This window comes from Mangifera indica, chromosome 4 (genome assembly GCF_011075055.1).
Source record: "Mangifera indica cultivar Alphonso chromosome 4, CATAS_Mindica_2.1, whole genome shotgun sequence".
Lineage (NCBI taxonomy): Eukaryota > Viridiplantae > Streptophyta > Magnoliopsida > Sapindales > Anacardiaceae > Mangifera > Mangifera indica.
The window spans coordinates 11,478,904-11,705,169 of NC_058140.1; the positions used below are offsets into that span (position 1 = coordinate 11,478,904).

Genomic DNA, 226,266 nt, shown 5'->3' on the forward strand with positions numbered 1-226,266 from the left:
GAATGAAAGAGTATATTAGAACCCCACTAAATCGGTTATCTTTCAAGTCTAGGAAGTGTCCAAAATAGATATGTTAGAAAATTTATAATTGTCTCTCTGTTAATAATTTTTTGATCATGGCTCTCACATCTCTATATCCACGTGTAGTAACTTGAGCTTTGAGATGTTTTTCGAAAGAAAATCACATTTCATCCCTTTTTCTTTTTTGTCCAACTCCATGTATCAAAATTAAATGACGATTATATTAAATTTATATTAATTTTATATTATAAATTATTCAAATCTGCACATAGAGGCCTTATTCAAAAAAAGAGATATCAAATTCAAATTCAACAAGTCAAAAAGCCTTAAGATGCACAAATTTAAATTTGCCTCTCATACAAAAAATATCAAAAAAACCTTAAAATTTTGCATAATATCATTCTGCCCCCAAAATCCAACCACGTGAATTCACGTGACGGATAACTTTGGAAAAACGTATTTTGCCTTCCACCACATGAATTCGTGTGTCAACCACACGAATTCATGTGGTTGACTATCACCTTACATGTCAACCAACTTTTCGAATTTATATTATGCCCATTACACGATTAAAACTCGTATTTTCACCCCGAACCATACAACTTTGTGTAGTCCAAGAAATTTGAAAAATGCATAAAACCTCCCCGTCTGTGATAAATCTCGCCACACAAATTTGTGTAGTCAGCGCGCCATTCGTGCGGTCACTGTCGAATTCGTGTGGTTACATTTCACCTCCCAAACTTTGTTTTTCAAACTTCATTTTAACAACAATCAACTCTACACCTAATCTAACACAAAAACCTTAAGAAAATTTATGAAAATCACCAACAAATCGAGCAATTTCATCAAAATTTTCAAATCGGAACCCTAATGCTAAACAGGTAAATTTCACATCAAATCGCTCAAATCTTGAACTGAAATGCATAAAGAGATGACAATGATTATTTTACTAATCTTTTTGTCCATTTTCATCGTCTAAAACTTATGAAAATCACCTGAGAAAATCGAAGGTGTCAACTGTGTGAAAACGTGTGTTTAGATTTGTTATTTTCGTGTGTTTAACGGCACAATGTGTCGTTTTTGTCGATTTTGATATGAGGGTGTAACATCCCTCCCTAGAAGTACTACCCATCGAAGGAGAAATGTTACGAATTAATATTCGGAGCGTCTATTTTTTTTTTCTTTTTTTAAAATACTTTAAAATAAATGCCTCATTAAAAGTGTTTAGGAAGTATTCCAAGAAAACTGAAAATCTGGAAGCGAACAAAAGATGTATATACTTATATGAAGACTCATCTGAAAGTATCTGAAAACAGGGAGTAATCATATGTAACTGTACCATAATCTCAAAAAGTCAAAAGTCGATAAGAACATGTCACTGTATGCATGTAATATAAACCAGAGATAACCTGCTCCAGCCGGATCTACCTACGTTGACCTGACCCTGCCTAGCAGCTACCTCGATCACATGTACCTGCAATCATGAAAGAAAAGGGAGTGAGTGATAAGAACACTTAGTAAGGGGAAAGAATAAAGTAAACTATTCCTTTTTTTTTCCCTGTTCTAACTCACTTTTGGGACTCAACTTCACATCCTAACCTCTATAAGAGATTGAGGGGGTAATTTAGTTCACTCTTTACTATTTGGGTCATACTTTGTCCCATCTAGTGTCTATTTGATACTTTCTGGAAGCTAACTATAGGGATTTGACACTTTTCTAAGCTTAAACTCTTTTTCTTTCACTACACTATTTCTGAATCTGAATTGAGCTCTACTGCGAGCAGACCCTACTAGGGGTCTATGTCCTACTACGGACGTGTCCTACTACAGACGTGCCCTACTACGGGCGGTGTAGTATAAAGTGCCCCCTCATAGTTTATAGCATGCATGCGAGTCTTATATCTTACTAATTTTGCTTCCATCTAAATTTATTCATAACTCACCAGACATTACTTTTGGGACGACCCCTAAATCTTAAGCCCCAAATTCATTTTCTTGCTTTTCTTTCCTTTTTTCTTTTCTTCTTTTATTTCTTCTTTTTTTTTTCTCCTTTCTTTCCTTTCCTTTCCTTTCCTTTCTTTTCTTTCCTTTCTTCTTCCTTTCTTTCTTTGTTTCTTTCTTTCTTTCCTGCCCAAAACTACGAAATACTGTTCATAGAACAGTCATTTCGCAGAGTAGCCTTCTTTTTCATACAATTTAACAGCCCAAACGGTTTCTAATTCATACAAGCTATATATCATTGAAAAGATGATTCAAAAAGATTTCTAACAAGCTATAATAGCACTCATAATTCATTCAATCAGACAGTCAAAACAGCAGATAAAGTCAGTGGCAAAAACTGCCTCCTCTGTTTATTTGATAAAATAGTCCTTGTGATTCATGCAATATTTAACAATCCAAATGATTCCCAATTCATACAAGCTATATATCACTGAAACGATAATTCAAAGAGCTTTCCAACGAGATATAATAGAACTCATAATTCCATAGATAAGGCAGTCAAAACGTGAGATAAATTCAGTGACAAAACTGCCTCCTCTGTTTATTTAGTAAACCAGTCCTTTCGGTTCATACAAATATTTAACAGTCCAAATGATTTCTAATTCATACAAGCTATATATCATTGGAAAGAGGATTCAAAGAGCTTTCCAACAAGATATAATAGCACTCATAATTCATCAAATAAGGCAGCCAAAACATGGGACGAACGCAGTGGCAAAAAATGTAAATATTATGCAACTTTCTGCCATGAACAAAATCATATACATAAACATCCCAAATAGCAAAACAATATTCCTCAACATCAAAATCATCATTTATAACATAGATCCAAGGAACCAAAGGCTTAAAACATGTCACATATCAAAGATGATATCCCTTACCTTGTTTCAAGCCAAATCTTTACAAGTTGGCTTCCTCCTCTTTGTTTTGTTTCCTTTATCACCAAGACAACTTTAAATCAATACCAAAACACACTAACATATTCACATAACATGCATATAAACATAGATGAAAGGGAAAGAAAGGAGATCTTTGGTTACCAAAGCTTCCAAGGTGTTTCTTTTTTTTTTCTTTTTATTTTATCTTCCAATATCTATTCAATTTCTTCCTTTGGCTTCAAGAAACAAAAGAAAAGAACATGACGAAGGCTGGCTGCTGGAGCTTTACGGGAGAAGATGTAAAATGATGGAAAAGTCTTCTCTTTCTCTTTATATCTAAAGTCTTATCTCTTTCTCTTTTTCTCTTTCTCTTTATATATATATATATACATATAAACACACATATACATGTAAAACAAATATATGTACTTAAAATGGAAAATATCTCTAAATAGAGTCAAAAGACATAAATACCCCTGGAACATACCTGAGGGCATTACAGAGGGGCATTTTCGTCTCTGCATGAATTTAGGGTATTTTTGTTTAAAATTTAAATACAAAGGTAATTTCATTTTGCCCCTTTAACTTTGGGGCAATTTAATTAATTTCCCTTTTTACTAGGCCAAATGACTATTTCTTACCCAAGGTTTAATCTAATTTTAAAAGAATATTTGTAATAATTTAAAAACTTAAATATTTGTATATAAATTAATTTTTATTAAAATTTTTAGTTAAATATAGATAAAATTGTTATTTTGTCATTAAATCTTAAAACCTTAACCAGAATAGTAGTGGCCCGAGAAGGAAAACAAATCCTAGGGATAAAATATTAATTTTTCTAACTTTGAGAATAGAGATAAAGTGTTAGTTTTAAAACCTTGGGGGGGAGGGGAGGATGACATTAACTTTTAGGGTTTTAATGTTTAATAATAAAATAACGATTTTACCCTTATCTATAACATAAAAATTTAACAAAAGTTACCTACAAATAAGTGTTTGGATTTTTGAATTATCACAAATATACTTTTGAGATTAAGTTAAAAACTTGAGTGTAAAAATAATCTTTTGGCTTTTTATAATTTTCACTACAAAAATGTCAGTCACTTGTAATTTTGAAATTGTAGTCACATTAATTTTAAGGGTGGCAAAATGGACTAGTGAATTATAATCATGCTATATCAAAAAAATAATATAATATAGGCCAAATGACTATTTCCCACCCAAGATTTGGTGTAAATCCAATTTTCTATCCACTAACTTTTAAAAATTAAATATTCATTTGTCTATTAAATTTTATTGTTATTGTCAAGGGTTAAATCACCATTTAAAACTTTTATTTAAACTCATATTTTAAGAGTATCTCTTAAGTTTTGAAAAACTGTTTTTTCCCTCAAATTATCTTTTTTCTTTAAGTTTTAAAATCTGCTATTTTCCCTAAATCCTAGGATTTCCTTGGCAAATTTTCAAAACCCCCCACATATTTTTTTCTATGCTTGTTGCCACCCCAAGGTTTTGAAATATTGTTGCCACACATCTCAATCTCTTATTTCATTCGTTAATGTCTTTCTAGCATCGTCCCCTCAGTCTCTAAGCACTAATCTGCCAAAGGGCGAGCCATCGTCAAACCTAATACCAGTCTTCAATGAGTACGCTCTTTCCCAACGACCTTCAAAAGCAATTTTTGTTCTTCTTCGTGTTGTTGTTAACAGCCTCCTTCTAAGTTTCTTGTCGTCGTTGTTCACTAAGATCGAGCAAGTTTAGTGTACACTACTTCGTCGGTGCCAACCTTCCTCCCAAGTGACTCCCATTGGCACAAAATAGGGTCAAAATCAAGCGAGATCTCTCACTCACTTTCAATCCCATTTTGCACTGATGGGAGTCACTATGGGAAGGACAAGGATGTCAATGCTCAATCTCAAAGGAGAAGCACGCCAATGACGAAGGAGTAGGACGCTGGCAACAATTGAAAATTGAAACTAAAGAGAGGTGAAATTAGAATTTTTCAAAAAATAGGGGGGCACATAGATGGAAAAAATATGAGAATTGAAACCTTAGATTTAGGAGGGAAAAGTTATTTTTTAAACTTGAAAAATATGAGGTTAGGGAGCAAAAATAAAATTTTAAAACTTAAAAGTAATCAAAAATATAAGTTTAAATAAAATTTTTAAATGATGATTTTACTTTTGACAATAACCATAAAATTTAATGAACGAGTAAGTATTTAAATTTTTAAAAGTTAATAAATAGAAAATTAAATTTGCATCAAAACTTCGGAAAAAAATGGTCATTTGGCTTATAATATAATATGATTTTGCTTCATTCATACATAACATATACAATTGATCGTGTCGAATCTATCAACAATGACATTCATATCATTATTAAAGTGACACAACACTCTTAACATGTTCTATCATACGAGTTAAACATGTCATGTCAACCATGGCATGACATGTTTAGTTTGAGCCGATTAAGTTATTTTGTAAGTTATTTTATAAGAAAATACATAATAATTGTAATTGAGCCGATTAAGTAAAATCATAATATATTATATGATATTTTATTCATATATTATAATAAAAATGTAATTAAGTTTTGTTTTGTTGTTACGATTATAAATATTACAATAACATTCTTATAGAATTACCATATGAATAATATTGTAGGATTGCAAATATATATATTTTTTAAATGCATTAGGGGCAAATGAATATTATCCTTCTATCTTGTTTTGTAAATTATCATATTCACATTCATGTATTTTTAAAATATAATTATATCTCCAATAATTTATAATACGACATTTATATCTTTAATTTATTATGTCTTATTTAGTTTTTTGAGGATGTAATTGTTATTTTACAAATTATTGAGCATTATGTTAAAATTTTAAAATTTCAAAAATACCTCCAAACTTTTTTGAATTTAAAATCTCCCCTTAAAATTTTCATTACCATCCCTAAAATTTTCAAAAAATATAATTTACTAGCAAATATATAATTATGTGTTATTGACACCTTATTTATATTTGTGCTATAATTTGTTATTATTTTAATTAAAATTAATATAAAATAGGGTACATAATTATTTTAAAATATTTTGAGAGTAAAATTTTATTTAATTTGAGACATTTTTGTCTTTTTAACAATTTAAAAAAAATATAAAGTTTTATTAACAAATTTAATAGATAAATAACAATTTAAGTTAAAATATGAGATTCCGTTATTTCATCAAACCTCAGTGAAAAATAGTGAAAAATGTAAAATAAATATTTATTAATATTAAGATTTAAAAGAATAAATTTTATTTGTCAAATTAGCACTCAAAAACCTACCGGTATAATATGATTTTTTTAATTTCAGGTTTTGAAACATGATATAAGATAACATCTGTATATACATATAAATGTTCTAATTACTTGGGCAAAATACTTTATTTTTATATATAATTTTTTACTATTTTCTAAATTACTTAATACATTCAGATTTCCTCAAATAATACACAGTTGCTGCGCACTGTTAATAAAACTGTTCAATTGCACCTAACAGTACTGGACTAGCATGCAATTCCGAAGTTCTATTTATGTGATTTAAAAAACTCAAAATTTTATCCATAAATTTTTAAAATAAATAAAATTTATTAGTTTTAAAGATAAAATTATTATTTAATTAATAATACTAAAAAATATAAAAATTTATAATATTTTCTCTCCAAAACCTCGAAAATTAATAATTTTCCTTATGATTAAATTTTGAAGAGCGATATTTCTCCCATAGGGTTTCAATTTTTCAGGCAAACCTCTTCCTCTCTGACAATCAACACCCTTCAACTGTCTCTCACCCTTTTCCAGTCTCATCCTCGCTAGAGAAGACGAATATTCGTTTAGACGAAGTCGAATCATCTTGTTCCAAACGAATCAAATAAGATGATTCTCGTCTTCATCGATTCCAGATAAATCGACAAAGAAGAGAAATCATCTTCGTCAAGAAATTTAAGGCATTGGAGCAAAAATCAACATGACACCGAAGTAGAAATCGACAAAGATGCGAACCATTTCTCGATGAAGACGAGAATCATCTTAGTAGATTCGTCTATATGAAAACGATTTATCTTTGTCTAGACGAATACTCATCTTATTCAATGAAGATAAGACCATAAGAAAGGAGAGAGACAGTCGGAGGGTACCGATTGCCAGAGAGGGAGAGGTTTGCATGAAAAATTGAAATTGCTAGGGGGGGAATGCAACTTTTCAAAGTTTAATCATAAAAGAAATTGTTAGTTTTTAAAATTTAGGGAAAAAAATAATATAAATTTTTATATAAATGTATATTTACTACATAATTTATGCGGATATTTTATCATTTCATTTTTAAGGGTAAAACTATCATTTTAACTTTATCCTAATAGAAATCATCGTATTAACAACTCATGGGTGGGACTTTGGAGATGCATCAAACATTGGGTGGGAATAAGTCTCTGGCCTAATATGTGGCTCCAAGTTGGTTTTACCGAGAAGCTTTAATATCCACAAATAGTATTTTATTTTCATTTATTTGTCATGAAATTGGGATAAAAATTTGTCATTGAAACGAGTTCTATTAAACACTGGATTATGCATCTATTATAATGTTTTTAACTATTAATCTTAAAAATTAACGATTGATTTTGTTAGATAAATAAAAAAATTATTTATTTTAAACTTAAATATTGAAACTCTACTATTTCATCGAACATTGGATGAGAAATAGCCATTTGCATCGTTTTGCTACACCTAGGTGACATTGTTGTCAAACCATGGGTAGGGCAAACAACCCACATTAACTATGAATGTGGTGGTGGTGACTGTTTGGTGTGGGAAGGTCTTGTTGCAAAACTTTAAATCATAAACCTTAAACTGATATGTAATTTTGAATTTTTTTATAATTATTATTTTTATAAAAGATTTTTCTTGATAATTATTTATAAATATATTCGGAGGGTTTATTGTATACAAATGTTAGCCAACTCTTCAGCGGCTATACAAGGATAACCAAGCAAATATATAATGACAATTTTGCCATCATCCCTAACATTCCAATACTTATGAAAATCCAAACAGCCTGCTGCATCGTTCGACTCTCACTTTCAACAAGCATTTCGGGCAATGCTCATGGAAAAAAACACGATATCCAATAAGAAAATTCTCTCAATCCAAGTATTTAATAATATATTTGGTTTGTCTATTGTCTTTATTAACAACTGATTAGATTTTAAGGTCTATTGTTGTTGAAATCAAATGCAGAGGTTGGGCTGGCATGATTTAGTCTAGTGGGCGAATCACACCCACTATACTTAAAAATATTTTTTTGCCCTCATAGTATTGAACAAAATTTTTTGAAATTGTTTTTTTTTTTTTTTTTTTGGTTGGATACAGAGGATAGTAAACCTCTACAAGTGACAACACGATTATGTATATTGGTGATAATTAAATAAGACAAGATATACCAAGGCTTGTGGAGTCGTTGAGCCTTCATTTGACTATAGACCTAAGGTAATAGTACATCCGCATAATAATGAAGATTGAAGGTTTTATCATACGGTTATTCAACACTATAATAACTTTATCATATTGTAACACTCTAGGTCCAATAACCCGGTCCACTGTTAAGATATTATTCACTTTGGACACACAGTCCATCATGAGTTTGCTTCTGGGCTTTACAACCCAAAACGCGTCTTAACAGTTAAGAAGCTCACAGACTATTTAACCAATTCAATTCTCCCACCACTAACCAATGTGGGATCCAAAGACAGAGCACACACAGACCCAACATCTCTCCTGTGCTTTGTCGATGTGGGATTCACCTAGGGGTATCACACATATTATGTGTGCTCTTGAGTAAAATAATACTAGGATTTTAGACGTTTTAGTATTAACCATCTTAAGCACTTATAGATTATTTATTATCAAACTACATATTGATTTTTTTTTTCAAATTTCTCCACCTTAATTAAATTCTTGGATTAAATATGGTTTAACTTTGTGCAAAAACTAAAAGGTTGAACATGATTTTTTTTATTTACCAAAAATTACTTTGCACAAAAACTCTTAGATACAGAGGTTAAATTGTTAAACACTATTTTAATGACTATATTCATATAATTTATAGAGTATTCGTAAAAATTATTTTGATAAAAATCGTTAAAGCCCTCCAATAAAGTTAATTTAATTAATTATCTTTTATATAAAAATATTTTTAAGGCCAAACTACTATTTCCCACCCAAGGTTTAGTGAAAAGACATTTCCCACTCGTTAATATTAAAAAAACATAAATACTTACCTATTTATTAAAATTTACTGTTAGTGTTAAAGGTTAAAATATCATTTACTAAAAATATTTAAAAAAACTAAAAATTTATTATATTTTTTCTCAAATTTAAAAATCTAACAATTTTCATCACCCAAGATTTGAAAAGTGATTAAATCCCCCTTAGGGTTTTCTTCTCCTCTCTAGCCACTTTCATTCTGATCGACTGCTAGCCTTTCCCACCCATCTTTCCTTTCTAGTCGTCTCTCTTGGTGTTGACCTGTCGTCGTGATGATTCGTTTGGATGATGAATAATTCACCTAAATGAATCATCTTCGTCTGGACGACAAACGATTTGTCATCATCTAAATGAAGATGAAGGGTTGACCGACTTCATCTTCATCTAGATGATGACGACTTGTCATCGTCCAAATAAAGAAGATTTGTTTGAATGAATCGAAATGACGATGAGTGATGAAATTTCAACATCGAAAGACATGGTTGAGAAGGAGAGATGAGTGAGAAGGGTAGCTTGTTCGCTGAAATGGAGGTGATTAGAGAAGAGAAGAAAATTCTGGGGGATTTAATCATTTTTCAAACTTTGAATAAAAAAAAAATATTAGATTTTTAAATCTAGTGGTGACATATGATAAATTTTTAATTTTTTAAATATTTTTATTAAATAATATTTTTACCTTTAATTCTAATAATAAATTTTAATAGATAGGTGAATATTTAAAATTTTTTAAATTAACATATGAGAATTAGTTTTTCCACTAGACTTTGGGTGGGAAATAGTGCTTTAACCTATTTTTAAATGAATATTTAAGAAACAAAACTAGAAAAGAGCATCTTCAATACGGCAAGATAATATTCCCGTTGTACGTGCGTTGTAACGGCCCCGGTAACTCCGTCTTTCGACCAACTTTCAATTTCAACGGCGTCACTGTCCGTAAATCCCCGTTGAAAATATATAAGTAAAAACAGAATTTAACGTAAAACAGATAAAACAAAAATAAGAAAACACTAAGGTATTACTTTTCTTTTTGATTCTCTTACAAGATCTGGTCGCATTTAGCTTCCTCAATCAATTCGAGTCTTGAGTTCAACCTCCAAGATTCATTTCAAGGTCAGCTCTTTCTCTTCTTTTCAGCTAATTTCTTTTCTGTTTTGTGTTCTTCTTGAACGTGATTAGGTTTTTGCTTGTATTTCATTGGGTTGTTTACGCGTTTTTAATCTTTCTGTTTGTATTTGTGTGCTGGAACCCCTTGATTTTTCAATGATTGGTGCTTTTTAATCTGGGTCTTGTTGTTATCTTTCTTGGTATGTTTCGTTTAGATCTGTTCTTGAAGTTGTGAGATAATTCTGCTGTTTGGTGTTGGAAAGCCCTAGTTTTCTGTTTATTGGTGAGAAATTTGAGGATGCTGGGAATTGGAAATTCATAATTTTGGATCTTATATGTAGATTTGTATGTTTTGGGTATTGGTTTGGATTTTGAGGTAATGACTAGATAAACTTGTTAGGTTAATTAGTTTCATTTTGTGCTAATAATATGCTTTATAGTATTCTTTTTCAGTTTTAAATGGTGCAAAAGGTTCTTTTTATTTCCTTTTTTTTCTTTCTTTGGTCACTATATATAATTATTTAACCATAACAATCGTGTGATGATGCACTAACATGCCATGTTAATGTGTTAATGTTTATTAAATAAATACTCGTGCCTGTATCTATCGTGAGTGGGATGTAGATTTTGATTATTGAATCTTGATTCAAAACAGAATGACTATTATAATCATTGTTTGAGAAGCTTCGACTGGGATTAGATCTACAAGCTATTTTATTCATTGGGGTTCGGATTTTTGTATATAAGAATCATTTGATCGAATTATACGCATCTTAATTATTTTTATATGTTATATTTGTTGATTTTAAGTATATATGTTTCATTTGACTGGATTCAGACATTTTATTCACAGGATTTTTTAAACTTAAATTGAATGGAGGGAGTTGGAGGCGACGGCGCCTCAGTTGCATCACCTGTCTCTCAATGGGGACATGATGCTTGGAGGATGTATCAGTATTACCTAGATAAGACTACCCCACATATGACTTATAGGTGGATTGGAACTCTTGTTGTTGTTGTGATCTACTGTCTGCGGGTTTACTATGTGCAAGGTTTTTACATCATTTCCTATGGTCTTGGGATATATCTTCTGAATCTACTAATTGGGTTTTTGTCGCCTCTGGTTGATCCTGAGATTGAAGTTTCTGAAGGGCCTATATTGCCAACAAAGGGTTCAGATGAATTCAAGCCTTTCATCCGCCGACTCCCGGAGTTTAAATTCTGGTAAACAAGAATTTTTTTTTTAATAATGTTGATGACAGCAGTTGCATTTTTCAAATCTAGTGGGGAGATCTCTTTAACATTGTGGTTCCTACTTCACATAGTGGATGATTGAAGTCCTCTTCATTACTTTATAGATTACTTTGATATTTTTGGTAGTTTTGTGTTTTATTCTCTCCACTTATGAAGGCAGACAGTAAAATCATCATGTGGGATTGACCAGATGGATTTTAACTTATAAAATTAGGTGTGTGGGATGTGGTTGTGTTTTGAAAATATTGAACCTCCTTGGACCTGTTTACATTACATATGATCAAGTTATATGCTCGATCTAATCTGTGAAGTTAGTCATCCAAGGACCCATTGGGAGCTTCCTGCTGCTTATCCTTGTTGGTAACGTATATAATGTGGAGTCTTCTACTGTGAGCAGTATTTCTTAAAGGCTTAAGTTCTCTTACCCCAATTGTTTGATAAGTGACAATGTGGAGTCTTCTACTGTGAGCAGTATTTCTATGCTTGATGAAATGGTTATATAGTAGTATTATGTTTAGTATGTGTAGTTCTAAAGGATTTGTTTTTCCATAGTGTTTTAGCTATGCTCTTCTAGTAAATTCTTATTTTTTAATAATCATTGGCAGTTTTTTTAAAGGCAGACTTGACATGGCACCTTAGAGCGTTCTATAGTGCTTAGAACACTAGAAAGTTTCACAGAAGACATGATGAGGGAGCCTAGCCAATTAGTAAATGTGATGTTTGTCGGCCTAAAGAAATGTACTTTACAATGCATGATAAACCATTTTTATATCAAGTTGTGTGTCTGTGAGGTTATTTGCCTTACATTTTTCTTGTACTGTTTGTTTGAGAATAACATATTGATCTGCTGCTGTTTTTTTCCAGGTATGTCATGACCAAGGCTTTCTGCATAGCATTTGTTATGACATTCTTTTCTGTATTTGATGTTCCTGTGTTTTGGCCTATATTGCTTTGTTACTGGATTGTTCTGTTTGTTCTTACAATGAGGCGCCAAATTGCACACATGATAAAATACAAATACATCCCATTCAACATTGGAAAGCAGGTAAGCTCCAATCACTCAATGACGGTGGCCAGAGATTTCCTCTGATAGGACTGTAAAGTAACCAATCTGTTTTTTTTTTTCTTTTTTTGGCTGACTAAATTACAGAAATATGGTGGTAAGAAACCTTCAACAAGTGGTGGTGGCCCCCGTGGTGACTGAAGCATAGCTGATTCATAAATAGAAGGGACCAGATGTGGGAAAATTGATGATAATTGATTTTTTCCCCCTTTCAAAGTTCATTTGGTTCTTACATATATTTTGAAGTTCAGTTGTGCCTGAGGTGTGCCGATGTTGCAGAAGTGAAACTTTAATGTTTATACTCATGTTATGAAGATTCAATTTAGATTTCAAGATTGTTGGCAATGTAATTTGCAGGACCCAGTTTCATGAATGATTAAGTGGGAAATTTTTCATGTGCTAGTTATGCCAAAATGTAATGTTAGCAAAAACTTCTTTAAAAGACTTACTGACATATTAGGGAGTATGCTTATTCTGTACATTTACTTGCTTCATGACATTGCACTTTTACCTTCACCTTGAATGTGGAATGGTTTCAACTTACATTAGGACTCATATTATATATTAATTTTTGAAAAACCCCTAACCTGTGGATTTGAAGTTCAAGTGCTCCTATTATCCTTTGGAGGATCAACCCCACATGGCTTGAGGCTAAGCTGAGCTCATTCAAAGTATGGTTATTCTGAGCCTTACATGCAAATGCGATTATATAAGTTAGCATCCTTCTATTTTTTATCTTATATTTAATAATTTTTTTTTATGATAGTTTTCTTCTCTTAAATTAGGATTTATAAACTAATTTTAATTGTCATTCATAATGATCTGAGAATTTTATTTATAAATATTACATTTAATTTATTTAATAACATAAAATTATAAAGAACTTTTTAGAAAATAATTAAAATAAATTAAAAATTAAAAATTAAAAATTAAAAAATGATAATTCATAAAGGGGATAAAGACTCACTGCGGGTGTGTACGGACCACAAGTTTGGCGCGTTTTAAGAAATTCTTCAAACCAAACTAAAAAGGAGATTCAGAACAAAATTTAAATTAGAATAAACTATTTTAGATTTTAATTTAAATCAAACCAAACTGAAAAAATAAAGTTTTGTCTAGTTTGGATATATAGTTTGAACAAATTAAAAATATTTTACTTATAAATATTTCATACTTTATAAATAATAATTGAATTATAGTTATTTATGATATAAAATATACATGCAAAATGAACATGAGATGTATTTTCGACAACAATACAATTTTTTCAATTTGAATTTGAGAACATGAAAAATATTATAATTTGATTGAATAAAATTATAATATCATTGGCCATGAGAGTACAAATTATGTTGAAAAGAATAATATGATTGAATTTATTTATTTATTTTAGAAATATACATCAAGGGCAAGACATTGCATAATTTTTAGAATTTCTACTTCAAATAATCATTTATGCAGTGTAGATATTATTTTAGTTTATACTGCTTCAAAAGCTTACACCATTAAACCTGTAAGATAAAATAGACCAAACAAATGAAGTTCATGAAAAGTAATGTGCATATATTAAGAGTCCTATAGTAAGTTGAAACCATTCCACATTCAAGGTGAAGGTAAAAGTGCAATGTCATGAAGCATGTAAGTGTACAGAATAAGCATATTCCCTGATATGTCAGTGAGTTCTTTTAAAGAACATTTTGCTGACATTACACTATGATATAACTAGCACATGAAATTTTTCCCACTGAATCTTTCATGAAGTTGGGTCCTGCAAATTGCATTGCCAACAACCTTGAAATCTAAATTGAATCTTCATAACATGAGTATAAACATTAAAGTTTCACTTCTACAATACCCGCATACCTCAGGCACAACTGAACTTTAAAATATATCTAAGAACCATATGAACTTTGAAAGGGGAAAAAATCAATTATCATCAATTTTCCCATAGCCTACCAATTTCCCACATCTGGTCCCTTCTATTTATGAATCAGCTATGCTTCAGTCGCCACGGGGGCCGCCACCACTTGTTGAAGGTTTCTTACCACCATATTTCTGTAATTTAGTCAACCAAAAAAAATAATAATAACAGATTGGTAACTTTACAGTCCTGTCAGAGGAAATCTCTTGCCACAGTCATTGAGTGATTGAAGCTTACCTGCTTTCCAATGTTGAATGGGATGTATTTGTATGTTATCATGTGTGCAATTTGGCGCCTCATTGTAAGAACAAACAGAACAATCCAGTAACAAAGCAATATAGGCCAAAACACAGGAACATCAAATACAGAAAAGAATGCCATAACAAATGCTATGCGAAAAGCCTTTGTCATGGCGTACCTGGAAGAACACAGCAGCAGATCAATTTCTCAAACAAACAGTACAAGAAAAATGTAAGGCAAACAACCTCCCAAAGACACAACTTGATATAAAAATGGTTTATCATGCATTGTAAATTACATTTCTTTAGGCCCACAACATCACATTTACTAATTGGCTAGGCTCCCTCATCATGTCTTCTGTGAAACTTTCTATTGCTCTAAGCACTATAGAACCCTTTAAGGTGTCATGTCAAGTCTGCCTTTAAAAAAATTGCTGATGATTATTAAAAATAAGAATTTACTAGAAGAGAACAGCTAAAACTATGGAAAAACAAATCGTTTAGAACTGCACATACTAAACATAATACTACCAAATAACCATTTCATCAAGCATAGAAATACTGCTCACAGTAGAAGATTCCACATTATATATGCTACCAACAAGGATTAGTAGCAGGAAGCTCCTAATGGGTTCTTGGATGACTAACTTCACAGATTGGATCGAGCAAATAACTTGATCATATGTAGGGTAAACAGGTCCAAGGAGGTTCTAAATTTTCAAAACACAACCACATCTCACACACCTAAATTTTATAAGTTAAAATCCATCTACTCAATCCCATGTGATGATTTTAGTGTCTGCCTTCATAAGTGGAGAGAATAAAACACAGAACTACGAAAAATATCAAAGTAATCTATATAGTAACGAAGAGGACTTCAATCATCCGCTATGTGAAGTAGGAACCACAATGTTAAAAGATCTCCCCGCTAGAATTGAAAAATGCGACTGCTGTCATAAACATTAACAAAAGGAAAAATTCTTGTTTTCCATAATTTAAACTCTGGGAGTCGGCGGATGAAAGGCTTGAATTCATCTGAACCCTTTGTTGGCAATAAAGACCCTTCAGAAACTTTAAGCTCAGGATCAACCAGGGGCGACAAAAACCCAATTAGCAGATTCAGAAGATAGATCCCAAGACCATAGGAAATGATGTAAAAACCTTGCACATAATAAACCAGTAGACAGTAGATCACAACAATAACAAGAGTTCCAATCCACCTGTAAGTCATATGTGGGGTGGTCTTATCTAGGCAATACTGATACATCCTACAAGCATCATGTCCCCATTCAGGAACAGGTGATGCAACTGAGGCACCGTCGCCTCCAACTCCCTCCATTCCATCTAAGTTTAAAAATTCCTTGAGATGAGTTTGGAAGAAAAAAAAACAGGGGAAAAAGGTGGGGTATAAAAGAGTACGAGTTCAAATCTTTTCTAACGAGTAAATTTTTGATTTACTTACTTATCTGATTTAATATTGGAGAGTTTATTTTGTTCGATATTATTGGTTTACCTCAAAAAGGTAGTCTAGTTCCTCCTTAGATTAAAAAGTGTATATATTTTCAAAATTCAATATCAAATAGATTGCAATAATTCTAATAGTTTATAATATTATATTTATTGTTTAATTTGTTGTATTATGTACAATTAGTTGAGGATGTAATTGTTAATTTTAGAATTATTGAGGGGTGTATTTGAGTTTTAAAAAATTTAAAAACACCCTTAAACTTTTTTGAATTGACAAAACCCCATCTAAAAGTTTTTTAATAACCTGATATTTTGAAAAAATTACAATTCCTTGCAAATATATTATTGTACATTATTAATACCATATCTATCCTTGTAATAATATATTTTAGACATAGTGAAATCTCAATGTAACCCCTTTCAACTTTTGAAAACCCAAACACTCATTCATGAGTAAAATTTTGTAAAAGAATTCAGATAAAGTTAAAGACAAAATCGTTATTTAACAAAAAAAAAATTTAAAATATAAAATTTATTATATTTTTCCTCTAAATTTTAAAAATTAACAATTTCACATATGTCTAAAGTTTTTAAACTTTGAAAAGTAACATTTTTCCCTCCTCAAAACTTAGGGTTTTCTTCCTCCCAACTCCGACCACCATCTCCAACCATTGGCGACGATGCTTTCAGCCCTATTCCTTAAGGAAAAGTCCGACCCTCTCCCCAAGCCACGTTGCTTGGAAGTCCAGATGAAAACAGCTTGGAAATTCAAACAAAAATCATTTGAAAATCTAGACGATTTTCATCTGGACGTCATTATCCAAACGACATCCAAGTGATTCGTTTGAACATCGTTGCTAGACGAAAATGGTCTAAAAATTCAACTTTTGGTGATTGAACTGTGAGAAGACTTTAATGACAACAGTTTAGGGGGAATTTGATAGTCGTCGGAGATAGAGGAGGTTGTCGGAGCGGGTTTGGGGGGAATGTGATTTTTTAAAACTGAAAACCTTTATGCAAAGATAAAATACTAATTTTTAAAACTTAGAGAGAAAATGAAATTAATTATATAATTTTTTAATAATATTATTAAAATGACGATTTTTCTCTTAACTTTTTATGAGTTTTTTAATAAAATTTTATTCATGAATGAGTGTTTAGGTTTTCGAACGTTAGAATGAATCACTTTAAAATTTCACTATACTTTGAGTGAGAACAAGTCTTTTGGCCAATATTTTTTCATAATTTGATACTTTATACTTGTAATAATTTTTTTTTCATAATTATTAATTAAAATTAATACATATTTAGGATAAAAAAGTATTTAATAATATTTTTAAAACAAATGTTATTTTGTATGAAAGTATTTTTTATCTTGTTTTTTAATAATTTTATAATAAATTTATCTAATTTTTTTTTACAAATTTAAATTATTTAATAGACAAGGAGATTTTTTTTTTCAAACTAAGAAAAAGTGAGAATTTTTCTCTTCATCAAATCTTTGTTGAAAAATAATTATTTTGTTTGAACAACAATTTTCAAATGATTCTATTTGATTTTGCATTTTTAACCAAATCAAAAAGTACCCCCGTTCTTTTGAGGAAAAGACCTGTAGCCCTAGTATTCGATTTGAGTATGGGTTTTATACATTCCAGTTCCAGATTTCACCTCCCTCTTTCTTTCTTGTCTCTAGCATCATGGGCAGAGGAAAGGGTCAGCATCGTTTGGATAAAAGGCAAAGGATCATTTTTCACATAAGTTTAAGTCTAAATGTATTCTCAAAGTTATATTCATAAGGTTTAAAAAATTTGAAGTCTTCTCCGTAACATAATTATTGTTAAAATTCTCTATTAAAAACAAAGGTAAAACCATCATTTTATTAATAATATTTAAAAACCCTAAAATCATTATATTTTCTCTTTTAAGTTTTAAAAACTAACAATTTCACATTTATTTAAAGTTTTTTAATTTTGAAAACTTATATTTTCCCTCTAAATTTTTTGTCACCTCTTCGACCATCATCTTTAACTCTGACGACTTCCCCTCTACATTATAAACTGTTGATCAATGCACGTAAATAAATTTCACATGAATCTCTTCATTTGAGATGAAAAGTTTCAACAAGATATGAGCAAAAAGATTCTAAATCTCTTTATTTTTGACAAAAAACCTAGATCTTTTTGTCAATAAAAAAAACTTCATCATTGTCTTTTTCAAATCGCTAGATAAAATGGACAGAAGAAAAGAAAAGAAAATTTAAAGCTTTTTAAAAGGGAAATATAACTTTTTAAAATTAAAAACTTTAATAAAAGTGTAATATTTATTTTTCAAACTTAAAAAATATAATAAATTTTATATATTTTTTAATATTATTAATAAAATAATAATTCTACTCTATTATTAACAGTAAATTTTAAGCTTAATAGGTCAACTGCAGCGGATTCATTATTTTCAAAACCCATAGTGTTACTGCAACTTGGGTGGGAAATAGGCCTTTGGCCATTGGATAAATAGTACCGTTTAGCCAGAGAACACGGCTACCGATCTCGAGAGTCATGGAAACTCGTTCAGCTCGACACCAAATTCTCCTTCCTCCGCTCTTCCCACGCCGTCCTCGACCTTTGCTCGGCCCCCGGAAGGTGGATGCAGTTAGCGGTGCAGCGGGTGCCCGTGGGCAGCTTCGTTCTGGGCCTTGATTTGGTGCCAGTCGCCCCCATTCGGGGCGCCATATCTTTGGAGCAGGACATAACGAAGCCTGAGTGTAGGAGTAGAGTGAAGAAGGTGATGGAAGAGCATGGCGTTAGAGCTTTTGATTTGGTTTTACATGATGGGTCGCCTAATGTTGGTGGAGCTTGGGCTCAGGAAGCTATGAGTCAGAACGCTTTGGTTATTGATTCTGTTAAGCTGGCCACTCAGTTCTTGGCTCCCAAGGGAACTTTTGTTACCAAAGTATGTGCTCTTTAAGAAAAATTCTCTGTTTGTTTTTAGTTTTAAGTATGTGTGCTATTTGATTGATTGGTTAGTTGGTGCTATCATTTGTCTTACTCCTTAGAAATGAAGGGCTAGCATAGCAATTCTATGTGCTTCGTAGGATAAGAAAAGTTTGGGGATTTCTTAAAGAAAATAAATTTCTTCTGTTTTAATTGATGAATTATGATAGGTTTACTGCATTTGTGTAGTATTTGATGGATTTATTTTCCTGTTGGTGTCATAGGTTTTATTTATTTTATTAAAATGGGGGTTAATATTAGCCGTATTAAGGTTTGATTTACTGGACTATGTGGGCTCAATTTCAAATCTGAGTTCACTAAGCTGGTTGAGGGATTTCTGGATTATAAGAATAGTGATATTAAGTATGCTATATTGATATTAGCTTTTGTTTGTTTGATGGGGAAATGGGTTTATATTGCGACAAAATTTTTATTAGACATAATGCTGACTGTCTGTTTATTTATTCTGTGTTAGATTTTCAGGTCACAAGATTACAGTTCTGTCCTATACTGCCTCAAGCAGGTGATGTACTTGTTTATCATTTTTTTTTTTTTCTGTAAAAGTAGGTTATATATCTTGCAGCCAATTTTTTTCCTGATCTTGGCTTTGCTGAACAGTTATTTGAGAAAGGTTGAGGTGGATAAACCAGCCACTAGTAGATCAGCATCAGCTGAGATATACATATTGGGATTAAGGTACAAGGCTCCTGCAAAATTGATCCATGTCTTCTTGATGTCAAACATTTGTTTTAGGGGTCTATAGAACCCCAGCGCAAGGTTAATTACATTATGAAGTTGGGATAAATGACTAATTTTTTCGCTTTAATTTACTTGTTATCTTGTTTTCCTATCATTTGTTATCTTGTTTGTATGAATTATTGATGTAGGTGGTGGATGTTCTAAGAGGAACAAAACAAAAAAGACATCGAGATGGGTGAATTTTTTTCTTTGCTTTCTTGATAAAATTTCAGAAATTCTTCCTGTGGCAATTGAAACGTTTGGTATTTTAAACAATGTTATTGTCATGCAATGTGTCTGCATTAATTAACTGTTCGTTTACTTATTGGTTCTTGCAAATTGAAATCCTATTACAGATATGAAGATGGAGAGTCTATTGTGAGGAAAGTTTCTTCAGCTGCAGATTTCATTTGGTCCAATAATCCTCTTGAGATTCTTGGTTCAGTTACTTCCATATCCTTTGAGGATCCATCCTGTTTGGCTATCAAAGATCATGAATTGACAACAGAGGAGGTTTTTATCTCATTCATACTGATGTTGTTCCAGTATTGATATTCTATTATCATTCTATATAGGTTTTAATTGTTACAAATCTACACGCTGGCTAGGTTAAAGCTCTATGTGATGATTTGCGTGTCTTGGGAAAGCAAGGTTTCAAGCATCTACTGAAGTAAGTGAAGCATGCATACCTTTTACTTGTTTATTCCATTTTCATAATTTAAGGCCAAAGAAGGAAGATAAAAATGTTTTGGTTTGTGTGATGCATGTAATTGATGCCATTAGTAGATAGAATTTATATCGATTAAACATTCTTTTCTGTCATGACAATATTATCATTTAGAGTTGATTTTAATGCTTATGTTGTCATGTAGATGGCGTATGCACTTAAGAAAAGGCTCTATCTCCTTCACAAAAGGTTGCCACACCAACTCCTAGCAATGTCGGAATTGAGGATGAAGATGAGAGAGTACTCAATGAAATGGAGGAACTGACAAATGCCATGGAGCATAGAAAGAAGCGAGAAAAGATGCTTCTTGCAAAAAAAAGGGCCAAGGTTGGTTTTCTTGTTGTGAACTTTCCCTTTGTTTCATGGACACATACAAATTTACACATCTGAATCATGTTAAGATGCGCAGCAAATTCTTTATTGTAACATTGTTGAATTCAAATATTCAATGATAAATATAATATGCTATATAGTACATGAACCCATGTTATCATGATGTACCATATTGCAAAAGTAATTTTGCATCTAAAGAAGGGGGCTCCTTGACATGAGGAGGGACTTGTAAAATATTTACCAAATCACTCCAAATGTGGACATGAATTGCAAGTGTAAATAACAACTAACCAGAAAGACTATTCAAGACTGATTAGCATACTAATTATACATTAGACTAACTATTCATAGTTTCGTCATCTTAATTAATTGAAATACCTTTCTGTTTGTCACTTTTGTTAACTTCAACAGAGTACTTATTTTTGTCTTTGGACATTAACGTTAACACAAGGAAAAAATTTGTAAATCTTCGAAGGTGTCAAGATTCAAGGATAACTTCTCTTTGGGGCCTCCTGTGCTGATTTTATATCTAGAATAACTTATTTATGAATGTAGTTTCAACATTTCTTGTTTTGGTGGCAACTTATTCAGTCTTTGTTAATTTCAAATTGGAATTTGAGTTCATGGTATGCTCCTATTTATACTATTCATTTATATGTGTTTTTGACCTTTTTTTTCTTCTTCTGTCTTTGGATGCTCCAGGACAAGGCACAAAAAGCGACTGGGATGCAAGTAGATGTTATGCAAGATGGTTACATTGATCACGAGTTATTTTCTCTATCTTCCATCAAAGTAGTGTTTTGCCTCTCTTCATTTTCTTTCTTTTGTATGATTGTCTTGCGAATAGATTCTGATTTGCAATGAATAGTGTTATCTCTATGCTACCTTGTTGGTGTTTACATGAATTGAACATTATAGCCCCCTTAACCAAATTACCTTTTTATTCTCCTCCTGTGATTTAATGAAAAAATGGGACAATTTGCCATCCAAGGTAGTCTGAAAAGGTTAATCTTTGCTTTCGTCACAAATTTAATTTCTTAATCATATATGGCACAATAACATTGGCATTGGCTTATTCTTGGTTAAACTTGATTATGGTTATTTAGGGGAAGAAAGATCTTGTTGCTGTTGATTCCATTCAATATGATGATAGCGATGATGAGAATGCTTATGCGGGGGACACTGAAGATGAAAGAATCAACAAGACACTAAAAATTACTCTTCCAGTGATATGGAATCTGATGAAGAACGACGAAGGTAATTCCTTCATAAAATTTCCTATCTACTTATGTATGTAATTGGTACTACCAAATGTCCCTTCAGTCAAATTCTGTTCTTTGATGTTGTAGATATGATGAACAATTGGAAGAGATTCTTGATCAAGCTTATGAAAGCTATGTGGCCAAGAAAGGGGGAAGTGCAAAACAGTGGAAGTGTGCTAAACAAGCCTATGCCCAAGAGGACCAACTTATGGAGGTATGTAGATTTTGGAGCATTCTAAATGTAAATCTGTATGCTGACTGTAGTGCATGTTTGTTTTCCCCTTTTTACTTTTGCTAGCATTTTCTCTTCTGAGTTAGTGAGTGAAATCTTGAGTTACCCTCGTGGCTTAGCATTCTCACTATATTACCTACTGTCTCAAGGATCTTGGAGTGTTCAGTCTTATTTTCCCCTGTTTCTACGAAACTTAATTCGTTATATAGTTTCTGTTGTTATTGTTTGTGGTTTTGAAGATGTTAGGAATGGCACACCTTTTAGGCATAAAACTTTTGGTGATTACATATTTATCTCTTCATTTTGGATGTTCAGGATAGCAACGATGATGAAATTGGTCAGATTGATTTTAATTCAGACAAAGATCAGGGTGATCATGATGTGAATCCTCTAATGGTACCACTTGAAGAGGATATGCTAACGCAAGAGGAAATTACAAATAAGTGGTTTAGTCAGGACGTTTTTGCTGAAGCTGTAGAGGAGGAAAATTTAGGGAAATCTGACAGCGAAGATGAAACGCAGGTAGATAGGCCGAAGGAACGACACTCCATCTGACAAAAGGCCAGTCTCCAATAATTCTCATTTCCAATCATCCAAGGTGGAAGATGATTCTGAGATAGTCCCTGCTCCAGTTACAGATTCAAGTGATGACTCATCTGATGAGTCAGAAGATGAAGATGTTGATACAAAAGCTGAGATATTGGCTTGTGCAAAGAACATGCTTAAGAAAAAACAAAGGGAGCAGATGCTTGATGATGCTTACAATAAGTACATGTTTGATGAGGAGGGCTTGCCTGAATGGGTTTTGGAAGAGGAATGGATGCATCGCTAAGCAATTAAACCTGTTACCAAGGAGGAGATTGCTGCAATGAGAGCACAGTTCAAAGAAATTGATCCCCGGCCTGCCAAGAAGGTTGCAGAGGCCAAAGCCCGAAAGAAGCGGGTTGCCTTGAGGAAGCTTGAGAAGATTTGCAAGAAGGCAAACATTATAGCAGACCAGACAGACATTTCAGACTGCTCAAAGAGGAAACAAATCGAACAATTATACAAGAAAGCTGCACACAAAAGGCCTCTAAAGGAATATGTGGTTGCAAAGAAAGGAGTTCAGGTCAAGGCTGGCAACGGTAAAGTACTTGTTGATCGACGTATGAAAAAAGATGCGAGGATGCAGGGGTCAGGCTAGGGTGGGAAAGGCAGTTCAAAGAAGGGAAAAAATGCCAAGGCTTAAAATGGTAAAGGATCTGTAAAAGCTTCAGGAAAAAAGGGAAACAAAGGATAAAAAGATGAGTTTCCTCAAGACTGAATTCTGAAAGTTCAGAAAGATTTTGGTTATATCAACTTGTTATACACTTTCTAACAAATAATATTTCATTGTAGCTTGTTGTCCTTCTTTAGTCTAGAAGAGCTTTCTATTTCTTTGGTTCTTTTACTGAGACAGTGGAATATCTGAGCTAATTTCAAGCCAAAAAAGATGGAGGTTTTAGTTGGTCAATTTTATGCTCAGTTATCCATATAAAACTGATGAGTATGATTTTTTGTGTCTTGGAATCGGATTGATATTGCAAGTTTATTGGTTGTTACATTAATAATGTGAAACAAAATCCATATCAGCAATGAATAAGAAATCCAACAACATTTTTGCACTTTACATAAAATCTAGGATCCACGGTTACCCAATAATTTGCCAAGATTCTGCGGCTTTAAGCAGATGAGTTACACCAACTGATTGAGGTACTCCTCCACGGTTGTATACTTGATGTCAGGATAAAGCTGTGCAGCGTCGACTCCAAATGATGGTTCAATCTCAAAGTTGGTATGATCTCCCTTCACATAGGCAGACTGCTCAATAGCTAATGTCATATTCTGTGGAGCTGCAGCCGCTGAAACAGGAAAATAGAACTGTCAATCTTGACATTCTTATGAGCATTCTGAGATTCTACAATAAAAGTTATGCTGGAGCCTACTTAAACTAATGGAATTGATGAACACTTAAAGACTTTTAACTCTGAGCTATTTGTCAGTTAATCTTATTATTGACTTTAAGATGCTTACAGATAAAAAGAGAAAGAGAGATCTCCATGATCTTTTATATGGTTAAAAAAAGTGATATTTTCACTAACCTTGAATATTTTTCAGCAGTTGCTCCTCTGAAATGTAGATCCTTTCAAGGGTTTTGCCAATCTTTTTTTCCCACAGACACACAATCATTGAATGAGTAAATGTTGTCAGGGGGTCTGATGTACAAGATTTTGTTCAAGGTTCTCGGATCATCCACTGCTTTGATAGTATAGGTTGCAACATCATCTTCCTTGTTATAAATGACTAGGTCATACCATATGATGAAACTGGTTAGATTCAAGCAATTCTTTTCTGGAAACTGAAATCATCCTACTGAATGCTTCAAACACCAAAAATACATCAATAAAGCACAAACTTATGCTTGTCATTTATAGTTCATATGACAACTTTAGCCCTTGAAAATATTGATCAACTGTTGTGTTAAAATCAGCCAATATAATCATGCTTCCTCAAATTCTTTCTCCAACTCACGTAGTATATAAATAAGATAAATTTAAAACCGTATTCCTAAAGTTAATCTGCTCTTACCTTTTGGAGTCCCATCTCCTAAGATGACCACTTTATCCCTTGGGGGACCTAAGGCACCAGGCTGTGACAAGGTGGAAAGGTAGTGGTCAGCGAAAAAATTGGATGAAACATAGGTGTATGGAATTCCTTCAGCTTCAACAATTCGACGGATTTTGGCCTTCATGGCAAAAGCTGTTTTTGCTGGCTCAACAGGATGGACACGATCAACATCATTTCCAAATTCTGAAGGGAAGAATCTCTGCATAACACAAACACATCCAGAACAAGTTACAGAGTTCATCAGAACTATTACTAAATGCCTCACTGATTGAACACTGCACCTGCTCAACGAGGTAAACTTACAGCACCAGCAGTCAGTGACTGTATACACAATATAGTAAAAGAGACATCGCAAAAATCCATAAATCAACCAAAAAAAAAAAAAAAAGAAAGAAGAAAAGAAAAGAAAACAGAAGTTATTACCTTCAGATTTCCAGCTTCTTTAATTGCAGCGATAATCTTGACTTGATCAAGCAACTAAGCACGAGATATGGTTGCTATCACCACGTCCACTTGCTCTATTGCATTCAACAGAGTTGACTCTCTCACAAGCGCGAATGTCGATTTAGAAGGATTAGAGAGAGTTGACTCTCTCACAAGCGCGAATGTCGGATGTCCGGCTTTGGCACTCGCCTCCACCATGAATTTGCCGATATATCCAGTCCCACCGACAATCAGAATCTTACTTTTCGTTGCCATTATTAAAATTCCGATCAAAACCGGAGCTTTCCCCTCTCTTTCTACAAATGGTAGAAGAACCCTGTACGCTTCTTCCTTCCATTGTTTAATGACGTAATTGCCCTTCGGATTCCATTATCATCTTAAACACATAAAAAAAAATTCATTCTTGACTGGCCTCCAATTCATGACAAGAATTATTTACAAATACATTTTTGTTAGAAGGTAAATCAAACCAACCATTCAATAAAAAGCCTGGTTTTTTGTTTACTTGGCATTGCAAGTTTGCTTATTCACGGTTACATGAAGAACCCAACAAAAAAACAAATTAAACAAGCTAATGTGATACAAGGCCAACAACAGATTTAAACTTATATGATGAGTTACAGAAGCCGACCGAGGAATTCGTCGATGGTGGTGTATTTGACATCTGGATAAAGTTGGGTGGCCTCCACTCCGAATGATGGTTCAATATTGAAGTTGGTGTGATCTCCCCTCACAAAGGCCGAGTGCTCAATAGCTAATATCACATTGCGTGGAGGCGCAGCTTCTGCAACATATGAAAATAGACTGGCAAATTGTCCATTCTCTTGTACCGAAAATAACAAAATGAATTTTCACTTACCTTGAATATCCTTCAGAATTTGCTCTTCTGATATGTAGATCCTTTCAAGGGTTTTGCCAATCTTTTTTTCCCACAGAGACACAAGATCGTTAAATGAGTAAATGTTGGCAGGCGGTCTGATGTAAAGGATTCTGTTCAAGGTTCTCGGATCATCCACCGCCCTGATAGTATAGGTTGCAACATCTTCTTCCTTGATGTAAATTACTGTACATGAGATCATATGATGACACTGGTTTGATTCAAACAAAGTTTACAATGAAAATTTCCCTTTTACCTTTTGGATTCCCATCTCCTAAGATGAAAACTTTGTCCATCGGGGGACCTGTGGCCCCTGGCTGCGAGAAGTTCGAAAGGTATGCATCAGCAAAACCATTGCAAGATACATAGGTGTATGGAATTCCTTCAGCCTCAACAAGTCGGCGGATTTTCGCTTTCGTAGCAAAGGCTGTTTTTGCTGGCTCAACAGGATGAACACGATCAACATCATTTCCAAATTCTGAAGGGAAGAATCTCTGCATAACATAAAACCAATATCACTAGTTAAAACAGTCTACCAAAATTGACATCATCTCAGTGTTCATAGTATAAACTTAAAACTTACCTTAACATTTCCAGCTTCTTTGATCGCAGCGATAATATTGACTTGATCAACCAATTGAGGGCGAGACAAAGTTGATATCACCACGTCCACTTGTTTAATGGCCTTCACCAAACTCTCATGATCCTGCAAATCTCCCTGCATAACAATGCAAACTGAAAAGGTTACATACATTTAAGTAATACTTCTAACTAGTGAAAAAGTATAGCTTACCGTTAGGAGATTGACTGCGAGGCTCTTCAAATTCTCCAACAACTTGGATTTAGAAGGATTACAAAGCGTTGACTCTCTCACGAGCATGAAGGTTGGGTGGCCGGCTTTCGCGCTGGCTTCCACAATGAATTTCCCGATATATCCAGTCCCACCGATGATCAGAATCTTGCTTTTCGTTGCCATTACAAAAATTCAGATCAAAATCAGAGAATTTTTCCTTCCTTTGCAATCTTGTAAGTCCTGAAAACTGAATAAATATTTGATGAAACTTTATTTATGCTTCTTTTGTGTGTTCAGTTTCAGCAGTTTCATACTGACGTAAGCCGGATAGAGAGTTGACTTGTAACAGCGTGAAAGATACAGCACAAGGTGTGCTTCTTGTAGGCCAAAGGACTTTTTCTTACCGAAGTTTTAATGCAAAGTTAAGTATATACTCATATAATTTCAAAAACCCAAATACTCATTCATAAATTAATTTTTATTAAAATTTTTAATTAGAGATAGAGTAAAATTATCATTTTATTACTAAATCCTAAAAATTTATATAATTCTCTTTTTAGTTTACAAAACTAATAATTTCTTCTAATAGTAAGTTTTGAAAAATTTACTTTTTCCCCCTTAAACTCAAACCCTAGGGTTTCAAAATTTGGCATCCATGGCAATGATAGAAGTAGATCTAGATAATGACAAAAACACCCACTGCAGCGATGAAAACAACCGAGACGACTGTTTTATGACGAAAGCATCTACATTAGGATGACGAAAGCGCATTTAGAATCTAATAGACGAATCGTCTGATTTGTCTTGACGATAACGAAGACATTGTTAAGATGAATTGTTTCATCTTAAGTCGTCAAGACGTTGTCTTGAATCGTCCTCTATCGATAAAGACAACGAAGAGAGACAAGGATGATTCGTCTCTCTCTGTCAGCAGACAAAGAGACAAAGATTTCATTTTCATCTGTTCATTGATGTCTTTTTGTCTCTTGACGACGAGGGAGAGCCGATTAACAATTTGGGTGGGAAAAGGAGATTGTTGGGGATGAAGTGGCTGTCGAAAAGGGGAGAAAAAAAAGAAACCTAGGTGGGGGAGGGGGGGAATAGTAACTTTTCAAAATTAGTAACGTTTTGGTAAAGATGAAGATGTTAGTTTTCAAAATCTTGGGCAGAGAATAAGATAAAATTTTTGTCTCCTGACAACGAGGGAGAGCCGATTAACAATTTGGGTGGGAAAAGGAGATTGTTGGGGATGAAGTGGCTGTCGAAAAGGGGAGAAAAAAAAGAAACCCAGGTGGGGGAGGGGGGGAATAGTCACTTTTCAAAATTAGTAAAATTTTGGCAAAGATGAAGATGTTAGTTTTCAAAATCTTGGGCAGAGAATAAGATAAAATTTTTGTCTCTTGACAACGAGGGAGAGCCGATTAACAATTTGGGTGGGAAAAAGGAGATTGTTGGGGATGAAGTGGCTATCGAAAAGGGGAGAAAAAAAAGAAACCTAGGTGTGGGAGGGGGGGAATAGTCACTTTTCAAAATTAGTAAAGTTTTGGCAAAGATGAAGATGTTAGTTTTCAAAATCTTGGGCAGAGAATAAGATAAAATTAAATATTTTAAATAATATTATTGAAATGACAAATTTACCCTTGTTATAATAGAAATTTTTAACAGGGTTTGGATAGTGGGTGGGCGTTTGAGTTTTTTAAACCTTGCGAGTATTAGTTTGGAATTAGAATAAAAGTCCTTTGGCCTTTCTTGTAACAATAAAATTATATTTCTTTTTGCTTATATATATATATATATATATATATATATATATATATATATATATATATATGACGTAAAGATAAAGTAATATTTAATCAAATAAGTACAAAAGACTTATTCAAACCCAAGGTTTACTCTTTTCCTAAATTTCCACTCAGTAGCTTTAAAAAACTCAAATACCCATTAGTTGATTATTAAAATTTATAAAATTGATTAGTTTTATCGGTAAAATTATTATTTAATCAATGAAACTAAAAAAAAAAATTATCTTATTTTCCCCCTAAACCTAAAAAACTAATAATTTCTTTCAAACTTAAGTTTTGAAAAGTTACATTTTTCCTCTATTAGGTTAGAGTTTATTTGGCGCTCTCTCCCTTCTTCAATGACGTCTCCCTTTAGCGAGAGACTCCACACTCTCTCTCCTTCTCTAGCAATGAACTATGACGAAGACATTTGTTGTTGGAGAAGGGAGAGAGCACCGAGTCACTCGCAGGAGGGAAAGAGTGTCAGAGAAACCCTAATCTGATAGAGGAAAATATAATTTTTTAAAACTTAAATATAAGAGAAATTGTTACTTTATATTGCTTAAAGGAGAAAATTAGATAAAATTATATATTTTTTAATATAAACTATAACTAATATATTTTGCTAACTTTAACCACCATGAGTGAATATTTGAGTTTTTTAAAATTAGTAGATGAAAATTTTGGAAAAGAGTAAACCTCTGGGGGGGGAGGAAAGGGGAATACGTCCTTTGGTCATCAAAAAATGATACATAATCTCTATTTTTAATTATGTAATAAAAAAATTGTGCACGTAAAGTTAGATTCAAATCGAACTCGTTTGAGCTTGATTTGAGCAAACCCGAAAAGAGCCAGCATCAAATGAGCTCGAGCTACTCATCAAGTTCGTAAACTAAAAATTTTAATACAAAACGATACCGTTTTGATTAATGTGTATTAAAACGACGTTATTTTAATAACGAGTTTGTTAAAGTTCGAGCTCAAGCTTATTTGCAGCGAGCTCGAATCCAACCCTATGTGCACATTACTCTTATTGTTAAATAAATTTTATATATGGAAAAAAAAGGAAGCAAACAATGCATGAAACCCTAAATTATATACACCAACTAGGATTAATCCACATACATCTTACAAATATGTAGTACATAATCCAACCAATCAAATGTCAATAACTAATATTGATTAATAGTATATATAATACTAAAATTAAAAAATTTATAGGAATTCAGGCAAATCTAATACACCATAATTGATCAATAATTAATTTGAATTTGTTCAATTATCAGTTTGTTGAAATTGATCTTCCTTTTTAATATACGTCCAAAATGACTATAGCTTTAATGAGTGATTTATTTCGCATGCATTGAAAAGGGAAAAGGACTATTTCGCACCCATCTTTTAGCCCATTCTCAAACCTATACCCACGGGAGATCAAAAACTCTTTTTCCCACCCATGACCAAACTGCCATCCATTTTTTCAGTTAGGGACAGGGGCAAAATCATCATTTTATTGTTTAAAACCTTAAAACTTTAAAATTTCACCATTTTCCCCCTCCAGGTTTTAAAAATTAACAACTAACTCATCCTCAAAGTTTGAAAAGTTTAATTTCACCCTGAGGGTTTGCTTCCTTCTCCAGCCACCACCGACGGCCGACTCATTCGACCGATCTCTCATCTCCGATTACAAAGGACAACGAAGGACGACCCTTCGTCACCCAGATCTGGACGACGAAGTGTCGTCTAGATCTGGAAGAACAGAGGAAGGACGATGCTTCGTCGTCGCGTCTGGATGACGCAAGTGGTGCGACAAAGAGATCTCTGTCTCTTCGTCGCATCGTGCGATGAAAAGATCTCTGTCTCTTTGTCACACTGTGCGATGAGGAGATGAAGATCTCTTCATCGCACCACCGTCGTTGCACTAGGAGAAGGAGGAGGCCAATGACGACGTCGGAAGATGAAGTTGAAGAATGGGGATGAAACTGCTAGTTTTGAAAGTTATGGGGGGCGGCTGCATTTTGGAAAATATGGAAACCCTAGGTTTGGGGGTGAAAATGTTAGTTTTCAAAGTTTAAAAACTTTAGGTAAATGTGAAATGTTAGTTTCTAAAACCTAGGAGGGGTGAAAAGTAATAAATTTTATAACTTTTTAATATAAACAGTAAAATAACGATTTTACCTCTATTTCTAACTGAAAAAATGGACGACAGTTTGATCATAGGTGGGAAAAAGGGTTTTTGATCTTCCGTAGGTATAGGTTTGAGAATAGGCTAAAAGATGGGTGGGAAATAGTCATTTTCCCCATTGAAAAAATGATCTAGCCTTTGTCTAGATCATTATTGTCATAAACTAGATTTTATCTATAAAGCATACAAAACATTTAACAAAATTGATCATAATATACCCATAAAAGTTCATTCATTGAGCTATGCATTTATCCCAATTTTACTAAATTAAAGTAATATCTATATTTGCCCACCTTCGGAAAGTTTTCTTATAAAACAAAGATGGTTCACACAAACTCATCGAGGCACTCATCCACAGTGGTATACTTGACATCGCTCAGTTGCAAAGCACAAACATCTTGCAGCCCTTCATGGGACTTACGCATATTGCGTTATATCATGTTATTCCTTACTTTTCTCCTACTCACTGAGAATATATCCCATGATCATTTGCTTTTACCTTTTATATTACCATCTCCGAAGATGAACACCTTGTCCGTCGGGAGAACAGTAGTTAAAGGCTGCAAGAAGTTGGAAAGGTGCAAGTCAACAAAGCTACAGTACTGGATACAACATAGGTGTTTGGAATTCCTTAAGCCTCAACAGTTCTCTGGAGGGAAGAATCTCTGCACAACCAAAAGCATCTAGCCTAACAGGGGTCAACTGGAAATTTCCCTTGGCGGTTCCAGCTTCTTTAATTGCAGCTATAATCTCGATTTGATCAACTAATTGAAAGAGTGATGATGTTGGTATCACCACATCACCTTCTTTCGAGCTCTGTCTCCAGTGTTTAATGAAAAAAATTGCCATTTAGATTCGGTTAATTTGTCTAATCATGGACACGTAAGTACAATGGTGAGCTTAATGTTATTCTATTGCATTTTTGCTGGAATCATAAAATAAGATACAACATCACCAATTATATAAATTTTTGAGCCATTGGTACACGCAAACATGGCAAGACTAATATTTAAAAAGAAAAAGAAAAAACACAACTTGCTAAGAAAATAGCAGAACCAAGCTTATTCGTTGCTAGGTACATCAAATACAAGAAAAAGCAGGGAAAGCAAACCAGTATTAAAGCCTAAAATATATAGTTTATTTATTGAGGAGCTGTAGATAGACAAAGATGATTCAAACAAACTGATTGAGGTACTCATCCACGGTGGTGTACTTGACATCAGGATAAAGCTTTGTGGCTTCAACTCCAAACGATGGTTCGATCTCAAAGTTGGTGTGGTCTCCCTTCACAAACACTGAGTGGCCAATAGATAATATCACATTCTGAGGAACCGAAGCTTCTGCAAACATACCAAAAGATGTGAGCAATGTTAAACATAAAATTTTTATATGAAGGAATCTGAGGTCTGATATTTTTCACTAACCTTGAATGTTTTTCAGAAGTTGCTCTTCCAATACATAGACCCTCTCAAGGTTTTTACCAATCTTTTTCTCCCACAGAGAGACAAGATCGTTGAATGAGTAAATGTTGCCAGGAGGCCTTAGGTAAAGGACTTTGTTCAAGGTTCTTGGATCATCCACTGCTCTGATGGTATAGGTTCCAATATCATCTTCCTTGTTGAAAATTGCTGTAATTTTTAAGATGATACTGCTTAGATTCATTTAACAATACTAAAGAAATAATGCTGCATTTATATCATCAGCTAAACTATTCATACTCATTCAACTCTTTTCTCAAGCTCTCCCATATTATACAATGTCCATTTGAAGTAAAGGCATAAACAAGTTAGAGGTATGATGAAGTTCCCAATGATAATATGCCTTAAACAGTTACCTTTTGGATTACCATCTCCTAAGATGACCACTTTATCCCTTGGGGGAGATGTGGCTCCAGGCTGTGCCAAAGTGGGAAGGAAATAGCCAGCAAAGAAATTAGATGATACATAGGTGTATGGAATTCCTTCTTTCTCAACAGAGCGGCGGATGTTAGCCTTTATCCCAAATGCTGTTTTTGCCGGCTCCACAGCATGGACACGATCAACATCATTACCAAATTCTGAAGGAAAGAATCTCTGGATAAAATAAAACATTTTTCAGAACCAAGTCTTTGAGTTCAACAAAATTCCAACTAAAAATGGATCTATCCAACTGGGTAATCTCATTATAGTAATTTAAGTTTCATCTGATGTGTTTATGCTACAACAGGCTCACCAAATATGCAATCACAACAAAGGGAAGAAAGATCAAGGAAATAGTATAAATCAAAACAAACTGATTTTACCTTGACATTTCCAGCCTCTTTAATTGCAGCAATAATCTTGTCTTGATCACGTAATTGAGCGTGACCCACAGTTGAGATCACCACGTCTACTTTCTTAATCGCACTCACCAGACTCTCGTGATTATATAAATCTCCCTGGATCACCAAACACAACACTTTAAAATATAAAAAAATAACATCTTGATTTGACAATAATTATTTGATTATTAATAATTAATTATTTAGCAGATTCCAATTCTGTTCTCCAGAACTTGAATCCGATGCCAAGTGTCACTCATACACAGCTTGCGCTAGACATCGAAAAAAACCAAAAACAAAACCTCGATGTCCATGAGATGCATCGCAAAATTGGCCGAAATGAAAAATAAAGAAGCTAAAAAAGGTTACGTACGGTAACAAAAGTGACGCCGAGGGTCTTGAAATTGTCGATGACGTTGGATTTGGCAGGGTTAGAAAGAGTGGACTCTCTTACGAGTACGAAAGTCGGATGGCCGGCTTTTGCGCTGGCTTCCACGATATACTTTCCGATATATCCAGTCCCTCCGATAAACAGAATCTTGCTCTTTGATGCCATACCGAAATGCTGTTTCAAACTCGGATGTCCCTCCGTTCAGTACTTGAAGGGCAGTGAAACCCTACTTTATGGCAGTGCGCTTGGTATGTAATGACAGAAGTGCCATTGTCCCTTGACTGGATGATGTTTGAATGGTGGCATGGAAGCGTCCAGGTTCATCCCATGACAACACAATAATAACAATGTTTTATTGTATGATGTGCATGATGATGTGCATGTCTTTGGTCTGGATTAGAGCCAAGTTCATTTCTTCTTGTTTATGAGATTTGTGGGTATATAATTTGATTCTTAATGAGAAACGGGGTCGTCAGGCCCTTGGATGGGGTAATCTATTATTAAAAAATAACAATGTTTATTTATAAATATAAAATATCTAAAAAATTATGAAATGTAAATTATTGTTATATTTAATAAATTAATATATATATATATATAATTATTATATTTTATTATTAATAATAACAAATAAAACTATATTAATATTATGTTAAGATTTTTTAGATTGTTAAATTATAAAATTAATTTGATTGAATTATTTTCTCAATATTATGGTTTTTTATAATCAAATCGAATTAGTTGAATCATGAATAGATCAAACAAATGAATAAAACATGAAAAAAAAAAAAATTAGTTTAATTCAAAAGAAATTATAAATTGAAAAACAAAATTTAAAACTAAAAGTCTAAAACAACCCCTCAACTTTTGTATTCAACGACCGCGTCTCCGCCTCAAAGCCAAAATTTAAGGCACCCAAGCAGTTGTGTAGCCAACGACGGACAACCAACATCTTCACTGTGACGAAATTTGGCTGCTCTCTCCCATCACCCACGAAGGCGAGTCGACGGACGACAGTAGACTTTTCTGCCATGTTTTCTTCTTCAAGTTTGGCTCTTCTTGCTGATAAATTTCTATGAACGGTGAAGTTAAGTTCATGGCGGCTGCATTCATATTGGTGATGACTTCCGACGAATATTGGCGAGTCCTGGTGAAAAATGATAATGCTTAATCTGAATGTATTGAACAATATGTAAGTAAGAATTAAGACTTTCTTTATGCATGTTAATGAAATGATAATGAGATATTATTTACTTAAATACCTTAAAAATTATGTTAAGCATTTCTTTATGCATGTTTTCTGAAATTTTCTCTATTAAGATTTTATCTTGTTGTCATTATATGAAATTTATGAATTAAATTATTTTTTATAATTAATATATTATTATATTCTAAAATCTTTGTTATAGTAATTGCTAGTTTAATTTAAAATAAAACTATTTTTATTCAAAAAATAAAATTAAAATTATTGTATCTTATATATTATTTAACACATTAATTTAATTATAAATAATTATTATATTTTTATAAAATTAATAAGATAATATTAATAATAAAAAATATATTAGATTTCAATTACCGTATTTTCTGTGTGCGGCAAGATGAGCATTAATTGCATTGAAATGTATATTTGTTTGTTGGAATTCGGAAAGGTTAGGTTTAGTGTGACCATCTACCTACAAGCATGGATTGATACCTAACCACTAACATTTTCAAGTGCTGTGCTCATACCAGCGACTGAGAGCCTGAGAGAGTTTCTAGAATCATTATGAATTTTTAAATGATGAAAAACCTTTTTTCTTTCAAAGACCCAAACTTGTGATTTTTCTCTTTTGGCAGCCCGCTGATGTTGGCTTGACAATGGTCGGTGGCTGCAACCATTTAGCATACCTACAACCATCGGCATCAACAAAGACATGTGAGTTGACAGGAGGAAGTCCGGAAGTCTGGATCCAGGGGCGGACCTGGGCTTTGTGAGGGTAGGCCCAGGACCACCTTCAATTTGAAAAAAGCATTGAACATTTTGCCTAGGCCCACCCTCAGTTTTATATTAAAAAAAAAAATTGTATTTCCCATTTAGCTTTTTTGCAGCCCATTTCAATTCCAAAATAGCCCATAAGTAATTTTTTACAGTTGAAATTAAAAATAAATAAATAAGAGCAAGCCCACTTACCACTTTAAAGATTATTCCCAAACCAAAATGATGCCGCCCACAACTAATTTTTTTTAAAAATTAAAATAAAAAATAAAACAAAATATTCTTATCACCTAGCTAGCCCAATATATACAAATAAATAAATAAATAAACAAATATATATAATTTAAAAATAACTTTATATAATATGAAATCATAAATTTTTTCCATTTTTCACTTTTCAAAACATTCTTAGAAAGTGTGAAAACAAGATATTCTTACCAATCCACTAGTGAAAAATGAAAGAAATTTATAAATTCAAAATAAGTTTTATTGCTTTAGGTTTCTTAGAATGAGATTAAAAAAACAACATTATAAGATGCATATGAAATGTTATTGTTAGACACTTTTATAATGGTTAATATGAACCTAGGGGAGTGAATATGTTCTTAAAAATAAATTAAATGATACACTGTAACAAACTCTAGAGCAAATTTTACAAACCATACAATCGAAATCCCAACAATAAATTTAGTAGTAATAAACTTTAAAGCAGGAATAAACAATAACAGCAATAGAGACAAATAACAAGAGATAACTAATAACACAGTAACAATAAATGCCAATATTAATTGCAACAATAAATATTAATAATAACAACAATAAATAACAATAATATCAACAATAAATATCAATATTAACAGATAATATTTAGGGAGATAGAGTTGAAGAAATACTCATTTAGAGTAGTTCGGAGCTTTTTTTTGTAAGTCTCCTACATCCACTTCTCCAAGAAAACCATCTTGGAGTTTCACTATCACTCGAAGAATTTTCTATAAGTAGTATATTCGGGATTTCGTCCACTACACTATTTGATATGGGATTGCGTTCACAATATTTGTTTACAAGATATGAATAAGTTTTAAGTGAACAAAACTCTCAAAGAATAAAAGTTTTAAGCTCACGAAGAGTTTCAAAGAAATCAAGGTAAAATGTTTTTAGCTTTTCCTTTTTTTTTTTTTTTTTTTTACTTCTTTTGATTTTTCTTCTCCTCTTTTTCTCATCACCATGCTCTTCAATTTGAAACCAAATTTATGGAGATATTTGGTTCTATTGGGTTGAGTTCCTATTGACAGCCTTCTGAAAAAAAATTAGGCAAAGAAAAAGGACCTTGATTAGAGCTCAACGGATAGATTTAAATACTTCAATGGATAACTTTTAGCATGGGCGACAAAGTTGTGTCACAGGCGGCTTGCATTATTTCTGTGTTTATAAAAACAATCTAGAAGCTTGAACGGGTATATGTCGGGTTGCGCACGATTGAAGTACAGGTTTAATTTTAAGAATGACACCATTGGAAAGCTTTTAAAAAAAAAATTGCACGGAAGCGACAAACTTTACACTTATCGCACTTATACTGGATTCTACGTTACGGTTGGGATAATTTTCAGAATGGTCCGACAACGCAATAAATATTTTGACACATGATAATGACGCATTGGATAAGTCTGATAGCAATTCAGATGAAAATGTCATGGCTGAGATAATTTTCAAAATGGTTCGATTGGGACAATAAATATTTTGACACATGGCGATAACGAATTGGACAAGTCTATCAACAATTCAAAGGAAAATGTCACAACTAGGATGGGTTTCAAATGTCTCAGCTGGGACATTTAATGGAATTAGAAGAAAAATTTTTCTTGGACATATGACAACAAACAATTTGTTGGAGATGACACTTGACAAGAAAATGTGAGGAAAGAGGTCATGGGAGGGACAATTATCAAATGTCCCCCTTGGGACATTTAATGCTTAAAGAAAAAAATTTCTAATTTACTTGATTTGATTTGGGTCAACTAAATTTATATTTAAAAAGCATGAATATTTATTTTGGGATATGGCTTGAAGATATCATTTTATTTCCATAATGTTGAACGGTTGATACACGGTTTGATCTTAATTTGGTCACGGGCTATCAATTTTCACCAATATTTTTCTGATCCAGATTTATCTACAAATTTTATATTTAGTCCATTTGTAATGCATTTCAACATTCTTTGGACATTAATAAATTAAACTTAAATTTTTATCATCATCAAAACATTAAGATTCAACCGTTATCATTTTTCTTTTTGTAACAAGGAACTCCATTTGAATCAAATTGTTCTTGCGGGGCCAAGTCAATTACACTGAATAGAACAAATCTCATGTCTAATGATTGATTCTATAATCACTTAATCAAATAAGTTAAGAATTTAATTTTAATATGTCATCAAAGAAGATTTGAACCCATATTTTTTTAAAGATAAGTTTCATTTTTTGTCACTCAAACTATCTCTTGAGGGTCAAATGAAAATTTATTTGATCAAACAATTCCAGTATAATTAAAGTTGATCTCAATGTTATGATTCAGTGCAACTACTAGGAAACATTTAGACACAAAATTTAAATATGAAACACCAAGCCAGAGCTAGTTAGTAGATACATGTATTATTTGCGTATTATTTACATTTCCATATTATTCATGTATTAAACATATTCAAAAGAATTTTTGAATCTAAAATGTATTAAATGCATATTTTACGTTTTTCCCGTATTAAACGCAAATTATACACTATATTTTACATTTGTTGCATTTTTATATTTTTAGCTAAACTTAAAATACAAAATTGTTCTTTCTATTTTCAACTATTTACGAAAATATTACTGTTATTTAAAAAAAAAAAAACCTAACAATACTTTTTTCTTAATTCCTAGCCTTAATTTTATGTTTTCCTTCTTTATAGGCATATAAAGATTTACTTTGATTTGAAATTTAAAATCTAAATTAATTAATTTGTTTACTTTTTCTAATTAACTGGTATGATATTTATTATACAAAGAATTTTGATTATGTATTATATTGTATTAGATTTAATAGTTAATTAAATATTTTATATTTAAATTATTATATTTATTTTCAATAAGAGATTCATAAAAAGTATTAAAATTATTATGATATTATTATATTTTTAAGAATATATTATTGATAATAGTAATACGTCATATTAAATCCGTGTATATATATATATATATATTGTATTTTTTTATATAAAAAATTTATAAATATATTTTTTATTATTTATTGTATTACATCTATATAATTTATGTATATATATATTTTTTTTCTGTTTCTGTATTTAGTAAGTAGGCCCGGGACCTTCTATTGCATTTTTGCCGGAATCATAAAAATGAGATTGACTTAGTCATCGGTACGCGAAAACGTGGCAAGACTAATATTTAAAAATAAAAAAAGAGCACAACTTGCGACGAACAGCAGAACCAAGTTTATTCGTTGCTAGGCACATCAAACAAATGAAAAAGCAAGGAAAGCAAACCAGTATTAAAGCCTAAAATATATAGTTTATTTATTGAGATCCTGCAGATAAACAAGGATGATTCAAACAAACTGATTGAGGAACTCATCCACGGTGGTGTACTTGACATCAGGATAAAGCTCTGTGGCTTCGACTCCCAACGATGGTTCAATCTCAAAGTTGGTGTGGTCTCCCTTTACAAAGGCTGAGTGGCAGATAGATAAGAACAAATTCAGAGGAGCCGCAGCTTCTGCAAACATAGGAAAAGATGTGAGCAATGTTAGACTTAACATTCTTATAAGAAGGAATGATCTGAGGTCTGATATTTTTCACTAACCTTGAATGTTTTTCAGAAGTTGCTCCTCGGATACATAGACCCTTTCAAGGGTTTTGCCAATCTTTTTCTCCCACAGAGACACAAGATCATTGAATGAGTAAATGTTGCCAGGAGGTCTGAGGTAAAGGACTTTGTTCAAGGTTCTGGGATCATCCACTGCTTTAATGGTATAGGTTCCAAAATCATCTCCCTTGTTAAAAATTGCTGCAATTCATAAAATGAAACAGCTTAGTTTCATTTAATAACAGTAAAGAAAAAATGCTGCATTTATAACATCATCTAAACTATTCATACTCATTCAACTCTTTTCTCAAGCTCTTCCATATATAGAATGTCTATTTGAAGTAAATGCATAAAGAAGTTAGAAATATGATGAAATTCCAAATGATAATATGCTTTTAACAGTTACCCTTTGGATTTCCATCTCCTAAGATGACCACTTTATCCCTTGGGGGAGATGGGGCTCCAGGCTGTGCTAGAGTAGGAAGGAAAAAGCAAGAAGAGAAATTAGATGATACATAGGTGTATGGAATTCCTTCTTTCTCTACAGAGCGGCGGATGTTAGCCTTCATCCCAAATGCTGTTTTTGCTGGCTCAACAGCATGGACACGATCAACATCATTACCAAATTCTGAAGGAAAGAATCTCTGTATAAAATAAAACATTTTCAGAACCAAGTCCTTGACTTCAACAAATTCCAACTAAAAAAGGAACTATCTATCCAAGTGGGAATCTCATTATAGTAATTTAAGTTTCGTCTGACGAAACATTCATTTTTGCCACAAACCGTTCCTGTTGCAGGCTCACCAAGCCAATAAGCCATCAGAACAAAGGTAAGAAAGATGAAGGAAAATTACCTTGACATTTCCAGCTTCTTTAATTGCAGCAATAATCTTATCTTGATCACGTAATTGAGAGTGACCCACTGTTGATATCACAACGTCTACTTGCTTAATCGCACTCACCAGACTCTTGTGATTATATAATTCTCCCTGCGCTCCAAACCCAACAATTTAAAATTAAAAAACAATAAAGTATTTGATTATTAATTATTTATCAAATTCCAATTCCGCTCGCCAAGACGTGACTCCATGCCAAGTGTCACTCATACACAGATCGGGCTAGACATCGAAAAAAACCAAAAACAAGACCTTGATTTCCACGGGATGCACGGTAAGATTGGCGGAAATGAAAAATAAAGAAGCTAAAAAAAGTTACGTACGGTAACAAAATTGACGCCGAGGGTCTTGAAATTTTGGATGATGTTGGATTTGGCAGGGTTAGAAAGAGTAGACTCTCTTACGAGTACAAAAGTCGGATGGCCGGCTTTTGCGCTGGCTTCCACGATATACTTTCCGATATATCCGGTGCCTCCAATAAACAGAATCTTGCTCTTCGTTGCCATACCGAAATGCCGTTTCAAACTCAGATATCCTTTCGCTCAGTTCCGTTTTCTGGGAATGGAACTTCAAAGACAGTGAAACCCTTATTTATATAGTAATTACGTCTGGTATGTAATGACAGAAGTGTCATTGTCGTGACCGGATGAAGTTTTAATGGTGGCCTGAAAGCATCCACATTTTTCACATTGTGTCCTCATACAGACAATACTGTTGAAGATTAATTTGAAGATTTTTAGGTGCATCTCATGTGGCACAAGTTCATGAATATATTTCTAGGTGCATCTTATGGGACACAAGTTGATAAACACATTTCTAGATACATCTTATATGATACAAGTTAAATGTTTGTGCAACTCAAAGTTCAATGTTCATAACATAAGTTCATGTTCATAAATGATTAATGTATAAGTTCAATATTAGGTTCATGTATTTAAGATTTTAAAAGTCATCTTTGTACCTATAAATACTCTAGTTGTTTTGTATTTGGAGCATAAATAAAAAATTATAAGTCTTCCTCTCAAATAATTCTCTCACACAAAGCCTTTCCCTTATATAAATTTACCTCTCTTCTCCAACAAAGTGGTATCAGAGCCTAGTTTTTTTTAGAGATGACAAATAACAATGGAGTATACTTATTTCAATTTCCTCGTCTCACAAAAGAAAATTATGGAACTTGGTGTCTACGCATAAAAGTCGTACTTGGCTCACAAGATGCATGGGATATTATTCAGAAAGGTTATGTACAACCTGAAAATGAAGTCGATCTACTACAGAATGAGAAGAATGTTTTGGCAAAGATAAGGAAGAAGGATCAACAAGCTCTTACCCTCATCCATCATTGTTTGGATGATTCAATGTTCGTGAAGGTGGCCGATACAACTACCTCAAAAGAGGCATGGGAGATTTTGCAAAGTTCATTTCAAAGAGTTGACAAAGTGAAAAGAGTGCGACTCCAATTATTATGAGGTGATTTTAAAGTTTTGCGTATGAAGGATTCTAAGTCAATTTCGAATTATTGTTCAAAGGTAAAGGCCATCGCAAGTCAAATGAAAAGGTATGGTAATCAAATTGAAGATGTTTGTGTGGTAGAAAAAATTCTTCGTTCCTTGACTCCAAAGTTTGATTATGTGGTTTGTGTCATTGAAGAATTTAAAGATTTAGACTCCTTGTCACTTAAACAATTAGAAAGCTCTTTACAAGCCCATAAAGATAAGATTAAAAGGAGGGAAGATGAACCACTAGAGCAAGCTCTAAAAGTAAAAGTTTCTTTGAAAGATGATAATGGCGAGACTAACCACAAAGGACGAGGACGAGGTTGTGGTAGAGGAGGACGAGGTAGAGGTGATTATAACAACTTCACTAATGATGAAAGGAGTCATCAATCATATAGAGGTTGAGGAAGAGCAAGAGGCAGAGGAAGAGGTAATAATTCTAGACCAAATGAGAAGATGTATGATAAGTCTAAAGTTAAGTGTTATAATTGTCATAATTTTGGTCATTATGCTTGGGAATGTTATTTTACAACAACTAATGTTAAGGAACAAGTGAATGTTGTTGATGATAAACAAGAAGTTGAAGAGTCCACTTTGTTGCTAATAGTCAAAGATGACAAGATAAAAGAAGCAAAATATTTGAAGGTAGATGTAACAAATTCGTTTGAAGAGAAGGTTTCTATCAAGAGATATAAAAAATTGCTTGTGGAGTTAAATCAAAAGAGGCAAGCACGACAAGCAACAGAAAATTTAGTGTCAAAATTGAATGAGAAATTCAATTGGTTGAAGGCTATAACACACAAGTCAATTAAACAACGTGATGAGTATACAAGACTAAAAGACGAAGTTTTGCATCAGAAGGATGAGGTTAAAAGATTGAACGAGAAGTTATCATTGAAAATTATTGACGCTAATAATGCCAAAATCAAGTTCGTGAAGAGTCTAATGTGAATTAACAATTTTTAATTAATAAAGTGTAGAAGCGTGATAACATGATAGAACACTTGCATAAGACATTTACTGAATATAAAGCACAGTGCCTACAAACTAATGAACCATTTTACAAGGATTTTATAGGTGGCAAAGGTTTATTCTAAGTACAATGAAATTGGAAAAGCAACATGTGAAATTAGAAGATGAGATAAAGGAAATAGAACTTAAGTATGTAAAGACACATGATCAAGTTGAGGCCATTTTTACAAAGCCACTCAAGTTTGAAGAGTTTCATCGATTACGAGCATATCTTGGAGTAAAAAAGAAGATTTCAAATTAAGGGGGAGTGTTGAAGATTAATTTGAAGATTTTTAGGTGCATCTCATGTGACACAAGTTCATGAACATATTTCTAGGTGCATCTCATGGGACACAAGTTCATGAACACATTTCTAGGTACATCTTATGTGATACAAGTCAAATATTTGTGCAACTCAAAGTTCAATATTCATAGCATAAGTTCATGTTCATACATAAGTAACTACAAGTTCAATGTTAAGTTCATGTATTTAAGATTTTAAAAGTCATCCTTGTACCTATAAATACTCTAGTTGTTTTGTATTTGGAGCATAAAACAAAAATTATAAGTCTTCCTCTTAAATAATTCTCTCACACAAAGTTTTTCCCTTATATAAATTTACTTCTCTTCTCCAACAATTACAACGTTTTTTCTGTGATTTATTAATATGAAAAAGTTTTAGAAAATTATTAGGGAAAAAGACTATTTTCCACTCAAGTTTTAGTCCAATCTCAAACTCACATTAACAAGAGATAAAAAATACAAACTCCTATTCATGACCAAACCGTCATCCAAATTTTTAGTTAAAGACAGACGTAAAATCATTATTTTACGTATAAACTTTAAAATTTTAAAAATTTTATCATTTCATCTCCTCTAAGTTTTAAAAACTAACACTTTAACCCACCCTAAAATTTTGAAAAATTTAGATATCACCTCTAGGGTTTGCTTCCTTCTCCGACTACCATCGACAACCGACGCTTTCCATCGATCTCCCATCTTTGGCTATAAAGGACGACGAAAGACAACCTTTCATCGTCTAAATCTAGATGATGAAACGTTGTCCAAATCTGAAAGAACTGATGAAGGACGACGCTTCATTGTCTAAATGTGACGAACGATGAAGGATGACAAAGCGTCGCCTTTCGTCTTTTGGGTGATGCAATGAAGAGATCTCTGTCTCTTCATCACATGGCCACCATCGCACCAAGAGAAGAAGGAGGTCAGAGACGATACCAGAAGATGAAGTTGAAGAGTAAAGGTGAAACTGTCGTTTTTGAAACCTATAGGGGGCAGCTGAGTTTGAAAAATATAGAAACCTTAGGTTTGGGGGTGAAATTATTACTTTTCAAAGTTTGAAAACTTTAAGTAAGAGTAAAATGTTAGTTTCTAAAACCTGGGGGAGTAATAAACTTTATAACTTTTTAATATAAACGATAAAATGACTATTTTATCTCTCTCTTTAATAGAAAAAATTAACAGAAGTTTGCTCATAAGGGGAAGTTTGAATTTTTCATCTTCCGTAAGTATGAGTTTGAGATTGGGCTAAATCTTGGGTGTGAAATAGTCCCTTTCTTAAATTATTAATAGTTGGTCAGGTTTAATTTTTTGGAGAGGTTAAGATCTTTGTTTGTTGGAAGGGTTAGGTTTAGTCCGACCTCCACCTGCAAGCATGGAGTGATACCTAACCAATATCATTTTTAAGTGCTTATACCATCAACTGAGAGTCTGAGAGAGTTTCTAGAATCATTATGAAATTTTGAATGATGAAAAAGGTTCTTCTTTCAGAGACCTAAACTTGTGATTTTTCTGTTTTGGCATAACACTTAGGTTTGGCAGCCTACTGATGTTGGGTTGACAATGGTTGGTGGCTACAACCATTTAGCATACCTATCAACCATCGGCATCAACAAAGACATGTGAGTTGACAGGAGGAAGTCCGGAACTCTGGAGGAGAATACCCTCCTGACTGGGAAAGAAACTAGCCAAGAATTCGTATCGCTCGATGAACGCAACGTTATGATTCAGTGCAACAACAAGGAAAAGTTTAGACACAAAATTTGAATATAAAACAGCAAGCTGGGGACTACTTTTCCATGTTTTGTATAACTCAAGCACTTACTGCACTAGGACCAGTAATGAAGGAGCTTGTAGTGCCTGTTCTATATTATATTTTAGCTCTGGATCTTATCAATAGAACAAATAAATTCATTCAATCATCTTTCGTCAGTTGGTGGAAACAGTGACCCAAGCACACTGCATGAAACAAGTGTTTAATGATATTAACTCTCACAACAGGGTGTCTAAATGCTCAATGATTGTGGTGTACTTCAAGTGTGGATAGTGTTGTGTCCCATCCACTACCCCAGAAGACTCAATATCGAAGTATGTGTATCTCCCTTCACAAAGACTGAATATATGAAAATCATCTCCATGTTATCTGGATAAGGAGTCTCTATAATGCAATAGGCAACGTGTTTTTGGTACCGTTTCAAACAAGAACAGAAAGGAAAATATACACCAATCATGGGTTCCTATAGAAAAGATAGCAAAAGCATAATTTCTTGGTGCCTCTTGGCCACCAAAAATCCGACTATTACAATATCAAGTGATCTCACAACAGGTGTTGCCATGCAAGAACCCACTTTTTGGTATTTTAGTTCTCTGCATGATTAACTTAGAGTCCGTCCTAAAGATAAGTTTCTGGAAAGAAACAAATTGCATATATTTTTGCACCTACATTTTAATTGTAAGTTTGGTTTAACTGGTTCTAATTTAAGCATCATGTTGTGATGCACCAAATCAAAATTGATTTCAAGATGGTTTCCAAATGCCTTGGTAATTTTTTTTAAACTCACCAATAACAGATGTAGCTTGTACAGTAATCCTCCATAATATATCTAAAGTACCTTTGATTTTCTAAGAAGTTCTTCTCCTGGTACATAAATTGTTTCGAGCTTCTTGCCAATCTTACTCTCCCAAGTCTCAACCAGCTCATTCATAGAGCAAAGAGTTCACCTTATTCAAAGTACGTGGATCATCCAGTGCACTAATTGTGAAAGCAGCAGCATCAATGTCCTTCACAAAGACACCAGCATAGAAATGGCAAGAGCCAGCAAATTTAACATACCCCTTAGTCCACTACTTAACAAAATGCAACAAACTAATCAGCAAAACCGTAGATGAAGACTTTCTCCACAGGGGGACCAGTGGCTCCTGGCTGCGAGAAGTTGGAAAGGTATGCATCCGCAATACCATTGCATGATAAGTGTATGGAATTCCTGCAGCCTAAACAAGTCGGAGGATTTTAGCTTTCGTAGCATACGCTGTTTTTACTGGCTCAACAGGATGGACACGATCAACATCATTTCCAAATTCTCAAGGGAAGAGTCTCTGCATAGCATTAAACCAATTTCACCAAAATTCTAACCAAATGACATTGACATCATCTCAATGTTGATGGTACGCTATCATTTCCAGCTTTTTTAATTGCCGCGAGAATTTTGACCTGATCAACCAATTGAGGGCGAGACAAGGTTGATATAACCATGATACCATTATTAATTGTCGTTATTTTAATTTTTAATTCATTTATGTTATATGAAAAATTAATTCAATCTAATAGAATTATTTATCTTTTTGCACTTAAAAAATTTTGAATATTTTTGGAGTGAAGTTTGGGCCAAAAAAACTAAAATTGGAGTAGACTTACCATTTAACAAAATTTGTGATGTTGATTAGGTGTGAGCATGTGAAATGACAAGAGCAGAATTTGAAATTTAAATCTGGACGTTCAAATCAGTTGAGATATTTCAAAAAAATCAAAATTTGCTTTCTAAAAAAAAAGTGATTATTAGCTGAAAAAGAAAATTATTTTAGATAGATAAAAAAGAATATTTTTTAGGGGAAAGATATATATCAAGATGTATATCTTTTCTTTTCTTTTCGGGAAGATATATATCTTATTTACTTGGTTAGATTAAGAGATTATGATTGACTTTTATTTTTGGATTTGAGTAGGGGGAAAACATATATATTTTTATTTTTATTTTTATTTTGCTGGAAAATCATTATGGTAATGGGAGGAACATTTTTCTGGAATTTTGGCTGGTTTAAGATGGTTTATAGTGGCTAAATCTTCTCTTGGTTGAAGGAATCTGAAACCATAAAACTACAAGAATTGTGAGATTAATTTTTGTTCTTTAATACATCTTTTAATTATTCAAGTATTGATTATTTTCTTAAATTATTTATTATAATCGTATTAATTGATTGATAAGACGTGCAATTAGTTTATTAAATCCATTTAATTTAACATAATTGATATAAAAATAATTTTGAATCTATTTAATCTCCGATTCGATGAAATTGGTCTTTCTTTATGATATTTTACCAAAATGACTGAGGAATTTATCTTGCATACATTAGAAAAACAGACTAACCTCTTTACCTAATAAATATTAGTCCTGTCATAAACCGAATTTTATTTATATTGTATATACAATTCAACAAAATTAATTATAATATTTTTATAAAATTTAAATTACTGAATTATAAATATATCTAAAATTATTAAATTAAAATAATATTAATATTTTCCGAAGTTCGAAAATTTTTCTTACAAATCAAAGAGGTTACAGGCAGGTTTCATCGAGGCACTTATCCCACAAATGCCGACGATCCTGTAACTTCAGCATGTTTACTAATTTGTCTAATTGTGGACACATAAGTATGAGCGAGCTTAGTGTTATTTTGTTGCATTTTTGCTGGAATTATAAAATAATAAAATTATGTGAAATAGTTTTAGATATATAAATAAGTATATATTTGATGTATATTATTATATAATTAGATGAATTTATATTAAAAATAAAATAATATCTAATTATAAAGTAATGATAAATATAAATACATCTTTATTTATATATTTAAAATAAATATTTATAATATTATTTATCATAAAAATAGATACACTTAAACATGGCAAGACTGATGTCTAAAAATTGAAAAAAAAAAAAAAAGACACAACAGGCTATCTTCGGAAATGATAAGATCTTTGGCGCAAGAGGAAGGGGGTTGATCCTTTTCATCTTAGCAGCAGAACCAAGTTTATTCGTTGCTAGGGACATCAAATACATGAAAAAGCAAGGAAAGCACACTAATATTAAAGCCTAAAATATGTAGTTTATTAATTGAGATCCTGCAGATAAACAAGGTTGATTCAAGCAACCTGATTGAGGAACTCATCCACGGTGGTGTACTTGACATCAGGATAAAGTTCTGTGGCTTCAACTCCGACCGATGGTTCAATCTCAAAGTTGGTTTGGTATCCCTTTACAAAGGCTGAGTGGCAGATAGATAAGAACATATTCAGAGGAGCTGCAGCTTCTGCAAACATACCAAAAGATGTGAGCAATGTTAGACTTAACATTCTTATAAGAAGGAATGATTATAGGTCTGATATTTTCCCTAACCTTGAATGTTTTTCAGAAGTTGCTCCTCCGATACATAGACCCTCTCAAGGGTTTTGCCAATCTTTTTCTCCCATAGAGACACAAGGTCATTGAATGAGTAAATGTTGCCAGGAGGTCTGAGGTAAAGGACCTTGTTCAAGGTTCTTGGATCATCCACAGCTCTGATGATATAGGTTCCAATATCATCTTCCATGTTAAAAATTGCTGCAATTCATAAAATGAAACTTGGTTTAATTAACAACACTAAAGAAATATGCTGCATTTATAACATCATCTAAACTATTCATACTCATTCAATTCTTTTCTCAAGCTCTCCCATATATATAGAATGTCTATTTGAAGTAAATGCATAACGAAGTTAGAATATGATGAAATTCCCAACCATAATATGCTTTTAACAGTTACCCTTTGGATTTCCATCTCCTAAGATGACCACTTTATCCCTTGGGGGAGATGTGGCTCCAGGCTGTGCCAAAGTGGGAAGGAAAAAGCCAGAACAGAAATTAGATGACACATAGGTGTATGGAATTCCTTCTTTCTCAACAGAGAGGCGGATATTAACCTTTGCCCCAAATGCTGTTTTTGCTGGCTCGACACCATGGACACGATAAACATCATTACCAAATTCTGAAGGAAAGAATCTCTGTATAAAATAAAACATTTTCAGAACCAAGTCTGTGAGTTCAACAAATTCCAACTAAAAATGGAACTATCTATCCGGGTGGGGAATCTCATTGTAGTAATTTTAAGTTTCGTCTGTTGAAACTTTCATTTTTGCCACAAACCTTTCCTGTTGCAGGCTCACCAAGCCAATAAGCCATCACAACAAAGGTAAGAAAGATGAAGGAAAATTACCTTGACATTTCCAGCTTCTTTAATTGCAGCAATAATCTTATCTTGATTACGTAATTGAGCGTGACCCACTGTTGATATCACAACGTCTACTTGCTTAATCGCACCCACCAGACTCTCGTGATTAAATAATTCTCCCTGCGTCACCAAACCCGACAATTTAAAATTAAAAAACAGTACCATGACTTGACAATAAATTATTTGATTATTAATTATTAATTATTTATCAGATTCCAATTCCGCTCGCCAGGACTTGACTCTGATGCCAAGTGTCACTCATACACAGCTCATGCTAGACATTGAAAAAAACAAAAAACAAAATCTCGATTTCTATGGGATGCTTCGCAAAAATGGGCGAAAATGAAAAATAAAAAACGTTTACGTACAATAACAAAATTGACGCCGAGGGCCTTGAAATTGTCGATGATGCCGGATTTGGCAGGGTTAGAAAGAGTGGACTCCCTCACGAGTACAAAAGTCGGATGACCGGCTTTTGCGCTCGCTTCGACGATATGCTTTCCAATATATCCGGTGCCTCCGATGAACAGAATCTTGCTCTTTGTTGCCATACCTAAATGCCGTTTCCAACTCCGATATCGTTTCGTTATCTTCAAGAACACTGAAACCGTACTTTATAGGTACCCGTCTGGTATGTCATGACAGAATAAGATATGAGCATGATAAGGCCAAAAGACTATTTCCCACCCAAGGAAGCAAAGTTCTTTTTGTTAACTTTAAAAATACTATTTATCTATTCATGATCATTTAAATCTATTAATTTTAAAGATAAAATTATTATTTTATATTTAATATTAAAAATAAACTTAAATATGATTTTTTTCTCCTAAAAATTTAAAAACTAACTTTTCTTCCCTAAATCAAATTTTAAAAAATCACATTTTCCTCCTAGAGTTTAGTTTCAAAATCCAATCACCTTCTCTGACACCATCATTAACCATCTTTTCCTCCCGACGGCTCCCTATCCTTCGACGTATTGCCTCACCTCCACCCTAACCTCTCTGGTTTCTAAAAACGTCGTCTGGGAAGAGAAATCGTCTTCCCAAAAGATGAAGACGAGATCGATCGATGCATAGAATTTGAATTTCAGTTTCATTTTTTCAAATTTCATCATTTTAAGATTTATCGACTCATATTTTCATATTTCTAAACGATTTCTCAATTGTTGACATTCTAGGGTATTTTAATGCGTATAATTCAAATTTCAATTCTGTTTTTTTTATTTTCGCTATTTTCAGATATATCAACTCGTATTTTTTAGATTTCTGAGAGATTTCTTAATTGTTGATATTCTAGGGTATTTCAACACATAGAATTCGAATTTCAGTTCTGTTTTTTTGAATTTTATCATTTTAGAATATATTGACTTGTATTTTTTAGATTTTCGAACGATTTTTTTATCATTGACATTCGAAGGTATTTCAATATATAGAATTTGAATTTTAGTTTTGTTTTTTTAAAATTTTGTCATTTTAGGATATATCGACTCATATTTTTAGATTTTTTAATAATTTTTTGATTGTTGAGACATTTTAGGGTATTTTTATGTGTAGATTTCAAATTTCATTTCTGTTTTGATTGTTTTTCTATATTTTGTCTTTCTATGTTATCTTTTTATGTTTTTTTTATTTGTCATTTTCACATTTGTCTATATATCTGTTTTTTATAAAATTCTTACCAATTTTAAAAAAATTTTGCAGAATATTTCTCATAAAAAGAAGGCCAAAGGACTATTTCCCACCCAAGGTATGCTTTTTTTCCAAATTCTCTCCGTTAACTTTGAAAATCCCATTTAACCACCCATGGGTTGTTCAACTTAACTGAATCCTTTAATCATATTATTTTCCCCTTAAACCCTAAAAACTAACACTTTCCCCTCAAACCCAAGTTTTCAAAAACTGTATTTTCCTCCATTAGGGTTTTCAAACCTTCAGATCTAATTTTTTTGACGATGACCAACGATCTCCAAGCACTTACTCTCTCTCTCCTTCCGGCCCCTCCCTCCAGCCATACACTTCCAACGTTGTATAACGTTGTCGTCGACAAAGACAACACGTCTTCGTCGAGACGAAGACGACGTCTTCGTCAACGATGAAGACTCTTTTTTAATGAAGAGTCTTCGTCATCGACGCAAACTTCATCTTGGTCTCTGAAAGAAGACGATTTGTCTTCATCTCGATGAAGATGTGTCATCTTCATTGATGACGACGCTTAGGAGGGAAAGACGTCGCACGGTCAGAAAGAGGAGACACTGAGGAGAAAGAAATGTCGCTTGGAGATCATCGGTCATTGTCAAAAAATTCAATCCAAAAGTTTGAAAACCCTAGGGGGAAAAATGTTGTTTTTGAAAACTTGAGTTGGGAGAAAATTATTAGTTGTTAGGGTTTAGAGGTAAAAAAGAAATTAAATATAAGTTTATTTTTAATATTATAGATAAAATAATGATTTTACTTTTGAATCCGTCAACTGACTTTTTTTTAACAGGCCATAGGTAGGTAAATAGGCTTTTCAAAGTTAATGGGGGGAATTTTGGAAAAAAAGCATACCTTGGGTGGGAAATAGTCCTTTAGCCTAAAAAGAAACATGTTAAAGGCAAGTTAAGAATCCTAGACGAGTTGAGACACTTTCAAGTAGAGGTTATATGCTTATACAACACACCACCATGTCCAAGATTTGGTCAACACTGACCCTGGATCAATTTCGACTGTTTGAGAGGATATGTTTTGAGTATCTCCTTTGTCTACCCAATATCAATTTTTCAGAGTATTGGTGCATGCATTTTTCCTACAACAGCTACAGCAGCCCTCCGTTAGAGATGAGTTATGGTTTAGGGTTAACAGGGTTGATGTGAGATTCAACCCGTTCGAGTTTTCCTTTATGACAGGGCTATTATTTAACTAACTCACTGCACTTTCATCGTATATTCCCTACTCATCCAGCATAGGATTAGAGATATCAACTTTCGAGGTTGTCTAAAGATGCAGTATCACGACATCGAGTATACTTTTTTGGCTAGACCATGGAGGGATGATAATATTGACACCGTCAAGATGACTTTACTGTATTGTCTACATATAATATTGTTAGGGAATGATTTACAAAAGAAATTATCTACCAAATATTTATAGTTAGTTGATCATCTAGATAGATTTAATTTCTATCCCTAGGGTATTACAGTGTGACAGATGACGTACGAGTCAATATCACAGGCGAGTGATAGAGTCTACTCTAGACGGATGCCTAAAATACGTAAATATGACCTCTACGGATTTTCTTTTACATTCAAGGTAAGTTTATATTTATTGATTATATATATTAATTGGCAAAAATACAAATTGATTTATTTTAATCATTATTGATTATATTGTAGTATGGGATATTTTGTAGTAAGTTAGGGTTAATATGATTGATATCTATACATCTCTACGGATGTTTAGGTGGCATACTTGGGGTTAATTAAGTTAATTGATTCATTAAATATTGTAATTATGTTGAATTATATATCTTAATGAATAGGATCATGTCACATTCTCGTTTCATTCGTCACCAATTAAGGAGGCTAAACCATGGTATGCGGACATTTGTGAGTACACTGGTATGTCGGATTCGTATTCCTCCTCATTGTCTTCGATGTCTCTTTCGATAGGGTTTCTCCTGTCATGCCACCTTCAAATATATTAGTCAGTACTCTAGGGACATTTAAGGAGCCTATTCAACCCCCTGTTAGAGGAGCCTTCAAGTCCCCTGGTAGTTCAGACTACAGCGGCCGACACTATAGACCTTCTTGGGGTTGAAAACTATGTCACCTATCCTGCCACATAGGAGTGTCCCCCGTCTGCATCACCCACTATATCCATAGCTGATGTTGTATTAGCGCACTAGGCACTATGATTTTATGTGAGATTTCCTATTTTCGCAAAGAGGTGTCTTTGCAGATGACGTGATTACGCGACGATGTGTCTTTTCAATGACTCGATTAGAGGATCATCTGACTCATTTGGAGAAAATCGTCACACGTACATGTTGAGCTCCAATCAATCAAGTTATAAAGCCACATCTCATTTATTCTTTATAAAAATTGTATTTTGTTGTTGCTCTAATATCTATTTCAACTTTGTCTAGGGTATGCACGACAATATTGGGATGACTTCTCCTATTGATAGGTCAATTTCATCCCATTACTCACATGAGGTTTGTATTTAATTTCTTAGAGATATTTAATGTTAAATGTTATTATATATTTTTTTTTATATTTTATATGAAATATCACTAATCAAGTTATTATTACTCTTACCCAAGGGTAATCGTTACGAGGGGATATCAGTTGACTCTTTGTTACATCACCTCTCCGATCTGAGGTATGTCATTTATCATTGTCACTCTATTTTTTAATTAATTGTTATTGATTAATTCCTTTTACATATTCGTATAGGGTCCTGCTCATAAAGGTGTTTCAGTTGGATCTCCAGTTGTTTCAAATCTCCCACATGAGGTATGAACATTATTATAGTTATTATATTTTATATGAAATATCATTTATCATTTTGTTCTTTTCACGCATATAGGGTACTATCCTCAAGGCATTATCAATCGAGAGTTCTCTCTGTACACCTTCTCTAACCATAAATATAGTGTATTTTCTGATAAACTGTCATTGATCAATTTGTCTTTCCAATTATTATGTTTATTTAAAATGTTTTGCCTCATTTTCAAAATGAGCAGTTATGGTTACTTGTTGATATCCCAGTTTCAGTAAATAGACAATGGTATTAGTTCACAGGGGGAAAACTTACAGGAGGATGTTTCCGATGCAAACCAAGTTGCGGTATATCCACTATAATTAGTATATAAATACTAATATATACTGATCATTGATAATTTTAAAATTATCATTTTACAGTCCGTCGAGGGGGTACACATAGTTGACTTGACTATAATAAAGGATTCTCCAATCAAACCTTCTTCGACATATATGGATAAAGTAACATTAATTGATTAATTCGTAATTGGTATTTAAGATAAAATAATGATTTAACAGTTGTACGTACTTGCAGTTGGTTTATATTGCACACGATTGAATCATTTGGAAGGGTCCACTTGCTCGTACCATATATACAAATTCAATCAAAGCGAGGGTGAAATGACAACTTTGGACCATTCCATCCTCTACTGTAGAACATGAGGAATCTTTCCTCGTATGGTACACCAGAGTTGCAGCATTTGACGAGCATCAAGTTTACTTTATCAGATTGAAGTCGAAAAACAGTTTCTGACAAATTGTGGAGGAGCTGCATCAATGATTGATCGATGATATAAGTTATATGTACTATATAATTTGGTTAAAAGTTCTCTATATTCGTCAATAACTAACACAATTCAAGTTTTTTATACTATTTCAACATATCGATTCTTTTTTTGTTATATTACGTCAATACCAGGATGATCACCATATGATCATTTTACAGCGTTGGACAACTACCTACACCTTTTTTGTAGGACATATCGAGATGACATTCCCTAGCTGGTAGGCCATACCAACAGGGCAGTATCAATTTTCGAAGATGGTTGAGGTAGATTATATCTTGGGTTTGTTTTACAAATCATGGGGGATGGTCGATATGGTATAGTATAATAACATTTCTATTATAATTTACATTTAATTAATTTATAATCTACATGTGTATCCATTCTAATTTCTCACCGTTGATAGGTTTTCATCCTTATAAACTTCGACTGCATATATTGGATAGTCAGAATTATAGATTTTCATGATTGATCGATTACGGTATACGACTCCAAGGTATTATATTTAAGGAGTATAAAATGTTTTGAATGACAAATGTGACCGCACACGACATTCATACTAGTATTATTAGAGGCGATGAATTTTTGGACAGCTTTTGGGCATACACCATGACAAGATCCCCTCATGTTACATTGAGCAAAGGGTGTCCAACAAGGCGAGGGCTCTTGTGACTGTGGCATTTTTATGTTACGCTTTATAGAGTATTTGACATTGTCACGAAGCGTGGATTTTCCCCAATGTTTAGCTTTGCAATTATATTTTCACTGTATCAAATAGATCACAAATGTATATTTAGGTCGATCATTGTTTATTTTACTAATACGAAGGTAGTTATGTATGTATTTGTTGTATATACTTATGCGTATTATATATATTATCTATCAATATATATGGATATATATTTGATTTCATTTTTTAAATAATTTTATCACAGAAAAAATTTTATAAGATTAAGGTGATGTTAGTAACTTTAAATGATGGTATTAGTGAAATACTAAAATATTTTTAACATTAATATCATTAGTCAAATCATTAACAATAAATCAAGATTTCATTGTTGAAAAAATAAATTGCATGAAATTTATGAGTTAATGTATGATGCCAAAAGTTATCTTTCAAATATAGTTCAGGTTCAGTGACATAATTTATTGATTTTTATAAGTTTAGCTTCATACACAAGTAAAGTATATATTAATCAAATCATTAACAGTTAATTCTAATAATTGCAAGAGTAATGTTCATGCTAACAATTATGAAATGAAGAAATTATTCGCAGTAAATTTATTATATTACATATGAATTCAATTACTCATCTGAAACAATAATCATAATACATCAATTACATATCATTTGAACAACAGTTGTGAATCATATAATTAATAAAATTAAACAAAAGCTTGTCAAAATCTCAATCTTTTACCTTTTCTAGATGAACTTTGTAGGACAGAGCTCAGGACTAGTGTTGGGTTTTTACATTGGATACAACGACTACAAATCCTGGGTGTAACATTTTCCCCTTACGAAGGACGTCGATTTCTATTGGAGGGACGACTTAGTCGACGACTATCGAGAACGGGGGATAGGATAACTCTTTCTTTTGGTACATACAACCATTCTGACTGATTTCTAAGATGATTGACAGGTTCCTCATATAATGCATAGTAGAACTCGACACGGAAGAATGGACGAACTCATGCATTAACATTTGTGAGCCTCATGTGTCTTGTAATAATAATGACATGCTTGCATGAAATACATGAAAGCTAAAACTTTTTGCATGTACAAGACATTTCATGGAAGTCCATAATGCCCATGTATCCACCAAAACCAACAACTTGAAACCGAAGAGGTGCAATTGGTCAAACTTTCAAGGGCGTAGACTTTGACACACGACGACTGATCTTCCCCTCCGTCCAAAGGGTAACAAAGTTAGGGTATTCATTTGTAATTTGAAAAAAGTAACAACATATCTATTAATAACAAACATAAGAAAAGAAATACATGCTCAAATACATAGTTATTAACAATTGGGTATATACTTGCATGGTTTCTTCTCTCGTAAAACCATCACTATAATGTGCCACGAATGAACTTGGCAAGCATCATGATAGGTAAACCTCGTGCATGTCTAACAAAGACATTAAATGACTCTACAATATTAGTTGTCATTATGTTGTACTGATACCCTGAAAAGTGTACCCTGCTCCATCGCTCAAATCTAACCTTACGTAGATAAGCCCCAGCTTGAGGATTCATTGCATCATAGCCTCAAAATCTGCTTTTGTATATGATTTCACAGCTTTCCAATATGCACCCACAACCTGTAAGGTAATAAATAATATGAGAATTTTATTATCAAAATTTATAAAATGTTAAACAGAATAAAAATTATATGCATGTTTAAACACATTACCTTTGAGTCTCATTTGTACTTTACTCGTATGTTACACAAAAGATAATGACAACAATATCTATGGTAGACACTTAGAAAGACTTCAGCCATTGCAGAGTATATAATATGATGTCGATCCGAGATTTTCCCCCAACTCGGGGATGTCATGGATGCATTTTTTAATCTTTTTGAGAAACCAACACCACATGCTATAGTATTCTTTTTTACTAACATCGAAACCAATAGGATACATTTGGTTATTACCATCGAGGCCTATTGCAAGGAATAAATGACCTAAATATTGACTTTTAAGGAAAACAACATCAATGTACATAATAAGTCGAAAATATTCTTTAAATGCACGAACAAAACATCCTAATGCCATAAAAAAAATACTTAAATCGATGGTCATTGTTTGTTTCAGTAGCGGTAATGGTTCCCAAATAAATACGTTGTAAATTATAGTAATACTCTGGTAGGAGCATAAATGATTCTTCTGGTGAGCCCCTCAGTGAATTTAAAACCCAATTTGTTGCCCGCTAAACTGTGAATATAAAATGTCAATTTTATACTGATCAGTGATGTCGACAATAATTTCTTTAGGCTAATAAATTCAATCAATCAACACAAACTTTGACCAAATTAATTGATTTAAAGCTTGGACCTTAGCTTATCAGTGATGTGACATTAATTGATCAATTGAACATGTATGAGTTAGATTCATTTTACTAATTTGAAAAACTTCACTGACTTTGGATTTGGTTACAGATATATACCACTGATAGTTTTCAGGCTCACACTTAATATTCTATCACCCCGTGTTAGACTTCTTACCTGTATTAAAATCCTTTCTGTGGGATAAATTGTTTCACAACATCTTTTAATTGTTCTTTATTATGAAAAATATCACCAAGCTTTATAGCATTCTCCTCTCAGATCGATTTTGTACAACCTGATGATTTGATGGTTATGGAGGAAAATAAAGAAGCCACCTAAACGGGTCAATAGGGACATTGTTAAAAAATGGTTTAGAATAATTTTCACTATCCAAAATAGGATCTTCAAGCTGCAAACTGTCTATACCTTCGATAACAGATGGCTTATACTCAGGTTCTACCTCTTCAAAAGGAATATCAGTTATGTCATTTCCATCAAAGTCACCCCAATTAGGAACCATATCTTTCTCTCCATGAGTTAATGAGTTTGCAATATACAATGTATCATTATTGAATTAATCAAGTTTTTCAAATCATATTCTTTTTTCATTTCACTAATTTCTTCTTCTTCTTCTTTTTGTCCTTCAATCGTGATATATATAACAAAAACAAAAATATATTCATAAGTATTGAGACATATCAATAAGATCCTAGATATCTTCATCATTTTAGATATATACAGGGCAATCAAGTTCAATTTTTTTTAGCTTCATAGATAGTTAAAGGTAGTTTTTTATTGGATCAAGATCGCAAAACTCCTTTAAAAGTTGAATGAATCCCTCAAATGTTATTCCAGAGGGAATTTTAATCAATTATTTATATCCTCCAACATATTTTCTTGAATCTATTCTCCTTGAAAACGAACAGAAGCGTACCCAACTATTTTAATTATCAATCCTACAATGACAAATTTTTGAAAAAAATTAATCATGTATAAGAAAAAGTCCACAATAACAATTTAAAACAATCTTACAATGATTAATATCAAAATATCCTTTATATTTTTCTAACATTTTATTTAACCCCCTATAATTATCTAACATTTTATTTAATACTTTTGTATGTTGTATTGTATCAAAATGCATCTATCTATTCTTAACATTTCATTTAAAATGTTCTTACAATGTTTAATATCAAAATACCTCCTATATCTTTTAAACATTTTATTTACCCCTATAATTATCTAACCTTTCATTTTACACCATTGTATGTTGTCTTATATGAAAATGTATCTATTTATTCTTAACATATCATTTAAAATCGTCTTATAATATTTTATATCAAAATGCTACCATATTTTTCTAAAATTTTATTTTCCCCCTATAATTGTCTAACATTTTATTTAACACTCTTGTATGTTGTCTTATATCAAAATGCATCTATTTATTCTTAACATGTTATTTAAATTCTTTACCTTTTGTGTAATATCAATATACCCCCATATTTTTGTAACATTTTTTTAGCCCCTCATACTTATTCAACATTTTATTTAACACTATTGTATGTTGTCTTCTATCAAAATGCATCTATCTATTCTTAATATGTTATTTAAATCTTTTATATATTATGTAATATCAAAATACCCTCATATTTTTTTAATATTTTATTTTAACCCTATAATTATCTAATATATCATTTAACATCCTTGTATTTTGTCTTGTATCAAACTGCATCTATCTATTCCTAACATTTTATTTAAAATGATATTACAATATTTAATATCAAAATACCCCTCATATTTTTATAACATTTCATTTAACCCTTATAATTATCTAACATTTCATTTAACACCCTTGTATGTTGTCTTGTATCAAAATATATCTATCTATTCTTAACATGTTATTTAAATCTTTTATATATTGTGTAATATCAAAATACCCCATATTTTTCTAACATTTTATTTAACCCCTAAATTATTATCTAATATTCAAATACCCTCTTTACATGACAGACAAACTAGATTTAATAAATAAAATTAAGTTTTGAGTTAAGATCCGTATCAATAGTTTTTTTTAATAATTAACTTTTTTCGATTTGGATTTAGAAATACGAACTTCTTCCTTCCGTATGAACTCGTAGTAATTAATATTGAGTAAAAATGAAAGTGAGAGTGAGTGTTTGAGTAATACAAGAAATGTATATAATAAGAGTAAAAGTGAGAGGGTTTATATAGATGTGGTGAAGGATAATTTTGGTATTTTAAAAAAAATTTACGGCATTTTTGTTAGGAATAGGAAAAATAGGCATTTTTGCTTAAGAATAGGAAAAATGAACATTTTTGCTTAAGAATAGGGTAAAATGGTCATTTAATTTAATTTCCCTTATATTTAATAAGTTAGTTTTCATAAATAATTATTATATTTGATTAATAGTATTATTAGACTTAATTAAATTAATTTATATATTATATTATATTATTTGTTTTATGTATTTTTTAAAATATTTTTTATATTATTACATACACATATTTTGGATGTATAAATAAATATATATTTATGTGTATAGTCAAGTGAGTAGGTATTATTTTATAGCCCAAAGGACTTATCCCACCAAAAGTTGTTGATATTTCAAGTTCTCATTCTTTAACTTTTAAATTTTCATTTACCCATTCATAGACGATTAAAGTTAATGAAATTCTAATTCCTTAAAATTTTATCTTTTTTTCCCCTCTAAACTCTAGAAACTAATAATTTTCCCTTAAATCAGATTTAAAAAGACAACATTTTTTCCCTAAAGTCTAGTTTTCAATTTTTGGTGACATTTTTGACAATCTCTCCCTCTCGACACCTCCTCTTTCTCTGAAGGTGTCTCTTTCATCATCTCTCTCTCCTTCAGTTGGCTATTCAAATAGGGAAGATGAAATGCTTTGACAACGAAACCAAGGGATCTTATCTTCATCTAGGTAGAGAGTTGTATTCCTAGATGAAGACAAGTCGTCTAGGAAGAAGAAGACAACTCATCTTCTTCTCAATCTCTTCTTCATTGGGAGGAAGATTTATCTTCCCAGACGAGTGATGCATGATTGTTGGAGGGAGAAGAGACGTTAAAGTAGACTACTGGAAGAAGAGGAACTATCGAGAGAGAGAAATCATCAGAGATGGCATTGGAGGAAGTGGTAGGATATTGAAGTTAAACTTAGTGGGGAATTGTGATTTTTTAAAACTCAGTATAGAGAAAAATTATTACTTTTTATGGTTTAGGAGGGGAGAGAAAGAGATAAAATTTTAGTTTAGTTTTAATATTATAGATAAATAACGATTTCATCTTTAAAACTAACAGACTTAATACTTTATGAGTGGGTAAATGAGATTTTCAAAATTAAAAGATAAAAATTTGAGAAAATGACATTCTTTAGGTGGGAATAAGTCCTTTGGCCTATTTTATACGTAATTTAAAATTATTTAATCACATAATAACACATATTAAATATGTACCCATTTATGTATTTAAAGTGAATATATATAATTTTATTAATATTAATAATATCTTAGAATCTTTTAGGTTGCCAAATTATAAAATTAATTAATTATTTCTTTTCCAAGTTACTATATTATTGTCAATATTTTTTTTTCCTAAAATATTCTTCTAATAGATTAGCTAAGGGGCAAGATAACCTCATTAAAGATTACCTTGAATCAAATGCTTCTTACCGTATATTTGGTCTGGGTAATCTTTTATTTAAAAAAATAAAAAATTATCATAAATTATTTAAAAGACAACTAAATATAAATTATTATATATTTAATAATTTTAAATGTATAAATAGTTAATGTTAGATTAATAATAATAAAAAATATTAAAATATTTTTTATTTAAATACCTTGAAAATTATATCAAACTATTTCTTTATGTATTTTTAATATTTCATATATCCATAATATTTATTAAGATATTTTTGATAATGTCAATATATAAAATTAATTTTTTTTTTCAAATTGTTACCTTATTGTTAATATATGACTTCCTAAAATATTTTTGTCCCTTCTTATTTTAATTAAAAACATGATTATTTTTATTTAAAAATTTTAATAAGAATATATATAATTATTTTGCAATAATTTAAAGGTTAGGTTTAGTCCGACCTCCACTTGCAAGCATGGAGTTATGCCTAACCACTATCATTTTCAACTGCTTAGACCATTTTCAGAATCATTAAGAACAAGATGAAAAACGTTCACCCCAGTTGCTTTTTGGAAAATTAAATTAAATTAATTACCCAAAAATAATATATCCAAAACAACAACAATCAAATCTACATCTATTATTACACAAAAATTCTCAACAAATTCGTCTCAAACACTTAAGAATCACCCAATATAATAAATTGTACAAATCCAAAAACCCTATCCTAAAAAACCAACTAAATCTTCTTTCAATCGTATAAATCTCAACATCAACAACCATGGTCCATCAACATCAACAAAGAAATATATAACATGAAGATTTGTTGGGTTTCATCGCTCCATTCTACATGTTCAAATAATTGAAGTATCATCAACTTGGAAGAAATTACAGTAGGATGGTTAGATTAACAGGATCTGCAAAACTGAAAACATCTGAAAGAATACATCTGGAGGAGAATACCACCCTCTTGACTGGAAAAGAAACTAGCCAAGAACTCGTACCGCTTGATGAACACAACGCTATGATTTAGTGCAACAACTAGGAAAAGTTTAGACACAAAATCTAAATATAAAACACAAAGCCCGGGACTATTTTTCCATGTTTTGTATACCTCAAGCACTGCTGCAGCTGGACCGGTAATGTAGGAGCTCTTGCTGCATGTTCTATATCATAACTTTTGCTCTAGATCTTATCAATGGAGTAAATAAATTCAACTCAGTGGAAACGGTGACCCAAGCACAAGAAAAAAATGACAGGATTGTTCATAGAAGAAGTGTTTAATAAAGACAACTCTCACAATAGGGTGTCTAAATGCTCAGTGACTGTGGTGTACTTCAAGTGTGGATACAGCTGTGTCCCATCCACTCCCCCAGAAGACTCAATATCAAAGTATGTGTGATCTCCTTTCACAAAGACTGAATATATGAAAATCATCTCCATGTTATCTGGATAAGGAGTCTCTGCCATGCAATGAGCAATGTGTTTTTGGTACCGTTTCAAAGAATTAAACAAACAAGAATATACACCAATCATGGGTTCCTGTAAAAAGTCAGCAAAAGCACAATTTCTTGGTGTCTCTTTAACCACCAAAAATCCAACTATTACAATATTAAATGATCTCACAACAGGCATTGCCATGCAAGAACCAACTTATGGTGTTTTAGTTCTCTGCTTGATTAACTTAAAGTTTGTCCTAAACTCATTGCTATAAATCTGTTATATCTGCCTCCCTCGAGATCAGTTTCTGAAAAGAAACAAATTGCATATATTTTTGCACCTAGATTTTAATTGTCAGTTTGGTTTAACTGGTTCTAAAATCAAATTTGATTTCAAGATGGTTTCCAAATGCCTTGGTAATTTTTTTAACTCTCCAATAAGAAAGGTAGCCTGTATAGTAATCCTACATGATATAGCCGAAATACCTTTGATTTTCTTAAGAAGTGCTTCTCCTGGTACATAAAATCTTTCAAGCTTCTTGCCAATCTTACTCTCCCAAGTCTCAACCAGCTCATTCATAGAGCAAACGTTTCCCAGCGGCCTGAGATGTAACACTTTATTCAATGTACGTGGATCATCCAGTGCACTAATTGTGAAAGCAGCAACATCAACATCCTTCACAAAGACACCTGCATAGAAATCACAAGAAGAGCCAACAAAATTTACCATACCCACTACTTACCCAAAATGCAACAAACTTACATTTTCAGTGAATCAATATCAAGGAGTTTGATCAAATGTTAATCAGCAAACCTTTTGTGTTTCCATCCCCAAAAATTATAACCTTATCCCTTGGAGGAGTCTTTAGGCCTGGCTGGACAAGCGATGGAAGTAAATAGGTCATGAATAGATTGCAGCAGATATAAGTGTAGGGAATGCCTTCTGCTTCTATGAGACGTCGAATCTCAGATCGACGTGAATAGAAGTTGTTGTCCATGCCAGAAATCTGAGTTCGGTCTGGATCTGCTCCAAATTCTGATGGAATAAACCTCTGAAAAAATTTACATATACATTTGAATTATTAACAACAGAATAAGTCTATACATGTATATGCAGACACAGAAATATGATCCATGTCAAGAGACACTAAAAGAACCATCTAAATTTTCATATACTTGATATTATGTAACAACTAATGAACTTAACATGAACTTGCAGAAGAACTCATAATTTTAGCATTTCATTTCTTTTTCATATGCAAACTTAAGAAATATCTGAAATCAAAGCAATAAAAGAAGCAAACAAATGCTCTTATCTCCAAAAGTAACAGTTCTTATACTACTTTTGTGCAGTATTATATCAGGTTTAGAGTCCCTAATACCCATTAAACAAATAAAAATAATCAAAATAAACCAACTACATAACTTCCACAGACAACAACCTTGATGCAGCCAGCTTGTTTGATAAGTCGTATAAGAAGCTTCTGGTCAAGAACGTGCTTAGATGGAATCGAGCAAATAACCACATCAACTTGCTTCACTGCTTCAAAAAGACTCTTCTCATCTTCCAGTGATCCCTACAAACCAAAACCCCCCAAGAAAAAACTATAAAAAAAACCCACCTAAATTATCAAAAACCAAAACGATTCCAAAGCAGAAAGAGATGGATTCTGACCTTGAGGAGGGTGGCACCAGCACTGGAGAGATACTGAATCTTGTGTTGTTTGTCTGGGTCATTGGAAGATGAATCTCTTATGAGAACGAAAGTGGGATGACAATTTTCAATGCTAATTTTGGCCAAATGATAACCCAATCTTCCGGTTGCTCCAATTATCAACACGCTGCTCCTCTTCTCCATCACTTCCTCTCACTATCAGATAAGTTTTCAGTTTAGTTTCAGGGTACTTAGGTTTCCAGTTTCTGTCTTCCACGTCATCTTTAGGACCCACTAGTGGGGTCCATCCAATGAACTCAACTTGCTGACGTGGTGAATGTTAATGGAGTGCTTACCCATAAAACGGCTATTTTAAATTTGAAATTTGAAGCATTAACAAAAGTAACGGAAGCGATGGCCATGCATCATTTCATGGCTCTTTGCAAAGAGCATCTCTATATAAAAAGATGAGACTTTTTTGTTCTGCAATCAATACACCCTTTTAAAGCTCTCAATTTGTTTTCTACTTTATCTTTGGTTTTATACAAGCTTCAGTATCGAAGTCTGTCAAGCGTCAGAGAAAAAAGATATAGCAGATAATCCATTTCATCAATTCAAGGTTCTAAATTTTTTGTTTTTCTTGATCGATACTTTAATATAAATAATTAACTTTACAGTTCAATAAGTTTGAGATGAAGTCAAATTAATTTATCTCTTTCTCTTTTAAGATAAATTTTAGCTTAGTGAAAGCAATTTTGATTAATTTTCTAAGAAACTGAAGGTTTTTTCTCAATTGGGTTGTTGCAGATTAGTCTAAAGAAGTGAAGATGAATGATCTTATGACCAAATCATTCCTCAGTTACGTAGAACTTAAGAAACAAGCCATGAAAGACCAAGAATCCGAACCTGATATTGAAATGGGCCGCCAACTTGACCCTACTGATGAGCAGAGCCTGTCACAGTTCTTCGAAGAAGTAGCAGCAATCAAGAATGAGATGGAAGGGATCACCAGTCTCCTTCTTAACCTTCAAGACTTGAACCAAGAAACAAAATCCACTCACAGTGCGAAAATTCTCAGAGGAATTAGAGATAGAATCAACGCAGATATGATTACAATACTTCGAAAAGCCAAGAGTATAAAAGCAAGGCTGACATTGCTTGATCAGTCTAACATCGGAAATCGAAATGTATCAATGGCTTATAAAGAAGGGAGTCCAGTTGATAGAACTAGGATTTCTGTTACTAATGGCTTGCGAATTAAGTTGAGAGACATGATGCATGACTTTCAGTCTTTGAGAGAACAGATTGTGATAGACCATAAAGAGGGGCTCAAAAGGAGATACTGTTGTGTGACAGGAGAGGAGCCAAGTGAGGAAGTGATACAGAAGATGATTTTGGGTAGTGGGGAAGACAAAGTTTTTGAAGGCAAAGAAGATTTGGTGATGGAGAATCATGAAAGACAAGAGGCTTTGAAAGAGATACAGAGGAGCTTGACAGAGTTGCATCAAGTGTTTCTTGACATGGCTGTGTTGGTGGAGGCACAAGGGGAGCAAATTAATGATATTGAAGAGACTGTGGCTAGGGCTGGTGCTTATATTAGTGGTGGCACAGATGGTTTACACCATGCGGATCAAATGAAGAAAAATAGAAGGAATTGGGCTTCTTGGCTTGGTGCTTTTGTCCTGGTTTTATTTCTGGTGTGCCTTATTGCTACACTGGCTTCTTAAAACTTACAAGTTTTATATATGTGTGGCTTTTGTTGGTTTGCTTGCATAGAGAAGATTTGGCTATTTTTATCAAAGGGGAATGTTTTTATATTACCTGCAATTCTGAGAACTAAGTTTTGTGTTTGATAATAATCCTTAAATTCTCCTCTCTGTGTTCTCTACATGCATTTGTGCATAGCATATGCATTACTGTTAAATCTATGATTTTAATTTCATAAGCCAGGGCATGTGACACAAATATAATAACTCATGTAACAAGATTTAATAATACATCAATCTGCTATTTCCATTTCAAATGTAATAAACTTATAAATTGAATCAAATTTCCTGTTTGAATAAGTATACAAATAAATTGAATCAGAAAACATATATTACAGAATTACAGAAAATCCTGTGACTTCCAGGGCTCACAAACCAGTATTTTAGTTGTTCCCATCAGCCTTTTACAGTACTATTGGTTGAGCTTTTCTTGAAGCTTGTGGGGGCAGATCTAAGCCAATCATTTCCCCCAATCATGTCTTTAGCCAAGAAAGGGCAGCCTCATCATTTGATAGTTTCAGTGACCATCCAAACCTTTTTGATGTTTCAGCTCCTGGACCATAATTTTTGTATTCACCGTAGTATGTAGTTCTGTAATACAAAAAATACAATGAAACATAAGTACCAGGATAGTAGCATTTGCAGAATGGATGAAAGTGTATATTTTGAAGTAGAGATGCTTATTAGGGAAGAGATGATTTACTTATGGTTGTTTTGTTTTCCCCAATCATCCCATCCTTGTGGCACTATCACACCGGACATGTAAGTTAGGGGATATACTACTCTAGAATAAGCACCCCATGGCCTTCCAAGCACAGCAGAGCCAACGCCAGTTATTTTGCAACCCAAGAAAGTGAATCCAGTGTTCTCTGAGGGTGACATTCTTCTTTGAGCCGTGATAGATCCATTCATCTTAGAAAGGGAATGAATATAGCACTTCTGATAAACACATAAAATAGTTTTATAAAATAGTTGAACCAACTTATTGGTATATGCAGTACAATTAAAGTGTACGGTAATAGGCTGTGACATCTAAGAAGTATCTATGCAGCCAAAGGAGAGCACTCACTTCAAAGAGGGAGCCAGCATTTCCGAATATGAAATCAGTGGCTCCTTCCATGTAACAGTTGCTGTAATAGTGGTTTCCGGTATCATCCAGGAGGGTATCTTGGTAAGACAGTAATCTTGCAGCCATAGAATGCAGCTCTATCTGCTGAAACTCTTAGTGCAACAGCTTTCCCAGCTGATCCGAATGTGTTCTGTAAATATTATAACATACAATTTTGGACAATGTATTAGTGTTTGAACTTAAATTTGATTTGGATGTGCAGAATGAACTCATTTCAAGTGAAATATACTGTGCAATGAACGTGCCAATATCTGAATTGTTAGATATCGTGCAACAAAATCAGAAGCCAACACGGTGAATGTTGGGGACTCAAAAATCTCTCCACCATCACCCCATGTTATTGTGGTAGTAGAATTCTCTGCTCCACTTATTGTAAAGAAAGGCTTATCAGCAGGCACAACAATCTTTTCTCTGTTTAAATAAATAAAGAAGAAAAACTAGATAAGACATAGAAAACGACATAGCTTGTAATTCTTTGTTATCTTAATTTAGCAAGACAATATATAAACCTGTATGTTCCTGGCTTAACCCATATAAAAAAAGTTTCATTGTTATTAGATGGAACAGCGTCAATGGCATCTTGTATCTTCTTAAAATCCCCTTTACCCTACTGATCGACTCTCAAGAGTATGGCAATAGATGTATCTGTGGAGTTAGTGGTGGCATTTGCCATAGCCATGAAAGGAGCAAAAACAAATGCAACCAATAGAATGTTGACATAGGTATAAATCTTCATTTCAGAGGAACCCATGTGAACATGTGATTGATGTTTTGGTCTCGATGGAAGTGCGGGGAATTAATGTTTGAATAAACAGAGGTCTATTGAAAGAAAGAAGCAAAGTTACACAATATGCTGATACACCAAATTTACACAAATGAAAGGTCAACGAAATAGGAGGCCTGTAGCCGATTTCTTCCAGTTGAAGGATGGTTACCATAACGTAAATGTGCATGTAAGTACATCAGAAAAAGATCTCAACCTCCTTTCAAACTAAAGTTACTTAACTGATGATCAATTGAGCAAGGCCAATTAGCATTTTCTGTCTACTTTCGAAAAATTGCTTTAGTGTATTGCCTATAATGTTTTGTCTATTCATTCTTATGAGTAGCACAGAAGCTTCTGTAATATTGAAGTCAAGGTTTCAATATAATTTAGATGGATAACTAGAACCAACCATGGATTTGGAATAAAAGAAAGAACAACCCAACTAAGTTAATCTTATAATATGAATATAATTAGTAAGAAAGACAATTTTTTCCACTGATATTGCTTCTGTTTTAAGTGAGGTTTTGAACGGGAAATACACCCTGGTTAATGGCATCTGTTCGGAGAAAGAGGGGTCAGTCTAATATTCTCTGTATGAGTGTAACCATGTACTTGGTTTATTCCTGAACAATCTTTTCTTCAACCCAATAAGCAATGACAGAGCAAGCAAGTAGGTTTTGGTGAAGATCATAGGTATATCTATTCTACGATACATGATATATATCTTACGATATGATATATTATAAATAAATGATACATATTATGAGATATATTGAATTAATATGATATAGTAGACGTATCATATATTACGATATATTTTACTGATACGGATCAATACACTTTTTAAATAAAATTATAATATAATAGAATGTATATGAGAAAATTTATATTTTTTAAAGGTGTTTATAATATTTTCTAAAATGATAAAATGTCAATTAGAGTTTTTATGATTTTATTTTTTAAAAGTTATATCATAAGATACAATACGATATTTGATACACAATACGCAATATAAAAAATTAGATTTTAATATACAATATAATACACAATCCGGCCAGCATGGTGAAAGACTGCAGAGGAACATACTTCTGTGTATGAGCTTGCCTGTGGACTGCTTGCATTACAAAGTCTACTTAAAACGCACCGTTTCATCGCAACAAGAGGCATTAAGAAAATTGAGAAGGGCAGTTAAGTAATTGAATCAAAACACTGTTCAGCCCTTCCTTCCTATAAACAAAGGTCGAAGCAAACCCTAATCTTCAACGGGGCTTTGCAGGTAAGATGGATGTTGTTATTTTCAAAATTTGATGTTGGGAAGGGAAGGTGCGGTGATGAAGGAGTAATTAATCTCGTTAATCTGAGATTAACATGAGGATAATCTCTCTATCCATTCAAATTATACTGAGCGCCTTCTCTTTCTCGTCGCACACTTGTTTCATGAAATGTCAATTTTTGTATCAAAGTTACGGTAAATCTTCTGGTTAAAGATGCTACGTTTCACAAACTGAAGGACGAATTTTTTAACACCATCAAATCTCAGTGAGATCATTTACTCTGTTTTAATTATTCAAAAATATGGCAGCGTTTCAAACTTTTATGCCTCTGGATTTGGTAATACTCAATCATGTTGTAATCTTGGACTTCAAATCCAGACCCCCAAAATCCCCCAGGTCGCAAACCTCCCCCATATACGGGAGCATTGGTTGCGGGATGAAGGTGAAAGCGGTTTTTTGGGCTGCCAGATCGCAGCGGCTAGGCGATACGCCGCTGGCGAGGGCTTCGATATGGCCTGGCCAAACGCAAATAAAAGCATGAAAATGATTTATCCTCTGTTAAGAGACACAACAATATTTCTTGGGATAATTAAAAATTAATTATAATATATTATTATTTATATATAAAAATTATATATATAATTTTATTATTACGGCTATTGTTGTACTAGAAAGCCTTGCTGGTTGTAGGAGGAATTTTGGAACCAAACGTGGCCAAGATTATTTCTCACCCCAATTATGATGAGCTAACAATTTTCAACCTTTTAAATTTATATAAGTTAAATTAAAGAATATTTTTATAATATTAAATAATATATAATAGAGTTTACATCACTTATAATAATAAATTATATTTTTATTTTAATTATTTTATTTTTTTATCTTTCTTTTGTTTATCCATTCTTGATCATCAAAAAACATAGAAAAACCCAAAGAAATCGACGATGAATAAGGTAAGATGAAAATAAATAAAATCTTGAAATTGCCAAGAATGGAGAACTTCTGAGATGATATTGAATTTGAAAAATTTGTATTTACATTCTCTAAGAGAAAGTGAGAATCATGATAAAAGATTGGACTTATGATGGGATTGGAAGATAAAAAGAGGAAATCAAAATATTCTTACCTTAAAGAAAAAGTTGATGGTGGCGGAGAAATTGACTGAGTCTTCGGAGATTTCAATCTTAGAGAAGAATTTGATGGAGGAGAAATGAACAATGAGTCTGGGAGAATAAATCGGGATAAGTGGTGGGTTAGAAGAAATTGAATTGAATCTTTTAAAAATGTTATTTTCAATCCTAAAGAAGCAATCAATTGAGATTCCAATAATGGAGATTCCGCCTCCCTTCATCGAGTTTGTCACATATGTTTTATGAATTCTCAAATTATTACATAAGGTGTTTGCTTCATTAGGGTTAATGTTCAAAATATATATTGGCGTTATAAATATAGAGGTTAAAAATTATATTACACAAAACCAATTAACTTATGTTAAACTCTAATTCACATACTTATATATCATTCATTTCACTCAATTTTATTAGATATGAAACTCTCTTTCTTTTTATTTGAGTCTCTAATACCTATACTCAAGTGTAATCATCTAAGTTGTTAAACTTATCGTTTGGGTTATTCGGTTTTTGATTGGATACATTGTTACTTGTATCCAAAAATACTTTAGGCTATTAGACCCGTCATTTAGCTTGTGTTCTGATACCATATTAGAAATATATATTGCACTTATAAGTGTGGAGATTGAAATTCATATTACACAAAACTAATTAGCTTGAATTGAAATTGACATGGTATCAAAATACAAGTCAAACATCGAATCTAACAGCCTAAAGTTTTCCTAGATACAAGCGACAACGCGTCCAATCAAAAACTGATTGAGTTAAACAGTGGGTCTAATACTCTAGATGATTGTACTTGAGCGAGGGTATTAGAGACTCAAATAAAAACAAAAAGAGTCTCATATATAATAAAATTAAGCAAAATGAGTAGTATATAAGTGTGTGGATTAGACCTTAATATAAATCAATTAGTTTTGTATAATATGAGTTTTAATTTCTATATTTATAAATCCAACATATATTTCTGGCATATTAAATTGGATGTTTCGTTCATTTCACCATTACATTTATTCTCTTCAAGTAAGGGCCAAAAGACTATTTCCCACCCAAGGGATGTTGTTTCTCAAGTTTTCTCCTATTAATTTTGAAAATTTTATTTACCCACCCGCGGATTGTTAAAACTAACAGTTTTAAAGGGAAAATTATTATTTTATTTGTATTATTAAAAATAAACTTAAATTTAACTTTATTTTTTCCCCTTAAACTCTAAAAACTAACAATTTTTTCTAACCTAAGTTTTAAAAAATAGCATTTTCCCCCCTAGGGTTTGCAATTTTTCACATTCAAATTTTTGACGTCGTTTCTTCCTCTCCGACGACCTCCAGACGACTTCTTTTCCTCTTTGGTACGATCTCCTTCTGATGGTTCTCCTGGGAATTATCGTCAACAAAGACGACTCGTCTTTGTTAACGATGAAGACTCTTCATCGACGACAATTCCCAAGAGAATCATCAAAAAGAAGTCGTATCGAAAAAGAAGAGACATCACCTAGAGGTTATCAGAGAGGAAGAAACGATGTCGCAAATTTGAATCTGAAAATTGAAAATCCTAGAGAAAAAATGTATTTTTTAAAATTTAGGTTGAGAGGAAATTATTTATTTTTAGGGTTTAAGGGGGGGAATAATATAACTAACAAACTCAGTTAATTTTAACAGTTTATGAGTGAGTAAATAAGATTTTCAAAGTTAACGAAAAGAAACTTAAGAAAACCACATATTTTGAGTGAAAAATAGTCCTTTGGCCTTAATTAAGACTCCTATTACATGATTGTTTGAGATAAGAGGCAACAAAAAAAGCACACAACATAAGTTTTAAAGAGAAACAACCCCACTAGCGACTTTATACATTTTATAAATTTTATAATGATAAAAAATTGATAAATGAATAATTTTTAAGTAATTTTATTAATTTATAAAAAATTAATATATTTTATTAAAAAAATTTAATAAAACTTTTCTGTCAGAAAACATGTTCGCGCTCTCAATTCGTGCCTCAAAATACCAAACCTTTGTCAATGGGCCTATTTTGGCCCATTTGTCTGTGTGTTATTCCAATTCCACCACCAGCCTTTGACTACACGTGTACAATTTCAACTTTGCAACCTGCTTTTTAGGGGCTGGCTGGCACAAGACTCTTTCATTCTACACTATCTCCTTTCGCAGAAAGACAAAATTAAGATCTTTGTTTATTGAAGTTTCGCAAAATAGTCTGCTTTCAAACTGAACGATGGAGCCGGTGAAGGAAGATGAAGAAGTTTACAGCTGGAGAGAGATGGAGTTACCAGCTTTAAAACCAGAGCTAGAGAGGGAGACGGGCGAGAGAAGGAGAGGTAGAGACGTATTGATAGCCATTGATCATGGTCCCAACAGTAGGCATGCTTTTGATTGGGCCCTGATTCACTTCTGCAGGCTTGCTGACACCATCCATCTTGTTCATGCGGTGACGAGTATGCGACCAATATGCTTGTTGTTTCATTTATTTGGTCGTCTAATTTGTGGGTTCTTATGAAAGATTGAATTTTTTTATGTGGGTTTTGGTGGGTTTGTTTTTGTAGATATGAATAACGAGATTGTTTATGACGCCAGCAAGGAGCTCATGCAGAGGCTTGCTCTGGAGGCTGCTGAAGTTGCTATGGTCAGCGGTGTGATTTGCTTTTGTTTTTAATTAGTCTTTTGTGATCTTCATCTCTTGTTTAAGAGATGTTAAAAATGGGCACCTGTTAGATTAGTTTAATATGTAAGAGTACTTAGAAATTCTATTTATGTAAGTTTAATGAAGATGATCAACTGATGGTATCTTCAATTGATCTAATTTAAAAAAAATCAAATTGATCCACGTCATGATAGAATTTCAAGGCTTAATCCAAAATTAGTTGATTTGAAGCCTGCATCAATGCTAACAATGATCCTCTGAAAGGCTTCTAGGTCCTTTTTCCCAGCTTTATATATGTGTTACAATTCCATGTTTGTATAGTTTGCTTCTTCATTTATATGCAGTACAGTTACAATATTATAATTCCTCCACTCATGCACTTCAATGAAAGTTCTAAGTTTGTATATGATTAACCGAATATAACTTCAATATGAACAGCCTAGTAGCATGATAATGCTAAAGATACTTCTTATCAAAGAAAAATAAAAGAAATGCTAGGAACAAACTTTGTATATAAATTGATGCAACACAAAATTAATGGAAAGAGTGAAAATTATAATGTGAATGAAAATGAAGGATGTTGCAGCGAAAGAGTGATTTTACATGATTGTTTTATAGTAATATAACTTTGAGGATCAATGCAAGGTGTTATGGGAGGGTTTGCATTAATTATAGTAAATGGCATGGACCAGGTGATGACCAAGGCTCGGATTGTGCAAGGTGATGCAGGTAAGGTTATTTGCAAGGAAGCTGAAAGGTTAAAGCCAGCAGCAGTTGTTATGGGTACCCGAGGCAGAAGCTTGATGCAAAGGTTCTTTCTGTCTGTTTAAATTGTTTAATTTTTACTGTGGTAATGCTTTTCTCTTATGTTGCTGGATTTGTGTTCAGTGTACTGCAGGGAAGTGTGAGTGAGTATTGCTTCCACAATTGTAAAACTGCTCCTGTCATAATTGTTCCTGGAAAAGGTACTACCATCGAACAAGTGAAATTTTCATTGAATAATTCAAAGTTAAAGTGCTGGGGTTAGTTACACAGACTTCATTATTGTGTGGATTTGCAGAAGCTGGTGACGAATCATTGATATGATGGAACTAGTAACTTGTGAAAAATTGTAAGTCATGAGCTTTGTGAATTCAATGATATTTTGATTGGTCATTTTGTTTGCTGGATTGCAAAATGTGTATTATTTGCAGCAATGGTGTGTCATTGATTATTTGGCTTATATTTATTGATAGTTCTCCTCTGTTGGCAATTGTTGTATGCTTTTTGAATAACCTGTGATCCTGACTCACGTGAATGCGGTTAATGTGTGATTGCATTGGTGAAAATTTAAAGAAATACATGATAATAAGCACTCTAGATCCAGGGATCCTAGTCTTTAAAAATCACCAAGCACAGAAATGTTTCAGTCATCTTTGTATTGTTTGATGCAGCTAGGTTGCATGCATCCTGATAATCTCTATGCCACCTTAGCTACTATCAACATGCATCATCTCCAGCTCTCTTGTTTCTGTGAGTATCATATTTAAATAGAATTGAACACTTGTTGGTCCTTGCTTCAAAGGGACATTTGTCTAGGTAACTAGCTTAAGGCTAACTAGATCTTTGAGCTGGGCTAGCAGCCACTGCTTGCTCAGTTCCATTCATCTAAATAAGCTCCAAAATAAAATTTCCTTTTACTTTTTATTTAGTTTTTTATGATCTCTGCCTGATAAATCAAAGATCATCCCTTGAAGGGAGGAAATTTTGACATCCTTGTTCATATTTTTCAACTGAGTAGAGACCAATCTCCTAACATAATGCATATATTCAACAAAATGGTGAATGGTGGAAAATTCACCATGTTCCATTCAGCCTTCTTTCATGTATGACTTTTTTTTGTCTTGTAGATTTAAATCTTTCCATAACATATAAATGAATAATCTTATATCCCCATGTTGCTAACTGCACTCAGAGAGGCCTTATTTGTCCATGGGATTAATTTAGTCTAATAATCCACAAACAGTGATTGGGTTGAGGGCCCAATATTTCTTGCAGGACCAAGCATATTTGGACCACTTTCTTCTTGCCAGCATAATTTATAGTTTGGTCTGCCTTGGCCACAACCACAAGAACGAAAAACCTTGAGCTATCTTATTGTTGGAAATTTCATTTAAAAGTGGGATGAGAGAAGAGAGCTAAACTTGCCCTTATATTGTTTGTTCTTATACATAATATTATTGATTCTATTTTTTAACAGAAACCTACCTAATATTAAGTCCTGGAGTTTAATAGGCAACTATTTCAGGATTCTTGTGTCAAGGTAAAGACGCAAACTTGAGAGCTTGCAGTGTCCAAATAAATGTTCAGTGTTGCAATGAAGTACACACACACATAGTCGAGAATCTTTGTAGGTTTTAACTTTTTATTCCTTGGAATTGCACAATATGAAAAGGTGGTGGAGAGAGAAATCTCAGAAGATTAGATGAAAATATTTATATAGATAATATATGTATGTACATTTTCACAGAAAGCTGCAATGGACCCAAGAAAGAGAAAAGGCAATATCATGTTTCACTATCCACAGAAAACAAAGAGAATCAAAGAGATCTTGCCTGTGGATGAGGCCAGGTCCACCTCTCTTAGTGTTACTTCTGGCTTGAAAACGAAGAAAGATGAGGCTATTGTGACTCCAAACAGAAGAATATCCAATGTAATTAGTAGGCATACATTTCTTGGTCCCCCACTCGCCGCAACCAACATCCAAATGCTCATTATTATACTGGAGATTATTGGCATGAGGCAAGTCTGAAAAAATTATTGCAGAATAACTTTTCATCCTTGAAAGTCAATAAACCATTCCAATGCTTGAAGATTTTCATCTGACATTACTCACTAGGAAGCTCTTTACAAATAATGCGAATCTATGTCTATTTGTTTATGCTCTCAACATTTTCCTGCTCCATGATACACATTGATGAACATCTTCAAAATATAAGTTCATATGTCGAACATACTTGTTCGGTCTTTTGCAGCTATGTTTGGTCTTAATAAAGCTCTAGGCTTTGTTTTACAGAAAGAAGAAGGATCATGATAAGCTCAAGACCATCTTAAGTATAATTTAATAAAATTAATCTAATTGAATGTCATATGCAAGTGCCCAATAAGGAGTGATGTCTTTGCCCCTGTCCTTCCCTCTTTTACACTCTCTCTCTGCGTATAATTGATGCCCTATATTCCTGTAATTTTCCTTTCTAATTACCAATGTCTCAATCAGAAATATATGATTGTATCCCAAAATGGTTCTGAGAAGGTCCACCAGTAGGCTCTTGTCCTCGGTCCTTCACAGGAGACCTTCTAGTTTTCGCTCAGCTCCAGTGCTTCACCCAACACAGAAACAACTTGTGCCAATGGGTCACCCTGATAACCTTTTGCATTAAATTTATACATATATTTGTGGAGTTCTTTGCTCACCAATCACATTCTTTTCTTTCATATAAACGTTTAAATTCTTTTTTCTCTCAATCAAGATTTGGATCTCTCAGTTCACACAATGCCAATAATTATGCGTATAGAAATCACTCAAAAGGTAAATAAATTTTAAAAAGAAAAAGAAAATTGCAGTTGTGATGTGTAAACTGAACAGTTCTCATTTTGCTTGCATTGTCAATCTCAACTTTCGTCCCCACCAATTCTTATACTTTGGTCCCCTGCACCATCTCCATCTTCGTCAAGTTTATATTGTATTTAACTTATAATCAAGATGGTGTGATCAGAATGTTATGTATAGATAAGGTTAAAGTTAATAGGTATTAGTCTTATTCAATACTATGTCACAAGTATACATACAAATATTTATATACGCTATGTACTTAGCCAACCAGATAAAAACCTGAACCAAAGGCATCAGGAAACAATAGCTAATCAAAGGAATTAGGAAACAATAGCTAATCAAAGGAATTGGATGATGACTCTTTCTCTGATTCACATCTCCATCTTTAGATTGCTAGCCTCAATGGAACCTGCAATAATCAATGTATGAACAACACTTGTAAATGGGCTCATGGGAGTTTGTGGGCATGTGATACATCTTTATTGAAACTGTTTGATTATCTAAAGGATATAGCAATGGGGACCCAGTTTTGCTTTTATAGGTTGCAGTGGGTAGCTATGGTGTCATATGGGGAGCCAAAATGCGTTACAACTTTGATTGGTCCTTCTTTTGAAGGAAAAACTGTTGTGGGAATATTGTGATCATGAAAAAAATCTATAGTTTTAATCATTGTAGAATGAAAAGGATAGAAAGTTTCATAGGACCCAGTTTTTCTAAAGAGAAATCATTAATATTTGTGGGGCTCTATGAGGTCTCTATCACTGGTTGTTAAGCCCACTTAGCTACTCATTTTCTGCCTTAAACTTGAAAATTATCTAAACAACAACACAGGTTTTGACAAGACATGTTTAGGTTCCTGTACCTGTAAATGGTTGAGGTGGGAAGCTTGGTGTTGTTGATCTTCCTTGATCTAAGGCCAAATTGCAAAAATTTTGTAAATCAGCATCCCAGACTGGAGAGGGCTGTAGCTGCAATGTCAGTCATGTATATCTATGTAAGCAAAACAGGAAGCATATGTAAACAGAAACCAGAAAATGTTATACAAAGTCTAGAAAGGGATTAATTAATTACAGTGAAGCAAGATGGATCAAGAAATGTTTCCGGGATCGACACAGGAACACTGATAGTTCTCCGTAGCCCCATGTCAGAAGGATTGATTCCCATTTCCAATCCAGGGCATGAAACTACTTGTGGTACAGGATTGAACGGAAGATAAGCAGGATTATTCATTTCTGATGTTATTCCAATTGGTGAAAAGTTGGGTGGAAGTGCAGGAAACTCCTATTAAGTCAAAGAAAATTAAATGTTCAGTAACAAAGACACAGTTATTAAAGTCTAGCATCAAAATCTGCTTAACTTAGAATCTGTGACATGTTGCCTCACCTCTTTGGCAAAGAAGCTGCCAATGTTGAAGTCAAGCCTGGGATTCACAGCAGCTAGTTTCATTGACAGGAACTGTTAATTGTGATGATCACAAGAGAAAAGCCAGTTAATTAACAATATACAGAATTAACCCCGGAAACTGATAAGCATGTTAAATTGTTACCTCTACTTGTCTTTGAAGAGATTGAACATAATTGATGATTTCATCGAGCATTCCAGCTTTTCCAGTGATCTTGTTGCAGCCTGGTACTAAATCTTGCAAATACTTCATTCTTTCACTGATTTTTTCCCTTCTAACCTGAATAATCAGATTAAAATTTGTTCATAACCAATACTATAATAAAGCCAGAAAATGCTGAAACTGTAACTCACTCTTTCAGCTAAGCTATGACTGTCAGTGGCTTGACCACGGCGAGCCCGGACATGAATGTAATCACGCTTTTGAACCTCAGAAACTTTTGAATTATCTTTAGAAGTATCACCAGATGTTTCTCTGTTGTTATTGCTGTTATTTTTGTTGTTGTTTTGCTCTGTGATCTTTGACTCTCCCTCTTCTGCACATCCTTTCATCCTTTTGTCTTTGGCCTCATCCTCTGCTCCAGCCTGCACGCACTGAAAAACAGAACATCCATTAATGATCAAATGCATCTTTTAAGATATCGTCCTCCTCTTTAATTTAACTAAAATGTATCACACAATTAGTACACTTGTCCTTTCAAAGCAGTAAATGAGCACACAAATAAAAATACATACTTTGGCTTAAAAATTAGATCTTTTTAGCACAAAATCTCGTTAGACAATACACACACCTTGGCGTTTTGGACCTTATCGGCTTTCCTCTTCTTGAAGCTTTCTCTTCCAACTGCAGCATTCATTTTATCACTCAAAACACTGGACTCCAACCTAGCCTCGGCAGCCACCGCCGGCGGGTCGCTAGTAGTCCTTGAAATGGCATTATTGGCATCAAAACCCAGCCCACAAGGCCCAAAACCATAACCAGGAAACGTAACCTTCCCCAAGTCTGGCCACCCATTCTCTAATGCTGGGTCAGCCTTGACCGGCCCCAACACCGAGCCACCACCAGCACCACCACCCAGTAAACCACCTTCAAAACTCTGCACCTGACTCGGCACAGAAAACACTCCACTCAACTCACTAAAAAAACTCTCCTGCTGCTGATGCTGCGGTTGTTGTACCACATGAAACTGCTCCTGATGCCACTTCATACGAGCACGTTCCCGCTCCAACGCTGTCATGTCCATACAGTGCAACATCTCAGCAGCCGCCGGCACCACTCTTCTATTCATCATTTGTATGAAATCAGAACGAACTCAAAAAAGACTTGAACCAAAACAAAGTAGCAGAGCAAGTAGAAGTGGTTGAGATTGTTGAAGAGTTAGGCAGGTGGGTTTCATATGCAGCCTGGTGAACACGAGTTCGTTGTGAAGAGAAGGTACAATTTGAATACGTGGGCTTTTTGTAGTTTAAATTTACGATTTGGGATAATATATGTAAAGAGATAACATTAAAAAAAATTAGTCGCCGGAAAATGAGACAAGTGATCGGAATTTTAAAGAGTGAGTTTTGAACATAGACTCTTATTTATATATAAATTGAGAGAGAGAGAGAGAGAGAGGAGGCAATTGGGCAGAGAGCCATGGAATGTAGCCATCACCGGAGGCTGTGGGTGATGGGACGTGCTGACATGACTGCCACGTGGAGTGTCTAAAGCTTGGATTAGAAAGTGGGTTTATTTCTTCGGATTGACCAAGGTTAACATTCAACGCATAAATTTTACAGTGTAAATTTTTCAAAGCAGATTTTTTTTTTTTTTTATAATTAAAAAACAAATTGCTGAATTTGCATAGGAACTCACAATTTCACAAACCCACAATAAAAAAAAAAAAAAGGGATAATCCGTTTCATAACTGCCAGCTGCTGCGGCGAGCCTGACCGCGGGATTCTGGCCGAGCAGGATGGGGGGAAACCAGGCCTCCTCTGTTACATGACAGATGCCGAACGTGTCTAATTTCTGTGATTGGCAGATTGGCACCTGGGACGCTGCAATGTAAGAGATTAACACTTGAGAAGTTCTTTACGAATTCTACAATCGTCCCGTGGAGGACACCTCCGTTTTTTATTGCTTGCGTGACGGTCACGCATATAAGGTTAAGAACAATCAAATGATTGCTGGAAATTCTGCGCGTATTACGGAGTTTGTCACGCCCTTCTAAAACTAGAAATGGCTCTGTTTTTTAAATAAAATTATTTTATTTGTATTTTGTACATTATTAGTAAGTGCAATCTAGCAAACTTTCCAATGGAAGCCTTTGATTTTATTTTTATTTATTTCAGCTTTTCATGGGATAATTAATATTTATGAAAAAATAATAATAATAAAACAAAAGAGGTCGTGCAAGCAGCCCAGCAGATGAAGCTGCATTGTATTGTATGAAAAATTTATTTTTTTAATTATATATTATATATCATTTTAATTAATACATTATTATTTTAAAAAATATAAAAAATATTATTAAAATTTTTATTATATCAATTTTTTTTAAAAAAATGTATTAATATGCATTAAGAGTACATATCATATAGTAAGATACGTATCATATTATATAATATGTATATTATTTTATATTAATTTAATATATCTTATAATATTTATCGTTTTTTATTTGTATTATATTGTATCTTACATAAAACACGAATCATATATTATAAGATACTAATAATTATTGATAGTCTCAATTTCAAATGAAGATACACTCTCATTTGATCATATATTGGACATGAAGCAACAGTATAAGTCAAACAAATCTAGCTCTACAAAAAAAGTTTAATTGCATGGTACACTCCATATAAGGAAGTTTCATATCTTACTTTGTTTGTTAATGGGATTAGGAGTCTATTTCATTAACTTATGTATTAATTTAGAAGGGTGCTAAATTTGGTTTCAATGCAGGATTACGCCCATGAAAGGGATGGATGGAGGGCAACACTTACGTTATTTGTCAACAAGTCCGTTGAAGAGACACAATCAAAGTTAGGCAAGTGACAGAAATTTGCACTGGCAATAGTCCGATGAAGATATTATAGGTTTCGCTATTTGTCACCACAAGTTTAATATATAGATAATAAAATATTTTAAAAAAAAAACTGAGGTTCCATTTTCCTTAATCAGCAATCTTTGTCATAAATGGATGGTTAGGGATAGATTATGAGACTTGAAAACCAATAAATCTTATCTTCCCATGAAATGACATTATCAAACTAATTAATTGTCACAATCACATAGTTAATTAAGAAGCTTTTTCAGATAACATTCCACTTTACTTTATAGTTAGATTATGCAATAATTGGTTTGTTTGCAAAATGTCATTCCATAGATAATTAGCTTTTTAATAATAATAGACGAAAAGACTTATTCTCACCCCAGGTTTATTGAATTTCTAAATCGGTTTTTACTAAGTATTAAAAATTTAAACTAATAAAATTATATATACCTATTTTAGTATATATTTATATATATTATCATATGATTAGATGATTTTAAATTAAAAATAAAATAATACTCAATCATATGAAGATATATATAAGTGTATACATATTTGTACACCTAAAATAGGTATATATAGTATTGTTCAACTTAAACTCCCACTCGTGGATAATTAAAATTGACAGTATCAATTAGTTTCATGGTAAAATCGTTATTTTTAATATATTACTAATTAAATAACGATTTTACATTGAAAACTAATCGATTATGTCAATTTTAAGCACTTAAAGGATGAAAGTTTAGTTAACATACCTTGGGTGGGAATGAGTCTTTTGTTGGGCATAATAATATTCTCATGAGTTTATAATAATTTAAAAAGATTTTTAATAATGATAAGAAATATATAATACTTTCTGTTAAATAAAATAAACCCTATTTATGAAATCCCACTTGTATGTTAACATTCTCAAGTCGAAATCAAGCTTTTAACTTGCACAGTTATGAACCCATATGTTACTTGAAGTAATATATTGGAAGGTAAGAGGTAAGAGGTAAGAGATATAATTTGGATTGATTGTGGGAACAATTCCAGAAAGGATGAAGGCTACATGCATTAGCTAGCATCAACTGGGGTCCTCTCTCCCTTTTCTCCTGTTCTCTTCATCTTCTTCAATTCTTCTACTTTAATATTATTAGCAAGTCACTCTTTGCTTCTTTCTTTCTTTTTCTTTCTCTAGTTGCAATACAATCACACATGACCTTGTACCACAAGTAAAGGCAAAATGGGCCCTTGTTTTTGTCTTTCCACATTTTTTCTATCACCTTCTAGCTATATGGTCTGCATCAACAGAAAACAACCCAGTTGTCCCCCACTGTTTTGTGTGTTTCATTTTCATCATCATTCAAGAACATGCCTTATTTTTTCTTCTTTTATATTGGAATTTTGACTAATACCTCCCCCAAGAACAGTGCTTCGTCCCTAAGATATGCTTTATCACATTTTCTTTCTCTAAGCACCAATTGTTTAAAAGCTAAGTGGGATAATCAACAAGTTGAAATATATGAATTTTTGGAAGCACCAAAAACACTTCCAATATTTATTATTATTTGGTATGAATTATTATTCCAATAATGTGGTCCACTGAAATCTATGGTGAACAAACTTCAGATCCTTTGAGGGCGATAGCAATAGTATTAATTCCCATTGATAAAAATATATAAGTGAATTTATTATTATTATTTTTATTATTATTATTATTATTATTATTATGTGTGACCTTTCAAGATATGAATGTACAAAATATTCATGCATGGTTAGCTTAATAAAATTATTTTTATATATTTTTAATACACAAACAGATACACATTTATGTGTAATTATATGATTTTGATTTAAGGACAAAATAACATTCAACTGCATAATAACACATATAAATGTATATTCAAAATAGATATACATAATATTACTACTCTAGTTTAACAGTGCTTCATTCGTAAGATATTATTTTATCATATTTTCATTCTCCATACATCAATTGTTTAAAAAGCCAAGTGGGATAATCACTAGGTTGAAATATATGAATTTTTGGAAGCACCAAACACTTCCAATATTTATTATTATTTGGTATGAATTATTATTAAAATGTGGTCCACTGAAATCTATGGTGAACAAACTTTAGATCCTTTGAGGGCGATATCCTTTTGAGGGCGACATCCTTTAGGGGCGATTGCAATAGTATTAATTCTTATTATTATCGTATGTGACCTTTCAAGATAAGAATGTACAAAATTTTCATGCATGGTTAGTTTAATAATAGAACTCCTAGACAAACAAAATTAAACATTTGAAAAATCAACTAATAAAATTGGGTGACATGTTCTTATCTTTGATGGATAAATGGAGATAATAATAGAGGGGAGAGATGGGATGAGGGGGCAATGAGAGATCGCAGTGGATCCAATGTAAAAGGAATCCCAGTTCTAGCAGGCCCTTCATATTATTATTCTTATTATTAATAATAATAATTTAACAAGCTCATTTCCCACTTTTTTTTATTTTTCAATCTCATATTATAATATTTAAAAGGGAGAGTGAATTATACTTTAATTTTAACATAAAAGAAGGAAGCTTTGCTAAAATTGATCTAAAACATGGAGGATAGTTTTAGATGCAACACTCAAATACACAAATAATAAAGAGAAGATCCAAAACAAAGAGAATAAACATATTTGATTCAATCTAATTCAAGGTGTTCTCCTCCAAAATATGACAAATTAATAAATTAATTTTTATAACAATTATTTATAACAAATAGTTTAAATGATAAATAAGAGATTTGATTCATAAGAGTACGAATTCAAATCTTTTTTAATAATATTTTAATATTAAACTTAGTAGTTATATGATCGATAATTTACCTGAGACACTATTTCTTCAAAAGAATATGTTTTAGAAGATAAGAACCCTAGAAGATAAAAAGGCTCTTGAGTCCTGCCAATAATTCCTTCCCTAAATTTCTTCAAAACATACATGAAGGCAAGTGTTGTGCAAGATCACGTGAGTGGAGTTTCGGTGAAGCAAACAAGACCCGTGAAACAAGGTAGCATCTCATCTTCTGGTTGAGCGATGGGCATATCCAAAATTGAAAGCTAGTAAGTACAAACCTAACAAAAGAGCTTATGTTTTCATCATTTTTTTGTACTTTTATGATAATGTAATAAACTCGAAACTTTGTTGGAACCCATATCACTTTATCCTTTCTTCCTTCTCCCCAAGAAAAATACAAACACATAAAATGTAAGTTTATATAAATATCTATCTAATTGTGTGGTTCATCTATATTATGGAATGAGTAATATCATATGTATAAATAATATATGTAATTTTATTCACAAATAATAACATATCATTAACTAATTAAATAATTTTAAATTAAACATTAAGGATGACAACAAAAAAGAGCAGAGAAGAGATCTTAATCCCCGTTTAAATTCATATTGGGGATATTAATCATAGTCTCTGTTACGAGAATAAAAATAATTTCTTATTCTCTCCCTACAAAGAAAAACTTTCTCCTTATCCTCTCTTTGTCTCAGTCTCTACGAAGAAAAATTTCTTCTTTGTACTCTTTAAACACAAAATAAAAAATTAAATAACAAAATTAACTAAAATTAAAACTAACACATTATTTCAAATATCACAAATATCATATATTAGTTACATTAATATGGATAGTAAATTTTGTCATCTCTATTAGAAATAAGATATCATCTAATCATATGGTTAATAATTTTACATAAAAAACAATTTTTGAGCATGACTTTTTTTTCAAATAACAACAAAGTTAGAGGTGTTTGGTGGTTAACTTGGATTTTTGGACGATCTCCATTAACTATAATTAGGTTATATATATATATATATATATATATATATATATATATATATATATATATATATATATATATATATATATCACCGGATTTAAAAATCAATAATATATATTGAAATGCAAAATCTTGGTTTATCAATGAAAAAGAACACAAGGTGATTGTATAAAACATAAAACTAGTCACAATAAGAGTTAGCCACTATCAAGTCGACTTATATTTAACTTTAACGTTATATTTGAATCAAACTAGTTCAATCATGAAAGTCAGTTTGATTCAATTCAAATTTAAATTAAGTTCAAGTTAGGAGGTTTGTTTCATTTTGAAATTAAGCTAAATTCAAGTTAGAGAAAGTTTGACTCGCAAGCTAGATATATAGTTTGATTCGGTTTAATCTTGACTCGTAGCTGAATTTAAATTATTTTAAATAATTATTAAACGATATTGTTTTGTTAATGAGTCACAAATTTAAATTATAAATCTAAGTTTAGACCTAATAAACGGGTGGGCTAGGTCAGGTGTGGGTCAAGTCAATATGAGTACGGATAAAACAGTACGAGTAAAAAACAGTCGAGTTATATAGGTGATGATTTCTAAACCCGTATCCAGTTCAATAGGTATGGGTCAACCCATGGGTTACGCATTAATATTAATTTCTCATTATTTCTCTTTTGTGTTTATTATTTTAATGTATTTTTTTAATTTTAAATATTTTTCTCTTCAAATACATAATTATTTCATGAAAGAACAAAAATTTACCTTAAATTATAAAAATATTTTTTAATAAATTTGAAAAATTTTAGTATTAAACATAAAATGGATATTTATAGTAAAATGTTTAATGCTCATATTTTTTAAATCTGTTTTCAACACAATAAATTTTTTAATTTTAGGATAAATTTGAATTCATTTCATGTCAAAAGAAGGGAAAATATTTAAAATTTCTGTTGGATGTATTATAAGTTTGATATTGAAATAGAAAAAGAAAATGAATATAAAAAAAGGGGGTGACCGACCGGCATACCCAACTCACCTATAAGTATTACAGGTATAAAGCAGACATTGATTTAAAAATTTAGAACTTATACCCATATTTAGATGATTTATCTATGGATTATATGGGTGCTCCGTCAATTTATCAGATCTATCTAATTCGCATGTTGAAATCATAGAGTTATTTAACTACCTAGCTAAATGAATAAATGTCATTCAATTTCTTAGTATCTTAAATTCATGAAAAACTTTAACAAAATAATTAAATATATAATACGATAAGACTTGACATAAAATGTTGAGCACTTTGTGCACGAATAATTTCTCTCGCCATGGCCCAATGTGTCATGTTGAGAGTTGTCAAAGGCTAAAGGCCAGATGGCAAGCTACAATATATAGTGACGCCTAACCAAGTAGCTGTTTCCCTTCATACAATATTGAGACCACACATTAATGCCTACTTAATTCATTGCTCCTCTTGAAAAACCAGTATTTTAAAAATATTTATAATTTTAACTCATAAATTAATTGCAACAAATATATATTGAAGAATATGGACAATGTAGTAATTGCATTTATCATTAATACGATAATTCTCCTATACAAAAGTTTTCAATTTTTAATATATAAATTAAATATTAAAAATTATACGTATACCAACCATGACCCTATAAGTTCGTCTATGATTAAGATAATTGATAATTAAGAGTGCGGAAGTTGAACTTGAGACAATTAGTTCAAATACTATGATAAATTTTACAGAGAAATTATTCAAAGAAAATAATAATCATACCCTTAAGAAAATTAGAAAAGGTTTGATGATGGGAGAATATTATATATATAAATAAATCTTATTAATTTATTTTTATAATTTAATGTGATAATATATTATTGAGTAATTTTAAAATAAAAATAAATAAATAATTATATCTTTAATCTAGTAAATCAAATTATATAAATAAATTAATAAATTTTATTTCTATAATTTAATTCTCAAATATATTTGTTGTTAGAGTGGGTCTAATTGCCAAACATAAAAAGTTGGAGAAGTGATGACCCCGATGTTAACATTTTTGTAATTGTAGCGGACAACTATGTGAAGGAATGCATGAATTGGCATGTGAAAATACGACTGAAAGCAACATATCATTAATTTTCCTAAGTGTAGTAATTTGGACCCATTCAATGTGGGGCAATGTCAGACGCCACTTTGGTGAAATTAGCGAGTCCAGTCATACCTGTATGAACAGCGTAGGGATAAGAACAAGGAGAAAGAGAGGTTGAAAAGGAGTCTTGATTTTTGCAGGGGCTCTGCATGGGAGCATGCATGAAGGGAGATTGGACGAGTCAAAGACGCAAGTGGGTGGAGATGTCAAACACAGACAATATATGCCAGCTGCAGAATTGCTGTTAGGGTTAGTCAAGTATTTAATGACTAAATTAATATAACAATAAATTAAATTAAATTAAATATAATTTCACCTCCATTTTTTACTTTTTAACAAAAACTATAAAATAACTCAATTTTAATTACGACGTATCTTTATTTTACAATCTTATTTCTAAAACCACTGAATAAATCACTGAACTAATAAAAAATCATCAAACACAGATTAAGCAAGCAAAATTCATAGGGAGAAATAGAGAAGATTCTAAAAAGGGTGCTGATAGTTTTCATTTTAAAGAATAATGCGAAAACCTAACTATTACAAACATTATGCGTTTTTTATAAGTTTGTGGCACAATTACAAAGAGACCATCATAGTTGTCTTGAAATGTAGCACTATCATTTCAGTTTTATATCACTGTAGTCTGGTCCATCATTTCATTTATTGACATATACCAACATGCCCCCTTAAACTGAACCTTCTTTGTTATGAGTTTTTTGAATGGTTTACTCTTTTGCAGGTTCCTCTATTGGTTGTGTGTTGTTGCTTTCTCTGAACTGTTCAAAATTTGTTGATCCGTAGTGGATGGCCTTTCTCTTTTGTAGACTTCAATAGGCTGTTTGAAGCTTGACACCTCAGAATGCTCTAAATGTCCTGAACGTGCTTTTAATTTGAATGGTTTACTCTTGATTATTTATTCTTTTGAAGGCTCCTCCAATAGCTGAGTGTTGTTGCCCTCCATTTCTGAATAATCTCTTAGTGCCCTTTTGGATGCTCTAAAGCTAAAAAAAAAACTTTATATACCTTTAACAAGAAGTTCTCTCATCTTTTATGTTCTCTCTTTCCTTTTCCCTTCTTTTTTTGGAAGAAGATAACAAGATCTCTCTTCTTTTTTGCTCTCTCTCTCCTCTTTCTTTTTTTTTTCTTTTTTTCTTTTATTTTTCTTTTTTTTATCATATATATTTTGCTACTTCTTTTTTTTGTTTCTTCTTTTCTTTTTTTTTATTATTTTCCCTCTCTTTTTTTTTTAATAGGCAAGTAGAGAATAATGGCATTACAAGCAAATAATAGATACAATGAACGTATCTTAGTACACGTTTACAAGCTTTCCATTGTAACTGGGTGGGAGCTTGTAAAAACTGACTTAATTTATTGACTGAGAATGAAAGATCAGGTCTAGTGAGAGTAAGATATTGGAGAGCTCCAACTAAACTTCTATACAAGGCAGGGTGATCATAAGGAGCATTATCAGTGGGGAATAGCTTGGTGTTAGTAATGATAGGAGTAGAACAAGGTTTAGAGTCATGCATGTTGGCTTTACGAAGGAGATCTTTAGCATATTTAGTTTGAGCCAAATGTAAACCATTCAAAGTCTTAGTGAGTTCAAAACCCAAGAAGAAATGTAGGAATCCTAGATCTTTCAATGCAAACTGATTATGCAATCTGGAAATGAAATTGTCTATAAACTTGAGTTTTTCTTCAAATCTTCAAAAATTCTTCACTTGAGCCTTGTCTTTCATTTCCATCTTGAAACTCCTTCAAGTGCATTAGATAAATTCTTGCAATCTAAGCTCACACTCAAGTAAAATCATTAGTTAATATTGCTAAGGGACATATTAGTTTGTTATCATCAAAATAAGAGCATAATGACTCCTTGAGTCAACAGGTAGGAGAAGGAGTATTCATAGCACCAGGATAAAATTGAGGATGAATAGGCTGATTGTTAGGAGAATTATTATTCCTATAATAGCAATGAAGAACCAGATGACCAGGTTTATTACAAATTTGGCATATCACTTTGCCTCTACCATATCCTCTACCTCTACCTTTGGGAAAGCCAGAATTGAAAGGATAGCCAAAAAAATGACCAGGCAGTAATAAAGGTCGTAATCCTGGAGAAGGGTTGTAGGATAATGGTGTAGAGAGATTGGGTGATTGTAGGAATGGGATACTATGAATTTGAGTGATTGAAACTATGCAAAATATAATACTGAGATGGTATGTTGTTGTATGGGACAGATTGTGTAAAAGGTAAAAGGGGATGAGTGTTGCTAATGATTGAGAGTTTGGACCATGTTAACAAAACTCGTGATTTGGTCAGACTGCTTCACAAGACTGGCAGAGTTGGTAGTATGAAATTCAAGAGACACATTGTTGTTCAGACTCTGTTGAGTTCTCTTAAACCTTAACTCATGTTTTTGAAGATGATATTGAGCATCTTGTAGAGTTGGTTTATCCAATTTTGACTCCAGCCTATAATTTAGCATGACAACAATTGGATCATAATCAAAGTCGAGTCCATCTAATATATGATTTAAAAGCTCTTCATCAGTAACATTTTGTCCTCCTGAAAAAAGTATGTCCTCATATTCTTTCATTTGAGTAACATACTCATTTACGCTAAGACTATTTTTCCTAGTGGTCTGAAGTAAAGTCTTAATATGTAGGAGTTGGGACTTGAACTCAGAATGAAATTCATTCTCTAAGGTGACCTAAAGATCATGAGCATAGTGACATTTAGATATAACTCTGAACATGCTAGCTGAGATAGAGGATAACAACCAGCTAACTAGTTACTTGTCTAACTTCTGCTAGATAGCATGTTCAGGGTTAGGTCTTTCGATAACAGTAGGAACTTCATTTGGTTGAGTTACAGGAACTTGTATGAAAGGTGGTAGACAAGATGTATACCTTAAGAGATAACTCTCTAAAGCATGAGCTCCGACGGAAAATAATACTTGAGACCTCCAAAAGCTATAATTGGTTCTATCAAGTTTTGGTGTGATAGATTGAAGGCTAAAGGAGAAGTTGGAAAGGCCCGAAGTGATAGAAGCAGTTTGACTTCTACTAGGGTTTGAATCAACAGTGACATTTGGTGAGTTTTCCATGAGAGAATTAAAAAAAAAAAAAACAAGCCAAAACCTAAAAAAGGAAGAGTTATTAAGGAAAAAAATAGTAAAATATAGGTATTTAAAAAAAAAACACACAATAAAAAAAATGCAGTTATAGAAGAATCAACATGCAAAACATAGGCATCTAACAACCACTAAAGTGTGTCATTATTATAGATTGCCTCATTGTTACAAGGCTTTGTTACACCTTAGGGACTAAAGGTAAAAGCCTTCGTCTCTCACGCCCGTAACACTGCACCCCGAGGTTTCCAACTGATGTAACAGTGAGACAACTTATGCAATGACACACGCTTAAAGAAACATGCAACTGCACACTAATGATGCAAAAACAAATTAAATTCACACATAAAAAAAACCTCAAGGGTTAACATACATTGATAGGCAAGATCATTAACTCACACAACCAAACAGAATATTATGAAACAAAATATTGAATAAGACACATTAGACCAGAAAAAGACTCAAAATCATTGAAGAATGATACATACATATATGAATAAAAACTTTATTAGCAAAAAGGGATTGACAGGAATCACACCATTACATAGTTGATCTACAATGGATAACCCAATAGCAGTAGATTTAAGCAACTGAACACTAAGTCAACACATCGAAGAATGAACAAATCTCAAGGATAATGAGCAGATCTTTAACAAATACAACAAATCTAACAATTTACTATTAGATCCGAGTAAAGTTAAAGAGTATAAATGAACCAAGTACAAAGTATAGAGACTGAACATGCGACTACAAACCAACCAACAAAAAACTTGTAAAAAAAAATTATCTCATAATAGATCGGGTAGTATAACATCAAACCAAAATAGATCTAAGAATATTCATTCACATTGAGACAAAAATAACAAAAAAACAAAACATATAAACCCTAAAGCTAATGAATCAATCAGTATTCGCATGAACATCAATCAATAAACAAAAGGGTGAAGGATTTACCAAGTGTGACTGAGTCTTACGTTTTTCGATCCAATAATAGAACGCTACCTCTTGGTACCCAAGTAAATGACGATGGTCTTTTACTTTGATACCAACTGAATAAATCACTGAACTAGCAAAAAATCATCAAACACGGATTAAGTAAGCAAAATTCATAAGGAGAAATAGAGAAGATTCTAGAAAGGGTGCTGAGAGTTTTCATTTTAAAGAATAATGCGAAAACCTAACTATTACAGACATTATGCGTTTTTTATACGTTTGTGGGACAATTACAAAGAGACCCTCATAGTTGTCTTCAAATGTAGCACTAACCTTTCAGTTTTATATCACTGCAGTCTGGCCCATCATTTCATTTGTTGACATATACCAACAAAACCTAACACAAAAAGATAAATTCAAGAAAAAAAAATTGTTTGATGAAGGTATTATGATTAATGTGCACTTGTTTTTTTTTTCTTTTTAACTTGGTGAAAGAAAGGGCCATATTATGGATTTTTTTGTAAGTTTTAAGTATTTTACATAAGTTTAGCATACGTGCTAATCTTTAAATTGATATGCTAATTGTTGAAGGAGGGGTGAGTATAAGATTATAAAAGTTAGGGGGTTTAGGAAATTTGCACTCACATATTTAAGGGTGTATTTGCAAAATATAGAAGTAAAATGTTTTTTTCTAGTCATTCACACCAAACTTTATAACGGTATGCTTAAACTTCAAATTGGGGGCTAATTTAAGTTTTTTAAAGCTTGAAGGGTTTGGGAAGATTTTAGGGGGTGAAGTAAGATTTATAAATTTTGGGAGGTATAGGAAATTTCAATTTTAATCATATTTTGTACTCTAATAACATGAAATCTCAAAATTTTTATGAGTTTTGTGAATTCAAGGGGCTAAATAAGATTTTTAAAGCTAGAGAAAGTTTATAAGATTTAAGGGGTAAGGGTGAGATTTATAAAGTTGGGGGTAGATAAAATTTTGTGTAACATGAAATTTTGACACAATTTTGTAAATTTTTTAAAATTATATTATTTATTATAAAAAAATCATATTACCATTGCAAAATTGACAAAATGTTGAATGTTATATATTGTGTTAGTTAGATATGAAGGTCAATAGATTACAACAGAGGATAACACCATGAATTATGTGAGAGGAAAACAAAAAATGGTCATTATCTGTTCAACCATGGCGTACAATGGATTGGTGGAGTCATTAAGTAAGCATTTGCGTATTCGTCTTAGGCAAAATACTATCTACTTCATTATGAAGCCTTTAAAAAAAAATAATCAATAGGATCCCTGATGACATCAATATGATAATGATGTTGTTTGCATTATAACTCTTGCTAAGAAGATGATACGGTTTGTTCCTTTATTTGTGACAATTTCTCCAAAATCATGAAGAAAATCTCCTAGTATTGTTTATGAAGCATGCATAATTAATATACATTATAACTTGTGAATCGAGAGAATAAATATGAGTAGAGTCCTTTTTAATATTTTGCAAAAAGAACAATATTATTCTCTCATTAGGATCAATACTGAATTTTGAAATTCGTATGAAGAGGGCATCACCACTATTGATGTTGACTATGACAATGTTACTAATGTTGTTAATTTATAGTTATTGTCAATAGTTGAGGATTGAGTACATTAACATAAAAAGAAGAATTTCGAGCTGAGGTGCATGTCGTGGTCATAAAATAGATGATATCCCAATCAAAGAACATAAGTTCTATGATGCATTCAATGTTACTGAGGATTATATGCAGATCATTAATTGACATCCAAAAGTAGAAGTGTTAAGAAATCCTTTGAGATGCTAGGTTCAAGCAACTCAATTAAGTGGTGCTCCCGGAATGAAGGAAAGAAAGGGAACCCATTTTGTTAAGAGAATAGTTAGGATACAAATATGTCTATATATATTAATTAAGCAGTTGGAGATAGAGACATTATCACATGAGAGCATTGGAATAAGCATTAAGAACGAAGACGAAGGAGGATCTTGGTTCACATTTTATATGATTTGCATAGTGATTTTTGTAGTGAAGATATTGAGGCAACATTGGAATATTTTAGGATTAGTAAAGATAAGTGATGGGGGGTGAGGAGACCACAAAGTCTAAAGGATTGCTTAGAGGATCTTTGCCACTCTCACCATGCCATATGGGCTTGCTCTTGCAGATTCTTAATAAAATTTTGCCACCTACTCATTCTCTCTTCTGTCCTCTACCAAATGATCGTCAGTAAGTGGCAACTTCAATTCTCTGCACATTATGGTAATAAAATCACATAATTTTCAGTTCTTAATAAGATAAGATTAGCCCTAATGGGAAAAGAATAATAATTGAGGTGACAAACTTTGTCAAGTGGTCTAATGCCAGCCACTAGAAGTACACATATCATCGACACCAAATAATGCTCTCTAGATCACGATTCCAAACTGTCTTTCATACATTAATGTTGAAGGCCATTGATTCTTACAGTAGCATTGGTTCCCATCATGTCCCATGTATGTATGGCTTCAACATGGGAACAGTACCATCAACACTCTTGAGACTTGGAGAAATGAAGCCTCAAAATTTGTCCTAGAAACAAATGATTCTTTAGTTGAACATTCATTAAATTACTCCATAACTTTCATATGGGTATGAATCCACTTATTAAGTTGTCGTCTAATCGTATATCTTTGCTTAGACATTGAAAAAATGATGATGCGAATGAGACACCAGAAAAAAGGGAGCTAATTGGGATTTGATTTGATAGTACAAATTGAAAGCTTGAGCATAGATTGGGGCAAATACAATGTGGGTTCCTCGAGCTTTAAGGCTATAGCTTGGTGGTGGGGAAGGAGAGTCTTTCAGGATGATGATGGTGGTGGGTTGGGCTGGAAACAAAGTCAATACGATTATGAAAGAGCCAGCTGTGTGCTTTGCCTGTACTCACTCTAATTATTAAAATATGATGATAAGTTTACAGAAAGAGAAGAGTATATTGTTTGCTTTATGCATTATAGTAGCTGTAGCACTCGTGTATGGGAAAGAGAAAGTACACTTTAGTTACTGGTTTTTGCTTGCATAATGATTTCCAAAGACACAGAGAAAGATTGGAGGACTGAAATTATGAAAGTGGGATTCCTTGAGGAAATGTCAGCATTAATTTTCAAAGAAGAAATGAGGAGATTTTTGACTTATTTCATCATGTTCAAAATTCTTGTTTACTTTTTCTGGCAATGGGCAATGTCTATTTAACAAACTTCAATCCCAAGGCAAGAAGCTTTCTTAGAATATCAATGTTATATGTATTCATTTACAAGTAAACAAATGAATATATATGTAATGTGTTATCATGCAATTAGATATTATTGTATTTTTAATTTAAAATCCTTAATCACTTGATGACACACATAAAATATATGTTTATTTTCGTATGGATACGCGTAGTTGTTTTATTTTTAAAATGTCTTGCTAAACAGTAACAAGAAAGGAGATGGGTAGTGGGCTGGACTTAGAGAGTTTTGATCCATTTAAAGCTTTAGGAGAAAGCGCAAAAACTATCTAATTTTAATAATATAGGTGTGCATAGAAATGGGTAAGACTTGTTTTAGCAAATTTGTGATTGGGGAATATTTATGGCTCAGCCTCCTAATGCATGGAATCATTTGGGCTTAATCGTAACTAGAGATGGGTAGATGAGGGCCTACGCCCTGTAGATATTGGGCCTGGACTGGTACTAGGTTCGAGCTCTATATGAGTCCTCAGGGTTCATGCCCAAGATCCGACCTTTGGGGCTCGGTCATTAATATATATTATTTTTTATTTTTATCTTATGTTAAAATTAAAATATTTTATAATTATATTATATTTCTAAATTTAATTATATTAATTAAATAATTTAATTTCTTAATTATATTTTGTTAAAATGTTAACAAAAATTTCACATTTAAAAATAATTATGTTTATTAATATGTATTTGATAAGTATAAATAAAATTTTAATGCAACTTGTAAATGTATAGTTTATATGTATTATTGATTTAGAGGAAACAAATAATTAAGGAAATAATAATTGAACTAGTTATCATTAGTCAATGCGGCATTGTCTTCCAAAGTTGTGTCTTTAAATAACTTAAGTAATTTGTAATCTTCGACTAGTACTATAGTCTGTTATGACCATGTATTTAATTGTACAATCACGTAATCATTTCAATCATCTCGTCAACTAGAGAATATCTTATCTCCTCTACAATACAACTGATATAGATCAAATGTCATATGTTGATTGGGCTATAGTAGGGAATTAATTTGCGTTTTGCTACCAGCATTGAAACACATCCATTTCTTGATTCTCCTTCTAGTCATGTAAGATAGGTTTATTCGAAGATACTATTGTAGCTCGATTAGTCTATAATCATATGCGTTTGTAATAAGTGACATACTCAGTTGATCTTGTATATTGCTATTGACAATGAATCCAATAGTCATACACATATTCTCAAACATCTCTTTAATATCTTCTAAACCTAATTTAATAGTCAAATTTATTATGTGGCGAGCACATTTTTTATGAAAAAATTGTCTTTAAAGTGCGGATAAAATTCTTTTTCAAAATAAGAAATCGTCATCATGTTGACAATCACATTGTCAAACGTTAGTGTAACAACTCTCTCAATTTTACATAATAATTTAAAACTTCAATAATTGTCAAGTAAATAGTTTGAGCATTATATTTAGCATACTCTAGTTTAAAATCTATTAATTTTTGTTGCATACAACAATTCTTATCTAAGTAATATATTGTAACACTTAAAAACTATATTTTTGATTTGATAGACCACATATCAAAATTTTTGCTAATTCATCTTATGCAATTTGTGCATTGTAATGTCATGTTGCAAGAGTTGAAGATTGCAAATTAAAATTATGTTGAGTTTAAGTATGGTACCTATTAAACCTTCTTCCATGGCTTTGGTCTGCTTCTTCTCTAGGTGTTGCCTCATCATGGATGTCTTGTTCTTGACACTGATATAGACACTACAAATTTTACATCTCCCGCATGTCTCTTTGCCTTATCCAATTTTCAAAGATTGTTTTGATTTAAATGTTGTCATACTTTAGAAATCTGTCGTTTGTTGTTTGTTCTTGTTGGCTTGTACTTGTTTGTGTTTGGTTGGATGCAGCTTTGATCGTTCTTCAAATTGGAGTAATTAGAATTTTAGGTTGTGAAAATAAAAATGGATCAAATGTGTCAATTTCTTATGTCGTTAGAGGAAAAATAATATAACAATCATCAATATCATATTGGAAAGAAGAGAATCTTCCAACTCCAAAATTTTGAGAATCCATTATGAATTTTTGAAAAAACATATATATATAAAATACTAATATAATATTGTTATATAAACATAATACAACTTGGATTGTTCAGATTAGATGAAAATACATTAAAAGAGATAAATCTAAACATATTTTACTTAAATTCTTTTACACTCATAAGCTCAAATAGAATTGAAAAATTGATATTAAACAAATACGTTTTAATGATTGTCTTACAAACTTATTCATTAAGCTATTACCGATTTCAATATTTGAAAAATTAATATGTGACATTAGTAGTAGCAATTAACCAAACAATCACTTTAATTTATATCATTTTACTACAATGAAGAGAAATATTCAGAGAAAGCGAATTCTTGAAATGAATAATATAGTAGACAAAATACGTATTCTACACTTTTTTGTGACTAGTTTTAATCTTATTCAGTTTTCCTAATAAAATTTTTAATAAGACAGTTCAAACATACCTAATACTATTTTATAAATTATTAATTTTTTTTCTTAAAGTGAAAATCCAACAAGAGTATTATAAAATTATACTTACAACACGATCGCGCGCACGCGTGTGTATATATATATATATATACACACACACACACACATATATATATATATATGATATTTTATCGCCCAAGCCATATTTGTACTCTTCTTAAATTGAATTTGTAATTTTTATAGGCCAAAGGACTATTTCCCACCCTAAGTATGCTCTAATATGAAGTTTATATCCCTTAACTTTGAAAATCTCATTTACCCATCTATAGATGGTTTTAAAGGTAAAATTATCATTTTATCTGTAATATTAAAAATAAATTAAAATTTAATCTCCTTTTCTCTCCAAAACCCTAAAAACTAAGCATGTTCCCCTAGGCAAAGTTTTAAAAAATCACATTCTCTCTCTAGGGTTTAGTTTTCAATTCTCGACTCCAAATCAACACCATTGCCAGCCACAAAACTTTTCCGATGCATCACTATATTCCAACAGTCTCTTTTTCCTCCTTTAGAATATTGACTAACTCAATCTAGTTTGGAAAGACGAAGACAAATACCTCGTCTTTGTCTAAGAAGACGATCGTCTTCCTAGACGAAAACGAGGTTTTCATCTTCATCGATGAATATTTTCATTTTCTCATGTTAGATTTGTGTCAATCAGCATTCCAGAGGAGAGGAGAGAGACCTTTGAAGCATGGTGATGCATCGAAAAGTTTTGTCGTCGGTGATGACATCAAATTGAAAACTAAACCCTAAGGGGGGAAATGTCATTTTTTAAAGCTTGGCCTAAAAGGAAATAGTTAGTTTTTATGGTTTAGAGAGGGGGAAAGATAAAACTTTAAAGGGTTAGAGTTTCGTTAATTTTAACTGTCGATGAGTGGGTAAATGAGATTTTCAAAATTAACAAGAGAAACTTGAGATAACAACATACTTTAGGTGGGAATAAGTCCTTTGGCCATTTTTATACGTAAAATTATTCATCTAACATTTAGATTTTGATAAGATAATATTCAAAATGTAATCAATTCAAGCGCTCTAAAAATACATGGAAACTAAAATTAATTGGAGGTTTGAAATTTCCATGAACTATACAAGATATTTGGCAAATCCCAGAAAGATTTGTCGCGTTAGGGCATTCCCTAATGCCATAATACCCTGACTTCAAGAGTCAAATCTTTCTATTCATCTTCTTACAATCTTTAATGAAACCATCTTCAATAACTTCTAAAATAGAACTCAACTCAGGCCACACGTCCATTATTAGTTTGAAGTGTTTTTTTCCTCTTTTTGTCCACTCATAATTGGAAAAAACTTCTATCAACTTGCACATGACAAATATCTAAATGTTCAAAGCGCGATTCCCTTTGGTTAGTAACCAGAACTTGTATGTTTATCTGCTTATCCTTATTCATGTTTTTGTTACCTTCCCAGAGAACAAATTCAATCTCAAATTCTCAAATTCTACATAGTAGATTCCCTCTCTATGAAAAGATTATATGCTTCGTTTTTTTCTTACTTCTTAGGGTCCTGAAAAGTCACAATTAGCCTTTCTTTCACAACCCAGAAAAAGGCAAAAGCCACCAAAGTTTTGGGGCTTCATTCTTGATAGATAGGGAAGCCGAATTTAGGGCGTTTTAATGCTTTCTAACTTGTTAGGAAGGACCAAAATAATTATATGAAAAATGGCTCTTTGAGATAAAGGTACGAGACGAATTATACGTTGAATTTAGTGTACCTATACATTGTAATGATAACTATCAACGTTATATTAGAGACTACCTTTTAGCTAAACTCGCTGATACCAAATTTTGATCACATCTTCTTCAATAATGTTAAGATTGAGTTGGCGACTTGTTTCTTTTGTTGTTTCTTGATGTTCATGGACAAATTATTAACATATAACAAAGGCGTTTGAGATCCTCTTAATGTATGATGTTAGTCAAAAATTGTTTAAAGGTCCATCTTCAGTGAATTCGAATGATTACTCTAATACTGATTACCGACTATTTAAGGGGAATTGCGCAGGTAAAATAAGTAACCTTGATACATATTGTTTTCATTCATGGTGAGGCTCAGATTTCTCTTACCCATCTCACATAGTGAGCCTCAAAGCACATTCCCCCAAACTGAAACTTACAAATAATCTTTCCAAACAATGGTATCATGTTGACACAATTATTCAATATTATATCTAAGATTTGAGATATAAATGACACATTCTAAACCTCATTAAATATAAAACTGAACCCACCAATAAGGTTGATATGCAATACGTTTGATCATTAATTATGTTCTCAAATCCCTACTAGATGGTGGGGTAAAGGATGTTACAACTCTCTTATGGGTCACGCGCATCTAAGGGCATAGCAAACATGGACAATGATCCAATGAAAAATTAGGGCCAAATCCGTTGTACCTTGTAGTCTCCTTCACCACGAAATTTCTCCATCATATGATAAGCAAATATTGAAGGACCAGTGCATCTTTGAGCCACGGTCCTTCAGACGAAGATGACCCAACAATTATAACATTTACATAAAAGAAATTTTGAGTTGCCTTTCTACATATTATCCACACCACTCAACGAAACCACATCAATAATTTTGATAACAACAGTGCCATCTGGCAAAGGCACCTTTTACCGCTACATTGTTTGGTACTAGACGCAAATTATTCATCGCATTAGTGTCCTTATCACTTTTTCCTGCGATTAACTTTCTGCTCCTTTATTTCTTGTTCTTTCATTCTGTGTCCTTCAAAAATTGTTTTTCCTATTGGTTTCCAAAAATTGGGAGAGCTCATGAACATCAATTATTTCTTATACGTAAACTCTTGGGGGTGTTTGATTTAGGTAATATTTTATTACCAAAATAGAAATATTATCTTGAAGATAGATTACTTAGAAGATTACTGGATATAAATGATTACTATGTTTGATAAAATTTGATAGGTATAAATAATTCTTGTGTTTGGTTAAAGGTAATAAAATATTACTAGTAAATTATTTTACTTAAATGTTCTTTAATATAATTATTTTTAAATATTTTTTATATTATTTGACATATTAATTAAAAATAAATTTATTTTTATCTCAAAAAAATAATAAATAATAATATAATTATAATAAACTCAATATTACCTTTAATCTTTAAATACCTAAGGTAAAGGTAGTAATCAGATTATCACTTATATTATCTATCACGTCAGCATTGGTAATAGAATATTACTGTAATCTTTTATTACTGATAAACCAAACAAGAGAATAAAAATATATTATCAAAGTAATATTAAAAACCTCCAACTAAACACCCTTTCATAATAGAAAATATTTCATACATATGGTTGTAATACAATTAACTAATGAAAGTATATTGTATCAGTGCAAGTGGAATACACTCGCTTTTTCCATTACCGGATTGTATTGCAAATTAGCAAAGGCACAAGTCAGGTGCAATGTCCATTTTAAAATTAGCTCAAGGTTCTGTGTATGTACTTGCAAGACTATTCAAGATTGTCTGTGCCAAATAAAATCAACTGGGATGAAGATATTTAGAGTCTTGTCAGTGATGAGTTCTTAGAGGAAATGCATAAAGACTTATCTGAATAGTCATAGCGAAGGAAAGCAACCCACCAATCAGACTGGCGCAAAATCCCTTTACTTATCCAGTGGAGACGCATGCAGCAGCTACCACCTGTTGACTCTGGAGCAAATGCATACACGTAGCAACCAACCGAACCATTCAATGTGATTGCGTATGTCATGGTACGGTTTCAGGTAGCCAGCTTTCCAACCCACACACTTTAAATGAAATGATCTATTTTTCAAGAATCCCTTAGACATTAAATGTATAGGTCATTTTTTTTTCTTTGTATAATATCAAATAAGCTAGGTTAAATATTCTTTCAACATAACCAACTTATATTTTTACCTTAATTACTACGTATTTTCTTTATCCTTTTCATATTTCCCCTTCACTTTTGTCACCCTTTCAGTTTTCTCCTAGATCTCATTGTCACCACCCAAATCCCGCACTCTTCAGTTAATCTTGTTGTCACTCTTATGTCACGACCCATATCTGCTCCTTCCCCCACTAGATTTGTCGACCGCAAATGTTTTTTTAGGTTGCTGATTTAGTGGCAGCTCCCACCAATGTTAACTACGCCTTGTCAACACCGAGCCAACGTTTACCAACTTGGCCTACACTAACCATTTAACAAGTAGTCCCAATTGAGTTGCACCTCCCATGTACGACATACACAAGCCCGACTGAACAAGATTTGACGGATCCAAATCAAGTTGAAGGTGATCCAAGATGACATCGTCGAGATGTTGTGCATAAGGTTGATAAAAAATTTTATTTTTTAAAGAAAATTGTTATTTAACTTACAAAAAGGACATGTTATTTTTGCTTTTTACTTTGTAGAAAAAGAATTAATTTATTTTCTTAATAAATTTAATAGATGATAAGAAATTAAATTTTACAAACTTAAAAAATATAAAAAAGTCATTTTAGGTGGGAAATAGTCGTTTGGTCAATACATAATCACTTGAAAAGACGGTTGAAGTTCTTAAAATGATAGAGACTCCGAATCTCTGATCATTTTGCTAGGCGTGACAAATTAACAGCAAACCTAGTTTTCCTGTTACTAATTCCATTATAAAGAGGATAAGTAAAGGCAACCATAACTGAGACAAACATGCCAGTCGGATGGAGAAGACTGACCAATAACGATTTGATATCTTTTATCTTTTCTTACTGTGCTGTGAAAGTGTCGTTGCTTGACATATTTGGTGACTGTTACCCTCATTGGATCACAATTTGTTTCCTAATTTCTCTTCCTTTTAGTCTTCCAAGATCCAGATTTGGAAAGACAACTAAACCCCACTATAATCACCTTAGTTTACTTTATTTTAATACCTAATCTTGATTATTGCAATCGAGAGCTAGATATTTGTTTAGATTCTGAGTGGCAACCACATGGATACATTACAGTAACTGTCGTTCAATTATTTCAGTACTATGACAAGTCCAAACTACATTTTCAAGCTAGCTTTAATTGAAAGCTAACAACTCATTCTTATAATATCTCAACTAACTTCATATAATGCTTTGTTTAACAAATCTAAGATAAGGGTTATTGATTTTGTCAAGGAAAATAAATTATGGGCACTCTTGCTTTGTAATTTTGATTCCTTTCCCCATCTCTTCGTACATTGTTTTGCTTCATCTTGTGGCTCCAAAGAAGACGGGTCACACCTTATGGCTAATGGTAACCTTTTTCCCAATACAGATTCTCCAACTGGCTCCACAACTCCACCTTTCTTTACTGTATATAAGCAGCTTGCCATAACAATATCTGGCACAAGCCATCATCACTTAAAACTAAATCTAGCTCTTCTCTTTTTTCTCTTCTTCTTAGCTTTCCTAGTCCATTTATAAACAGTTCTCCATCTCTTTCACTGTCGTTTTTTACAGTGAGTTATGGCCTCAAGAAACTCAGGTGATTCCTCTTGGACACCCAAGCAAAACAAGCTGTTTGAAAAGGCTTTGGCCTTGTTTGATAAGGACACCCCAGACCGGTGGCAAAACATTGCCAAGGCTGTTGGTGGTGAAAAATCTGTTGATGAAGTTAAGAGACACTATGAAATCCTCATTGAAGATCTCAAGCATATCGAATCTGGAAGGGTTTCAATTCCCAGCTACAAGTCTACTAGAAGCAGTACCCGCAATGCTGCTGATGAAGAGAGGTAATCCTTTTAACTTGTAATCAAGTCTTTGGACTGATTCAATCTGCTTTAGTTTAGTTTACTTCTCAATCACTATAAAACTCATCAACCATCTCTGGGAAAAATCTATTGTTCTACACTAAAGTTAAAGGATTGCAGGTCTTAATCACCAGATTGTGGCAAAGATTTTCACAGCCAAGGAGGGGTCCGTGGAGTACAGGAATAAAACTATTTACTTTGAATGAAAATAAAAGCACATGAGTTTATACCACTAGAGGATCAACATTCCTTTCAGTTTCTTATCATGTCCCTGCTTTAAAAGAAAGTCCACATGACTTTCAAATCCATTGAATTTTGATCCACATGTATGTGGTCATATTCATAAATCACCCAACCATATCTCTGAACTACATCAAACAAAAGAACTTCAAATTGAATAAAATCAGAGCAGCCCTAATACAACTCCTTTAATTAGTAATATATTGCATCTTCCTTCTGATATTCTTTTAAAATTTGCTTCTTGAAGGCATAAGGCAATTGATGATTTCATTATTTGTTTTGCAGGCTTCTAAAGAATCTCAAGTTGCAGTGAATTCCAAAGTCTAAATAAAATTTAAGATGTGTGATTGTGAAAGATAGTTGTATGTAGCAACATGTGAACAACTCTTTCCTCTTTGTCTCCCTCTTCATCTTTTTATTTCTCTCCATGATACTTTAAGTCATTCTTCAGCGATCATCCAAGTAATGAAATATCCATGTTTAGAAACTTTGTTTCTTCTCGTCAATACAGGCAAAGTATCTATGACTCCTTCACTGGGAAAGAAGCATAACATTACTTGGATATTGATTAATAATTATGCAGTTAATGAAGTGACATTATCTCACAGTCAAGAGAAAAGCCATAGCTTTAAGTTACTGTTGGAAAGAACCACGGATATACTGCTTAGCAGTTCTCCATGTGAAGATATACAGTTCTCACTAGAGTGGACATTTTTTTTTGTCAGGCTTTCGCCTCGTTGACGATGAGGCTGACCTGCTTCAACCCAGCTGAAGAAATATATACATTATACAAAAACACAAGTTCATTATCCAATTAAGCTTCAACAGGCATGGATTCAACCAGTATAAATGAAAGAAATATATGAAAAAAAATTGAAAAAGAGACATGTTTTACTTACAAACAATTTACCTATCCAATTTATATAAACGAAAGGTCAAGCAAATCCATCAAAGCGCCAAATGATCAACATCACAATTGAAAGAATTTTCAATCAGGCACCGATTTTTAATTAAAAGAAATCATGCCTACCTTCATTATCTCTCAGTAAATTGATTTGGGCAATCTTAGGACCATGTAGCTGCATCTCTCAAGAAGAGTATTCACACCTTCCGTCGTAGGTAAGCTAAAGAACCCAACTCTCTGAAGCACATCATTATTTTCAGACTTTGTCAACCGCAACTAAAAATTTGGTTGAGAAATAATTTTTTCTTGTATTAACTCTGAATAAATTTACCTCCAATGCACTTAGTTACATACTACAATGGACAATTTCCTAATCTAAGAAATCATGCCGGAATATTTCCACGATCAATGAGAATATCTACACAATTAATCTCAATGTTCAACTCTTTTCCTCAATTTCATGCATAGATATCACCCGTTTCTAACTTGTCTAAAAATCTAAAGAATAATCTATTTGAGATTGATTTAGTAAAAATATCAACCAATTTGTCTTCTAATCAAATCTTAAGTAGTTCCAAAATTTTCCCATCAAGTTTTTTTTTATGAGGAATTTGTTCATCTCTACATATTTAGTACAAACATGTTATACTAGGTTATATGCAAGATCACTTGTAATTTTATTGTCACAATATAACTAAATCGGATGCTCAAACAAGTAATTGAAATCTTGCAAAAGAAGTTGATTTCATAATGTTACTAAAATCTATGTGTTATACCCGTAGACTCAATTCATAACCACTTTTTGTTTCTTACCTATCCATGTAATCAAATTACCATTCAAAAAGGTAAAGTAACTTGAAATAAATCGTTTATCATCTATTGATCTAACCTAGTCAACATGTGTCTCTATGCTTTTAAAATCAGTGTTCATGATGAACAAAATTCCTTTTCTAGGAGTAGACTTAAGATACCTTAATAAACACATGACCCCATTCATATGTTACTCTCTAGAATCATACATGTATTGGCTAACAATATTCATTGCATAAGCAAAATCTAGTCTTGTATGAGATAAATACATCAATCTCCCGACAAGACTTTGGTACCTCTTTTTGTTAACAAACCTTGGTTAAGTTCAACACTTAACTTGAAACCTCCTTCCATTGGCGAATCAATTGATTGACATCTTGACATTTATGTTTCTTCTAAGAGATCTAAGACATATTTTCTTTGTGATAGAAAAATTCATCTAATAGATTGAAAAAGTTAAATGCGAAAATAATATTTCAAAGGGCTTTGATCCATCAATTCAAGTTATTTAGATAAGTGATTTTATAGTTTCTCTTTCTTCTAGATTATCCCTTATGATTACCATGTCATTCACATATACAATGAGTGTAGTGATTTTGCCCTTTTATTTGTTCAAGAATAGAGTATGGTCTAAATTACATTTATGGTAATTAACATTTATCATTGATGTTGTAAACCTTCCAAAACAAGATCTAGGAGAATGTTTCAATTCAATCAATGATTTCCTTTAATATGCACACCTTCTTCATATGTTTTTCTATTACCATACATCATAGTGTGAGATCCATATAGACTTCCTTACACAATCCACCATGCATTAAAGCATTATTCACATCAAATTATTGTAATGGTCAGTCTAAGTTTATAATTAACGATAACAATACTTGAACTATGTTAATTCTGTCGATGGGTGAGATTGTCTTTGTATAATCGTAACAATAAATTTGGGTATAACACCCCTCTTTAAATGTATACCCTCTGAAATATATACGAATTCAAAGAGATGTTTGTACTTGGATCTTGACTTTAACATATAATTATGCAACAAAAATTAATATTTAACAATAAATGAGCATGCATGAACAAATCCTTTATGAAAATGTGTGAAAAATGTGATTTTTTAAGCTAATTAACAACTATTCATGAAGGATGCATTCTTGTTCATCCAGTCTCACATTAGTCAAATGGATAACGTGTCATATGAGAGATTTAAAAAAGATCATACTTTTAGGGTAGTATCTTAGAGCCACTCATATTTGTTAAATATATGTTTATTTTATTTATTATTTATAAAAGAAAAATGTTGATTATTTAAGTCATATATTTTTACCATATTTTTGTATAATTAACATGTCTTTTGAATGGTGGAACCATAATGAGGGGATCAACCGACTAATCATGAAAAACCTTATATACACATTAAGTGGTCATTCTAAAAACATCTATAGTGTCAACATTATTTTGACTAAAGGTACAAGTAATAGTGATAAGATTATCATAGTATTGAACGACTCTATCGAAAGTTAGCAACAATTCTCATGTGTCAAAGTTGTTTATCAATAGTCTGGTGTAACACATAAGTGTCTGTTATAGGCGTGTTTACTAAACAGACCCAATACAAGGATTTTCATATAACTGATTATTCTATTGTCTATAGAATATATCCTCTAACCTATGAGTACATATGATCCTTTGATTTGAGGTTATTAGACCCTCTCATACAAAGATCAATATAGTTTGATGTCACATAATATGTCATCATAAAAGGGATAATTATAAATATGGTGGTTGGTCATACCAAGATCTATGTAAAAGCTATGGTAGATCAATAAAGGATTTATCACTCTTGAACATAAGATAAGATATATCTGATGAGAATACTAATAAACATTTACGAACACTCGAATTTGTGGTCATAAAAGGATCTTTATCAATGCTTCATCTGAATTGTTCAATCGTTGATGGATATCAGTTCATATTGAAAAGATGTCAGTGGATGAAAAGATCATATTATATGTAATTATAGAATTGATAAGATTTAAAGTTGTTCATTGACATTCTATTCTCTGAGTGGTCGTGATGTCTTGTTAGAAGTTAATATTGGTCTGTTTTCGGATTCAACCCAAATTTCAATCATGTAGGTTCAATAGAGATCATATAGGTCATACACATAAGGAGTTAATCAAATTCTAGAGATATAAGATTGTTCAAGTTAGAGCTAGTTAAAATTTCGGAGAAAAGGTCTTAAGTCTCAAAAAAGTTTATGGGTCCAAAGTGTGTTTTATGGAACTTAGAGACAAAAGTGTAATAATCCTAAAGGTCATGCATAGATATCACTCATATCTAACTTGTCTAAAAATTTTAAGAATAATCGATTTGAAATTGCTTTAGTAAAAATATCAACCAGTTTGTCTTCTAATCAAATCTTGGGGAGTTCCAAAATTTTCCCATCAAGTTTTCTTTTATGAAGAATTTATATATCTCTACGTGTTTAGTACGAACATGTTGTCCTGAGTTATATACAATGTCACTTGTAACTTTATTGTCATAATATAACTAAATCGAATGCTTAAAAAAGTAACTCAAGTCTTGCAAGAGGAGTCTGTGTCATAATGTTTCACAAAGTCTTTGTGTTATACTCTTAAACATAATTTTAACATTAGATTAGACGATCGTATTTTGTTTCTTACCTCTCCATGTAATCAAATTACCATCCAAAAAAGTAAAGTACCCTAAAGTGGATCATCTATCATTTAATGATCCAACCTTATCAACATGTCTTTGTACTTTTAAAATTGGTATTCATGGTGAACAAAATTTCTTTTATAGGGGTAGACTTAAGATTCTTTAATAAACGCATGACTACATTCATATGTTACTCTCCAAGATCAGGCATTATTGGCTAACAACACTTAATGCATAAGCAAGATCTGGTCTTGTATGAGATAAATACATCAATCTCCCTACAAGACTTTGGTACCTCCTTTTGTTAGCAAAACCTGATTAAGTTCAACACTTAACTTCAAACCTTCTTTTACTGACATCTTGACATTTATGTTTTTTCTAAGAGATCTAAGACATATTTTCTTTATGGTAGAAAAATTTCTTTGTGATAGAAAAACTTAAATGCGAAAATAATATTTCAAAAGGCCTTAATCCATTAGTTCAAGTTATTTAGATAAGTGATTTTATAAAGTGTCTCTTTCTTCTAGATCATCTTTTATGATTACCATGTCATTCACATATATAATGAGTGTAGTGATTTTACCCTTTTATTTGTTCAAGAATAGAGTATGGTCTAAATTACATTTATGGTAATTAACGTCTATCATTGATGTTGTAAACCTTCCAAAACAAGATCTAAGAGAATGTTTCAATCCATACAATGATTTTCTTTAATATGCATGACTTCTTACTATGTTTTTCTAATACCATACATCATAATGTGAGATCCATATAGACTTCCTTACACAATCCACCATGCATAAAAGTGTTATTCACATCAAATTATTGTAATGGTTAGTCTAAGTTTACAATTAACGATAACAATATTTGAACTATGTTAACCCTGACAATAGGTGAGATTGCCTTTGTATAGTCATAACCATAAAGTTGGGTGTAACACCCCTCTTTAGATATGTACCCTCTGAAATATATATGAATTCAAAGCGATATGTTTACTTGAATCTTAACTTTAACATATGACTATCCAACGAAAATTATACTTTAACAATAAATGAATATAAACAAATCCTTTATAAAAATGTGTTAAAAATGTCAATTTTTAAGCTAATGAACAACTATGCATAAAAGGTGCATACTCATTCATCTAATCTCACATTAGTTAAATGGAGAATGTGTCATGTGGAAGATTTAAGAAAAGTCATACTTTTAAGTAGTGCCTAAAGTCAATCATATTTGCGTAAATATGTAATTATTTTATTTATTATTTATAAAAGAAAACTGTTGATTATTTATATTGTATTTATTTGTCATATAATTGTATAATTAACATACTCTTCGAATGGTAGAACTGTTATGAAGGAATCTACCGACTAATCATGGAAACTCTATGTACACATTAGATAATCATTCAAGAAACATCCGCAATGGTAATGAGATTATCAATCTTAAATGACTCTATCAAAAGTTGACAATAGTTCTCATATGTCAAAGTTATTTATTAACAGTTTGGTATAACACATGAATGTATATTGTAGACATATTTATCAAACAGACCAATATAAAGATTTTCATATAAATGGTCACTCTAATGTCTATAGAACACATCCTTTAACTCACAAGTACATGTGATCTTTTGACTTGAGATCAGTAGACTGTCTCATACAAAGATCGATATAGTTTGACTCCACCTAACGTGTCACTATGAAAAGGATAATTATAAAAGTGGTGGCTAGGTGTACCAAAATTTGTGTGGAGGTTATGGTAAATCAATAAAATATTTTTCATTTTCAAGCACAAAATATATATACATATATATATATATATATATATATGAGAATTCTGATAAACATCTACAAACACTCGAATACGTGGCCACAAAGGGATTAAATCAATGTCAAATCTAAATTAGTCAATTGTTGATAGATATTAGTTTATATCAAAAAGATTTTGGTTGACAAAAAGATCATATTGTACATACTCATAAAGTTACAAGACTTAGAGTTGTTCGCTAACATTCTATTGTCTAGGTGATCATGATGTCTTGTTAAAGGTCAATCTTAGTTTTTATTTGGATTCAACCTAAATTTCAATTATATTAATTCAATAGAGAGCATATAAATCACACACATAAGAAGTTAATCAAACTCTAGAGGCATATGATTGTTCAAGTTAATATGCTCAAAATTTTGGATAAAAGGTCTTGAGTCTCAAAAAAATCTTTGGGCCCAAACTGTGTTTTATGGAACTTAGAGATGAAAGTGTTATAATCCTAAAGAGTTTTAGGTTTATGTGAGAATGTGTAGAAATGAATTTATCCAATCACATGAAGGAAAGCTCAACCCATTTTTCCCAAAAGTGTACGATCATACATGAGACCATGTACGTCTGCACGTGGGACAACGCACGGTTGTATATCATCTTGTACAAGCATACATTGTGGTGTAAGGATGATTAACATGTTCTTATCTACACGTGAGATTTCATTCAATTACGAGATTCACATGATTGGGAAATTAAATGGAGTACTTAGATGTACACCCATACATTTCAACACATACGAGCATACATGTTGTTTATTACAAATACAATGTGTAATATGATTCTATATAGCTAATGAATATTGGATTTGTAATAATAACATATCGATAATATGGCTTGATGGGTATATGTTATGAACAAGAGAATTATGATGCATATAATATGTGATCTGTTAAGTGTAAAGCCTTATTTTATGCACTTAAGGTGTTAGAGATGTAAAGATTTGTAGCCTTCAAATAATGGAATCAACAATTAAAAATTTTAAAACTATTCAATCATTCCTCAAGTGTCCACTTTAGATCCCCCTAACTTGTAGACTAATTAAATACACAAACATGTTAGAACACACATAAGGTGTTTACAAGAAATATATCTACATTGGCGGCGGTTCCTTCGTCTTTCAAAATCTCTAGAAGTCGTTCTTAGACCAAGCATAGGTTAGAACCTAGTATCGACACAAAGCACAAACCACAAGGAGGCTAGAAATGCACATGATGGTTTACTAGAACTATATGTACGGGTAGGTGTTTAGATGGTGTGAGCGTAGCATTGTGTATGTGAATAAAGTTTCACAAAATCTGAAATCAATGAAAACACACATATACATATAGGCACCATGGACACCTGTATGTTTTAGATGTATGAACATATATCTTGATATTCAATCTCATACAATCCATAATTTAAAACAAATTTTCAAGCACGAATATGGATAACAAATCATCCTTATTTGCCAACTACATAGGGGCATACATTGCAACATGTATGGTCAAACGTATTTTGGGAAAATCAAACCAAGCTTAGTTTCATTTGATTGGATAAATCTAGTCTAACCTAATTTCATATACAATCAAATATATCTAGATTATTACACTTTAGGCCCTTAGTACTGTGAAACACATTTCAGGTCTACAGACCTTTTCAAGATTCAGATTCCTCCATTTAAAATCTCAACCAAATCCAATAAACCTTTAGAGTTTGATCAAATCTTTATATATGTGACCTATAGGCTTCCTACTAGGTCAATAATGACCAAATTTGTGTCAAAACATTTCTGACATCCGTCTAGATACAAACCAAGATTGACCTTTGGAGGCATGTGAAGTTGCACCCCAACCGTTGCATTAAGTTGTTCTTCAATGATGAGATCAATTTCTAAAAATGGGAAATTGAGACTATGACTACAGTCACCAATGCAATTGGTGGCAATTATGGAACTGGTGGTTCGCTTCTATGGGATGTCTTTAGAAAAAGTTCAACTATGATTTTGTGAAAAGAAATATTGTTACTAAGTATAGGACAACTTACATAGGTATCCTTTTCCTAGCAACAAATTATTTGTGAGAAAGTTTGAATTAATAAGAAGTAAAATAAACCTGTGTATAAATTCGATTCAAGAATACGAAGAAACACTCAAGAGAAAGTGAAGAGTCGATTTTTAACCTAGTTCAACCAAAAATAGGAAGATCATACATCTACGGTATTATTATTATCTAAGTAGTGAAATAAACCTATATATAAATTCGATTCAAGAATACAAAGAAACACTCAAGAGAAAGTGAAGAGTCGATTTTTAACCTAGTTTAACCAAAAATAAGAAAATCATACATCTAAAGTATTATTATTATCTAAGTAGTAAAATAAATCTGTGTACAAATTCGATTCAAGAATACAGAGAAATACGTAAGAGAAAGTGAAGAGTCAATTTTTAACCTAGTTCAACCAAAAATAGGAAGATCATACAGCTACGGTAGTATTATTATCTAAGTAGTGAAATTAAATAACAATATTACAAAGTTGCAATACAAAAGTTGTAACTGAATATTAAGAGTAACTCTTTTTAATCTCTCCACCGATAAGAATTTATACCCCCTGAAGTTAAAGTTATATATATAATTGTCTTATGAAATGCATTAAAATTACATATATAATTGTCTTAGCAAAAATTAATTATATTTTAATTATAATTACTGAAAGAGGAATCATTCTAAAATAATAAAAAAAATTGTTATTTATTGTTCGTTGGATCAAAGGAGTTATTGCAAATTTGGGTCTCTGTATCTATGTGTAATTTCTTTAAGAAATTCTACCCAATATTTTTAAAACCAGATTAATGATTGAATCGATTATCTAACTAGTTCATGGTTGAACTGATTCGATCAATTCAACTTATTATCAAATTATAATAAATAGATTTTGCTTAAAAATTTGTAAAAAACAAAATCAATCAAGATACTTACACCTATGAAAATTAAAATATATTTTTTTTAAGAAGTAACAATTATTCATTTGATTTCAATAAAAAAATTAAAATAAAAAAAGTTTCAATCTCATGATATAGAAAAAAATATAATTTTATAAATTATTGTCTATAGAAGACATTTCAATAGATATGAGATACTGTTTTTCTTCTTTTTTATTTTATTTTTGAACTTATTTTTTTTACAAACCTTTAGAAATTTATCCAATCTAATTAAAAAATAATGAAATTACTCAAAAATATTTAAAATTTCATAAAATATTTAAAATTTTGATCAAACATGGTTTTTTATCAATTCAATTAAAAAACTGTCTTTTTATATTGATCAGACTAGACTTAGAACCAATTCTTAGTTCAATTGATTAAACCGAACGATCCAATCTAATTTTAAAATTATTGATTATACCATGTCTGAGCCTTATTCTTCGAATGAATTTTTTTTTTTCTCATAGTGGAGCAAAGGGATGTGAACATTGAAAAAAATAATAATTCAGCATGTCTTTAAAAAAGCCAACAAATTGGAAACTGAAATTTGACTAGCCATAAGTAGAATCTCCATAAAACCTTGTGACAGGAGCAATTGAATTCGACTTGTAATAAAATAAGAGAAATGTTAGGTGTATTTTCCAATAAATAATTCATTTGGGTTGGGTCGATAGATTCAATTATTTCACATGGTAGACTCAATTATTTTTATAAAATAAAAAAAAATATTATTAGACGTGTTAAATGATATTTGAAATGTTTTAATCATAAATGTTTATTTAAGTTTTGTACGTTTATCTCATTTTCTAAGTCAAATATACCCATTGAACTTAGATATAGAAAATTTTCTAAATTGTATTAGTTGTATTGTCCTCATATTTTGACTTTCTTATTACTATTTTTTTTTATAGAATGATTCCTTTTTGGTTCTCTCTTGACTTTGATTGTCCATTCAATCATTGCGTGCCTTGCCCCTTCTCTATTTAATTTCGTTTCATCGTTTGTCAATTCAAAAAAAAAATAAACAAAATGATTCTCCATTGAATAAATATATTATAATACAATCGTGACAGTTAATATAGAATGGATCTTCATTATCAATTCAAATCTTTTAATTATGAATTATGCATATTATGAATGTCAAGATGTTTTTATACATAGAATTACATTCTCAAATCTCTAACAAATAAGTAATTAAGCATCCTTTTAAATCACACAAATTTCTTGGAAAGCCCTGCATGTATATATGGAATGGAATTTCTCCTCTAGTTATTGTGACATTTGTCTAGTGTCAAAGAAGCAAGAATAGTCTTGAGGTGCTTGTTGTAGACGAAAGGCCGCTCTAGGTTGACCAGGTGACCAGCCTTCTGTATTGCCATCAAGGTTGCTTTCTCTCCCCCTTGCCTGCACAATTTTAAACTATATGTCATGTCAAATCGAGAAAAGAGGCAATTTTTTAATACAATAATTAATTTAATTTATACCAGATGAAAGAAATAAACTCACTCTTTCAAGTTCCGGGCAGTTTCCATATCAAAAATCACATCATTTTCACCCCACAACAGATATATCTTCTGCAACAAGTTCAAGCAGACCAGTGCCATTGGTATTTAATTGACTAATTAACAAATTGAGTAATCAGAAAGAAATACTGTATTTTGTTTTCAACACCGTTGGTTGAAATCAAAGTTTTACAAAGTAGCAGTGCTGCTCGGGCTACCAAGATTTTTTGCTTGTGTTGTCAAATGAGTAGTTGACTAATTATAATTTTAATATGCCTTATACATATAATTAAATAAAGATCTAAAAACATCATTATCAGAATGATTCATTTTGTGTTCAAATTTAAGAAGAAGAAGAAGAAGAAGAAGAAGAAGAAAATAGCCTCTAGAAGCTGCAAAATTTTACCTGTGGGTAATGAGGAATGGAAAATTTCTCATCACTTATCACTAAGGCCTCTAGAAGTTCACTTCTCTCCTTTCTATGATCAAACATGGCCTGCCCACATAGTCAAAAACATAAATTGCACTATATAGATACATCTCAGCTTCAATAAATTTTATATGAAGATGTATATGTACCTCCAGGATGTCTTCGCAAATGAATTTAGGCACTTTTGGCAAGTTGCAGCTGCCGATGTCAAAGAGAGTTCTCACACCCTCGACTGTTTTAGGAAGCAAGAACTCCGCCCAGGAAGAGAACCCGATTCTCTGAAGCCCGGTATTGCTAACAGACTCAGTCAACGCCATAACTGAGCAACTCACCACCATGGACTCAACCAACTCAGGATACATTTCAGCCATTTTGAAACCAACCATCCCGCCATAGCTTAGTCCAACCACGGTGCACTTCTCCACGCCAAGCTTCCTCAGCCCTTTAGCCATACACTCACTTTGAAACTCCACTGTCCTCTCGGGACGGTCGGTAATGGAGCCTCCGAAGAAGAGAAAATCCGGAACGTAGACTGCGTACTTGTTGGCCAAGGCCAGCACCTGGAATTGCCAGTTTAGAATACCATCCATTGCAAATCCGTGGAGAAACACCACAGCAGGCTTGCTTGTTTTGTTCTTCATCTTCTTAGTCGTTTCAGTTGGAAGCCAGAAATTCAAGACCGTCCCTGGTTCAATCTCCACCGCTTGAGTCGTCATCCCAACTAGCTTCAGTGCCCCATGCAACAAGGGCTTGTAAATGGAGAAAAAGTTAACCATCTCTCTGTGTTGTTTGATCTTCTGATTGATTTCTAGAGAGGAGATGTATAAATGAAATTCTGTATTCAATATAATATATTGGCGCAAAGGAATATGAAATGTTGGTAAAATCTGAAAAACTTAAATGTCTTGAGAGTTCTCGCACGTGGCTTGGGCCCGAGGTCAAACATTCTAGGAGATATCAACGAAACTGGCCATAAAATTTGAGTATATCTCATATTAAAAAGTGAAAAATATATATAAAATTTATGTTGAATATATTATAAGTTTGATATTAAAATTAAAAAATATGTGATCTATAGATAATCCTAAATATACCCAACTCATCGTAAAAATTTATTATCTATGGATGCTAATTAAAATAAATATAAATCTAAAAATTGAAAACTCATTCCATATTTAGACAAATTACCCATAAATTATGCAAATAACCCGTCTATTTTACCACTCTAATTAAAAGTAAAACTCAAATTAAAAATCTAAATCCAAAACAAATATAAATTTAAAAATCTTTAAACAAATTACCCATAAATTACCCAAATAACCCGCCTATTTTACCAACTCTAGGTAAAAGTAAAACTCAAATTAAAATTGGGATTATAAATAAATTTATAATTTGGTTGCAATAAGCTGAAAGGTCAAAGCCACATTTTTAATACGACAGAGAATGGAAAAAAATATTTATAATGCCAATTGTTGACTCACTTCGTTGGTGGGGAACTTGGGAAATTGTTGGCCAGTCAAAAAATCATTGTTAGTCGGTTAACTGGGACCTAAAGGCTAAAATCTAAACAATTTTATATAAATATAATAAATATTTAGTGTATTAATTATATTATATGATTTAATTTATTATAATATATATTGTTCGATATTACCAATGTACACCGAATTTAATGATATATCAATTGTTACATATATAATATTAATAATCATGATTTGATTTCAAAACATAGTTTTTAAATAAATAACTTGGAGAATTCAATTAATTTAAGGGGGTGTTTGGTTTTGGTTTTTTAAAATTATCTTGATGATCTATTTTTTATTTTTTATTTAGTTTATCAGTAATAAAATATTACAGTAATCTTCTATTACCAATACTGATGTAACAGGTAATATAGAGAGATTACCATCTTTACTTTAGATATTTAAAAATTACCTAAGTAATCTTGATTTTATTATAATTATATTGTTGTTTATTAATTTTTTGAGACAAAAAAATTTATTTTTAATTAATATGACAAATAATATAAAAAAATTTTAAAAATAATTATATTCAAACGTATTTAAGTAAAATAATTTACTAGTAATATTTTATTACTTTTAACCAAACACAATAATTATTTATACCTATCAAATTTTATCAAACATAATAATCATTTATACTCAGTAATCTTCTAATTAATCTATCTTTAAGATAATCTTTTCATTTTGATAATAAAACATTACCCAAATCAAACGCCTCTTAATTGTGATTTCTTGTATTGTATAATATTCAATGATGATTTGATCTTCAATATAAAAAAATTAGATTTTTAATATACAATACAATATATGATTCGACTATCATATACATTATATGGTTACACGCATACAGCAAAATCATTTAGAGCTTTCCGTAAAGTATGGGGCCAGACACTTAGAATGGCAAGTTGGCCACTGGACAGGCCATTACCCTCATGGAAAAAAGCTTGGCTGGGACAGAATGCACTTGAGATGGATGCCTCGTGGCAATACAGTTCATCAAAACAACTCCAAAGCACTATGTTGCTAATAAGGCAGAAGCATTCAATGTGTCAAAGCATAGAATGGCTGATGAACTCTAGAGAGCAGAGCTAAAGCAGATCGCCAATTTGGAAAAAATAAATGGCTGTCAAACAACACAAGGCTGTGCTGGATATAACTTTCAATACAAACCATGTGAAATTGAGAATAATGTAAAAGCAGATGCCTGGGTAAAATAAAGATGATGAAATTCCAATTAACAGCATACTTTACAGTGACTGAATACAGCCTTGGAAACATGACTGTGCACAGAGTTACAGAAAGATAAGTAGAATTAATTCATCTACATAAGCATCATAAGTACAAGAACTTCCATTCAGCATGAATATTACCAAAGCATCAAAGTACAAGAACCCAGGTTCATAACAAAGACAGCCAAGAAAACCATAGAAGTGACGTTATGACTTTGAAGACCGGATAGCACAAATGTGACCCAAAAAAATGGGAAGGCAACAATAGAAGACACAATAATAACCTAGTTAATCTGTCAAGATACACTTCTCTATATCAAGATTCTCAAACTGAATTGTGGTTGAGCTACAGGACTAACTTCACTGGATACCTGTGAATGCAATCTTCCCATGGACTATTGGGAGAAGGTTTCACATTCTGGAGGGCCTGCCAGACTGCGCTGTTACACTTGAAACCACTTCCAAAAGCAATCTGCCAAACACGATGCCCCTTTCGCATCCTTCCTTTTGCCTCTGTGTAAGCCAGCTCGTACCATATTGAGCTTGATGAAGTGTTGCCAAACCGATGCAAGGTCATCCTAGATGCCTCAACGTGCACTGGGAGAAGCTGCAGATTCTTCTCAAGTTCATCAATCACGGCACGTCCCCCAGCATGAATGCAGAAGTGCTCAAAAGCAAGCTTGAAATCAGGAATGTAAGGCTTGATTTTTGCATTAAACAACATCTTGGAAACCAAGGTGGCAAAGAAGAGAAGTTGCTCGCTTATAGGAAGAACAAGGGGACCTAATGTAGTGATGTTAGTTTTAAGGGCCAAACCAGCAATAGCCATTAAATCCTTGGACAAGGAAACCCCAATTTTTCCTACATCATCCTGTTCCTGATAAACACACTTAAATGCATTATCATCGGCCCCGTTATGTGTCCTGACAACATGAACAAGCTTGTACTTAGCACGGCGCCTATCCTTAGCCTTATTTGACAACAATATTGCAGCACCTCCAACTCTAAACAAACAATTGGGAATCAACATTGATTTTTTGTTTCCAAAATACCAATTCTGGGTGATATTTTCGGTGCTAACAACCACTGCATAAGTATTTCTATGAACTTGCAACATATCCTTGGCAAGATCAATAGCAATGACCCCAGCACTACAACCCATACCACCAAGATTGAAACTCTTTATATTGCCCCTCAATTTATACTTATTAATAATCATGGCAGATAATGAAGGTGTTGGATTAAACAAACTACAATTAACAACCAGAATACCAATATCTTTAGGTTTGACATTAGTATTAGCACACAAATTATCCAAAGCACCGAACATCACCTGCTCTGCCTCTTCTCTGGCTGCAGCCATTGAAGGCCTTGGGGGTATATAATGCATAGCCTGGGGAGCATATGTTTCTTCACCAAGACCTGATCTTTCCAAAATCTTGCGCTGAAATTCCAATGATGATTCATCAAAATCTCCAGTGAGTCTCGAATGCTCCATAAACTGCTTATATCTGACTTGCAAATGAGAGGGGGGACGGTAACAAGAATAGTCAACCAAATAAATGGATCTGGGTCGGGTCATTATATAAACGGTGGATCCAAAAACAAGAAAAGCAGAACAGATAATGACGCTGACAAGATTGTATTTAAGATGAAGCCAGAGCTGTTGAACGTCATCTGGGTTCATTTGAGAAGCCTGGATGATAATGACCGCCATTAACGGAACTAACAAAAGGGTCAAAAGATGAGTCATCAAGTATTGATAACCCAACTTCACATACTTCAAGTTCACACTCTGGAGAAAATCCGGCAGTCTCCTACTCTGCTGGATCTGAACTCCTGCACCTCTAGACTCGCCAGTATTCATGGCTCCCACTCCCTGTATCAAACTCGCAAACGAAAAAAGAAACTCTCTATGAAGTGGGTTTTTTCTCAGGACTGGAGGGTTATATGGCGAACAAAGAAATTACTTGAACAAGAACGTAGAGAAAACGGATCTACCAAGAAAATAATTTTAAAAAGAAAAGAAGTTTCAAATTTGGATGCTGAGAAGGGAAGATTGAGTTGGGTGGGTTTAGAGCAGGTCAGATATAACCAGGACAAAGACCAAAAAGCCAAAATGAAACACGTACATAGATGATGAGATTGATATAAAAGAGAGAGAAAGGTGGCTGAGAAAGTGGGAGTTTTTGCTGCGTTTGTTGTGTTCTGTTTCCTGTACCTTCCATGTGGAATATGTATAAAATGAATCGTCGAAGCTAGGCACACGGTAAATATTTCGTGGAAGCGAGGGCGGATTCCGAAATCTGTCAAGAGAGTCAAACTTTGAGTTTTGCGCAATTTTCAAAGTTCCTGCTATAAACCTCACTACAAGCCAGAATTATCATTAAGAAAAATAGGCCAATGCACCCAAGGTTTATTGCCAACACTTTCTCGCCCATTAATTTTCAAAAATATACATACTCATCTTTCTATTAAATTTCACTGATATTATTAATAATAAAATTATTATTTAAAAAAATTTTATAAACTAAAAATTTATCATATTTTTATTCTCAGATTAAAAAACTAACAAATGTCCTCACCCAAAGTTTGAAAATTTTCATTCCCTTAAAGGTTTTTTTAGACGATGATGACGAAAATGTTCTCTCTCTCCCAACTTCTCTCTTAGCAGCACTTCATTTTTTGTCATTATTGGCTGACAAAATCAACCAACGAAGATGAATTGATTGTTTCCGACAAAGACACAATTTGTCTTTAAACGACAATGATGCATTGTCTTCATCAGAAGACGAAGAAACGTCTTCGTCTCCAACTCTCATTGATCAAGGTTGACCGAGAATGGAAGAGGATTGATAAAGAAGCTAAGAGAGAGAGAGAGAGAGAATATCATCATCACTATCGTCTCCAATCGTCATCGACATCCTGGAAAAACCTAGAGGGAAAGTTGATTTTTCAAACCTTGGGTAGGGAAAAATTTGTTAATTTTTAAGCCTGAGAGATGGAATATTATAATTTTTAGTTTTTAAAATATTTTTCTTAAATAACAATTTTACTCCTATAATAACAGTGAAATTTAACAAAAATATAGATATTTTAATTTTCAATAGTTAACAGATAAAAAGTTGTATTTGCACTAAACCTTGGGTGAAAAACAGTCATTTGGCCTTGAAAAAAAAAAAAGTAAATTTGTCTTAACCATCCTTAATCCATAAATCATAAATCTTAAACACTAAATTAAAACTAGATTCCTTCAATGAAACCAAAAAGACAACTTTATTTAAAAAATTATAATAAAACTATATATACATAATTTTAAATGAATAATTAGATATATAGATAATATTATATATTCAAAAATGGTGCATAAATAATATTGTTCAAAAAATTAATGGTAAGAAAGCATAAAATAATTTCAACTTTCCTAAATTTTAACAAAAAATGAATGGCATTAGACCATCATAATACCAACATGAGGGGTGTGGTCTTCTTCAATTGCAAATGGCTTCTGCAATTTTATTGTCAAAATTACATCTTTTTTAGTGTTAAATTCTCACCGATTCGAGTGAGATCTAACAAGATAATATTTCCTCTATAATTTATAAATATTAAATTAGAACTAAACAAATGATTTAATTTAAAATAAACCCAAAAATATATTATTTTATTGGATCTCATTAAATCATTAACGAGTATAATCGTTAAATTAGAACTTAACAGGTGATTTAATTTAAATTAAACTTAAAAAGATATTATCTTATTGAATCGCATTAAATTTTCAATGACCATTTTTAAGGGGCAACGTGATTTTAAAAAATAATAATTAGGGTTAATAAGAAAATTTATTTGTATGAATCAATGTCAAATTCCTTTTTCCTTTATGAAATTAACTTTTGGATCTCCGATACCCATTAATAACTTTCTTCCTCAAATGATTTGGACAAAAAGATTTGCTTTCATAGTCTCACTTGGACCACGAATGAACAATGTAAGTTTATTCTTCATCGGTCACTTTTCTTTTTTTTTCAAATCTCAATTTGGGTGGAAAATGTCAAATCAGAATTACTTTTTATTGGTTTAATAATCTTAAGAAAATTTCTCAAATTTTGTAACAGTATTTTATTAACATAAAAAAATTTTGTGGAATTCTATTAAAATGTCTCTGTTTTACATATTTTTCAAAGGTATTAACTAAAATAATCTATTTATATATATAAAATCATTTTTTTATTATATATATATAATCTAAATTATAAAATATCTAAAAACTTTTTAAACTCTGTACTTATCTAGTCTAGACTTATCAGTCAAATATAAACTCACTCAATCAAGATATAAAATTTATTTATTTATCCAATCAAGATTGAGATATGAAATAAAATAAAGTAAAAATAGTCTTTTTTTCGATAACTTTGATAATGAGAAGGTTCGTCAAGTGTTTGGTTGGCCGACCAACCTATCCGGCTAACTTATTCAGTGAACCTCAAATCTCAAAATGTTATCCTTTTTTAAAACAAACGCAAATTAAAAAGTGATTATATTTGTATAAAAAAATAATAGTTATATATGCATAAAAAGCAAAAAAAAATGATTATTTTAATTAATATGTGTATTTTTCGTCATGTAATTATGCAATGTTGAGCAACATTAGATCTAACGGAGCATCAACATTAGACCATCAACACTCTGCACATGCTTACATTGAGTCTCTGTCTTGCTCCTTCCACTCTTCAATTTCAAAGCCGCCTTTTTTCGTTCCACAATCTCTCATAATTAGATGCGGTAATTTTGATACAAATTTAAGAATTTTAACCCTAACAAAGAAAAAAAAGGGAAAAGCGGATAAAAAATTCTCGTAATAAAAAACGAGGATATGTGTCTTCTCCTAGCCTTGCCCTGTCCCATCCCCATCCCTCTCTCTATCCTTGTCTTTTTTATTAATATATTTATTTAAAATACTAACATATTTTTATAATTTTAGATTATTTATATTTTTTTTAATTTATTTAGATTTTTATTGTGTATATTAAAATGATTAATATATAATATTTGTGAATTTTGAAATAGTAGATTGATTTTAATTTAATTTAATTTTATTAATTAATATATTTATGTTGTATTTAAAGGATATGAAAAAGAGATTTTTTCCTTGCATGTGGTTTGATGATTTGCAAGTGGTTTATTTTCAAATTTCTTTTTATTTTTCTTTCAAATTTTTGGGAAAGTAAATGACGTCTATGTCTTTTTATTGCTTTTTTTTTTTTTTTTCTAGTAGAGCTAGATTATTTCCGAATATTTATAATTTAGGAATTAAGTGGGACAGAACTTATCCCTTACTCTGAGTTGGAAATAGCTATTTACTCTTTTTGATGGCTTAATCCCTCCTCTTAAAGTGACAAGGATGAATTATATATTATAATTAATTTTTAATTAAGGTCAAGCTTATGAAATATAATATTCTAAGATATTAAGGGATTCTAAGATTGTTGTATCTAAATTAGTTCATCATAAAATTGACTCAGTGATCGTTCTAATAACTAATTAATCATGGTTTCAATCTCTTTTCCATATTTTCTAATCAATATACCAGCCACTTTTAAGTATTATTAGCATCTAATTTAAGATATATTCAAATTAAGCCGATCTAAAAAAAATTAATTTGAACTCAACTCAAATTTAAACTAACAAGTTCAAGCTTGATTGACTTAATTGGTGAATATTGTTGTTGAAGAAGAAAAATAATTGCCAAGAAGAAGAATTAAGAAATAATCATTCAAATCTAAAAGAATAATCATTAAAAAAAAATCATTCAAATTCGGAAAAATAAGAAAAATTATCAAAAAATAAGAAGAATCATTGGTGAGATAAGATCAACATAAAACATTAATATATATTAGAGTTTAAATTAAAATTCCTTCTATTCAAACTAAATTATAATCTGAAGGCCAAAAGACTTGTTCCTACCCAAGAAATAGTGAAATTTCAAAGTCTTACTCTCTAACTTTCAAAAACTTAAATATCTATTCATAAGATAATTTTTATTAAAAATCTCAGTTAAAGTTAGAGGTAAAACTATTATTTATTAAAAAATTAAAGTTTTATTACATTTTTCTCTCTAGGTTTAAAAACTCGCAATTTCCCCCATCTAAAGTTTGAAAAATAATAATTTTTCCCTATGATTTTTTTCTCTTTTCTTCAACGATAATTTGTCATCTCTGACCACCGATCGTCCTCCCTCTCACCTTATCTCTCTCTCCTGGCCTCTCTCCCTTTCTTCTCCAACCACAAATCAATGAAAATTGTCTGGATTTTTAGACAACTTTTGTCTAGATTTTTAAGTGAAAATTGTTTGAATTTTTAGATAATTTTTGTCAATCGATGGTTAGAGAAGAAAGAGAGAAATAAGACAAAAGGAATGATGACCGATAGCCAAAGACAATGAATTATCTATCGATAGAGAAAAAGGAAAAAAACTCTAGAGAAAAACTGTTACTTTTCAAACTTTGAAGGAAAATTTGAGATGAAAATTATTAGATTTTTAAATTGAATGGAAAAATGTGATAAAAGTTTTTTTAAAATAATAGTTTTACCTCTAACCCTAATTGAAATTTTTAATATAAATTATTTTATTGATAGGTATTTTATCTTAAGTGGGAATAGGTCTTTTGGCCTAATCCCTAATATATCCTTGCCTCCACCCCTACATCTAATAACCCATTTTTATTATCACCAACCAAAAGAAGTGGTCAAGTAATAACAGGAAGAAACTATGATTTAGAATAATAAACAAATTATTTATTTTTTAATCACTCATTAAATCTTGCTCAATTACTCGTAATCTCAGTTAATAATCTCTTTGTCAACTAAAACAAATAATTATAACAAATATACTTTCTTTTATTGGTAAGTAAGAAATTAAATTATTGGATGTGATAGGCATGGACCCTAAACCAGTAATAATTGATCACGTAAAAAGACATTTTCAGAACAAATTTTGGGTTTCTTTTGTCCTCCATTGCAGAAACGCACGTAATCAATTATTGCTGCTTTTTTTTTTTTTTTTTGGGCTTAATTTTGCATTATTCAGTTGGAAACATAAGGTGACGGACTCAAAATTAAAGTATTGGTGATTAAGAAAGGTTAATAATATTATATTTATTAACTATTTTATTAAAATATTTATGCAGACTTATCGATTTTAATGTGACTAATTAAAATTGAATTTGTGATTAAATAAATAATTAAATCACTTAATTAAAAAATATATAAAATATATATAAAAACAAATAAATATAATATTATTTATTTATCGATAATAAAGATTAGTATCACTTAGTATATGAAAATCTTTCCAAATTTCTCATAAATGTAACGAAGGATTTCAAATTTAATAATTGACTTCATAATTATTGAATCAAATAAATTAAAATTTTAATTTTAAAATATCATAAAAAAAATTTGAATTCATATTCTTTTATATATTAAAATTTATTTTTTACTATTTAAATTATCTTTTAGACGTCTTATAAATTAAATGTTACTTATTGAGAGTAAGATACAAACTAATACTCCAACAAATATTGTGAAATAAGACATTTTGGTATTACAAGTTTAACGGGTTTTGGTATGGTTGGTTAGGTGGAAGAGACTTGTAGGGGTATAGATTGTCATTATTTCTGATACATTTTAGCTTGAATTGGGCTTGTGTTGAAATTTCCCCTCCAGATAACACCAAAAAAAAAAAAAAAAATGAGTAAGAAAAGAAAAATGGAATTGTTGCTGATTTTCAACGTACTACAATTGAAATGCAGGAGAGTTGCGTTTCTTAACGTGGTTGTGTTTCCTTTGAACGACACGTGGTTTTCCAGATTGTGGTTATAATTAATCAAATTATGATCTCTTTATAAGATATTTCGATAAGACATTTCTTCTTATTATTGAATAATAAAATGAGGCATTACTTTCGTTCTAGAATTTATCATATTTATTCATTGGCCAAAGGACTATTTTCCATTCAAGTGCAGTGAATTCTCAAATTTCCTCTTTTTAATTTTGATAATTTCAAATATTTATTTATGAATAATTAAAATTAATAAAATTAAAATTTTGTTAATTTTAACTACTCATAAATAGATATTTAAAATTATTAAAATTAAAAAAAAAAACTTGAGACTATAGCATACCTTAACTGGGAAATAGTCCTTTGGCCTTATTCATTTGTTCAAGTAATTTATGAGCCACACAACCAATAGTCCATGAGTGGCCAATTTGTGACTCCAAAGCCATGCCGTACAACTAGCTATGTGCGGAGGAAATTTTGCCGCTTGAATTTTATGTTGGAGAATACATAATTTGATTTATTCAGACCAAATTATTTAAAAATTAAATTTTAGTTTATAAAATAATTTGATTTAAGTTGATAAGTTTTTAAAAAATAATTTTTTATTTAAGTTACAGTTTGAATAATTTTCTACCTAAACTAAATTATAAATTGTATTTTTTTATATTATATATATATAATTATATTTGACGAAACTTTTTAATAAGTTTTTTCATATTTATTTTATTATTTTTTATATTTATATTGTACGTATATTTTATATATTCATATTATGATCTAGAAAACTATAAATATAATTTTATTAATTTTATTAAATAATATATATTTAGAATATAATGATTTTAATATTTTTAAATTTTAATTCAAATTGAATTAGGTTATAATTTTTTTAATTTTATTTAAAATTTAAAATAATTTAATTTAATTTAAAAATTTTATAGATTATTTTTTATTTAAAAAACCTATCAAATCATATTAAATCCACCGCACACACACCCTGATTTAGGAAAAAGCTTGAAGAGATGGCTAAAGCGCCCAAACAAGGATGAAAAAAATTTGAAATTGAATTACGAGAACAGGAAATATGGGCTTAGGCCGATGAGTTGGTATTGGTTGCATCAAATTTCTAGCAAAATTGAACTTCATCATGAACTAAGCCCACTGATTAAGATGTGTAATTTGTGAAATAGAAGCCCATTTTAAAAATCCAAGGAATGTGCATGGATGGTATATCAAACGAGTTTTAACTCATCATGTTCATTTATTAAGATGATACGAGCACCATGTTGTAGTGTTCTATGGTGGACTTGGAGAATCTCTTTTATCAGTTCATCTTTGTGATTGTAAAATTGGTTTTGGTGAATATGAAGAAATGAAAAGGGTATAGACTGATTTTTTTTTTTTTGTCTATGTAATCTTATATGATATCGAGCTAAATTGAATTTTTTTTTTTTGTCTCTCAATTATTTTTTCTTTCTGTTTTGAATTAGTTTGTTCCGTGTTTCCTTACACCATGTCCACAAAAGAATTTATATATGAAATTTCTTCATCTTTTTCTCCTCTAACGTCATCAAATCTCTCACAAAATCATCCTTCATTTTTTGTTTCAAACATAAAAAATTATATTGGGAAAACTTTAATTAATACTAATTATTTACTTTGGAAATTTTTTTTTTCTATCCTTACCATTTATGATGTTCTTGGGCACGTGAATGGTACGTCTCTTTATCCACCAAAAACCATCACAAATGATAATGGATAATATGTTTCTAAGCCTTCATATTTCTTATGGGCCAAAATTGCTAACTTTGTTCTTTCATGGATCCAAGCTACTCTTTCAACTAACATTTTGAGGTAGCATTCCAAACCAAATCAAACAATGACAACCAGAGAACTTGACTTGAAATTGAAAAACTTTTTCAATATCAAGCCTCCTCTCGGTTTTTGCAACTAAAAAATGAGTTTTCCAACACTTGAAAGAATAATCTTTCTATTAATGTATACCTTTAAACATTGAAAACAATATTTGATTCCCTTATCTTTATTGGACATATCATCACTGCAACCAGTCTTGTCCTTCAGGCTATATTAAAGGTTTACCTCTGAAATATGGTAGTGTTGTCATAAACATTAATGCCCAAAAACCTTTATCGTCTTTTATTGATATTAGTACTTAGTTATACCTTTTTTAGATTTGTCTCAAATGTAATCATCCTTCACCCATAGACACTTCTACTACACTTATTGTTGATCAACATTTGAAACAAGGTAAAGGACAAAATTTTACATATAAAATTGCTTCTCAACCACAATCATCCTTTTCTTTTGATAATACTAGTTGTGGACGTGGACATGGACACAATCATTCACACAATTTCAATAATCATGGGTTCCAAATCGCCTTTGGTGGACAAAGAGAAGCACCATCCACATGCCAAAGAACATCATAAGTGGTAAGGATAGGAAGAAAGAGATTTCCAAAGTAAATAATTGGTATAAGTTAAAGTTTTCCCAACATAATATTTTATGTTTGGAACAGATAATGAAAGATGAATTTTGTGAGAGATTTGATGACGTTAGAGGAGCAGAAGATGAAGAAATTTCAGTTTTAGATTCTTTTGTGAACATGTACGCAATCACTCATACAATTTCAATAACCTTGGTTTCGAATCTGGCCAAGGATCCTAAACTAGTCAGGGCTTTCATTTAGGACATGACTCGTCTATTTATTATAACTCTCCAACACCAAGTGTCTTAAGTCCTAAACCAAACTTCTTACCAATTTTTCTCTATCTTTCCAACCTATACAATGCCAAATTTGTTATGAAAATTCACACACAGTTGATGAATGTCCTGTGTTATATCGTTAACATCAACCTTCTCCTTCACCTTTCAATGATAATCTCTCTAAATCCTTTGTTGCATTCCATCTCCAAAAGCTTTCACCATTGTTCTAGGTTCCCAACACTGGTGCTACGTCACACATGACTAATGATTCTAATAATCTTCTTCAATCGTCCACTTATCTCGGTAATGATTCTATTGTGTTTGATGATGGTTTTGTTCATAAAATTTCTTCAATAAATTTTGCATAGTTACAAACACCTAATAGTTCTTTTCTTTTGAATGATATCTTAGTTATTCTTTTAGTCACTTCCAATTTACTTTCTGTTAAAAAGTTTACTAAAGACAACTCGTGTAATATTGAGTTTGATCCAACTGGTTTTCCTGTGAAGGATCTACAGACACAAACTCCACTCCTCAAGTGCAATAATCCATGAGCTCAGTACCTTTTTAATTCTTCCTCTTGTCATATTCCAAAATACATTCAATCATTAGCTACAAGTCATGTCTCAATTGAACTCTGGCACCATTGGTTTGGTCACCCTAATTCTCAAGTCTTGTCAACAACTTTATCATTCAATAAGATGTCCTCTTCTTTTTATAGGAATTTCAAGAATGCCTTAATTTATAACAACACTTGAACTCTTGTTTCCTGTCCTCCAAACATAAATTTGATCAACAGTAAATAGGTCTATAAAATCAAAAGAAAGGCGTATAACTCTATAGCACACTATAAAGCACATTTAGTTTCATAGGGGTATACTCAACAAGTTGGTTTGGACTATGATGAGACACACAGCTTAGTTGTAAAGCCAACAACCATTCGTACAGTATTAAGCATTGCAATTTCACAGAGCTGGTGTATTCGGCAATTAGATGTCAAAAACGTCTTTTTACATGACAACCTTTTTGTCATGCCTCATCACACAAATCTTGAGGGGATGATATTGTATACAGTACAAATGAAAAAAAATAAGAATTGTGCACATGTGAATCAGTTTTCATATCCTACAGTTTATTTGCTTTATCTTTTCATATTTTGTTAGTTTTTTCTGCACTTTCGTTGTAATCTATTAATGTGTTTCATTATAAATACCCATGTAATTTATTCCTATAATACAATTGGTTGTTATCCACGAATAATATCATATAGACTACAAGTCATTTTCTGGGGTGGGGAAAACGTTTTCGAGTGTTCCTCTGGTGGTTCCTTGAGGAAAAAATCGATTGAATATGAGCAGCCTCAACGTAGTCATTTTGTTCTAGGGTTTAAAAATCCAGTCAAAGTTGAGCTGTTATCATTCTTCTCTGGTTGTTGTATGGTGGGGAGAATAAATTTCTTAAATCAGGGATGAATCTGATCCGGCTGTTGCACTGTTGGCTTACTCCTAGGATGCTGTTCAAAGGAACATGCATCTTGTAGATCGTGAGAGGTAGCTCACCAAACCAACCTAACACTTCCATGTTCCTTCAATTTCATTTGATTGAGAGGAGGTGTCAATTGTCAAATCATCCCAATTCTACATGCCAAACTCTTTTAGTGTCTCCATTATTTATCATTATTTGTATTCCATCAAATTCTGATTACTCTTTTTTTTCAGACAAAACCCAGAAATCATCCTCGTTTCTAAGTTTAAACTAATACTAAAAGGAGTAAGTCGTGCCTCAAAGCATGAAGATTGGAATAAGCTTTTGACCTAAATTCTTATTCGTCACCAAGAGCCTTTCCTAAAATTAAGAGATCTACGCGAGCTGTTTGGGGCAAGTTATGTTGTGCCAGCTTCTAATCTTGGAATTATATATATATATAAAAGCTATTTGCATATATATATTTTTTTTGGCAGTTGAATCAGCCTAACAACATAGTTTATATGATTAAATTAGGTCACCAAATCCAATGATGCAGGGTGATTCATCCAACCATTACTCTTTGATTTAGGTCAAATCCAAGCTTACTCCAAAGCTTCCCTAAACTTTCGGTCCTTGATTGCAAAATTCTTTATTTCATCAATTAATTTTAAGTTGTCTTTCTTTTCTTTTAATCACAAAAAACGATTAAATTAATGTATAAAAGTTAATATTTGTTAGCAAGAATTTGAAAGACTATCGATTTTGTAACGTTTATCAATAAGGCTCTATCAACTAGTATTATATAAAAAAATTTAATCATAAAAATATAATTCATTCAATATTCAATACGCATATTTGAATTTATAAATCTAAATTGGCCAAAGGACTATTTCCCACCCAAGGTATGTTGATTTCCCAAAGTTTCCCTTGTTAACTTTGAAAATCATATTTAACTACGTATGACCGTTTAAATCTATTAATTTTAAGGGCAAAATCGTTATTTTATATTTAATATTAAAAATAAACTTAAATATAATTTCATTTCCCTCCTAAATTTAAAAAACTAATTTTTCTTCCCTAAACTAAGTTTGAAAAAATCACATTTCGCCCCTAGGGTTTAGTTTCAAAATCCGGTTACCTTCTCCGACGTCATCGTCGATCGTCTCTCCCTTCCAATGGTTCTCCTTCCTCTGACGACCTCAACTCTACCCCAACCCCTCCAGTGTCCAAAGACGTTGTCCAAAAGGACGATCATCTTCCTAAACAAAGACGAGATGACTCGTCTTTCTCTGACGACGTCTCTGGACATCGGAGAGGTTGGGGTAAAGTTGAGACAGGTCATCAGAGAAAAGAAAATCAACGAGACGGAGAGACGGCCAACGATGGCATCTGAGAAGGTGATCGGATTTTGAAACGAAACCCTAGGGGGGAAATGTGATTTTTTTCAAACTTGACTTGGAGAAGAAAATGTTAGTTTTTAAACTTTTAAGGAGGGAAACGAGATAAAATTTTCAAGGGTTATGATTCTGTTAATTTTAACCGACTATAAATGGGTAAATGAGATTTTCAAAGTTAATAAGGGGAACTTTGATAAATCAGCATATCTTGGGTGGGAAATAGTCCTTTGGCCATCTAAATAAGATCTGTTTAATAATTTATGGTAGAATGTACTCAACAAAATATATATAAAGCTTAAATCTTTCTTTAATTTTCCAAATTCTTGTACTTCATTTTCAAATCTGGAAAATTCTTCCTTTTTGTGATAAATGATAGGAAATGAATGTAATTTTTAAAGTTAAGAAAGACCTAAAAGCTAGGAAATAAATAACAAATATATATATATATATATATATATATATATATATATATATATATATATATATATATATAAAAATCTTTAATTTCGAAATTAAAAGTGCAGCTTAATTAAGATCAATTTAATTAAAAAAAATATGTCCCGCCTTTTTTCTTTATCTGAATTAATTTAAAATCCCTGCCTCTTGCTCCCATTGGTCACGGTATCAATCACTTAATCTACTATTAAAATTTAGATTCCTCAGTTTATAAGCTTTGGTTTGGCACATGGAAGAATAATGATAATTGCAATACTCCAAACTGTAAACATATTTCTATTTGATCTGATTTCGATCAAATTTAATTCTTATTCGATATAATTCTAATTTATATGATTTTAATTTATTATGTATTATTTTTTTTATTTCATAATATTATGATTCCATTATAGTTATTATTTTTTTTATTTTATAAAATTAATTTTTTTGTATAGGTTAAATTGTAATACTATATGTTACACAATATTTTATCAATAATATTAATTCGGTTCATATCCCAATTCATAATTCAACACAGACAACGCAAAAGTAATATCAAATGATTAGAGTAATTCTTACATAGGAAACGATTCCAGGTCTTCTAGGATAGAAAGATATATAAAAGAGTGCAACAGATATTTATAAGACAAAAGCACAGAACCACTGGTACAGATCTTGTCAAGTGATTCTAGAAATATTAGTGTAATAATCCTAGTGGATAACTATAATTTGTCTATGAAGCAGATCTTGGTCTTTTTTGGTTCTCCATAGAGCTTGTAGTAGTTTAGTGCAGCTTCATATTTTTCATCCTGCATAAAATGAAAAGGTAGGTAATAAAAGGTCAGAGGAAAGAGATAAAAAAGGAGAATCCATGAAAAAGTAGAGAGTGAAGAAGAGTTTGGTGAGGCAGTGACAAGCCATATTCCAGATTTTTGGTTACCCTTAATGGTGGGCTGGGAAAACAAGGCTCTAAAAAAAAGTCATGAGGCAAGGAAGCTCGGTGTTGGTGGTGTTGACCGATAAGTTTTCATTTTTTTGGGTGTTTCTTGAGAAAAAAGAAATGAGTGTAGTACCTGTTATTCATGGTAGCCCCTCCAGAAGTGGTGTATTTGGGGAAGGGCACATGGCCAGCCTCAATATGTTTGATGTCTGCAACAAGAACCTCATAATGCCTCTTCACTTCTTCTGCAGTTTTACCACCCACGGCCCTGGCAACATTGTACCAACGGTCGGGGGTGTCCTTGTCATACACAGCCAGTGCCCTTTCAAACGCTTTGTTCTGCTCTGCACTCCATGACATTGAACTTGATGCCATTTCGTACCTGCTTCACAATGATACAGAGAGAGTCAAAGAAAAAACAGGCTCAAGTCAAGGGGATGATTTACGCAAAGAGGTGGGTGTGCCTCCTCTTTATAAGCAGCTCACAAGGGGTAGAGCCACTCGGAAAAATGTTTTAGAATCTTAATGATTTGTCTCCTTAGGAACCACAAAACGATGAAAGGGCCACAGTATAAGAGAATCAGTATCTCCAAGGAAAAATAAAATTATATATATGTCCTTTTCTTTCTTTATATGAATTTTTCTTTATTAAATTTTAGTCATGTGGAGTTTACATTTAATACTCTTGTTAAACACAAAAGATGTTGTAATTATAGTGTAATCTATAAACTAATAAGAAAAGCTCCTCCACCTCGTGGTTTGGTCTATTTCTTGTCATTTTTTGCTAGGTTTAAACCTTTCAAGTTAAGCTTGCTTATACATAAAACAACAAAGAGAATATCTCCTCAGTATGCATACCACTATAGAAGACATCTATGGATGTTATATGTGCTTTCTTGGTAGCTGTAATTTCAGGATGCTTGCTCAAAACAAAAAGATTGATGCATGGAGTTTGCCCACTAGTTGTATATTTTTTAATGCAATATGGTTGAAATCATTGTTGTCATTACTTCATTTGGATATCGCCTTTGTACAAGGAAAAGTTGATAGAAATTTTACTTCAACGGGTGGAACAATTGGTACAAGCTTGGCTGGCTAATGAATCTTTCACCTTTGTTAATGTTGAACATCCATAATCATATCTTAGCTGGTTTCAAGTCAGTTATAGGTAGCCGAAATACAAAAAAGTCATAGAATCTATTTTTGGTCAGGAAGAAATTAACCACCGGGCCATTTTGGCTTTAACCTTATGTTTTTTTCTGAGTTTTTACCACAGTAGAATTAATTGAATAATTGGGTCAGTAGATTGAAAAAGGATAAGTTTTCCAATTTTTGTTTGATACATTGTTTGTTCCTCCTAATAATCACACCATATGCGAACTTGTCTTTTATGAGGTCAAAAACTTTTCCGCCATGGAAGAATTCCAAGACTTTTTTTGAAGCCATTTATTGTTGTTATGAGATGATCATTTTGCTGAAGAACTGGAGTTTCCTCTACTGCAAGATCATATCTTCTTTGCACATATGTATATCCAAAACATCTATATTTCTTTTGTTCAATTGAGCAGTAGCTGCATATTGCAGCATTTTCTTGTTTGCTATTGTCTCCAAAATACACATAGATAGGGCCAATTAATATACCAATGTACCATCCGATGTTCTATCAAGTCTTTAGTTTCTCCAGAGAAATGTCATTCGAACCATAACAAAAGTATGCAGTCTTCTTTGTTAGCAAGCATCCCAATCCAATCAAGAAAGTGAAAGAATTTATTGTGAACAAATATCTGCTTGGACTTTTGGAATAAAAGGTTGAACTTTAGCATCTCAATTGGGTGGGCGGCTGTTGTGGTGCCATGGATTTAAACTGCAAGTTGGTTTAAAGTAGCCGTACCTATGGGCCTATGTTAAAAATCTTGCGAATAGACTTTGACATGATTTAGTTCATTAGGAACTTGTAGAATTTAAGTATAGACTTCTAAAACTAGGAGTTGAAAGGAACAGAATAGCAGAAAGCAAAGGAAACTTCTTGGAAATGGACCGCCCATCATTCGTTCTTGATGATGCTGTTGCATTAAATTCTGGTTTCTCTTTTAAGAAGTGTAAAGAATAATTTTTGGTCTTTATACCCTATTCAAAATTCAAGTTTTTATGGTGAAAGGAAGGTTTTGGCATTGAAGAAATATAATGTCAATCGGAAGCAAAACAACTTCTTCAGTTTTCTGCTGCTTCTTCATAATCCATTAGTTGAAACTTGAAAGACAACAAATTTTGGCCGGTATTTCGTATAGATGCATCCCCTTGTGTCAAGTTGCAAGAGTCACAGTCATGGATACCAGCCACATAACAGTGGGGCTAGCCCTAATCATTGGTTGCAAATAAATTGAGCAACCTTCTAGGAATCAGTACGTAAAAAGGTGATGCTTTTGATATTTTTGAATCATTATCATCCATGCATCCAGTCTATCCAGTCCAATTAATATCTGTAGATTCCTCCTCTTAGGACTTGTTCTTCTGCTAGTGCTTGTGGTCCCTTGGAGATAAACTTTGCCAAGGAAGGGGAAATTGAAAAAAATGAATGGTCTTAGTGGTGGATTCAGTAGTTAGTAAGTCAAGTATAATAAAATTCTGCAGTGGGGAATATGGAGAGGGAAAGGCCTATTAAGTGAACTAGATTTGCACACCCTTCCCATAAGATTGACAAGCCTTTTTTTTGTGTGTGTGCATGTGCGCGTGCGAGATAGGATCCATCTTCAGCCATAGAGGAGATGAAGTTCTTAGTTGACAATCCATCTGTGGCTTGCATAAACTGGTCCATGAAAGAGATGAAAAGAAACAAACCATGGATAATAACTAAGCCTATCGTTTTAATCATAACCAATCATCATTTTTGTCCATTTTGTGTTGTACCAATGAAGTCTTGCTCAAGCTGGTCTAAGATCTTGTTATAAATCTACACTGGGGTTGAGGCTGAAAGCTCTTTGTTTACATTATAATATGTCAATGCACGTACGTGGATTCTGCTGTCACAAAGATACACTAAGAACAGACCAAGATATTATGGGCTATGGAATCTGCGTTGTCATTCTCATTCAAGTGCAAAGTCAATGTTTTTTGTCTCATCTTCCCGTGATTTTCTGCCCGTTCATTGAGTATTAGCTCATCTTTTTCTTAAGCACCAGAGATTAAGCATAGATGGGAACTTGTAACTGTTGCATCGCCACTTAAAAAAGGCTCTTCTAAGAATTATTGTAGTGGTAACTTTTCCTTTGGACTATTTTGGGTCATTAACTCATTTACGTTTCAGTGTTTAGTGTCATTGGTTTGGATGATATTTAATAAAAAATTACATAAATTACATAGAATCTTTGATTGGTAATGTTATATATACACGATCTTTATATATACAAAAATTAAAAACATTTGTCATATCAGCATCACATTGATACCACATCAGTTTATATAATTTTTCTATGTACAAAGATTGTGTATACAACATTATTGAGGTAATAAAAAAATATTTATATATTATTTTACTTAAATATCCTGAGGTAGAATTATTCTGAAATATTTTTTTATGTTATTTATTATATTAATTAAAAATAAAATTAGTTTTATCCTAAAAATTGATAAATAAGAATATAATTATAATAAAATCAATATTAATAAAATTGTCAGTATTATTGATAATAGAAAATTATCACAATTTTTTTTTTTTTTTAAGTTTGATAACCAAACATCACTTTATGGTTTTCTTGTTGGTATGTCATACCATAGCTAGCACTGTTTTGAAAACTGAATTGAATCAATTGGTTCAATCAATTTAATTGGGAACTGACTCCAAGTTTGGTTTCGTTAACAATAAAAAATGGTTTACTTATTGACTTGGTCAAACCCATTCAAAATTGATAGAATTATATTTGACCAAAATTTAGGGTAATTTTAGAAATTTTAATTATTTTTAAGTAATTTGATTATTTTATATTAGCTTGGATGAAGTTTTAAATATATGTAAAAAAAAAACATAAGTTTAAAAAGAAAATGAAAAAGAAGAAAAAACGCATCTCATATCCATTGAAATGTCTTCTATAAGCAATGACTTGTAGAATTATGTTTTTTTTTTATATATCATGAGATGGGAATATTTTTTTCATCTAACTATTTCATTAAAATTAGGTGAATAATTGTCACTTCTTAAAAATGATATATTCTAATCACTATAAATCTAAGCATTTTAATTGATTTTATCTTTTGTAAAATTTTAAACAAAATTTATCGGTTAATCTGATATTATTTAAAAAGTTTATTATAATTTGATAATAAGTTAAATAGATCATTTCTTAATTGAACCAATCAAACTCTAAACCAATAAGACAACTAATTTGATTACCGATTCGATTTTAAAAATATTGATAGCTAGAACTAGAGTCTTCTCATGGTAGATCTTAATATTGTATAGAATTGTTGTCTTCTGTTTTATAATTTTCCTTTCACTCCAAATTGCCAAATTATAACATAACAGCCCAGAATCCAATACTGTTAGTGAGATTGGAATCACAGTGTCTTTCAACATTTTAAGAAGGCCAAAACACTTATTCCCACCCAAGGTATAGTGGATTTCCAATCCCCCCCCCCCCCCCCCCAACTTTGAAAAACCCAAACACCCACCCACAATCAAATTTTCATTAAAAAATTTAATTAACGTTAGGGGTAGAATTGCCATTTAGCATAAAATTAAAGTTTTATCACATTTTTCTCTCCTATATTTAAAAACCTATATTTTCCCCCCAACCCAAAGTTTAAAAAGTGACAAAAACCCCCCAAGGGTTTGTTCCTCTTCCTCCAACGCCAATTTCTCCTTCTCTGGCCGTCGATCGTCCTCCTTTCCCCTCTTATCTCTCTCTATAGCCTCTTTGGCTGTCTTCGACCAGAGACAAAGACGATTTCGTCTTCATCTTCATCTCCGATCGAAGACGGCCTGAGAGGCTAGGCAGTCTTTCAACCTTGGGTGGGAATAAGTCTTTTGCCCTTTTAAAAAAGGGTAAATTATATAAACAAAATTATTAAAATATCATTTTCTTTTGTAAGATTTCATGTCAATTATGTCACATTACATCAATTTGTATATTCTTTTAATCGTAATTTTTTTTGTCAAAAAGAAAAACTCTCAAAATTCACAAGCTGATTATGACATATATGCTTTTGTAATCGATATACACCGGGTCTGTGGGTCGGTCCATGTTCTAAAAGTTCATGCAAATGGAGCTTTGTAGTTTTTTGGGCTTCTGCAAAGCCCAACCCAATTATTTTTTTGTTATTGGCAGGCGGGTGTTTTACGCCGGCAATTTATTTATCAAATTGATACAATTAAATTATGATAAGTCATAATCAAATAATCATACCTTATGACAAATATATACTAATTAATTATTCTTATAACTATAATTTAATATGTAATTGTAATGATTATTTACTATTAATTTGTTAAGGTCAGAGCAAAGGTGACAGTAAACTGAGTTAAATTAGGTAATGTTGGACTGATCTTGATGCAACCCATCGAAGCCACATGTTAGGTCGACCAAGGTCTATTGCTTGGTCGGCTTTCGTATCAAACTAATCTGACAAAAATTCAAGGCTTGAGGCATGACCTAGGGTCTCCGACCCATGCCCCTAGGGTTGGATTTAAATCATACTCATTCGAATTTAAGTTCAGTTTGAACAAGTCCTAAACAAGCTCGAGCTCGAACTGTTCATTAAGCTCGTAAGTTAAAAATTTTGATATAAAATGATATCGTTTTCACTAATATGTATTAAAATGATATCGTTTTAATAACAAATTAGTTAAAGTTTGAATTCAAATCGAGTTTCAACCAAGTTCGAACTTATTTATAACGAGTTTGACTTAGCTTAAATCCAGTCTGATGTACCCCCATGGGCCCTTAAGAGGTCATCCATGAAAATGAATTTTTTTTATTTATATAAAATTATTTTAATGAGTTATAATAATAGATTACACTGAAGAGGTCGATTCACCCAAAAAAGTTTAAAAAAATTAACTACTATAATATCGAATCTACCACAAGTGTTATCTTATAACTCAAACATGGTTTGTTGAACCTACAGATCTAACATGACCTAAGATTTTTTGTGTTGAACCTAAACATGCGAGACCAAAAAAATCATGTCCATATTAGATCATGGGTCCGTCTAGCCCAAGAGTTTGACCTCATGACCTAAGATTTTTTGTGTTGAACCTAAGCACAGTCCGTTAAATCTACAAATTTAGCATGAATAAAAGTTTGTTGTGTTGAACCTAAATGGGCCAGAGCAAAAAAGTCGGATCGTGGGTCCATTTGACCCATTTTATGCCTCTAGAGTAGAGTTCGAAATAGGATGAAGTGGAAATTTGTGGTTTTCCCAAAGATAATATTTTTCCACGTTATATTTATAATCAATGTTTTTAAAATTAAATCAATAACCAAACCTATTATTTTATTAATTTATTATTATATTATTATGTATTCATTAAAATAATATTAAACATTTACCACTTTTTTAAAACATAAAATATAATTTTAAATATATCAATTAAACAATTAACATTTCATTATATAAATAAAAAAATTAATTATAAATTTTACCATTAATTTAATTAAAATCTTATAAATTATAACTCTTTTAAATTTTAATAACATAAAAAATGTATAATATTATGTAACCTAATTTTATTGGTTTTAAATAGTTTTTTTATTCAACTCGTTTATTAAATTTGTCTGAATTCTAAATAAATCAATATTTATATATAATTCAGACAAATTATAAAATCATATTAAATTATAAATTAATTCACATTTTAATGGATCAAATTGACATATCTAATTCGGTTTTAAAAAACACTTCCATTAATTACGAAACTATATTGGAATTGAAAGTCTTTTAAAAAAAGGGGAGAAATTTGATAAACTCAAATTAGAGTTATTATAAACTCCAAGAATTGACCTAAGTGGTGAAGTGTACAAATCATTTGCAAAACACCCGTGATTCAAATAATTTTAACCTGATATATTATAATAAAATTTACCTCTAATTTATTCTATTTATAGAATAAAATTTACCATAACCATAATAAAATTTATCTCTAATTTATTTAATTTATAAAATAAAATTTATTTTTAATTTGTCCCACCTGTTGCAAAAGTTCCTAAGTTAACCCAAAAAAAAAAAAAGGGGTTAACTTTATTAAATAAATAAAACGACAACTTCGGTCGGCTGATTCTTATTCGAATACGGTATCGTTTCACAGGCATAAAGCGTAAACTTCACGAACTCACTGTTTTTGTGGTGCATGGGCAATAATGTGAATTCGCTGGGGACATAACTGTATTTTTGTACTAAAAGATATTATTGCAGGTCGTCAATATCCTGTGAAAATTGCCATCACATCATCCAACAAAACCTGCTTCACGTGATCGTGGACCCTATGTCATTGTTAGTATCTAACTACACTTTTTAATCAGAGTTTGCCATGCCAGCGCCAGCCTTTAGCCAGATGTTTGTTTTCGACTATAACTTCATTCTGGACAGGCGTTCTTATCCCCAACTTGTGACATGAAAGTGAAATGGCAAATTGATAGGGGAATCCCCAGCTTGTGAATTTTACGAGAACAGGAATTAAAGAAACCGAGAACAACTCTAACTCCACAACCAAACAGGCCAGCACAATTTCTGCCCTAATTTCTAACCCTACTTGTCACACAATCCACATGTAGCGCAATACGCACCCTCCTTAACCTAACCCTAGTTAGACCTCGAACACTCTATAAAACAACCCTTCATCCAGTCGCTTCATATCTCATAAGGTTAATACCTTAAAAAATTCCTTCCTTATCTTTGAATATCCCTTTATACCCCCAATTCAGCGTTTCGTAATGGCTTCCGCCGATGTCGAGTTCCGCTGCTTCGTTGGCGGTCTGGCTTGGGCTACCACTGATCATGCCTTGGAGCAGGCCTTCAGCGCCTATGGCGATGTCGTTGAATCGAAGGTCTGTTAGCAGCAGAGATCGGACCCAGATCCGACCTGATTTGGCTCGTTTTGATCTGTGATCTGTGATCTATGACTGTTTGTGTTACTACTACTCTCTATGTTCTCTGTTACTACTACAATGTTACTGTTCTCTTTTTTGTTACTATCTCCTTAATCGGTACGTTCATCTTCATCTTTTTCATTAAAGACGAAGTGCCCGATCGATTTATTATTATTATTATTTTTTATCTTGAAGACGTTATAGTAGATCTGAAGCTCAGATCTAATGTTTGGTTAAATGTTGATTTGTTCAGATCATCAACGATCGTGAGACTGGTAGATCCAGAGGGTTTGGATTTGTTACCTTCCGTGATGAGAAGTCGATGAGGGACGCGATTGAGGGAATGAACGGTCAGAATCTGGACGGTCGTAACATCACCGTGAACGAAGCTCAAAATCGCGGAAGTGGCGGAGGGGGTGGCTACAACCGCGGTGGAGGTGGATATGGTGGTGGAAGGCGTGAAGGTGGAGGCGGTGGCTATAACCGTGGATATGGCGGTGGTCGGCGTGAGGGAGGTGGTTATGGAGATGGCGGATCTAGGTACTCGAGAGGTGGAGGAGGCTCGGAAGGTAGCTGGAGGAACTAGGGTTTGTGTTTGGGCATATGTTATGTATTAACTGATGGTTAAATTTCGTTTGGTTTCGACGAGTTTGGTGCTGTTTTTATGATCTCTGTTAAGAAAAAAATTAAATGGAAATGAAGTATACTTCTTTTCACTGTGTGCATGGTCTTTGTGCTAGGAAGATAAATAACAAAACGACACTCAAAATTTGCGTAGTATACTAGTAACTGGGTTATAAAAAAGTGCATATTAATAATATTTTAATTTATTTTTAATACAAAAACATAAAACATAAAAACGCATATAAAATAGAGTTATATTTCCAAGCCTTAAGGAACACCCAAAAAACTTCATTTTTATAACATAGTGTAAATGACAAATGTTATTTAAATTGGGATAACAGGGTAGGGTTTCCTATTATAATCTGCATAACAGATTAGGGAAGAATGATATTTTTCTATTAAATTTAAATATTTTTAATATATTATTTAATTTAAAATCTTTTAAATCAATTTTAAAAAATTTCTTCGATTTTGAGTATTCTTATTTATTTAAAATTTTTTATATTTTGTTTAACTTTTAGAGATATAATTATTTTTTCTAAAATCATTTGAAAGACTATTACTGCATATTTTGAACATTTTTTGAGATAAAGTTAATATTTAATTATATAATAATCTAATTATATGTTAAAAATATGGTTATATAATTTTTTAATTTTTAAAAATAAAATACTAATAAAAAATATAAATTTGAGTTTTTAATACTGTCATTTTAACTAATAAATTTTAATTTTAGAAGTAAAAATAATTATTTATATAAAATAAAAAGTATTTTAAAACTATATGTTGATGGGAAAATGTAATTTACTCGCGGAAATCTCACTTAAAACTTTATGTTATGAAAATGTCAGTAAAGAATAAAATTTCATATATAAATAATATATATTATTATATAATTATTTATTATTTTATTTTTAATTTTTAATTTTTAATTTTTAATTATTTAATTATATAATAATATATTATTATTTATATACCTAAAATTATTCAATAATAAAATAATTAGATAAAATAATCACTACGTGTCTCATCATAACATTATAAGTTCTAACTTTATTGAGGTTTAAAAATCTGTTATTAGGTTTTAAAATTTTAGTACCATTTATTCCATCAATCAAATTATGTGTTGTTTACTTAATTAAGAAAGTTATAAATGTTTTTAAATATATAATTAAATAAATTAATAATATATTATTAATTAATTTTAAATTAAAATTATATTAAATTATATATTATTTATATATTTAATTATATACTAATGTATATTAACAGAGAAAAGAGTTATTTTTCATCCAAATTTTAGTTAAAATTCAAAATTACACTTACGACAATTGAAAAATCTAAATTTTCATCTATGATCTGACTTTTGCTAATTTTTTCGGTTAGAAATAAAGATAAAATAATCATTTTATTATTTATATAAAAAAGATATAAAATTTGTTACTTTCCCCTTCCACTTCCTATGTTTTAGAAACTAACATTTTACCTTTATTTAAAGTTTTTAAATTTTGAAAAGTAATATTTTCACCCCTAAACCTAAGTATTTCATATTTTTCAAACTTAGTCACCTCCTAAAACTTTCAAAAATAACAATTTTACCTCCATTTTTCACCTTCAATCATTGACATCCTCTGGTGCAACAGTAGTTGGTTTAAGGTAGAAATTTTTATCTCTTTGTCATATCACGTTTTCCCAAATTTTGATAGAAAATGAACGAGTAAATGCGTTAATAATAGATCCATTATGCATATTAGATATTATTTATTTTATAATTTAAATTAATAAATATTTATATTCATGATTCTAACCATGGTTAATAAAAAGCTATTAATAAAATATAAATTACTTAATAAAAAATATTGTTCATGAACATAGTTTTGCCAGTGCCAACTTGTGAATCTTCACTTGAGGTCTCGACATGACCTACAAATTTTCTGGCCATAATCAAAATTTGTAAGCCATATCGGCCCATGGCTTTCCATAGTCCACCATCACCTTTAGTTACATTATTATTTAATAGTTTGAATATTACCTTATAAAATAACATATATAAAGTATATACATATTAATATATCCAAAATAAATATACATAATTTTATTGATACAAAATTTCTAAGCATTCAAATTTTCTAATTTCAATGTGGATATATATATATATATAACAAATCTAAATAAATAAAATTGTAAAATGAATAAATACAATTTTTTGAAATATTTTTGTGGTGGGTTTATTCTGGCATGCTTGATTAGAACTAGACAATAAAAAATAAAATTGTTCAACCTCAAATTACTTGTATTTTATTTGATGTATACCAAATTTCTCTATAATCAAATGATTTGACCACATCTAACAATTTATCATTTTCAATTCAAATAATTGGATAATTTCAAAATCATTGAGTTTGCCTTGCAAGCAACCTCTACATATGGAAATGGAATTATTATAACAAATTATTTTCATACAATTTTGACTTGGTGAATAAGCTATAAATTATATTCATCATTGTCTTTTAGATAACTTAGTATAAAATCTAGGATATAGGATTTTCTTTAAAATTATTTTAGTTGTATTTGGAAGATATAACAGTAAATCATACAAGGTCAAATCCGATGTGGTGCGTTGAGCGCAAATGTCGTATCATGTTATGACCCACTATAACATTTTTCTCGATCAATCACATTTTTTCTCTTGTTTTATCAACTACTTTACTAAGTTTGTCAAATCAGCGGAACTAAAACATTTTTGTAAATGATTCATGAGAGTTTTGGTTTTATTATTAATTTTTCCTAATTCCCTTCCATTTGAGCTTACAAAAATGAATTTGTCTCAATCGTTTGACCTTTTTTTTTTTAAGAACATTATGAATTCTCCAAATTTATATACAACACAATTTCAAAGTAATCAAGATGATAAAACTCATTTAATCTCATATCTATTTTGATATGAATAAAATAAATTAATAATTAACAAAATATTGAAAACAAATTAATTTGAAAAATAAAAAAATTGATTGAAAGAGTTGAGAACTTGAGAATTAATATAGAAATATTGAGATTGAGAGATATGAGGAGAGTGACTGAAATTCTTAACAGACGTAACACAAACTAAGTTGAATAATAATATAATAAAATTATATATATAAATATATATATTTTTAACTTGTCCATATAAATAGTGTAATAGAATGTAATTACGTGATCTTATTGTTTGTCTTTTATCTTATTTCAAAATTTAAATATCATATTAATTTGTACAAATAAATTGTACTACATATTTGTTAATTTATTCATATAAACTAATATATTTTAATATAATTGAGTGAATTAATAGTTTATTTTATTATTAATTCAAAATTACTTAACCGTATTAAAAACCAGTATATAGAAAAATTACACAGATTAATGTGACAATGATGTGATAATGTTTTTTTCATCTGTAACATATTAATACTGTCATGTCATCACTAATAATTAAATGACATGTCAATCTGTGTAATTTCTTTGTACACAAATTTTATACATATAATGTTACTGATATATAATTAAATATTAAGATAATATAAAAATCAATAAAATTTTGTATATAAATAATATATATTATTTTATATATAAATAATTATATATTATTATATAATTAAATATTATTTTATTTTAATTTAAAATTATATAATAAAAAATTATTATTTATATAATTTAGGTATATAATACTGCCCCTTAAAAATATCTTGATGTCACTTTTATGTAAGAAATATTTTTATAAAATTTATGCAAAACTTTATATTTTTTTATTGGTGCAAAGTACCTTTATGATAATTTTGGGCCCTGACAATTAGAAAAGCCAACGATTGGCAAGTCACCAAGCGAGACTTTGGTTTGAAATATTAGTATTATTAGTAGACCAAATGACTAATTTCTACCAAGGTTTGATAAACAAATACACATATCGATCGGGTTAGGTTTTGGGTTAGTTCAATCTAAAATATGAAAGGATATGACTTGTTACTATAATGGATTATATCAAATCTATAGGCTTTTTGGGTTGTGTCATAGATTTAACCATCGAAACAGTAAATTAATATATCACTATTTTTTAAATAGATTTTTTTCTAAACTTTAAACCTACTTTGTGGTTGCCATTAGCAAGGCTAGCGGCCTTTAACGACTACTAGTGTAACCAATAGCCGTCGGAGGTTTGAAATATTTTTAATTTATTTTTTTAATATAAACCCATCTCTTTCACTCTCTACCCACACACATTTAACCTAATTTCTCAATCTCTTATTTTATCTCTACATTCTCTTCTTTCAATTCTTTTCACATTCAACATTTTGTTTATTCAATTTCAATAATCAATTTCTCTCCACATTGTATTTATTTAATTTTTTGTATTAATTTTTTTGTCTTTAGTTTTATAATAATTTTTTTAAAATTAATTATTTAAATTTATTAATATAAATTTTTTTCTAAATAAATACAACCGAAGATTATAAATTGCAAATTGATTCTCCAAATCACATTTTGTTTGTATCTTTAAATTATGTAAAATCATTTACTATTACTAATTATTATATTTAATAAAAAGAAATTCTTTATTTTATCGACATCGCCATGATGCACTTGTTTTTTTAACTATGTGTTCGTGACTTACCCTACACTTGAGTCGAAACAACTATATTATATACGCTTTACTAGTGAGAAGAACCGAATAATTGGTATGTCTGACCTTTAGATAGTGTCACTCATAATTTTTGTTATATTTGTTATTATCATCATTCCTTTAACGTCTATTGACAATATAATTTTTTTTTTGTTTTTACAATTTTGTCAATTATTATTTTTCTTTTAAAATATTTTCATAATGAAAGAATTTAATGAAAAGATGTGCAAACGATTGAGACAACTTAACTTTTGTAGACTCAATTAATAAAAAATAGGTGTAGTGTTAAACATTATAACCTGGACATTGTAACACAAGTTATTCAATTCTTCTTAATAGTTGAGCGTATGAAAAATAATCGTTCTGACTTAAGTGTCGGGTAAATCAGGAAAATTAAATAAAGAAAGTAAATCCATTGTGACCCCACCAATAAAAGAAAGAGTTTCTTTTAGTTAAATATAACAATTAGTTAGAAAATGATTTTACATCATTTGAAAATATAAACAACATGTGATTCGGTGGATCAACTTACAATTTACAATCCTCGGTTGTATTAATTTGAAAGAAAATTTTATGTAATTATTTTTTTGAAAATTTTTTTTATTAATATATAAATAGGTTGACCCACGAGCTGGTTTGTTTGAGGCTTGATACTGTTTGACCCTATATGTATAAAGTTATGTCATGGGCCTTCTGGTTTGTTTAGTTGGCCTAGCCTAAAAGCCTGTAACTGTGTAGGCCTTAGGCCTAGCACAACCCCTAAGCTCGGTACACCACACCAAAGTCGATGCAACACAATCCATTGACACCTCCACCTTTTAAATTTGAAAAAATTATTTCACCCAAAATTAGTTGTTAATTTTAATAATTAAAATACTATTTTATCCAAATATTATTATAGAATTAATAAAGCTTACACCTAATAAAAAATTACATTTTAATCATAAATATGTTATTCTTTCTTTTCATTAAAACAATATTGAAAATCTTACTAAATTAGTGCGACTTCAATTTAGAATTGCATGATACCAATTACTACAATTCTTAACATCATTGACAATAAGGGTCACTATTGACAATTAATTTTAGTTAAAATTAATGTAAAATTAGGATAAAAATATATGTAATAAAAATTTGGAACAAAATATTATTTAATTTAAGGGTTTATTTGTCTTTTCCGTAATTTTATTTTAAAAAAAATAGATTTTTTGATCAAATCTAACAAAAATGAGCTTTTCAAACTAAAATAGTGGGAATCTACCTTTTCATCCAACATTAGGTGGGAAATAGTCATCTAGCCTTATTAGAATGACCAAACATGGAGGCAACAACTTCCTTCGTGATCCCTTTAGTCCACTTAGTTTTGTACTAAATCATCACTAATCAAACTCATCAACTAAGTGGTAGGCAACAAACTCTACTATTCATTTGGTCATACTAATTCAACCTTAATTAATTAATTAATTATTATTATTTATATATAAAATTATATACGTTATTCATGTTTATAATTTTATTATAAAAAGAAAGAGAAGTGTGTCTTATAAGGATTACTGATGACGAGAATCCGTAGTGTTTTCCATTGATTCAGCTTCAGATTTAGATGATCGTCGATGAAGACCCGTTCTTCAACCACGAATGTGATGGATTCTCATTGTCCAGAGCTATTCGACGAAACCTCTTTATCTTTGAGCTTCATCATTGTTAAGGTTTCATCGGTGACAATAGAGAGATATGCACAAAAGGCCGATCGATGTCATAATCGATTGACCACCATCGACACACTCACCAAAGATTGCAACAAACCCTAAGGATTTGAGAGGAGAAAAGTTACTTTTCAAAGTTGACATTAGAATGAAATGTGAGTTTTCAAAACCCTAGGAGAATAAGATAAAATTATATATATTTTTAATATTATTGATAAAATGACAATTTTACTCAGTTCTAAAAGAAAATTTTAACAACGGTTGCTCTATGAATGAATATTTAATTTTTAAAACCCTACAAATATACATTTATCTTTACATTAAAACTTGGATAAAAAATAATACTTTGGCCTATTATTAATATTTTGTTTTTGGCATTGTAATCACAAGATTATATCTCTTTCTCCGTTTGGTTAAAGACATATTCTTTACATTAAAACTAAGAAATTTATAATCAGTCTGATTAAAAAGAATTTATAATTTTATAGATAAATAATAATTATTATTATATAATTAAATAATAATAATTATTATATAATTAAATAATATATAATTAAATAATAATATATTATTATTTATCTATAAAATTATAAATGTTTTTCCGTTGGTTACGCTGGTGACCTAATTATAAAAAGAAAGAGAAGTGACCTTATTATATAAAAAAAAAAAAGAGAAGAGTGCTTGGTAAGGATTGCTGATTACGTAGAAGTTGGTACATCATGACACCTAAGGCTCTCATTTTTTTAGTCTGATTCTTGTAAGGAAGGAATCATCAATCATAGATATATTATAATAATTATATTAATAACAACAATAATAGACCTGCCCACCAACCAAATATAAGCACTTCCAAACTGTTCTCTGAATTCACCAAAATACTTTCAAAATTTAGAGAGAAGAAAGCACTTTTAGCGAAGAAAAACACTTACAATTTAACATAGCTTAACTTACTTATGTTACCATTTGAGGAAGAATTTTTCTTCAAATTTATTTGAAAAAAAAAAAAAGAGAGAACTTTAGGCTGTGTTTGGATAAAAATGCATTTCCGAATAAGACCATTTCATACCAAAAGCCTGTAAGTAAAGTATAATAAAAGTGCTTATAGAATCATCATCAGTCTCATCCGTGCATGCATGTTTGCCTTCGTGTCTACCATTTCAAAAGCACTTCTCAATGAATAACCATGCAAGACCGATTCTTCCAATTTTAGTTTCTCCTTTATTCATTTACCTGTTTCATTAACAATTCATCACCAATTTCTAAAGTTTTGGATACAAAAAGTTTGCCATTTTAGTGTCAAAACGATGATAATAAATCTTTTATATGTATGACCTGATATGTATCGTTTATCATATAAAACAAAAGGCATATAATAATTTCATGTATTTACAAATATTTAGTGAAAATAAATATATAATCACCTAACAAAAATGAAATGGGTGTTTTAATTTTGCATCTAAAAAATTAAAACCAATAATTATCAACGTGTCAATAATTGTATAAGCTTTAAAGATTGGTGGGTAGTTGAATAGATCTTGGTTTTATGATCAAGTAATAAAATAAATGCTTTTGCCAATAAAAAAAATATTACAATGGTGGAAAATAAATTTTAAAGCACACCCACATGATTACAGGCGCTTTTTAATGACATTAAATTATAATTGAATTTTCTTGTAAGGATTTATAAATTTAATGAATTATCACTTGCCCACCATTAGTGGCCATGGAAGCTTGTTTGAGAGTGAAGAAGGAGTTTAGGGTGGAGCCATGGAGAACTTATTTCTTTGTTTCTTTTGTGGGTTAGATTCTATGTTACTTAGCTGACACTGTAAGATAAGATTTTTGGCATGGCAGGGCATATATTGTATTTACTTTGAAGATAGGAAAAATTCTCTTCGATAAAAATGATGCGTAGAATATGATTCCTGAAATGATAGTTCAACCTAATCAAAGATGATTTTCACAAGGGATTTATTTGTTGCTTTAGGAACAGAAATCCATCCTTGTGCATTTCATCTTTCCAGTAAAATTATAGGTCAAAGAACTTATTCCCACCCAGGGTTTGTTGAATTCTCAAACTGATACCCGGTAAATATTAAAAACTCAAACTCTCATCTGTAGACTGTTAAAATTAACATAATCAGTTAGTAATATATTAAAAATAGTAAAACTTTATCTTATTTCTTCCCTTGTTTAGAAAACTAAGAATTTCTCTTGGGGGTAAATTCTTCTACGCTCTCTCCCTCCAGCGACTGAAATCTCTCTTCTCTAAACCTACCCCTTCTATTGCGTTTTCATCTAAGATGAAAACATTTGGACGAATCAATGCCAGAGATGAGCGTCGAAAGTAGTGTCCGAGAGGGGAAGACATAGTTGGAAGGGAGAGAAAGGGCTGGAAAAGTGGACCATTTATTGGAAAATTGTCTCTGAAAAATTGAAACCTTAGGAAAGAAAATATAACTTTTTAAAATTTAATTATAAAAGAAAATTGTTAGTTTTTCAAATCAAGAGAAAAAATGATGTAAACTTTTATATATTTTTAATATTATTAATTAAATGATCATTTTATCCCTGTAGCGAATAAATTCGGTTAACTTTAATAGTTAATAAGTGAGTATTTTACTTTTTAAAATTTAACAAGTAAAAGTTTATAGATACACTAAACCTTAGATGGGAATAAGTCTTTTGACCTAAAATTATATACCAGACTTGTTGATTTCAACTTCATAGGTATTATTCATTTCAAACTTAATTTATAAGAAAAATCGTTTTTTAATTGAGATGACGTATAGTTTATGAAGCAATTCAGAGTTTTGCGGGGATGATGAAACGGGAGACAGCCGACCGTTAGAGAGAGGAAGAAGGAAAGGCAAGCAAGTGGCACACCTAAGCAATCAGTGGTGGTTGACTGACCAAATGCATGTATCAGGATTCAACGCCATCTGAAAATGACTCATCTTAACCTAACCAAAGTACTTTGTAAATATTAATAGTCAAATTACAGCCCAATTTGCCATTATTAGTTTCCAACGAAACGGCAAAGATATTTATATCAAGAGACAAGATCTAAGTTGTGCGTTACAACGGATTGGATGGGATATTTTTTTAAGAAGAAAAATATACGGATGTGTAGCAGTGGTAAGCCACTTATTTGTTACACTTTCGAATTATGCTTCGCTGTCTTGTGGCATTGGACATTTTTAATGCAAATTAAACTATGTCAGCATTCAACTTCCCCAGTGTTGGATTGTCTCCCTCGTATTAATAAGGCCAGAGGACTTATTCCCACTCAAAGTATGCTTACATTCTTAGTTCTCATAGTTTAACTTTAAAAATTTTATTTATCCACCCATATATTGTTAAGTCTGTTAATTTTAAAGATAAAATTATTATTTTATATGTAATACTTAAAATAAAATTTTATCTTCTTTCTTCCTATTTAAACTCTAAAAACTAACAATTTTCTAACCTAAATCAAGTTTTAAAAAATCACATTTCCCCTCAGGGTTTAGTTTCAATATCCGGCCACTCTCCAATACCATTGTTGACTGTCTCTCCCTCTTGACAGTTCCTCTTCTTCCGATAGTTTGCTTGAGTGAAAGCCTAACCCCTCCCATGTCGTGTGATATCATTTGGAAAGACGAATCGTCTTCCGAAACGACTAAGATGAGATCGATCGTTGATCTTGTCTTCGCCGTCTGGGAAGATAATTTGTCTTCCCAAATGACATCACACGATACCAAAGGAGTTAAGGTTTGTTAAAACAAACCATCAGAGGAAGGAAAACCGTCGAGAGAGAGAGACAACTGGTGATAGTGTCGGAGAGAGTGACCAAATATTGAAGAAACCCTGGTAGGAAATATGATTTTTTTTAAACTTGACCTAGGGGAAAAATTATTAGTTTTTAGAGTTTAGAGAGAAAATGATATAAAATTTTAAGGTGTTAGAGTTTCATTAATTTTAACTATTTATTGGTAAATAAATAAAATTTTTGAAATTAAGAGATGAGAATTTGAGAATACAATATACTATGGGTAGGAATAAATCCTTTGGGCCTATTTATTAACGTAAATTTTCAACTTAGAAGCCATTGACGTTGAGTGTTTGACCCTCCACTTTCCCTTGTCGTTACTCACAATCTTGGGTGTTCCTTGTAATTTTACCCTTGAATATTAAGGTAGGTTCATTATATATTCCAACTTACTCCTTTAAGTTTTCTGGGATCAATGCAACTGATATGTGCAGACTTTGAAGGAACATTCAAATAGAGAAGTGAAAATTATTAAAGACAAAGGACAAAAGACCGGTTTGGAAATCCTGGCACTGGACATGGAGTGAAGAACGGGTAAGAAAGTTAGAGAAAAAAACAAAAAATGATCCTTGGAAAGCATTTAAAGGTGACGAAGACAGAAAATAATGGAAGAAATTGGACTTCCAGATTTATACGAGAGTGACTGAGAGCGAAGGTTGGAACTTTCAAACTTTTAATTTTCTTGAATTTTGGTAGCCTAATTTTCGCATACTTTTCTACCAACAAAATTATTAGAAAATTAGTTATAATATTTTTTCAAACTCTGTTATGTACCAATACGGTTGAAATACTATATATATTGAAAAAAGTATTTTTTTTTTAAATATTTTCTAAATACACCCTCAAGACAAAATTTCAGATATTGGGTTAAAGGTTAATAAAAATTATTTTGATAATTTTTATTATTATTTATATTTTATTTGATATGATATATAATATAATAAATAATCTGATCACTACTTTCACTTTAAATATTAAAATATTACTAACGTAATCTTGATTTTATTATAATTATATTTTTATTTATTAATTTTTTAGAATAAAAATAATTTCATTTTCAATTGATATAATAAATAATATAAAAAATATTTAAAAATAATTATATCAAAAATATTTAAATAAATTAATATGTTAGTATTCTTTTATTATTTTTAATCAAATACAATAATTATTTACGTCTATATATTTTTATTAAATACAATAATAATAATTTTAACCGCACCCGTTAATGCAATTTACTCTTGTATAAAAATAATTTAATGTTATGCATACATGCTCACTAAATCTGACTAATTTTAGAAAATATATTCAATTTCTAATTAAATCCACTCTCCCTTACTAGTTCTATTGACCGAGAATAAACAGAAATCAATTTTCGTAAATATAATTTTTCATAAATAGTTTGAGTGATAAAAAAAAAAAATTCAATTTATAAGAAAACATGAATTCAAATTTTCTTTGAAAAAATACATTTATTAGTAGTTGTGAAATCTGTCACTAAACCAGAAGTTTATCTTATTGATCTTGATTGATTTGATTCAGTGGTTGTGAGGTTGATTACTAAACTCAGGGTTTATTTCGATTTTAAAAGTGACAATCTGATTCGAATAGAGTTCTATATTACAAAAAAAAAATCATAAATATATGCATTTAAATTGAAAATTTGTTAAAATTTCAATACCCAAAAACTAATCCCGCCTCAAACATTTTTAAAATTTAATGATAATTTTATTAATCATGCTACCACACCACAACTGAATCCACATTTTCCAATTTCATACATATTTTTCTCAATTATAATTACTTTCAAATCTTTATTAATTTGTTAAATTGATTTCCCATGTCGATTAATGATACATAATTTTGAGTATAAATAATACACTATCATATGAGTGGATATTATTTTTAAAATTATATTAATATATTAAATAGAATTATTAACAGTAAAATATCACTAAATCACTTCACGATGTGTTAATGCTCACAATTTAGTTTTATTTTATCTTAATTAATTTTGGATAACGAATGCTATTAGTCAAATGGGCTAAATTTTAGATTAAGAAATAAGTCAGCATTTTTTTCAAAATTTTCTTTATGATTCAATCAAAATTTAATATTTTGAAATTATTATAAATAAAAATTCCTTATTTGTCATTAAATAATGAACACCAATTAATTTTATAAATTAATAATTTTATTTTGTTTTAAATGTTAAATAAATATACTAAAAAGCTATGAGAAAATTACAAGACAAAAATCACCAATTAATGATAAACCATAAATATAATTGTTGACCTACTGGCTGCTGCCTCAACCAATTATGAATTATGCACCAACAGTCTCACATTGACCATAAAAAAAAAATGTCATATTCATAGTTAAGGCATGTTATAGTAAGATACGATAAAATATATCATAATTAATATGATATAATTAATATATTATACAAATATATTATATAATATTGATATGAAGTAATACAATTTAAAAAAGATAATAGAATAAAAATATATGTGAAATTTTTAAAAAATTTTTAAACATATTTATAATACTTTTTTAAAACGATGTCATATTAATTATATTTTTTATTATTTTATTAATATTTTATTTTTTAAACATTATATAATATGATATGATATGATATAATATTTAATATATAATATATAAAATTAAATTTTTGATATATAATATATCTGCCGTGATCTTTTTAACCGAAGTTAAAAAAAAAAAAAAGGGTACCCGCTGCTGCTGTTAATGATACAGATTTCAATTGCTTTCCATCCACCTATTACTGTAGAACATTTGATAAATAAACAACTTCACTGAGATTAATTCCAGGATTTTGTGATTGTTTTTTAAAACAGAAGAAACAAAAACAAATTGAAATCAGAAACTGAAAAAACAGAAGCATTTTGAATCTTGAATACCCAGAAAACAAAAATCAAATACATGTGTTTTGTAATAGAGAGATAGAGTGAGCCTTATGAATAATTAAAGTGGCTAGTTAAGTTTAAGTAGTTTGTGTAATAGAAGCTTAGCTGGCTTGAGCGGGTTTACCGGAGTCAAACCCAAATCGGCAGGCGCCGAACCACCCTCGCTTTTGTGTCAGACCAATAACAGAGCCACTGCTTCTGGTTCTCATTAACAACTGAACCCCACTTTTGCAGTTAATTTTTTTTTTTTTTACCAGAGAATTGTCAGCGCTTAAAAATGAAGCCTTCATTTTAGAATTAGAATGGAAGTTTGTGTTAAAAGTCTTAAGAGAGGAGAGAGTGATTGTCCACTTCAGAGTTGTTCTTTGTTCTTGAGTCTTGACCACCTTTTTTTTATTTATATCTTTAAAATTATTATTTTAATTTTAGATCACTGTACATTTTTTTGTTTCCAGTTTCTCTCTCTTTCTCAACTGAAGAACAAGAAACTGGAGGATTGAGAGAGAGAGACAGAGTAGGTAGAGAGAAACAGAGAAAAGAAGAGAACAGATAGCGCATGGATTGGTCAGCAACAAGCCTTTTTTTGGTTGAGGAAGAAGAAGAAACTTAGAGATATATAAATGACGGAAGAAAAAAAAAGGCTTGTGATTCAGGTAAGAGTTTTTCGTTCTGTTTTTAAGAGAAAGGAACTGGGAGTCTTTAATTGTATGTAAAAAAAAATGTGTTCTGTCATTTGGGTGTTTTTTATTTTGTTAGATTTCATTATCATTTACAGTCAAATACACTTGAAAGATTGCACTCAAGTATGAGAGAAAGAATATGAGGACGTTTGTTTTGTGAGCCATGGTGGATCAACGAAGGGCACTGGCTGTTATTTTTTTATTGCTGTTATTGTTTGAGTCTACATTTGAGCAACTTGAAACCTTGAGTTCACCGCATGAGCGAGCTGCTCTACTTGAACTCAGATCCTCACTAGGGCTAAGAAGTGCAGATTGGCCGAGAAAATCTGACCCTTGCTTAGTGTGGAATGGTATAAGCTGTGCAAATGGTAGTGTTGTTGGAATTAACATTTCTGGGTTTAGAAGAACAAGACTTGGGAAACTAAACCCTCAATTTGCTATTGATTCTCTTGTGAACTTGACACATTTGGCCTCTTTCAATGCCTCAAGATTCCTTCTTCCAGGCTCAATCCCAGATTGGTTAGGGCGGCAAATGTTGACTTTGCAAGTGTTGGATCTCCGTTCATGTTCTATAAATGGTGTTATTCCTTCAAGTCTTGGAAATTTGACTAACTTAACTAGTCTGTATTTGTCTGATAATGGCCTTTCTGGGACAATTCCTTCGAGTTTGGGTTTACTGCCACTCCTCTCTGTTCTTGATCTTTCAAAGAATTTGCTCATTGGACCCATTCCTTCATCATTTGTGTCACTGAAGAATCTATCAAGACTTGACATTTCTTCAAATTACTTAAGCGGGCCAATTCCTCCGGGCATTGGGACACTTTCAAAGCTTCAGTATTTGAATGTCTCGAACAATAGTTTTGCTTCTACAATTCCATCTGAGCTTGGAGATCTTGATAGCTTGGTTGAGCTTGATCTTAGCGGTAATTCTTTGTCTGGGTCAGTGCCTCCTGATTTAAGAGGGTTAAGGAATTTGCAGAAGATTTTGATTGGAAACAATTTTCTAAACGGGAATTTACCTGTTAATTTATTTCCATCTCCTAGTCAGTTGCAGATTATCATTTTGAAACACAATAGTTTTACTGGTCATCTTCCTGATGTCTTGTGGACAATGCCCCAGTTGAGTTTTCTTGACATCTCTGTCAATAATTTTACTGGTTTGCTGCCCAATTCTAGCTCAAATGCAAATGTCACTGCTGCAGAACTCAATATTTCTCTGAACTTGTTTTATGGAAATCTGACACCATCTCTAAGAAGGTTCAGTTTCATTGATCTCTCAGGGAATTATTTTGAAGGCAAGGTTCCTAAGTATGTGCCTGGTAATTCATCTCTTGATGGCAACTGTCTCCAAGATTTGCCAGACCAGAGGACTTTGGTGGATTGCTCTTCATTTTATGCTGCAAGGGGCCTGAATTTTGATAACTTTGGCCTCCCAAATTCCACACAACCTCGTGCATCTGAAACCTCTGGGAAGAACAACAAAAGGACAATTATATTGGCATCGGTTTTGGGAGGAGCTGGGCTAATTTTGCTTTTGGTGTTGCTGGCTCTGCTTGTCCTTTGTACCCGTAAGAGGGGCACTACAAATGAAACAGGGGTCGGTGTGGGGCCAGTTCCTGCAGGGTCCACTCCACCTCCTCCTGGAGTGTCAATTAACTTTTCTAACCTTGGAGACTCATTTACTTATCAGCAGCTACTTATAGCAACTGGTGACTTTAGTGATGCAAATCTCATAAAAAAGGGTCACTCAGGAGATCTCTTCCGTGGTATCTTGGAAGGTGGTATCTCTGTGGTAATCAAAAGAATTGATTTGCAGTTTATTAAAAAGGAATCATACCTGTTGGAATTGGATTTCTTTAGTAAGGTTGGACATTCAAGACTGGTTCCTCTCCTGGGACATTGCTTAGAGAATGAAAATTTGAAGTTCCTTGTTTATAAATATATGCCAAATGGGGATTTGTCAAGTTCCTTGTATAGAAAAACCAATATGGAAGATGATTTACAGTCATTGGATTGGATAACTAGATTGAAAATCGCATTAGGAGCGGCAGAGGTTTTATCTTATCTTCATCATGAATGCACTCCACCCCTTGTGCACAGGTACTTTCTGGAATATCTTCTGTTTTCTTGATTCATTCTAGGTTTTATCCTTTGTTACTTTATGATCAATTTCCTGAAATTTACGGTGGTATGTTAGGTAACTTTGGGCTGATGTTGTCTCTACACCATTCTATTCTATTATAGAAATTATAAGATGAGGCTCTAGCCATTAAACCTTGCACAAAGCAGTCATTAAATTGTAAACTTCTAATCTAATTCATGACATTATATTTTCATGTTACACTGATATATAGGTCACTAGTTATTTACTTTACTTCCAGTAGTTTGTTATGGCTGCATCTATCTAGGAAGGTACTTCTTTTTTGAGAGTAGTGTTACAATTCTATGCTTTCGTTTTGTTGAAGACTTCCCATCCTAAATTAAAATAAAAATTTGAGTATTCTAGTTATAGGTATGTAGAAAAGCCAATTCCTTGGCAACTTTAAGAGACAGAGGGTTGAAGGAAGGGGATTTCACAGTAGTGGTCTAGTTATATAAGAAAAACTTATGCAAGTAATGACATTCGTTTTTTCCCTATCCTTGAAGAGATGTTCAAGCAAGTAGTATTCTTCTGGATGATAAATTTGAAGTACGGCTTGGGAGCCTAAGCGAGGTCTGTGCTCAAGAAGGTGATTCTCATCAAAGTAAAATTACCAGGTTGCTGCGGTTACCACAGTAAGTCATTTGGTAGAAGTTGTTTCTATTCAGATGTTTTCATGCTGTGATTGATGAAGAATCAACTTTGAATTGTATTGCTTTTGTTGATTTATTTTTCTTTCAAAATTCCAATTTATTCAAAAAAAATTTGTACTGAGACCCTTCTCCACCCTGATGTGAACAAGATTCAAGCCCTTAACATTTTGCATAACCTAAAATACACAACCAGTTGAACTAGCTAATAACTACAATAGTTTTTATTGCTTGAATATATGCCTAATCTCCTTTTTGTTCAGTTAAATATTTTTTGCTTGCTACCATGTCTTGCTATGTTTGAACGCCCATGCGTAGATTGCCTGTATGAAGAGATTAGATTGACCAAATAAAACAGACAGTTGACTTCACAAAATGTAATGAGATTAGGCTGCCTCTTTTTCATTTTATTTGTTGTAAAACAGTAGACCAAGTATGGAATGATCAGTGAGTTATAACCTCTGACAAAACTTGCACAAGGGTAATGGTGATTTTGGTATTTATAAAATTACCTCTGAGTTTTTTTCCATAATTGTTTGGTTGCTTTAAGTAATGCCTGCCGAATTTGTTGATGAGTATAATAATACTTTTCTCCTTCCAATGTGCAGGTCATCTGAACAAGCTACTTCAGGTATGTCAAATTTTCAGTTGTAAAATAGCTGATTCTTTATTATCAAACTTGGTGACGCTAAATTCAAGCCTGAAATTTAGATAGAATAAAACCTAAAAACATACTAGGAGATAAACATGATTCCTCTTGAAGATTTTGTTCTCTACCCAAAATTAAGCATTTTTTCTGTTAGAAATGTAAAATGTCTCTATTCATAATTGATAATCATTTTCCTCTCCACTTGAATGAAATTTTTTACTATTTTGGTCTGTTGAAGTCTTTTATCAAACAAATGCTTGGAAGATTAAAATTGTCGGTCTTGCAATGTCAGCCTTAATTTAAATAATAAATTAAAAGTTTATTTGATGCCGATGTTTGTTTCTGAATATTTTTTCTTCATTTGGAAAATCGCAGGTTTGCTGACAGCAACATGTGCCTATGATGTATACTGCTTCGGGAAGGTATTACTTGAACTGGTAACCGGCAAGCTGGGCATTAGTGCATGCAGTGATACCGAAATGAAGGAATTAATGGAACAGACACTTCCATACATCAGTATATACGACAAGGAACTTGTAACCAAGATTGTAGATCCATCTCTGATTGTTGACGAGGATCTTTTAGAGGAAGTATGGGCCATGGCTATTGTTGCCCGGTCTTGCCTTAATCCCAAGCCTTCAAGGCGGCCTCTCATGAGATACATCCTCAAGGCTTTGGAAAACCCTTTAAAGGTCGTAAGGGAAGAGAACTCTGGCTCAGCAAGGCTAAGAGCTACCTCTTCTAGAGGGTCTTGGAATGCTACACTTTTTGGTAGTTGGCGTCACAGTTCATCCGATGTGGTGGCCATTCCAGCAGTGTCAGCTGCTAAAGTAGAAGGAACTAGTAGTGTTAAACGATCAGGAACCACAGGTTCTCATTCTCAGGGCAGTGGACCAAATAGCCGAGGTGATAATTCATCCTCACGTAGACAGCATTCTAAAGATATATTCCCAGAACCATTTGATGTCCAGGAAATAGAGAGACAAAACCAGGACTAGTAAAAGATAGTTGATTGTTGTTGATTCTTTGCTAATAAATATTTGGCAGGCTTCCCATTTGAGTGCCTGCTTGGCGGTATTGCTACTCTTGCAAGCTCTTCTTGGTCCTGGAGATAATTGAAAATTTCACACCATTTTTGTAATTATAACAGGGGCATAGAAGTTAAATGAAGGGGGACTTCACTAAAATTATCTCAGAGGAAACCAATAATTTTTGTAGAGAGAAAGGTGATGGTGGTTTGTGGGTTGTGTTGTGCAATGTAAATTGTAATTTTTCAGGATTTCTTCATTCAAATGAGATTCTAATCTCAATTCGAAAGATAGAAATGAGAAATAAAACAGACGTGAAAGATTATACACAATTTCACCTTTCAAGGATTTTCTTGTTTCTTTTCGAAACAATGCTCTGCTTTGCAAATCTCTACATATAAAAGAGGTCCCACCGAGATTTGAACTCGGGTTACTGGATTCAGAGTCCAATGTCCTGACCACTAGACCATGGGACCTTCTTGGTAAATTTCTGAACTATTAAATTTTATTTATAATTTAATAAAAGATGGAAACCTCACCAGTCTTTCTACCGGCCAGTCACCACTGCCTCTATCCAATTTTGCACTATTCAGAAGTCATGCTTTCGGTGTCATGTCCCAACCACCACCAGTCCCCACTCCTCTCCCTCCGCCGCACGACAAGAGCCATCTCCGCTTCTCTCGACGACCATATTAACACATCAGACCCCGCCCTCCTCCGCAAACACAACTACAAGTCCACCTCTCTGCTCATCCGCCATCTCTCCGCCCACCAAAACTCTACCCTTCAACAACAGAATCAGCATGACACTATCCCACCTGAAGAGAGAATTAAACTACTCGAATTGTCTCTCGTCGCCAAACGACCCCCGCAATTTCCGGGCTCTATATACGACGCGTCAGACTCATTATTAAAACCCCTTCAAACCCTCTTTAAATCGAATAAAGCCGTAGAAAACGAATTCGATGATAAAGATGAAGTTGATGAGGACATGATAATGAAGGCGTTGGAGATAAGGAGAAAAGTTACCGCTGAAATATTCAAGCGGGCAATGAGGAAGGGTAAATTCGGAATTACGTATTCTACTAATGTGACTGAGAGGTTAACTGATTTTATTGATCATGTGATGATAAAGGCTGCGGCTTTGAAGAAGTTACCTGCGTTTGCAGAGTCCACGTTTAATGTTCGTGCTAAAACTGTTATAGAAGACTCTCATGTTGTGCCACTTATAAGGTACGAGTTCATTAATGGTTGTATTGGCTCTTTATATGATGGGTTTGTGGGTCTGATAATATTGTTTTCATTTTCCTTTATGAAACCCTTCTTTCAAGTTTGTCTAGTTGTGTGAAATTGTTTACTTGTATATCATAGCTTGTAAGATAAAGTCTTTTTGTAGTAAGTTTTTTCAATTTTGGATTGTTTTCCAAGATGATTTTTTGTAGCTGAGTTCTATATAGGTGGTTGAAACATAATGGGTTGACATATCCGAAAATTGCGAAGCTTATATGCATGTCAAGAGGGAATATTGAGTGCATAAGAAGGCTTGCTGAGTGGCTGAAGTCAATTCATGTGAAGGGTGAATTTCTTGGGGTTGTACTCTTGAAATCAGGAGGGAACACTTTGGAACGTGATCTTGAAGAATTAGGTGAGATTGTTGACTATTTGGAGAGCAATGGAGTCAGGAGGGATTGGATGGGGTACATCATGCGCTGGTGTCCGCAATTATTGTCTTACAACATTGAAGAAGTGAAAACACGTGTGCATTTTTACTTGGATATGGGCATGAATGCAAATGATTTTGGCACTATGGTCTTTGATTATCCTAGGGCGCTTGGCTTTTTTAGTCTAGAAGAGATGAATCAAAAGGTATCTGATTCTGTTGGTTTGCTTATCTCTATTATTCAACTTGTTTGATATGGAAAATGCTTAATGAGATGTATTAGACAAGTAATATTTCAAATGTATTGTGATTTTAAGGTCTGATGTCCTTGTTCATATAGGTTGCTTATCTAAAGGAGTTTGGCCTTAGTACTGAAGATGTTGGAAGACTACTAGCATTTAAGCCACAGTTGATGGGTTGTAGCATTGAAGAAAGATGGAAGCCTCTTGTAAAGTACTTGTACTACCTTGGAATTTCACGAGATGGTATGAAGAGAATGCTTCTGATCAAACCAATGGTTTTTTGTGTTGATTTGGAGGAAACAATTGTTCCAAAGGTACTTGATGTTCTGATGCTTGTGATATATTTAAGCATTTCTTTTTTCTGTTTTTATCAAGGTGGTTTCTTTCCATATTCTAAGTTTTCATCATTCTGCCTTCTCCTCTAAGATTTATCATCTTCATATTACCAATGCCCTGCTTTATGTGGTCAATACGGACACTCATTTTTATCTTGTTTTTCAAGGTGCAATTTTTCCAGGATATAGGTGTTCGAGATGATGGCATTGCCAATATGCTTGTAAAGTTTCCTCCTTTACTAACATACAGCCTTTACAAGAAAATTCGGCCTGTGGTTAGTTCTTTTGCATTCTTGTTCTCTTTATTCCTCAATTTATTAGTATTAAAATTTTGGTATTTTTGCCCTCTCTTGAGATGGCCTATTTTTTTATTTTCTCAGATACACTGTTAGTGCACAGCAAGAGGTCTTGAAATTTGACTCTCTCTTTTGATTATGGAAAGAATGAGAAAACTTTAATAGCTAAAACTATTGAAAACTGGAACCTAATATCAAAAAAGATTCATATTTCATTTCTTATCAAGATCTGAAAAGAGCTATAATCTTGCATTCTTTTCTTATGACATCTTCAACTTAAGTGTTTCTGGACTAAACCAGTAGATGTTTACTAATATCTAATAGCTTTTGCAAGAAGTGTCATTCATACAGCCTACTCCTCTGCTGACAAAGTTTGCTTAATCAGATTTTTTCTTGTATTTTGTTTCAAGATGATTTTGCATCAAGAGATCCAAGTAATTCAGTTATTATCTTGTGAGCAGTAGTAACTTTTGCTGAAATGATAATATGATACAGGTCATATTCTTGATGACCAAAGCTGGAGTCAGTGAAAGAGATATTGGTAAATGTATAGCTCTGGGACCAGAGCTCTTGGGATGCAGCATAGGGAATAAGCTTGATGTCAATGTGAAATATTATCTATCACTTGGCATAAAACTTCAGCAACTGGGAGAGATGATTGCTGATTTTCCCATGCTGTTACGTTACAATATTGATCTGCTCCGGCCAAAGTATCGTTATTTACGGAGAACCATGGTCCGTCCTTTGCAGGATCTTATTGAGTTTCCAAGGTGATGGGAATATGGGACACTATGCTGTCATAAATGTAGCCTCTTACAATGTTTAATATCTATTTTTTCATGTTTGTATAAAATCAATTTAATGGTGAAGCTTTTCCATTATTCCAAGTTACAATCATGAGGATTCTTGGATGTAAGTATTTTCAGTTTCAGTCTTGAGCACTGACAATGTGAAACATTTGCAGGTTTTTCAGCTATTCTCTTGAAGAGCGAATAATTCCAAGGCACAAGCTTATGGTGGAGAATCAGGTTAATTTTAAACTGCGATATATGTTGAATTGTTCTGATGTAGAGTTCAGACAGAAGGTTGCAGAGAAGGTGGAAGGACGACGGTTATATGAACTAAGTCTAATGCATGGAGTTCACACCAGTTCCCAAACAGCTGATGTCTCTTTCAGGGATGGGGAGGTAGTTGATTGTTTTGAACCTCAAGCAAATGATGCAGGGAAGAAAGACTTTGATAGTGAGAATTCTGAAAGCGGCTCATCTGGGGTGAACTAGAAGTTTGGTGCTCACGGTTTCCATTTGTATACACCTCTTCAAATTTTCAATGCATGTATATATTTGCACTTTCTCTGGTTTCAACTTGAAGCAAAAGTTTCACTGATATGCCTTACACACTTTTGTTATATTATTTTGATATATAAATGATATCTTATCGGATAATTATGTATTATTTTATTTTTAATTTAAAATTATTTAATTATATAATAAAATATCATCTTTATATATAAATTTTATACGATATATATTTCCCACCAGATATTTTTAACTCATGATTATAAATTTGCATTAAGCAACACTCTGACCAGAACAATTTATTAAATTTGAATTATTAAATTAAATAATTAAATGCAATATGTTTAAAGTAACTTTTGAAAATAATCTACCAACAAAGCCTTAATTTTCTGAATTATTGGTAAAGCCTTAATTTTCTGAATTATTGGAGTATTTAATTTAAAATTTTTTTACAATGCTAATCTAATAAAAGTTAAAATATTAGACATGGAATATTTTAACACAAATAATTAACTTTTAAAATTATTTATTAAATAATCACAATTAAATTATAATTATTCATAATTCCACGATTGATATCATACAATTAAAAAATAATTATTATATAATCAATTATTTGCATGATCATAATTAAATAATCATAAATTAAATAATATTCTAATAATTATAAGTCATTCACTCAAAAGTCCGTTCTAAAACTTGATATTTCGATGTGCATAAATCAGTATATATTGAGAAAAGAAAAATATTTTACAGATAAAAAAGAACAAGTATTACTTAAAACTGCTCATCACATGCAACAAACTACAAGACTTTTTTGAAAGAACCGAATTGGCTTTAGTGTCTTCTAGTTCGCTTTCTGCGTCTTCTGTCCTGTTCATCTTCAGAACTTGATGATTCGGAGTCTGAGCTAGCTGTCTCTGAATCAGATGAACTAGAACTACCAGATTCATCAGCCGATCCTGATTCTGATTCTGAAGCAGGTTTTTGTTGTTGCATTATGAGCCTTGGCATGTTCTTTAGGTATTCACGCAAGTTTTCAGTGATGCCACCGAGCCCAATGGATGTGAAGAAGTTGATGGAAAACCGCGTGTTCTTTGGATTGTCCTTAGGGAAAATGGATTCAAATGAGTCTTGCATTATGGGATCTGTAAGCCTCTCATTCAGCAATCGAATGCCAAGATGCTCCGACAATTCCTGCACCAGAAACCAGTACCACGGTGAGCTTCTTCTGAGATTGTGAAATTAAAAGTGGTAAAAAAATCAATAATCACACTGTTGAAATTCGGTTTGATATATCAAATGGATGATTGTGCCAAGGCCAGAGTAATTATAATAGAACAGAAATTAGAAGCAGAGTAACATGACAGAAAGGAATTGCGTAGACTTTAACCAAGGGTTGAATACTTTTCAAAAATTCTAAAGCAATGAATATTTTCACAATGGTTAAAATGCAGAAATTAGAACTGGAGGAAATCAACTTCTTACATAGAATTGGACAAAGGGTACCATTTGCTTTCGTATATGTGAACTGGATCACAAATATCTCAATTAGCTATAAATACATCAATCAAATTTTCTAACCCTTAAGTGCTATTCTTCAATCAGCGATTTGTAAGTATTTAGTTATCATGATATCATCAACCGGAGGATGTAATGTAACCAAAAGTTTTAGCTTCTAAGCTTTTAAATATTCTTTCTGATAAAATATAAACAGATGAGAACAGAAGGGTACCTCAAACAAAGGGAAAGCAAACAAAGAAACAGACAGAACAGAAAGACAATTGAGCAAACTTTCACTTACCTGGAAGAGAATCTTTATGAAGATTCGGGAAGAAGAAGTCGTGTCCTCCTCAGTTAAACGAATATAGGCCAAAACATGCCAAGGCAAAGCATCTGTTCCAAGTAAATGGGCAAAAAACTTGGCAACATTACGTAACTTGTTGGTTTCAAGGCGATGAATCATCGAATATTGCTGGACGAAGCATTTCTCAAAATTTTCTTGATGGACTTTGTTTATCATGCAAAACCGCTGCCCCAAAAGACCATAATACCGAAGGTAAGTTCTCTCCTGACTGCAACACTCCAAGAGCATTATACACAACTCCATCTGCACAAAGTCATATAAAGAGAGCAAAATTGAGTTGGTATGGAAAGGAGTGAATCATTCCTAAAAGCATCAAAAGCTAAGCAGATATTTACTAGTGATCAATTTAAGTAGGCTGTTGGGTAGCCATGAGACAAATGAGAAGCGTTTCAGATGTCTCTATACCAGCCTTCCCAGTGTGTTGACAGACCTCAACAACACAATTGGCTATTCATACCAACCGTGTGATCCCTTAAAACATCCTAGGTCCACTTGTATGATTCCAACCAACTTCTAAGCTCAATTATACCATTGCAAGCCTTTGAAAAGGTTAACAAAATTCTAATTTGAGTGAGCCTAGATGCAACCAAGAATCAAGCAGTCATTCTCAATATTGTAATGTTCTTGGATCCAATACCAGTGGAGTGATTCGCAGAATTTTCAGGTTACTGCTCTGAGAAATTATAAATTAATGTCCAATTTCTTTTAAAATAATGATTCAGATAAGCTCTTGCTAAAAACTTACCAACTTTATCATGCATTCACCTAATATAAACATTAACATTAACATCAAGTAGTTTCTTGACATACTAATACTAAATATTAGGGTTGGATTTGAGTTGAGTCGAACTTGAGCTCACCTAACCTCAAGCCTGGCTCAACTTGAGGCTCAGAAATATTTAACTCTTAGGGTGAGCTCAAGTTCCCTTGAGCCGAGCTTGTTTCAGGTTCACTTCAACCAAACTCTTTTTAGGCTCGTTTGAGTTAAGCTCTTTTTAGGCTCATTTGAGTGGAGTTGGTTCTCGAGCTCAAACAAGCTTACCTTGAATCCAGCCCTACTAAACATTGCTAGTATTGATTCAACTCTTTTTCATATTGTTACATAGGCACATTGGATTCCAACTTATTAGATGATAAAAACCATATCACTAATATGCTATTTGATTGTGCTGTGTGTTATTCAGCCTGAGTTTGTGTTGCTTACCTCTTGACCAGGCTCTAGTTTGATTTTCAGAAGTTTGTGGCCAGCCTCTTCAAAATCTACACTAGACATGATTGTTAGATAAATTGTCCTCCGAAGATTTACTAGGTTTGTTTCAGTTTCGTCGTTTATTTGCATCTGCTCTTCATCATCTTCTTCAGACTCATCGTCGTCATCATCATCCTCATCACCTGAAGCTGCATCAGAGCCTTCCTCATCATCAGACTCCTCACCTAGGATTGTTTTCTTCAATTCTTCATAACGTTTTTCATTCTCCAGGAACTGAGGATCTGGTTTGAAAATATCTGTACAATAACAATAAAAAACATATATTTACAATCACACATAACCAAAAGTAGTCAATCAAGCAGTAGAGAAAGAGTTGACAGCCTAAGACATACCAAGTGTAATCTCTGGATCCACCTTATCGTCAAGGGATATCTCGTGTGTAAATTGATCTTCCTGCTCTACAAGGTCCAACTCTGGACGAACAGCTGGGTAACCCTAAAAATTCATAAATTCAAAAAAGATCAATGGGATTTAAGACTATGCATATTCAATATCTTGCAGTGAAACTGCAGAAAAGAAAAAAGACACACCTGAAATTTGGCTTTCCTTATAGCAAACAGTCCTTCAATCAAGAACTGGACACGTTTGTCTATCTCTCCTTCATGAAGAATTCCACGAAACCGCTCAAAAATACCTGCACAAATCACAACTACAAGTGTGAATATCAAATATAAACAAAGATGTTGTTCACAATATTTTACCTGATGCCCATATTCAGTGGACCAAATTAACAGATGTTTAACAGTTGAAAAATTCAAGCACACACCCAAATAACTTTGGCTTGCTGGAAACTTTAACACAACCAGAAATCAAGGATGTCATGAGGTGCATTTCCACTAATAAAGGTACACAAAATCCATGGAAATTTCATCTCGTTTTCTCAAAACTCGAAAAAGTAGTCACTTGATTATATAGTGTATTGCAACACAAACTCAATGATAAAACATTGTCAAGGATAAACTTCAATGGAAATAGTTTTCATTTTCAAGGTTGTTATTTGGGGGTACAGATAACAAGTTTATATGGCTTATTTCAGCTCAATTTCTTTTTCAGATAATACATTTAAACTAGAGAAATATGAAGTATATAGTATTTCAGCCATAAAAGAATTATTTGTATACTAGAAATTGATCATCTAAATATTATCACAAGGAAGCATATCAAAACCAGGAAAAAAAAGCAATCACAAAAATTAGAAAATTAAGAGATAAAAGTGCCTTCAAACAATATTTCTCAAACAACTAACTCACCATGAAGTCCTCTTGGTGAAAGATCTTGAAGTATTGATCCACACTCAGTGACAAAACCAACAGCTACTTCCACACTGTCATCTGTTGGTTTGGTCAGCAGAAGCATGAGCAACTCTAGAGCAATAATCTCATGAGCCACTTGCTGATTTACCAAATGTGCTATAAACTTGACTGCTGCTAGTAATTGTGGCTGCACATAGAATCAAACCAATAGCAAAACTAGATGAGAACACAATCCCTAACTGTTAATTAAATCAAAACAAAAAAATATACAAAAAAGCAGATCACCTTGTCATTCCGCTTATAAGCTCTCTGGAACTGCAAAACAATCCTTCTCAGCAAAAGCAAACCCACCTCCGGAAATTTGGTGTTAACAACAGCGGCCAAAGCTGCAAACACGTCGGTAAAACCAGGAGATGCCATTTGTGATTTCATACACGACCGACAAAAAAGACCTCTTCCTCTAATCAGATTCTCTGCAAACAATTCTGGAATGATATTCTTTATGTTAGTAGCATTAACTTTGTTAACAAGCCCGTTTATACTCTTACGAAGAGCATCCCATGTCAAACGCTGGTACTCAACACTGCTTTTATCTTCCACCTCCTTCATCATCCTTGCCAACTTAAAAGGTGGGATATAAACCCCTCCACTTCTCCCTAAACTCAAATTTGCATTACCATTAGCATTCACATTCTCCTCATGCAAATTGGATTTTTTGGAATCCTCAACCAACTCCCCCTCTTCCCTTTGATTGTCTTCGCGTTTCCTATCCTTCTCCTTTTCCTTATCTCTATCAGATTGGCCATCTCTACCCTCGTCTTTCTTTCTTTGCTTCCAATCATCCTCATCCCTCTCTGATCTTCTACGCCTATCCCTATCTCTACCACTCTCATCTCGTATTCTCTCCCTATGCCTGTCCCGATTTGCATATTCAAGATGCTTCTTTCCCTCTCCACTCTCATCCCGAAGTCTTCTCCGTTTTTCCCTTTCTCTTCTCCGCTCATCGTCACTTTCCTCTGCACTCTCCTTTGGACGTCTTCTCTCTTTTTCCTTATCTCTCCTGTGCTCACCATCGCTTTCCTCGCCACTCTCATCTCGATGTCTTCTCTCCCTTTTCCTATCTCTCCTACAGTCACCATCACTTTCCTCTCCACTTTCCTCTCGACGACTTCTTTCCCTTCCTCTATCTCTCCTACTCTCTTTAAGTCCAGCCATTTATCAAATCTAAACAACAATAAATTATTTTCAAAATGTCAAACATCTCAATCCAAGTACGAAATAACAAATCAACTTAGTAATCAATTCTTGGATTTGCATTTCCATTTACCTAAGTGGCATGAAAATAGAAATGCAGAAACGCAAAAATGCATTTTCTCAAAATTATACGACACAAAAAAGTGGAAAAAACGTGTAACCATTAGAGGTATTCTTTACAAATATCAACTTTTTAATTAAAAAATGCAACATAAAAAATGGGTGTGTTGTACAAACAAAAATATGAAATTCAATTTAATAAATATTTTGCACACAGCACCACAATTAATTATTCAACACTTCCTAATTTCATATGCCAAAAGAATGATTTCATTTTCAATTCAACCAATAAAATTATACATGGTGATGGTATCATAATGCAGCAAAAAGAATAATTTCTATAACACAGAACTCATATAAATATCATATCAAAACATAAATTAAATAAAGATTCAAATGTTCAACTTTTTAAGATGAAAAAGTAACCGATAGATAAACCAATACATACCTTTGGTGCCTCATCTAAACCATCCTTTGTGTTTCTAGCTTTTGGGATATATCAGCAAAATGAATGGGAATTTGAGAAGGTTTATGAAAATTCTTATATATGTAAAGTGGTGAATTTGGGTGGTGGCTTGGCTTATTGTCTACAACTACTGATGGAGAAACACAAATTATCAAAGGCATGAAAAGAATACAAAGGGTTAAACACATGTTTTTTTTTTACTTTAAAACCCAAATCTGATTTGATATATTTGTAGAAAACAGAAACAAATGCCAAAATTTTCAGACGACAACAGAATGCTGATGTTTCATAAGTCAAGGGTACGAAACTTAATCTGCAAGAATATAAATGGAATCATAAAGAAATAAAATTGGAAAAACTTGTAAGATATTTCAAAGAGCACAGAGAATGCCAGCCACAGTCATTAACTCACGCGTTTTTCAATAACCTAATCACTAGTAATCTTGTCCAAATTCAAATCCATCTGAACATATTCAACTCAACTCATCATCCATCACAAGGTATCAAGCATATTCACAAACATAATACCACAGTTTAACAGAAATGAGAGAGTACGGTACCTATGACGGTCGACTCTGATAAGAATGCCGGTGACGCAACCCTCGTCGATGCACTGGCGAAGACGAACAGAGGATAACTGTAGACAGAAGAAATCGAAAATAGCCGACGACGGAGACCGAAGAGGATGGCAGAGTAAAGGAGGGATATTCAAGAGTTGGATTTCAATTAAATTTTGTCGATTTCAGTTCAGTGACTTAGGTTTGGTTGGGGCGTTTATCAAGTTAACCGACTTGTCAATTATTGACGCAGATATGTTTCAAAGTGCTAATACAATATGCGCTAATAATTTTAGAATCAAAAGCCACCCAAGGTTTGGCTATTTTCCTACTCTTACTAGATTTCAAAAACTTAAACATTCACCATTTTATTAAAATCTTCTGTTATATTAAGTATAAAACCGTTATTTAAAAAAATATATGAAGAAATTAAAAATTCATCTCATTTTCTCTCAGTAGTTTTAAAAACCAACAATTTCTTCTATCTTAAATTTTGAAAACTCACTTTTTCCCCCATTGGGTTTATATTTTCCTTCCTTTTTCTCTAATGCTCTTTTGGACCAAAATGTGCCGCTCTTTCTTTGTTGGAGATGATGAAGGATGGATGGATAACAAAGGGTGGACAACTGAGGATGAAATGATGAAGGGGGTTGTCGACGAAGGTGAAATGATAAAAGGGGTTGTCAATGAAGGATCTCAAAATTGAAGGTTGACTATCGACAAAGATGAAGCATTTTTTGACAACTCAAAACCTTAAACAATCGATTTTGCTCAAAATGACAATAGAGTTTCCCGATGAAAACAATTGATTTCGACTGAAACAATGAAGGACAAAGACAAATAAGATTCAGTAGATTTAGTTGATTTCGCCTAGTCGTCTGTCATCAAGAGTGACAAAGAGCTTTGAAGAAAATAAGTCGATAACAAAGAAGCAACATGAACTAGTCTTTACCAAAAAATGTGTTGTGTTTTGACTTAAACCTAAAATGCAAGTTTTCAAAACTTAACGTGAGAGAATGTTAGTTTTTAAAACTAAGAGGGGGTATGAGATGAAATTTTAATTTCCTTATATATTTTTTAAATAATAATTTTACTTTAATCTCTAATAGGATTTTAACACAAGGATAGATATTTGAGTTTTCAAAATTTAATATAGGAATTTGGGATTAGACCAAACTGTAGTTGTTATATAAGTCCTTTGGCCTGATTTTCATTAGTATGAAATATCCAAAATACCTTTGTATTTGAAATAATTTGCATTATGTGACACCCATAATGTTTTGAAAAGACTAAGTTGCCTCATAATGATTTGCATTTTGAATTGCTTATGACCCTTACAAGAATTTTTTTTTTTTTTGCCCCTAATGCCATTTTCAAAAGGTTGAACTACTTATTTTCATCCAATGTTTATTGTATTTTCAAAGTAATATCTATTAATTATTGAAAACCAAAACACCACCCATAGATTGTTAAAATTAATAAAACTAGTTAACACTATCTATTTTTCCCCTAAGTTTAGAAAATTAATAATTTTCTTTAAGATTAAACTTTAAAATATTATATTTTCTCCTTTATAATTTCCTTCTTTTTCTCCATGCATTTAAACTCTAATTTTTTCACTGTTGTTCACAATTTTATTAGCACAAATCAATACAGGTTATCACATAGACAAAAGGACTCGACCAAATCCGGCAAAAATCATTAGCATAGAAATTGAAGGGAACACATTTGCACAAAAATTTCACAATGATCAATGGAAAAGAAGAGAAGAAAACAAGTTAATCAAGTTTCGACTTACCCAAAAAAATAAAGTTTCAACTCCGCACCAAAACAGACAAAAATTCAAGTCAACCAAAATACCATCAACATGCGAATACATATTTGTCAATTGAATCACGCAAAGATTCAAGAACAAAAATTGGAGATGAAAATGTTTTTGCGCTCTAGAGCAAATCATTTTGGTGGTTGTAATTTTATAGTGTACATTTGTATAACATGTATCATATTTTTTTATTATTATAAATGACATCTTTTTATCTTTCCTTTGCGTATGTTTTATGTATGAGAATGTTTTTAGAATGACAGAAGCATAGTGAGGGTATCAGCGTGTATCTTGATCAAGGACATAACTAATACAGTAAAACTATCATTGCGTTGAATGATCCTAACAGAAGGTGATGCAAAAAGCGATGGCAACGTCTTTCTCTTCAATTTGCTGTGTTGGTGCTTCTTCTTTTGTTATGAGATATCGTCGACAATGATAAAGAGAGAAGGGAGAAGAATGACAGTCGTTGTTATCGTCGGAGAGAAGAAAACCCTAAGAGTTTATGGGGGTAAAATGTCACTTTTTTTAAATTGAGACTAGGGTAACATGTTATTTTTCAAAATCTGAAAAAAAATAAAATAAAATAATATATTTTTTAATATGAAAAATAAAATGACAGTTACTTATATATGAAAATGTTAATAAAAATTAATCTATTAGTGAATATTTGAGTTTTCAAACTATTACAAATATACTTTTGAGATTACACTAAAACATAGATGAAAAATAGTCCTTTAACCTTCGTTGAATCCTCACATCACGTTAACTCCGTCAATGAAATGGCAGAGGGAGTTAGTTGATGGATTTGTAAAATGTTTGGGGGGCATTGTTAATAACGCAAGGCTTAACCAAAATCACATAACAAATGTAGGGTGCATAAGGTCAGTTGTTTTTTCCCAATTATAGTGGTGAAATTTCTGCCATGGCATTCACACGCCCCGTAAATTTGTCACCGTTGTCATATTTGATATTATTTAGGAATATTAGGATAATAAATACTTAGCTTTATTTCAATGTGAAATTATAACAGTTCGTTTATTGAAAGAAGGGAATATCGTTTCTTTATTTTCAACCTTAAATGCAATAAAATTGATCAACCATGGCTATATCAGCAACAATTTAGAAATGTTTTTGAACTCTTCTTAGCTTTAGCCTAAAATATACATAGGCCTCGACAATGATTAGTTGATTATATATACATACATAAATTATAAGTACTTAAAAAAATTAGGGCAAAAGACTCTTTCCTACCTAAGTTTTAGCTAAAATTCAAAAACATATTTGTGACAGTTGAAAAGTTTAAACTCCCACCCATGACCTAACTTCTGTTAACTTTTTTTATTAAAATGAGAAGTAAAATAATCATTTTACTATTTATATTAAAGAGTAGAGAGAGAGAAGGAGATCCCTTCGTCGCACAATGCGACGAAGAGACAAATCTTCATTATACCACCATGCGAAGAGGAGATATCTCTTTGTCACACGGTTTTCCAACACATTGGGAGAAAAAGGAGGCCAAAGACAACACCAGAAGAAATCCGAAAGCTGAAGTTGAAGAGTGAGAGTGAGATTGCTGTTTTTTGAAGTTCTGGAGGACGACTGCAGTTTTAAAAATATGAAAACCCTAATTTTGGGGTTAAAAATATTACTTTTCAAAGTTTGAAAACTTTAGGTAAAAATATAATGTTAGTTTCTAAAACCAGGAGGGAGTAATAAAATTTATAACTTTTTATATAAACAATAAAATGGCCATTATACCCTTAACAGAAAAAATTAACAACAGTTAGGCTATGAATACGAGTTTGGGTTTTTCAATTGTCATAAGTGTGCTTTTGAATTTCAACTAAAAATTGGGTGGGAAATAGTCCTTTGGCCAAAAAATTAACACAAACCTGATGCATGGAAAAGAAATGCAAGTTAGCATCAAAAGGCTTGGGCTCATGAGCCACAAAAGAGAGAGCAAGGCAGGAAAAGAGAGATTGAACATCTTGAGGTGTTAGGGAAATTGTATATTACAAGTATCGCTGTGTATTACAAGTAGCCTGAACAAAACTAAATCAGAAGCAAGCAATAAAATGAATGATGTTTATACTTAATAAAGATGCCTCTGGTCATATGCAGACAAAAAAATTTGAGAGCTTCTTGCATAAAATTAATCTAAATTACTTGAGCAAAAACCAGTAACTTTGTGCTAAGATCCATGATTCTATAAGCTGCCAAAGAGCCTGGTGTTTCCTAGTATACCCGAGAGTTTGGAAAAGAATAGAAAAACCACAATCTTACTGGAGTCCAAGGCGGCAGATCGGGTTCTCCTTGATGAGACCAAGATCCACCTGCAATAACAACAAACATACAACAGCATTCTCGATTTGAAAACAATATGGCATTATAGCTAGTTTATGGTGGAAAGTAGAAGTACCTTGTGTCCAAACAGATCACGGATATTATTGTAACCATAAAGTATCATAGTCGGTCTAGTTCAAAAGGTTTGAAAAAATCATCATCTTCTCAATTCATAGTAAGAGCAGGAAGTAGAATAGCAATAAATTCCATTCAGTTTATACTTTTGAATAACAATAATAGTTTAACTACCTTTCAAGGGAAAGGCCCCATGCAATAACTCGAACATCTTCTGGGAATCCCATAGGAAGCAACATTTCAGGTCTGAACATGCCAGAATTCCCGATTTCCACCCATTTCCCTAAGCCTTCATGATAGCTGGTAATTCACAGGTCAGATGCCAATTGGCAGGAACCAAAACAAACAACAACTTAGAAAGTCCACGATTTATTACCTAAAAATCTCCATGCTAGGTTCAGTATATGGATTGTAAGCAGGCTTAAAACGCAGCTGGGACATGCCTATGAATAGATGGGAAAATAAGTTAATTTAGCTGTAGATTAATAGTTTTTAGCCAATTGAAGAGAAGGAAAAAATAATTGTTCAACATCTTGGCAAGAGGAATCGTATGCCTAATATTTTCCTTTTAGGTAAGTTATTTGTCAAAACTCATGCTAGCTATTGTTTCCAATCATGGAGAATTCTGTTAGTGCTTTTTAAGCACTGTTATTGGTAACAGGAGTTCTCTTCTTTCCTGTTTTGGTTTCAATAAAAGGGATTCTAGCCAGTGCCATCCAGTCCGTGATGGCTGCAGAATACTGCCAGATGGAAATGCAAATAATGAATAACTGCTATGCATTTGTAGACAGGACAGAACAAAAATACCAAGTGTCACTTCATTTGACCTTGAAAAATTAATCTAGCATAAAAATTTTATACTATAGAGAAGCATAGAAGTCAGTGAGTGATCATCCATTACCCAAACGAGTGAAGAAGTCCTTCAGGACTCCAATCAAGTCACCAAGCGTAAGCCCCCGATCACAGATCAGGCCTGAAACCAAAATAAGGCATTAAACAATATTCACAGAAAGCAGAGCATAAATACATAACACGTCATAGCTCAATTAATGCTAGCGGTGAAAACAACAAAGTCCATAACAAATCCAGCTGGTTAAAACTTTGTGATTACTGATTTTTGGTCAATGCCAAAACTGACTTGCGCATAAATAGAACAAGGTTGGCATTTGTAACACAGGCAAAAATCCAAAGAATCAAGCCACTAAAAAATATTTTTCGGTCAAATTGTTTGTTGCAACAAAGATCATTTGTATGCTATTTTGAACACCCAAACATCTGAAGTTTAGAATTAAGTAAATTAAATTTAATTACACTACTAAACCTAAACCCAATATGCATAGATTAGCTGATCAACCTTCTATTTGGTGGAACTCTGCAAGATGAGTTCGATCGACAGCTTCGTTTCTAAAAACACGGTCTATGGAGAAGTACCTTTTGGGGGCAAATGGTTTCTGCAAATAAAATCAAGAAAAACAAATCAGTTACCAAAACCCTTAACAATGTAACCATAAGCTTTCCACATAATACAAGATATAAAACCTCAGCACCTGAATTAAAAAAGAAAAAGCAAATGAGATAAATACTAGATGGTGTCCACATTCAATTCAGTTCTTCATAATGTTCATATTTCATTATTAAGATTTGTGGAGGTAAACTAGCAGAAACAAAGCCAACCAAGACTCTGAGAACAATATCTCTTTGCTCGCATCTAAAATATCTTAGAAATACTGGTGCTAGCACAGCTTCACTTGGAAGTATGTTAGCACCAAAACTGAAAAACAAAGAGACTTATGAATCTAAATGAAAATCTACATTGGATAATATAATTTTGCTCTTTGTAAATTCAGGAAGAATATCCAGTCAATCAAACCTCTGCTAGTGCCTTCAGCATCCTGGAGGAAACAGCAGTCGTGTGAGTTCGCAGGAGGTTTTTGTTTGCTTCCTCTCTCTTCCAATCATATCCATATCTTCCAAAATACAATTTAATAAAATAAAAAGGTATCCCTTAATGTGAAAATAAGATACTGAAGCCAGACTTAAGAAAATGCCATACCCTCTGGACCCATAACCACCAACCTCATGAACATTTTTCACCCACTTAACATAATCTTCGGGCAGTTCCCTTGTAGTGGAAGGTTCTACGCGTAACCAAACAAACATCACAAGGAAATCTTAAGCAGCACCATTATTACAATCAAGCAATGAAGACAGTCAAACCTTGTAGGAAGAATGTATCATGTGAATCACGGGCAGGGTGTTGTTGTGGCTGGAACAATGCATCAAAGTTCCAGAAGCTACAATTTTGACATACAAACAGGTTAACGTTCAAGAGTGTACTGGCATTGCCTTTTATAACATTTAAAAAAGTAAGTAGTAAGTATTTGAATACTTAAACAAGAAAGATAGGAAAATATTTTTGGAGTAACTCATACAAGAGATTTGCAATTCTAGTTTTTGTATCCCCTCATCTAGCTGGGAATGCAGGAAAAGAACTAACAAGCATGAAAGATCAACACTCTGTTCTAGCATTTCAATATCTAAGACTTGTTCAAACATGATCTTTTCATGAGGTTTCTCAAGGCAATCTGCGTCTTATAGCCCAATTAACAATATCTGACAGATGATGAGGAAACAATAGGAAGCACAATTTTAAGATTGACACTGTATACACAGTAGACCTGAAAAACGGGTGGGCCACCCTGGGTACCCACAAAATAAAAAATAAGGTACAAGATACAGCTTTTTGGACCCATACCTGCAAAAATCCTTTTTTTGCAGGTGGACCAGGTATACCTGCTGGTACCCACAATTTTTAGATCCTAGCCATAAAGCCAAGTTTGTTGTGAAGAATCACACTGGCTGCAGGAATTACCAGGCAAGTTTCATCAACTTGGACTGTGTAATTACACATAATAGTTGTACCAACAGCTTTCATTAAGGTTAATGGCATGTCCTTCACCAGACAAAACCTGGGTCCTGCACTGAAAGCAAAGAACTTGTGTGATGGCTCATGTTTAATCTCCCCTTTCTCACTTATTCATCTCTCTGGCTTGAACTCTTTACAATCCTCTCCCCATACCCACTTCATCCTCACCATTGCATATGAAGACATCTGCACTTTTGTCTACTGATTTCAATACCCACTTGGAAGAACATCCTGTTCCAGAGCTACGTCCCCTGAAATGGCACCGGTGGATACAGCATTAATGTTTCACACAAAGTCGCCTGCATGTACACCAGTTTCTGCAACTCTTCTATGCTTGAAATTTCCAACTTTGTGCCTTCTTTTAGCGTCAGATTTTTCTCCATTTCTTCTCTGATTTGTTTTCAATGTCTTGGTTCTTCAAAAGCAGCCAGAAGCACCCAATTTTTTTTTTCAGTATGGGTACCCGCATGGGCCAGGTACAGTTTGCTTTTACCCATTTAGGGTCGCCTGTTTTGGACATGTGCCCATTTTGACCTAGTTTATACCTGCCCGGCCGCTGGTTTGCCAGGACAAATACACAGATGTAAAGAATAAATTCTCTTTCTTATTTCCATTCTTCGTTGGATGGAGGCATATTGGTACACAAAAGGCCACATGCAGCAATAATTACATCCTTAAATACCATTTTGTGTGAAAAATGACTTAACTTACATCTCAACAACCATAAACCACCTCAGTCATCAAGAGTGATTAACTATATGGTTACTCGGGGCTTACTAGATAAAGCCACAACCACTGAACTTGTAAAGTGAAATTCCATTGACACTCAAATAAAAATGAAAATATAATTTTACAAGGATCTGGCAAGAACACCTACCTGCTCTCAACATAATTGTTTGTTGGCATCTCCTCAAAACTGTAACCAGCACAAGACCAACGTACAAAAATGTCAGACTTGAAAACAGAGATACTGCAGGAAAAAACGTAAGTGTGTTGAAATCAAATGAACTAAAGGTCATAACTCACCCCAACTGAAGGAAAATGTCCTTCAATTGCTTTCGTACCTGAAAATGGAAAAACACACTGAATAAAAATTCATAAAAAGATTTTACAACATAAGGAGCATGATACTTCAGAATTATATAGATCTTTAAGGCATTGGTAAAATTTTGTACAAAGCCTGTTCAAAACCCTAAGTAAACAATCTTTATCTATAAATGCAAGAATGCACACACACGAATTCATCTCTATCTATGGAACAACTTCTGTTCATAAAAACACTCATATTATTCTAATTACTGTTAAAATAGTCTTCAAAAGAACAATATTCTTCCTTGATCACATTGAAACTTCTCAGGAAGTTTAATGTTCAACAAATCTCAGAAAATTAAATTAGGCTTCAGTTGATTTGCAAGTAATAGCAACCCACTAACTTTGTGAACCTACTTAGTACAATCGCATCACCAAGATAGAATTTTGCATTATTAACTATATCTATTGTGTAAACCACTCAAAAGTAGGCATTAACGACGAAAGCTCCCAAGCATTTCTACATTGTATGAGATTAGCCCAAACATATTGCAAACTAAATAATTTTCCGGAAAGTATTAACAAAATCATCCACACAAAGTATATATGCATTGGTAAAGATCCAACTTTCATTGAAATTACAGGAGGTAAATAATGTGAGGATCTCATCCTCACCTTGAGCAGTGGATGAAGGTGGCCACCTTCAGCAGGCTGTCCTTTAGCATTGAAGTTATACTCCTTGAATTCTAGTTCCTTCCAATCACCTCTGAACACACAATAGATACCCCGAACATGTACAAGAACAGGAAAAAAAAAAACCAGCAATAATTGTTGCATAAGAAGATGTGACACATTCATGCTGAAAAAACAAGAAGTATAACCTAAGAATATATTTTCATAAATTATTGCAAGCTTATCCTGCACATTGATTAATATGACAGCAAATTAAAAAAAAAAGTTGAATTTAAACATTTAAGAAACAAAAATTAATATAAAATTGCAAAATAAACATCCTGCAAAATGCATGACCATAGAAATAACGTCAACTTTAAAGAAGGAGAATGAATATAAGTATTCTAGATTTCATTGTCTACATTATAACTGGTACATAGCCCAAAATATGTAGACCAGTTCCACTCTTCCTTTAACAGGCAAAAACTTTCAAATAATTTAAATAAGGGAAATTATACTTCAGCACTAAAATTCAATGCTTGAAGCTATCGTCACTAACAGTGCTTACTAACGAGCTGTTTATAGTTATTTATATTTTGTCCCAGAGATAGAAAACATATCAAATACCTCTGAAGATTTTCCCGAGTCAAATCTGTAGCGACTTTCTTTCTTTGCGGGGCATAATTAGGGCCTTTTGTCACTGAGTAGCCCTTCCAGGTTCTAGAAGGAAAAAAAAATGTATTTTTTAGTACAGGTCAGAATGGAACATTGAAAGTCAAGAAAGATGATTACTGAAGAACAATAAGCTTTCTTGCTTTGAGAGAGTTGATATCTTCTTGCTTAATTTCCTGAATTACAAAGTAAATATATTAGAGAAAACTAAAGTTGTATGAACAACAAGAGGTATTTTAAGGCATAAAAGAAGAGACACTTGTATGCCAAACTAACTAGATTACTTTTGGTAGCATTAAGAGTCAGCTTTATAATAAAAGAGAGAAAAATAATTAAAGTTTAGTGATAAAAGAATTATAACCCTCAGTGATTTATGGAGTAAATAATGTGATACAATGACAGGTAAATTAGATAAGATAATCACACACATGTCCTTCTTGTACGTGTAGCAGCAATTCTCTGACTTTATCTTCCACATTTTGAACCTACAGCAAGTTAAGAACAATCATGAACATTTAAGCATAGTATCACAATACAAGCACAAATTTATCAGAAAATAGATGTTGTAACAACTGGACAACCACTGTGTAATAGGTTGGAGTAGGCAACAACACTTTAATAATATACCAGACAAAAGTAAAGAAGCCATCAAGACTGACCAACTCGCTAAACAACAACCCCTCCACTACACCTAAAACTCATTTAAGAACTTGATTAACTGAAAAATTTTAAAAGGTGTTACCTTTCTTGAAACTTGCTTTCCCATCTCCACCCATCTATTCTTTCCTGCCTGTGAGCAACCTATCTTGAAAACCGCAGGATCAAGCCTTTTCTGCATCAATAAAATTTCAGCAAATTATCTTAGCAGAAACTCACAACACTCATCATAAATACACATTTCAACCCACAAAAGAAAAGGAAATTCAAAGTAGAAAATATGAATTTTTTTCCAAAAGTTTGCGAGCAAAAATGAAAACACCATATTGGCTTCTCAAAACTCTATAGAGATCATTCTCAAAAATGTTCTTTAGTTGGTTTACTCATATTAAAATATTTGCTTGTGTACAGTTTCATTGCTTTCACTATCAAAAGTTTGTTTTCAAAGATGCTAACACTGATGCTCTCAGATCTTTAAACACAGAATCCAACTTCTTGTCACATGTACAAATTCGTTAGGCATAAATAAACAGAAAAATCTGATAATTACAAATTTAAATGGGAATCATAAAAATCACCTGCAGTTCATCTTTTGAAATACTACCCTCCTCTGGCAAAGCCATAAATAATTGAAATTCAGGTGATCCTTCAGCTGCATATTTTCTACCTTCATCAGTCAGCACCCACGTCTCACTCTTAATATTCTGTATAATTTTTTTTAATCACAAAATAAATCCAAAATGCACAGTTAACCAAATTACATTAGCGGAACCATAACTAGAAACACTAATCAATAAAAAAATTAAAATAACAATAATAATAATCTAATACAATAAAGCACATCAGCATAGCCAAAACTAAGCTAATATGTTCTATTTTTTATCAAATCTCTTCTCCACCCGTAAGTTTTGATAACAAGCATGCAGAGAGCAAGGCGAGTGAAACATTGTAGCAGAAAAGATAGTGTACCTGAGCGTCCACATAACGAAAGCCGTGAAGACTCTTAATGACATTAACGACGTCATTGTGATCGAGTTGGCGTTTGGCAGCGAAAACACCTGAGTCTGCGATTTGCTCATTGTGTTGTAAATAACCTAAAATCGCCTCCTCAGCCATTGGTAGTCTTCAGCTTGACTGTTGGAGTTATGCTTCCTGCTATTTGTTCGCCTAGAAGTTCATAGATTGTTGGTTAACCTAGCCACTTGGATGACGTCAAACTCCAGTCAGACCAACCCTGCAAGATTAGAGAAAGCAATGGGCTGGGCTGGCTCTTGCTTTGGACTAGGCCTTCGTTAGCCTTCATTTTTCTTTTTAAATTTCCAAAATAATTTGTTTAGAGTAATTCACATAGTCCCACCCAAGGTTTGGCCGTAAAACCTTTTTTCTATCCTAATTGATATAAATAACTTTTTTTTTTCTAAAATTAAACATAAATAATATTTTTTATTCAAACTAAATTATATTAGAAAGTTAAATTACTCATTTATCTCTACTATATTATTTTTTATTTTTCAAAATTATTACATAATCCTAAAGTTACAAAAATTAAAAATAACCTTTTAAAATATTCAAATTATATAAAAAATTTCTTATTTTCGTTTCTTTCACCTTCTTCCTTTCTTTCTCTATTTTTGTAGAGAAGGGTGTCATTGTAAACTCACATATCAAAACATCTATCTGAATAGTTTTAAATTTTTAGGGGGCTATTGGAAATTTAAAAAACAGTTTGAGTCTTTTAAAATTTTTAAAAACATCGGTCTATTATAAATAGTTTTAAAAATGATAATTACACTTAAAAAAAATTGAACATAATGTAACATATTTTGGTTATAAATGTTATATTATAACAATTAGGGTCATGTGTAGTTCCAAAATAAATAAAGTTTGAAAAATTTTCAAAGATTAATTTTTAAATCAGTTTAAAGGTTAAATTATTAGGTTTAAAATGTTTGAGTATGATAAAAAATTGTTTTTTAATTAATAGATTATATAATTACTATTTTACCTTTATATCGTTAATTTATTTTTTTAACATGGTTTAATTTTAAATAAAAAAATTATAGGTAAACAAATATTTTTAACCCAAATCTTGAATAGAAAAACGTTATTTACTCATTCAATAAAATTATATATATATCTATTTTATATGTGTTATTATATAATTTGAAATTTTTGATTTAAAAGTAAAACAATACTTAATCAAGTAATAATATATATAAATATATACATAATTATATATTCAAAATAAATATACATAATATTACTTATATACTCAATTACTTCCCCTCGATGTTATTGAACGGTATATTTATTTATAAAACATAAAATTATGATTTAATATATTTTGCTTGAAAACCAAGTAGATAATTTCAGGAGTACAAATATTATCAAGAGAAAAACGGCTCCTCATAGATGTAAACATGAAAATCAAGTCGCGCGATTGAAAGGGTTCGCCATTCGCCATATAAAAATAGAAATTATTTCCAATTGGCAAAATTTTACTACAGAAAATAAACAAATGTAGCGACCAAAGCAAATTTGATGAGATAGCTACGTAATCACAAAATGTAGAATTACAAGTCTATGCAGAGATTCATGCACAAATCTTTTTATTTTTAATCCTCGAAAAACGGTTGAAAAACCGGGTATCAACCAGGTTGAAAATACAGGGCGAGAATCAGCGGTAAAGGCTTTCAGATCTGAGGTTCTCCGCAATCTCAGTCTCCCAACGATCCCCATTCTCAAGCAGCTTCTCTTTGTCATACAGAAGCTCCTGCAGCAATGTTAAAGCGTTAACAATTGGACATACACGGTTGAATCTAGTGCTTATGATAGAGTAAAAGCATGCATATAGACCTCGTGAGTCTCAGTTGCAAATTCGAAGTTAGGTCCTTCGACGATGGCATCAACAGGACAAGCCTCTTGGCAAAATCCACAGTAGATACACTTGGTCATGTCAATATCGTACCTGCAAATTATAATTCAATGAGAGAAGAAAATATAGAGAGAGGGCAGGAAAGAACAAACGAGGATCCTTCACCTAGTTGTCCTGCGACTTCCATCTTCTCTTTCCTCTGCCTCAATTGTGATAGCTTGTGCAGGGCATATCTGGTAAACAATCATTGTCTCTTAAGATAATTGCTACATAGAACTTACGAATTCATACCCAAAACAATTACTGAAAAAAAAAATTCAAATCCAAAACACATAGGATGGCAACACAGCAAAGTTTTACAAGGTATAAATGCAAACAAAAATTCATAAAAGGAACACGATATGACTGTATAGACAGAAGCACAATGAAAACCATTGACAATTTCACATATAAGGAACACATTTGTGGCATTCGGTCAGCCTATATACCCAAGAATAAGCAGCTGAAATGCTCAACACCGGATGCAGCATTTCCTCAACACCACAAACAAATTAACATAATGTACATAATATCCACACACAAGACAGAATGCACAATATACATGAATCTTTCAGTCAACTACAGATCCTACACTGCAAGGCAATGTGGTTGTCATTAATCACGTTTCTTATGGTACTAATGAACTTACCAATATGGTGCAATGCAGATACCTAAGTAAAAGATTGATACTGAAATTCATCATCCAATCCTGTCAAGTTATCTTTTTAGCACATGCATCCACATTGATATTAAGAAGATAAAGTTTTAACACATGTTAACGGTGGATGAGAAAAAGCACAGATAGCAGACAAGCCTGGAATACAAATAAGCTCAGCCAGGGAACAGCAAAACTCTAGGCCAAAGCATCAAAACCAAAACAATCGGGCATTACCAGCCAAATAAGGTGGATTCAAGACAAACTAAGCTCGAGCTTGGCTAGACTGGAGACGAACTTTAGTTGAGCTTTGAGCTCGACTTGACTTGATTGGAGACAAGCTCGAGTAAACCTTTAAGCTTAGTTCAGTACTAAAACGACATTGTTTTAATTCACATTTGTTAAAACGATGTTGTTTTAGTCAATTCGTATCAAAATTTTTTCAAGTCGCAAACTTGGCAAGCTAAACACCCCCAAAGTTGGAGCTCAAACTCAAGCCTAAAAATTTTAAACTCTCAGGCTTGAGCTCGAGTTTTCTTGAGTTAACTTATTTTTTAACTCGAACAAACTCGATTCAAATCTAATCTTATAGCCAAATGTTGTATGCATAGTAGAACTAGAGCCTGACATGATATGGAAATAGTGCAATTTTTCTCTGTTAGAACCCATATCTATATCTCCCACAAGAAGAAGAATCAAACGAAGGGAAATATCTCAAGGGCCAGTGGCAACAAGGGGGGAGAACAGGTGGCATTTTCACAGGAACCAGGACGACAAAACTTGGAGAGGACATGCAGCATTCCATTGAGAGACTTGGTGGTTAGAGCATAAAAGTGGAGGAAAAGAGAAACGGAAGGAAGCTGAGAAATTGCAAAGAAATAGAGAGGGTTCGAAGGATAGTGTTGGCCTCTCGAATGCAAAGCAACCCTGGAATATGCTGGTGTTATCCATTTTGAAAGGAAAATTGTGTTTCAGTTACAGTTTAATTGAATTTTGATGACTGTAATGGAACTCCAAAGCACTGAGTTTGGAACCATTTTGCTTTAATACAAAATACAACTATTTCAGATTATCATTATGATAATTTGGTGTGCTGTGATTGTCTTTGTGTGTTGTAGTTGGTTCAGCTACACATTGAGTGCAAAGAAATAGTGTAGTAAGAGGAGATCAGTGTTGGAGGAGGCCGACTGGGTGATGGGAAAGAGCTGAAGAAGTCATCTCCGACAGAGCAAACATCTCCGGAATCTATCATTCTCCTACTTCATTGAAGAAAACTAGGTGATCCCTATACTGTTTCTTTTTCTAAGAGAGTCTATTTTCACAGAACAATCACTTACAGCTTCACAGAGTTTGCAAGCAATGCATCGTTCCTCTCCAGTGGGATATCGTCGCAGGGCATGCTCACCACGAAAACGAGGGCTTAGAGGGCCCTTCTCAAATGGATAATTGATCTGCATAACAAGACATATAATAGGTATGAAATCATAGCCATCACAACCTAAACAAGATAATGGGCGTAAGAAGACACCTACAGTAACTTTTGGCTCAAAAAAGTATTTGAGTGTCAGCATCAAACCCCGAACCATTTCAGTGAGAAATAGCATGTTTATGCTTCTGTCAAAAACTGCAATTATTTAACATAACCGTAGCAGTCAGAAATCAAAGTATACCTAACTGGGAAAACATATGTTCTTGATAAATAGATTACCAGAACTCCAGTCTTTCGATATCTCTTTGGCAAGTTGCTCCCTCTCTTCGTCATCTGCAGTTGGAAGCCAAAATAAATGAAAAAGAGAATCTAAATTCGCAAGATGCACAGATTGTTCAACTAGTAACAAAATAAGACCAATTTATCAAAATGGCACCAGTTATATTGACTTCTAGCCTATTATCATATCACAAAGGATAAAAATTCCCAAATGTTCTTTGAAAAATAAAACCGCTCCCTTTTATTATAGTAACCACCATACTATGCACTTATTCATAATCATCGTTTAAATCAATCGAGGATTTCAGGAAGCCTACCGCATACAGTTACCAACATACAAAAATTCCCCATCAACTAACATTTAGAACGAGCCTTGAACCAAAAATAAATAAATATTTCCTGTCCATATATGGATTGACAAATAATGAAGAACAATAGAAAAAGAATTAAAACAAACCTTTATTGGTGGGATGATGGGAGTAAGGGTGCGCACTGAATCGCAACCCATAATGATGCGAACCCTGCAATGCTTGTCCCGACACAGCCTAACAAAACAACCCAAATTAAAATGTCAGAGAAGAAAAACAACTTAATCTTAACAACGATGTTTTTCCCTGTAACAACTCTCAATCAGCCCATTATTTTCCCTCTTTGATAGCGCCAAAATAATTCAGAAAAATCTAATTATGAAGTGGAACAAGAAAAATAGTTAGGGTTTTGCATAAAGATATGCTTACGAGGTGACGAGCGCGAAGAGCGGAGAGGGACTTGCGAGCTAAGATCAAAGCCATCGGCGATGGTTATAGGTAGCTGAAGACGAATGGATCTTCTGCCTGCGATTTGAGAGGGCTGTGCAGGAACAAGCTCAGAGAGTGGTACCACCTGCTTATATAGTTGATCCGATTCAGCAGTGAAATGGCTTCGTTTGGTTGATACTGTGCTATTCAAGGGGTTCTTTTACAAATTTTGAGATTCTAAACGCTGCGTTTAAAAAATTGGGATTTTAAAATTTAGGTCCGTTTTAAAGATCAGACCCGAACCATTTCCGTCCATTCGGATACACAAGCCACTGCTTGCTATACGTCACCGTTTGATCAGCAAAACTCTTGGACCTCTTCTGCAGTAGGGTTTAAGCTCTCTCCACTGTCGCAGCACTCGTCTGAACCTAAAATGGCTTCATTATGTAGATCGGCCATAGCAACAGCTTCAAAAACAATCGCTGCTCGATCCAGAACCACAACCCAGAAGACCCTTACCCCAAAATCCGTTTTATCCGCTTTCTCTTCACCCTCCAGCTCCGTCCCTCGTGCCTCAAGGTCATAGATATTTGTATCTTTGTGTTGTTACTGTTATTTAATTTTATCTCATTAACGATGGCGAATTAAATTGATCTTTAATTTCTTATAAAAGGGTTCTTTCTGTATTGGGAAGTGCTGAGTCACTGATGCCCCTCCACAGTGCCATTGCCTGTGCTCGCCTCAAATCAAGCATTGCTGTTGATTCAACATGCTGGAGCTGGCTTTCTAAAGGTGAATTTTAAATAGATTTTTCTTATTTCTTTCACGTTTTCTAAGAAGTATATTGCCATCATATGCATGAATTTATAATGGATTTGTTTTATGTTCATTTATGGTCCATTTTATTATTAATATCTGGTTTATCTGCTCAGCCGGCATTTATGCGAGCGTCTTTTTCTTTTTTTTTCCCTTAGTTATTTGATGCGAGGGTTACTTAATATCTGATGTGGACTTTTTATTCTGACATGTTTTTGATTCTTTGTTCAATAGGACTTGCGGTACCATTGTGACAGGGCTTGCTGGGTATACTATGGCACTCTAAATGAATAGGATTTAGTTTTCTAATGGTGAAAGCAAAACAAATGCCTGTAGTCTTTTTCCTCAGTCTTTGTATCCAGCTGAGTATGCACACACGTGTAACAAAGTGAATAAGTCCTGTTACTTCTTTTGTAATTTTTAAAATTTATTTGCGGGGATTAAGGCTATATTAAATGGTATTTATCTTATTGATCATTATAGTCTCAGAATTATTTGAAGTTTCTGGAAAAATTTGGTGAATTGAGGGTTCTTATGCTCTTGGGTCTTTGGTTTAAGACTTGATAAAAGGGATTCAGTTGGCATTTAATCATGGTAGTTAAGTCTTCTAACATTTCCTTCCCTTATGAATTCATAATTTTGGGTTCTGGTGATCCTGGTGATTCTGGTTGGGGTGTGTAAGGGGATATGGTATGTTTCAGTTTTCATATAGCCAATCTTTATGGATTCGCTTTCACCATGATCGAATGAAATAATTTTATGTTTGTCTGAAAGTACTGAACTCCTTGCTTTCTGGATGTTTCATAGAATGGTATTGAAGGTACACCTTGTACATTGACAAGGCATTTTCTGGCTTAGAACACCTTTTGTGACTATACTGTGTTTGACTTGCCAGGTCTCACACATAGTAAAGCTTCCTGATCCATGGGATTATTATTTACTCTGGCAATCAGTGTCCTTAATTCAAGTTGTTGTCACTCACCAAGTGTGGCAATGCTCTTTAGCCAGGACTCTAGCCAAGTTTACCACATGCCCTTGTTCATATTTTTGCCTCATAATGTTCCTAATTAAATAATCTTGCTTCAATGATTTGCTTTCTTCACCACTTGTTTACTCAACAAAATTTTCTTTTCTTTCTAGTTGAGTTAGCTGTTTTCTGACTATCTTCAACATTTCTTTATTTCCATTTCCTGGACTATGCAGTTCCTCAGTGACAGAGGCTTTGGTCTTTCCAAACATAATTGGCCTGTGTTTGCGGTTTTTCTTCTACCTATGCTGGTTCCTTAAATATTTTGACTCTTCATCTCATTCATGGAAAATGCTTTTGTAACCTATCTTGTGGCATCAAGACCATATACTATTGTAGTTGTTGATGGTATATCCTCTGTTTTCGTTAGCTAGAAAGCCGTTATTTTTTATCCTGGTTTGTGGGCCTTTAGTCACACTCTTTTAGTTCTGCTGCAACCTGTTTTATTTCTTACCACATTATCATCAGGTAATGCATTAATAAACAATAAAAAAATTATATGTAGGAATGTTTCTTCTGTTAAAATTTATTTTGAACATCAAAAGTTTTGTCTATGAAGTGAGATTAATCTTGAAGCCTGTAACTCTCTGAAGTCTTTTTTGGAGAGTTTAGGTTTTCTTGGATAGTGTTTTATTCTTTGATGCCTCATATTAGCTGACACTGGATAAAGCTTGCACAGAGTTAAAGCTTCATATTGCATTCATTGGTGAAGTGACTTTCTAGAGAACCGTTTGTCAGTTGCAAAAGCATAGGTTTTGTGGTAAAACTCTGTGATTTAGGTTTTATTATTCATTGTGTTAAAGTACAAATATATTTACCAGTAAGAGGACCGTCCAAGCATTTGCAACACATTGGCTCATCTATGTATGTATGTATATTTGATAAAGTTATGCATAGGAGATTTGATAATGATGACCATTGAAAAATATAAAAGAATTGTATTTCTTATGTGTAAATTTATATACAAAAGACTAGTATTTATATTGGTATACAATGGAATACAAAAAAGAAAAAAATCAAAAAATTAATTTCTTGATTGTCTAATCTTTGTGATTGATTATGATTGATTATTGACTTGATTGGTGGGATTGTTTGATTTCTTGATCTTGATTGATGATTGTTTGTTTGATTGATGATTGATGATTGATTGATGATCTTGATTCATGTTTGATTGATTATTGATGATTGATTAATGATTATTTGCTTGATTGATGATATATTAGATATCTTCAACACCCCTCCTCAAACTCAAGGAGGCGAAACATATGTCATTTTGAGTTGAGTTTGCTAACGAAATTAAAAAATTGTCTAAGAGGATGAGACTTAGTAAAAATATCAGCAAGTTTATTAGTGTAAGAAATTGGATGAAGACGTAGAATGTCTTGAAGCAAATGTTGTCGAACAAAGTGATAATCTATCTCAATATGTTTTATACATTCATGAAAAAAATCATTGAGTTATTTGGATAGCACTCTGATTGTCACAATAAAAAAGAGTGGCAGATGTCTGAGGTATGTCTATATTGTGCAATAATCACCTAACCAAAGAAGTTCAGAGGTAGTGTTAGCATGAGCTCAATATTTTGCCTTGGTACTAGATCAAAAAACGACATGCTGCTTCTTATTGCACCAAGAAACCATAGAATCCCTAAGAAAAAAACAATATCCCATAATGGAACGTTTATCAGTTGGATCACTAACCAAATTAATATTAGAATAAACTCACAATGCTAATGATGATAAGGAGGAGAAATGTAAGTCATGGAACAAAGTGCCTTTGATGTATCATAAGATACGAAGCATTGCAGCATAATGAGTAGATGTAGGAGTTGATGAATTGGCTAATAAGATAAATAACATATGCAATATTATGATGAGTTACTATAAGATAAACTAAGCTTCCAACTAGCTTACAATAGAGAGTTGGATCTCGTAATGGTTCACCATCCGTAGCACACAACTTTACATTTGTTTCTAAACGCATATTAATTGTTTTAACATCAGTCAATCTGACTCTATAAAGAATAGTAGAGGCATACTTAGCTTGTGTAAAATGACACCCATCAGAATTTGAAGATTCTTCAAGTCCTAAGAAATAACTGAGAGATTCAAGATCTTTCATTTTAAATTGCTGACTTAAGAAAATCTTAAGATTATAGATTCTTGTAAGATCATTGCTAATAATAATCATATCATCAACATACTGAAGGCAAAGTTGCGAACAAATAAAGTATAATCATGAGAACTAAAAGAAAAACCCATTTGTCCAATAGTACTGTTAAATTTTGAAAACCATGCATGTAAAGTCTGTTTTAGTCCATATAAGGGTTTTTGCAACTTGCAAACTTTATTAGGAGGGTGATCATACCCTAAGAGAGGCTTTATGTAAATTTCTTCTGTAAGATCTCCATTAAGAAATACATTTTTGATATCCATTTGAGATAGATATCAATGTTTGGCAACTATAACTGTAATTGCTAAGAGAGTTTGAACAGAATTGAGTCGAGCAACGAGTGCAAATGTCTTCCCATAATCAATGTTGTACTCTTAGGTAAAACCTTTGGTTACCAAATAAGGCTTATATCTTTCAAAAGAGCCATCAGAGTGAGTTTTGATCTTGTAAACCCATTTGCAATCTATAAGGGACTTTCCATTAGGCAAATCAATAGGCCTCTATGTTTGAGTCTTAATGAGAGCATTAAGTTCTTTTGTCATAGTGCGCTGTCACAAAGGATTAGAGGAAGCCTCATGAAAAGTGCAAGGTTCATGTAGAGAGGAGATGGTAGCATAACAATGATAATCATGAAGATGGGAAAAAGGTTGTCTTACCCTAGTAGAATGCAGATGATCTTTGAACTTGGGAGAAGGATCTTGTTGTGAGGATTCAACAGATTGTTCAAATGTATCGGAAGGTCGCGGAGTAGGATTATTTAAGGTATTTGTAATAGAATTTGAAAATAGTTCTAGAGATAAACCTATACCCTTTCTATTTAAGAATATATTTAAGAAAACAACATAATTTAGACCGAAGTTTAAGTTTCGTTCTTTCATGAGGATGGAGATGAACAAAACATGCACAACCAAAGAATGAAATAATGTATAATGTGGAGGATTACCAAAAAGACGCTCATAAGGAGTTCGATTGTCGAGGATAGATGAAGACAAACGGTTGATGGTATACACAACAGTGAATGCTACATCTCCCCAAAAATGTTTTGGAACATATGAAGCAATAAGAAGAGCATGAACAGTTTTTAGAATATATCTATGTTTTCACTCTGTTCAACCATTTTATTAGGATATACCCAAACAAGAGTATTGGGGTAGAGTGTCATGATCTTTTAAAAGAGTGAGTAATTAAGTGTCCATGTATTCCATGGCATTATTGGAGCAAAAAATTTTTATATTTCTAGAAAATTGAGTTTTGAGCATGTTGGCAAACTCCTTATAGACATCAAATAGGTGAGAACGATTTTGTAAAAGATAAATCCAAGTAAATCGTGAGTAATTATACATAAATAGAACATAATATTTTGAACCTCTCATAGTTGTAATAGGTGCAGGACCCTAAATATCAGAGTATACAAGATCAAAGGGTGAAGAAGCAATAAAATCACTTTTATTGAAAGACAAATTAAGATATTTATCAAGTTGACAAGACTTACACTCAAAATCTTCATGAATAACATATCATAATAATTCTAATGAAAACAATGTTTTGAGACGAGACTTAGAGACATGCCCTAATCAAGAATGTCAAAGACTCAAAGACACATTAGACTGGGTAGACACAACAACATTAGTCATAGGAACATGAAGCGATATGTGCTTAAATAATCGCCCTACTTTACGACTTTTTCCAATCGTCGTGTCCGTCTGTGGATCCTACACAATATAACCATTATTAGAGAAATATAATTTTAATCCAAGTTCACATAACTGACCAACAGATAGAAGATTTAAGGAAAGTTTAGGGACAAAGTATGTATCTGGAACAAAAAAATGTGTAATAGAGATAAATCTTATATGGTTAACTTGCATTATAGATCTATTAGCAGTTTGAATATTAAGAATATTATTGGTTGGGGTCTTAAATGAAAATGATGATGAGGAAGGAGTCATATGATTACAACAAATATAATCAAGATACGAGAAGGTATTACCTATGGTGACAAAAAATGCAAAAACAGAAGTAGAAGTAGAAGAACTAATACCAATTCAAGTGAGAGGTTGAGTGATAAGTGTCGTAATGTCAGCCTTTGATAGAGTGCATATGCTAGGGTTGGATTCGAGTTGAGTCGAGCTTGAGCTCGACTTGATTTGTAGTAATTGAGTTCAAGCTCGATTTGATTTACAATAATTGAGTTCAAGCTCGAGTTTGGGCTCATCGAGCTTACTGCAAATAAGTTTGAGCTCGATTGAGTTTAAACTTTAACTAATTCGTTATTAAAATGACATTATTTTAATACATATTAGTCATAACAACGTTGTTTTGTATTAAAATTTTTAGTTTATGAACTTGACGAATAGAGCTCAAGCTCGTTTGGGGTTGGCTGATTTCAAGCTCAAGCTCGAGTTTGAACGAACTTGGTTCGAATCCAACCTTAGGATGTACCAAAGGTAGGCTTTGGTGCATTATCTTCAATAACAGCAGCAACAGAGCCGAGATGAAAACTCCAATTTAGATTACGTTGTTGATTCCCTTTTCTTGAATTGAAGTTTCTCTTATCTTTGGAACGACATTCGCTGTATATTTGTCTATTGCAATGACAATAAGAGCAATATTTTGGAGAGTTAGATGCAAGTTTTGTACATTGTGAGGGAGTAGCAAGAACTGTATCTGAGAGACAGAGTTTTCGAGTTTGCATGCGTGTTTCTTCAAAGATTAATTCTGTTATAGTTATATCTAGTGTAGGGATGGCAATGGGGAGGGGCGGGGAGGGGATATCAATCCCCGTCCCCGTCCCCGTAGGGGATATCAATCCCCGTCCCCGCCCCGTCCCCGTTGCGGGGATAAAAAATAATCCCCATCCCCTCCCCATCCCCTCCCCGTCCCCACGGGGAAAAATCCCCTCCCCATCCCCGCCCCGTCCCCGTGGGGAAAAATCCCCTCCCCATCCCCGCCCCGTCCCCGTGGGGAAAAATCCCCTCCCCATACCCATAAATATAAATTTTAATTTTTTTATATATTTCAATAAATAAAATAAATCATATTTTTCCAAACTATCATTTGCTACAAGAGTTATAAAATATTCTTTGTTATTTTAGTTCAAATATAAAGTTTTTATAAAATCTAACAATATGCAATAATCAATCTCTTCATTAGCAGCTCTTCATGTATGTGATTTTGGGTAATTTTATAATAACATTAAATTTAACACTTTTCATTCATTTCAATTGATTTTATTAAGTTTATAATTTATTATTTTTTGTGTGTAAAACCTAGTGGATTGACTAACTAAGTTTTGAAGTTGAAATAAAATTAATTTGGTGCATTTACATTTTATGATAATGAAATTCTAGGTTTTTTTAATATATTATATCAATAGTTTAGAAATTAGTAAAAACTAATAATTGATAATTCAAAAATTAATAAAATTAAAGTTATAATTTTAATAAATCATAATATAAAATTTTCTAAAACTTAATAGTTTATAAATTATTATATTAATATATTAGATTTAGGGGGTGGGGAGGGGATGGGGAGGGGAGGGGATGGGGAGGGGAGGGGCGGGGACACATGTATCCCCGTCCCCGACCCGTCCCCGATTACGGGGATTTTTTTTATCCTCATCCCCGTCCCTTTTCCCGTTTTTATCGGGGAATCCCCTCCCCGTTAGGGTCGGGGAGGGTCGGGGCCCCTAAAGTCGGGCCCAAATTGTCATCCCTAATCTAGTGTCAGTAAATGATGATAATGTAATAGTGAGGCACAAACTAATTCAAAATCTTCATGAAGAGTCATAAGAAACTGATTTAATTGTTGTTTATCACAATATTGGATATAGAATTCAACATCATCATCATGTATCCATTTAGCCTCAGACAAACTTAACTGGTCTCACAAAGTAGACAATTTAGGATGACAGTTAATAATTGACTCACCAATTTGTTGCATCAAATCATTAAATTTGACTTGAACTTGATATGTGTGAACAAGATCACTAAATGAAAATCGTTAAGCGAGAAAATTCTAAAGATCTTTAGCTCCTTTGAATCGATCGAAAAGAATGTTAATGGATGCTATTGAAGTATTTGAAATCCAAAATATACTCTTAAAATTATTGTAATCCTATTGTTCAAGTCAAGTCTCAAACTCTTCTTGGGATTCGTTATGCTTCTTTTCAGGTTTATGCATTTCGCTAGTGACATATCTCCACATCATACAACCTTTAAGAAAGTTATGCATAGATTAGCCCTAATGATTGTAGTTGATGTTGTTTATAATTATGGAAAGAGGTTGAGATACATCAATTTGCACTTGAGGTATGATTAAAAAAAAAAAAAATTTATGAACTCAATAACTATTGAATCAGAGGAAATATTCAAACCACTTTGGGTGGCTCTGATACTATGAAAAATATAAAATGATTATATTTCTTATGTATAAATTCATATATAAAGGATTAGTATTTATATTAGTATACAATGCGATACAAAAAGGAAAAAAATCAAAAAATTAATTTTTTGATTATCTAATTTTTGTGATTGATTTTTTAATTTATTGAATTGATTGATTAATAATTTATTGTTAGTTTGATTGGGTTTGATTTTTTAAAAGTGATTGTTTGATTTTTTGATACTGAATTATGATTGTTTGCTTGATTGGTGATCTTGATTCTTGATTGATTATTGGTGACTGATTGATGATTGTTTATTTAATTCTTGTTTGATTAAAAATATATTAGATATTTCAACCATCATCATTATTGTGCATGGCCATTCACCTGTTAGGATCTGCCAGAGTCCATTGTCTAATGCCCTTTTATATAAGAGTGTGCATGATTTCAGAGTTTATTTTATCTAAACTAAAATAAATGGATTAGAAATTTTTTAAATAATTTTATGTTTCAAATCAAAATAAATTAAATTGAAAAAATAAGATTTGATTTAATTTAGATTATGATTTAAATCTATTGTAATTAATTGTTTTTAAATATATATTATTTATTAAAATTAATTAAATTATAATTTTTATAACATAATATAAATATGTTAAATAAATTTAAAATATATATATATAATATAGTAAAAAAATGATATAATAAAAATAAAAAAATAAGTTGTATATTTAATTATTTATTAAAAAATTGTCAAATATAATTATATGTATAAATATAATTTACGATTTGGTTTAATTTGAAAATGATTTAAATTGTAACTTAAATTAAAAACTATTTAAAAAAATTTAAGAAGTCAAATCAGACCAAATTAAATTATAATTTTAAAGGTTTGAACCTTTTTTTTTTTTTTTTACAGTGGAGCCTTATATTTGGTTGCTCATTTTCTCATGTTTTAGAATTTTCATATAATGGTCAGAAAAATCAAAATTAAAAAAAATCCCCAAGCTAATAAACATTTCATCTTCAAAATTTTATTAAATAAGTTTTGTATCTCTAATTTATATTTTTTTTATTAAAATTATAAAAAAAATTATTAGTACATGTATATATAAAGGTGACAATCATATATAATTATACGTCTGTAGACCTAGCCATGGGCCTGTTTGACCCGTGAACTGGATCGAAATTGGCTCGGATAAAATCGGAATCGAAATTGGTAAACCCGAAACCGAACTGAACAGAAATTGAAATCGGATTTTGGCGGTTCGGTTTAGATTTACCTAATTTTGAATCGTAAAACCATCGGTTCACATTCGATTTATGAACCGACATGTAAACTAGTGGTTTACTATGCTGAACCAGAAATTTTAAATTTTTTTTATTTTTTAAAATTTATTAAAGGAACCAACGGTTCCTTGCGCAAGGAACCGTTGGTTCACTGCAAGTGCAGGGGACAATGGTCCCCTACAATTTTTAGAACTTTTGCAAGGGACCAACGATCCCCTGCAAAAGTTCTTAATCTCATTTTCAACCTCTATTTTTAAAAAAAAAATATGTATACCCACTCAAATTTCAATCTTTCAACTCTCTTACTCAATCCTTCAAACTTTCATTCTCATTCTTTCAATTCTTAATACTCTTTTAATCTTTCAATTTTTAATACTCTTTCAATCTTTCAATCAAATTATCTCAAATCTAATTAAATTCTTTCTTTATTTTTTATTAATTCCAATTTCTATTTCTATTATACAATTCATAATTAATTATAAAATTTATTTCTATAATTTTTTTTTTTTTATCTTTCAAAATTAATCATATAATTTATTTATATAATTAATTTTATTTATTATCAAAAAATGGCAAGTAGTGAAAATTCTTCTAGTAATAAGAGATTTGGTCTATATAGATTTTGATTCTTCTAAACCTCAAGAAGATACATAGGAAGCTTAATTGAAAAATTAAGTCCAAGTCTTTCTTTTAATTTTCAATTATTGTAATTAATAATTTTAAAATAAAATGAAGATCATATATTAGAATTGACGGTTCAATATCGGTTTCGAACCGAAACCGTCGATTCCGAACTAGGGTCATGAACCAAAACCTTCAATTTCGAATCGATTACAAATCGTCCTATTACGGTTTTGGTTCAGGGTCCTTATTTTTTTGAACTTTTGAAACCGTTGGTTCATGAACTGTAGCTAGGTCTATACGTCTGAAATGAAATATAATTTTTAAAAATATTAAAGATATTAATTTATTTATTTAGGGTCTTTTGAAAATTCAAAAAATTTAAGGATATCTGAAATTTTTATAATTTTAATATACCCCTTCATGGATTAAAAAATGACAATTATGTTCTAAAAAACTGAAGTTAACACCTTTAAATTGATATAATAACATCATTATATAAGAGATTATTTATTATTCGAAATAGATATTATAAAAATCATACAATATATTGTCTAAGATATATATTTTTAAAATAAATAAATTCAATTCAATTATTCCTTTAAACATAAATTTAACTCTCCCGTCAAAGATCTTGCAATTTTATTCAATTAAATTATGATGTTTTCACGTTCTCAAATTGGTAAGGAAAATTTGTATTGTTATTGAAAATATAATGCAATTACACCAATTATTTTTTATATTTACCTTATTATTGTTTTTTTATATTTATTGTAAATATATTTCAAGCCAATTTTATATATTTATTTCATACCCTATATAAATATAATTCAACTACTATTTAATAAGTAGAAAATAAAACAATACTGTGTGTACCTATTTCGAGTACACAAATATATATACTTATATGTATTATCACATAATTGAATATTAATTTATTTTTAATTCAAAATTACTTAATTATGTGGTGACACATATAAGTATGTATAAACTTATGTACCCAAAATGTGTGCATTAAATATGCTTGCAATCTTTAAATTTATTTAATTCGATTTTCTATATTATATGTGATGATCCTGCAAATTTATTTTGTTCATTTAAATTTATTTTAAAAAATTTTGATATCAGGAAGGGCTTTAAGTTTGGTTGGTTATTAGAAACTTGGTAACCTCATGGCTAATAGAAGATGGTGGCTTGGTTTGTTTGTCAAGTTAAAATCGTTTACCTTTTGCCCACATGTACTTTTCAAGCAAAGGTGTACTCGAATCAAGTTTAAATTTGTTGTTGATCGATTCAATAAGTTCACAAATTCACCTCTTCGCTTGATTAATTTATCAATTAACCCTAAAGAGTTTTAAATCTTGCATTTAAATCCTTACAGGGTATTTGGTTTAAAATAATTAAATATTATTCTAGTAATCTATTTTTTATTATTAATATTATTTTATTTGGTTTGTTAAATAATAAAATATTTATAATTTTCTATAACAAATAATGATATGATTAGACCTGGTCACGGTTCGTGAACCGTCAGTTTCGGTTCGAAACCATTGGTTCACTGTTCGAAAACATAAGGACTCTGAACCGAAACCGTAATAGGACGGTTCGTCCACGGTTCGAAACCGACGGTTCCGGTTCATAGTCCCGGTTCAGAACCGATGGTTTCGGTTTGAAACTGATATTGAACCGTCAATTCTAATACATGATCTTGATTTAATTTTTAAATTATTAATTACAATAATTGAAAATTAAAAGAAAGACTTTGACTTAATTTTTCAATTAAGCTTCCTACGTATCTTCTTGGGGTCTATAAATTGATTTTCATTCACATTTGATATATGTGAATATTGATCAAATCTCCTATTACCGGAAGAATTTCGACTACTTGTCATTTTTTGATAATAAATAAAATTAATTATATAAATAAATTATTTGATTAATTATAAAAGATAATAAAAAAGTAAATAAAATTAATTATATAAATAAATTATATAATTAATTAGGAAAGATAATACAAAAATAATAAATAAAATTAATTATAGAAATAAATTCTATAATTAATTATGAATTGTATAATAAAAATAGAAATTTGAATTAATGAAAAATTAAGAAAGAATTTAATTAAATTTAAGAGAATTTGATTGAATTGAAAGATTGAGAGAGTATTAAGAGTAAAAGAATAAGAATGAGAGTTTGAAGGATTGAGAGTGAGAGTAGTAGAGAGATTGAAATTTGAGAGAATGAAATTTGAATTTGTATATATATAGAAAAAAATTTTTTTGAAAAAATTTAAAAATAGGGGGGTACATTGTAATTTAAAAAATTGCAGGGGACTTTCTAGAAAAATTTGCAGGGGACCGGGTCACCTGCAATTTCTTCTTCTGTTGCAAGCCAACGGTTCCCTGCGCAGGGAACCGTTGGCTATTTAAATAAATTTTAAAAATTCAAAAATTTTCGATTCAGCACAGTAAATCGCCGGTTTATATATCGGTTCATAAACCGGTGTGAATCGACGGTTTCACGGTTCCAATTTAGATAAATCAGAACCGAACTGTCAAAATTCAGTTTTGGTTCCGGTTCAGTCCGATTTCGGGTTTACCGGTTTCGGTTTCGGTTTCATCCAGGCCGGTTTCGGTCTGGTTCACGGGCCAAACCGGCCCGTGGCCAGGTCTAGATATAATAGATAACATAAAAGATAATTATCTTTATAATTCTATCTTTATTATTTTTTAATGGCAAAAATATTATATTTTTAATAAATATTTTATAATAGTTATATCAAATAATCTTTAGAATATTTAAGTAAAATAATATTTTGATATTTTTAATTAAATAAAACCAAATATAATAATTATTTTTATATACTAAATTTTATAAAACATAATAATAATTTATATCAAGTAATCTTCTACGTAATTTATTTTTATAGTAATCTTTCATTTTTTAAATAAAAGATTATTATAATTAAACGTACCGAAAATCTAACTTTTTAATTTTAAATAAGATGTGATAATCGATAATAGATGAGTTATGAGATTTAAATATAAGTCTTTTAGTTAAACTCAAATTATTCTTATTTTATAAGCTCGTGTTGGAGATAGAGTCAAGAACTTTCACACTTTACCCGTTTTGAGCTTGGACTTTGCCTTGAATATCATCAAATCAAACTTGAGTCAAGTATTGGTATACTTGGGCTTAATTATTTTCAAATAAACTCTTAGATTTGTCTCTTATGAGAGTGCTTAGAGAACTTAATTTTGTATATACCAATTAATAATTATTTCATTTTTTATGAAATTTCACAAAAAAAAATCGCTTAATCCGCCATAAAATTTTTACGTGTTAGATTTGAAAATCATTTTTAAAAATTTTAATGAAAACTATATTAACAACAATAATTAAACAATTAATAAAGAAATCATGCAGTTGAAAAAGAAAGCTTCATAAATAGAGCACCAAATTATCTCTCCCCATAAACAAGCCCTCTGCCATGTTTAAGCGCAGCTTCATGTATAAAGTTCGCAAATCATTTTCCATACATTGGCTATTTCTTGGATAAGGTCTCAAAAATATCTTATATAGAGTGACCCCACTTCTTTTATTTATTTATTTATTGTTTTAATTTTACAAAACCTCGGACCTTGAGAGTTCCGCTTTCAGGTACGATGAGAAGAAATTAACGACAACCCAATATTGTTTGCAACATTTGATGATCTGGGTTGTTCTTTGATTTTGTTTTGGATTTGTGAAGTGGGATGCAAATTTATATCAAAAGCTATAGCTTTAATTTTCTTTGTTGGAGGAGAGGAGACACCACTCACTCGAGGCTTAAAATTTTGATTCTTTTTGGATTTGTGGAGGCCACAAATCTTGAGGCGCTAAGAGGGAAAGAAGAAAAAGAGATTGCGGGGCTTGGAGATATTTTTGTGGTGAGTTTTTATTGTATTAAAGAAATATAATTGTGGTTTTTGTGCGTTTTAATGTCGTAATCGCAACTTGTGTTTTGTCTGATTATATGAATTGTGCCATGCATGATTTGTCATGTATGGTCGGCAATCTTGTTGGTGATGTTTGGTTGTGGGGATTATTTTCACTGTGAACGGTCATTTGAGCAAAGACTTTACTTTTTAGGCTAATTTATATGCTTTCTTATGGGGTGTTGCAGGTATGAAATTAAGTATTTAACTCATCAATTGTTCTGTTGTTGTTGTTTGTTGGTTTAATTAAGTTTTCTGAAAGATGCTCAGCTTTGGATTTCCGAAATTTTGAATTAAAAAATTAGGTTTCTGAAGGGTTATGTTGTTTGGACAGTGACCATTTTTCTCAGCTTTGGATATCCCAAAATTTTCTTTTTTAACTGTGTCTCTTGAGCTTGAACACTTTGGATTTTTCTCCCGTATTTTCCCATCTTCTTATCCCTACTCTATCTCCTGTTTCTTCTTCTGGTTCGGTGTTGGGTTCTTTCTCGATTAGATGATTGCTATTTGTTTCTTATTTAAATTCCTACGGGATTTATGTATAGTTTCTCTTATTCTGCTTGAGACTTTTGAGGTTTCTGCCCCTTCTCCATATCCCTTTCTCACTTGGAGTTCTGTCCCTCAAAATATTTATTTTTAGTTTCAGTTGGTTTTCTTCAGTTTTTTTCGCAGCATATCCTTTTGCTGTAGTTGACTGGCTGGGTATGGCTTCGATTGCTAGTTTCTGCTGTTTGCTGATACTTCAGTGTTTATATAACATGTACTTAGTAGGTTTGATCTCACTTTATTGACATGGCTGCAGGTTTTCTATGTTCTCATGACTCTCACTTGTCTAATTTTTTCTGAGTTGTCAACTGAATCAAGTTGGAAGCATTTCACTGGAGAGAATTGAATCTCTGAGGGCAATGGAAAATTCTTACGAGACATCTGATGGTAAGGGACCAACCAGTAATGGCCACTTTATAAAGCACTCTCCTTACCAGCAATGTGTTAAGGGCTCACTACCTTGGCTTAATTTAAGAGTTTTCTATGTTAGAATAAGCAAATGTGAGATTGATGATTCAACACCTGATTGCCTCACGCTAAATCATATTCCCCTGCATCCCAACACCCTTCTCGAAGTAAATGGCATTAGAACAAGTATCTATTCTGATGGGGCTTCAACACTCCTCAGAAGGGATCGATTAGATAAGAGATCTGAAGAAGTTACATTTGTGAGCACTGATAGTATTAGGATGACAAGAAGTGTGAAGTTTGAGGTCTTTGATAAGGACGTTCTTGTGCTATCTGGGGTTTTAGAATTGTGTATCAGTAATGGTTTTACTGGGGATCCAGGAAACCATGACCAGAGATGGAGCATGAATTGTGAATCAGACATGACCTCAGGCACTGGTTTCCTGAAGGCTAGACAATTTACAGGGTCAGACCCTACTTCACCAACAATTGAGGTGTATGTTGCGGGGTCCTTCTCTGGCACTCCAATCATCTTAACTAAGACTTTGCAGCTTAGTTCTCGGAAAAAGCAAACAAGAAAGGGGATGTTGGATTCCATACCAGAGTACGAGGCATATGAATTCAAGAAAGATGATCCATCTGTGCTTCCTTTGCAGGTACATGTTGGTTTCAAAGTCTAATCTTTAAAGTTGAAGGAAACTCAAGTTTTAAATGCTTAGGATGTTTTACTCTTCTCTCAATTTGTCATACATTACTCATCCATTTTTACACCCTATTGATGTTTTGCTACAACCAAGAAGCTTAATCGGCTTGTATCTTTTTCTTGTTGCAAGAATAATTGATCCCTTTTTCTATGGCAACCAGTATTTTTTTTCCCCGTATACAAATGTGATCAAATCCTATGTGTGCTACACATTTGCCTCTACTGATTTTGTAAATAAACATCCATAAGTTGATTCTCTCCTCTAGAAGAGAAGAAAAGCCATAATGACTCCCTGATTTTTGTTTGAACGGTTATTGAATTGAGTAATACTATATGTACAAACAAATCTTGTAAACTTATTTATACAATTTGATGTGATAACATGTGATTAAATGTTTTTAAAGTGATAAAAAAAGTAAATAATCACATTATTCAATTACGTATTATCACCTTATATTGTATAAATAAGTTAATAAGATTTATTTATACACATAATTTTATTTTATTGAATTTGGATATGGTCGGGATGTGTATCCTTATCCTATGTCGATATATTATCTAGTTTCTTTTTAGATTTTCACTTGAACCCAAAATTTGGTCAACGGATAGTAATTATTAGAAAAGATATGAAGATCTTAACCCCCGAATTGTTGTCAGTAGTTCTTAGAGAATCCTGGTATATTTACCGTATATCTTGCCTGACAAGATTGCCTTGTATGGGACATTGAACTGTTAACTATTATAGCAGTATTTTCTGGTATGATTATGAAGGATCCATATTAACTAATTTTCACCATCCTGGTGATTATGGACATTGCTTCCTTTTCTCTTCTTATTCACTTTCCATAACGTGTGTTAATTTGATTTATTGTAAAAGAAATACTTCCAAATATACATCTCTCCTCAAAAGTTGTGCTTTCAAATCCACTTGCATATTTTTCTGGGTCCTTTGTGCGCTCTTCATATTATCTTTCTTATGGTGCATGACATTTTCTTCTGTCTCTAATTTCCTTTTACCTTTTGCTTTCTGGGTGAGCCTTACTTAGCAAACTTATCTATGATTCTGTTGTTATTTGTAATACATATATTTGATGTTTGCTTAGGAACAGAAGCCAGTCAAGAATCAATTATGCTTTCATTTCAAGATTTTTCCCTATATTGCAGCTCAATCTGTATCTTATTATTCACCAAGAATCTTGCTTTTCATGGTGTTAATAATTTTGCAGATGTCAGAGTACTCAAATCACAAACCAGAAAATGAAGACTATTACCGCCCCTACCTGGGGACTGAATATGTACAAGGTGAATATCTTGATGGTGAAGATGGGGAACTCTCATGGTTCAATGCTGGTGTGAGGGTGGGTGTTGGCATTGGCCTCAGCATATGTGTGGGAATCGGGTTAGGTGTAGGTTTGCTGGTTCGTACCTACCAAGGCACAACCCGAAACTTTAGGAGGCGGCTTCTATAGCAACATCCAATGTTATCATCGATCAATAGAAGCTAACATACCAGTGTTTCTGACAGAATACAGTTATTGATTAGAAAGTCAAGTTTTTTGTATTCAGTGCGGTTGAGGCAAGAATTCCAGTTTAATCTTGGTTTTGTCATTCGTGCGGGGAGAGGTGAGCCTTTGATCTAAGAATAAAGCATAATTGTATTTCATATGGACCACCATTACAGCAGTAATCTTGCATGCTTGTCCTGCTCATAGTTTTCATAAATGTACAAGTTCATTATGGAGTTGTAGAATTTTGTCAGATGAAGTCATGATTTTTGTCTATAGATATCACTAAAGCTGGGGTAATGGAAAGAGGTATAGATCCTTTTTTGACAAGTTCATGTCTCAATTACTGTGTCCAAAAACTGTTTTTGGTGCTTAATGGCTTCACTCGTGGACTATATTTACCTGTAATGATTTCATATTCAACAATTAATAATTCCACCTCAGCCATGACTCTCAGCTCGCATTAGAACCCGCTTCAGGGACGGCAGTGCCACTACATCTTGGAAAGATAATATAAAATAAATTTATATATACAAATCCAGATATCAATATTTGGTTGAGATATTAATATTTGAGTGGATGATTTCGAAATGTGTACTTTATTTCTATTCAAAGCAAACAGTACCCAGAAGGGAGAGAGAGAGAGAGAGAGATTGGCGATTAATGGCCTCTCACCTTTCTTTGATGGTCTGGCGCTGGTTACTCTCAAGCTGTCTGCTAGAAAAGAAAACATTGAAAGTTCCACGTAACTTAGATGGACATGATTGATAATTTATGGTAAAAACAATTGGCCAAAGACTTTTTCCCACCAAAGGTTTGGTTACATATATGTGAGATTTTAAAAATTAAAATACTCATCTAAGATTTATTTCATTTTTACATATTTAATAATTTTTTATTAGAGTTAAAAATAAATTATTATTTTATTAATAACATTAAAATAAATAAAATTATATCTTATTTTTTCTCTTTTTTCTTTGAAAAATTAATAATTTTTCTATAATTAAATTTTAAAATGTGATATTTTTCTTTTAAAGTTTTAAATTTGTCTAACAATTTTTCAACAAACAACAACCTTTTTCTCTATCTCTAGATAATGACTCTCCTTTAATATCTTTTTTCTATCCGAAGCCCACCCTCTTTAATCAATGATGTCTAGATTTTAAAAATTCAGATGAAACCTTCTTCTAGAGTCCTTTGGCCAAAAAGATTATGTTACCCTACACTAAGGTTCAGTTAGCCGCTATAATTTTTGTGATATCTTGTTGAATGTGGAGTCATCGTGCAGATGAGATGGAGCTTGCGTAGCGCATAATTGAGAGTGCTTTGGCCCGTCAATGGAACTGTTTTAGCTACCCTCCAGAACGTTTTGATGGCAAAGTTGCCCAAAACAGAACAGAAAGAAACAGGACACATTTACGTCAATGGCCCATGACAGTTGTGAATTCCACAAATTGCTGGCTTAGAAATTAAGGACCAATCATCTACCCATCTTCAGTTGTACTCTTTTGACTCATTTCCAAAAGCTTTTATCTTGAGCTCGGGCCAGGGATGCTTAAACTTACTAGTAAAATTATATATACAAATAATATATATAATTTTTTTATAAAAAATAACATATTATCATATAATTAAATAATTTAAAATTAAAAATAAAACAATACTTAATCACATAATGACATATCGTTATTTATATAATTTAAACCCATAAGTATTATAATGGGTTGTAATGTACTACATAACCTAGTAACATTGCAATTGTTTTGTATAAACAGTGACATTGCAAAGATTGAAAGGCAAATTGCCCACCTTACACACAGATAAGTGCCATGATATAAACAACTCTACAAAGGAACAACATCGAGAGCATTGAGATTTGCTTCTGTTCCAAACATGGAAAGATCCCTAATCTTATATACAGTCACATACCAATTTATGCACAACATGAGACAGTGAAGTCTATGCCTATCTCAAACAAAGGCTGCAGAAGGAAAGCATCTAGTTCTAGGTTCTAACTACGGTCATCTGTTAGTGAGGGTCGAGTTGCTCGGCGGAACCAGGTGTTGAAGGCTGTAATTAAATGAGGGCAATCTTCGACATTTTTGGTGGAGAAACTGAGGCACTTTTGCAATAACTGTTGTGCATCTGACATGGGCAGCGTGGAAATGATTCTAAGGAATGTCTCTTCAAGCTCCAGGTAGAGTGCTTTCTGACTGGGCACCAGAGCCGACACATTGTCTTTGCAAACAATTAGAACAGGAAGCCAATCTCTTACCAGCTTCATCCTAACCTGGAACATGAAAATAGACAGTTCCTGGGTTTATTTATACAGTTTGAAATGATATTAACAAACCAAGACCTCATTTCTTCAAAGTCAACTAGCAGTTATACAAAAGACTTCAAAGAAATGAAATAGGAGATGGTAGAGAAAAAATAGTCAAAATAACAAGGACTACAAAAACCCAAGGTCTCCATCAGAGATTAGAACTATGTTAAACCTCAGCCACCACAAGGAAAACTTCCAAGTATAAAAATTGGGAATGTCCCAAACATTTTTCCAATCAATAATAACGGTTCTTATCAGAAACTTAAAAAAAAACAACAGTCTTGACTTGTGAAAGCAATTATGAGATTAGTTAAAAAGTTCTCCCAAAGTTGATCAGCAGGAATAGCTTCCTGAAAGCCTCTTCAATTTTTTCTGATCTTTCTTTACAATTTGCCAAATAATTTTCCTGTCCTTCATTATCTCATAGCCTTTTCCTTGTTGCTATAAAACTAGTTCAGAAGACCATCAAAGCACACATAATATCCATGTAAACTAATCTTCTGACGAATAATTTTTCTTCAAGCATATAAACTCCTATTATGATTAAAAATTTTTTAGACATAAATGCCACATCTATTGACATACAACGAAGAATTGATATGATGACTCATCCAAAAAAAACCATTGGGCAAAAGACCCCATGAGCCATCAAGAAACTCCTCCCACTATGCTGATCAAATATACATTCCATTCAAGTCAAAAAAGATGGCAAAGCTGTCATCTGGGGAAAGAAAGCCTTGCATTCACCACATAAAGTGTTGTCATGACAGGACATGAGTGAAAGCAGGAGACATTTTTTCCCCAAAAAAAAAAGTCTTAATACCAGCCGCCGCACATCTTCAAACAAGCATACATGTAAACAATATGATTATACTAAGTTCCTCGCAGGGAACCAGAAATTGCAAAGAAAATGGTTGAAACAAGGGAGACAAGAAAACAAAGACCAACTATTTCAGGTAAAACTAACACTAAACTTGATGGGAACGCCCAACTCCATAAATTAACAGATAAACCTGCCTTTACCATGCAATTTTAGAACTTACAGATAATCAGGCATAGACTCTACAAAAAGAAACAAGCACTAATACTAAAAGGACAGTGAACTTTAAGTAAGACTTATGCAGTGACATATCTCAGAAATAAGATCTACAGTAGTGCTTGCAAATCAAATTTTAACCAATAGGGCCATAACATAAAGCATCAACGTGTAACATTATAACATTATATCCAAAATAAAGTTAGAAAAACTTTACAGTCCAAATTCCATAACTAAACACAAAACTAACTATATAAAGCAGGAATAGATAGATAAATCATCAAAAAAAAAAAAAAAAAAAGATATAAAGCTATATTACTTTCCATCAGACAACTGTTTGATCAAGTGTGAGAATATCTAGAATAAAACTCTACAAAAGTCTCAAATCCATACCTGTCTAGCTGCCAAAATGGTGCCTCCTGCGACTCCATTAGCAAGCTTACAAGTACACCTCATCACAACAGATGGCAAACCAGGCACAATGTTCCTCCACGCATCATCCCGAAACGCGCGCTGCAAATCCGCTGTGAACTCCGCCTGCTCGCTCCACTCTTTCACAGCATTATCCGCCACTCTCAACTCTATCATCCTCTCCACCAACCACACCAAATGCCGCCCATTCGTCATCGCCGTATGCAAATTCAACCTCTGTATTGCCTCCGTCTCATTCGTATCCCCTCTAAAATCCGGACTCGAATACTCCTCCAAACTCTCTTTCACCACCTTCAAACTCTCCTCAAACGCCCTCTCCAACACACGCCTCGCCGACTCCCCGGATGCGAACTCCCTTAATAGCTTCGCCACGAACGCCTTCACGAAGGCCGTGTTTGGATGGTTGTGAATTGCTGACATAATTAGTCCGTGAAGCATTTCTTCGCACGAAATATCGTGTGAATAAATCCTAGGTAAGAGTTCTCTAGATTCTTCTTCCCGTAATAAAGGAATTATTTCGATAACTCTCTTCTCTTCCTCTTCGGTCCACGGTACTGCTTCAATAAATTTAATACACGCTTTAATGCAATCTTCGAAGAGTAATTCCAAAGCAACGGGGAGCAAATCGAGAGCTGTAGTGACAGTATTTATAACTGAAGAGAAATCGTCTGTGTAGAGAAGCTGAATGACTTTTACGTGATCGGAGATTGGGCTTGGCTTAGTGCTTGACACGCCGAAATTGAGAGAGATGATTTTATCGTCATTACCGCGATCAATGTCATTGTTGGTAGGGTTAGGCTTTTGCCACCGATCGGAGAGGAAAGCGGCGAAGTATTTCGAGCGGAGGAGGACGTCGGAGTGGAGGTAGACTTTGACCTCGTCCTCGGCGGAGGATTCAGCGACGAAAGGGGAAGACGAATCCACGTACAGACGGAGGATGACGTCAGCGGTGGAGTGGTCGTTGAAGGAGGAAACGGATTTGACACGTCGGAGTTTCATAGAGGAGTCGGAGCGGGTCGTGCATGTGGAGTGGCGCGTGGAGGTAGTGTGATGAGGCACGCGCTGTCTTTTTTTGGCGTTTGTCGGGATCATTTGATAGGATTAATGGGATGCTGGGGCAAGTTAGGCGAGGGGGAAGAAGATAGTACGGTTTTATTGATGAATAGAGGAATTGAGGAGAACGCGTGGCTGTACTAGCAAGCGAGTAGGAAAATTATGTGGCTGAGCGTCTGAAGAAAGTGCTGAAGAGACGACACTAGATAAGGACGGAGCGATATTTTCCCACAACGTTTGTTTTACTTCACATTTCTTAACCCACAGTTCGAAAAACACATTTAGAGTGAGATCTGACACGACAGGTTGCTAAAATTAACAGTAACATCTAAATTTTGGCCAACTGACTATGTCCCCCCTAAGGTTTAGTGTAAACTCAATTTCCCACTAATTAACTATTAAAAATCTAAATACCTATTTTTTTAATTAAATTTCACTATTATTATTAGGGATAAAATTATTATTTAACAAATATTTTAAGAACTAAAAATTTATCACCTTTTTAACCTCTAAATTTAAAAAATAACAAAGTCTTTTCACTTAAAATTAAAAAAACTTACATTCTACTATAAGAGTTTTGTAATAGTTGTTGACGGCTGGAGATAACGATAATGACGGTGTTCTCTCTCCCTCTCGGTTTTTCTCTCAGTTGTAGTCTATTTTTTACCATTATATATTGTCCTCTCACCGCAATGGTTAATGTACAATGAGAAACAAGATCTAAAGCTATTTGTTGCACGATAATGACACAAAGCTCTATCTCATTGTGCACTGGCTAATGAGGGGAGAGGACGGTTAATAATAGTAAAAAATAGACCACGATTGAGAGAAAAATTGAGAAGAAGAGAGAATGTCCTCATATCCAATTGTTGGTAGTTGTTACAAAAACCCTAGAAAAGAATATACATTTTTCAAACTTTGGGTTGAGAGAGGTGAAATAAATTGTTAGTTTTTAAACCTTGAGGAGGGGAATGTAATCAATTTATAGTTTTTTTTTAAATATTTATATTAAATAACACTTTTACACTTGATAATAAAATGAAATTTAATAAATAAGTAGATATTTAAATTTTTGATAATTAATAAGTGAAAATTGGTTTACTCCAAACCTTGGGTGTAAAATAGTCATTTGGCCCTAATTTTTATTAAACCACTTTTATTCTTAATTTATATTATCTTAAAATTTTAAAAACGTTTTCATTATTGGCAAATTAGCCAATTACCCTTTATAGGGTAATTTAAGTGATAATAATAAAAAATTTATATATGAAAGAGTATAATTTAAAATTTTTTATGATAACTTAAAATTATATTGTTAATTTATTTAATTTAATATTTATACAATTAATTATTATATAATTTAATTCGGATAAAATTCTTTATTAACAAAAAAATAAAATTAATCAACTACCAATCCAACTAAATTATACTTAAGATAATGGGATAAGGTGAGACTCAAGTTTGATTTATTAGTACAAATTAAATATTTTTTTATTTTTAATTAAAAATAAAAGTTTAAGTAATTAATTTTTATGAGGATAGAAAATTATTTTATATGTATATATATAAATAATATTGATATATCCATTTTATAAATTAACATTTAAATTAAAAAAATCTTTTTAAAAATATTTTATTAATTACATCTAATTATGCTCTAATTGAGGAGATATATGATATATCAAGAGGGGGGACAAGTAAGTGATTTCAGAGTGAACCGTCTTAATATTAGATTTTGACCATTTTTAATACAATATATTAATTTAATATGATATAATATAAAAAATATCATATTAAAATTGAGATTTTATATATAAAATTTATTTTAAATTAATTTAATATAATTTAAAATTAAATTAGATAATGTTATAATTTACATAAAAATAATCCAATATAATTTGAATTGAGTTGAATATTTTACAAAAATATTATTTGAATAAAATTTGTTATAGATAAATTAAAAAAATATTAAAAGACTATATCAACTATGATTGAAATTTTTATAAATTGTATATAGTTATATCTTTATATTATTATAATTACTCGTGTTATTATTTATTTTTATTTAAATATTTTATTTTATTATTAAGTAGTAAAAATTTGATTTGATTGCTTAGATTATAGTAGTTTTATAAAGTTTTTACTCATATTATAATTATATATTATATTTTTATGGTAAGAATTTAAAATCTTTACATATTGTATATAATCATGTTTTTGTATAATTATAATTACTCATATTATTTTTTTATTTAAATATTTTATTTTATTATTAAATTGTAATAATTCGATTTAGTTAGTTAGAGCATCAATGTGTTTTAAAAATCTTAATATATAAAGTTTTAGAGTATTTGTCAATAAGATAAAAAGTTATATCGTATATTTTATTAATAATATATTGAGGTAATTTGATAAAAAAAATTAAAACAATAAAAATATTTTTAAAAATAAAAAAAAATAATTTTATATCAATTTTAACTAAATTAAATTAATTTAAATATTAAAAAAATTGAATTATAATTAAAAAATTTTAATACTACTTTAAGAGCTATTTTGTTTGGTTTTTTAAAGATTACCTTAGTAATATATTTTTTATTACTTACATTATCTTGTTTGATTTGTTAGTAATAAAATATTACATTAATTTTCTATTACCAATGCTGATGTGACATATAATATAAGTGATAATCTTATTACCATATTTAACTTAAGTATTAAAATATTGTCAAGGTAATATTGATTTTATTATAATTATAATATTATTTATTTATTTTTTGGATAAAAATAAATTTATTTTTAATTAATATAATAAATAATATAAAAAATATTTTAAAATAATTATATTAAAAGATATTTAAATATAAAAATTTATTAGTATTCTTTTATTATCGTTAACTAAACACATTAATTATATATACTATCTATTTTTATTAAATTTTATCAAATATAATAACTATTTATATTTAATAATTTTTTAAATAATTTATTTTTAAAATAATATTTTTATTTTAATAATAAAATATTACCCAAATCAATCAAAGCATAATTCTAAAGTTAAAAGCCTATTACATAAACTTGAACGGATACAATGTAATCACACTGCTCAATATTTTAAACACAAAGCTGATAAGATAGGAGAAATTTAATATTTGTCCATCTTTCGACAAGCTCTAGCTGCAAGGATAATTATGCAGGGCGCGTAAAAGGTACGCTCCTTATGAGAAAATATCTGTATCCTATCCCCGTTTCGCTCGTACTTGGGCTTTTGGGTCGCCGATCCATTTATGTCAATAGATTTGCATCTCAAGTGCATTGATCAAGTTCAGAAATTGAATGGGCCTCTCTCTCAGCAAAGCCTTTGGATTGGACTCTCTTTTATTTTAGAAATTATATATATGAAGATCATAAATATAAAAAAGTAAATCCCTTATAACTACGGCTAGACCCCGACCAAACTAATTCAGTTAGATTCAACTCAATTTAAATTTATATACTTTAAATATAAATCAAGTTTAAGTTAAGAGATTTGATTTATTTTAAAATCAAATCAAACTCAAACTATAGACAGTTTGACTCAGTTTGACCCTTAAATTAGATAAATAGTTTGATTCGATTCGAATTTAACTTATAACTCGATTTAAATTATATTAAATAATTATTAAATGATATTATTTTGTTAATAAATTATGAATTTAAGTCACATATCTAAGTCATTAATTCAAATTGAACTTAAACTGAACTATTTTCATTCAAACCAAACTTGAACCACCCTTGATATTAACTCAATGAATTTGAATCAAACTCAAGCCAATAGATGTCCTAACTCGATTCAATTTGTATCCACCTCTACTTATAATACTCCACTAAATAAATTTAAAAATAAAAGTTTTAACATTATATTAAATAATTAAAATTTAATTTCTAGATACTTTCTACACCCCTTTGTTATTTCAAAACCCTAATACTTTATGGTATAAAGAACAAAAATATAGGATCATGGAGGAAGAAGATTTGTAATGTGACATATCATGTTGCAATGCAAACTGTAAGTTCATAAGTTTAAAGGAAATGACTTTTTTACCATCTCTTATATCCAAAATGCTTCAACAATATTGGAAGGTTAATATATATTTTGGAGATTAAATTAATGAAATTGTTAATAAATTTGAAGAACTTGAATTGATGATATTTTCAAGATACTCTTAACAAAATGGCTTAAAGATATGAAATTAGAATTAAATTATATTTATCTTTTTTAAATACATAAATGAATATACAATTATATATCATCATATAATTAAATAATTTTAAATTAAATATATATTTATTATAAATTTCATCCTAACAAACTAAAATTTAGGGTGAAATTTAAATTTTTTACTTACTATAGATATATATTTATCGTTTGACCAAAACTTGGGTGGGCAATAGTTCTTTGGCCAAATAATAGTTATAAAGTCACTCTTTACTCAACTGTCAAGGCGTTGCATTTTAATTGATGTCTCCCAAATTCATGGCTGATGGAATGTTAATGGTAACACCTTGGGTCCCAATTTAAAGCTAAACCAACAACAATCCCATCCAAATTAAAGCCAACTTTGTTTATTTTTATAATTTCAATAATATCCGTTATTAGGAAAGCTTATTAATTTAATAATTCAAATTTTATGTCAAAGACGAAGAAATGAGATTCTATATAAAAGGAAACTCGAAGTACCATTATGTGATTTTATTTCACCGGATTCGACTAAGTGAGAAGAGCTTCCTAATGAACACTATAAATTATAAATGTTCAAATTACGGCGAAAGGAGTATTTCTTACCCAAGTTTTAATATAACGACAAAGATATATTTATTAAATTTTTAAAAATTTAAATACTCACTTATGAATTAATTACTATAAATTTTTTTTATTAGAGATAATGAAAAAATTGTTATTTTATTATTAAACCCTACAAATTTATATCATTTTACTCTATTAGTTTTAAAAAATAACAATTTTTTTTTCAAACTTATCCCCTCAATTATAGGGTTTCATGCTTTTTAAATTTTTTCATTAGCAGTCACCCCCACAAGCTTTTTAAAACTTTGTTTCACTCTCCCATTTCAATTTATATCATCTTCAGTGGCTCAACGAGTGGCAATTAGACAACAGTTGGATGACGCTTTATCATCCAAATCTGGACAATGAAACGTCGACAAATACATGACATCAACAAAAGGATGAAAGGATAGTGTCGATCCTTTTGTAGTCCAATTGTCATCCAAAAGCAACGAAAAAGAATGAGTCAACATTTTTGGAAGATGTTTCATTGTCCAGCCACCATCCAACTATTGTCCAACTGCTACTATTAAGCCATTGGAGATGATATAAATTTAAATTGGGCATGAAACAAAGTTTTAAAAAGTTAGTGGGGGCAATTGTAACAGAAAAAATTTAAAAAGTATAAAACCTTATAGCTAGGGGAAAATAATGTTTTTTTAAATTTAATTTTTTAAAAAATTGTTAGTTTTCAAACTAGAGAGGAAAATTATATTATTTTTTAAAAATTTTAAGATTTAATAGTAAAATAATAATTTTACACTTATGTTTTACAAAAAATTTTAACAATAATTAATCTATGACTAGATTTTTGAATTTTTGAAATCCTACGAATGTATCTTTGTTTATGCATTAAAACATGGGCCGGAAATAGTCCTTTGGCCTTCAAATTAAATGCTAGTAAATAATCACTTAATTTTGAATTTATAATTTGTGAAACTAGAGATTAATCACTAATAGAGATTAACTAAATAATATAAATATTATTTCATTTTAAATCTCTCTTTTCCCCTTAAAGAGTTAATGCCGTCAATTCCCGTAAGCTGTGATTGTAAATACCAAAAATCTCTTTGAAGTTTCAGGAATAGCAACAATTTATCTAATCGTAAGCGCTGAGCAATAAAAGGGTAATTTGGTAATTTTGAGATTCAAAATAATACAAATTTAAACTATTTTTTGATAATTTATTAATGATAAAAATTATGTTAAAGAATATTATTGTAGAATAAAATTATGTGTATAAAAAATAATAAAATTATGTTAAAGAATATTACTTATAAATAAATTATATAAACTAAAATAATTATTTATAATTAAATAATATGATTATTAATTTTTTATTTTAAAATTATTTAATTAAATATTATTATATTAATTTATATAATTTATTTATACGTGTGTTATTATTAAGGTTAGATTAAAATCGAATTGAGCTCGATTCAGTTTATATATAGTTGAATTTGAGTTTGAGCTCGTAGAAGCTAAACTTGAACTCAGTTTGAATTTGATTCGATTCATTTTTTATTATTAAAAAGATATTATTTTAATACATATTGATCAAAATAATATCGTTTTAATACATATTGATCAAAATGATATCATTTTGTATCAAAATTTTTGATTAAAAATTTGACGAGTAACTCAAACTTGACCGAGATTGTATAGAACTGGTTCATTTTAAACTTATTCAAACTACACTTAAACTTAAATTTAAATAAATTCGATTCGAATTTAACTTGAGCTATTACTAGCTGTTACGACACATTTTAAGAAGATTAACGTCCTTGACGCTTACCAAAAGTGGGGTTATTGTCGGCGGAAAGCAATCGAATTCGGACAAGAGAGTAGGCCCCTGATGGTTTGTTAAAAGGTTCACGTCATAGTCATGTGAAATGGGCAAAACGGCAATACAATAATCAGTATTTAACGGTATAATACAGATATTTAAAAGGTATCAAAAATTAATATAATATAATTTATATATAATATAATATAATATATATTGATAAAATTAATTATACAATTTAATATATATATTTTTTCTAAATTGAATATATAACTAGAGTGAATGCAAATTAGATTGAATTTAAATATTATCTTACTCGAGTTTAGATCAAATATAATATGATTTAATTTGGTTTGATTTATATTAATAGTTTGAATTAATGACTTAGTTCAGAGTTATAATTCGAATTGATAACCTAAATTTATAACTCGAGTTTATGATTTATTGATAAAATAATATTATTTTATCTGAATAATAGACAAAATCATTGACTCCAACCAAATCGAGTCACAAATTCGAATAATTAATTCGAGGCAAACCTAAGCAAAACCAAACTAAACACCTCTTAGCTCGTGTTCAAATTTAAATTAAATAAATTTAAATTAAATCAAATCAAATTAAAACACCTAACAGAGTATATTTTCTTTTGTAAAACAAAAATAATTTTTTTATTGTAGTTGGGTATCTAACATATAATTGTATATTCTGTTTTTTTATTACATTACTTATTTTACATGATAAAGTTTAATTAAGATTCTTAATTTATATTTTTTTTGTCTAAATTAGTAATAATTTGATTAAAAAATTTTAATATTTTATTTATATTTTAAAAATATTGGAGATGTTAAATCGAAGTAAAAAACAAAAAAGCTTTTAATTAAATTTTTATTATTTTATTATATAAAAATATCTTATAAATTATATTTTTGATTTATAATATTCAACTTTCAACGAAAATTTTATAAATATTAACTAAAAATCCCAGTTCCCTCAGTTTCACGTAATTTCACTTCGTCATTAATGCACCCCCATGGCCCTCCACTTCCATCGAATTTACGAGAAACCCCTTTCATCGCCCCTTTCCGGGGCTTTACGACGTATTAACGCCACGACCAATTCACGTGACATCTTCAATCTCAATAGAAGCATCACGACAGAATGACGTCGTGGTCCACATTGCTTTTTATTCGATCTTGTATTTTCGGCCAAATAATTATTTTTCATGGTATTTTAATATAAAAATAAATATATATTTATAAATTTTTTTAAATTTAAATATAAAAATTCATAATTCTCTCTTTAAGGTTTTTAAATTTTGAAAATGACTATTTTATCTCAAATCTTTAGATTTTTTTTCTCTTCTCTCCTATAATGACAACAAACTAAAAATATTTAGAATAGTCGATGATTATCTTCGATAACAAAAGAGATGTCTTCGTCGATAAAGAGACAGACAAAAAGATGGTGTCAAACCTCAACCATAAACCCCAAATATTAACTATAAATTTTTATCTGAATTTTAAATTACAGTTTTCTACTTAAAACAAAACTCTATTGTCAGAAAAAATGATACAACATAATATCAAAACAGTAAATGGTTATATTACTCTGACCATTTAGCTTTTTTTTTAATTATCATATGTAACAAGAGTCACATTAAAAATGTATGATTTGGTTAGATTGCATTAACCAATGTGTGATTTTGGTATATTTTATTATCAAAATCACAGACAAGATCCTATTAGAAGTGGACTGATGAAATCACGTTGTGATAATCCAATAGAATACAAAAAATTGTGTGAATATGTTATTTTATGATTTAATGAATTTGATAAATGGTTTAATAATTGTTTGGTTGTTTATAGGAGTGGATATGAATCGAATTAAACTTAAATATCATTGGCTCAAGTTTTGCTAAAATAAACAATAGTTTGGCTCAACAAACTCGAGCCAAAATTAATAGCGATTTGAGTTTGACTTGAATAAAAATAAGTTTAATTCGATTTGACTCGATTTTAGCTTGAACAAATGGTTATAATTCGTAACTGATTTGTAAAACAATATCGTTTTGTCTATTATTTTGATAAAAATAATATTATTTTATTAATGAGTCATAAACTTGAACTATGAACTTGACCTACAAATTGAAACCACCGATTTGAGTTATGAATCAAGTGAACTCGAACATTTAAACTATAAATTCGAGTTTGAGTTGAACTTGAGCCAAACACCCCTAGTTTGGTTTAAAAATGTGTTGAATCCTCATATTCAAATTTAGCTTGAATTTAAACTAAACAAATTCAAATCAAAATAAAAAGATAGACCCAAATCAGTTCAGATCTAACCTTTAATTATTTATACAAAGATATATATATTTGATAGTATTGATAATAAAATTATTTTATAATATTTTCAAAAGATGAAATCATATCTAAATGACAATGATAAATGTATTAATTTTAATTTAAAATTTATTTACAGTAATTTTAACATTGATTTTTCTAAATTTCATTTTTGGGTTTGCTATTAAATGCCATTATATGAAATTGTACATCTCTGTGTGTGATTTGCTGGACATGTCTAGTATGATTATATGTTATAACCAAATCATATGTGATTCAAGCGATTCTCATAGATTTTTTTCTTTTTTATTTTAATTTTGGGAGGGAAAATATAATCTTGATGTCTTTAATTTTTCTTTTTTATGACATAGTTAAATTTCAATTAAAAATTTATAATTTATAATTTAATATATTAAAACTTTTGGTTTTGCTTTGCCAAACTTGGGGTAAGAAATAATAATTTAAGGCTTTAAGGGGTGATTTGGGTGATAAAGAGGTATGGTTCCAAGATAAGAGTTTAAGTTCAAATCTTCTCGATAATATATGAAAATTATACTCTTAACTAATATAATCTAATAGTTATAAGATTGGTCATTAAACCTAATATTTTACGTATTCAGTATAATTAATTTGATCCTAACTAAACAATTCAATTCGTATGAAATTTCTCATTTAAAAAAACTCAGTAAAACCTCTGAGCATTATGTGCTTCTAGATGATGACAACATCTTCTCTCCAACCAAATATACAAGTCAAAAGAAAAACATACGGTGGAAGCTTTTGGCTTGTTCTCCTCCATGATCTTTTTGTTTTCTCTTTTTGTTGAGTCTTCCATAAATAGTAGAAAGCCACATTGGATATGCACGCTCAAACTACCTCAAGGGGAGACAAATTGACATATGTTGACTGTTGGGGTTGTTCGAATTGGTGGATTGATTGTGGGGTAAGTAAGGGGCTCATTGGCCACCTGCACATGAAAAATTAGGTTGTTGAAACTTGTAAATTTTGCAAATTTAGTCGGTCCTTCAAATCAAATGCTTCAACTCTCTGTTCACAGTCTTTGTTCCAAAATTAAGGAACTTAATGACCAAGAGATGATTAATTTCTCAAATATATCATAATGGTTTTTTGTTTACAAAGGTTTTGTATTGTGTTCGAGATTTCCAATCACATCCTTTTAAAACTGGATTATGCACTATTGTTATCTGTATAATAATTAGACCTGACAAATGAGTCGATCGGATTGAGTATAAACTGAGTTAATATAGGTACAGCTAAAATAGACATGAATGGAAAATAGATTTAGTTATACGAGTAATAATTTTTAAAACTTGTAGCTAGTCTTGTAGGGTATAAATCAACACATGGGTTACTCACTAATATTAATTTCTTATTTTTTTTATTTTAATATATTTATTTTGTAATTTTCAATATTTTTCTTTTCAAGTACATAAATATAGCACGAAAGAACGAAAAATTATCTTAAATTATAAAAATATTTTTTATATAATTGAAGAATTTTAATATTGACACAAAATGAATACCTATAATAAAGTGTTTGGTGTTTATATTCTTTAAATTTGTTTTTAACATAACAAAATTTTTAATTTTAGGGTAAATTTGAGTTCATTTCATATCAAAAAAATAAAAAATAGATGAATTGATAGAGCATTAGAACTTCCAAGGTGAACGTTTGGGTTCGAATATATGTTATATTTATAAAATTTTGAATTACTTGATATATGATTCTGAATTTGATTACTTTATCCTAAATTTATCCATCTAACAAATATAGATAGAGGTTATAGATCCGATCACTTTGTCCCAGGTTTACCTATTCAACAAATATAAATAAAGTCTTTGTTCATAAATATATATATATATATATATATATATATATATATATATATGTGTGTGTGTGTGTGTGTGTGTAAAAATTGTGTTAGGTGTGTTATAAATATGATATTGAAGAAGAAGATAATGGTGAATAAGAAAAAAATAATAGATGATCCATAGGCATATCCAACTTCCTCGCAAAAATTCTTTATCCGTAGATAGGGATCTAAAAATGTAAAATCCGTATTTAGTTTTAGGGTTTAACAAGTTATCCGCATATCTTTTCTTAAGTTTAATAGTTACAATAGATTGTAGGCTAGAATTCCCACATTAACAGACTAGATGCCGTTATATTCATTTTTAAAAGGTGTCAGAGGGCATTTTTCCTTCTTCCTAGAAACTATGTTATGGAGCTTCATCTGAACCTTAAATTTGAAGTCGGACTCAGAAGAAATATGTAGAAACAAGGGCTTTTAATCTCAAATGCCATTGTTTTCCGTTTTCTTACAAGGCCAAAAGGACTTATTTCAACCTAAAGTATATTGCATTTTTAAGTTTTTACCCTTCAATTTTGAAAATTTAATTTACGCATCTATGAGCAGTTAAAGTTAGTAGAACTTTAACTCTTTAAAATTTTATCTCATTTTTCTCTAAACTCTAAAAACTAATAATTGTTCCCTTAAGTCAAGTTTTAAAAAATCGTATTTTCTTTTTAGGATTTTTTTTAATATCTAATCACTTTCTCTAGTGTCATTCTCAGTTGTCTCTCCCTCTTAACAGTTTCTTTTTCTTTGGTGGTTTGTCTCAACGAAACCCTAACTTTTTCAACGCTGTGTGACTCATCTAGGAAGACAAATCGTCTTTCCAAATGATGAAGATGAGATCAATCGTCAATCTTGTCTTATTCTAGGAAGACAATCATCTTCCCAGATGACATTGCACAACGTCGGAGGGGTTAGTGTTTTGTTAAAGTAAACCTTCGAAAGAAGTGGAACCATTTGGAGGGAGAGACAACCAGCGATGACATCGGAGAGAGTGATTAGATATTGAAACTAAACCTTGCGGGGGGGGGGGGAGGGGAATGTGATTTTTTTAAAACTTGACTTATGAGAGAAAATTATTAGTATTTTAAAATTTAAGGGAGAAAAAGATAAAATTTTAATTTATCTTTAATATTACGTATAAAATGATGAGTTTATTCTTAAAATTAACAGACATAACAGTCTATGAGTGGATAAATAATATTTTCAAAATGAAGAGATAAGAACTTGGGAGTGCAACATACTTTGGGTGGGAATAATTCCTTTGGCCTTCTAAAAATTATATGTAGGATTATTTAGTGTGGTGAAATTTAAGGATTATAAAATATGAAAGGGAGAGGTTCCCCATTCCAAACGAAGTAATTTAGTGGTGGGCTAGGAATAATATATAGTTAGTTATTGACAAATATATTACAGTTGTCATTTATGAATATAAAATTAGCATATGGATTAATTATTCCATTCTCAACATGACTATTAATTATAATGCATACAAATAATAATAATAAAATCTACTTCCAATTTTATAGTCACAAGCTTTGATTTGAATACGAAGACTATTAGTGGCATCTTCGTAATTGAATCCAAAACCCAACTCATCACTGTCTTCGTCTTCTTCATCTTCACTCTTTTGCCTTTAAACGTGTATCCGTTGTGACGTTGAAGCCTTTTACTCTGTCTCTTCTTTCTAAAAGCATCGAAGCCTCTCTATTTCTCTCCACCTTATCTTTTCACGCTTCAAAGTCACCTCAGATTTTCCCAATCAACCAAACGAAATCCTATTTCTAAATTCCTAGAAAATTTCACGTAGCCGGAAACAATGTCAGTTTCCGGAGACAGCACCTCTTTCGAAGAGAAACTGAGCTCTAAAACACCCTTTCTCGGCCTCAAACTCTATGTTCTCATTGTAATTTTGTTAACATGCACGGCTGTACTTTCTTTATTAATCTGTCTATGTTTCTGCTTCGCCAAGAACTCGAGAAAGCCAAAAATGAGAGTCAAACACACCTCAGGTTTAATCCCATTGGTGTCCAAAGAGATCGTTGAGATCAAAGATCTGGGTCGTAACAGAAATGGCGAAAACCACAAGGGTAAAGATGGAAAAGAAGCTGAGATTTCTGTTGCCGTTGAGGTGGGGACGAAGAAGAAGATTTTAAGTGAAGAAGAAGACACCGATGACGTGTCTACTAAGACAAGTGACGTGTCCGTAGAAATTGGATGGGGTCGGTGGTATACCCTCCGGGAGCTGGAGATTGCGACACGTGGATTCGCGGAGGAGAATGTGATCGGTGAAGGTGGTTACGGTATTGTTTACAGAGGCGTTTTACAAGACGGGTCTATCGTGGCTGTCAAGAATCTACTTAACAACAAGTATGTTCAATTAACACTGTTTGTTTCCAAAGAAAACTTGTTTCCGAGAAAATTTTCTGGTGATAATCAAATATTAATTACCCCAAAACTAGAAATTTTGACCTATAAATTTGATAGTATCATTTGAAGCATCTTTAGTCAAAATAGCGAAATCTTTCCTAATTAATGAATCTTAGCATGTCAGATCCGAGTTTTGCGGCAAGACAGAATTAAAAAATTAGATTGTGTCCTGTTTTCAAATAATGTTTTTCGAGCTTCGATTCAGGAACATGTTTTGACATTTAAGTATGATGTGTCGGTGTAATTGAAGCAAGTATGTGGTGGAGTTCTAAAAAAAGTAAAAATGGCTACTTTGTTCTTTAATTTACTTTTGATCTTCTCTTCTTTAATCTTTAATGTTTAACTGTTAGAATTGTCTCCTACTTTCTTTACCTTTATTTTTATTTAAATTATTTATTTACTTTTTGGAAAAAGAAAAATATTCCCCGCGATCAAATGATGTGTCATGTTTTTCAAAAGTTGCAGAATATTAAGAAGGAAAGCTAATGTATATAATGGTGTATATATATATGTATGAGTATAGATGTATATTTGTTTTGTAGAGGGCAGGCAGAGAAGGAGTTCAAGGGGGAAGTTGAAGCCATTGGAAAAGTAAGGCATAAGAATTTGGTGTGTTTAATTGGATATTGTGCAGAAGGAACTCAAAGGTATAATTTCTGATGCATTTTCGCTCATCTAAAAGTAAGTAGAAAGTAAAATTCTTCGACTTCCTTCTAATTTGTCTATGGGAACTTCTGGTTCTTTAGGATGCTTGTATATGAATACATCAATAACGGCAATTTGGAACAATGGCTCCATGGTGATGTTGGTTCTGTTAGCCCTCTCACATGGGATATTCGAATGAAGATTGCCATTGGAACAGCAAAAGGGTAAAGCTTTTCTAGTTTCTGTTTTCATTTGATGATCATTAAGGTTCCTGATCTTGTTCAGAAAAGTATACTTCTTGGTCATGGCTGTTCCTCTATACTCCTTGGAACAAAGAGGAGAATGTTCTAATTTTTGTGAACTGTCATTGGCTTGTAAAATTGCATCCATATTATAAATTAATTATTTACCGTGCTTCTTTTAAGTAAAAAGGTCCATTTTTCGTTCTAATCTTCTGCATATTGTGTGTGTTTAATAGTTTGTCTTGCATCTTGATATCACCCCTTAGTTGATCAGTATGGTTTTATCTCTTACAGGCTTACCTATTTGCATGACGGTTTAGAACCAAAAGTAGTTCACCGTGATGTGAAATCTAGTAACATTCTTCTGGATAAGAGCTGGAACCCAAAAGTATCAGATTTTGGATTGGCCAAGCTCTTGGGATCTGAGGCTACCTATGTTACTACACGAGTAATGGGAACATTTGGGTTCGTTCTTTCTCAGAACCCCAAATCAAATTTCTTCAGTAAATTATCCAAACTGAAGTAAATTATTTGTCTTTTTGCAGATATGTCTCTCCTGAGTATGCTAGCACAGGTATGCTTAACGAGGGGAGCGATGTGTATAGCTTTGGAGTTTTACTCATGGAAATCATTACAGGAAGGAGCCCAATCGATTATTCAAGGCCACCCGGGGAGGTAAAAAAACAATTTGCAATTCTGTTTCATAATCAAACAGTAGGTTACAGTTACAATTCTGTTTATTGTGATTGTTTTGATTTTAGACGAACTTGGTTGACTGGTTCAAAGGAATGGTAGCAAGCCGCCGTGGAGAAGAGCTTGTGGATCCTCTAATAGAAGTTCATCCATCTGCAAGAGTTCTGAAAAAGGCATTGCTTGTTTGTCTCCGTTGCATAGATTTGGATGCACATAAGCGACCTAAAATGGGACAAATTGTTCACATGCTTGAGGGAGATGACTTTCCTTTTCGTTCTGTAAGTTATCTTATCACAATCTTTTCATATCAATCTTGTTCATACTAATGAACATGCCAGTTTCAATCGGTATTTTGTTTATGTGTTCTGCAGGAACACAGATTACTACGAGAGAAAGACCCTAGTCCAGAGAAAGATCCTAATCCCTTGCTTGAACCCTTGCCCAACAAAGTTGCACAGCCAACCAAGCTTGCCACTGGTGGCAATGTTGAGAGACAAAGATGGAGATGATTGTTGTCTAAGGGGGCATGGTAGAATAATTTTCCCACCAAATGAAAAAATCACACCCCTTTGTTGTGCATATATTATTTGAATTACTTATCCAATTTTCTGTTTGTCCATAGATTGCAGCAGTATTTTACATTGGAATAAACCTTGTAAATATGCACTTAATTTTCAATATATGAAAGTTCATCATTCTGCTTTCTTGCTGATACATACATTATTCTTGCACTAGCCCCTAGTCAATTGTTGGCTAGTTTGCGAAGCAAGAAAAAGATGAGGAAATACTTCAAAATTCCGCTACCACCAAACCAAAATTTCTGAACTGCTTTTACCAAACATGATAATGCAGTTACTTTCACAGACTATTTTGGTATCATAAACTGTTTGTTGTAGAGATCTGCAGAACCAAGCAAGCAATAAAACTATGTGTATACATAATGAACACAAATTTATACAAAAATAATAGTATATCTCCATATGATTAAACAATTTTAAACTAAAGATAAAATAACGTCCAATTATATAGTAATATATTATCGTTTGTATATAAATTTATGTAGATAATATTGCTCAGGAGGGAAGACCACTCACTGTTACCACTATAAATAGCAGTTGAAGAATTCTATATAGTGCTCATTGCTGGGTCAGCCCCATGAGTTTCTGTCAGTGCCCATCTTCCTGGCTCAGCATGTGCGTGCATTGATGACCATGAATGTAATGAAACATCTTTATACACGGTTGAATTCGCAATTTCAAATCTGGGTTCTCGGTATATACTGGAATGTTTTGTCATGAATTTCCTAGTTGACAAATTAAACCACCACAAGTATAATTTACTATAAAGATGACAGGGTTTGTCAATGGATTTATTGCACATTAAAACCATTGGGTTGTTCTAATTTGGTTCTCATCATCATAGGATTTTCGTGCGTTGTCCCTGCACATGGTTGATGAATTAAAAATTAGGTCAAAGGACAATTTCCCACCCCCACATTTTGATGAATCGACATATATATACTTATGATGGTAGATGAAAAACCTAAATACCTATATAAGTTTAGTTTTTCTATTAGAGTTAATGAGTAAAATCTTTATTTTATTAATAATATTAAAATAATTAAAATTATATTTCATTTTTTTCTTTTGGTTTGAAAAACTAATAATCTCTTTTATAAATTAAGTTTTGAAAAATTTACTTTTCTCTTTTAAGATATCAAACCTAAAACGCGGTCATTTTCTCTAGTGAACAGTGGCCCAACGATAGACCAATAAGACAAAGTCATCCAGACTGGACAAATAAGACAGAGTCGTCCAGATTAGACAAATAAGATAGAGTCGTCTAGACTAAATAACGTCTTGTTGTCTAATGAAGGATGACGTGCATCATTTAGATCTGAATAACACTCGTCATCCAACAACACATCATGTTGCATTGGTTGCCGGTGGGCAAAGGAAAGGGTGAAGAAAAAACTTAAGAATTTGGGAGAAAAAAAGTCATTTTTTAAAGTTTAGATAAAATATTAATTTTTAAAATTTAAAAGAAAAATAAGATGAAATTATATATTTTTTAATAATATTATTAAATAATAATAATTTTTATTTAATGACAAATTTAATGATAATTTAAAGATGGATAAGTTTATTTAATGATAATTTAAGGATGGATAAGCTTATTTTGTTTAGATTGAGTTAAAACTCAGAATAAAATAGTCCGTTGGCCTTAAAAATGGGGAAAAGACTATTTTTCATCCAAAATTTAGCCCAATTTCAAACCCACACTTACGTGGAGATGAAAAACTCAAACTTCCACCCATGATCAAACTTCTGTTAGTTTTTTCTGTTAAAGGGAGAGATAAAATAGTTATTTTACCGTTTATATTAAAAGTTATAAAATTTATTCTTTCCACCCCTAGGTTTTAAAAATTAATATTTTACTTTTATTTAAAGTTTTTAAACTTTAAAAAGTAACATTTTCACCCTCAAACCTAGGGTTTCCATATTTTTCAAAACTCAGTCGCCCTCTATAACTTTCAAAAACAGTAGTTTCACCCCCACTCTTCAACTTTATCTTTCGACGTCATCTCCAACCTCTTTTTTTCTCCTGGTGTGACGACAGTAGTACGACGAAGAGATCTTTCTTTGTCACATAACCCAGATGATGAAAGACGATGTTTCGTCATCCTTCGTCGCTCATCGCATTGTCCAAATGCGATGACGAAGGACGACAAAGCGTCATCCTTCGTCTACTCTTTTAGATCTGGACGACGTTTTATCATCTAGATTTGGACGACAAAGATTCGTCCTTTGTCATTTTTTGTAGCCAGAAAAGGGAGATCGATGGAAAGAGTCAGTCGTTGGTGGTAGCTGGAGAAAGAAGTAAACCCTAGGGGTGAAATCTAAATTTTTCAAATTTTGAAGATGGGTTGAAGTGTTAATTTTTAAAACCTAGAGGGGAAATGATAAAAATTTTGAAGTTTTAAAGTTTATAAGTAAAATAACAATTTTAACCCTATCTCTAATTGAAAATTTGGATAACAGTTTAGTCATAGATGGGAGTTTGAGTTTTTTATCTCCTGTAAGTGTGACTTTGAGATTAGACTAAAGTTTAGATGGGATATAATCCTTTTTCCCTTAAAAAATTGCCAATGTGAGAAACTTACCTCATCCGAATTATCAATAGAAGCCGACATTAATAAGATCCATTATTTTACTATCATTGTTGAAAAAGAACGATGACATGCGAGTTAGAGAGAATTCAAAAAAAATATCAACGGCTCTCATACTCCTAAACGAATAGGCCCAACTTGTATAAGTTCATTTGTATTTCTTTAAAAATATTTGATTTAGATAATATTTTATTATTAAAATAAAAAATTATTTAAAAAATTATAAAGTATAAATAATTA

The 226,266-nt window shown here is 31.8% G+C and overlaps 24 protein-coding genes, 2 non-coding genes and 4 pseudogenes across 44 annotated transcripts; 12 read left to right on the forward strand and 18 right to left on the reverse strand.

The window, feature by feature from the left end:
* Positions 1–10,167: 10,167 nt before the first annotated feature.
* On the forward strand, positions 10,168–13,023 carry LOC123215039 (protein RER1B-like). The gene is made up of 4 exons (XM_044635081.1): positions 10,168–10,317; positions 11,165–11,535; positions 12,430–12,610; positions 12,716–13,023. The coding sequence occupies exons 2-4, from the start codon at positions 11,186–11,188 to the stop codon at positions 12,767–12,769; spliced, it is 585 nt and encodes a 194-aa protein (XP_044491016.1). The 5' UTR covers positions 10,168–10,317; positions 11,165–11,185; the 3' UTR covers positions 12,770–13,023.
* Positions 13,024–14,209: 1,186 nt separating this feature from the next.
* LOC123213597 (protein RER1B-like) lies at positions 14,210–16,142 on the reverse strand. The gene is made up of 3 exons (XM_044633071.1): positions 15,779–16,142; positions 14,787–14,968; positions 14,210–14,683 (listed from the first exon to the last, which is right to left on the reverse strand). Exons 1-3 carry the CDS (start codon positions 16,125–16,127, stop codon positions 14,630–14,632), a joined length of 585 nt encoding a protein of 194 aa, XP_044489006.1. The 5' UTR covers positions 16,128–16,142; the 3' UTR covers positions 14,210–14,629.
* A 2,756-nt stretch (positions 16,143–18,898) lies between these two features.
* On the forward strand, positions 18,899–24,107 carry LOC123214279 (annotated as a pseudogene).
* LOC123214969 lies at positions 24,091–26,034 on the reverse strand (annotated as a pseudogene).
* Positions 26,035–26,049: 15 nt separating this feature from the next.
* Positions 26,050–27,595, reverse strand: LOC123214968 (phenylcoumaran benzylic ether reductase POP1-like). 2 transcript variants are annotated; one of them, XM_044634994.1, is made up of 5 exons: positions 27,298–27,595; positions 27,088–27,210; positions 26,761–26,998; positions 26,487–26,690; positions 26,050–26,411 (listed from the first exon to the last, which is right to left on the reverse strand). In XM_044634994.1, the coding sequence occupies exons 1-5, from the start codon at positions 27,478–27,480 to the stop codon at positions 26,245–26,247; spliced, it is 915 nt and encodes a 304-aa protein (XP_044490929.1). In that variant the 5' UTR covers positions 27,481–27,595; the 3' UTR covers positions 26,050–26,244. The 2 variants fall into 2 exon arrangements, with proteins under 2 accessions (XP_044490929.1, XP_044490928.1); XM_044634993.1 differs by having other exon boundaries at positions 27,088–27,222; positions 27,298–27,590.
* A 4,607-nt stretch (positions 27,596–32,202) lies between these two features.
* On the reverse strand, positions 32,203–34,317 carry LOC123214970 (phenylcoumaran benzylic ether reductase Pyrc5). The gene is made up of 5 exons (XM_044634995.1): positions 33,936–34,317; positions 33,545–33,679; positions 33,098–33,335; positions 32,688–32,891; positions 32,203–32,603 (listed from the first exon to the last, which is right to left on the reverse strand). The coding sequence occupies exons 1-5, from the start codon at positions 34,116–34,118 to the stop codon at positions 32,437–32,439; spliced, it is 927 nt and encodes a 308-aa protein (XP_044490930.1). The 5' UTR covers positions 34,119–34,317; the 3' UTR covers positions 32,203–32,436.
* A 5,076-nt stretch (positions 34,318–39,393) lies between these two features.
* LOC123214971 (phenylcoumaran benzylic ether reductase Pyrc5-like) lies at positions 39,394–41,381 on the reverse strand. The gene is made up of 5 exons (XM_044634997.1): positions 41,006–41,381; positions 40,641–40,775; positions 40,193–40,430; positions 39,784–39,987; positions 39,394–39,696 (listed from the first exon to the last, which is right to left on the reverse strand). Exons 1-5 carry the CDS (start codon positions 41,186–41,188, stop codon positions 39,530–39,532), a joined length of 927 nt encoding a protein of 308 aa, XP_044490932.1. The 5' UTR covers positions 41,189–41,381; the 3' UTR covers positions 39,394–39,529.
* Positions 41,382–45,478: 4,097 nt separating this feature from the next.
* LOC123214973 lies at positions 45,479–46,739 on the reverse strand (annotated as a pseudogene).
* Positions 46,740–48,181: 1,442 nt separating this feature from the next.
* LOC123214972 (phenylcoumaran benzylic ether reductase Pyrc5-like) lies at positions 48,182–50,165 on the reverse strand. The gene is made up of 5 exons (XM_044634998.1): positions 49,902–50,165; positions 49,519–49,653; positions 49,069–49,306; positions 48,664–48,867; positions 48,182–48,577 (listed from the first exon to the last, which is right to left on the reverse strand). The coding sequence occupies exons 1-5, from the start codon at positions 50,082–50,084 to the stop codon at positions 48,411–48,413; spliced, it is 927 nt and encodes a 308-aa protein (XP_044490933.1). The 5' UTR covers positions 50,085–50,165; the 3' UTR covers positions 48,182–48,410.
* A 12,009-nt stretch (positions 50,166–62,174) lies between these two features.
* On the reverse strand, positions 62,175–64,898 carry LOC123212853 (probable pinoresinol-lariciresinol reductase 3). Of its 2 annotated transcripts, none has more exons than XM_044632074.1 (5): positions 64,682–64,895; positions 64,449–64,583; positions 63,821–64,058; positions 63,493–63,696; positions 62,175–63,030 (listed from the first exon to the last, which is right to left on the reverse strand). In XM_044632074.1, exons 1-5 carry the CDS (start codon positions 64,862–64,864, stop codon positions 62,864–62,866), a joined length of 927 nt encoding a protein of 308 aa, XP_044488009.1. In that variant the 5' UTR covers positions 64,865–64,895; the 3' UTR covers positions 62,175–62,863. The 2 variants fall into 2 exon arrangements, with proteins under 2 accessions (XP_044488009.1, XP_044488010.1); XM_044632075.1 differs by having other exon boundaries at positions 62,973–63,109; positions 64,682–64,898.
* Positions 64,899–64,999: 101 nt separating this feature from the next.
* Positions 65,000–66,535, forward strand: LOC123212854 (syntaxin-112-like). The gene is made up of 2 exons (XM_044632076.1): positions 65,000–65,279; positions 65,468–66,535. The coding sequence occupies exon 2, from the start codon at positions 65,488–65,490 to the stop codon at positions 66,385–66,387; it is 900 nt and encodes a 299-aa protein (XP_044488011.1). The 5' UTR covers positions 65,000–65,279; positions 65,468–65,487; the 3' UTR covers positions 66,388–66,535.
* Positions 66,536–66,822: 287 nt separating this feature from the next.
* LOC123214280 lies at positions 66,823–68,493 on the reverse strand (annotated as a pseudogene).
* Positions 68,494–69,645: 1,152 nt separating this feature from the next.
* On the forward strand, positions 69,646–69,728 carry LOC123215179. Its single transcript, XR_006501979.1, has one exon. It is a non-coding gene; the product is annotated as a small nucleolar RNA U30 (small nucleolar RNA).
* A 3,098-nt stretch (positions 69,729–72,826) lies between these two features.
* Positions 72,827–76,397, forward strand: LOC123213751. Of its 12 annotated transcripts, none has more exons than XR_006501739.1 (7): positions 72,828–73,174; positions 73,283–73,362; positions 74,073–74,191; positions 74,269–74,345; positions 74,441–74,491; positions 74,814–74,892; positions 75,890–76,397. XR_006501739.1 is itself a non-coding variant. In XM_044633271.1 (6 exons), exons 1-5 carry the CDS (start codon positions 72,955–72,957, stop codon positions 74,464–74,466), a joined length of 522 nt encoding a protein of 173 aa, XP_044489206.1. In that variant the 5' UTR covers positions 72,827–72,954; the 3' UTR covers positions 74,467–74,491; positions 75,668–75,908. The 12 variants fall into 12 exon arrangements, 6 of the variants coding, with proteins under 6 accessions (XP_044489206.1, XP_044489204.1, XP_044489205.1 ...); XR_006501740.1 differs by lacking the exon at positions 75,890–76,397 and adding an exon at positions 75,386–75,616; XR_006501741.1 differs by lacking the exon at positions 75,890–76,397 and adding an exon at positions 75,418–75,616.
* Positions 76,398–77,155: 758 nt separating this feature from the next.
* LOC123213750 (transcription factor bHLH63-like) lies at positions 77,156–80,453 on the reverse strand. The gene is made up of 7 exons (XM_044633265.1): positions 79,165–80,453; positions 78,728–78,967; positions 78,519–78,653; positions 78,356–78,427; positions 78,044–78,253; positions 77,835–77,940; positions 77,156–77,381 (listed from the first exon to the last, which is right to left on the reverse strand). Exons 1-7 carry the CDS (start codon positions 79,663–79,665, stop codon positions 77,344–77,346), a joined length of 1,302 nt encoding a protein of 433 aa, XP_044489200.1. The 5' UTR covers positions 79,666–80,453; the 3' UTR covers positions 77,156–77,343.
* Positions 80,454–102,484: 22,031 nt separating this feature from the next.
* On the forward strand, positions 102,485–103,809 carry LOC123213324 (protein RADIALIS-like 4). Its single transcript, XM_044632729.1, has 2 exons — positions 102,485–103,064; positions 103,608–103,809. The coding sequence occupies exons 1-2, from the start codon at positions 102,799–102,801 to the stop codon at positions 103,633–103,635; spliced, it is 294 nt and encodes a 97-aa protein (XP_044488664.1). The 5' UTR covers positions 102,485–102,798; the 3' UTR covers positions 103,636–103,809.
* Positions 103,810–113,577: 9,768 nt separating this feature from the next.
* Positions 113,578–115,310, reverse strand: LOC123214706 (epoxide hydrolase 4-like). Of its 2 annotated transcripts, none has more exons than XM_044634657.1 (4): positions 114,586–115,310; positions 114,413–114,502; positions 114,011–114,078; positions 113,578–113,923 (listed from the first exon to the last, which is right to left on the reverse strand). In XM_044634657.1, the coding sequence occupies exons 1-4, from the start codon at positions 115,210–115,212 to the stop codon at positions 113,770–113,772; spliced, it is 939 nt and encodes a 312-aa protein (XP_044490592.1). In that variant the 5' UTR covers positions 115,213–115,310; the 3' UTR covers positions 113,578–113,769. The 2 variants fall into 2 exon arrangements, with proteins under 2 accessions (XP_044490592.1, XP_044490593.1); XM_044634658.1 differs by having other exon boundaries at positions 113,578–113,908; positions 114,586–115,308.
* Positions 115,311–117,168: 1,858 nt separating this feature from the next.
* Positions 117,169–119,511, reverse strand: LOC123214531 (3-ketoacyl-CoA synthase 4-like). The gene has a single exon (XM_044634347.1). The coding sequence runs from the start codon at positions 119,053–119,055 to the stop codon at positions 117,535–117,537; it is 1,521 nt and encodes a 506-aa protein (XP_044490282.1). The 5' UTR covers positions 119,056–119,511; the 3' UTR covers positions 117,169–117,534.
* Positions 119,512–131,604: 12,093 nt separating this feature from the next.
* Positions 131,605–132,470, reverse strand: LOC123213574 (protein RADIALIS-like 1). The gene is made up of 2 exons (XM_044633042.1): positions 132,128–132,470; positions 131,605–131,863 (listed from the first exon to the last, which is right to left on the reverse strand). Exons 1-2 carry the CDS (start codon positions 132,367–132,369, stop codon positions 131,839–131,841), a joined length of 267 nt encoding a protein of 88 aa, XP_044488977.1. The 5' UTR covers positions 132,370–132,470; the 3' UTR covers positions 131,605–131,838.
* Positions 132,471–139,822: 7,352 nt separating this feature from the next.
* Positions 139,823–140,791, forward strand: LOC123215081 (glycine-rich RNA-binding protein GRP2A-like). The gene is made up of 2 exons (XM_044635138.1): positions 139,823–140,033; positions 140,329–140,791. The coding sequence occupies exons 1-2, from the start codon at positions 139,920–139,922 to the stop codon at positions 140,659–140,661; spliced, it is 447 nt and encodes a 148-aa protein (XP_044491073.1). The 5' UTR covers positions 139,823–139,919; the 3' UTR covers positions 140,662–140,791.
* Positions 140,792–153,715: 12,924 nt separating this feature from the next.
* LOC123212713 (probable LRR receptor-like serine/threonine-protein kinase At2g16250) lies at positions 153,716–159,002 on the forward strand. 2 transcript variants are annotated; one of them, XM_044631854.1, is made up of 4 exons: positions 153,727–156,586; positions 157,133–157,261; positions 157,885–157,907; positions 158,301–159,002. In XM_044631854.1, exons 1-4 carry the CDS (start codon positions 154,650–154,652, stop codon positions 158,921–158,923), a joined length of 2,712 nt encoding a protein of 903 aa, XP_044487789.1. In that variant the 5' UTR covers positions 153,727–154,649; the 3' UTR covers positions 158,924–159,002. The 2 variants fall into 2 exon arrangements, with proteins under 2 accessions (XP_044487790.1, XP_044487789.1); XM_044631855.1 differs by lacking the exons at positions 157,133–157,261; positions 157,885–157,907; positions 158,301–159,002 and adding an exon at positions 156,993–157,125 and having other exon boundaries at positions 153,716–156,586.
* A 355-nt stretch (positions 159,003–159,357) lies between these two features.
* On the reverse strand, positions 159,358–159,429 carry TRNAQ-CUG. Its single transcript has one exon. It is a non-coding gene; the product is annotated as a tRNA-Gln (tRNA).
* A 79-nt stretch (positions 159,430–159,508) lies between these two features.
* LOC123212714 (transcription termination factor MTERF2, chloroplastic) lies at positions 159,509–162,926 on the forward strand. Its single transcript, XM_044631856.1, has 6 exons — positions 159,509–160,186; positions 160,411–160,819; positions 160,954–161,169; positions 161,358–161,465; positions 161,982–162,256; positions 162,451–162,926. Exons 1-6 carry the CDS (start codon positions 159,552–159,554, stop codon positions 162,764–162,766), a joined length of 1,959 nt encoding a protein of 652 aa, XP_044487791.1. The 5' UTR covers positions 159,509–159,551; the 3' UTR covers positions 162,767–162,926.
* A 571-nt stretch (positions 162,927–163,497) lies between these two features.
* LOC123212715 (pre-mRNA-splicing factor CWC22 homolog) lies at positions 163,498–169,750 on the reverse strand. Its single transcript, XM_044631857.1, has 8 exons — positions 169,515–169,750; positions 167,460–168,398; positions 167,172–167,361; positions 166,452–166,555; positions 166,254–166,356; positions 165,856–166,157; positions 164,589–164,894; positions 163,498–163,981 (listed from the first exon to the last, which is right to left on the reverse strand). Exons 2-8 carry the CDS (start codon positions 168,387–168,389, stop codon positions 163,622–163,624), a joined length of 2,295 nt encoding a protein of 764 aa, XP_044487792.1. The 5' UTR covers positions 168,390–168,398; positions 169,515–169,750; the 3' UTR covers positions 163,498–163,621.
* A 3,580-nt stretch (positions 169,751–173,330) lies between these two features.
* On the reverse strand, positions 173,331–180,950 carry LOC123214733 (phenylalanine--tRNA ligase alpha subunit, cytoplasmic). 2 transcript variants are annotated; one of them, XM_044634696.1, is made up of 18 exons: positions 180,680–180,944; positions 180,289–180,414; positions 179,796–179,885; positions 179,482–179,538; positions 179,174–179,229; positions 179,009–179,101; positions 178,385–178,475; positions 177,707–177,744; positions 177,558–177,596; positions 175,972–176,048; positions 175,808–175,892; positions 175,625–175,721; positions 175,109–175,205; positions 174,656–174,727; positions 174,131–174,197; positions 173,929–174,054; positions 173,756–173,810; positions 173,331–173,669 (listed from the first exon to the last, which is right to left on the reverse strand). In XM_044634696.1, exons 1-18 carry the CDS (start codon positions 180,824–180,826, stop codon positions 173,616–173,618), a joined length of 1,467 nt encoding a protein of 488 aa, XP_044490631.1. In that variant the 5' UTR covers positions 180,827–180,944; the 3' UTR covers positions 173,331–173,615. The 2 variants fall into 2 exon arrangements, with proteins under 2 accessions (XP_044490631.1, XP_044490632.1); XM_044634697.1 differs by lacking the exons at positions 173,331–173,669; positions 173,756–173,810; positions 173,929–174,054; positions 174,131–174,197 and adding an exon at positions 174,213–174,494 and having other exon boundaries at positions 180,680–180,950.
* Positions 180,951–182,173: 1,223 nt separating this feature from the next.
* LOC123214696 (NADH dehydrogenase [ubiquinone] iron-sulfur protein 8-B, mitochondrial) lies at positions 182,174–185,937 on the reverse strand. Its single transcript, XM_044634636.1, has 8 exons — positions 185,725–185,937; positions 185,445–185,532; positions 184,988–185,041; positions 184,812–184,903; positions 184,617–184,730; positions 182,751–182,818; positions 182,567–182,678; positions 182,174–182,483 (listed from the first exon to the last, which is right to left on the reverse strand). Exons 1-8 carry the CDS (start codon positions 185,776–185,778, stop codon positions 182,388–182,390), a joined length of 678 nt encoding a protein of 225 aa, XP_044490571.1. The 5' UTR covers positions 185,779–185,937; the 3' UTR covers positions 182,174–182,387.
* Positions 185,938–186,053: 116 nt separating this feature from the next.
* LOC123214697 (protein NONRESPONDING TO OXYLIPINS 2, mitochondrial-like) lies at positions 186,054–187,017 on the forward strand. The gene is made up of 3 exons (XM_044634638.1): positions 186,054–186,303; positions 186,398–186,516; positions 186,775–187,017. Exons 1-3 carry the CDS (start codon positions 186,158–186,160, stop codon positions 186,792–186,794), a joined length of 285 nt encoding a protein of 94 aa, XP_044490573.1. The 5' UTR covers positions 186,054–186,157; the 3' UTR covers positions 186,795–187,017.
* Positions 187,018–199,503: 12,486 nt separating this feature from the next.
* LOC123214509 (uncharacterized protein At1g01500-like) lies at positions 199,504–203,503 on the forward strand. 3 transcript variants are annotated; one of them, XM_044634314.1, is made up of 3 exons: positions 199,504–199,963; positions 200,814–201,621; positions 202,895–203,503. In XM_044634314.1, exons 2-3 carry the CDS (start codon positions 200,917–200,919, stop codon positions 203,135–203,137), a joined length of 948 nt encoding a protein of 315 aa, XP_044490249.1. In that variant the 5' UTR covers positions 199,504–199,963; positions 200,814–200,916; the 3' UTR covers positions 203,138–203,503. The 3 variants fall into 3 exon arrangements, with proteins under 3 accessions (XP_044490249.1, XP_044490250.1, XP_044490252.1); XM_044634315.1 differs by lacking the exon at positions 199,504–199,963 and adding an exon at positions 200,055–200,199; XM_044634317.1 differs by lacking the exon at positions 199,504–199,963 and adding an exon at positions 200,239–200,713.
* A 1,428-nt stretch (positions 203,504–204,931) lies between these two features.
* Positions 204,932–208,234, reverse strand: LOC123212837 (BTB/POZ domain-containing protein At1g63850-like). The gene is made up of 2 exons (XM_044632052.1): positions 206,929–208,234; positions 204,932–205,463 (listed from the first exon to the last, which is right to left on the reverse strand). The coding sequence occupies exons 1-2, from the start codon at positions 208,057–208,059 to the stop codon at positions 205,185–205,187; spliced, it is 1,410 nt and encodes a 469-aa protein (XP_044487987.1). The 5' UTR covers positions 208,060–208,234; the 3' UTR covers positions 204,932–205,184.
* Positions 208,235–220,404: 12,170 nt separating this feature from the next.
* On the forward strand, positions 220,405–223,552 carry LOC123212839 (probable receptor-like serine/threonine-protein kinase At4g34500). Its single transcript, XM_044632053.1, has 7 exons — positions 220,405–221,217; positions 221,820–221,924; positions 222,024–222,146; positions 222,459–222,629; positions 222,710–222,839; positions 222,926–223,135; positions 223,229–223,552. Exons 1-7 carry the CDS (start codon positions 220,667–220,669, stop codon positions 223,364–223,366), a joined length of 1,428 nt encoding a protein of 475 aa, XP_044487988.1. The 5' UTR covers positions 220,405–220,666; the 3' UTR covers positions 223,367–223,552.
* The last annotated feature ends 2,714 nt before the right edge of the window (positions 223,553–226,266 follow it).

Excerpts from the sequence above, each read along its gene's own strand:
- LOC123214531 (XM_044634347.1), bottom strand. The coding sequence starts at position 119,055 with ATGAATACTGGCGAGTCTAGAGGTGCAGGAGTTCAGATCCAGCAGAGT.
- LOC123213597 (XM_044633071.1), bottom strand. The coding sequence starts at position 16,127 with ATGGAGGGAGTTGGAGGCGACGGTGCCTCAGTTGCATCACCTGTTCCT. Across the intron at positions 14,969-15,778 it reads ACTCCCAGAGTTTAAATTAT|GGTACGCCATGACAAAGGCT; the intron begins GGAAAACAAGAA and ends TGTGTTCTTCCA. Across the intron at positions 14,684-14,786 it reads CATTCAACATTGGAAAGCAG|AAATATGGTGGTAAGAAACC; the intron begins GTAAGCTTCAAT and ends ACTAAATTACAG.
- LOC123212715 (XM_044631857.1), bottom strand. The coding sequence starts at position 168,389 with ATGGCTGGACTTAAAGAGAGTAGGAGAGATAGAGGAAGGGAAAGAAGT. Across the intron at positions 167,362-167,459 it reads CTTATAAGCGGAATGACAAG|CCACAATTACTAGCAGCAGT; the intron begins GTGATCTGCTTT and ends TTCTATGTGCAG. Across the intron at positions 166,158-166,253 it reads GGATCCAGAGATTACACTTG|ATATTTTCAAACCAGATCCT; the intron begins GTATGTCTTAGG and ends GTTATTGTACAG.
- LOC123214696 (XM_044634636.1), bottom strand. The coding sequence starts at position 185,778 with ATGGCTTTGATCTTAGCTCGCAAGTCCCTCTCCGCTCTTCGCGCTCGT. Across the intron at positions 184,904-184,987 it reads ATCGAAAGACTGGAGTTCTG|TTTTTGACAGAAGCATAAAC; the intron begins GTAATCTATTTA and ends AAATAATTGCAG. Across the intron at positions 182,679-182,750 it reads GGAAGTCGCAGGACAACTAG|GTACGATATTGACATGACCA; the intron begins GTGAAGGATCCT and ends TATAATTTGCAG.
- LOC123212839 (XM_044632053.1), top strand. The coding sequence starts at position 220,667 with ATGTCAGTTTCCGGAGACAGCACCTCTTTCGAAGAGAAACTGAGCTCT. Across the intron at positions 222,630-222,709 it reads CGAGTAATGGGAACATTTGG|ATATGTCTCTCCTGAGTATG; the intron begins GTTCGTTCTTTC and ends GTCTTTTTGCAG. Across the intron at positions 222,840-222,925 it reads ATTCAAGGCCACCCGGGGAG|ACGAACTTGGTTGACTGGTT; the intron begins GTAAAAAAACAA and ends TTTTGATTTTAG.
- LOC123212853 (XM_044632074.1), bottom strand. The coding sequence starts at position 64,864 with ATGGAGAAGAGGAGCAGCGTGTTGATAATTGGAGCAACCGGAAGATTG. Across the intron at positions 63,697-63,820 it reads TGGGGATGGAAACACAAAAG|GTGTCTTTGTGAAGGATGTT; the intron begins GTTTGCTGATTA and ends ATTTCTATGCAG. Across the intron at positions 63,031-63,492 it reads ACTTCTTAAGAAAATCAAAG|AGACTCCTTATCCAGATAAC; the intron begins GTATTTCGGCTA and ends ATTGCATGGCAG.
- LOC123213751 (XM_044633271.1), top strand. The coding sequence starts at position 72,955 with ATGGAGCCGGTGAAGGAAGATGAAGAAGTTTACAGCTGGAGAGAGATG. Across the intron at positions 73,175-73,282 it reads TCTTGTTCATGCGGTGACGA|ATATGAATAACGAGATTGTT; the intron begins GTATGCGACCAA and ends TTGTTTTTGTAG. Across the intron at positions 74,192-74,268 it reads GGCAGAAGCTTGATGCAAAG|TGTACTGCAGGGAAGTGTGA; the intron begins GTTCTTTCTGTC and ends ATTTGTGTTCAG.
- LOC123214509 (XM_044634314.1), top strand. The coding sequence starts at position 200,917 with ATGGAAAATTCTTACGAGACATCTGATGGTAAGGGACCAACCAGTAAT. Across the intron at positions 201,622-202,894 it reads CATCTGTGCTTCCTTTGCAG|ATGTCAGAGTACTCAAATCA; the intron begins GTACATGTTGGT and ends ATAATTTTGCAG.
- LOC123214970 (XM_044634995.1), bottom strand. The coding sequence starts at position 34,118 with ATGGCATCAAAGAGCAAGATTCTGTTTATCGGAGGGACTGGATATATC. Across the intron at positions 32,892-33,097 it reads AGGAGATGGTAATCCAAAAG|CAATTTTCAACAAGGAAGAT; the intron begins GTAACTGTTTAA and ends TAAAAATTACAG. Across the intron at positions 32,604-32,687 it reads ACTTCTGAAAAACATTCAAG|AAGCTTCGGTTCCTCAGAAT; the intron begins GTTAGTGAAAAA and ends GTATGTTTGCAG.
- LOC123214733 (XM_044634696.1), bottom strand. The coding sequence starts at position 180,826 with ATGGCTGAGGAGGCGATTTTAGGTTATTTACAACACAATGAGCAAATC. Across the intron at positions 174,728-175,108 it reads AGAGTTCCACCAAATAGAAG|GCCTGATCTGTGATCGGGGG; the intron begins GTTGATCAGCTA and ends TTTTGGTTTCAG. Across the intron at positions 174,198-174,655 it reads GGACTTCTTCACTCGTTTGG|GCATGTCCCAGCTGCGTTTT; the intron begins GTAATGGATGAT and ends ATCTATTCATAG.
- LOC123213324 (XM_044632729.1), top strand. The coding sequence starts at position 102,799 with ATGGCCTCAAGAAACTCAGGTGATTCCTCTTGGACACCCAAGCAAAAC. Across the intron at positions 103,065-103,607 it reads AATGCTGCTGATGAAGAGAG|GCTTCTAAAGAATCTCAAGT; the intron begins GTAATCCTTTTA and ends TTTGTTTTGCAG.
- LOC123214968 (XM_044634993.1), bottom strand. The coding sequence starts at position 27,480 with ATGGCAACGAAAAGCAAGATTCTGATCATCGGTGGGACTGGATATATC. Across the intron at positions 27,223-27,297 it reads TCGCAGTCAATCTCCTAACG|GGAGATTTGCAGGATCATGA; the intron begins GTAAGCTATACT and ends ATTGTTATGCAG. Across the intron at positions 26,412-26,486 it reads AATTCTGAAGGATATTCAAG|AAGCTGCGCCTCCACGCAAT; the intron begins GTAAGTGAAAAT and ends CATATGTTGCAG.
- LOC123215081 (XM_044635138.1), top strand. The coding sequence starts at position 139,920 with ATGGCTTCCGCCGATGTCGAGTTCCGCTGCTTCGTTGGCGGTCTGGCT. Across the intron at positions 140,034-140,328 it reads GCGATGTCGTTGAATCGAAG|ATCATCAACGATCGTGAGAC; the intron begins GTCTGTTAGCAG and ends TGATTTGTTCAG.
- LOC123214706 (XM_044634657.1), bottom strand. The coding sequence starts at position 115,212 with ATGGTTAACTTTTTCTCCATTTACAAGCCCTTGTTGCATGGGGCACTG. Across the intron at positions 114,079-114,412 it reads CCATTCCTCATTACCCACAG|AAGATATATCTGTTGTGGGG; the intron begins GTAAAATTTTGC and ends AACTTGTTGCAG. Across the intron at positions 113,924-114,010 it reads ACTGCCCGGAACTTGAAAGA|TTTAAAATTGTGCAGGCAAG; the intron begins GTGAGTTTATTT and ends CATGACATATAG.
- LOC123212713 (XM_044631854.1), top strand. The coding sequence starts at position 154,650 with ATGGTGGATCAACGAAGGGCACTGGCTGTTATTTTTTTATTGCTGTTA. Across the intron at positions 157,262-157,884 it reads AGGTTGCTGCGGTTACCACA|GTCATCTGAACAAGCTACTT; the intron begins GTAAGTCATTTG and ends TCCAATGTGCAG. Across the intron at positions 157,908-158,300 it reads ATCTGAACAAGCTACTTCAG|GTTTGCTGACAGCAACATGT; the intron begins GTATGTCAAATT and ends GGAAAATCGCAG.
- LOC123213750 (XM_044633265.1), bottom strand. The coding sequence starts at position 79,665 with ATGATGAATAGAAGAGTGGTGCCGGCGGCTGCTGAGATGTTGCACTGT. Across the intron at positions 78,968-79,164 it reads ATAAGGTCCAAAACGCCAAG|TGCGTGCAGGCTGGAGCAGA; the intron begins GTGTGTGTATTG and ends TCTGTTTTTCAG. Across the intron at positions 78,254-78,355 it reads GCAGCTTCTTTGCCAAAGAG|GAGTTTCCTGCACTTCCACC; the intron begins GTGAGGCAACAT and ends TTGACTTAATAG.
- LOC123213574 (XM_044633042.1), bottom strand. The coding sequence starts at position 132,369 with ATGGCATCAAGTTCAATGTCATGGAGTGCAGAGCAGAACAAAGCGTTT. Across the intron at positions 131,864-132,127 it reads GGGGCTACCATGAATAACAG|GATGAAAAATATGAAGCTGC; the intron begins GTACTACACTCA and ends CATTTTATGCAG.
- LOC123214972 (XM_044634998.1), bottom strand. The coding sequence starts at position 50,084 with ATGGCAACAAAGAGCAAGATTCTGTTCATCGGAGGCACCGGATATATT. Across the intron at positions 49,654-49,901 it reads TCGGCGTCAATTTTGTTATT|GGAGAATTATTTAATCACGA; the intron begins GTACGTAAACGT and ends TTGGTGACGCAG. Across the intron at positions 48,868-49,068 it reads AGGAGATGGAAATCCAAAGG|CAATTTTTAACATGGAAGAT; the intron begins GTAACTGTTAAA and ends TATGAATTGCAG.
- LOC123212714 (XM_044631856.1), top strand. The coding sequence starts at position 159,552 with ATGCTTTCGGTGTCATGTCCCAACCACCACCAGTCCCCACTCCTCTCC. Across the intron at positions 160,820-160,953 it reads TAGAAGAGATGAATCAAAAG|GTTGCTTATCTAAAGGAGTT; the intron begins GTATCTGATTCT and ends TTGTTCATATAG. Across the intron at positions 161,466-161,981 it reads ACAAGAAAATTCGGCCTGTG|GTCATATTCTTGATGACCAA; the intron begins GTTAGTTCTTTT and ends AATATGATACAG.
- LOC123214971 (XM_044634997.1), bottom strand. The coding sequence starts at position 41,188 with ATGGCAACGAAGAGCAAGATTCTGTTTATTGGAGGCACCGGATATATC. Across the intron at positions 40,431-40,640 it reads AAGAAGCTGGAAATGTCAAG|AGATTCTTTCCTTCAGAATT; the intron begins GTAATTTTCCTT and ends TATTTTATACAG. Across the intron at positions 39,988-40,192 it reads AGGAGATGGAAATCCAAAGG|CAATTTTTAACAAGGGAGAT; the intron begins GTAACTGTTAAA and ends TATGAATTGCAG.
- LOC123212837 (XM_044632052.1), bottom strand. The coding sequence starts at position 208,059 with ATGATCCCGACAAACGCCAAAAAAAGACAGCGCGTGCCTCATCACACT. Across the intron at positions 205,464-206,928 it reads CCATTTTGGCAGCTAGACAG|GTTAGGATGAAGCTGGTAAG; the intron begins GTATGGATTTGA and ends TTCATGTTCCAG.
- LOC123215039 (XM_044635081.1), top strand. The coding sequence starts at position 11,186 with ATGGAGGGAGTTGGAGGCGACGGCGCCTCAGTTGCATCACCTGTCTCT. Across the intron at positions 11,536-12,429 it reads CTCCCGGAGTTTAAATTCTG|GTATGTCATGACCAAGGCTT; the intron begins GTAAACAAGAAT and ends GTTTTTTTCCAG. Across the intron at positions 12,611-12,715 it reads CATTCAACATTGGAAAGCAG|AAATATGGTGGTAAGAAACC; the intron begins GTAAGCTCCAAT and ends ACTAAATTACAG.
- LOC123212854 (XM_044632076.1), top strand. The coding sequence starts at position 65,488 with ATGAATGATCTTATGACCAAATCATTCCTCAGTTACGTAGAACTTAAG.
- LOC123214697 (XM_044634638.1), top strand. The coding sequence starts at position 186,158 with ATGGCTTCATTATGTAGATCGGCCATAGCAACAGCTTCAAAAACAATC. Across the intron at positions 186,304-186,397 it reads TCCGTCCCTCGTGCCTCAAG|GGTTCTTTCTGTATTGGGAA; the intron begins GTCATAGATATT and ends TTCTTATAAAAG. Across the intron at positions 186,517-186,774 it reads CTGGAGCTGGCTTTCTAAAG|GACTTGCGGTACCATTGTGA; the intron begins GTGAATTTTAAA and ends TTTGTTCAATAG.